Genomic DNA, 286,999 nt, shown 5'->3' on the forward strand with positions numbered 1-286,999 from the left:
CCATAAATTACTTAAAATTTTAAATAATTTCTTTAATATATACAAATATTTTTTTGAAGTACGCCTGTACCTGTAGAATTCTTATTAACAAAACGGGATATCACATGCTACTTTTTACGGTAATGAAGTTTATAAAGCAGGTACATTTAAATGTGATTTAAGTATATGTACATATCCTTTGAATAAGTGTATTCTTTAGTGATATCATTTTAACACCGTAGTAAGATAATTGAATATGATTTGTATTGACACTGACACTGGATTTTTGTTTTTAGTTATGGTCCTAAACCATGTCGATACTGTGTACTTATATTTTGACAGTGCAGACTGTTGATGATGTCTTTTCAGTAGCTTTCAGTAATTACGAGTACTTTTAGATCGAAACTTGTTTTAGTGGTTCATGCCGATTTTATCAGTCATGTCAGATCCAGCTGTCTTTTGCAGTTTGATCTTGTGTTTGGGCTGTTATACCATTGTTCCAGGTAAGGGGAGGGTTGGGAGCCCGCAAAAATGTTTAGCTCCCGCAACATTCGATGTGTGGTTGTATGTACCTGTCCAAAATCCGGAGCCTGTAATTTAATGGTTGTCGTTGGTAACTGTCTGATATATATATCGCCAATCCTGGGACTAACAGATAAATGCAATAGTACCAGATAAATGAGAAAAAAATTCGTTTGAAATTTTTTTACAATTTGTCTTGTCAAGTTACGACCACAATAATGATTGTAAAATATAATGATTTTCCTATGATTTGCAAATAAATTTATCCGTGTGTTGTTCCGTTTACTTAAACTCGTTAACTAGAGGCTTTTTTTCACCGGACTCCCGACTATTAGACGTAGTTATTAACCTTGATATCACATTTTAACACAACATTAAACAGAAATTTTAATTATTGTGAGAACATCAGAGTCTCTAAGACATGTTTTCGTCTAAAAGCATGACAAAATTTTAGTTAATATGTATGTTCACAATATATTTATAGTAAATTTGAAAACGACACTTTTTTAAAGGACCATTACTCTACTACATACTGTGTATTTAAAATAAAACACGCCCACTGATTTCAATAAATATTAAATATACACGGTCACCACGTGTTCGCTGTTGATCAATGAATATTCATAGATTTGTATTAGTAAGTAAGATAAGGTATGTTACACCTATGTGGTTCATATTAGACAACGAAGCTACTGTATGTACTGACTAATGGTTTCTTAATCGGAATTGTAATATAATTTATTAACAAGTTTTACGAGCACTAGCACGGTTTTTGAGTTGACGTTTAGGTGATATCATCGTCATAATTGTGACAACATTAGAATTTCCTTTCTTGTAATCATTATTAATTTCCTACATGGTATCATACGTTTTATAATTTCTCAAAAAACAATTGTTTTATTCTTATATTTTCAGCCTTAACATTTGCTATTTTCCTGCAAATTCACCATGTTTGGAACACGATGATTTCATTCATATGATTGTATTGCGCATGAACATTTCACAGTTAAGTCGACATGGTACATGTAGTGTTTATATAGAGAATAATACATGACAAAATCCGTATCACATGCCGTATCATCCTGAGATACCAATATCAGCCCAAGGGCCTTTTATACGCTTTATCATATATTTAAACAGGAGAGTATATAGCAACAGTCCGAGAGACTCCGTATAGAATACAAACGAGAAATCCGAGTAGGGGTGCGATAAAGGGGTGGGATAAAGGGTAGACATGCGATAAAGGGGTATGATAAAGGAAGCGCATCAAAGTTGAGCGATACGGATTAAACAGCAAGCTATTTATCAAATATTCAAAACTACTGTATTTACCACTAAATATATGATAAAGTGTTTATATAGTTTGCGAATACGGTTTCTGCAACTTGGTCCACCGAAGCGTAAACCAATAAAAACTAAAACGGTCAATGCAATTCAAGTATGTGTAGATATTCAAATCATATGTGAATTAAAACCAAATGTGACTTACCAACAGATTTTCAAAAACGACAGGTGCAATTACTGGAGCGCTCAATGTCGTCCCTGGTATAAGTTGAATGTGTGTTCAGTGTTCTGCTTTTTCCAGCATTTTTGCTTGTGACTGTGACTCTTTTTTTTATTGCACTACATGCACTAGTAGTAGAGTGACAAATCAAGAAAAAGGTGCTTATTTTACGACTTTTAGGGACCGGCATAACTACAGGCTGAGAATGATTTTTTTGCAAAGCCAATACATTTATCTTTCTTTTTCACCCGGTCGTAGACATTTCGTACGGGGCAGTTTTTCATAAAATGGAAAATAAAAGACATGTTGATTTTTTCATTCAAAATGCAACTCGACAAACTATTTAAGTTTGTCTCTTTTTATAGTCACCAAACGCCTGATTTTGCATTTAATGAAGAGTTTGAGTACTAATTTATATTGTAAAACTATAATTTCTTCTAGTTTGCCTTATTTTTGTCCGTTTTTACTCAGTTTTAAGAATATGCAGTCTGTTCTATTTCAGCGGAGTGGTTACAACATTTGTAAATTTTCATTGCATCGATATCTTCCATATTTGTATGGCTAAAAAGTAAAAAAACTTTATTTTTTACAGTTATGAGACCTCTCCGGCCCGTTTTTTTCTAATAAATTCACGTTTTCGACATATTTGAGTACACATAATTATTCTCTAAATTTACGGATTAATTTCTACTTCCGATACGATGTAGATTTACTTTTAATTGCCGAATCGCTTTAGAAATTCATCATACTATTGTTCGTGTTTTTGCCAATTAAACATGACAGTATTGATAATTTTGTATCACAGGTTTATTTGCTAATGTTTTAAACAGAATTTGACTGATAAATTTTTGCCAACAATAAAAATCAAATTGGAGCGGATAAGTGTCTTCCCGGGAATATATACCTACGTTTTTAATTTTACTCGGAGTTAAGTATCTTTGTGATTTTACTTTTTTAGTAGTCCACTAATGCAAGATTTTTTCAATTATTTGTACTAGTCTGTTCTATCCATAAAAAAATGCACATGCCTTCTGACTGGACTGATATTATGTTCTTCAAGCACAAATCGTAGAAACGCGACAAAAATGAAAATCTGCGTTTCACTGAATCTGACGAAGGGCTCCAAAGAATAATAAAATTATCTAAACGACATTAAGAAAAAAAAACCTTTTCACAAAGCCGTTTGATACATATCTTGCATTGTTATTTTTTTTAACTTAGCAATCCGAAGAAAGAAGATTTAACGATGAGTTGAATGTTTTACCTGAACGAGAAGGTTTCTCATTGCCTGTTTTGTGCTATTCTTGAAGACTTTCTTGTGCACAAAAAAGCCTTCTTCATGTCTTTCTTTTGATGAAATACTGATAATTAATGCTGCTTCCTACTTCATCAATTGAAAATAAAGTAGGATTCAGCCAAACTACAGTGTGTGTTTGAAAAAACCTTTATGCAAAATCAGTCGTTATACGGAAAAAAAGGGCAGGAAAAATCAATTGTTTGGTTTCAGTTTTTCACTGATTTTGGAAGCCTTTCAAGCAGCTAACTATGTAGAATAGGGATAAAGGCTGACAGAAATTGAAACTGAAATTGAGACAATAACTAGCAATGATGACCACACATTACATACAGCTACTTCAATAGTTCCTACTTAAATGTAGTCATTAGAAACAACAAATGGGAATTACCCAACAACATGTGAAATATCTATTTCATATCCAATTCAACACTGCTTGCTTGCTTAAGAAGTTCTGATTGTGGATAGTTTCTTGCAGTGGTTAGGGTATTTACTTCTGATTTTTTTGACGACAAGAAGTCTAAAGTCGTAGCAATAGCAGAATGTATAGTTACATTAAGCAACTGTTTTTTATAGCATTTGATCTAAAATTGGCATTACAACTACACAATGACTTTTGATAAAAATAATGTAAATGACAATCTAAATTCCCATGGCTTTCGTGCATGATACTCGGAGGTACGAAAATATTTCACTAGGTCACAGAATTAAAATATGCAAAATAAAAACATGTCATCTCTACCTTATGGTATTGCTGCATTTGAAGAAGGTGTTCATATAAAATAAGCGGGAGCTTATTATATTGACATCAATGCTGAGTCAATTGATGGCAAATAAAGGCAACAGTAGTATACCGCTGTTCGAAACTCATTAATCGATAGAGATAAAAACAAATCCGGGTTACAAGCTAAAACTGAGGGAAACGCATCAAATAAGAGGAGAACAACGACACAATAAAAGCACAACATTAAAATGTAACACACACGGAAACGAACTATAATATAACAATGGCCATTTTCCTGACTTGGTACTGGACATTTTAAGAAAAAAATGGTGGGTTGAACCTGGTTTTGTGGCATGCCAAACCTCCCGCTTTCATGGCAACGTCAAACACAACACCAAAACGACAACATCACATGACAGGACCCCAATACAAATAAATGGGAGAACATATAGGACAAAGAAACACACGAATAATAGCTAACAAAAGGTACTAGGCTTAAAATTCAATACGCCAGACGTGCGTCTCGTCCACACAAGACCAACCAGTGATGCTCAGATGAAAAAAGTTTGAAAGCCAAAACAAGTACAAGGCTGAAGAGCACCGAGGACCAAAACTTCCAAAAAGTTGCGCCTAACACGGCCAGGGTTTTCTGCCTGGGACAAGAACATCCTTATTATTTAGAATAATTTATAATTTAGCAAACAGTAAATTTTATAAAATGACTATATAATAGATATACATGATAAAACCAAAGTGGGGACTAACTACAGAATAAAAACGGATACATTACATAAAACAAATTAATCCAACACATAAAATTACACAGCTGAGTTAGCCAAAGCCTCAACGCACAAAGTGACGTCGCATTTGAAATTCTAAAACAACACACAAAGTGACGTACCATTTGAATTTGTAAAAATATTTCCCAAAAATAAGATAGGATTAGGATTGATTCAAGATTAGATTTGTAATACTGACATTACATTTATTAATAACAATGAAAATTACAATACTTATTAATATCAAATTGTGGTAGTAATTAGATAATTAATTGTATTATCTAGCTATGTCGGTGTTTTTTCTGAATCAAACTGTAAACCAAATATATCGTATAGATTTCGTTGAACCAACCTAAAATCTAATAAATGAAGGGGATGATTAATTATCTTTACCATAATACACGAATATAACAGAAAAGACGTTAAGACATTTGACAAAATCCGACGAGAATAACAAATATAACATCAAAATTAAATACATGAATTTGGGATAGAAAAGTACCGTGACAAGTCTTATTGCAATGCGGTTTCACACTCAGCAAAACATTCACAATCGGGAATAAGTCACGTTCGGTAATTAAAAGATCAGACGACGTAATGACAAACCACAATCTAACACGTGGTAAAAATGTCCTTAGTTAGTTTGGACAAAGACACATCGTATGGACTAACCAATTCGTGATGGTGTCCGTAAAATTTACGGAGTATCATTTTTAATCTGTCCTCCTCATAACTTTGTTGGAGCAGTTTCTACGTAAGAAACACACTCATGTATATGAAGTCCGTATAGTGTGAACAAGCACGAGAATAACGTATCAATTGAGATATGTAAACACCATACGAAGGGGCAAAGGGTATGTTACTGCTAAAAAATGGGAAATTGATAATTGGGAAGTTGAAATCGTCCCGTTTATCATAGATTTTCGTGTGAAGTCGTCCATCTGTGTCAATATTGAGGAAAAGATCAAGGTATGAAGCAGTCCTTCTAGTATCAGTAGTATCCTTAATTTCAAGTTCACTGGGATATATGAGATGTAAGTATTGGCTGAAATATGGGTTTTTCAATCGCAAAATACTTTTCACTTCAAACTTATGACTGTCTTTCAGTAGAAAACAGACGCTACAAACACTATCAAAATTTGCTTTAAAATTCAACTTGAACTAGACAGATCTTTAACGTTTGATGATTCTAATAATAAACTTATATATGCTTACCAACCGACAAGCTAAAAAAACGTATTGACTTCATTTTTTATATGATTATGGGGAGATTCAGTTTTGTTTTAAGTAAAAATTCGATTCTTCGGACAAGTCTTACATATTTATCCAACTTATTCCAAACAAACCTTAGATCTAATACCTATTTCTGCAGAAAACACTTTCGAAATTTACCCAATTCGGAAGGGAGGACAGCTTTTACAAAGGATGTCAGAGTTCAAATTTGTATATACGTTTCTACCTTATGCTCCAGTCACATATACCAAAAATAGCAACAGCTTTTTGTATAAATATCACTATGAAATAGTGTTTGGATATATTCAGCAAAATGCTGTGCAAACGTTTGACCAGCAATTGCATGCTGGTTCCCAATAAGAAATATGGTCTATGACAGACGTTTATAGTCCCACATTATAAGAATGTAAGAATGCCATGGGCCTTCTTATTTTATAGCAACAGTTAGTAAGTTATTAACATCAGCTGGGCTAGATGATATCTGTGTTGACTCTGTAGTTTATGCTCGCAATACAGTAAGCATCATTATTTGCGAACTGTTTAATCGTAGTGTCCTAAAATTAATAATTCCCCTATGATGCTCTCATATCTCCATTATTTAAAGCTTTTTACAATTGATATAGAAACACAAACTGTATAAAAAGCATTGAACCAAAAGTATGGACGCCGTTTTGACTGTCGAAGATCATGTTTTGTCTTATCCAAAAGCATTAAAGGCATTGATGATTTCTTTATTGTTCAAAAGATCACATATTTGCATGAAGAATTGAGAACTTATATCGGTTTTCTTCAAGCATCTATGTCATCATATTTCCTTCAAGAACCTTGTTTTACATGCAAGGGTAAAGAGCTTGAAATAAATGTTGTGTATTCAACATACAGAGTTCGGCTTGCCCAAGTATTTGATCGTGTAGAGGGACCGAGGCACGTAGGAATCATCTTGCTCACCAAACAATTTCTGAAGAAGACGAGGATGAAAACGATGTCTGAACAAAATATGTAAAGTCAGAAATTTTGGAGATTTATGTCGTATACATACACTACAGTAGAACTCATGGATGGTGTTTACATCTTTAACTATGTTTAATGTTTAAACCCAGATAAGAACAATGAGAAGCCCGGTTTTCTGAAAAGGTTATGCACTTTGCATTTAAAGCATCCTTACATCAACTCTTTCTGAGGACTTCATAGTAGTCTGCTGATGACAAAATTCCTGCCATATAATCTCAATGTTCACAACAGAAAAACCATTTTATTCAGTTACTTAGTGAAATATTTGCCGCTTGCAACCGGTATATATTTCAACAAAAACAAAATAAACTTCGATTCTTCTTAGGCAACTGCGTGAAAAACAATAAATATATCTTTAAATGTACAGGTAGTGTAAAAAATATCAATTGAAAGCCATTTCCTGATTTGTCTTTGCCTTTTCTTGTTGCCCACCTATATTTCCCTAAATATGGGCTTGTGATGATTAATTTTTTTTTTCAAATTGACTCGAAAGTGAACTGATTTTGTTTATTCTTTCATTAAAAGGAGTAATGTCTGGTCTATTTCACATTTCAGATATTATTTCCTGACTTTTTACACTAACGAAAAACTAATCTTCCGAACTTTGACCTGAAATTTTACAAATTTGCACCATTTTGTGATTCTACGACCAGGCAAAATATAAAGTTTAAACATTTCTTTAAACGAAATTTCATAATTTAACCTGCAGTTAGGGTGGTCCATTAAAGTTGAAAATTTGTTGGCTTCGTCACTCCACTATAGAGCCTTACAACTCAGTCAGGCAACAATGTCCTTTGAATATCTTTACTTTTTGGCTACTAGTGTGTGTGTCTCGTTATTCAGGAAAACGTGACTTGTCCAATTAATAAATTCTATACGTTTGTATTACATGTTAATTTCATAATGTTGATTGATTGATTGATTGACTGATTGATAAAACAAATACTTCATGCATATTTAAATTACCAATAAATACAATGCATACAGTTAGGTTATGCAAAGAAGCTTAATCGGGTTAAACGAGTCGGACAAATAATGTTGACCGTCACTGAAAAAAATGAAAAAATAGGCTACATACGAACTGAAGAAATATATAAAAATATATATTGTTTTATATTTTGCATAGCTTTTTTTACCTGACTAAGTTGTATGATTTTGCTTATTGTCACCGTACGGTGACCTATAGTTGTTAACGTCTATGTCATTCGGTCTCCAGTTGAGAGTTGTCTCATTGGTAATCATACCACATCTTCTCTTTTTAATAAAGATGTACTGCCATTGAGATTCATCAAAAGGAATTGAAAAATATGGCTTTGTTTACACTACAAAATCTACTATGAGTAAAGACAAACTAATGCATCTAGGAAAGTTTTAAGGTATGGTGCCACGGACCTAGATATATAAAAGTTATATGTAGTCAATGTTTCAGAAAATTTTAAACTTACCTGGATTTTGATGTGCATTATTTTCCAGTCAGCAGAAGATAGCAAAATAAACAAACACACGAGTTTCATTTGATACGGTCAAACAAATGGAAGTTTTTAACGACCTTGACTGGCTATACAGCCCTTGCACGGTCCACTCAGTTCCACAGTTTATATCAACTATTGTTTGCAGATGTCTATTGTCCATCTATTGTCCATTTAAATCAATACTACTTACAATATTTATTATATGTTGGGAGCTTCTCAAACCTCTTTCCCAACTTAGTTTATTTTGGCACCTTCTACAGGAATGAAAAAAAAATGAATAGCAAAATCCAGAAAGGTTTATAATTTTCTGAAACATAAAATGCATTTAAAATTTAGTTATCTAGTTCCTGCTATGCCTTAATTAAAACTTTTACAGGTGCACAGGTTTATCTGTACTCAGTGAGAATTTGTAGTGTAAATAAAGGCAACAGTAGTATACCTCTTTTCGAAAACTCATAAATCGATAGAGATAAAAACAAATCAGGTATACAAACTAAAACTGAGGGAAACGCATCAAATATAAGAGGAGAACAACGACACAACAAAAACACAACATTAAAATGTAACACACACAGAAACGAACTATAATATAACAATGGCCATTTTCCTGACTTGGTACAGGACATTTTAAAGAAAAATTGGTGGGTCGAACCTGGTTTTGTGGCATGCCAAACCTCCCGCTTTTATGGCAACGTCAAACACAACACCAAAACGACAACATCACATGACAAGACCACAATACAAATAAATGGGAGAACATATAGGACAAAGAAACACACGAATAATAGCTAACAAAAGGTACTAGGCTTAAAATTCAATACGCCAGACGTGCGTCTCGTCCACACAAGACCATCCAGTGACGCTCAGATGAAAAAAGTTTGAAAGCCAAAATAAGTACAAAGCTGAAGAGCACCGAGAAACCAAAACTTCCAAAAAGTTGCGCCTAACACGGCCAGGGTTTTCTGCCTGGGACAAGAACATCCTTATTATTTAGAATAATTTATAATTTTGCAAACAGTAAATTTTATAAAATGACTATATAATAGATATACATGATAAAACCAAAGTGGGGACTAACTACAGAATAAAAACGGATACATTACATAAAACAACTTAATCCAACACATAAAAAAATGCACAGCCGAGTTAGCCAAAGCCAAAGCCTCAACGCACAAAGTGACGTCACATTTGAAATTCTAAAAAAACACACAAAGTGACGTCACATTTGAATTTGTAAAAATATTTCCCAAAAATAAGATAGGATTAGGATTGATTAAAGATTAGATTTGTAATACTGACATTACATTTACTAATAACAATGAAAATTACAATACTTATTAATATCAAATGGTAGTAATTAGGTAATGTCGGTGTTTCTTCTGAATAATACTGTAAACCAAATATATCGTATAAATTTCGTTGAACCAAACTAAAATCTAATAAATGAAGGGGTGATTAATTATCTTTACCATAACACACGAATATAACAGAAAAGACGTAAAGACATTTGACAAAATCCGACAAGAACAACAAATATAACATCAAAATTAAATACATGAATTTGTGATAGAAAGGTACCGTGACACGTCTTATAGCAATGCGGTTCCACACTCAGCAAAACAGTCACAATCGGGAATAAGTCACGTTCGGTAATTAAAAGATCAGACGACGTAATGACAAACCACAATCTAACACGTGGTAAAAATGCGTCAATATTAGCATGTGTTTACCCCATGATGATGTATGCTTTGAAAAAAAAACATATAAAGGAAATAACTTACTGTTAAAGTATGAAGAATACAAACATTGAAAATTAAAGTGCAAAGCTACACGACAACGGCGCTGCTGAGTTTATTAAATATATACTACGGAGTTTAGTGTGACGTCCGTTTTCTCTGAACCAGTATACGTTTTGTTTAGGGGCCAGCTGAAGCCCACCTCCGGGTGCGGGATTTTCTCGCTGTGTTGAAGATCTTTTGTTGGCCTTTAGCTGTTTTCTGCTCTTTGGTCGGTTTGTTGTCTCTTTGACACATTCCCCGTTTCCATTCTCAATTTTAATTTTACACACAACATAAAACCAAAAGAAAAACAATTCTCCAGTCCTATTAATCTTATCTTATTAATAAAATAGAAATGTACCAAGTAATTTTAGTAACGAGCGCTTTGGCGCTGCCGTGCTGAATGACCGAAAGTCCCGTTTTGGTGTGAAACTTACCATACGATAGGTACCACACCTATACATCAGGAAAAAGACAAGAGAAAATACTTTCACTCTAATTCACTACGATCAACCGTACTTTGAAATTATATTTATTGTTGAGTTCCAATAACAAGCATGGTTAAGACTACGTTGTATGTATATGTACCTTGGATGGAGAGTTGTCTCATTGGCACTCATACCACATCTTCTTATTTATATGTAGGCTTTCCAAAAATGTTATTCTTTTCAAATTAAACTGAATATAAAACTGTATGTAAGCTAAATGACACTTTCTATCTATTTCAATGTATTCCAATAAATAAACTCAACTTAATTCTCCAAGATAATAGGTTATTTTGTCCATCGTTTTCTTTTTATATAGCAATCATTATTCTACGGATATCAATTTATTTACTGTATGCTAGAAATTGATAGAAAAATGATTTCCAGAATGACGAAAAAATAAAATAAAATTACAAAATAGTTCTAGGGTTGTAATACGTTTGCATTTAGACACTACAAGTACATAATACCATATTGTAAAGATTTCTTAAGAGGGTCTGGGTGGGGGTTAACATAATAAAAAATAATGGGCAAACAAAATAAAGAATAAAGAAAAATGGACCAAAAAATAAAGAATAGAGAATAACCGGGTGCTACAATATAAAGAATAGAGAAAAATGGACCTACAATATCACGAATAGAGAAAAATGGCCTAAATAATGAAAGAACACAGAAATGAAGAAGTCCCTATTAGGACCCTCTCTAATGGACTAAATGGTATATCTAATGACTTTATATGTTTACATTGTATCGTGCTCACTTTCTTTATATGAAAATAGTTGCTAGTGTGCGTTTTAGTGATTTACGAATAGGATAGATTAATGACTTGGGTGAGATTGTTTTTATAAATTCAGATATTTCTAATTCATTCTTTAGTCTTGCTTTAAATCAAATCAATGGTTGATTCAAGTTATACATAATTATACATAAAATGGTATACACAATTTCAATTTATTCATTGAGCAATAATAAATACATTCCAACAGAGATGTATTCAAATAACGCAACATTACGATTTAAAATTAAAATAACTTTGACTACAATTTAATTCAATTTCGAACAGGAGGAAAGCTAAATTACAAGCTAAAAGAAAATATTATTGATATTAATATTAATTTTATCTTTAGAATTCAATTTATGTCTTAAGCATTTAAGTCATGAGTGCTTTTGTTAAAAGCAAATAAATATGCATAAAATTACCGAAAGGTTAACGATTTAAATGATATCGCATTACTTTTTAAGTTATAAATTTATTGATAAAACTGCGAATATAAATTTGACTGATTTTGAGTGGGAGAGTATATTATACTGTAATAATATCGAATATCATAAATCATACAGAAATATTTACACGAACAAACGGTATAGACCATAAATACCGATAATATTAGCTCAACTTTAAAGAACCAATCATATTGTATCATATTTGGACATAGTGTTGAACTGCTGGAATATTACGGATAAATTAAGGAATTTATGACTTCCGGAGAGGGCGAAGTTCGCGACATTAACTTTTTAATTATATTGATATAAACAGGTGCATTGCTATAAAATGTTCATTATTATTCAGTAAACGCTGAGACAAATCACCGCGGAGAGCAGTTCTGATCATGTGTACATGGATTTTCTTCTATATAGCGAATCACCAGTATATGTAATAACTTTTATATCCACACCGGGACTAAGTTTTTAAAGCGCGCACCTCCGTCGAACTAGTAGGCGATATGACATTAACCACTGAGACTTAAACTTTATAGGGAAACATAAGAACGTGAACTTCCAAGGAAACCGGAACGTAAAGTTTATTAAGCATTAGAAGTGAAGTAAACTTAAAAACATTAGAAGTGAAGTAAACTACCAAGGAGACTTAAACGCACAGTTTTAGAAAGCATTAGAAGTGAAGTAAACTCATAGCGGGCGCCTGTTTGTAACTTTAACTTGTCAGGTAATCTAAACTGCTGACCCTGTAATAAGTCACGTCGTATGATACCAATGAAATAAAAGAAATATTACTGAAAACGGCAAAAGCTTATCTAACAAAGGATTGAGAGACGAAAGTACGATTAAGGGGAAAGAAGAAACAACAATATATATATATTATGATGGCAAGCAAGAGAGCCTTATACATATCCAAGACATTGTTTCTAGTTTTAGTTTTATTGACGAACTATAGCAGTGGTTATTTTATTAGACAGTCTTTTGTTACAGGTAAGCTTGTTTTATTTATTATATCAGTTTAACTATCTTCCTTTAGAAGTATCGTTTTGACCGTCCGACACCGTCTTCCCCCTCCAATAGCAACAACATTAACGGTACAAATTTTACCTCACCAGATGTCCATTTTGACAATTAATGTCTTTTCGGTGATGCTCGAGGTAAACATATTTGAAAGCCCAAAACCTATTGCAAACGTAGAATAGCTGATTAAACCATAAAGAACTAATATTAAAGCCGACCCCGAGCTAGGAATCAGCATCATGCATTCAGGAGATAATTTCCTTAATTCAAACTGAGTTAAAACTTTTATAACATCAAATTTAAATAGAACAATATCTTCATATCCTTATTGTCATGCCAGTACAAAAGTCTTGGCAACTAGCCTGATGATTCACTCAGAAACTAACAGTCCACGAGCAGAGGTCAAAAACAAGTATTATTAATTGTACAAGAAAAAAAGATAAAATATATGACTTGATAAATTTCGTGCGTTGGAAGAATTTTTCTAGCTTCATCTGCAACACTCAAATCTAAAGAGAGTCATGTTTGTATTATACTGAAATAATTTAATTTTGGATGTAACACGTCTTCTGATTGGCTGAAAGTGTTTTGTCTATCAGCTCATAGACATAATTTTGTCATGTGACCGTGACGTCACCAACGTTTTTTTTTTAAATTTACTCCTTAAAAATGGAATTTAGAATTAGATTATAAGGAATGAATGTAATATTTTTTCTGTCTATTCGAAATAACCTAAAAATGTGGTGCACACTTTTAGATAACCCGCGTACACCATATTTTTTATGTTATTTCTTCATAGACAGAAAAATATTACATTTACAGTTATTCCTTAAATAATTCGTAATTATTGCCAAAAGGGACATAAAAAGAATAGTCAAATTCAGTCCGGGTCAATTTTGATAGATACCAATGATTGCGTTAATGAAATTATAACAGAAGGTTTTAACATAAAGTAAAGTACATATTCTCTGATGATAGTATTACTACTTGTTGCTGGTGTATTATATAAATTATGCCATCATCGGAAATGTCAAATGAGATCAGTGAGACAGATAGTAATGTAATATACCAGTTATATATGTTTAACATGTATGACTTCATGTCTCTTGTTGAAGATGTTTGTCTGGTCAAGAAAAGAGTGATTACCAATCGATGTAATTTCATAAGCATTTAGTAAACTGAACATATGAAAGGTTCTGCTATTTGAGCTGTTGAATTATTGTAAGAAAAAGTCACTTTCTATGAAATGTCAGATAACTTAAATAATATTTTCCTTCAATTAAACAGCTCCGTCACCATTTCAATCGTTAAATTCGACAAATCTAGAAAAACAAAAACACAAAAAAGCTTCAAAGTCAAAATAAATCGATTGATTGATAAATGCTTGGTAAACATCGAGTGGCAAATATGTCATGCCTGTTCAGGCCGATAAGAAATAAACAATTAATAAAATAGGAATGTTCTGGACGGTACATTGACAGGAAGAAATGCCGCAAAATGTTGAAATCTACTCGAAAATGAGTGTACGTCAAAAAGAGAAAAACATTTCACTCAAGGCAGCTTAACGACCCCTCAAATAGTTTCTGCTTCCTTTGGGAAACCTTTGGCCCCAAACAAAGAAGAGGGAAAACTTGAATGGCATACTGCTGTTAGTCGTTGAAACGTTGATTTGCGGCTGTAGAGAGATATTGCATATATACCAAACAAAATAAAGAATCGAGAAAAAAAAGAATAGAGAATCATTGGGCGGTATATGCAATGAATAGAGAATAATAAGAGAAAAAAAAAAGAGAGAAAAGGACCTAAGAATTAAGAAAACGGAAATAATCAACATCTCCCCCCCCCCCCCCCCTCCCCAAAAAAAATCCTGCTCTTCATCAATCCAACTTTAGGTACTTAACGAAACTTTGAAATGTCACGTATTATAACAAAATAAATTTGGTAAAAATCTTCATAAATTTTGCAGTTCAGTGTTTCTGTTGTTCCGTTGTTTTCCTCTTATAGTTGATGTGTTTCCCTCGGTTTTGGTTTGATTTATGACTATTGAACAGTGGTATACTACTGTTGCCTTTATTTATAAATAGGAAATAACATTTGAATATCTATAAATGTTCATCAAATGTATGTAAATATGATTCAGGAACTGTGAGTTGCGTTTTCTTTGGGTTATTCGAAACTTTTTTTCTGTCATCTGAGAATAAATATGGTATTGGAAACTCGTACTGCTTGAACATGACCTGACGTATTAGCCCGCACTGTCCTTGATATACTTGTACAATGTAAATTTTTATTGATTTCAGTTGATAAATGTGTTATTTCTTGGACCACAATCCCCAACTCTCATATGTTAACCGTATTGGCTACTCTTAATTCAAAAAATAATGCCCATATTAATAATTGCGAATGTTCGACAACAAACAATAATTTCTTCATTAACAAATGCGAGAACTTCATGTTTGTAGTACTAATAGAATAGTATCAAAAGGGAAGGAATGTAAGCTGAAAGACAGAAGAATATATATAAGCAAAAATAAAAGTTTAAAGAAATGTTTTAATTCACGCCATGAATACGCTATAAAATTTTGCAAAGAAAAAAGGTGCAATAATTTCGGACTTCTTGGTGCCAATTTGGTCAAGCGTTGAAAAATTTGAAATATAAATGTTTATACAAAGAAATTACACACATGAACAATGATGAACCTACATAAATAGTTGACTCGAATATGAGATAATTGTAATAGGCGAGACCAAAATAAGTAGAAATGATTATTAAGTAGACATTTTTACAACATTTAACATTTTGCCTTGCAAACGCCTTAGTAAACATAATTGTTACATTTTACTCTTTGTTTCCATCTTCATTGTTATTTACATGTGTGAGAATACATGTAACATTGCTAAAATTTTGAAGTATCTCAAACTTTTTTTGTTTACTTTCATTTCTGCACTTTTTATATGCATTTGTCAAATCTTTTAAATTTCAAATGTTCGAAATGTGATGTCATTTACACAACTGGCAACTAGTAACCGTGCAGATTATGTAACCAGCCACACTTTTTAAATATATGTCTGTGTATAGATTATTAATCAGATACGAGGTAGCGTTACTTCTTTCAAAATGTGTCACTGCATTAAACGATTATGAATAAGATAGAAAACGTTTTAAGCATACTTAAACAATACTTACATGTAACACTTTATGTGTTTCCTTGTGACCCTTATGATACGGAGGTCACCCGGTTTTCTCTTTATTATTGTGTCCTCACGATACGGAGGTCACCCGGTTTTCTCTTTATTAGTGTGTCACTTCCTTATGAATATTTACTTCAAATTTCCTGAAACGTTGCAGTTGACAATTGAGAAGAATTTCCCGATTTAAATGAATCAAACAGTCGCGTGATGGGTGTAAGCAGGTTAATGTGTCATTAATGAAGTAGCAGTACTAACACCAGTCATCTTAAATTTAACGATCATTTTATTTTCCCTAACCCAGACTTCCGTAAATGCAATGCACTTTAGTATACACTTTACTAAAAAATGTGATAGGTTACCATCACACCCCCGTCTATCTCCCCATTTTTATACCCTCTCCGTCATAATTGATCGTATATAGACTGATTGATTGCCGGTTGCTTCACGTTCAGCGTCAAATATTGAATGTTCAGGACGAGTCGTATACAGACAATTTATGTTAAGGATCAGTTTAGTATTCAGATCCCTTGCTTGCTTTGATGGAGACCAATAAAGGTTTTATATTATACATATTGATATCAATTTATGAAAAAGATGCCCTGGGGAATAAGGCAGTGAGACAGAGATCACACAAAGACAAGAATATAAGGTCTTGAACAAAAGACAAGTTTTCTATACAATATAATCAGCTGAAAATCGCCCTGAATCCTGAAAATTTAGCAATAAAATAAAAGAACATCAAAGATCGACGATTAACAACAAATTATCCAAATGATAAAAATGACATTGATATAAAAGCTTCAGACATCCACGGAATAAGTTCTATAGTTGGCACAGTCACATGACTATTTTACATGAGGATTTAAGTAATTTTCTGAAATAAATACCTTTCCCTTTTTAATATCGATTAGTGGAAGAACCAAAACTTTACAAAAAAAAAAAGACCTTTGGAATTTTTGTTCTTCAGTGCTCTTCAACTTCGTATTATATTTTGTCTGTTAACTTTTTTTGATTCGAGTGTCACTGGTGAGTCTTTTGTGGACGAAAAGGTACATACCTTACTAGACCGGAATATCTTAGATTTAACAAGTACTTGTTTGCATCCGTTGTTTGCCTTCATTTAAATTTGTTTGTTTGTGTGGTTTTTTTCATCATACAGGAATCTTTACTATATTACATATTAGATGGACAAACATAAAATGGCTCCTATTGTTCAAACCAGGTAAACACATGGCTGCTGCACCAGTGATTCTGATCAATAGTTTTACTGAGAGAGAGTTTGTCTTTTTTTTCTATTTTAATTTATTATTATTTTTTTTTTTTTTTTTTTTTTGCATTTTGTTGCATGTTGGGTTCCTGTTCAATTAAAGTACCCCGCATCTCCTACAATTAATGACGAATAGAAAAAATCATTCCGGATTATTTTTACATGCAACATAATAATAATATTCGCCAATAATGTGATATAATCAAAATATTTGGCGTGATCCCATGCCATCAACGTAGTCATAAATCTACAAATTATCGAATCTATTTTAGTTTTATGATATCTCTGTCCGACTTGCAATTTATTAGATGCACTCCTAAGGAAAATCAAGTACATACAAGGATAAACTTTGCTAAATATAGCAATATAATATTACATGGGCACGAAACGTTATTTCGGCACTCAAAGCAAGGTACAGTCCAGCCGATAGACGAAGAATCACAAATACACAAGACGTTTAACGGAACTTAGGAGTATTTTGAAGTCCATATAGTAACTACTAGATAATATATAAAAACGTTAACAGGAATCGCCAAAACTACTGAACAGTACAACTTATCACACCAAATTAAACCAGACCTTGTGTCTGCTGTGTTTGTTTTTGTTGTTTGCTTGCTTCCTTAGTTGACGTATACTTCACATCTATCTTCTTATTTCACGATAGAATTGTCATTGGATTATTATAGAATGTTACAAATTGGGTCCAAAGTTCAACTTGTAAAACTTGGAAAGTGGAGAAAATTGTCTAAATGTCAAATGTTTATCTTTTACATCATATATTTAGAAAATTATAATTGCGTTTTACACTAAATTTTAAAATGCATAAACTTTCTTGCATAACTTTTAACAAAACGTCAAACGTACAAAATAAAAATGTTGCCTCCTCCCTCTTCATGTTAGTAGTCATCAATAGTGTCCTTGTAGCCACATACGCGTATAAAGAGTGCGTGAGGTTGTGAATATTTGACGCTTCTCTGGCAAGACCATGGCAATTAAACAATTTGAAAAAATACTGATTGGCTTTGAGCTTGAATAATATGACTGAATAAAATAAAAAATCTTGATTATTACCTTGTGAGTAATCACGTTAAAAGTCTGACTCATGTGTTAGCCAGTACAGCTCGGAGTCTTATGACTAATGTAGGATATCGTCCTGATCATGCATGTAACATTTCACGCTATTGAGTAGTAATCAGTAACATTTTGTGTAAAGGGTAACTCCTGCAGAAGTCGTATGTTATCATATTCTTTTCAAAGTTGCAATAAGTTTATTAATTATTACATCTCTATATATTATATTTCATGTCAAAATGCCAGATTTTGATTGGTTAATACGAGGGAGACAATTTACTCTATCCTATGGCAAATACTCTATTACCCTTCACGGAGACGCTTGATCAAGTGTGCGCTTTATCAAATACGGATGGTTGTTATGTACAAGACGTCATAGTTTATTACTTTGAATTTGAAATTTAATAGACAGTAATAACAGAACATTCAGTATAATAAATTAAATAACACATATCTGAGAGGGTGATAGAGCAGATTGTTACCCCTCGAAAAGACATTGTCAACCTTGGCTTCGCCCTAGTTAACAACGTTTTCTCGGGGTAACAATCTGCTCTATCACCCTCTCAGCTATGTGTTATTTATATAATGTTCAGTTCTCGGGAAGTCAAAGCCAACTTTGATTGATGATACAGTGAACACGGTGATATCCAATGTTAGAATATGTACTTTAATATCATCGCCTGCGCAAGAAGTGTTTTAAATGCAGGAACAAACTGTAAGAAACTACGAAAATAGATTTTTTATGAATGAACATCGTTTTCTTAATCTGATAACCTTCCACTTCATTTCAAAAACAAAGAGTCTCCAAACACAAATTATGTAAATACATGATATTTCTGTTTCATATTGTACGCAAGATTCCTATAGTTTATTTCTGGTCATTGGCTTCGGCCATCAAGTAAGATTAATTAAATGGCCAGTTATTGACCATATTCATTAATGATAATTGTGCATGGGGGAAGCTAATGTCACATTTTCACTTGCTAGAACATTTTATAGTAATATTTCAATGGATAAACATAGACAGGTTATATTGACGGATACTCCTACATAAACAAAGATAGGTTCAATTGCTTGGTAGTCTAGTAGTATTAATCCTACATATAATAATAAGTTCAACTATAGAGGCGAAGGATACCAAAGAGATATTCGAAATGATAAGTCGAAAACCAACTTGTCAAAAACTGAAAAACGATCAAAAGACAACAGTATACAAACGCAACATAAACAATCTCACGACTGAGCAACATGAACCCCGCCAAAAACCGGGTGTGATATCAGGTATTCCGGAAGTGTAAGCATATCTTGCTCCATATGTTGCACCCCTCTTGTTGCTCATGTAAGTTCAAACCCGATGATAAGTCTAATTTGGTAAATTGTATTCGAGGAAAACAGGACAAGATTATGGTTACGACAATTGGAACATATCCGTCGTCAGTTGTAAAACAGATATTCCATAACGGTCAACCAACTCGTGATGGCGTCTTTAAAATTTTCGAAGGGATGATTTCAACTTCACAGCTCCACAATTTGGAATTTTTGTTTAATAGCTTCCTTGAAAGGAGCAACCCTGTATCAAAGAAATCATGATAGAAAATGCAAGCACTGAATTATCATATCAACTGGGATATACACTATATATGCAGACGCGCGCTTCAATCGACGTATAGTCTCGCATTATTCCTATATAAACATAGACAAGTTAAATTGACGGATAGTGTCGTCGTATTATTCCTATATAAACATAGACAAGTTAAATTGACGGGTAGTGTCGTCGTATTATTCCTATATAAACATAGACAAGTTAAATTGACGGGTAGTGTCGTCGTATTATTCCTATATAAACATAGACAAGTTAAATTGACGGATAGTGTCGTCGTATTATTACTATATAAACATAGACAAGTTAAATTGACGGATAGTGTCGTCGTATTATTCCTATATAAACATAGACAAGTTAAATTGACGGGTAGTGTCGTCGTATTATTCCTATATAAACATAGACAAGTTAAATTGACGGGTAGTATTGTCGTATTATTCCCATATAAACATAGACAAGTTAAATTGACGGATAGTGTCGTCGTATTATTCCTATATAAACATAGACAAGTTAAATTGACGGGTAGTGTCGTCGTATTATTCCTATATAAACATAGACAAGTTAAATTGACGGGTGGTCTCGTGGCATTATTCCTATATAAACATAGACAGGTAACAGCCCACACAAAATATGTGACCCTCCCCGGACACATTAGTGTAAGTCCGATCCAACCAATCTTAATCATAACAGACGCATTCTTGGTGGAGATCTCTTGGATTTGACTCTGCCAGGAATCGAATTATCGATATTCCGCACTCGAGACGAGCACGTGTACACTTACATTGAGACTACTGATGCGGTATGCATTAATTTGGAAATTTCAAAGCTAAATGACTTCATCCTGCAATCAATCAATTATTGAACAAATAACCAATATACAAATAATATTGCTGTATTTGTTCTTAATAACGTCTTCTGTTATCCTGCTTCTATGTTGAGCGAACGGTAATATTAAAACTTCTGTTTACGCCCCAGTTCATTTTGATGTCCTCGTCATTTTACTTGTTTAAGCCTAAGTCGATTTTTTTTAATATTGAACAAAAATAGAATAATGAAAATCTGAACGTTTTAGTGTCGGGACTAAGTTGCAAGAAACACACAATTTATATGCATTTTCGAAACGCCAAAAATATATGTGTTCTCGCTAGCAAACTAAGAGAAAAACTCGACGAACCTCGCTTTTCGCTCTCTTTCTTAATCTTGTACAAATAGCTGTTATATTTCCGTCCAATTTACAAATATTGTATATTTATTGTTTTATATAAATGGATTTTTTTTTTATATATTATGGGATTTTGGTTGTTCAAGTACGAAAAAATAAAATAATTCTCTAGCAACATATCCAAATTGGGTAGTAATTAACCTTGGAACTGATTTTTCATTGCCGATTCAAATGAAGCATTATTGGTTTGACAACAAGTCACTGGCGATTGTTTATTTACAGAATGGTATAGTGACTTGTTTCACATTGGATTTGAATGTGTTGGGTTTTTGGGGGTGGAGGTTCTATGGGATCTGTATTTGTTAAAATATTTGAAAAAAAGTGAAATAGAATTTTAATGTAATATGAATATAAATATAAATAGCATCATATGCAAATTAATGACACGATTCCAAATTAAAATTTGCCAATTTCATTAAAAAAATATCTTTGCAGATCATTTGCAGTCCAAGATGACTGTAAAATGTGTAAACTCCCTCACTATATCTTAAACAGTAACAATAGTTCTTTGACATTTTAATATAATTGTGTTTGTTTTAATGAATTAATAACGAATTCCGACGCATTCGTGAGAAGATGACGCCATCATATCTGTTCATCGCACCGGATATTAACGTCTGACCTACATTTTCTATCTTTGTATTATGTGTGATGATACAATAAAAAAAATGCTACTTTATATATTGAAATACTTTGATATCCTGAGTTCAATACAAAAATACTGCTTATAATCCTATCTTGAATATCAATGGGTAATAAAAGAAATAGAAGAAACATCTTTAAGGCATTTGTTATTATTGTATAAGAACAGTGGCTTTAAAAGAAACACGCTATTATAATATAATTTTCAATTTACATTACATGTTTATTCTGTGGTTTGCCGTTTACTCAGAAGTTAGAACTCATTTCTAATTGTGGTCTTAGCTGTGAATTTGATATGTATATGTTCCACAAAATAAAGTTCAATTACAAAGTTTCAAAATATAAATTGACATAAAAGTCATAAGATTTATAAACCAAATCGCCCTGCTTCCAAAATAAAATTTTGTATAACTTTCTCTGTCAATTGTTTGATATATCTCTATTTAATAGAGAAATTTAGTAATTTAAATGGAAGTTAACCATCTTATATGTTGACTTCATTGACGTATTTTAGAACAAAATTGTTGTTATCATAATTGGATTTTTTAGCAAATGTCATGTTCTAAAGGTACCACAAGATAGCCAGTTTGCCCTTCTATAAAACTATTAGAAGGGATGTTATCATAACTTTTAGTCCAGGGCTTATCTTGTTATTTAATAACCCCAGTATCTAGTACAATTGTATTACATGTATAAACAGATAAGTAGATGTGGCATGGCTGTCCATGTGACCAAAGATCATTGATGTCAACAACAACAGGTATCGTATGGCCTTCGACAATGAGCGAAGCAATAGCGTATAGTAAACTTTAAAACGCCCCGGGATAAAATAAGTGAAACAAAGTAAAAGAGAAAATAAAATGCATCTTGTAAGCTAACAAAGGACGAAAAACATTTAAGACAGACAGCAATGAAAGACATCCTCTGAACTACAGGCTCCTGGCTATACACAAGACTGGTACTGATGTGAAGTGCATTGAAAGGTACCAGAAGTCAACAAGGTATCACGTGTCGTTGCGTGGGTTTATGTTAATTGAATCGAGTTTCCCTGTCAATTTTGCATGACTAATTAATTTACAAGGTAAATCTCGACTCGTGCACTTTATATAGGAAATATTTCTGTCATTCGTCTTGACTTTCAATTAATCACATAGCAATTTGACTTCCTGGTAATACGTATAAACTAAGATCGTGACACACTCATAAGATGGTTGACGATAAATGAAACGAATTTAGTAGTTACTCTAATAGCCACTTTGAACAATATAATATACATATGCGATGCTTGAGTCATTAAATTGACAGTTATAAAGTTTATATTGCGCACCTTAAAACAGCAGTAGGAGTTAAAATCTGCATCAACTTTAAGGTTCTGATGCTCTTAAACGTATTTTATCTGTGGCTCTTAAACGTATTTTATCTATGGCTCTTAAACGTATTTTATCCATGGCTCTTAAGCGTATTTTATCTATGGCTCTTAAACGTATTTTATCTATGGCTCATAAACGTATTTTATCTATGGCATCCAAACATTTTATATGGAGAGTCACGAAGTTAATTCCAAACATTTGTATAGTCTCGATAGTAATTCTTGGTGTAGTTTCATACGTTTAATTAGTTACATTGATAATCAAATAGATACAAATCAGAGGATGTGGCATGATCCTCATTTCTGGACGATTATCCATTAAGGTGGTACTAAACACCTTGACTTAAATTTATTTGGCTCGTTTAATTTTCATAAAATTTTGACAAAGTATTTACTTTGACCCATTGACAAAAATATAAAAATTTCAAAAAACTTGAACCACACACTTTATCGGAAAAATTTCATTGGATATATAGCAGTTTGACAAACACTAATTTTGATCATTGAGAAGCTTAATATTTCCTTAACAATAGAACGTGATCAAAACGTTCAGCTGATTTTTACAGAGTTATCTGCCTGTAGTGTTATGTACCACATTAATGACCAAAGCTTTACCAACAATGAACAAAACCCGTATCGTTAGCTACATGTAGTAACATTACTTTATAACTAATAATCAGGTTGAGATCTCACAAAACAAGTTTAACCCCTCCGCATTTTTGCGCCTGTCCCAAGTCTGGAGCCTCTGGCCTTTGTTAGTCTTGTATGTTTTTTTTTTTTTATTTTTAGTTTATTTATATGTTTCGGAGTTTAGTGTGACGTCCATTTTCACTGAACTAGTACACATTTTTGTGTAGGGTCCAGCTGAAGCCCTCCTCCGGATGCGGGATTTTCTCGCTGTGCTGAAAACCCGTTAGTGGCCTTGGACTGTTTTCTGCTCTTCGGTCGGGTTGTTGTCTCTTTGACACATTCCCCATTTCCATTCTCAATTTTATTTTTCTTTCTTATGAATGGACTTTTTATAAAGTAGAAAAAAATGCAAGCATCATTCAGGTGATACACAAATGGGGAAACATTTACTCTTCATTCTCGATTATAATTGATTGATTGCTTTGATATGTTGTTGGTGTTTAACGCCACTTTTAGCATTAATGATTATTCAATAGCGGCCAGTTTTTATTGGTGGAGGAGGCCGGAGTGCTCCGTTCCCCAACAGATTTTATTTATTCAGTACTAGTATGCGCTAGAAAAAAGTATCCCGTTAAATTAGGTTACATACAAATTTAAAGTAATAATTTTAGGTATGCTCCCAGCAAGATTAATAGTCTTAAAGGTTGGTCCAAAATGAATTTCAAGCAAATTCATCAAAAAGCGATAATTCACCAAAAGTAAAATAAAACGTGGCTATAATAATTATATTTTACTGACGAAACCGAAATGAATTTTTAATGAATGTAACTTCGTTTGAAACTCTTAACTATTTGAGACAGCAAATACATTTGGATCTGATTCTTGTTCGTGCTTACAGTGCACATGTACCTGTAATCTGTGACATTAAACAGTTATGTAACGAATACTTAATTTCTAGAAGTGTTTCCTGGCAGAACAAACATTGTTCTACAGTTTCCGGACTTACCAACAAGACAAACAAAAGAAAAAGTAAAGGAATGTCACATATTGATATTTAACAATGTATTCAGAAGCAATCGAACGATTAGGTATGTAAAGAGGAAAACGTTGATTGTGTTAAAAGATCATATGTTTAAAAATAGAACATAGTTTGAATACATTAGGGTCTGGATGTGGTTAACAGAATAGAGAAAAATAGACCAAAATAATGAAAATTACGGGGTGCTAAAATATAAAGAATACGGAATAATGGGCAAAATTTATAATGAAAAATGGTCGAAAAAATTAGAGAATACAGAAATAAAAGACCCCATTTCCAGACCCTCTCAGGAGGAAATGGAAAACCCCTTCATGAAGATACGGTTTAAAGACAACTACCTCCTAATTTTATACAAGTAAAAAAAGCATACTTGCATCGCTAGGTCATTACAGTACGGTATTCACAACAATATTATTGACAAGCTAAATCTAAAACTCTAAATTTCCTCGAGTCGTGATTAGTTTCGATATTACAAAAAGAAACAACCAAGCACTAGTCAAGAACATAAAATCATGACAGTAACTGTAACAGTACATGTAACAGTTGAAAACATTACCTACGATACCCTGTCGACACAACAGCTACAATACCCTGTCGACACAACAGCTCCGATACCCTGTCGACACAACAGCTACGATACCCTGTCGACACAACAGCGCTTACGATCATAAAACTTCCGAGTACGGTTTACGTACTCAGACTCAGAAAACACTAAAATACTGGATTTGGCGTTTGGAGCGCAAAATTTGGCGTTTTGGATTTTGTACTCCGAGTACTGAATAAAGAGTTATGACTGATAGACTTAATTTACTCTTGATATTACAAAACACATTTTTATCTTAGTATAATTTTTGTTTTGGTTCGGAATTTTTTTCCTATTTATTTATTGATAGAAATAACCATGGTGTGCCAAATTACTGAAATTTCGATTTTTAGCCATCTTTTATAGTCTATAAAACATCTATTTCTAAATAATACACATTTTCAACTGATTTCATAGTTTGTTCTTATTTTGTGTTGTGCTCACAAACAGGTTAATCACGCCACATTCTTTATATGCTTGTCCAACATCAGGAGCCTGTAGTTCAGTGGTTGTCGTTGGTTCATGTCTGTCATATTTGTTTTTCGTAAATTTTTTTGTTTATATAAATTAGGCCGTTAGTTTTCTCAATTGAATTATTTCATACTTTTCATATCGGGGCCTCCAATAGCCGACTATACGATTTGGGTTTTTCTCATTGTTGAAGGCCGTACGGCTGCCTATAATTCTTTACATCCACTTCTTTTGAACGTTGGTGGACAGTTGCCTCATTGGCAATCATACATCATCTCCTTATTTTTATATAAACGTAATCCATTGTTACTGTGGACGTTATGGTTAGTTTCGCCAGTAACCTTATCAATGAAATAGATACACAACCAATTGGCCGTGCACTTTTCTTTTTCCTTTTGTTCTGACATTTTGATGCAAACATATTATCTAACCATTTAGATTAACATCATATAAAGAAGAATAGTTTTACACTATCACATTTACTTTGTTTAAATTGAATTAGTCCCCACACAAAATCCAATATTGAAACTGATGATATTTCAAATACCATAAGTTGCAAAATTTAAAATTAATATCCATTTTAAGAAGATCACATTTACTAAAAGTGTTTTTAAAATAGATAGTTAATTATGTTTTCATTTATAATCTATATTTGTATATTAGGAAACATTAGTATGCAAATAATTGTTTTATAAAAACAGATCTATGATGTAAAGTTGTCTACGTTTTAATATTGTTTAACTAACCCTAAATACTTTGAGCCAAACGGTTAATTGAAAAATATTGTATGAAAAATAAGTGTTTTAATGGATCATTCAAATTTTAAATTTGGCAATGAAAAAACAACAATTAAAAAACTAAAAAATAACAACAACAAAAAAATACAAAACAACATCAAAAATGCACACATACAAAACTTGTTTTATTGTGAACAAATGACTTTACTGTGTATTTGAGATTTAGACACGGGAAGAAAGACAGTCTTCTTTTACTTAAATGCAGTCAATTCGGAATATCGCCAATGTTCTCGTTTATGCATGAGATCGATGACTTATAACCGGATGTAAACTTGTTCGAATTGAGCTACATGACGGATGGCACCTTCAGACCATAGAGATCACCTCCAATTTTTGGTTAGTTTCGGATTGCTTACTCTTTTTTTTTTTTGTTAGTTTCGGGTTGCTTACTCTTTTTTTTTTTTTTTTGTTAGTTTCGGATTGCTTACTCGACTGTTGTTTGTGTGCTTGTCTTTTGTCCGTGGCGTATGTCTTTCTAGAGGGTTTTTTTTATCGTCGAGTTGCAATTTGCGAGTTGATATGGCCGAGTTGCGAGTTAAGAAAGTCGAGTTGCGAGTTACGAAAGTCAAGTCAGAGGCAGTCCCGATCAGGCCCCGAAAAACAATGTACACTGATCAAGAAAATGTACGCCATTCTATGATTCGAAACATATAGATGAACCAAAATAAAAAAAATATACAAGACCAACAAAGGCTAGAGGTTCCTAACTTAGAGAAGACGCAAAAAAAATATATTTTGGGGTCCCTAACAAATATTGCCTCTGCAGCTGCCACAAAGAGCCCACTCTTAACGAAATCTGTAGAAGGAGTCTTTTACATATATGTACTATAGTTTAGTTGATATCTCCCTTTACGTTTAATATGACGGTGCTAGCTATGAAATTTGATAATAATTAAACCGGCTATCTGTTTCTTCAGAAAATAACCATACTTTGCGTAGTGATTATGTAAGCAATCCATTCATTTTTTTACACGAGACTCAGATGAAGTCCAAACAACAAAAAGAATCAACAATGCTGTTTACAATTCTATAAGCAATCATCATTCCAAAATGTAAAAGAAGTACGCCAAAAAAATAAAATCGTTTTCCCCATTTTTACGCAACTAACTCTCAACTCGACTTTTGTAACTCGCAACTCGACTTTCTTAACTCGCAACTCGACTTTAGTAACTCGAAACTCGACTTTCGTAACCCGCAACTCGACTTTCGTAACTTTTGTAACTCGCAACTCGATACTCGACAACAAGTGAATCTCGTCTTTCTTAACCTAGACAGCAACCAACGGTAATTACTGATTTACAGGTTCTTGATTTAGGACGTCATTTAACATTCAAACATTGTTGTCAATATAATGGAATTTTATGCGACTGTCAAACAATTGAGAGGTTTAGCTAGCTATAAAACCAGGTTTAATCCACCATTTTCTACATAAGGAAATGGCTGTACTAAGTTAGGAATATGACAGTTGTTTTCCAATCTTTTGGTGTGTTTGAGCTTTTGATTTTGCCATTTGATAAGGGACTTTCCGTTTTGAATTTTCCTTGGAGTTCGGTATTTTTGTTATTTTACTTTTTAAATAATGCGGCGGAGTATGATAAGTTTGCACTCAAGTGCTTTGGTTATAATAGCTAATTGCTGTCTCCCAGTTTGGCTATTGTATTCAACATAACTCAGGTTTTGTATGTATTAGTCGGAATAATTGGCTAGTTGATACCGGTATTTGAGTTTCTGGCAACAAAGAGTACGAAGAATAAAATTGAGAATGGAAACGGTGAATTTGTCGAGCAGACAACAACCCGACCAAAGAGCAGAAAACAGCCCAAGGCCACCAATGGGTCTTCAACACAGCGAGAAAATATCGCACCCGGAGGCGGGCTTCAGCTGGCCCCTAAACAATAATGTATACTAGTTCAGAGAAAATGGACGACATACTAAACTCCGAAACATATAAATGAACCAAAATTTAAAAAAAAAACATATAAGACTAACAAAGGCCAGAGGCTCCTGACTCGGGACAGGATTAAAAATGCGACGGGGTAAAACATGTTTTGTGAGATCTCAACACCCCCTAAACCTCTAGCCAATGTAATAAACAAACACACAGCAATATGCACAGTAAAACTCAGTTTAAAAGAAGTCCGAGAATAGGTAATAGAAGAAACTAAGAAAATGACAATGATAAACCAATATTCAGATCTGCATGGTTTAGCAAAACACTCATTGCTCTTTGAATGTTTATTTCTTAACATCTTTATCTTCAGTTGACATTTAGTTTTAATCTAAACTGGAATTTGATTTACTACATATAACTACTGAAGATAAAGACTGCTTAATACGTGAAAAACAATACAACCAAAAAGGAACTGTTTACCCTTTTCCTAAAATAAGAAATTAAAATCATTGTAACAAATAAGCATCGTACAGTTATTTCTTTTCTAAAAGAATTGAGTGTCAGCATTCAGGCGGACTCTAGTAACTGCTATAATTCTTAGCAGAAAAATAAACAAAAACGACAGAATTCTAGTGAACACAAGAAATATAAACAAAAACGTTCCAACTGTAGTTATAAATATAATGTCTTCCAGAAGGCAATATTTGTTTCAGAAGATCAAAGACAATGAAGTAATCAAACCTCATCAATTAATGTTATTTATTAATGTTTTATCGACGAATTGCCTCAGTGTGACTGTATAGAAAATCTCGCGTTTCCCGGTTAATATCTCGTAAACAATGTAGCTACAAATTAAATCCTTGTTAACAATAGGAGGACAGAAGTGTTCCGAGTTGTCGTCTGTGTCAACGAGGAAACATTAAGGACAATAAAAATGCGAAAACAATGTACGAAACTAATCATGCAAAATAATGGCTATCTGATATCTTTTCATTAGGCACAGTTAGCTTGTTTTAGAATCTTAATCACTGGAGAGCTTATATTTTATGATACGTCGGTGGGTTATTCAAGAGCTTTGAATCAGATAATCCATTGTATGTACATAAAGGCGGTGTTTTAAAAATCAGATTAGCTACTTACGAATGACAATCAAGTTGTCATCATACATGTTTTTTTAACCATAAAAATGGATAAAGTATTTAAAAATTTCTAGATTTTAAGTTGAAGACTATGAGGGTTACAAAGTCCTAACTGAAGCTAAGCAGGAAACATCAATACTAGTATACAAATAAGGAGTATGATATTATTGCCAATTAAACTAGTGAATTATCCACAAAAGACCAAGGATATACATAACTATTGGCCACCGTAAAGACATTCAATAATGAGCAAACCTCGTGCTCTGTAGTAACATATAAAAGGAATACAAAAAATGTGAAAGTATTCAAAGAGAAATCCAATGGCCCTAAAAAAAACCTTGAAAATATGCTGACATATAAAAGTTTCTATTAGTATAAAATGTAGCTAGTGGTTAGGTTCTAATGAAATTTAAATGGAATTTCTGTATTATAAAATATTTAATAGTTCTTTTTCTGTTTTGAGGATTTGACTATTCAAATAGTTTGATCCCAAGCGAACCTGATAAAGGTTGTTACGTAAAACGTTAAAATATTAATCATAAATTAACGCTTTAGGAGGATGTGAGCTCATTCACTTTTTTGTGAGGTTCGTGTAATGTGTTGTATGTATACTAGTCGGTCTTTTGCGAAATGATATTTGTCATTGCGTCGTTTTTCTTTTTTTTCAATCGTGTGATTTGTTTTATTCGACTTCCGGTTTTTGATCGTCACCTTGGTATATTCTTTCTCGTTTCAGTATTTGCTGAGTCATTGACGTTTTCTTACAATACTTATCAATGTGTCTACGGTTGTACTAATTAAGCCTAAGTATGAACTAATACCACTTGCTTAAAACACAATGGAAAGTTTATTTCAAGGTAAAACAACCCAATTATAAGTAATTCGTCATATTAATGTAAGACTCAATTTATTTCTGTTATCCGTAATTGATCAACAATAATTGTTCTGTCGTGTGGAAACTGCATCAGTCTGCTTTCAACAGGACAAGTCATAATCAGCTGTTTACCTGGTTGCTGTATAAACCGGAGAAAGATAGGCCACGCTTACTGACGAAATATGAAATTGACTAATGAACAAACATCTGTAAACCGTTAACATTATTAGTTAGAGTCGCCAGTAAGACACTCCCTTATGTCACAAGGTCACGTTTAAGAATTGTTTAAGGTCACAAGGTCACATTGAAGTAAACAAATCATTTAAATAAAACAGTTTTGAACATTTTTTTAAGGTTGCATGTTCTTTGTAATGAGATGTAAGGTCTCAAGGTGATAATCTGTTTAAAAATTCTATCTACTTTTCGTAGCATTACATATTTGTGCACATCTGTGTAATGTTTCGTACACTTCCATGTACTATGATATTAAAGTTTTACATAATTTTGAAAATTTATAGTATTTGTACCAATCTAGATACTTGCAATTTTGAAATATAAAAAATCTTTTGGTATCTTATAAAGATATTCTACGTTTTGAAACAGTTTCTACAGGAAGCCTATAGAGTTACCACACATTCCCATCTGCAATTAGTTTATAATTTTTAGTTTTAGTTTTGCAAAGCATTTATGTTAGAAAGACTACTTCTACTCTCGGTTGTTGCTACCTTTTAAGCCTTTGCAAAATTATAGACTCCACCGCCCATCCCCCCTCTCCCCCCCCCCCCCCAAAAAAAAAAAAAAAAAAAGAGGACATGAAATTGCAGTATCCACCATGCATTGTTAATGTTAAATAATATGAACAGTCATCAAATCAAAGACATAAATATAATAAATAGATATTTTCGGGGTTTTTTTTAACGTTATTTTATTATATTCCATTATATTATAGAATTATAGAGTTTTTCGCGTTCAACACTACCTTTTCTTGAATAAGTTTGCTTGGTAATGTTGTAATCGAGATGCACTACATGTATTCACTTTATAATTCATGTTGTCTGTGACAAATAACGAATGTTAACTCCCTTTTGAAATATTGTAAAAACGGGATGTTAAGTGCATAATTTGTATTAAAAGATCTACGCTTCTATTGTAATTTGCATTCTGTATCACCATAGTTTCGATGTACTTAGAAATTGAGTAGTACAAATTATTACTTTTACAATGAAATTTTCTCATTTATAAATCTGGTATGTTATTTTAAGGGTCGATAGGACAAACATCATGACTTAGAAACGGAAAAATAGTATTTTTCCTAATAATAAGAATTCGATCTTTGGGAATAAAGTTTAATTAAAAGACAACTATTTAATGCATGTACTGTATCCAATAACACTCCCCACGACAATGTATTATCAACTCCCTTTATTTTAGTCATTTCAGGCAAAATACAAGAATTCAAAATATTTTACTGAAAAATAATAGTTTTCTTTAGTACGAAATGAAGAAGAAATTGATATTCAAACTCCTACGATTTTACATCCATTATTGAAATTGAAGTTTATTTGCATATTACATTGTAAAATGTTGAAGCATTGTATAGCATACTTACCCTTTGAAATATGGAAAAATAGAAGTGAAATTAGTAATTAAATCTACTATTATATATCCAGATATATGATATTCTTCGTTAATACAAGATATATTAAACATCAATTTACTTTTTATGGTCTCTATGTGGAAGGGTTTGAATACATTGGGATTATGTTTTGTATACATTTTGTATGAGAAAAAAAAGGATTTGGTATGATTGCCATTTAGACAACTCTCCACTAAAGACCTAATGAAGTAGAAGTGATCAACTGTGGGTCACCGTACAGCCTTCAACAATTAGGAAAACCCATATCTCATTGAGCTATAATAGGCCCCGAAATAACAAATGTAAAACAATTCAAACGATAAAATAAAAAGCCTGATTTATTTCCAAAAAATAAGACGGTGTGGTATGATTGACAATGAGACAACTCTCAGCCAGAGACTAAATGACGTAGAAGTTAAAAACTATAGGTCAACGTACATCCATCAACAATGAGCAAAACCTATACCGCATTTTGCTATGATTGGTCACCTTCTTATTTGTTATGAGACAGAAACAAATGTGGACATGAAATCGGAGTAATCACCGTACACTGTTAAATGTGAACAGTGAAAAAATGTATAGTTCAACTTTCTTTATGAATACAAATCCTGACAAATCAGTACAAATTTGATACTATGCTCGAACTTTCAAATGAATAATGGTGTTTGCTTAACAGACGTAATGACGACCAGGAGGCGGATTTAGGGGGAGGGGGCGCAGGTGTTCCGGCCCCCCTCCCCTTTTTGGGGAAAAATTTGGTTGATTATATAGGGAATCACTGAAGCATGACTGGAGCGGGTCCCCTCTTAGACAGTCAGTGCCCCCCCCCCCCCCCCTTTTTATGAAAATTTCTGGATCAGCCACTGCGACCAGATTAGCCGCCAACACTAACTAACAAGCATTATTATTGTTTAATCTATTATCTAATTGTTAGTTTAAAACGACGGTCAATACTATACAATAAATGAGTTATTTGATTCATTGTGGTATCGAGGAGGGAGGGGATGGTAACGAACATTATTGTTATTTTGCAGACGGTTTCCATAATTAATGGCCATTGATAGAGAATTGAAGTATTGTACGCAATTGCTAATATTATAATAACTATGAAATAAATTACCATATTGCATTTTTTACTTGTCTATGCTGGCATAAATGCATAAAAAGTGTTCTTAAGAAAAAAAATTGATGTCTTAACGTTTTTTGTCTATACAAATGGTACGACCACGTTTTATTTGTTAATTATTCTAGACATTCTAAAACGCCTCTCATTCTTACATATTCCAACAGTGTTTTGTAGTTTCTGTAAATTTGTCAATATTTCGTATACATTAAATTGCCATTTATTATTTAAAAAAAATTGTCAGAGGTAATAAGGTTTTGTCGCCAATATTTCAAGAAATATTTATCCCGGGGATTCAGAATGCTTTTACGGCTTGTAATATGCTCTTTGGTGGGGTTGCTGTCTCTTTGACACATTCCCCGTTTCCACTTTCTATTCTACTTTGATAAATGTAGATTATTTTTCGTTGGCATTTGATGTTTTCAAAACCGATTTGTTGTTAGTTCTTTGGTTCATGATAATCTCAAAGGTAGCAGAGAGGTTCTGGGTTCAATTCCTGGCTGAGTCGAATGAAAGACTTTAAAATTAGTATTTCATGCTTCTCGCTAATTACGGAGCACATAGCCATAAGTGAAAAGGCTGATCGGATCGTTGTCAGACACTTCTTCATGATGACTGTTTGATACCTTGTGAACGCGAACATTAATATCCGGCTCAGCGTGTCGATCTAGAACAAAGCAGTGCACATTTTTTTAGGGGCCAGCTGAAGCCCGCCTCCGGGTGCGGGATTTTCTCGCTGTGTTGAAGACCCATCGGTGGCCTTCGGCTGTTTTTTACTCTTTGGTCGGGTTGTTGTCTCTTTGACACATTCCCCATTTCCATTCTCAATTTTATCTATTTTCATAAAACATCAACATATCATCATCAACATTATCATCACTATCATCGTCATCGTCGTCCCATAATAACTGTTCCCTTGCTGTCTTTTTATTACTTCTATCTATGTAAAACGTTTTCTATTTATTTTAGAAACAACACTATATTTAAATATTTAAGTTATTTAACATGAAGCAAGCATTACGTTCTAATCATCATGTCAAATTATAAATCTTGTCTTTACTATTTACAAAATATTTTATGGCGTTCACAATCCGATGTTTATTTAAACAATTTATAGTCATTTTGTATCCGGACAAATTACTTTATAAGTATTTACACTTGTTCGCAGTCTGAGTGGAAACCTAATTTACTGGCTAATAATCCCAACAAATAAATCACAATGGAGGCCGCCTTAAACAGTCATAACATAGATCGATGTTTTATCAGGCTTTGTATATAATTTATAGGGGAAAGATATTTTATTGAAAGTTAAGTTGAATCTAAGGCCGTGTTCATACTGAGGCTTTAACAAGTTTGAAACAAGTTTATTTGAAATTTGAACATTAACTTTAAATAAACACCGCGTTTATTTTGGAAACACTTGCAGCTATTAATTTACTTTTGAACATATAATTGAAAGCATGTCAAACAATTGATTAGTTTTTATTTCAAAGATGTTAACAATACCAGGGGCGGATTCAGGAAGGGACGTGATGGGCGTGCGGTCCCCCCCCCCCCCCCTAAAATCTAAAATTTGCAAAGCATGGGTTGTCCTCAGCTTAATCGTGTTAATAAAGAATATTTCGATAATTTTACCTCAACAAAATTTTTGTCTCGCTCCGCACGGCGAAAATTTAAGTTTGCCCCCCCCCCCCCCCCCCCTCAAACCTAAAATCCTGGATCCGCCCCTGAATACGACTTGTGTTCACAAAATATGTTTCACATGGGCAGTGTGAACGCGTTCTAAGTCACTCTTTTAAGGAAAAATTATCATGATATGATATCAGTAGTAACTAATACTATGATATTGTGACAACTTTAAATATAAAATTTTAAGGTTTTTTAAGTTCAAAGTAGTGTTTAGTTGTGATCAGCAGTTTTGAAATTTAAAATGCTAAATTTCATTTAAACACAGTTTTCTTGTATAATGACGATTACTATATATCCTCTCTGAGGAACTGTAACTTCCCATAGATCGTATACCTTTTTAGGAACTGCTATTGCCCTAAAGAATCTCCATCCTATCCCTAATATCCCATCCGTAGCCCGGGAGTCTCTGAAGGCAGTCAATTGAGTCATGACGAAGGGGTTTATTTGGGTCTTAATTCTGTGGCTGTAATAGTTATTTTTCAATCTGAATACTTTAATAGTCTTTAATATTATGTTTTGTTTTCAGAAGTAGGCTCGACCGAACCCCCTGACTACCGGTTTCCCTATTGCATATCTCACATCTCTTAATCCTTCACAGTGTGTTATTTAATTGTACGTTTTCTAGGAAGGGCACATCTGTCTCTCTTACATGTATTCCTGCACAGAGTATTATTTAGATGTATATTTTTCTAGTACCGGCATATCTGTCTCTCTTATTCCTTCACAGTGTATTATTTAGATATAAATTTTCTAGTAAGGGCACATATGTCCTTTGTAATTCTTCTTATACTTTTGTTCAGTACGTTGAAACCAATCATTCACAAATAAGAATAGTTGTGCCAAAGGTGTCATTGGAACTCGGGTGGAATGTTCTCTCATTGGCAATCATACCACATCTTTTTATTTGTAAATGCATGATAAAGCCACCTTTAACTTGAATCCATTAAAACTACATAAATAAATGATAAACAGTTAAAAATAGAATAACTACAATTTTGAGATGGTTGTTAAAGCATACAAAATACAAAATGTGGTTTTGGGCGTTCCCGATCAAGGTACATGTTAATACCGATATTTGCTTCGGACGTATCAAAATTATACAGTGTTATTTTCATGATAAAATAATTACAAGAATAAATTACGTTAAAATTATACCAAAGCTGTAATGGATATAGTTTTGGAAATAAGAAGACATGTTATCTCTAATTTTACATTTTTATTCATTGATACTTTTGTTATTTTATTTCAGATATAGAACCGTCAGAACGACAAAACACAGAACTTCAACGCAAAACTCTAATAGAAATTTTACAGAATTTACAAGAATTTAGTTTTCAAGAAGAAAAGCGAAAAATAGATACAAAATCTTCATTTCAAGTAAAAACAGGTATATATATATAATCCGGATGTTGTAACGACGGTGACATATAATTGCTTTTATCTTCGTCATTTGAACTCTGGTAGATAATTTTTATCTTTGGCAATCATACCACATCTCCTTATTTTTTTATAAAGATATTTACTTCAAATGCCAATAATGGTCTTAACTCTAATGAAATATTATTGCTATCTGAATGGTAATTACACAGCATCTTATTCTATAAACATTTACGAGGGTCTGAATGGGTGTTCTTCATTTTTGTGTTCTTTAATTTTCTATGCCATTTTTCTCTAAACTTTATACTTTTTGCCCATTATTCTCTATTCTTTATATATTTAGCACCTCATAAATCTTTATTCTTTATGTTTCGTCTTATTTTTTCTCTATCTTTTATATTTTTTACTCATTATTTTCTATTCTGTAAACCCCCACCCACACCCTCATTTACATGCCTCGGTCATTGATTTGATTTTTCGTTTGATCTCCCGTCTAGTGTGTTGTTTTGTTTTGGTTTTCCTCTCTCTGTCATATATGTACATACTGTTTATGGTAAATCTTGAATAGTATTTAACTTGAAATTTATTCCCATTTGTTAGACGAATCGTGGGCGATTTAGAGCTGAACATAATGTATAGACACGGATTTACTGTTGAGGGCTGTGTTGACCTCTGGTTTCCTTTTTGAATATTGTAAAATGCTTTACTCTTTTCAAATGCATTTTCTATATGACGCATTTTTTTGTGAAAAAATGGCATATTATCGTTTTTAAAGAATTGAATGCTTCTTTTTGTAAATTAATTGGGGTGTAAAAGCATTGACCGAAGTACATTTTGTATGAATCGCGGAAGCGCTTGATTCTAAAAATGTGCGCACGGTCAACGCTTTTACAACCCTATAAAATTACTAAAAGAAGCATTCAATACTTATAATTACATTTTTTTGCTAGGATCATGAAAACACGATTTCTATCAAGTTTTACTTTTAATTTACCTTTGCACTTTATTGTGGAAGCTTGTGTCATCATGAATGTTAAATTTCATTTTGAAATGAAGGTTAATTTCAGAATGACGCGAGATTGCTGTTAGCCCATCAAAATAACGTATTATAATAAAATATACATGTAACGTAATTATACTTTTATAGCTGCTTATATATTGTTACTTAATTATTGACTAGTGGATACAATATTAATCGTAAAAAGAATAGGGGATTAACAATACTTTCATGTTAAAATCTCTTAAAATGAGCATTTTTTTTAGACTAAGGTCAATGTATGACTTGAAACTTTGCATAAGCACCAGTGTATTAATGAAGGCTGTATATAAATGACGTTTTATTGCGTTTTGCGTTATTTGGGTAGCTTAAGATTATTGAAGGATTTTTGATTGCTTAACACTAAAAAGTAAATATTGCATGCATACTTAGAACGACTTATAACAGTTATTACTCTTCTTGAATGTTACATATAATAAAACAGTATTTTGTTCTTGTATTGGGAAAACTATTATGTCATTTTACCGAAATAAATTGTAAAATGTCGTAAATTTAAGAGATAGATTAACAACTTAATAGATATCTGTCATTTTCTTGTACACTTAATTCTCACTAATGTTGTATAATTATATCCTTAAAAATATATAACGCACACGCTCATCAATTGTTAAATCATTAGCAAACTACAAATATATTTATAGTAAGAACCTTTTTCTACATTTAAAGGTAAGGGAACTACCATTTGATTTTTATGGGGGGGGGGGGGGGGGGTGGGGGGGGGGGGGGGGGGGGCTAGGATGAAAAATTTTGTCCTGCCTTTTTATTTTTCCCTCTATTCGGTCCTGCCTTTTTATTTTTCACTCTATTCGGTCCTGCCTTTTTTTTTTAGTTTATCCTGACTTTTTTTTTTACATAAATTGTCATCCTGCCTTTTTTTTTTTTGCAAATAATCTCATCCTGCCTTTTTTTTACTCAAAACTCCTGTCCTGCCTATTTTTTTCAAATTTCATCCTAGCACCCCCCCCCCCCCATAAACATCAAATGGTAGCTCCCTAACAATAATACATATTCGGAAACAGCGGTTCGGTATGCCATCGTGGTTGTTCTATAAATGTCCATTTTGTATAAAGTATTATATTTATGTTTGGCTTCCAAAACTGTTGGTCTTCGGACTACATTATTGAGGTTATTCCGGCAACAAGTAGCTTGAAAACGGACGTTATTCCCGAACGTTTGTTTTACTACCCTCGGGTCGTACTGATAGTCCTTGCAGATACATTTCTTCTCAAAACAAAACATGTCTGAGTTAAATTTGCAGTTTATAGATTATGTTGAATTTTTTAAAACTAAGGTTTGAACTTTCACATTATAATTTTCGTTATTCTGGTAGGCCCTTCTAGTTTTTACGCCCTGTTTACTGAAATATTTTCAACTCGAGGAAATGTGTTGTAAATTATTTAGAAAAAAAACTCACTTTTGTGTTAATTTTAAGAAATCTATATCAAATTTTTAATCTTACCTGTGTATGAGTAGTGGGTATGGGGTTGGGGAGTGGGCGTTATATTATATTTTACCTTATAAAAATACCACAGATAACGTAGAAAGTACCCAAAAGAGATTTTACGTTCGTTATATCATTCCAACTATTCTCTTTTGATGTTGTTTCCGAACATTTACATTAGTGCTCAGCTTAATACGGGGATTCTATCTGCAACGTGTTGATAATATTTTAATAACCCTTTTGAAGATCATAACTACATTGTCATAAAACTATTCACTGTCGTCAAAGTCAATGATGACGTCATTGTTCTCCATCAAATATATCAACTTTGTTGTATTAAGAAACAGATTAAAACATTTTATGGACACCTATCAATTTAAAGCAAAGAAAACCCTTTTAATTCTTTATAGTTGAATATTTATTTTTATGTCCTTTAAAAACCTAAATAGTACGGCATCGAGATTTATAGAATTAAAGAGCATCTTTTGAGATAGTAAATGACGATAATAGCGAAATCATTGTTGATATTTGTTTTTAACGACTTAAACTTTTAGAGGCGTCAACAGTTGTTTAACTTACTAATACGTTATATACAAAAAAACATAAAATTACGTATTTTACGGACATTTCTTTCGTCATCTAACTCATAAATTTTGTTGGGGGTTGAAATTGAATCATAGTTGTATCATCAAACAAAGATTTAACTTTCATACACAGACTGTATTTGTATATAAATTAACGAGATAAGATATCATTGCTATAAACAACTATCAAAGGGAGTCAAAATGAAGCCGATTTCAGGAACTATACGTCATCATACGACCTTTAGCATTAGGCAAAATCCATTACGTAGAGTCAGCTATAAAAGATTGAAAACAACACGTTTAATAATTTCATGCGTCCGAAGCGCTTTTCTGGATTTACCTTCATCAGGAACGCTCAATGCCAAACATTTGAAATCCGAGGGATGTATAAGTACTGAAACAGTTGAAGAGCTATATAACAAAAATACCTAAAACAAATAGCCAAATTCATCTAAGGTCAACTTTGCCTGAGGGAGTTGAAACCTTAGTTTCTCTATAATTTCAAAATTTATAAACGGACAATTTTAGAAAAGTTTGGTATAAATCATGTCAGTACCGAAGTACTGACTACTGAGCTGATGATACCCTCGGGGACTGATAGTCCACCAGCAGAGGTATCGATCCAGTGATGTAAAAAATTGAAAACAACACGTTTAATAATTTCATGCGTCCGAAGCGCTTTTCTGGATTTACCTTCATCAGGAACGCTCAATGCCAAACATTTCAAATCCGAGGGATGTATAAGTACCGAAACAGTTGAAGAGCTATATAACAAAAATACCTAAAACAAATAGCCAAATTCATCTAAGGTCAACTTTGCCTGAGGGAGTTAAAACCTTAGTTTCTTTATAATTTCAAAATTTATAAACGGACAATTTTAGAAAAGTTTGGTATAAATCATGTCAGTACCGAAGTACTGACTACTGAGCTGATGATACCCTCGGGGACTGATAGTCCACCAGCAGAGGTATCGATCCAGTGATGTAAAAAATTGAAAACAACACGTTTAATAATTTCATGCGTCCGGAGCGCTTTTATGGATTTACCTTCATCAGGAACGCTCAATGCCAAACATTTCAAATCCGAGGCATGTATAAGTACCGAAACAGTTGAAGAGCTATATAACAAAAATATCTAAAAAAAATAGCCAAATTCATCTAAGGTCAACTTTGCCTGAGGGAGTTTAAACCTTAGTTTCTTTATAATTTCAAAATTTATAAACGGACAATTTTAGAAAAGTTTGTTATAAATCATGTCAGTACCGAAGTACTGACTACTGAGCTGATGATACCCTCGGGGACTGATAGTCCACCAGCAGAGGTATCGACCCAGTGATGTAAAAAAATAAAAGGCTGCCACATGACATTATTTGAAAAAATATTCAACGAAAAAATACCAAATGACCCCCTGACAGACCGCAACCAGCGACAACTACTGAATTACACGCTCCTGAGTTAAGACAGGCATATAAAGAATGTCGTGTTCAAAATTACTTTATTCTTTCATGTTGTTTAATGGTAAAGATAAACCTTTATCTGTGTCGTCTCTTGATGTTTGCTGACCCTATATGTTTCATATATTTGGGTTTAGACGTTTTACTATTATTTAACTCATTAAACGTTTGGATTTGCGTAAGAATTATACTGCACTTAAATTGTGTAATACGTTTACATTTCATAAACATTTAGTTGACAAATAAATCAATTCATCCTGTACGTTCGTACAGCAAAAATTGGTCACATATTTTTTAGTTACATTAAGAATATAATTTCACTTTTCAGATCTGTCGGACACCAACTTCCTGTTTGTCGATTTGGGGGTATGCTTAACTAACACGACACATATGCGACTTTTCCTCCTGTTGGTATTGTTATTCATAAATTACTCAAACGCTTATTTAACTTGACTAACTTGACTAACACACATCTGTGTCAGTTGATGTATCCAACACTTACATATCTCTCTCTCTCTCTCTCTCTCTCTCTCTCTCTCTCTCTCTCTCATAATGGGTAACCACACTATTTTAAACATAAATATATCTTTAGTTATTTTCCATTTGCAGATAGAAGACAGATGGATTCAGTGGGATCAGTGAACAAAAGAGATTACGGAATAATGCCACCATGGAATGAGATGTGCCGCATGATGAGGGTGGCATTCTGCGTCCGACACAGAAAATAACATTATTTCTACGGTCCGACACAGAAAATAACATTATTTCTACGCTGATCTATACTGTTATTAAAATCAACATATTTTCAATTTTTGTTCATTTGATCTTTCTTTCTGGCAAATGTCTTGGCGGTTTGTATTCGACTTCAGAGTTTTATTGCACACTTGATTTATGTGTTTCTATTTCTTTCAGGCACCTCCCATAAATTATTAATGATATTGCTGATATTGCTGGTAGAATTAAAGAAAACAATTTGCAACGAAATATTTAAATTTAAGTACATACATATTTAAAATAGAAATACTGCACGTGTACTTGTTTGTGACAATAAAATACGAACTGCTACATTGTATAATAAACACAAACCCCCTCGGTATCATTTTGCCTTTTTCATAGTGGTGATGATTTACATTTAACATTAGCGGCACCAAATGGGCTCTCTTGTGATAGAGGAAAACAAATTAGAAAATCCAACACATTAATACATAAAAGTTCAAAATTAGATAAAAATATATTCGTATTTTCATGCCAGTAATGAAGTACTGGCTACTGGACAGATGACGCCCTCGGGGACTATAGTCCACCAGGAGAGGTGTCTGGACTGGAGAGGTTATATTATATAATCATATTCATGTTTCTGGTGGCAACACATCGTACCCATTATAGCAAGTATCTTCTGGGCCGAATATCATTTGAGGAAAAGTAATGTTTTAGATTTTAAACATTCAAAAGAGGTCGTTTGAGCGGTCACAAGTCATTGGCACTGTCCAGGATCAGAAACTGTTTGTTTGTAGATTAACGGTGCCACATGTCAATAGTGCTTTTCTATCTCGGGAACTGTGTCACTGATTGTTAATAATTATGATTTAGCGTTTTGTTAATAATCCATCTGTTGCAGTTGATATGGGCACTCATGATAACATGTATTTGAGTTGTCAGCCTTTAGTGTCCATTCTAAGGTAATTTGTCCACAAAACAATGGTATTGTTAACCTCCAGAAGAATTTTAATTTGTTCTATGCCTTTTTTTTTCTCATTCGATCAAACCGACATATCACGTGAATCATCCTGTACATATGTACGTAATACGTTTTATTAACGGATGGCACTTTATTGTTTTTCGAGGCGTTATTTGCATATTTAAGAGATGGTGTATTATAGTTCAATATTTGCTGGCATTTAATTGTTGATTTTGTTAACATGAACTTGCATGTTAAAGACTGTAAGAAAATGAAAACAACACGTCATAAATTGCATGCGTCCGAAGCGCTTTTCTGGATTTACCTTTATCAGGAACGCTCAAAGCCAAATATTTGAAACCAAAAGATGTATAAGAACCGAAACAATTAATGACTGTAAATATTGAAATACAATACTGTTATGATATCTCTATTCTTAAATAGCGACGGTATGTATTTTTGGAAAACCCTCATCAGGTACACTTGGCAGCTTACACTTTCCCCTTCTTAATTTTATCAAACATCAAATACAATAAACATCTTTTATACAAAAACCAATTTGACTTAGAAAGAACCTCCGAGGACATCGAAGACAATATACGTAACTGCCTGTAATGATGGACAAATGTCAACACTAAATTGTCCCTAGTTCAAAAAATGCTTAGATCTCAAATCAGACAAACACATATTGAAAATGAACCTCTGATTCTGCAATTCGATCGAATAATACAGACAAAAAAAAAAAACAAAAAAAAACGAAACTAAAGACAGAATAAATGGAATTGAAAAAAGAAAATCGGACATATTAGACATATCTATATTGCATTGATAAGGAGCAATGTACATTTGTGTTATTTTGCAGTGGAGATTTTTCTAGTAAAAGGGAGATAATCCAGAATGAATCATGTTACTTGTCCTTACTGGAGTAATACCACCATTTTGTCCCTTATTAGTCTTTATTACTTTGGCATTTTTCAAAACATTGTGTAGAATTTTTCCTTGTTACAAATAAAAGAAATACTTGGCACGAGTAAAAGTGTTCTGTCAAAATTCACATAACAATTCATTGCATACAAGATAATAACAATCACTGGAAGTTAACTGGAAGTTAACCAATCAAATTGACATTTCCTGTTTACAAGCTTTAGTAACTATGTCACCTCAAGTTTCCAAAATAATTTATAAAACACCAAATGAAAAAAAAAAACAATTGTGCTTTGAATCACCCATGGTATATGTTTATGACTCAGAAATTTTTTTCTGAAATAAAATGCATGGTTAATTTCCTACAACGGTTAAATTCAAGGGAATATTTTTTCCCATCCTTTTTCGTATGAAACCGATTGTGACGTACCATGATTTGGTTATATTACACCTACAGATGCACTTTATGTATCCCTAACAGGTATGATACGTTAAAAAGTATGACTTATGTAGACATGTAGAATCAGGTTTGGTCATTCCTGGCTGCTTCAACTTTCCTCTTCTTAAACCTTTTTATCTTTTTTATCCTGTCTCAATTACCAGCTTATATAGTAATAATAATAATAATAATAATAATAATGATAATAATAATGATGATGATAAAACTAGTAAAGATAATAATCAATTTGTCTTCGACGACTGTTCAACATATTTTATACATTGTGTATCTGTATCTGGTATCTTCATTTACAAAACCAGGACAAACATGGTTATACCAACCCCTTAGGAAATACCAGTTCTCGACAACACCTCACTTTTGGATATAGGTGAAAGTTATGACGATTATGTATAGGGGACTGGATAATGAATATCTCATTGTCTTCCTAAAAATAACTTCTTTAATAAAACTTATGACTTAATTTTTACCAAATCCGTTATGTTTTAAGTATGTGATCAATTTAGCAGTTTGTAAGTGTGGTGCTTAAATACCAAGCTCTTTTTTTATATCAACGTGTCCTATTTATATGGATTTACGCCAAGTGCTAAAGAATCTTCTTGGTTTTCAACAGCGTACTGATGTCAATAGTTTTTTTTGGGGGGTTTTATTTTGTGGTCAGATGTTGGTTGTTATGGTCGATTGTTTGGTTTTGTCATGTTTAAGGGATTTGCACTTACCTTGACATTGCATTTTTACAGGAATTACCAACTATTTCAAACTATTACTAGAGACGACCTGACTTTCAACATGTCTACATAAGTCATATTTTTTTAAAACTTATTATACCTATCAAAGGGACATTAGCTGTCAAATTCATGTTCAACGATTTGACCTAAATTCTCATATTTGATTTCTAACATACGATTACTTATATCCAAATGACAATATGTCTAAAATAAACATTTAACAATGCATGGGCTCGGTATTATATATCAGCATTTCGTGTGTATTTTAGTCTAGACGCCATCTAATTAACCATCAAGATGACCTGCAAAGACTGCCGACTCTCATATAAACGATATAAACATAAATATAAATATAAATGGAAAGCGACCACGAGCAATTGGATTTTTCTAGGTCTGTTTGATTTCGTGTAGTTTTTACCTGTGTAAGAATAATAATTTTGTAGATGGAATCAGTCAACTAAATTGTTATCTCTTGTTTCACTTTTGTTGTTGACATTTTTGTCCTTTTATTTGCTGAGCATGCCCAATACATGCGTAACCAATCTCAAGCTAAGGGGTAAAATTGAAGTTCATATGGATTCGGATTCACATGAGGTCGAATTATTCACATGCAGGTTGAAAATACATCAGCATTGTTTTTGAGCTTACTTAGACAAATTTGGGCCAAACTAACTGCTTATAACGAAATAATATTTCAAAATTTCTCTTTTATTAATACATGAAACAAAAAGGATTCATATTCAAAATTTTTGCCCAAATCGTAGCTAAAAATAAGGATCTGTGGTATGATTGCAAATGAGATAACTATCCACCAGAGTTTAAATGAAGTGGATTTAAGCAATTAATGGCCACCGTATGGCCTTCAACAATGACGTATATAAGCGCCTAAGATGGCTTAACCTGGAATTAATAAGGTTTTATAAATTTAGACACCAGATTTAGATACACAATGCATAACATATGTTAAATAAAGGCAACAGTAGTATACCGCTGTTCAATTGTCATAAATCGATAAAGGGAAAACAAATCCGGGTTACAAACCAAAACCGAGGGAAACACATCAACTATAAGAAGAAAACAACGGAACAACAGAAACACTGAACTGAAGCAAAACAAACGCCAACATACATAAAAATGGACTATTTGATCACAACTGCCATATTCCTGACTTGGTACAGGACATTTTAAGAAAAAAATGGTGGGTTGAACCTGGTTTTATGGCTAGCAAAACCTCCCGCTTATATGGCAATGTTAAAAGTACCGCTAAAATGGCAACAGTGCGTAACAGGAATACATTACAAACAACCGCAAGAAAACTCAGCGACCGCAGAAAAATACATAAATAAGTAATATAATAGTACATTACAACATGTAAACCGCAGAATAACAACGGACACCTCCCATGAATTTACGACAGCATACCAGGACAGAATAGATGAATGTTGGATTTATAAATACTGAGACACGTCGTATAGCAATGCGAATTCACACTCGGCAAAACAGTCATGTTCGGGAATAGGTCACGTTAGGTACTGAGCAGACCAGACGACGTAGATGGTAAACTACAAGCTAAGGCGTGATAAAAATGTCGTTAGTTAGTTTAGACACAGACACATCGTATAGATCAACCAATCGTGTTGGTGTTCATAAAATTTACGGAGTATTATTTTAAATCTTTCTTCCTCATAATTCTGTTTGAGCAGTTTCTTCGTAAGGAGCACACACCTGTATATGAAGTATTTAACAGTTATCGAAGACAAATTGATTACTATCTTTATCAGTTTTATATCATTATTATTACTAATGATGTTGTTTTTAAAGTATTCAGAAGGTAAGAGCTGGTAATTGAGACAGGAACAAAATATAAATGACAAGGTTTAAGCAGACGAAAGGCTGCTGGAATGTATAATGGGAAATGAGTAATAACCAATAACCAACTATCACTAGAGACGACATAACCTTCGACATAAGTTAACGTATAATCTATGTCCAAGGAAAAAGACATGTTTTCAAACTGGATTAACTCCCTTTTACCAGAAAAATATCCACTGATAAATAACTCAAATGTAACAATGTCCATTATAAATAGGTCTGTTGATAAGAACTGTTCGGATCGAAACGATCGTTTAAGACTAAAACTCGTTAGATTTATTTCTTAAAAACTTGAATCAAAACATACACATTTTTGATGCAATAAAAAATAATACAGTGCTTAATACTACAAAAATTCTGGATATGTTTATTAGGTTTGTTGTTAGAGATGAAAAATTCTAACATACATTTTAAAACACTAGTATTAAACTAATGCTATGTATTTATATGATAGCGAAATACATCCTATAACTAAATGTATCGCAAAACTATAAAATAAACTTTGAAATCGATATTTGCTCGACTTTCCAAACAAAAGATAGAAATAATGAAAAATCATTTTATGATAGGATATTATATTATTAATCGAATATTTTTAAAGGTTTTGTGATTCGTTAAAACTTTATCACATTTGTGTTTCCACGCCAAAACTGTTGTGTTTAGCTTTTCGTAGGTCAAAAACAGCATATTGCACAGTGCATACAGTATGTTACTAAAAATACATTCTAGAAATCTCCAATTTTACATTGTTCATGCAATAGTTGTTGATTAATAATATAACAATTGTAGCCTCTGGTTGAGGTCAATACGATGTTATATCGACCTAGAGAAGCAGGCAATATGCTTCTCTCAGGTCAATATAACCTCGTATCGACCTCATGCAAAGGCTATAATTGTATAACATCTTACAATGCAGTGATAAATGTAGGTACAGAGAAGTATGTCAGTTGATTATATCACTTTAATGTCACTGTAAGGTTTTAAGTTGCACCCATTTCATATACTAGAATAACTGTTTTTAACACATATTACAAATTATCTGCAATCAGCAGCAAAACATCTGTATTGGGTTTTATTAATTAGAAACACCATCTCTAGGGGTTTCATTAATTAGAAACACCATCTGTATGGGGTTTTATTAATTAGAAAACCTATCTGTATGGGGTTTTCTTGATTAGAAACACCCATTTGTATGGGGTGTTATTAATTAGAAACACCATCTGTAGGGGTTTTATTAATTAGAAACACCATCTGTATGGGGTTTTATTAATAAGAAACACCATCTGTAGGGGTTTTATTAATTAGAAACACCATCTGTATGGGGTTTTATTAATTAGAAACACCATCTGTATGGGGTTTTATTAATTAGAAACACCATCTGTATGGGGTTTTATTAATTAGAAACACAAATTGTAGGGGTTTTATTAATTAGAAACACCATCTGTATGGGGTTTTATTAATTAGAAACACCATCTGTATGGGGTTTTATTAATAAGAAACACCATCTGTAGGGGTTTTATTAATAAGAAACACCATCTGTATGGGGTTTTATTAATTAGAAACACCATCTATAGGGGTTTTATTAATTAGAAACGCCATCTGTAGGGGTTTTATTAATTAGAAACACAATCTGTAGGGGTTTTATTATTTAGAATCACCATCTGTATGGGGTTTCATTAGTAAAAACACTATCTGTAGGGGTTTTATTAATTAGAAACACCATCTGTATGGGGTTTTATTAATTAGAAACACCATCTGTAGGGTTTTTATTAATTCGAAACACCATCTGTATGGGGTTTTATTAATAAGAAACACCAGCTGTAGGGGTTTTATTAATTAGAAACACCATCTGTATGGGGTTTTATTAATTAGAAACACTATCTGTATGGGGTTTCATTAATTAGAAACACCATCTGTAGGGGTTTTATTAATAAGAAACACTATCTGTAGGGGTTTTATTAATTAGAAACACCATCTGTATGGGGTTTTATTATTTAGAAACACCATCTGTATGGGGTTTTATTAATAAGAAACACTATCTGTAGGGGTTTTATTAATTAGAAACACCATCTGTAGGGGTTTTATTAATTAGAAACACCATCTGTAGGGGTTTTATTAATTAGAAACACCATCTGTATGGGGTTTTATTATTTAGAAACACCATCTGTATGGGGTTTTATTAATAAGAAACACTATCTGTAGGGGTTTTATTAATTAGAAACACCATCTGTATGGGGTTTTATTAATAAGAAACACTATCTGTAGGGGTTTTATTATTTAGAAACACCATCTGTAGGGGTTTTATTAATAAGAAACACTATCTGTAGGGGTTTTATTAATTAGAAACACCATTTGTAGGGTTTTATTATTTAGAAACAACATCTGCCGAAACACAGAAAAATGGATTTTTCAACATGTGCTTTTTGTCAAGATCTACAATTGCTGAACGTTTAAACTATATTTTGTTTTTAAACAAAAATTACATATTTGCAAGAAAAGAATCTTCAATATCCAACCCTCTGTGCATAATTGTCACACTTTCACTCATATCAAAATGTGAGGTTTTGTCGAGAACTGATATTTCCTCAGGGGTTGGATTTACAATTTTCGTCTTGACATGATTTGTTGTTTTATAACGTTAATAACAACACTAGGAGTGTAGAGATCGTATCTATTTGCCTTCATTCGCTTCCAGTGCTTGTCGCTGGTAAACTAGTCTACAAATCCTATTTTAGTACTATCGGTAACACGTGCATTTAGTCAATCTGCTGTGAAAAACCAGTTTGGTGGAATGTTTGTTTTAGATACAATCCAATTGGCTGTATAAAATGAGATTACCTTGATTATATTGGGACGATAACCTTAAAATCTGGCTGAAGGTGACATTGAAAAGACATTAACGTTCATGTCGTAATTTGATATCGTCATTCGGAATGATGTAGCCTTCCGATTTAAAAAAAAAAACAAAACAGACCATATTCCGACAAGATATGATTTGGTTCTACTATAAATAAAACTGTAGAAATAAATCTTCCAGTTATGTCCTGAAAGAAAAACTGATCCTTTGTTGTCGAACGTAATTCTAAAGAGGTGTTGACTGCCATCATCAAAATTTTTTACATCAACTTTTACCTACCTTATTTTACAGATCACCAAAAGCAAGTGTGAAATTTGAGAGTAAATGGATGTTGATTAAAAACTTATATTTGAGGGGAGAAATATCCTTCTGTACTCATTTAACATTGTTTAAAGCATAATAATAATGTATGGAGAATTACTAAGATGTGTTTATATTTGAGGGGAGACATATCCTTCTGTACTCATTTAACATTGTTTAAGGCATAATAATAATGTATGGAGAATTGGGTCAATATCTTTAATTGTTTTTCCATAGGCAGTAATAGTAACGTTTTTTCCTGTAGCTCAGCCCATATCGTAAACTTGGATATGTATGATAGCTCGTTTCGAAGCTGTGACATTTTCACATATGTGGTTAAATTTTCGGGGTACGAAGTGAGATTACTTTTTCCGTTAATTAGCATACCCCGAACATCCTTTCGTGATGCGGCTCTTCGTGGTAAAAAATCCCTTTTTTAACACAATAAGTTCTTTGAAAATTTTATACTTTGAACACATTTAATAGCTCCATAGTTTTTACACATTTATTCTATGTTCCTCTACTTTCCTAATCACCACAAATGGTTAAGCTCAGTCATTTGTAAAAAATAGAAACATGTCCAATATCACTACACAGCGATTTTTTGTTTACACACAACTTTTGAGTTCCTCATTTCGAGGCGCATTAGGGATATTGACCCAATTACTAAGATGTTGATGCACATTACAATTTGGACAGTGGCTTGTGTGCATCATTGCAATGCCATCTATGATGTATATTGACATTATTATATGTACAGTTATGGGTCTCCTGGTACTTTTCAAGTTCGACGTCATATCATTAACAGAGATACATGTGATAAGAAGAGGAGGTCAACGCCATCATTAACTTTTTCTACGTATTCATGTAATTCAAACCAGAGCGATAAAAGATGAGTACGATCAAATAGATAATTACCATATATGCATAACATATTTAATTTTTCAAGACATTTCCTTCTACTGAATGAAGTTAAGAAAAAGAAAATAAATAATAACGTCAAGATTAACTACAATTTAAAAAAAGAAGAGAGAGAGAGAAAACGGATTACACCAACATCAAAAAAGATAAAAATAACAAAGAAACCGAACTCCAAGGAAAATTTAAAACGAAAAGTCCCGTATCAAATGACTTAATCAAACGCTCACACACATCATGCGGATGGAAAATAACTGTCATATTCCTGAATTGGTACAGGCATTACCTTATGTAGAAAACGGTGCATACATTAAAATGTACAATATCGTGCGGGATTACTAAAATCACAGCCACATTCTGTCCGTATGAGGACGTTAAATTCGATGCCTCGTGTATAGAGAGTTCCGTTTTCTTTGTACGTTACGAACCCTTTCAGCAATTTCCGAGGAGTCCAAAGATGGAATGTTGCAAGGATACATGTCTGTCTCCATCAAATATCCCATATTATCCAGTGACATTCCAGATTTCTCACCTATCATTCCGGTCGACCCCCATTGCAGGACATGTCGATTGTATATATTGCTGGACATATAATTTTTGCCACTGGATGTTACCCAAATCAGAAAGCTGTTGAAACCTACCAGAACGTGAAAAGTTTAACTATAAAATTCCCTAAAATAGACTATACCACAATTACACATATATCAATAGAAGAGGAGCAGAAGATATTAAAGGAATATTCAAACTCATAAGTCGAAAACGAACTGATAGTGACACGACAAAAAACGTAAAGCCACAAAACACACCTTAGATAACTCAAATATGAGCAACACCTTCCCCACAAAAAAACATCGGTGATCTTAAGTTCTCCGGAAAGGTAAGCAGATCATGCCCCACAGACGTGACATAAAGAGATATTGTTGTTGATGAACAAGTTTGAAAATTCCTTTTTTTTCATTTACTAACAAATTTTGTCAATTCTTATTAATTTGTATGTGAAATACTTCTTAAAAGTTATTTCCAACTGAATTGTGAATTTTAACAAATCTAATTCTTTTTCATTTATGATGCATTTGAAAAAAAAAATTATTGTCTAAAATACAAATACCAAGTTTTGCCGGTTATTTTGTATCCGTTCTCCGATAATCTAGTATGTTGTCATCTCTCACACAATTGTGTTAAGGGGAGATTATTTTTTATTGTCTTTGCTTTGGTTGTTTAGATTTGGGAGAGAAAAAAAGTAAAATATCTTTCAGCGTTTTATAAACCTTACAATTAATTGCGGTAATGCAATACATATCACTTCGGAAAATAGTCAGATTAAAACGGTTTATTATAATTTTCGTAAATACCATAATATACATGTAATCAAATTAAAAAAAAACAATATTACTTTGACAGTATTGGTCTCTCTTTTGGTCAGAACTAATCAAAACATCTTTTTTGTTGTTTTTTTTTTTTTTTTTTTTTAACCAATACAAATTAAAGTCGTTAAATTTATTTAAAAAAAAAATCATTTCACACACAGTATTGTTGTATGCTCCATTATAACATACAACTTTGTACTAATCTATGACAGGAACACGGTTATTTCCTGACACACTTGACCAAACATTCAAACCACTATTATCATTTGATCTATAAAAAGTAAAATAAAAAAATACCGAACTCCAAGGAAAACTCAAAACCAAAAGTCCCTTATCAAATTTCAAAATCAAAAACTCAAACACATCAAACGAACGGAAAACAACTGTCTTATTCCTGGCTTAGTACAGCATTTCTTTATGTAGAAAATGGTGGCTATAACTTGGTTTTATAGCTAGCTAAACCTCTCATTTGTATGACAGTCGTATAAAATTCAATTATATTGACAACAATGTGTGAACAAAACAAACAGACATAATAGGTAAAAATGTCAAAAATAGGAGTACAGCATTCAACATTGTGTTATAATCTTAATCAATATAAAAACAAACAAATATGTCAACAAAGAAAAATTAAACGGCATATATAACTAGTATATATATTTGTTTAGGGGCCAGCTGAAGGACGCCTCCGGGTGCGGGAATTTCTCGCTGCATTGAAGACCTGTTGGTGGCCTTCTGCTGTTGTCTGTTCTGTGGTCGGGTTGTTGTCTCTTTGACACATTCCCCATTTCCATTCTCAATTTTATACAAAACACATAAGCAAACATGAAAGACAAGGATACCAAAAACGACCATTGCACAACAACACAATGACGGGATATATAAATAGCGAGTCTTTAGCAGGATAACAGGGATCACCAAACATATTTGACAGTACAACAGACTATAATTACTACCAACACCCGACTCCTCTGAAAAAAGGTAGCGGACAAATAACAACGAAGACACAAGACATTTAACTTTGTACGTTTTTTAGAGTAAATCTATTTTTTTCATAATGTTTCAAAATTGATAACAGTTATCGTCAGATATACTGAACATTACAAAAGTCCACATCAACCGCCAACACTAAACTCTTTGAAAAAAGAGGCGAATTATACATGTTCGGTTCAAACAGGTTTTCGGTTTATGCAAGATTGGATTTAGACAGGTTTTATCGTAGCAGGTTTCCTAAAGATAAATATTTCAATATGAATGAACAGCTGGGGAAAATACCACAGAAAACTAAATCTTGCATGTAACCAAATGATACTTTGCATATTCTTAAAGGATATCAATTTAACACCGTAGTAAAATCTTTGAATACTGCTGTTGTTAAGCAGTTGTTATCACTAACTGTGATAATTCTTAGATCGTCACATTGTGTCTATTGCCTTTATGTTGTTTTTTCTTAGATCGTCACATTGTGTCTATTGCCTTTATGTTGTTTTTTCTTTGATCGTCACATTGTGTCTATTGCCTTTATGTTGTTTTTTCTTTGATCGTCACATTGTGTCTATTGCCTTTAGGTTGTTTTTTCTTTGATCGTCACATTGTGTCTATTGCCTTTAGGTTGTTTTTTCTTTGATCGTCACATTGTGTCTATTGCCTTTATGTTGTTTTTTCTTTGATCGTCACATTGTGTCTATTGCCTTTATGTTGTTTTTTCTTTGATCGTCACATTGTGTCTATTGCCTTTATGTTGTTTTTTCTTAGATCGTCACATTGTGTCTATTGCCTTTATGTTGTTTTTTCTTAGATCGTCACATTGTGTCTATTGCCTTTATGTTGTTTTTTCTTAGATCGTCACATTGTGTCTATTGCCTTTATGTTGTTTTTTCTTTGATCGTCACATTGTGTCTATTGCCTTTATGTTGTTTTTTCTTTGATCGTCACATTGTGTCTATTGCCTTTATGTTGTTTTTTCTTTGATCGTCACATTGTGTCTATTGCCTTTATGTTGTTTTTTCTTTGATCGTCACATTGTGTCTATTGCCTTTATGTTGTTTTTTCTTTGATCGTCACATTGTGTCTATTGCCTTTATGTTGTTTTTTCTTTGATCGTCACATTGTGTCTATTGCCTTTATGTTGTTTTTTCTTTGATCGTCACATTGTGTCTATTGCCTTTAGGTTGTTTTTTCTTTGATCGTCACATTGTGTCTATTGCCTTTATGTTGTTTTGTCTTTGGTCGTCACATTGTGTCTGTTGCCTTTAAAATCGTTGTTTTTTGTGCTTCGTGCCGATCTGACGAGTCATGTCATTTTTAAATGTTTCTTAACCGTTTGGTCTTATGTACATGTTGTTCTGTTATTCCACTGTTCCATGTAAGGGGTGGTTTTGGCGCCAGCAAACATGTTTACCCCACCACATTATATATGTGCAAATCCACAGTGCGGAGCATGTAATTCAGTGGTTGTCTTTTGTTGCTGTATATCATATTTGCTTTTCATTTATTGTTTTGTCCTAAAGAAGGTTGTTGGTCTTTTTTCTTGTATGAATTGTTTCATATTTAGTCATATCGGTCTCTTTTATAGGTGACTATACGGTATAGGTTAAACTCATTGTCAAAGGCCGTGCGTTAACTAAATAACATCGTTGAATCGCAAATACAGTCTATTTACTGTAGAAAAGGTAGTAACAATTAACAAAGAGCTTTGCACAGAAATTTCTACAGGAATGTAGAAGATACTGAATGCGGTGAATTTTTATTATGTAAGACAGACAAAAAAATGCAAAAGTCAACTTATTGTCACAATATCGTAACTGTGACAGTCCATTGACGAGGAAGATAAATTTAAGCCAGTCCGTGGAATTTATAAGCCTAACATTTTCGCTATAGTGATGATCCAATGTATTATTCTTTCATATTTAAGTTAATATTACAAGAATACACCTATAACTGACAAGGGATACACTGTGTAAAGTAACTTTACAGCATGTGATAAACAACTTTGGTTATTGGTTTACCATACATGTATTGTGCATGTATATTGGTCCTGGTATTAATTTTTGTAAAACTTATATAGGATCTTAATTAAGAACACCAATCAATTTACAAGTGGATATATTCACAACAATCATTCTTTAAAATTAAACAGTGGCCTAAAAATTTGAAGAAATACAAATAATTGATTCATTATTTTCATTTTTGTTATATACAACTAAACATGTTTGTTACGAACCTCCAGTTGTAACTAGAGATATGCATACAGTACATATATTAACATTCAAAATAACAAAGGCACAAAACTAACTAATCTTGTTGCATTTTCAACCATGCAACGTCAAGATTTTTAAGTGTTTTAAATATAGGGCTATCTATCTTTGTGATTTTTACCAGTGTATGTATAAAAAATTGAAAATAACACTTTATAAGTTTTCTGCGGTTCGAAGAACTTTTCTTTATTTTTTTTCACATGAAAGGCTAAAAAGCTATTTAGCTAAATATTTGAAAGCCAATAACGTATATTAAGGTACAGAAACAAGTGAAGGCATATATCACCAAAAGTGACCCAAATAAAAAAGGCGAACTTTGCCTCTTGGCGTTGGAACTTTAGTTTCTCAATAATTTCTTGATTTATAAACGGACAATGTGAAAAAAAGCTATGTAATAAATTATATGATTACAGAAGCAATGTCAGAATATCACAGCTTCGTTGAAATAGTTTATCAAAAAATGAATTTTTTGTCTTGAATTATTTCTAGTCATCGGGTTCACTTGATTTTCAAATTAAAGGAATCGCTGTTTCTATATTTTGCACACATTGTTGTCAATATAATGGAATTCTATGCGACTGTCATACAAGTGAGAGGTTTAGCTAGCTAAAAAACCAGGTTTAATGTTCTAGGAAATACCTGTACGAAGTCAGAAACACGACAGTAGTTTTCAATTCGTCTGATGTGTATGAGCTTTTGCTTTTGATATTTGATAAGGGAAAATTAAGCAATTATAGGCAATCTTACGACCTTCAACAATGAGAAAAACCCATATCGTATAGTCGGCTATAAAAGTCCCCGACATGAAAATAGGAAACAATTCAATTGCGAAAACTATCGGCCTAATTTATAACAAAATTATTTACAAAAATAAAATATGACAGACATGAACCAACCACAACCACTGATCTGCAGGCACCTGACTTGGGACAGGCACATAAAGAATGCGTCAACAATCCCGTAACCTGCGACAGTGTTGTAACGGCACACCACAAGTACAAACTATGCAAAGCAATAAAAGAAAAACAAATATGAGAAACAGTAAAAACGACAACCACTCAATTACTCCTTACTTGTGCAGGCACATAAAGAATGTGACAGGGTTTATTACGTTTGAATGCGCCATACCTTCCCGTAATCTGGGACCGTGGTGTAACAGTACGACATAAAAACACACTTTAAATTCAGTTGAGAAAGCATTAACTCATCCAAAGCAGAAAAACATTTAACAAAAACAGAGTTGGGTACACCACAACTTTTACACATTAAACAAATTAAGGCATAATTAATTCTTATCAAAAACAAAATGTTAACAATTTGCAATTTTTTTATTTTTTTGTTGTTGCTGTTTTCTTCCCTTTTCGTTCATTCTAAAGATCAAGTATACATGTATATGTTAATTGAATATTGTGCAGTGTTTTAAGTGATCAACCGGGAATGTCTAAATTGACAAGTTTTACATTGCATTTTTAAAATTCATTAATAAAGTGTATTATTAGATTACAAATCAGCGCTGCACCTCGTAGTTGAAAGTTTTTTCTTATCATAGGAATATTTAAGGAGTTTCTATTCTTTACCTTAGAAAATCATTAAATAACGGCCAATAAAAACATATTTAGTCTCAACCTGCATGTTGAGAACGAGTGGCTTATATTCTTCTAGCAATGTTTATCTTTAGTCAGAATGATTGATTGATTGATTGATTGGTGTTTAACGCCAATTTCAACACTACTGTCCTATTTCATGGCAATCAGTTTTTATAGTTGGAGGAAGCCGGAGTGCCAGGAGAGAACCACCGACCATCGATAGGAAAACTGACAATCCTAGTCAATTAAGATTGGAGTCGAGTGCACCTGCCCCATGCGGGATTCGAAATCACAACCTCAGTGTTGACTGGCTAGTGATACAGTAGTTCGACTACTTAGATATCATCACTCGGCCACCGAGGCTCTCTTTAGTTAGATGTTGTACATGTACTTTTTAAATGGTATCTATAAACACAGATTAAGATGTTTGATATACATATGTTAAATCATTCATCTTCAAAACAAACAAGAAGTCTGAAGATAATGAGAAATATCAGAGAATAACGACATACATTGTATATCTGAAAAAAACATTTTTGAGTGATATTGAAAACTCAGACAATTAAAAGTCAAATTGACCTTAAAAATTAATTACACACAAAATAAGAACACCACTGAAAAATCTTCAAATGTCTGAAAAAAAACCGTTTTTAAACGAGTACTGGACATTTTTTTTATTATTTTTATCAATCGTTAATGAACCACTTTATACGGTTATGAATCCCCGGCTTCATAACATGTTCAAAGCAAAAACAAATTGAATTATTTCATTTTTGTTTTGTCTAGAAAATACAGTCAGTTTCTTCTGTGTGAAATAATTTTAATGAAAGCTTACTGAAGGTTGTTAATAGACATTTGCGAAAACTGTCATACACCTACGATTATAGGACTACATTTACACTTATAGGTAGCATCTAAATCTTGGGTCGTTTCAAAATGTAAATATAAACCGTCAATTCAAAACAAAGACTAACTCCTATGATGTTTTTCCTTAGTTGAACAACGGGATTTCAAGGAAATATCGAAAAAAAATGGCATCTTGGAAGCTTGATGTGGAATCGGGACAACTTGAACCCAAAGGCAAATCGGACTAAGACAACTCGGGCCAATGTAAAGACAACTCGGACCACTTGAATAGACAGCTCGGACCAGGTTGAAAGACAACTCGGACCAATTGGAAACACTTGTCAGACCAGTGGCTCTTCGTGGTTTTTACGTTTAATATGATTTTTTTTTGTTTTTGTCTGGATTGTTTTCTTCTCAGTTTCCGCCAACTAACTTTCTACGCTTGCTGTGACAACTTGTCAGTTTAATGCATTTAAATAAGTTCTGTTACTATCAATTGTTTTATGACGGCCTAACGAGATCAATTAGAAAAATAAAACAACAAATATCTTTCAATGCAATGAAAATATATAGCAGATATATATTCGTCTGTACATATACTGGCCTGTGTTGTAATAAGTGATCCTAGAAATCTTTCAAGATGGTTGAAATGTCTTTTACCGTCAGGCACCAAATGTTAATTTTCGACTATCGTTAGCGACAACTTGAATCAATTTATATTGTGGTTTGTCAAATTATCCTCATTTATCAGAGGTCTCAATTATTTAAACTTTATCGTTATAATTGGAAAACATACATTTGTATATCATAATTCGTCATAATCAGTTGATTTTGTTTTTATCGTCATGGAGAAATGAACTCTATGTTTCTTTGTGGAGTTTTTGTGGGGTTTTTTTTTGTATTTTTGACCATGGTGGAGTCTTTTTTCTTCGACTTATGGGTTCTAAATGCCCCTTTGCATCGTTTCCTTGTTTAAAAAAAAATAAAAATAACTTAAGTTACATTAAACATATACATGCATTACATTTTAAATTGAATCAAGAATTTCAAAGTATAGACCCTCAAGAACCCTCGGTTAAATATTATCAAAGCACTCGGTTGTCTTTTAAAGTACACGGATGTTTGTGAACCCTATTTTAGATTTAATGCAAGTTAAAAATTTTTTTAAACGATGATTTCTTTTTTATTTCTTTAGAAATAAAGTAGTTGTATGCTATCAAATAAAACTATATTGCATCTTTCTTGACTTAAAAGCTCTTTGTTTGTAAAGATATTTGAATGCACACGAATATTAATTGGGTCCAAATCTTAATCAAACACACGACACATCATTTATAACGATATGTTTCTATATTTCATTATGGATAAATTATAAGCTGATATTATAGAAAAAAAACGCCAAATACTACATATATTATTAACGTCAAAAACAGTAGAAAAAAAACGTTTACATTATTTGGCAAGACATAGACGTTATTGTTAATAAAAATCACACACTATTTAAGTCGGTAAGGGAGCATTTGCGGATACAAAAGTGTAATCGTATAAAAGATGTACGACTCCCAATTACTATATACCGCCCGCTTTTGTAAAGCGAGTGGAACTATTAATACGGAAAAATGAATGAATGATAGAACAGTCTCCGGGACAAGTTTGCACTTCCGCTGAGTGCAAAAGTTGTCACCTTAATTTTTGGAGTTAAGTCAAAATGAAGTTGATAACTTGGTTGGTATTGGTTCCCTGATATTTGTCCTAAAAAATTTTGGCTCTAGCACCACTGTTGAAAAAGTTATGCCCCTTTTTTCAACAATTTCCTCAGAGGAAAAGTAGTTTTCCTCAAGGGAAATCAAATTTCCCTAAAGGAAAAAGATTTTTCCTTAAGGGAAATTGTATTTTCCTCAAGGGAAAAAGATTTCCCTTAGGGAATTTGCTGCATTAATATTTCCTTTGAGGAAATTCTATTTCCTGTGAGGAAATTTGCGGCTTCAAATTTTCCTTTGAGGAAATTTTATTTCCTCTGAGGAAATTTGAGGCTTCGAATTTTCCTCTGAGGAAATTTGCAGCTTCAAATTTTCCTTGGAGGAAATACTTTTTCCTGTGAGGAAATTTTGTCAACTGCAATTTCCTTTGAGGAAATATTTAACAAACACTTTTCCTTGAGGGAAAATTCAATACCACAAATTTCCTCTAAGGAAAACATTGTTCTCCAAATTTCCTCTAAGGAAATTTCTGTACATCAACTTTCCCTGTAGGAAATGCTTTCCCCTATTTTTACTCATAGTAAATTTCTTCACTATACAAACAGTATGAACATAATGTTTACAAGACTTAATAAGTGATACAAATGATATTTAAACTTTAATAAATTTATGACTCAATATTATCATGACATACAAAAACAATATAGTGAGTCTGACTGTTTAGGTCAAGGTATTGTACATACTTATATGACTTTAACTTTGATTTTTAAAATATTTTTTGAAGCAAAGTATTCTGTTTTCTTTGTTATTGTTTCAATTGTATACATTAATAAGCAACCAATTTGAATGTCATACCATTTGTGGAGTTCTTAAGAATGCGTTCATATTTGCAAATTAAATAATAAAATAAACACTTTTCTTGTAAATTTTAATTTTCCTCTGTTTCAGCTGCTGTGTACAGTTATTCAATTCACTACGTAAAAGTTCATAACATAAATTATTCCATTCACTAAACAATTTCCTTCAATTCTTAGAGAAAACATTTTTGCAATTTGTTCTTCGAAGATCTTCTTCAGTATATTTGATATGAGGGAGCGATGTAAATGAGTGGATAAAGCTGGTGTTCCTTTCAACAACAAAATACTATTTTTTTCTTCATTTCTCCCTTCTTTCGACGAATATATATAATATGTTGTTGCATTTATACAATTGTGTTTTTCTGCATCTATGATAGAACTCCATTTTGTTTATAGCCATTATCATGTGATTATGATGAAATTTCCTATTTCTTTTTTGCAGGAAAGCACACATTCCATTTCACATTAATCCAATTAGCGCACCATGTAGATAGATATCAACTTTCAGTTTCCTCTTCAGTATTGACCTATTGATCATGAAAACCAAGATGTCTGATCACCTATAAATACACAAAATAAACAAATAAAATGTTATAAATGGAGAGAGAAACAGCAATAAAAAAGCTTATTTTGTCATGTTTATGAACATTTTAAGAATATTTCATTTCTTTCTTGCATGACTTGTGAGTTCTCTCAATTCAGTGCTTTTTGTCTATGGGTTTTTATATTACCCCGGTAGTTGATTTTGTGCATTTTATCAATCTTTCGAGTTGAGGCAATTGCAACGGTTATTTTTACAGTTTGTTCTTTATATGTTGAGCTGTTAAACCACTGTCCAAGGTTAAGGTAGGGTTGAGTGCTCACAAACCTGATTTTTTTATTACATGTATTAGTTTTTATTGATTTTTAACTAGCTGTCAGTAGCTGTGAGTACTAACAGATCTTTGTGTCTTTTCGATTAAGAGAAAGGTATACATTTCCTGCTTTGTTCGGACTGTTTATTTTTTTGCAGGAAATCTACTGGTATGTCATTTGTTGTCTGGTGAAGAGTTGTCTTATTGGCAATCATGCCACATCTTCTTATTTTTATATAACCTTGCCATATTCTGATTGTGCTTGTTCCAAGTTCGGAGCCTGTAGTTTATTCTGACACTCAAATTTAGTGGTTGTAGTTGTTTCATATCTGTCATATTTATTTTTTTTTAATTTGTTTTGTTATAAACTAGGCAATTAGTTCTACAGTTGGGATTATTTCAATTTTTCGTCTGAGGGCCTTTTATAGCTGACTACTTTGACAATAGGGTATGGACTTTCTCATTATTGAAGGCCATCACTGGCCTATAATTGCTTTCTTAGAGCAATGATCAATAGTTTTCATATTTAATATGCCACATCTTTTTATTTTTATAATAATCATGATAATCATCTTTCAAGGGCAATAACTTTATAAAAGTGGCCTTATGAGTCTTATCGAGCATCACTGATGAGTGTTTTGTAGACGAAACGCGCGTCTGGCGTAAATACAAAATTTAATCCTGGTATCTATGATGAGTTTACTTACCATTTAGGTTTTGTTGACTTCTGCAAATTTTAAATTGCCTATCATTTCTGCTGTTTATAATTTCTCTGCATCTTCTATAGTTCTTGTCCTACACATAAAAAGAGTAAAAATTATTATTAAATGACATCTTGCATCAATAATTATTTTGCTGTTTAATGTATTATATATCAATACGTGTTTAATAAAAAGCTGTACCATGAGTGCTTGATAAGCTTGTTGCCCTTTTAGCTTGGGTTTATGCTTTAAATGAATTTTAATGATCAACTACATTATAGAAAAACTCTGAGCACTGTGCAACTAAGACCCCCCCCCCCCCCCCACCTACAAAAAACAAAACTACAGGCTCTAAAGAGCCTGTGTTGCTCACCTGACTCTATTTGGGTTTTTGAAATCATATAAAAAAGATAAAAATCATAACAGATACTTTAATAATGATTGAGGCCATATTTGGTTTAATATTGTCCTACTCCGCTGTCGGCCGTCTTTGATGATGCATCAGCTACAGAGTAACAACACTTGGTCAACACCTCATAAGGAACATTCATGCTATGTTTGGTTTCATTCCATTCAGCGGTTCTCTTAAAGAAGACATTTGTATGTATTACCTATAGGGTCCTATCTTAAACTAAGTCCCCCGCTGCCGGCCATTTTGGATGATAGATCGGCAACAAAGTAACAACTCTTGGTCAGCACCTCATAAGGAATTCAGTGGTTCTCTAGAAGTTCAAAATGTAAAAAGTTAACAACGGCAACGGACGACGACGGACGCCAAGTGATGAGAAAAGCTCACTTGGCCTTTCGAGCCAGATGAGCTAAAAAAGGACATGCACACAGAGTGGTATTCATTGAAACAAAACATGAAAATAATTTGGCTCCATTTTAAGGGATATTGCAAGTGTATATACATTTTGTAAGTTTAAGGCTGTGATTTTTGAACAAATACAATTCTAAAACCTTCCAAAGTGTGAAAATGGACAATTTTAAACAATTTTCCAACAACTAAAATTCCATAACTCTGCATCTTATATAAAAATAAATAGGGGGTGATACTCCGGCTTGCATATCATATAAAGTTATAAAGGAAGATAACTGAAGAACGGTAAAATTTATACTACTAAAATTATAACTTGATCTGATTTTGTGGTAAAAAGTATTGCGTTAAAGTTTAATAAAATTTGGTTGAGGCAAACTTAATTTAGAGGACGGAAACGTAAAATTCATCATTTTTTCCATCTGTAAAGGACATAACTCTAGAACAGACTGAGTCAGTAAAAGTGACACCATCAAAATTCAAACTGTTTTTTGTGGTAATAAGCATTGTGTGCAAGTTTCATAACATTTGTTTGAGGCAAACTAAAGTTAAAGATAGAGAGCCGGAAACCAAAAATTCAGCAATTTTTCCATTTGTAAAGGGGCATAACTCTAGAATGGCAACACTGACACCACCAAAATTCACACTTGATCTGAGTATTGTGGTAATAAGCTTTTGTAAAAGTTTTATAACATTTGGTTGAGGCAAACTAAATTAGAGAACAAAAACCAATGACTTTGGGACAGACGGACAGACGGTCAAGGGTTGACCCACTATCACATGACTATGGGTCATAAAAATGTAAAGGGAGTTTATGTCAATATTTAAAATCAATTCACCAAAGTTTCATAAAAATTGGTGAAAGCATTCTTGAGACTATCCAAAGTCTCAATATACAATAAAAACTTAAATCAGAATTTTTTTTTTAAATTGAAAGGGAAATTATCATGATTATGTTAATTGGCAATATTAATAAATGCATGCAACAATTTCTGAAATTTACAGTATATATGCTTTTAACCCCACCTTATTTTTGCACCTGTCCCAAGTCAGGAGCCTATATGTGGCATTTGTCAGTTTTGTATGATATTTAATTTTAGTTTCTTTTATATATTTTGGAGTTTAGTATGACGTCCATTATCACTGAACTAGTATACATTTTTGTTAAGGAGCCAGCTGAAGCACGCCTCAGGCTGTGGGATTTTCTCGCTGCATTGAAGTCACATTGGTGACCGACTCATCTGCTCTTTGGGCAGGTTGTTGTCTCTCTGACACATTCCCCATTTCTATTTTCAATTCTATTTTAAATTCAATTATAAATGTAAGGCTTCTTGTTGATTTGTTTTACATTTGTCATTTCGAGGCCTTTTATTATATTTACAGCTTTCTATATGCATAGGTGCTTGAGGACAGGATCCTGTTTTGAGCCCCGCCCATAGTCCCTCCCCCTTATTATCATAAATCTTAGATTTTTCAATATATATCACTTATTTGTACCATATACATACTAATATACCATATTTTTACTCTTAATATGCATGTTTACTATCAACGTGAATCTCGACTCCTGTCCTCAAGCACCTGTCTATATGGTATGAATTTTGGTCATTGTTGATGGTCGTACGGTTATCTATAGCTCAGCGAAGCAACATCACAACTGTTTCCAAGTTTGTGAAGTCAGAGGACTATATTCATCTTTCCGACTTTCAGATCATTTGTTGATTTTTCATGAATATGTGCCATTCCAATATGAAATAGCTAAATCATGTATATATTAAAAAAAAAACTTTAAACTAGGATACTCATTTGGGGAACTAATGATTTGTTGGTTTTTCCCTAGTCCAAATAATTATGACGTCTGGCAAGACTATTTTTTTTTCTGGGACGCCTAAATAGCCTTGCAAGACGTCATAATTATTTGGACTAGGTTTTCCCCACCATCGACATCGTCCTGTGGACGAAACGAGTTTGGCGCATTAACAAAAAGATCATGTCTGTAGTGACAAGTTAGTGTGTGTGCTTACCAATATTTGAATTTTATGAGCCTTCTTTTTGAATATTTTTTTCATTTTTATGGTACAATACTGACGTCGAGTGCTGTTGTTGTTGTGCGAGTTGTGCTGTTTATTTTTTACAAAAGCGATCAAGTAATGCAGGGGAAGGAAACTTACTTAAAAGACCAAAATGAGTCGCAACTAATGGTATATAAATATTTTACTATGCAGTCAGTATCCTGATATACATGTATATACTCTTAGACTCATTTCACAGAAAAATCGTACAAGTGAAAATACTCGTTAGTCATGAACATTTTAGATCCCTTAAAATTTAGATTTTATAACTTAGATTACGAAAGATGATAATTTGTCAAATAAGCCCTTGTAACCAGGTGCTGCATTTTTTAGCACGTGTCAAAAAACAGTTAAAGGTGCCGGGATCTGACAGAGCTTTCAAGAGCTATTTCTGATACTGTGAGTTTATTATAATTATATTTATCACAAAAAGCTAATCATTGCTAATTTCTTTTCATTTAATATGGGTCTATATGAAGCCCCCACCCCTCCTCCAGCTTATCTGATTAATTTACGATCACTCTGAGTAAAGAAAGTAAGTCACAATTGCTTATATAAGGTATTTTAAATTCTGGTTGATAGTTGTCTCATCACCAATCATACTACATCTCCTTTTTTTTTTTACAATAAAGCTATATTTAGATGCGGTATAGTGATGTATGTGTAAACATGCAGCATGCTTGTAAATAATTGTTAAAATACAGCACAAAAGATGCATAATATATCAAACCCGAGTCAACGCCATGTCAAAAACTAAAAAAACAACAACAAAAAAAGGCCAAAATATATAATTTGTAAAGACTTGCATGCAACTAGGCCTATACAGTAGCTCTATGTTCTTATAGATCTCATAACATTACGATTAAAAGTCAGATTATGTGTGTGTAAGTTTATTAGAAAATTCAACGAGACACGTCCTAATCAGGTAAAATCCAAAATAACAATTTACAAATTCAGATCTACTGCCTGTTGTATATTGCTTACATGATTGTATATTGCCAAACGAATAAATATGTCTGGTACGGGATGGCGGCTTCGAAGCGGAGACAAAAAGACCCAGATAAATGAAAGTGTAGAATTTTTGTTGTGGAGAATTTTTTTTTAAAGAACTAGATTCATATCTCAGAATTTGAATATAGCATCTCGTTTTCTTTAGATAAATTGTTAGCTATTACTGACTATAATAATTACCCCCTTATAAGTATTCGCAAAACATGAAGTTAATGGTCAATGAATATGAAAACATTTTATAAAGTATAAATATTGGTAAACGGACAGCAAGTCATAGGACTATTATAGTTCGAATAAATTAGTTTACAATAACTGTTGAAAGGTTATGAGAGAAAAATCTGGATGAATTTATTTTTATTAGAATGATTTATTTTACAGTAAAGGCTTCATATTTTTAATCAGTTATTTGTAAAAGAAAGGTGACATGTTTAACACCATGGAGCCAGTAAATTAACAAACTACTATGATGGATTTTTTTCTTTACAATCATTGATCATTATTAATATTTGAGAATAACTTTTGTTTACAATTCGTTTTCATAAATAATGGTTCAAGAAAAAAACTTTTTGAAAATTAGTCTGTTAGTTTCCAAAGAAAAAAATATCTTAAAAACTGAACTGTGAGTTTTCAATCGTTACGTTTTGTTATACTTTTTTAGTGTTAATCTCAGCAAAGACAAATTTGGTGATAAAAATCGATTTGTTGGTCTTTAAAAAAAACATACGTCATAATGTAATCTTCATCTGGAGATATTCATTCCCTACTGTAAAATATTGAGTTTTTGGTTGATTAATGTCGGGTGTGTCTGACGTACCGAATAATATATGATAGGTACATGTAGGTCTTGTAATTGAGACCGCCCGTGATACGGTCGGAAAATTTCGACTGCCAACGAAAAAGGATGGACAGAAAATTGGCCTAATACCAGGCTACTTATAGTCCACTTGAAGAGTTGCTGCAAGGATTCAGCGTCCCCATTCGGACGTGTCTGAGCACAACCCAATGGACGTTCCACTATCATTACTGCTAAGGATTTATTGCCGGTCAGAAGAAGACCTGTAACGACGCTATTTCTATAGTTACTCTAGTTCGCTAACGAATTCGCTTCTTGTTCCATTGAATATAAAGGAAAAAGTTATCTAATATATATGTATATATATATATATACACGTCTAAATTGAAAACAACGTTCAAACCTATGATTGCGTTGGATAAAAACCGCAATTTTTATACGTGTGCATGTAAAACAAATTTCTTGGTAGAGGGGTCTAAATACAGCATAAACAACATTTTCCAAAAGACCAAAAAGTGAAAAAGTATATTTTAACAAAACGCATTTGACTAACAGGTCGAACAACTGATGTTCTTAAACCCTGCTGACTGCCATTGGCTATTACCAAATAAATTGATCACCAGATGTAAAAAATGGATCTTACATATTAATTAAATACCAAACAGAAAACAATAAACTTACGGAAAAGATGGTATACCGCAAACATGAGGTGCAAAAATTTGTACACCATATCCGGATTTCGACATTTAATGTCTCTTCAGTGATGTTAGGGATCGAAACGGTATTTGGAAGGCCATATAATATATGTAGGAAAAAAAATAAGACTGAAAATGCACCAAATATTTATATTCAATATGAATACTCACATTTTGTCTATTACAACAACAAGTTGTTCAAAAATTGTTGTAATAGACAAAATGTGAATATTCATATTGAATATAAATATTTGGTGCATTTTCAGCCTTATTATTTTTCCCTATTTTATGCACAGCATGGACAAAATTTAAAACTTTTTAATATATATATATATTTTTCTTGAACTACTATAAATAAAGTAGTTCATTTTAAAATGTATTCTTTAAAGGTTAAGAAAACAATAAGTTAAAATGGCTGGTACATACATGGCTTCAAAAAGGTATAGCCAATTTCCCGTTTATTTTTTTTCGTTGTTTGGTTCACATGTTCAAATTTAATAAATTGATGAATTTAATAATTTATTGATATCCTAAATCTTTGTTAATATATTTACTTCGGTAGAAAAGAAAGTGAATCTTCTCATCGGGACTTTAATTAATCTGCATATCTCTTAAAATAAAATTGAGAATGGAAATGGGGAATGTGTCAAAGAGACAACAACCCGACCACAGAACAGACAACAGCAGAAGGCCACCAACAGGTCTTCAATGCAGCGAGAAATTCCCGCACCCGGAGGCGTCCTTCAGCTGGCCCCTAAACAAATATATATACTAGTTCAGTGATAATGAACGCCATACTAAACTCCAAATTGTACACAAGAAACTAAAATTAAAAATAATACAAGACTAACAAAGGCTAGAGGCTCCTGACTTGGGACAGACGCAAAAATGCGGCGGGGTTAAACATGTTTATGAGATCTCAACCCTCCCCCTATACCTCTAGCCAATGTAGAAAAGTAAACGCATAACAATACGCACATTAAAATTATCTATTTTGGGATTGAAAAAAATATCTTTAAAAAATGCGGTTTCGAGCATATTTCTTCATTTTAATTTGGTTACACGTTCAGCAATAACTGATACAAATATGATACATTACCAATGTTAAGGCCATATATTTGAAGCTGTTCAAAATTTTGTACATTATAGCTGGGACTATTATACTAAAAAAATAGTTAGTATAATAGTCCCAGATTATAGGTACGTGTATCAGATTGGACATTTTTTTTTATTGTTCTATATAAATAATCTTACTATAAGTTATCTCAGGTCTAAACAAAATGTTACTATGAGTTTTCTAATGAGTTTTGTTTGATAATTTTTTGTTTAATTCAGTTAAAAGTTTGTTTTTTTTACACGAGAAGGTCTGCTAAAAAGTTTATGATGATCTCTTTTTTTTCATCATAACAAACGGATACTATTTAATGTACACTAGGTAGACTTTCCTCTATTCCGATGAAGGCAGTGCACGTCTTTCATTTAAAAGATTAAATCGTTGTTTTGCAACAGACGGCGGCACATCGGGCATTGACTTACCATTTTATAATTTGTAACAATTATGATTAACCATATATTTATGAGTTATAACAAAATTATTTTTTATACATCTTTATTTAAGATGATCGAGATTTGAGAATATGAAAATAATAAAATATATATTACAAAAAAAAAGTTATCTCAGGTCTAGTTATCTAGTATAAAATATATTCACTGGAAATAAGCCCTTTAAAACACAAATCCCCGTTTACTCATTGCGAAGTTTATTTGCTAGTGTTTTTTTAATCTTTTTTTTTAATGATTTTATTATATTATCTTTTTTGTGAAAATTTTGAGTGGTTGAACATGAAATGGACACCGATGCTACAAAGAAAATTTTGTTTAATGTCATCTGTTGCAATATATACTAAGTATAACACGTGGACAGGATGTTCCCCAGAAAATTAAGGTATTCAAAATAAGTTATACACACCCCAAGGGTACACGCCACTGTCATATGGAAAATTACTGGGTCACCAGTAAACTGGTAATCAGCCATGCAACTAATCAGTTGACTGACCATGCCACTACAATTTAAAAAGTTTGTCGTTAGATCAAGATGAAATATTTATTTTAATTTAAAATTGAAGAACTAAAAGGATTTATCATAATTATGAAAGGAAATAATTCAACAAAATCGGATTATTTCCCAAAAGATTATATATTTTTTAAATTTTTTCCGGGGAAAATAGAAAACTGTATCAGAGACATATATATATATAAAGGGTCCCATCAAGGATTTTATAGAAATCCTTGGTCTCATGAAATGGATCTCACACCGACATGCATAATTGAAATTTATACATTGATTGATTCTATGATTTCTTGAGAAATCAGGAGCGAAATATAACAAATATTTAGTTTTTGATATTAAATTAAATTTACTTTTCCTCGCTATAATTCATTTGACATAACATTGAGGGATTTAAGGGTTTGTCCGTACAACGTTAGTATTTCACATGACTTATTTTCGCGCTTCGCCTTGAAGCTCATTATTCAGACTGTTTCAGACAAGATGATGAAAATAACATGCAAGGCACTTTTTTTTCGATCACTGTGAAGTGCACTCTCCCCCTCTTCAAGAATTGTTTATTTATAAATCCTCGTCCTTTTTAAAATTACCACACTCTTTGTGATTACCGTTATGCTAACAGTAATTAACCCGGGACTTGATTTACATGTACATGTAATATCAGGGGCGATTCTAGCCAGGATAAAGGGGGTCTTAATACATAGGCAGATCCTTGGGGGGGGGGGGCCTGGCCCCCACCCTTTGGTGGGAAAAATTTGGTTGATTATATAGTGAATCACTGAAGCATGACTGCGGTACGTCTAAACACCGCTCAGGACCTCCTGAGTGCACTCAGGACATACAAAGTGCACTCAGGACATGAAATAGTTGTTTTAGTGAGTAGTGAAGGTATGCATTCGATAGACAATTTAATTTTCCATCTTATAATTTTTGTTTTGATAAAATCAATTTAATATTTAAGAAGTTATTGAACTTTTCATTGGCACGCGCCGTATTTATGAAATATGTCAGGCATGACCGGTGATTATATTGAATATCAATTATCATGTTGATAATGTCGTTTGATCTTTAATAATTAGAAGTGATAAGTAATGGTACTAACCTCATCCAAGTAAGCTTGGCAAACAAACAAAACCAAGATGTCTTTTGAAAAATAAAGAACAATGAAGATATATTGTTTTAGAAAAAAAATGTTAAATAAACTTTTCGTTTTGTTTGTAATAATTGAAGCCATTTGAGAAATATAAGAAATCTACATATTGTTGGGAAATTTTAATTCAATTCATTTCATTTGAAAACGTTAAAAAATACAGATATAAATTATTGCAAAATGTGGCGATTATTTCTAAACAATTTCATGTAGTAAGATTTGGTTTTACATTGAGCTCGTTCTTGTCCAGTATTAAGATTCCTTGAGCAGTTTTAATGTTAAAATAAATTCTGAAGAATGATTTGTTGTAAAACAGTGAAAAGAAAATGTCTAAATTTTATTTCTGAGTAATACGAATGTTTAACAAATCAGCATTTAGTAAGATTTTATTTCTCATTTAAATCGTTCTTGTCCATCCAGTAATACAAGCCTAGAACGAATTTCAATGTGTAAATAAATTCTGAAAAAAATGAATTTGTCTCCGTTTTCTGAAAATTGTCATATTTGGGTATTATTTCTAAACATTTTGTAAGGAAGATTGTAGAATGATTCTAAACTAAATTCAAAAATTGATTTTTTCATTGTAAAACAAAAGAAAAAAATATTTAATTTTGTTTCTCAGTTCTTCCCATGTTTATTTTTGTCAGTTTACTGTCCTAAATAAGTGCTATCGTATATTGAACTCTCGCCATTTATCATATTTTGGTATTTTACTGTAAAAAAAATTATGAACATTTCGGTCCGTACAGAAAACATGATGTATCATTTCAATGCTGGTTTTCGAAAACAAAAGAACAGCGAGAAAGACTATTTCGGAGACTGTTGGTTGACACGAAATCCGTTCAAACCACGACTTAGTCTTCGTGCACATATTTTGAAGTGCCAAAACCCCAGAAACTTGCTCGTAAGCCAAACCAAAGAAAAAGACCAAGGACAGCATGTACGCAGCCAAGATATTAGACTTAGCAAATCATATAAATAAATTCATCTAAATATTGTCATTGTAAATATTGTACATAATTGTCTTCTCTATACATATGTATATGGTTTATTGAGAATAAAGATATACAAATTCAATAAAATTTGATATTCAGCAAACATTGTTTTTGTTTATTAAGCTGATTTGGAGAGAGAGAAAAAAAAATCCCGAAGAAAAAATCGAACTTGTTACAGAAAAACGGCAACTATAAAACACAACTTTTTTTTTTTATTTTCTTTATGCATGAACTGCAGACCACAAAAAAAATAATTTAACCGTCATCATGAAAAATAAACTGAAAAAGTACATCGAATAATACCCAAATATGATAATTTAAATACAATTAAATACAACAATGATGAAGTAGAGCAGAATATAATGGTACAACAGTGCCAGCGTTCTGAAGATCCATAGGTATCCATAGAAATGTTTTTTTTTAATTTTTTCTCCATAAACGTAAAATTTACTATGCATAATTTAAATTTAACTACATTAAACAATCCCTTAAAACTTAAAACATCGTGTTATTAATTTTAAACGTAACACTGTTCTTACAACACAATTCATAAACAAAAATAAAGATAATCCAATCAATTTTGTTGATTGAATAATTCACGGCTCAGTAGTTGTGTAATCAGTGACACGTGCTCTCATTATTTTATAAGAATTGACATATCTATCAATTTCGATTTCAAATTCTACCAAAATTTAACTCTTAAATAAGTAGCGTGTAACGAAAATATACAGCCATCCTGTGTGCAAATACGATGCCTATAAAGGGTCCTGAGTGCACTCAGGAGGTCCTGAGCAGTGTATAGACGTACCCGCATGACTGGAGCGGGCCCCCCTTAGATCAGTCAGGCCCCCCCCCCCCTTTACAAAAAGTTCTGGGTCCGCCACTGAAATATATGTCTCCATTAAATCAGAGACATATATGTCTCTGATTAAATGCAATGATCGTTCACAAAAAGGGGAATCAAACCCCCGGATCCCATCCCCCTTCGATCCGCCACTGATTGTGAATATAAATATAATTGTTACTTAAAAGTCATAGACTAGTACTAGCTCCGAGCACCTGTTTTGGGATATATACAGCTAATTAACCGTAAATAACTGCGAGATAATGAATAACAAGTTGATAATTGTCTATTCTCTGCTAATTAATGTACCTGCAATTCACCCTGATTCATTTGTGAGACCACCGACACTAATAATATTACCTCAAAGTTAGAGGTTCTCCGTTACTGGGAACTTCATATCGGATCCGATCAATTTATTGGTTCCATTCCCCCTAGTAATAATGATCCATTTGCAGTGACGATGACAATCAAAGGTATACTCATTACTGTTGATTTTGCATGATAACATACATGTTATGTCAACTCACTTCTCCTTCCTACGGCGTCAGAGAGAGAAAAAAAAGCCTTGCAATGCGTCATAATTATTTGGACTACTTCCATATGACTTTAAAAAAAACCAAACAATAGTTTATTTCACTGATTGAGATTGGACTGACGAGACATTTCAGCATGTGAAATCTTAATTGTTAGTCCAAGTACACAGTTATTATCCGTTGATTTTCATTTTTTACAAAAAGATTTCCTAGTGTGGACCATGTATTACTTTAAAATTTATTTATTTGTATTTTTTATGCATAAAAAGTAAGTACAATGAAGTAGGGGGATGAAATTATGAAATTATTTTATTTTAGTTTGAGAATCACTCATACTTCTTGTATGATGTCACCTTAGCCTACAAATTACCAAAAAGAAACACTTTTTTATTTCCTCTAGCTTATGTGTATGCCTTTTCATATACATGTAAAAATGTGTTACTGCCTATATATTGACCTTAAATGTTATTCAGTCTTCCATGGCCTAATAGTTCTACTCATGTGGTATGCTATAAGCAGATAAGTAACTTTCTTTCCTTTTGAAATACAAATATTTTTTTAAATATACATGAAGAATTTTTATATTAGTTAAACGTTAAACTTTAAACGGCAAAAAATTAACACCCAAAGTTCAAACTTATAGTCTAATGTATATATGCTATTGCCATGAAACTAGGTAAACTGTCTTATAATTCTCTAATCTTAGTTCATGCCAAGTTTGATTAAAATAAGTATTTCTACTCTATTAGGTCTCTAGTGTGGATATAGTGTATAACTTGCAAACTATTTTCATACTCCTTCCAAATTTATTGCGGATGAATGACATTTTTACCAGATATTCGGAATCCTCTGGTTTTATCCATGCAGTGCCATTAAAAAATTTTGCCCACAAACCACTACTTTTCTTTTCATATTTTTATTACATAGTTTAAAAAGCCATATTTGAAAATCTTATAAAATCCTTGTTATTTTTCCATAGCTTTTGAAAGAAAAAGGTGCCAGTGTTAAGTGTATGAAAAATCTAGAGAGAATCACTTCCCGCCAAATTTTTAATGGCTTATATCTTAAAAACAAGCACACGGACCCTTCATTTTTTCTGTTTTTTTAGTTCCTTTATTCATATTCTTTTAAAAAGCTTGTTATTTTGAAACGGAGTAGCGAACATCCTTAAGGCCAAACAAAAATATATGTCTGTTTACGGTTACCCGACCGACCGTCCTTTTGAGCGCCGACCCTAAGTCATTTTATTTCCGTCGGAAAAGCAAAAATTAACTGAACTCGTGTCAAAAATGAAGTTTGTGTTGCCAATAATATAAATCAATTGCCTGATACATCCCAATGTTCACAATCGTGAATATGACAGCTGTTATAAGGAAATTCGTGACTCATGTGATGAAATAAACACTTTGCCGCCATTTTTTCCCCAACCAATAACCAAGGGAAATAATCCAATCATTAAAATAACGGGTAAAATTGGCCAAGGATCAACTCAGACCACGACAAGACGAAACGGCATGACTCAAAATCATGTCGCAAAAAATAAAATGAAAAAATAAAATAAAATGGAAATACCGACCTACCTAGCCTTTTTTTTTAAAGTATGTAACCTTAAACAGACATATATTTTTTGGGGCCTAAGTAGTGATTTGGTATAGTTTGAAAAGGTCAAATATTAGTATGTCTGTGAAGTTGTCAAACTAAATTAAAGACCCTTTAAACATAAAATTGTCCATATTTTGAGTTATAGCTTATAGATTTTTCTATTATGTTAATATGTCCTGTCCCAAAAGTAGTACACTACACTGTTAAAATCTCTTTTGGATAGAGCCAGCGCAATTTTTTAAATTTGCCTTTTTGCTCATCGTTCCGAAGGAACAGTGCGATTTTGCCATCACTTGGCGTCCGTCGCCGTCTGTCGTTGTTTTTCGTCAACCATTGGCGTCCGTCGGGTGTAAACTATTTCATACATCTTCTCCTCTACTGAACCAATTCCTACCAAACTTAGGCTGAATGATCTTTAGGGTATTTACAATAAAGTTTGTGTTTTGTTACATGGTTGTCATGGCTAAATATGAACATAGAGGTAAATGCAGTTTTTGGCTTTTATCTCAAAACCCAAAGCATTTAGAGCAAATCTGACACAGAGTTAATTATTCATTAGGTATTCAAAGTTCTATCAGCCCTGAAATTTTCTGATGAATGTAATAACCCATTGTCATGATTGTTGGGTTGCTGTCACTTAATTGGTAATTTCAAGAAATATTTGCAGTTTTTGGTTATTATCTTTAATATTATTCATGATAAAGATAAACTGTAAACAGCAAAAATGTTCAGCAAAGTAAGATCTACAGATAAGTTTCTATAACCAAAATTGTCAATGGACCTCTTAAGGAGTTATTGCACTTTAACGACAATTTTACACAATTTGTTTATCATGTTTTCTAACTTTAAAAAATCTTCTCCTCTGAAACTACTAAACCAATTCCAACCAAACTGAGGCTGAATGATCCTTAGGGTATTTAGAATAAAGCTTGTGTTTTATTTTCTGTTTCATCAATAAACATGGCTGCCATGTCTAAAAATAGAACATAGGGGTAAAATGCAGTTTTTGGATTATATCTCAAACACTAAAGCATTTAGAGCAAATCTTATGTGAGGTAAAATTGTTCATTATGTCAAGTTCTATCAGCCAGTAAATTTTCAGATGAATCTAACAATAAATTGTTGGGTTGCTGCCACTAGATTGGTAATTTTAAGGAAACTGCAGTTTTTATTTTGTGGTCAAAATATTGGTATGACGTTGACGTTGGCGGCATCATAGTCGTCCAAAGACACATTGGTTTTCACACTCAAACTTAAGTTGAAGTTAATGGATCTCGATGAAATTTTACCTTAAGGTTCAATACCACAAAAGGAAGGTTGGGATTGATTTTGGGGGTTATGGTACCAACAGTTAAGGAATTAGGGGCCAAAAATAAGCATTTTTGTAACTTCCGGACATAACTTGTGTGTTAGTGTATGGATCTCTCTGACATTGTACCACAAGATTCCATATCACAAAGGGAATGCTGGGATTGATTTTGGGGGTAATTGCCTCAAAATTTTAGGAATTAGGGGCCAAAAAAAAGGGGTAAAAAACAAGCATTTTTATAGTTTCATGACAATAACTTGTGTGTAAGTGTATGGATCTTTCTGAAATTGTACTACAAGGTTCCATATCACAAAGGGGAAAGCTGGAATTGATTTTGGGGGTAATTGCCCAAAATGTTTAGGAATAAGGGGCCAAAAATAAGCATTTTTCTAGTTTCCAGACAATAACTTGTGTTCAAGTGTATGGATCTCTCTGAAATTGTACTGCAAGGTACCATACCACAAAGGGAAGGCTGGGATTGATTTTGGGGGTAATTGCCTCAAAATTTTAGGATAAAGGGGCAAAAAACAAGCATTTTGCTAGTTTTAGGACAATAATTTGTGTGTAAGTGTATGGATCTTTATGAAATTGTACTACAAGGTTCCATATCACAGGGGAAAGCTGGGATTGAGTTTGGGGGTAATTGCCCTAAAAGTTTAGGAATTTGGGGCCAAAAAGGGGCCAAAAAACAAGCATTTTTCTTGTTTCCAGACAATAACTTTGTGTTCAAGTGTATGGGTCCCTCTGAAATTGTACTGCAAGGTACCGTACCACATAGGGAAGGCTGGGATTGAGTTTGGGGGTGATGAATCATAAGGGGGTTCAAAAAATTTGGGGGGATTTTTTTTCCATTTTTTCCTTTTGTTTTCTTTAAAATTTTCCATTTTAAATTGGTTATTTCTGATTTATATATAAAAGCAAATAATAATGATACAGTTTGAATAGGTAAATTAGAAATTTTTAAGTTGTTACACCACATTCATTTTGTGAGCCTCTTGTTTTAATTGCTTCTGTAAGTTATATATTAATTTGAAATTTTGACAACAGACACATACAGATTATACTGTTAACAATATTTCAGAGTTTAATGTTGTCAAGCACACAAATCATAGAAAAATAGTTAATCACGTCATTGTTGTCCATTGAAAAATTAGTATGAACACGATGAAAAAGTACAGGAATGTTTGTTTGTTAAACTATTGACCGTGGTTATGTCTTTGAAACTGTTGACTGGCAAATAGTCTGTGAAATGAAATAGCACAAATATTTCATTCTTTTTTATATCATGGTATATAGAAAAACACATACTGATGTATCATAATAGTTATAGTGACTGTCATTAAATTATAGTTTTTACCTTTTTTAAGTTTAGGGCAAGAAATATAGAAGATAAAGAAAAATATAAACAATTACAACTGTACAGTAGAAATGATCGGCAAAACAAGATAAACAGAAGACAACAAGGCCTAAATGGTAAGACCACTTCTATATAATAAAAGTGATTGCCCTTGAATGATGACTATTATAAAAGTAAGAAGATGTGGTATGGTAAATGAGTTATCTATCCACCAGAGTTCAATGAAGTGGATGCAAGCAATTAAAGACCAATGACGGCCTTCGATAATGAGAAAACAATCATGTCTGTGAGCACTCCACCTAACCATAATCTAGGACAGTGGTTCAAATAGCACAACATATGAACAAACTGTAAAAACTGTTGAAAGTGGCTCAACTCATTATCACTGCAAGGCACTAAAACGACTGATATTAAGTCGTGGACACAAAGCACTGAAATAACAGAACTCATAATCATGATTAGTAGGAATATCAAATTTAAGTTTCTCAAAATTTTCATATTAAACATGATAAAATAAGCTTATTTCATATTGTTGTTTTTTTCTCAATTTATATTTTGTGTATTTATAGGTGCAGAGACTTCTTGGTTTTCATGATCATCAACAGATCAATACAGAAGAGGAAACTTAAGGTTAATACTTTTCTACATTGTGTGCTAATTGGATTAATGTGAAATGAAATGTGTGCTTACCTGGAAAAAGAAAATAGGAAATTTCTACAAAATGGCTGTAAACAAAATGGAGTACAATTATAGATGCACAAGAACACAATTGTGTAATTGCAACAACCTACACTGAAGGATTAGGGAGAAATGTAGAAAAAAAAGTATTTTTTTGTCGAAATAAACACCTGCTTTATCCATTCATGTACATAGCTCTGTCATATCAACTATATAGAGGAAGATGTTTGAAGAACAAATTGCAAAAATGTATTCTCTACCAATTGAAGGAAGATGTCTGGTGGATGGAATTATTTATGCACTGAACTGTTTTGTAGGGGATTGAATAATTGTACGCAGCAGAAAAGTTAAATTAACATGAAAAGTGGTTATTTTATTTAATCCGCAAATATGAGCACAATATTAATAACATCACAAATAGTATGATATTCATAGCGTTTTGCTTATTATTGTATTGTCTCAAACAGCTAGCCTATTGTTTTTGTATGTCATGTTACTCATCAGTGAACATTTTATTAAAGTTTTAATTATCTTTTGTATCAATTATTCAGTCTCAGGAAAAATTATATTCATAATGTTTTTACTGTTATGAAATTTTCATAGAGGAAAACTGAATGAGAGAAATTTCCATAGAGGAAATTTGGAGAACAATGTTTTCCTTAGAGGAAATTTGTGGTCTTGAATTTTCCCTCAAGGAAAAGTGTTTGTCAAAAATTTCCTCACAGGAAATTGCTGTTGACAAAAATTCCTCACAGGAAAAAGTATTTCCTCAAAGGAAAATTTGAAGCTGCAAATTTCCTCACAGGAAAAAGTATTTCCTCAGAGGAAAATTTGAAGCCTCAAATTTCCTCAGAGGAAATAGAATTTCCTCAAAGGAAAATTTGAAGCCGCAAATTTCCTCACAGGAAATAGAATTTCCTCAAAGGAAATATTAATGCAGCAAATTCCCTAAGGGAAATCTTTTTCCCTTGAGGAAAATACAATTTCCCTTAAGGAAAAATCTTTTTCCTTCAGGGAAATTTGATTTCCCTTGAGGAAAACTACTTTTCCTCTGAGGAAATTGTTGAAAAAAGGGGCATAACTTTTTCAACAGTGGTGCTAGAGCCAAAATTTTTTAGGACAAATATCAGGGAACCAATACCAACCAAGTTATCAACTTCATTTTGACTTAACTCCAAAAATTAAGGTGACAACTTTTGCACTCAGCGGAAGTGCAAACTTGTCCCGGAGACTGTTATAAGTGTATTTCGTGCATTTATTTTATTTTCCCCCGTTATGGACGAAGAACACAGATAAACCATGGCAGCATTACCTGCCCTGATGCAGACTTCACAAGATGTAAGGTACACATTTTATTCGCCATCTGATTCTAACCCTGGTAGTCCTAGCTTGACCACCGACAAACCAGTCTTTTACAATCAGGGAAATATTATAGGCAATGATGTTTACTTTTGGAGTGGGAGGAATGTGTTCACTTTTTTTGCAAGCAAAAGATATTCCATTTACAGGTGAAACTCCTGAAACGTTACTTTGAATTGTAGCCGATGTTAATGGTTTCTTCAGACAGAGAAGCGGTCGGGATCATAGGCGTTCCCCGGGAAACATTTTTTTATGTTATGGTTACAATCGTACCCGTCTCATCATATGATTTCTGAAATAGTTGACCTTAGTGTTTCGACTACCAAAGATGAAACACATACACGTATACCTATTTCAAGAAACATACAACTGTCTTATCTATTGGCATTCTTTTGATGATTGGCAGAACTTACAAAGTGGGTGGCCATGAATTCCGTTTGTAGTAGGGCTATCGACGGAAAGTTTGTGGCCGATAACAGACCTAAAAGAATAGTATTTCCCAAGACACAGACATTGTCACTGCATTCACACTCGTTGTAATATTGAACGAAAACAGGAAATGATATGTTGAGTGCGGATTTCTTTGGCATCAGCAATATATGTTGGTAAGAAATATAGGACAAGAATTACCTTTACCGACTGAGCTGTTTTTGCTAGTCGACAAAATATACCCGAACAGATATCCAGTATTGACATCTTACATGAGACAAAACCCAGAATATGCAGAGGGAGTGTAGAAAATTAAATAGACATATTATACACTATAGAGTAGAGGTTGAACACGCATTCGGAGAATTAAAAAAAAAACACACAAAGTTACGGGGACTTTGTGGCAATTCACAACTGTTGTGACCATAAGTTTCTGCATTTGGTGTCGTTGGAAAGACTTATTTACATGATAAAAAAAAATCATTTCATTTTACCTATGTATCTCAATTGGGTTTATTTTCTTATTTTAAAAGGACCCCTTGTTTTTTCGTCAACTGTAATCGTATGTCTAAGTGTAATCCTAGGTATATATTACGTAGTTTCCGCAAATGTCTATTAGGACGCCAATTCATGAGGGCGTGACAAACGGTCACAACTGTCCAATCAGCTTTTCTATTGTACAAAGTTTAACGTGTGTTCACAAATTACATTGTCATAGTTTCATGACATTGTTTTAGAAAATCAGAAGGCTATTTACTATAAAAAGTAAAATAACAAAAATACCGAACTCAAAGGAAAATCCAAAATGGAAAGTCCTTATCAAATGGCAAAATTAAAAGCTCAAATATCAAACAAATGGAAAACAACTGTCATATTCCTGACTTGGTACAGGCATTTCCTTATGTAGAAAATGGTGGATTAAACCTGGTTTTATAGCTAGCTAAACCTCTCACTTGAATGACAGTCGCATACAATTCCATTCTACATCTTCGCTAGCCAAGAGTTACGATCCAGTCCCCGCCTCTCAATTTCTCTCAAACTATTTACTCTGTTCGTATTTGTGTCTAGTGTCTTTTTTAAAAAAAACTTTGATACAATAGGCAATTAGTTTATCCGAGAAGGACGGACTGGATCGTAACCCTTGGCTAGCGAAGATGACTATACTATAGTGACTATGTCATCATAATTCAAAAATGACATTGATTTAGAAAAAGCGCTGCTGAGAAAACTTGGAGTATAAATTGTGCGCAAAACTTTTATTAAATCGTGCACACAATATATGTATATCAAGCAAACAAGATATTAAAATGAGCGTATCATATATTTATGCCGAAAACACTTTATATTTATATCTAGCGCACAATATAATTATATTAAGCGCACAAAATATATATTGAGCGCCCAATATAATTTCTTGTCCGCACAATATAATTTCTTTCGCGCACAATATATGCTTTTTTCTGTAAAGTCTCCAACGGGGTTACGTAGAAATATTGGATGCAGATGTAAAATAAAAATAAAAAAATAAACGTGTATAGCTGAACATAAGCTGGATGGTATCTACTTATTACTGGATGGTATCTTCTTATTACTGGATGGTATCTACTTATTACTGGATGGTATCTACTTATTACTGGATGGTATCTACTTATTACGGAATGGTATCTACTTATTACTGGATGGTATCTACTTATTACGGAATAATATCTACTTATTTCTAGATGGTATCGACTTATTACGGAATGTATCTACTTATTACTGGGTGGTATCTACTTATAACTGAATGGTATCTTCTTATTACTGAATGGTATCTACTTATTACTGGATGTTATCTACTTATTACGGAATGGTACATTTTGTATCTACTTATTACTGGATGACATCTACTTATTAATGGATGGTATCTACTGATAACGGAATTGTATCTACTTATTACTGGATGATACCTTCTTATTACGGAATGGTATATACTTATTACTGGATGGTATCTACTTATTACGGAATGGTATATACTTATTACTGGGTGGTATCTACTTATTAATAGATGGTATCTACTTATTACGGAAAGGTATCTACTTATTACGGAGTGGTATCTTATTATTACGGAATGGTACCTGCTTATTACTAGATGATACCTACTTATTAAGGGATGGTATCTACTTATTACTGGATGGTATCTTCTTATTACGGAATGGTATCTTCTTATTACGGAATGTTATCTACTTATTACTGGATGGTATCTTCTTATTACGGAATGGTATCTTCTTATTACGGAATGGTATCTACTTATTACTGGATGGTATCTACGTATTACGGAATGGTATCTACATATAACTGGATGGTATCTTCTGATTACGGAATGGTATCTACTTATTATAGAACGATATCTACGTATTACTGGATGGTGTCTACTTGTAAAAAAGTCAGAATAAGTATAACGCAAGAAACATGTAGGAATTTTAGTATTTGACCGAAAATGGCCATTTCACACATATTATTGGTCAAAATATATATGAGCAACAGCATTACCTTAAAAGATATTTTACATAACTTAACATTTTAGCTCAACTGGCCCAAATGACCATGTGAGCGTCCGCCGTTAGTCGTTGTTCGTTAACTTTTATACAAATCTCCCCCGTGAAACTACTGGGCCACATCATCATTGGGACATCTATTTTTTTAAATGTCCGATGACCTCGCCGTCAACGAGGATGGCCAACATGACAACAAATATAGAACATAGAGGTAAAATGCAAGTGCTGTCTTTTATTTTGAATCCCGCTATTAAAAGAGAAAATCTGACAAGGGCAGAATTGTTCAGATATGTTGAGCTCTACCTATTGTCCGTTTAAAAACTGTCAGACGTATTCTTATAGAGGTTATAGCACTTAAATGACAAATTTTATCATTGCTTTCATGTTTGTCTATTATCTTTAAAGCTGTAATAGATAGAGAGAAACTTTAAATAGAAAAAGGTTCAGCAAAACAAGATCTTCAAATTAAACAACAGGGCCGAAATCATCAGACAACTCCTTATTAGAGACATTGCCCTTTAATTTTAGTAACTATTTTTACCATTTGTTTGCGCTTTTGACTAATATCCTGAAAATTGCAATAGAAAGATGGAAACTTTAAAAAGCAAAGATAATCAGCAAAACAAGATCTTCAAATACGTCTAATGGCCGAATTCTTCATTCGACTCGTTATTGAAGTTATTGCTTTTCAATGACGATTTTAACCAATGTTTAGTGTGTTTGCCTTATATTATCTTGAAAACTATGATAAGATAGATAGACACTTAAAATAGCAAAAATTATTAGCAAGACAAGATCTGCAGAAACGTCAACATGGTCGAATTCGTCAGTCGACTCCTTATTAGAGTCCTGCTCTTTAATGACTATTTTTACCAATGTTTTAGTGTTTTTGTCTAATATCTTGAAAACTCTACAACATAGATAGAAATTTTAAATAACAAAAACTGTCAGTCGAAATAGTTGACTCTAGGATCGAGTGACTGCCCTTAAATGATGATTTTCTACCATTTTCAGTGTTTTGGTTGTGATCAACGGTTTAACCTTAATCAAGACATTATAAATGCATCCACTAATTTCGGAAGCTTGTAAATCAGTCATTATAAATTTGGCTTCATAAACAACAGGATAGCTTTTAAAACTCTTCGGTTTCATTTCAGTTTATTAAACTTTCCTTGTATTTTTTTTTTTTTTTTTTTGCAAATTCTCTCATTATTAAGTAAAGAGTAAAAAGTAATAAAAAAATCGCACAGTTTGTAGTAACACAAACGCTGCGAAATAAGGCAAAGATTAAACGAAAAACTTCCTATTTTTACTAGTAGTAGAATTATTTATGATGAGATTGGTTGGGAAACTCTAGCTGAACGAAGAGAAAGGAGGAAGTTACAATTATTTTATAATATTCAACATAATAATGCACCAGCCTATCTTTGCAATTTAATTCCACCAACAATCCAAAGTACAGCTGTTTATCCCTTACGTAATGGGAATGATATAATATACCCTTTTTGTAGACTTTCATTGACCCAAGAATCCTTCATACCTTCAACTATACGACTGTGGAATAACCTTAATGTGCTGACCCGCAACATTGACTCTTTAGGTAAATTCAAAACTGAATTAAAAAATCTTAAACTAAATTCAAAAGCCCAAGTACCCAAACATTATAAATTTGGCAATCGTAAACTCAACATCATTTTGACTCAACTTAGATGCTCAGCCTCGTTTTTGAATTATGATCTTAACAGAGTTAATATAATTTCAGATCCGTCTTGTAGCTGTGGTGCTAAGCGTGAAGATTCATTTCACTTCTTTTTTGAATGTCCTAATTATACGAATATAAGAATCAAACTATCTAATAATCTGAACTGGTTACCAGAGAACTCTCTATTAAATTTGAACATCTTAACCTCCGGTGATTCGTCATTAACTAATGATGAAAATGAAAGAATTGTAAAGAATGTATATGAGTTTATTAAAGAGTCAAAGAGGTTTCTAATTGTGTAATACAGCACACTAAAGTGCATATACATGTATATTGTGTACAACCATTCACATCATCACACATCATCTTTTACATATCCAATATATACAATGTATTGTTTGCATGCATGCTTTGTAAAAAATTCTATTGTTATAAATTGTTCATGGGAGAAGACTTCATAAGTTTGATTAACTTGTGTCTCATCCCTTTTGCATATTTAAGCAAATAAAATATGTTTAAACTAAAACGAAAATCATGTGACTATAATACGCGTCCGTAATCTTCCTATATGCCCTATTTCAGTTTGTTTTAAATCTTGTATAGCTGCGTGGTAACTTTGTATACGCTCTTCAGTGAACAATGGTATGCCGTTTCTCGTTTAAACTTAAGCGTCCAGACATTTTCCGACCATTTTTTACTATGTTTCAAGTATGCATAAACCAATCTTTACAAAGAGGAAGGGTTAATTTCCTCTGAATGAATTTATTTCACACAAGAATCTTTTTTGAAATGTCCTCCTATCTTTACTAAAATTCGCTGTATTATAAATATGTGCATTTTTAGATTTTAACACAATTTTGGCGTATTATGGAAAATGTGACCAAATTGTAAATGCCTAAAAGATGCTCCAAAATAGCAATTTTGATAATTTTGCGTTAAGTGATTTAAAAATGAATTGGAATGATGTAGGTAACGAAACCGAAAATTCTATAGACGGTAAATCTATATGGTCTTTCAGATACAAAACAAATCATTAAGGTTATTATAACGATATTCTTTAATGCAAAATTTTACAAAAACACGAAAAAATGTGCGATATTGACTTCAACAGCAGTATAAATGTAGCACTAAACAAAGTTTTGAGTTCACAATAACAATATAATATATAGATTAAAGTTTATGAAATAGACTCCATAATATAAAATATTTCAATAGTTTTTAACTTTCTCATTTTCTGATTTTGACACTCTGAGTAAACAAATACAAAGACATATTATAGTGTATTATATGTCTCTGACAAATACATGTACGGAATTTTGTGCCACTCCTTTTTAAATGATCTTTGGCTTATATAAGGTCTTTCTAATAGGATTAACCCCCAGTGGTGGCTGGGGAATAGCAATATGGTCGCTACAGGTCTGCTCTAGACCGGCAGTAAACCCTTGCCAAACTCGGACGTCTGTTTTAGCTGTGCAGGATGTACAAGTACGCAGCCCCATCCGGTCAGAATGGGAACGTTAAATCCGGTGCCTCTTGTAGAGAGAGTGTCACTCATGTTTTTGCACATTAAGATCCCTTGTTACAACTCTGTGAAGGGTCCGTAGGTGCCCTGTTGCATAGCTAAATTTCTGTCCACATCCAATATACCCTCATGTGCCAGTGACAGTCTAAATTCCCCGACCTTCATTAAAGTGGTAAAAGAATTTCACAACTTCCGGTTAAAACTGTGTGAAACAATTCTGGACAGTATACCACTACAGATGAACGAGAGGGTGCGAGTTTTGCAGTTAAAAAAAGTACGTCGTTAACCCTTCACGTTTGACACAAAATATTTAATTCTATGTTTAGTTAATGTAACTCAATTTTCCATGACACCTTAAATCAAATTCATCGGCCGACAGTACTCTTCTGAAACTGGCTTTTTCCACGTCCGGTCTTTGCTTTTGTTAGATGTTTTTTTCTGATTTGTATCAATCTGATGAGTTTATAGCCCTTTTCAACTGATGTTTACAGTTTGTTCTTTTGTTGTGCTGTAACACCACTGTCCCAGCTTAAGGGAGGGTTGAGAGCTCACAAACATGTTAACCCCGCCACATTCTTTACGTGCCTGTCCCAAGTCAGGAGCCTGTAGTTGGGTGATTGCCGGTGGTTCATGTATGTAAATTGTTTGTTATGAATAAGGCCGTTCGTTTTCTCATATTTTTCATGTCGAGGCCTTTTATAGCCGACTATACGGTATGGGTTTTTCTCATTGTTGAAATCCGTACGGTTGCCTATAATAGCTTACACCCACTTCAATTGAACTTTAGTGGATAGTTGTATCATTGCCAATCATACCACATCACCTTATTTTTATATTTATAAATGTTGCACAATCTCCATAATCTGTGGATGGGTTTTGGTACAAATAGTTCAATTTTAGGGTTGAATTTTTCCAATCTAAAGACACTCATGTAATATTCATAAATATATGTGTTTTAACTTAAATCAACGAGGAATGAGTATCCGTCGCAACAATCCGTATTTATGCGAGTCTGATCATAGGCCTTGTGACAAAACATTAGCTAGATTGTACAAATGCATGGAACGGTGAAATGAAATGTTCAGCGTACAACAACCGACAACAACATGCGCCCATTGTTTTTTTTGTTTTTTTTTTTTTAGTTTTGAAAATTAGTAGTAATATCAACGTAGGTAGTTTATATGCATTCTTAACTTACTTGAATCTTTCTTAGCTTTGCATGGTGCGTATCATAACAATACGCGATAGGTTAGTCAATATATGTATGCTACAATGACATCTAGACCATGCATGTGGTTTGAAAGTTTTGGGTATTTATCTTATTATATATAGGAAAGACAATGATTGGCCAATATTCAGTCTCTGTGTCAAAAGAAAAATACCTAGTACTAGTATGTTATTTACTTGAACATGTTGAATAAGATAACCCCATTTTACTTGAATAAGATAACCCCATACTAAATGATGACATGGTATCATTGCTATGTTACCTTTCTTCAACAGGATAACTCTATACCATATGATAAATTTTAATTTTGTATCATTGCTATGTTACCTTACTTCAACAGGATAACTCTATACCGTATGCTAAATTCATATCATGCTTATGTTACCTTACTTCAACACGATAACTCTATACCATATGCTAAATTTATATCATTGCTATATTACCTTACTTGAGTACAGATGCGCAATTTATTTCAGGTAAGCGGTAGTGGTAGCCTTTTCATCAATTCCTCTGTTCATATCTAAACTTGGGTATGTATGATGGCTCGTCTTGAAGCTGAGACATTTTCACATATGTGGTTAAATTTTCGGGTACGAAGTGAGATCCGTTTTTCCATAATTTAGCAAACCCCGAAAAGTCTTTTGTGATGCGGCTTCTCGAGGTAAAAAAATCCCTTTTTTCACACAATTAGTTCTTTGAAAATTTAGTTCTTTGCATAATTTAATAAACCATAGTTTTACACCTTTATTCTATGGTCCTCTGCTCTCCAAATCACCACAAATGGTTAAGCTCAGTCATTTAAAAATGCACAACGTTTGAGGCGCATTAGAGATATTGACCCACTTGAATAAAATAACTCTATACCATATGCTAAATATGTATCATTGCTATGTTACCTTACTTGAATAGAATAACTCTATACTATATGCTAAATTTGTATTTTTATGTTACCTTACTTGAATAGGATAACCCCAAACCATATGCTAACATATTTTAAATTCTATGTTACCCTTTCCGAATAGAATAACCCCATACCATGTGTTAACATGGTATACCATATCGTCTATTGAACAACGTAACACCACTTTCATAAATATACAATATATGTACATTGTCGGAAAATATAAAATTTATTTGTATGAGCTTTAGAAACAGGACGAAAAGCGAGGCTCGCCGAGCTTTTCTCCTGTTTCGTAGCGAGTACAAATACATTTTATATTTTCCGACAATGTACATATATTGTTTTTATCCTGAAATTTACACCCAACACTTGAAACTTTAGTTGTTAAAATATAAATCATTGTCTCTAATTTTTCAAAGAAATCGACATAGTTTAAACGCGGACCGCGAAGAGGACCCCAAAATGAACTGGTACGCAAAAAGAAATATTCACATTACCGCTTGCTCAACATGAAAGTGGGGTAACAGGAGACTTTATTTGTACAAGTACATATAAAGCAAACATTTATTTGAATGTGTACCTGTTATTTATACAATAGTTAGCTGATTGCAGGATAAATCTATATATTTAATAGGACGACACGGGTTGCATCGGGTGAAATACGATAATCATTTTGACTTGCAGTACTATCTGAATAAACGGAGATGTCAGTTACATCAACAGGAAATTGGTCCGTTACAAGATATAATCTTTATACCAGTGGTTTTAAACAATAAATATTTGTTAATTTGAGTTTATAATGAAGAGCAGATTTTAACATACTTTCGTTTCTCCCTTGAAGTATTTAACAAAATGTGCGCAATAAAAATATTATGCAACGAAAAGGTTAAAAACTAAAATAGATACATATCCGGTTTTCTTTGTTAAGTAGTAGTGCGAAAATATAAGGTTACTAGAAAACACCCGCGACATCGCAGGTCCTTGACTGAATTAAAGTACGTACGCATTATTTTTAGCCTGGATTTTTTAGTACTCGTATTGTCTTCTGATAAAGTCATGCTGATTTTAATTTGCACAGTTTTCTCTGCTTTCAAAATATTTGTTTGAATCCGTCGACCCGGAACTTGTTAATTATTAGTAATATTGATCATGTGGAAAACAAAAGGGCCTTGAATGGTGTAATTTTTAATTAGTACCATTTTCCTATATAAGTTACATGTTTATAAAGTTGAAATCTTTGATCTGTCGTTTTTACGTCATGCCGGCTAACTAATTGGAAAGTACCTACGTCTATTTTTAGCCTTGGTTGTTTGTTGGTATTGTCATTCTACTTTTAAGGCGCACAGTTTTCTCTGCTTTCAAAATCTTCCTGTTTGAACCCGTCCTCGTTTTCTTGCTACAACCACACTATACTAATAGGCTGTTAAACCTGACGTTGGTGGAGGATTATTCATCATATGAGGTGCTCCTTTATTGGAGGAATATTCGTTTTACAGTAACAGTTACAACCAGAAACTACATGTGTCATATACTATTGGTACCGTAGACTGGTTCCCGATCACAATATTCAGTATGTTACACATATTACCAACCTCGTGACAGCGTATGGCTATTAGCTAATACCTGGAACGTAGTACCGGGAACCAGGATATTCGACCCGGAACTTGTTAATTGATGATAATACAAGTAATAGCTTTTCCAAAAAGCTTGCCGTTTTTTAGCTTATTATGCTGATAACTTTTTTTTTTTGCTTTGTATTTTCATCCATTCAAAATATTGCTCTATAAATTGTAATTGGGGGGGGGGTTAGAATAGAGGAAAGGTCAATGTTGTATTTTAAGGGTTACAATTTTAATTTTGTTCTTTGTCATTTTTAACTCCTGGTAAAGGTTTAATTTCTAAATCACTTGCGTTTTCGGTTCTGAAAAAAATGACAAATTGGTATGTTATGAAGTAAAATAAATACATGTGTGGTGACTCTCTGATCGGTACTTTCTGTCTTTCTTCTTCTTCCCGGTTACGAGTCGGACTCTGCAATTGAGTGTTATTGACTCGGGCGCATCTCAAACAGACAGGAGACCACTCCTTTTGACAACAGTAAAAGTCCAGAAAAACTGGATGGTATTTACATTAAAATCAGTAAGTGCGTATTTACAAATATGTACACTGGGTGTCCTGCTGTCTAGTTAAGATGTGGCTTGATCCAGGAGATGGTATTCACTCTTGCCCTGAGGTCCTCTAATGATCCGGACTCCACTACAGATTCTGGTATTTTGTTCCATTCTCTTGTTGTTCTCGAGAAGAAGGCATGATAATATACGTCTCTCTTTACTCTAGCTTGTCTGCGGCTGCTGTTGACTCTGGTCCTACTATCACCTGATGTGTAGTACTTGAATGGATCAATGGCAATCAACTGGTATTGGGTCTTATAACACAGCACAAAACTCTGTTTCCACTTCTGTGCTGGAATGATTCCCATTGAAGTTGGTCCAGTAATTTAGTTACACATCCTGGAGGGTTATCCTGATAGCAGCTATAGACAAAGCGAGCTGCTCGTCTCTGTACTTGCTCGATATCTCGTATGATGGTGATTTGGTGCGGGTCCCATACTGGAGAAGCGTATTCTATGGTACATGTAGGTCTTACAACGGTGAAGTATATTGGTCTTCTTGTTAATCGTTTTCTTAGCTTTGAATCAATCCGATAAGTCAACCCCTTTTCAACTGGTTTTTAAGAGTTAGGTATCAGTACATGCACAGCAAAAACACAAAAGCAAAGGAACAGCGTATTTAATGATTAATGATGCGGTTTAACACAAAGCTGTCCCAGGTTAGGGGTGGGCTGGGCATCCGCAAACATGGTTACCCCGCCAAGTCCGCTGTGTTCCTGTACCAAAATCATGAGCCTGAATTTCATTGGTTATCGTTTGTTGCTGTGAATTACACCTGCTGTCAGTCTTTGATTGTTTTGTGCATAAATAATGACATGCCGTTGGTTATGTCGTTTGAACTTTTTTTACGTTTGTCATGTCGGATCCTTTTATATCTTACAAAGCAGTATGAGTATTTCTCATTGTTAAATGCTGTATGGTGACGTATATATGCTAACATCTATGTCATTTTGTCTCTGGTGGAAAGTTACCTCATTGGTAATCATACCATATCTTCTTAATTTTATGTTATAAATATTTGACTGGCTAATTTTCTGGACCGTTGCAAAACATATACTAAGACTACGGTTTTGAATATTTGCCAGCACTATTTAAACGCATTGATCAAAGTTCAACGTTTTACCATTTATCAGAACATTATAATACAAACATCTTCATGAAGCTGTGATTTTGTTTTCTCAGATGTTAGCAAACACTCCGGAGTTCGTTCCTGTTCATTGCCTTAAGGTCTTCTAAATTTGTGTATTTAATTTCGCTGTTTAAGGGATTTTGTGTTGATTGCATATTTTTGAAAGTCTTTGTAAAATTATCCACAATTGTTTATTTTTTGGAAAATTTAGTGCTTGAAATACTGTAAAGACATGTATCCATTGAAGAAACCCGAGTGTTGACCTTATTTATAGCGTTGATGTTAATTGTGTTGATGTTAATTGTGTTGCTGTCTTATTTATGATACCCTACAGCTTCTTTTGTTTACACAAATGTATCTGGCAATGCTTTAAATATTTGTACATACATAAAACTGAGAATGGAAATGGGCAATGTGTCAAAGAGACAACAACCCGACCAAAAGAGCAGAGAACAGCCCAAGGCCGCCAATGGGTCTTCAACACAGCGAGACAATCCCGCACCCGGAGGCGGGCTCCAGCTGGCCCCTTAAACAAAAATGTGTACAAGTTCAGTGAAAATGAACGTCCTACTCAACTCCGAAACATATAAATGAACTAAAATAAAAAAAAAACATACAAGACTAACAAAGGCCAGAGGCTCCTGACTTGGGATAGGCGCAAAAATGCGGCGGGGTTACACATGCTTTTCGAGATAACTTTTTGTATACTCGCTTTCAAAACGTACATTTACCGACGCCTCTGTGTATAAGATCCCCTTCCCGAAAAAGCTTCTTGTATTAAACGTATGAAGTCTTAATTATTATTTTCCCCTGTACCGTGATGGACGTTGGCGTGATGACCCGGGACAAATGGACATTAAAATTAATCGAAAAGAAGTCTTATTTCGGCTATTTATAGATAAGCGTGTACTATTATTATCCTGTATAACGTTATGCATGAGTGATAACTGTAATGATTTTGTAACTCAGGATCTAATACACACTAACAAGGTAATTATGAATACGAAAGTTAGAATAATATTTTTATCTGATGCAAAAACAATTGAATAATAAAGACAGAACAAAACTCAATTAATTTAAATCACTTTTGCGTATGACCTTGCGGCATTGAAATATCGATTCAACACTTCACTATTAACTTGAATGAACACTTCACTGTCATTTGCATGGCCTACTATCATGATTTCTTTCCTGTCTCACTTACGGTTACGCTCACATATAATAGATGCACCTCAATATTACCCAATCAGACGTTAAGAAAGCCTTTACTTCATACGAAATAAGCTAATATTTACCAATGAGAATCCATTATCAGATTGACCCCATTGTGTCGTGAAGCGTATGACTAATTAGACCGGGTCTCAAGTGACCCGGTAGTGACCCCATTGTGGCGTGAAGCGTATGACTAATTAGACCGGATCTCAAGTTACCCGGTAATCAATTATGTGGAAAACAAAATTAAGGGCCTGGAATGGTGTAATTTTTAATCAACATCATTATCCTATATTAATAATATATAAAGTTGAATTCTTTGATTCGTCGTTTTTACGTCATGCCGGCTAACAAATTGGACCTCGTTATTTTAGTAGTATATATATGTGTATCAACGGGACAATAATCCTTGAGAAAGATAAAATTGGCGACAGTTAAACAAACGAAATTTTACCATAATTTGCTTTTTCAAACAGTACATTACCAACAAACATTAAAGTGAGAGTACTAAACTTGTTACCGTTTTTTTTTTCTTCTTCTTTTTCATAACAAAATAATGTTGTGTAAATGTATGACTGTGTGTTCAATGCTGAGTGGATTATATACTTTTTATTTATTTTGAATTAGATTTATTTAAATGAGAACAAGCAAAGTAATGAGAAGACTCAATTTACTGGGTATTAAGACGATAGTTCATTGAATGTAAACCTTCAATTTTTACTCGCCTGCTCGAAATGCAATTCGTTTGTATGTTGAACTTATTTCATCAGTCTTGTTTGTATAAAATACCGATATATATAACTTCATTTCTCAATTTATAAAAATATATTTGGACGATGCAAAATTATACTTGACGTCAATATTTCTCTAGTCAAGAGCTAGTTTCTTGATTAACACGGGTAATGGCCAGCCATAACGTTTAGTTCTGTGAAATCTTCACCAACGAAACTGTAGTCACATTAGTTGTACAAAATAAAATGCTTACACAATTGTTTAAGGAATTAATAAGCCTCTCATCTTATTGAGTACGTTGCATTGTTTTGATAACACAAACTCCTACAGAAAACCGGTATTTAGACTTATGGCCCCTGAACTCGATAATGGCACATGTCCGTATTATTATTATTTGTGTGTGTTTGTATCACACTGTTTTTTCTTTCATTTATGTACAATGATGACTTATAAATAAAGACCTGTACTTCCAGTCGTTGTCGTAGGTTGCTGTCTATCATATTAGGTTTTTTTTTGTTATTGCGTTAACATAAATCAGACCGTTGGTTTTATTTTTTTTTTATTTCTATCACCCTGAACATGCATGAAATATTTGTCACTTGACATTTAGCAATCAACAATCAATCAATTTTAATTATGGACTGAGCATTGTTATTTCGTTAGCATTAATCAGACCGTTGGTTTTATTTTCTTATTTCTATCGTCCTAAACATGCATGAAATATTTGCCACTTGACATTTAGCAACCAACATTCCATTCAATCAACTTTAATCATGAACGGAACATTGTTATTTCGTTAGCATAAAACAGGCCGTTGGTTTTATTTTTCTTACTTTTATCGTCCTGAACATGCATGAAATATTTGCCACTTGACATTTAGCAACCAACAATCAATCCATTTTTTATTGACCGAGCATTGTTATTTCGTTAGCATAAATCAGACCGTTGGTTTCATTTTTCTTATTTCTATCGTCCTGAACATGCATGAAATATTTGCCACTTGACATTTAGCAACCAACATTCAATCAATTTTATTTATGGACGGAACATTGTATAAATACACAACGTTTGTAAAGGGCGACCCTCGAAACGTGTCGTTTCTTTAATATAATATCTACACTGTGATCGAATGAAAACTAAACAGTTCAGACTGTATCATAGACTTACCCTCGATTGGAAACGTAATGAATCTAAATCAAAAGAATATAGTACCGTTCATGCAAATATTTTTTTACATAGGAAAAAAAACAATTAACTTTAATTTATTTTTTTACAGATAATTTATGTAAACACTTACCTGTATTATATATCAAAACGTTTGACATGTGTAAAAGTTCATTATTTCATTTGTTGACATGTAATTGGAGACTAGAATATGGTTATCAATGTTTACACCTTTTCAACGTAAAATAGCCACAACCACTTAAAGATTTATTACTTGTGTTTGTTAGTGTGGGACTGTATGCACATGACGTAGGGACTCGTCTGTGTCTATAACATTACGGTGAAACTGAAATCTAAATAAATACGTATTCATTTGATGTACGGACTTAAAAATGGAAGTTAAAAAAATGATGGTACAAGTTTGTGTATTTGTGGTGGCAGGTACGTTATATGAATATATAAATGTTATATATATGAAGTGTTAAATGTCGTAACGTAGAAAGTTATTGTTATTCTGTACATTTAAAACAAAATATGTAAATGAGAAGACATCCATCACTAAGCCCTCAGGACACAGTTCTTTTACATCAAATCAAAATTCTGTGTTACATGTTACAACTGTTATTGTAGTCATAAGCATGATTTAAAATATTTTTGTATTTTGTTCTTATGTTGAACTGTTACATCACTGTCCCAGGCAAGGGGAGGGTTGGTGCCTTCAAGCATGCTTTACCCCGCCACATTCTGTATGTGCCTGTCCCATGTCAGTCATCTACAGCTCAGTGTTTGTCATTCATGTCTGTCATATTTGTTATTCGTAAATTGTTTTGTTATAAATTAGGACGTTAGTTTTCTTAATTGAATTGTTTCATATTATTAATATCGGGTCATTTATAACGGACTATGCGTTTTTCTCATTGTAGAAGGCCGTACGGTTGCCCATAATTGCTTACATCCACTTCCTTTGAATTATGGTGGATAATTGTCTAATTGGCAATCATACCACATCTCATATATATATTACAATATATAGGATTGCAAGTCCTATTGTCCCTTATATTTGCTCTTTGGGTTTTCCACTTTGTTTAACCAGTATATGTCTGGTTGATCATAATAAGCCCGTGTAATCGGTTGTGATTGATCATAGATATGCAATGTATATGTACATGTATATGTACATGTAAGACTGTTTTTTTGTTTTTTCATTAATTTTATTTTATATAGATATAAGAAGATGTGGTATGAGTGCCAATGAGACAACTCTCCATCCAAGTCAAAATTTATAAAAGTAAACCATTATAGGTCACAGTACGGTCTTCAACACGGAGCCTTGGCTCACACCGAACAGTAAGCTATAAAGGGCCCCAAAATTACTAGTGTAAAACCATTCAAACGGGAAAACCAACGGTCTAATCTATATAAAAAACGAGATACGATAAACACTTATGAACCACATCAACAAACGACAACCACTGAACATCGGGTTCCTGACTTAGGACAGGTACAAACAAATGCAGCGGGTTTAAACGTTTTAATAGGTACCAAACCTTTTAAGTTCTTGTTCGTCTTCTCAAACGCACGTAACATTTTAAAATAAAAAAAAAAAAGAAATACTATTTGGAATATCAACTCGCCTGGGCATTACAGGGAAGCATTTTATTTATGTATTACATTGTACATATATACCAGAGACATACAAAATACCCTATATACATGTATGTCTCTATGAATATAAATACTAAATAACGTTAAGGTATATAAACTTCATCTATCAGATCTGAGACAGATTTTGTCAGCCTATCAGTATGTGCTAATACGGCCATATCATTTTACTATATAACACGCGATAACATTTTTTACCTTGCAATCAGCCAACTATTGTACAAATAACAGGTACACAAACACATTGTTGCTTTATTTGTACTTGTACTTGAGCAAACGGTAATATGAATATTTTTTAAGTAACAGTTTATTTTGGGGTCCTCTTCGCGGTCCGAGTTCTATGAAAAATCAGAGACAAGGATTTGGATTTATACAACTAATGCTTCAAGTGCCGGTTATAAATTGTAGAATAAAAATAATATATGTACATTGTCGGAAATATAAAATGTATTTGTGCTCGCTACGAAACAGGAGAAAAGCTCAGCTGTTTCTAAATATCGTACAAATAAATTTTGTATTTTCTGACAATGTACATCTATACTATTAAATGAGAAGACCTCATTTTGTGTGTCGCTTCTCTTCCTTCCACAAGAAATTTATCATCATGTCTCTGTGTCCTATAGGTACTATGCATAGTCGCATTTATCATCCTCGCTTGTGACTATTCAGTTTGGGTTATTTTGAGAGGAAAACGAAAATAAGGGCGTCCGGATATTGTTTCCGTCATCGGACGGACTTTTAGGTCATAGACAAGACTTCCGTTTAGGACGGTTTTAATTTCGCCGTTTCAGAATCTAAAGGACTATGGGTAATCTCATTGTTCGTACACCAAAATGAAAATAACGTTACGTCATTAGTTGAATTTCCATTATTTAGAACGTTTTAAACAAATCACAACGTTTTGGTGTACGCTTTTGGAAATATTACCCAGGTTGCATTAGATTCTGAAACGGCGAATTACAGTCAACGTGATAATTTTCATAAGTACTTGGGGACAGGACAATTTCGCGAATATACTATGATCATACATATACTATAAATAAAGTGTATTTGCTATATACTATCAATTCCAAGTTTACTATCCACAGCGGTCACTGTTATATTATCCCTTATATAGAGAGTCGTGCCGGATAGTAAACTTGGAATTGATAGTAAATAGCAAATACACGTTATTTATAGTATATGTATGTTTAACGCGAAAATTATTAAAATTAACAGATAACAAAAAAATAACGGACTTTGAAAAAAAGTGGGAGGGCTAAATATGACTTTTGATACCTTTCTTGAAATTCTCCAGTCATAAAATCTTTTACAAAAAATCATCCTTTAACAGTTTACATACTTTCATCCACGCTCTAAATGCCCGCGATTTCGCGGGTGTGTTCTAGTATATTGTAAGTTGACAGTGATTGCTCTCTCGTATTAAACTCTTATAATACTCCACACTTAAACAAAACACTTCAATAATTTATGTTGTATACACTTGAATGACTATTTTCTACTATAAAACACGTGTACAGTGACTTTCTTTTAACGAAAATCCTTTATCTTCTCCAAATTCACAGAAACAATTGATTTTGTGTCTTCCCGTACTATTATTCGTCGACAGCTTTTCCGTATGCAGTGACAAGAACAATGGGACCTCTCGTTAGAACTTTGATAACCGCACAGCACAAGTGCGAGGGAAACATTATGATGAAAGAAAAGGTAAACAAACGTGGAAGATGGATAGTAACATTATAATACTATAAACTCGTTTTGTATAACTTCAAGCATTAAAAATTCGAAAAATACGAAAATCCCTAATTTTGAAAGGCAACCATACCTAAAACTCCTAGGGGAGAAGGACATTGTGCAGACTTTTATCCAGAAAAAAAACAATAATTAATCATTAAAGTTTGTTTTTAATGTTGACAAGACTAAGAAAAATACTATTAAAGTCTCACCACTTGTTACGTAAAATATACAAGCATAATAAAACACAAGTGAACAACAACAGCCACTCTATGAAGAGTAATGAGAGACTATAAAACAATTTAGTATAATACAAATAAAGTCAACTATCGTTAATATAAAATACAATTTCGCTTTATTCAAATCTCATTGCAGATTTTGGCAGTATAACGTACTATATTTTCATTTATAACACTTAAGAAATATCAATTTGTCAGTATCAGCCATATGTAAATAATCTCATCATCATTAATTACAAGCATGATTAAAAATAACGGATATCTGCATATACAGGACTGTTTTACAAAACATGCTTTTCATCTTCAGCATCATCAGTACAATTAAAACATACTCTATTTCTCTATCCATATTTTCGTCACACTAAGTTTCAATTCAAATTGGCCTTTTATCTACCAGGTATATTAAAAGTCAGATCGTTTTCTACACCTTATACATGTTTAACATAAAGATAAGAAAATGTGATATGATTACCAATGTGACAACTCTCCACAAGAGACCAACTGACACAGAAATTAACAAATATAGGTCACCGTACGGCCTTCAACAATGAGCAAAGCCCATACCGCATAATCAGCTATAAAGGGCCCCGAAATGACAAATGCAAAACTATTCAAACGAGAAAACTAACGGCCTGGTTTATGTACAAAATAATGAACGAAAAACAAATATGATATACAGCAACCGACAGCCACTGAATTAAAGGCTCCTGACTTGAGACAGGCACATACATAATGTGGCGGGGTTAAACATGTTAGCGGGCGCCAAACCCTCTCCCTAACCTGGGACAGTGGTATAACAGTACACCATATGAACAAACTATAAAAATCAGTTGAAAAGGGCTTGACTCATCATATAGATACAAAGCAAAAACAAGTAACAAAAACATAGAGTGGACGTAGAAGGGTACTTATACATCCCCACAACAAAAAGACACTAAGTTAACAGCCCATATGTATATTTTTTTTTTTATCATTTGATATGATTTTTCATACCATTCTTCCTTATATTTTTCATAAGATACATTTTCAATATTCTTAATTAAAACCTTGCTTAGAATAGCGTCATTACACAAATATTCTACATCAAGTTGTTTAACATTATTTTTCACTCTAAAATGCCAATTTTTTACTCTTCTACATGTGTTACCCCATTTATACACTTTTGTATTTAATGTTATCATCATTCATTTTATTCGATCTTGTCCAATTTCTAAAAAACATCTAGACCACTGTTTGATTTTGCATGGCAACCACCCCATGTCACCATACAAAGACATATAAGGTGTATATTTTACAACACCCATGAAAAAACGCATGGCGCTATTTTGTACACTATTCATGCACGAAAAATCACGGGTTCTTCAACTCAAGTACAGACACTATAATCTATAACAGACCATCTAAAGGTATCAAACAATATAATATATGTGCAATATATAAAATCACCGATAGCTTTACATTAAGTTATCAACAAACCAAACGATCTACTAGCAGTTTTTGCAACTGCTTTTGCTATTTTAGTATCATAGCTTAAATGCTCAATAAACCTAGATATGTATATTGAGAAACAATATCAATATTGTGACCATTGAACACATACGGAAATTGTAATCTAGACAGAGACTGTGTTCTAAAATGTACTATTTTAGATTTTTATAAATTAACATTTGAGTCATTAGTACAATACATATTCAAAACAAAATATGTTTTTAATTGATTTGTTGTTGGTTGCCTAACGTACAGTGGCAAATATTTCATGCATGTTCAGGAAGATAATATATATATATATATATATTTTTGTTTTCTTGCAATCTGTAAATACATAGACATAGTTAGTCGGAGTAAGGTTTGTTCGTTAAATCTGGTGCATTGTGAGGGAGAAAGATAAAAATATGATAATACTAACTCTGCCCTAAAATTTTAGTGGCAGTTCAAGTTTCCCGATAACTACCCGGTCCACTTACTTATCAAATCCATCCTAATTGCCTTTTTTTTTAATACAATAACATTTTCTGTAAAATATACAAGAATTATTTGCCACAAGGGAACATAATTCTGGACTTGGTATACCTTTATTTCATCCACATAGTGTTTCATGCTCATATACACTCTCGTAGTTTATCGATATAATTTAATTTTCCGTCATCGGGAAACTTATACAAAAGTTCTAACAAGTGGTAGAATTCAGCCTGAAGGTCTTCATTGTTTATAATATACACAAATTACCCGGATGTGATGCATGGTGCATTCATCTGTGCAGAATTCAATTGGTTCATTGTTATACTTTTAAAATTGATATTGACAATTTTCATAATACGAGTTAAAACAAGACCTACAAAAAAGTATTTGTCGTCTTACCTAAGAACAATAAGGGTCTGTCGGATATTGTCATGGAATTCCTTCTGGAATTCAGAGGTTTTAATTTATATAAAAGGATGTCAATCACCAAAAATATCCTTAATCATAAAAAGATTTAACACTTACCGTCTTTTTTAATCACTATTATTATTATCACACCACTCCTAAAAGAATGGGGTTCCTAAAAAAATGGGTTGTACGGCTGCTTTACGACCGTCAGTCCGTTCGTTCAATATTTTAAAAAATCACAAATCTGAGCTTCTTTAAATTTAGTATCATGGTTCATGTGAGCATGTTCTATTGTGTGATTCATTTTCAGATATACCGCCTACCAACTTCCTGTTAACCGAAAACTTATATATTCTAACACAAAATGGTCGTGTATGAAATCTTGGTCGCATTTATCTCTGTGACGTCATCTCAAGGCTTTCTGAAATATGAACTTAACCTTCATGTAAGCATGTGTTGAACCGTGTGATGTGGTTTTACATCCATCACTCATCATTTTACTGCTTACCAAATACTTTACCAGGGTATTATTAGGGAGCAATAGTTAGCAATTCAACTTATATTTACGATTGGCAAAGAAAATAAGACGAAACCTTACCCTTTTTTTCATAATTATTTTTAATTTGTTTATTCATTTTTTCTATCTGTCTATCTATTGTCGCCAGAGTGGTCAGTATATACGTCAAACTTTACACATTAAAGTACAGGCTTTAGATAAGGTATATGATAACGCGTTTATCTCTAATCAATCATTCCTAGTCATCCCTTACTTCCGTCGCAAATCGTCTTGTTGATTTAACCGAAATATTTCTTATCTTTTATTTTTATCTGTTTCCTTTCCTTACGAAAGACGTGGGACGTTTATCCCGGGTCTATGTGTACTTAAGTCATGTTGAAGAAAATTATGACTGAACCTCATCTTGAATTCAGAAAACTCATTATCAATATAATGAAATGTCATTTCATTTAATAATATTTCAAAGTTAGAAATCCGTAATCCTGCTTAAAATTTACAACTGGTAAATAAAAATTGTCACAGTTATTTATATGTAGATAATTTCTTTGTGTACAATTGTTTTGGATGGAAGGTTATTTTTTTCATTTTTTTATATATATATATATATCATATATACATACTCACAACCGTCAAAAGTTTCATTTCGCATCGCATACATACATGTAAATAGTTTTTTTTTCAAACTAACTAAGGAATGTTTTTTTTTCTATCATTAATTCTTATAATACATTACCTGTAATTATAGATCAGTGCCATTGTATACCTTGCATAATGATTACACATGATGTTCAAATAACAAGAAACACAATTCTATTATAATAAAAGAGTTTGGTGGTCAATTATATGCTCCGACCCGATCAGTACTGGGCTACTTTAAGATGCCGCCTGCTTAATAGTGAAGCGGCGGCAAATATCAATTGTAAAAACTTTAGTGTTACCGAGACTGCAAATGAAGCCATGACCACACGCCCTCTGGGCTAGCACGTAAATTTGATAGAAAGTAAGGACAATTACTCTAATAAACATCTAATTGGAATTCCAATGGGGACTAACTGTGGACAATTTATTACGGACCTGTTTCTGTATTGTTACGAGTTACAATTTATGACTAAAATCAGTAAAGACCCATCGAAACAAAATCTGATACAAAAATTGGATAATACATTTAGATAATAGATGATATATTGGCTATCAATAATGACGACCTCAGTATGTACGCTAAAGAGATTTATCCTGCTGACTTTAAATAAAGCTAATACTAACAATGAACACTGCCTTTTCCTAGATCTTGATATCTGTATTCAAACCTTTAAACAGACTTATTCAGAAGGGATATAGTAACGATACTGTTGTAATGTCATTAAAGATGGCATTTTTGGAATTAATATTGATTCACTCATAAGGTCTTTGCACCGGAAATAAACACATTTATTCTAAAACCAGTTGTTGGCATTATACGGGTTATGTTCTTCTCGTATATTTTATGATGGTATGATATTAAACCCCTAATGGGTGGGATTGTGCTTGATTTTCATATGATAAAGATATGATCTTTCAATCAGTTAAATTGTGGTCTAAATCTAAATCTGGTCTAAAAAGTGTTGTTGACGATAAATCCAAATCTCTGTTTGTTCATAAGATCGCTGTGTCATTGACGATTGCTCCAAATCTCCGTTTCTTCATAAGATCGCTGTGTTATTGACGATTACTCCAAATCTCCGTTTGTTCAATCAATCTCTGTGTCATTGACGATAACTCCAAATCTCCGTTTGGTCATACGATCGCTATGTCATACACGATTACTCCAAATCTCCCTTTGTTCATAAGATCGCTGTGTTATTGACGATTATTCCAAATCTCCCTTTGTTCATAAGATCGCTGAGTCATTGATGATTTCTCCAAATCTCCCTTTGTTCATAAGATCGTTGTGTCATTAACGATTATTCCAAATCTCCCTTTGTTCATAAGATCGCTGTGTAATTGACGATTACTATAAATGTGTTATACTTTTGTAGAATATTACTATGTCAAAGAATAAAACTAATGACTTGTTAACAAGATAATCAGTCATCGCTGGTTACAGTTACATTTATTGACAGAATAATCATGATAAGGCTGGCTGCCCTAGGACTATCAAGAAGTGTCGGTTAGTGTATGGAAAGGTATATACTATGAAATTTAGAGCGAGGGGCTTGCCCCGAGCTCTTAATTTCATAGTATATACCTTTCCATACACTATCCAATTTAGCACATATTTACAACTTGAGTAATCCTGTAATTAGTCTATTGATATGTTTTGGCTGACTAGGTGTAGCTCATGTACGTAGTTTTGTAAATCTACTCACTAGTATCATTGTAAAATATTGAATCCAGAATGAAAAGATGGTAGCTGCTGGTGTAAGTATGTTTATTGACATAAAGCGGTGTTTTACTATTCATGTACTTCTTCACATGGTAAGATGACAAAATAAATTGACCAAAAGCAGGCAATAATTAAATTGCAGTGGAAGCTTTACAATCTTGAAAACATTTTTTTCAATTTCACCTAAAAACTAAAACTATAATAAATTTTACACATATGGATAGTTTGCACTGGCGGATCCAAAAAGGGGTAGGGGGAGTTCAGGAGGGGGATGGAAAACGCCCTTTTTGTGATGATCAATGCTTTTGAATGAGGACATACAGTTGGACCCCCCTTTTATCTTGGGTTGGAACCCCTTTTAAAAATGACTGGATCTGCCCTGGTATGTACCCATAGGTAGTCTAGTGGATAGTTTACATGCATGAAATATTTGTCACTGGACATTAAGCAACCAATAATCAATCAATTCATGACGAAATATATCAAATTGCTGTAATTTTCCTTCACAAGGTTTCATGGTTCACTCTTTTTTGTGTACAAAGTAATTGCATGGAAGATAAATGATTACAATTTTCAGATGGCGTTGTACTCTAATCAAGGTATAAAAAAAAACATATGTGTTACTCTTTATTTAAATGAAAGAAACTTTTAATCGTCAAAAACATTTTTAGATCCAAAGATTAAATAGTAGGATGTTTGAAAAACAATTTGAAAACTAGTTACACACTATTTAGTTTAATTTGTAACACAGCATTTATTTCAAAATAGCCAGTAGCAATTTTTGTTTTAATATCTTGATTACGATACAATGAAATCTTACCCTTGTGGTCATTCATGCGTAGTTACTTAGTACATGGAAAAAGTATGTACTATGAAAATTAGAAGGCAAATATAAGCAATTTGATTGGACGAGAAGTTGTAAGTATGTGCTAACGGGGTAATAGATTAAACTTCGATGAAACTACAATAGTAATGGCTGAATTGATGGCTAATGATTTGTGTTTCGTTCATCACAATGAATTTCTATTGTTTTTCTATTTCAGGTTATGTAAATTCACAGATAGTAACACAACCTGATTTAGATACAATCGCTGCTGGGTTGGAAATAAAAGTTGACGTTGTCGAGAATCTTGATGATGGAAGTCGGCATCTCTTTAAAGTGACGTTCAACAACAACGCGTCAAAGTCTCTGTCAGGACTCAACTGGAAAATTTATTTTTTCAGTTTTTTCATAGTAGAATCTAAGCACATCCTTTCGGAAGATGGTCTGTATACTAAGCCAGAGGGATATATTCTTCCGAATGTCAATCTTAAATTGAGGCATGAAAACGGCTGTCTCTTTTCAATGTCACCTACTACCGGATTCATCGGATTACCGTATAATGGAGAGAGGGAAATTACCTTTTATGCAGCCAATTGGGCTGTGTCTAAAACAGACATTCCACCGAACTGGTACATAACAGCAGATGGGCTAAATGCACGTGTTATCGATAGTACTAAGGAAGGATTTGTTGGGGAGTTTACCAGCGCTAAACAGTGGAAGCGGAAGAAGGCAGATCGATATGACCCTTATTCTCCCATGGCTCGTTATCAACGTTATAAAACAACAAATCCTAATGTCCAGATGAAAATGATCATACCAACTCCAAAAGAAATAACTAACCATGACACTACCAAACTGCTCGATATAAGTGGACAGGTGACAATCGTACACAATGGACTGGACAATGAAGCTTCGTTTCTTAAAGGTAGGATGCTTGTTTGCAATGTATGCCATTAAATTCTCTTACAAAAAAATACCGAATTTCAACGTAAATTCAAAAGGTAGAAGTCCATAACAACTGACAAAATCAAACGTTATCGATCATCGGAACCAGTGAAAAACAACCGCCACTTTCCTTACTTGACACAATTCCTTATTCTATTCTATTCACAATGTAAACACAATCAAGCTCTCACACAATATGTACAAAACCATACTCTTGCACAATGTATTAAATCGTGCACTAACACTATATAAATAACACATAGCTGAGAGGGTGGTAGAGCAGATTGTTACCCCGAGAAAACATTGTCAACTGAGGCGAAGCCAAGGTTGACAATGTCTTTTCGAGGGGTAACAGTCTGCTCTATCACCCTCTCAGATATGTGTTATTTAATTTGTTATACTGAATGTTCTATTATTACTGATGATTAAATTTCAAATTCAAAGTAATAAACTATGACGTCTTGTACATAACAACCATCCGTATTCAATAAAGCGCACACTTGATCAAGCGTCTCCGTGAAGGGTAAAAGAGTATTTGCCATAGGATAGAGTCGTATTTAATAAAGCGCTCACTTGATCAAGCGTCTCCGTGAAGGGTAATAGAGTATTTGCCATAGGATAGAGTCGTATTTAATAAAGCGCTCACTTGATCAAGCGTCTCCGTGAAGGGTAATAGAGTATTTGCCATAGAATAGAGTAAATTAACACCCTCGTATAAGCCAATCAAAATATTGCATTTCTACGTGAAGTATAATTAAATGTATTAAATCATGCTCTAACAAATTGTGTATTAAATCATACCCTTACACAGTGTGCATTAAATCATTCTCTTATACAATGTGTATTAAATCATGCTCTTACACAGTGTGTATTAAATCATTCTCTAACACAATGTGTATTAAATCATGCTCTTACACAATGTGTATTAAATTATGCTCTTACACAATGTGTATAAAATCATGATCTTACACGATGTGTTTTAAATCATGCTCTTACACAATATGTATTAAATCATGCTCTTACACAATGGTTGAGAGCTGTCTCATTGGTTTAAAAACTCATGCTCTAATGCAATGTGTCTAAAATTTCATGCTCTGACATAATGTGCACTAAATAGCATGCTCTGACATAATGTGTACTAAATACCATGCTCTGAAAAAAATGTGTACTAAATATCATGCTCTGACATAATGTGTTCTAAATATCATACTTTGACATAATGTGTAGTAAATATCATGCTCTGGTACAATGTGTACACAATATCATGCTCTAACACATAGTTCTGACTATTATGCTCTGAATCAATGTGTAAAAGATATCATGCTCTGGTACAATGTGTCCACAATATCATGCTCTGACACAAAGTACTACATAGCATGCTCTGATACAAAGTACTAAATACCATGCTTTGATACAAAGTACTAAATACCATGCTCTGATACAACGTATTCAAAATCGAATGCTCTATTGCAATTTGTCCAAAATATCATGCTCTGACAATATGTGTACTAAATAGCATGCTCTGAAACAATGCCTACTCAATCTCATGCTCTGATTTAATATGTACTAAATATCATGGTTTGAGATAATGTGTACTTAATATCATGCTCTGATATAATGTGTACTATATATCATGCTCTGACATAATGTGTACTAAATATCATGCTCTGACTCTATGTGTACTAAACCTCATGTTCTAACACAATGTGTCCACAATATCATGCTCTGACATAAAGTACTAAATATCATGCTCTGACACAAAGTACTAAATATCATGCTCTGACAAAAAGTACTAAATATCATGCTCTGATACAATGTGTTTTAAATATCATGCTCTGATACAACGTGTTTAAAAACACATGCTCAAATGCAATGTGTCCACAATTTCATGCTCTGACACAATGTGTACTAAATATCATGCTCTGACATAATGTGTACTAAATATCATGCTCTGAAAAAATATATACTAAATATCATGCTCTGACATAATGTGATCTAAATATCATACTTTGACATAATGTGTAGTAAATATCATGCTCTGGTACAATGTGTACACACTATCATGCTCTGACACATAGTTCTGACTATCATGCTCTGAATCAATGTGTATTAGATATCATGCTCTAGTACAATGTGTCCACAATATCATGCTCTGACACAAAGTACTACATACCATGCTCTGACACAAAGTACTAAATACCATGCTCTGATACAAAGTACTAAATACCATGCTCTGATACAACGTATTCAAAATCACATGATCTAATACAATTTTGTCCAAAATATCATGCTCTGACAACATGTGTACTATAAAGCATGCTCTGAAATAATGCGTACTCTATCTCATGCTCTGAAACAATGTGTACTTAATATCATGCTCTGATAAAATATGTTCAAAATACATGATCTTATACATGTGTACCAAACTCATGCTCTTACAAAATGTATCCATAATATCATGCTCTGACACAATGTGTTAAACATAGCTTCCTCTGATACAATATATACAAACTCTTGCTCTGGCACAATATTTTCAAATAGCATGCTTTGTTGCAATGTGTAAAATTCTCATGCTCTGATAAAATTGTACACAAACATGCTCCGATACTGTATGTTTAAAATCATGCTTTGACACAATGTAGACAAAATCTAACTTAATTTAATGCTCTGATACAATGATAACAACAGTGTGATTGACTTGTTAGGTACCTACATTTATATAGTTATTCGTACTTTTTTCCTATTGACTGTGTGTTTTGAATGGTTGTGTGTTTTACTCTCGAGTTGTTGTATTCCTAGTTATCAAAATTGAAACTTAATTAATGTGTAAGTATTGTATATAATTTAGAATAACAATTACATGCTTACTTCTTTTTACATCTTAATAACGTTTTACAAACGCATTTTGCAGATAAATATAGCTTTAATATTAGTACTACTGCTTCGCCGAATGGAGTCAACATATATTTGTCTATTAACAACACCATACTATCTGCTGAGGGCTATACTTTAACTGTGAATCCGTCAGAAAAATCAGTAATCATCAATGGGAAGACAAATGCGGGTGTGTTATATGGTGTCCAGTCTCTACTTAGTCTTTTGTCACATGGACGCAGTATACCGCAGATGGAGATCAGAGACGAGCCTCGTTTTGAATTCAGAGGGATGTTTATTGATGTTGCAAGGAATTTTATTCCAAAGAAAGTTCTGGAAAAATTGATGGATGCAATGGCAATGTATAAACTGAACAAATTGCATCTTCACCTGGCCGACGACGAAGGTTGGAGAATTGAAATTGACGGTCTACCAGAATTAACTGAGGTAAGTATACATTACCGATCTAAAATACTAGTAATAAACCAACGTTAATATAATGATTTATTTAATGTTTTCCACTGTATTGATACTTGACTGCCGCCAATCATGGTGACTTACTTAAGGTAATTGAAGGACGTGAAATAACAGCTGAACCTCATTAAACGACACCCCACCCCCATTTTTCCCAAACAAGGGTGACTAGGTAATAGACATATAGTCACTTAAGAGGCATTCTTCCAACCAGCAGTAAAACTGTTGCAAAGTGGGTCTTCCGTTTGGCTGTGTGGGATGTAACACTTGGCAGCCACGTCCGGTCAGAATGGTGACTTAAAACCCAATTCCTTGTGTAAAGAGAGAACCTTTCAACAAGTCTTTGAGGGATCCATACGTGGCCTCGTTCAAGGTCAACTTTTTGCCCCTATCCCATATATCCTTATTTTCCAGTGGCATTCCTAATTTTCCATATCTCTATTACACGAACTACTATTGTATTTATTGTTTATTTGTTTTCGTTCTACTCATGCGTGAAATATGTGCCACTGGACGTTAAGCAACCATTAATCAATCAATCATTATATGACTGTTTATAAAGAAATCTTAGTTTTAAATAGGAAAATTGAACAAAAAAGACAAATAATTTGAAAATTTCTATAAAATCGATTTATGTTATTTACAATTATCGTTTTTTAATTGCTTGAGATCAACGTAGATATTTTGAATATTTTGTATGAAGACATATGTGTCTTTTGGGTTGAATTTGCAACCTGCATTTGACGTTTCAGCGTATTGTGACAGCTGGTGTCTCTTTAGTTTAATTTGCCACATACGTTTGGTTTTTGAAGCGTATGGAGACCTCTTGTTGTCTGTTTCATTTAACTTGCCACGTACGTTTGGTGTTTGAAGCGTATGGAGACCCTTAGTTGTCTGTTTCGTTTAATTTGCCACATAAGTATGACATTTAAAGCGTATGGTGACAGTTATGTGTCCTTTCAGTTCAATTTGCAACATACGTTTGGCGTTTAGGCGTATCTTAACCTTTGTGTGTCTTTTAGTTGCAACATAAGGTTGTTGTTTTAGCGTAAAGTGACCTTTGGTTATATATTTGATTGAATTTGCCTCTAAAAGTTTTTGCGTGCGTCTCTAACACATTGTGACCCCTATTTGAATTTGCCACATCAGTTTGGTGTTTATAACCTATGGTTACCTCTGGGTGTCTTTTTAGTTTCATTTGACACATTAGTTCGGTGTAAATAACGTTTGGTGACGTCTTACTGCATATTGTTTTTGTTAAATTTGAGTATTGTTATTTTGCTTACTAGTAGTTTCTTTTGTTACCTATTCTGACATCGGACTCGGACTTCTATAAACTGAGTTTTACTGTGCGTATTGCTATGTGTTTCTTTATTCTACATTGGCTAGAGGTATAGGAGGAGGGTTGAGATCCCACAAAACATGTTTAACCCCGCCTCATTTTTGAGCCTGTCCCAAGTCAGGAGCCTCTTGCCTTTGTTAGTCTAGTATGTTTTTTAATTTTAGTTCATTTATATGTTTTGGAGTTTAGTGTGACGTCCATTTTCACTGAACTAGCACACAATTTTAGTTAGGGGCCAGCTGAGGACCACCTCCGGGTGCGGAATTTTCTCGCTGCATTGAAGACCCATTGGTGGTCTTCGGCTGTTGTCTGCTCTTTGGTCGGGTTGTTGTCTCTTTGACATATTCCCCATTTCCATTCTCAATTTAAGTTGTTATTTCTATAAGTCACATTAGGTTGTTGCTTTAAGTGTATGGTGACCTCTGTGTGTTTAATTTAATCTAATATAAGGTTGATAGCAATAAAGTTTGGCTACATGTACATATATCATTTAGAGTTTCAGGAAGAGGTTAGCCTGTGGTTGTTTTTCCTTTTTTTCTTTTTTTCTTTTTAAATTTGCTGGTTTAATCCTTGTTTCACTGTAAATGCATTCCCAACTGACCTTTAATATTACCCGCTGTACAACCTTCACCTTAAATAATGTATTACTAAGTGTGTGGGGAGAAAGTTACAGTATACATGACCTTGGGGGAAATGTTACAGTATACATGACCTTGGGGGGAAAGTTACAGTATACATGACCTTGGGGGGAAAGTTACAGTATACATTCATGCATGACCTTGGGGGAAAAGTTACAGTATACATGACCTTGGGGAAAAGTGAGAGTATACATGACCTTGGAGGAAAAGTTACAGTATACATGACCTTTGGGGAAAAGTTACAGTATACATGACCTTTGGGGAAAAGTTACAGTATACATGACCGATCAAGCAAAAGTTACAGTATACATGACCTTGGGGGAAAAGTTACAGTATACATGACCTTGGGGGGAAAGTTACAGTATACATGACCTTTGGGGAAAAGTTACAGTAAACATGACCTTGGGGGAAAGTGACAGTATTCATGACCGATCAAGCAAAAGTTACAGTATACATGACCTTGGGGGAAAAGTTACAGTATACATGACCTTAGGGGAAAAGTTACAGTATACATGACCTTGGTGGAAAAGTTACAGTATACATGACCTTGGGAGAAAAGTTACAGTATACATGACCTTAGGGAAAAAGTTACAGTATACATGACCTTGGTGGAAAAGTTACAGTATACATGACCTTTGGGGAAAAAGTAGAGTATACATGACCTTTGGGGAAAAGTTACAGTATACATGACCTTTGGGGAAAAGTTACAGTATACATGACCGATCAAGCAAAAGTTACAGTATACATGACCGATCAAGCAAAAGTTACAGTATACATGACCTTGGTGGAAAAGTTACAGTATACATGACCTTGGGGGAAAAGTTACAGTATACATGACCTTTGGGGAAAAAGTAGAGTATACATGACCTTGGGGGAAAAGTTACAGTATACATGACCTTTGGGGAAAAGTTACAGTATAAATGACCGATCAAGCAAAAGTTACAGTATACATGACCGATCAAGCAAACGTTACAGTATACATGACCTTTGGGGAAAAGTTACAGTATACATGACCGATCAAGCAAAAGTTACAGTATACGTGACCGATCAAGCAAAAGTTACAGTATACATGACCTTGGGGGAAAAGTTACAGTATACATGACCGATCAAGCAAAAGTTAAATATCGTGTAGGTAACAAACAGAAATTAATTGAAAGCTATTTCGACTAGCAAAGCTTATCCTCCCGGCTACCAACATTATACTTGAGACAGACCTGCTTGCTATTAAAGGCTTTCTTTAGTGATACAGACAGTTTATTTCGACTCAATGGTCATGAAATGACAGACTTCAAAATGAAAACACTTCACCTTCTCGTCAGCTCAGCCTATTTTCCTCTCATTCAGCAACGTTTCGTCTTCTCAGTAGCAACTAACACAGTCACTGTTTTAAGATGGGCTTTGCTAGATTTCGTCAGACTATCGTTTACTGTTTAAATCATGTGCACTTGATAATACTACCACCATATCGTACTAAATCGACTTATCAGTTAAAATGGAATTATTAATTATGTCTTATAAAACTACACAAATTAATGAGACTCTTGTTATTAGTTAAACAAATAAAAGTTATGCAACCAAAATGAAATACATCAGTCAATTGTTTGATAAGGGAAAAGGAAATTGAAAACAAACATATGTATAATGATTGTACGACGAAAACAAACATATGTATAATGATTGTACGAAGAAAACAAACATATGTATAATGATTGTACGAAGAAAACAAACATATGTATAATGATTGTACGAAGAAAACAAACATATGTATAATGATTGTACGACGAAAACAAACATATGTATAATGATTGTACGACGAAAACAAACATATGTATAATGATTGTACGACGAAAACAAACATATGTATAATGATTGTACGAAGAAAACAAACATATGTATAATGATTGTACGACGAATTGAATTAACACCTGGGAAGATTGTAGAAAATTAATTGAAACGGAGAAACAAATACTTAAAAATATTTTCTAGAATTTGTGAGTCGTTATCCCTATATGTCAAACCTCAATGAAATTTAAAGAAATGTTATGTTAACCCAATCTGATTAATATACAGATCATATGTCCATGTTTTACTTTCACACAACGAGTATCTGATATCACATTTCTCGTGAACTTTACAAGGCCTTTTAAGTGTTTGGTCTATTTCTATATATTGATAAACTGTTTGATTTCAAATTGATTAAGAATTATCTGATTTATTGGTGGATCAGAGAGGTTTTTATTTAACTACCTACATGTATCTTGAAAAACAAATTTCCTATATGCATAAATATATATAAAATAAAACTCCGTCGCTAGCAAAGATCAACATCATGGCAGCAAGCAGTATACTTGAGACAGATATCATTTCATCGGTTCGCTAGAAAAGCTTAACTTCCAGGTAGCCAGCAGTATACTTGATACATGTATCCTTTTACCGGTTCGCTAGAAAAGCTTAACTTCCAATTAGCCAGCAGTATACTTGATACATGTATCCTTTTACCGGTTCGCTAGAAAAGCTTAACTTCCAGGTAGCCAGCAGTATACTTGATACATGTATCCTTTTACCGGTTCGCTAGAAAAGCTTAACTTCCAGGTATCCAGCAGTATACTTGATACATGTATCCTGTTACCGGTTCGCTAGAAAAGCTTAACTTCCCGGCAGCCAGCAGTATATTTGAGACAGATATCATTTTATCGGTTCGCTAAGAAAATCTTAACATCCTGGCAGCCAGCAGTATACTTGATACAGGTATCCTTTTACCGATTCGCTAGAAAAGCTTTATTTCCAGGTAACAAGCAGTATACTTGATACATGTATCCTTTTACCGGTTCGCTAGAAAAGCTTAGCATCCTGGCAGCCAGCAGTATACTTGATACAAGTATCGTTTTACCGGTTCGCTAGAAAAGCTAAGCATCCTGGCAGCCAGCAGTATACTTGATACATATTTTTGTATCATTCCCTACAGCAGATTTTAATCCAGATCATTTAAACTTAAGAACAAGTTTTTCACTCCTATTGCAGCTTTGTATCTCTTATTGAAGAGGTCTTAAAATGATTTCCCTAAAACTCATTCCGTGTAAACCGACAATTTAAGTATTTGGTTCTTTTCAACATGTTCAAGCTATTGATCTATTTGATTTCTTGGTGAGGATGAGCTTGTTTGAACTAGCAAAACGTATCTCCAAAAATAAATTTTCTATCTGCATTAATTTCAATTCTATCAAAATTATTACGCGAAAGACCCTAACTTTCTTATGTTTTTGTATTCTGACTTTTCAGGTTGGCTCTAAACGATGTCATACTGAAATCGAAGATGTTTGTTTGATACCACAGTTAGGGTCTGGTCCTTACAACACTACTTCCGGTTCAGGTTTTTATTCCATTCAAGATTACAAAGATATTTTAAGCTACGCTAAAAAACGCCACATTGAAGTAATTCCGGAAGTAGACATGCCAGGGCATGCACGCGCAGCTATCATTGCTATGGAGGCACGTTACCGAAAATACAGCAATACAAATAATAATGAAGCCGAGAAGTACAGATTGATAGATCCAGATAATGAATCTAAATTCTTATCGGTACAAATTTTCAATGACAATGCAGTAAATCCTTGCATTGAGTCAACTTACGATTTTATTGAAAAAATTGTTTCTGAATTAAAAGTAATGCATTCTGCTGTTGGCCATCCATTGGATATATATCATTTTGGAGGCGATGAGGTTGCAAAAACTGCATGGGTAAATTCAACAAAATGCAACCAACTTAATTTTAATTTTTCCGGAGACGCTGAATCAATCAGAAACGAATTAAAAAACTATTTCACACAACGAGTAGCTAATATCACTTTTAATCACGGACTTAACACGGCTGGATGGGAGGATGGGTTTAATGCGGGAGATGGTATGCCGTTTGATAGAAAACTGTATCAGAACCAACGAGTCTACAGTAATGCCTGGGATAATGTTTGGGAATGGGGTGAAGCCAGACGTGCGTATAACTATGCCAATGCTGGTTACAAGGTAGTGTATATGTATAAGTATTATAAATATTGTCTGCTTCGTTAAGTGATACTTATTGCCGCTGTCCGATGTACCTTCAAAACCATAAAAAAAAGTTCCTTGAAACATTGCATCAAATATAATTTAGATCGATATTATAAAACTGTGAAAATAACCCTGTCCAACACATTAGTTCTAATCAGTGCTTCGGTACTGACATGATTGATAACATATAATCATTTAAAATTCCCCGTTTATAAATTAGGAAATAATTAAGGGATTATGGTCACAACTCCCTCAACAAAAGTTGTCCTGAGATAAATTTGGCTATTCTGTGTTGATCCTTTTATGTCATATAGGTCATTACAGTACCCCCTAAAGATTATATGTGTCATACATTCACTACTTATATTGCTTTTATATGTTATAGTGTAGGTATAACAACACAAATGGTAAACTCAAGAAATAAAAAGTTAAGGAACATTTTATTTAATAATTAGTATCAGGAGAATTGCGACAATGCCAATATAAGATCTGCGCAAGGTCTTTCAGTCAAACTCAACTAATAAGAAACCACAAATAGAATACACGTAAAACGTTTCCATGTGCACAAGTGTGTATGTTCTCAGAATAAATTCGAGGTGAAGATACGGCCGTATTTCAAAATACCCTATTGGTAATGAACCTAACTTTTTGAAATCTGTTATTTCTCAGTATACCAGGGTATTGATGTTTTTTTTTTTCATTTCGGATTTCTTTAATTATTGGCCCGTTTTCTCTATTCTTTATATTTTTGGCTCATTATATTCTATGTTTTTTATTTTTAGCCCATTATTTTCCATTCTTTATGATTTTGGCCAATTTTTTGTCGAGCCTGTGACTTTTGTTGCAGAAAGCTTGACATAGGGATAGTGATCCGGCGGCGGCGGCGGCGTTAACTAACTTCTTAAAAGCTTAATATTTCAGAAGGTAGAAGACCTGGATGCTTCATACTTTGTATATAGATGCCCCATGATATGAAGTTTCCGTCTGTCATATGTCCATTGTCTTTGACCTCATTTTCATGGTTAAGTGACTACTTGAAAAAAAGTTAAGATTTTTTGTAATGTTAATTTCTTTCTTAGTATGAGTAATAGGATAAATATATTTGGTACGTGCGTACCTTGCAAGGTTCTCATGTCTGTCAGACAGTTTTCACTTGACCTCGACCTCATTTCATGGATCAGTGAACAAGGTTAAGTTTTTGTGGTCAAGTCCATTTCTCAGATACTATAAGCAATAGGTCTAATATATTTGGTGTATGTAATGATTGTAAGGTGTACATGTCCAACTGGCAGGTGTCATCTGACCTTGACCTCATTTTCATGGTTCAGTAGTAATAGTTTAGTTTTTGTGTTTTGGTCTGTTTTTCTAATACTGTATGCAATAGGTCAACTATATTTGGTGAATGGAAATATTTTAAGATGTACATGTCAGTCTGGCAGGTTTTATTTGACCTTGACCTCATTTTCACAGTTCATTGCTCAATGTTAAGTTTTTGTGTTTTTGTCTGTTTTTCTGATACTGTATACAGTAGGTCAACTATATTTGGTGTATGGAAATATTTTACGATGTACATGTCAGTCTGGCAGGTTTTATTTGACCTTGACCTCATTTTCATGGTTCATTGCTTATGTTAAGTTTTTGTGTTTTGGTCTGTTTTTCTCAAACTTTAAGCAATAGGTCAACTATATTTGGTGTATGGAATGATTATAAGGTGTATTTGTCTGTCTGGCAGGTATCATCTGACCTTCACCTCATTTTCATGATTCATTGGTCAATGTTCAGTTTTCCAGGTTAACTTTGTTTCTTAGATACTTTAAGCAATAAGTCAACTATATTTGATGTATGGACTGATTTTAAGGTGTACATGTCTGTCTGGCAGGGTTCATCTGACTTTGACTTCATTTTCATGGTTAATTGGTCAATATAGAATTTCCTTGGTTTGGTCTGTTTCTTTTATACTATAAGCAATAGGTCATCTATATTCTGTGTATGGAATGATTGTATTAAAGGTGTAGATGTTTTTCCGCCTTGGTTTATCTGACCTTGATCTCATTTTCTTGGATCATAAAATTTATGTTAATGTGATACTTGTAGTAAAACTTTATATGTAGGACTATCAACATAAAATCAACGGTCAGTATAGTAGGCCAGACATTTCAGCGTGTGCAATCTTGTCTCTATTCTTTATGATTTTGGCCTATTTTTCTCTATTTACTATATTTTTGGCCAATTATTTTCTATTTTTTATGATTTTGGCCCATTTTCCTCTATTCACTGTATTTTTGGCCAAATATTTTCTATTCTTTATGATTTTGGCCCATTTTCCTCTATTCACTGTATTTTTGGCCAAATATTTTCTATTCTTTGTGATTTTGGCCCATTTTCCTCTATTCACTTTATTTTTGGCCAAATATTTTCTATTCTTTATGATTTTGGCCCATTTTTCTCTATTCACTTTATTTTTGGCCAAATATTTTCTATTCTTTATGATTTTGGCCTACTTTTCTCTCCTCTTTATAATTTACCACCTTATTATTTTCTATTCTATATGTATTGGTCCATTTTTCTCTTAAAAATCATTTTGTTGACCCTTTATTCTGCATAATTTACTTATTATTCTCTATTCTTTAAACCCTAACCAGACAGATCCTCTCGTCTTTTTCAGTTACAGTATTCGTATAACAGATACATTGGTTTTGTATTTTGTAGGTTATAATGTCACATGCAACTCATTTATATTTTGATCATCCTTACGAACCTGATCCAGAAGAGAGGGGATTGTATTGGGCCCCGAGATTTACCGACTCTTACAAATCATTTAGATTCCTTCCGGATAACTTATATGAAAACATAGATGTAACTCGAATGGGAGATCCTCTAAGTAAATCTGATGTCTGCGGTGTAAATGACAAGAAATGTCCTTCGTTACAAGAACCAGAAAACATAGCTGGTATGTATTTCTTTGATATTGCCTTGAGTTACATTGTAACGTTAATTGACAAAACATACATTTTTTGAAAATTTATGAAATCCTTGTTATTTGTTCATAGATTTTAAAAGAAAAAATGTCCCAATGTTGAATGTATAAAAAATCATTATAGAATCATTTCCCGTCAAATTTTCAATTGCTTATATCCAAAAAACACGGACAAGAGTCTTCATTCTTTTCTGCTGTTTTAGTTTCTTTATTCATTTGCTATCAATTTTTAAGACTTAAAAAAAAAAAAAATTCAGATACAGCTGCGAAAAGTGTTAAGGCTACTTGTAACTTCACTTGCACAGTAAAACACAATTACGTACTTTGACCGCTCAACAGTGAATCTTGCATATCAGAGACCTGTGTCTATGGCAACAGATGATTTTGCGAACGTATTTTTTTATATCTATGATCCATGTTCAAAAAATTAAATGTATTCATTTTTTGGTTAGATGTACGAAACATATACTATATCTGATCTGTACTCTGATGTTGTAGATTTGTGCTAATATATCCTTCTAAAGCTGATATTAAAATAATCTTCTATTATTAGGAATGCAAGGTCATCTTTGGTCGGAGACGATATTAAGTGAAGATAACTTTTATTATATGGTTTTTCCAAGATTACTGGCCTTGGCAGAACGGGCCTGGTACAAAGCACCATGGGAAACTGTTGGTGACAAAACAAAACGAAACAGGGATATGAACAATGATTGGGATAATTTTGCAGAAACATTAGGCAAGAAGGAATTAAACCGACTGGATAGCATGGGAATTAAGTACAGAATCCCTCCCCCAGGCGGAAGGTATGTAGTTTACTCATACACACATGTATATCCCTCTCCAGGAAGAAGATATATAGCCCTCTCAAATATTGTAGAATAAAGTACGTAATCCCCCGGTGAAAGGTATGTAGCCCACTCAGATATTGTAGAATAAAATCAAGAAATTTATGTAGCTTACTCATACATAAAATAATAAAGTAAAGAATCCATTCCTTATAGGATTAAGGTATGTAGCTTTTATATATAATAAATTAAAGTAAAGAATCCACCCCCAGGAGGAAGGTATGTAGCTTACTCAAATAATAGAATAAAATATAAAATTCCCCAGCAGTAAGGTACGTAGCTTACTCAATAGAATAAATTAAAGGAGTCCTTCCACAGGAGGAAGGCATGTAGCTTACTCAATAGAATACAGTACAAAATCCCTTTCCCAGGAGGAAGGCATGTAGCTTACTCAATAGAATACAGTACAAAATCCCTTTCACAGGAGGAAGGCATGTAGCTTACTCAATAGAATACAGTACAAAATCCCTTTCCCAGGAGGAATGCATGTAGCTTACTCAATAGAATAAAGTGAAGAATCCCTTTCACAGGAGGAAGGCATGTAGCTTACTCAATAGAATACAGTACAAAATCCCTTTCCCAGGAGGAAGGCATGTAGCTTACTCAATAGAATAAAGTGAAGAATCCCTTTCCCAGGAGGAAGGCATGTATCTTACTCAATAGAATACAGTACAAAATCCCTTTCCCAGGAGGAAGGCTTGAAGCTTACTCAATAGAATAAAGAACAAAATCCCTTTCCCAGGAGGAAGGCTTGTAGCTTACTCAATAGAATACAGTACAAAATCCCTTTCCCAGGAGGAAGGCATGTATCTTACTCAATAGAATACAGTACAAAATCCCTTTCCCAGGAGGAAGGCATGTAGCTTAATAGAATAAAGTACAAAATCCCTTTCCCAGGAGGAAGGCATGTAGCTTAATAGAATAAAGTACAAAATCCCTTTCCCAGGAGGAAGGCATGTAGCTTAATAGAATAAAGTACAAAATCCCTTTCCCAGGAGGAAGGCATGTATCTTACTCAATAGAATACAGTACAAAATCCCTTTCCACAGGAGGAAGGCATGTATCTTACTCAATAGAATACAGTACAAAATCCCTTTCCCAGGAGGAAGGCATGTATCTTACTCAATAGAATACAGTACAAAATCCCTTTCCCAGGAGGAAGGCATGTATCTTACTCAATAGAATACAGTACAAAATCCCTTTCCCAGGAGGAAGGCATGTAGCTTAATAGAATAAAGTACAAAATCCCTTTCCCAGGAGGAAGGCATGTAGCTTAATAGAATAAAGTACAAAATCCCTTTCCCAGGAGGAAGGCATGTAGCTTAATAGAATAAAGTACAAAATCCCTTTCCCAGGAGGAAGGCATGTATCTTACTCAATAGAATAAAGTACAAAATCCCTTTCCCAGGAGGAAGGCATGTAGCTTAATAGAATAAAGTACAAAATCCCTTTCCCAGGAGGAAGGCATGTATCTTACTCAATAGAATACAGTACAAAATCCCTTTCCACAGGAGGAAGGCATGTATCTTACTCAATAGAATACAGTACAAAATCCCTTTCCCAGGAGGAAGGCATGTATCTTACTCAATAGAATACAGTACAAAACCCCTTTCCCAGGAGGAAGGCATGTATCTTACTCAATAGAATAAAGTACAAAATCCCTTTCCCAGGAGGAAGGCATGTAGCTTACTCAATAGAATACAGTACAAAATCCCTTTCCCAGGAGGAAGGCATGTATCTTACTCAATAGAATAAAGTACAAAATCCCTTTCCCAGGAGGAAGGCATGTAGCTTACTCAATAGAATACAGTACAAAATCCCTTTCCCAGGAGGAAGGCATGTATCTTACTCAATAGAATAAAGTACAAAATCCCTTTCACAGATAGAAGGCATGTAGCTTAATAGAATAAAGTACAAAATCCCTTTCCCAGGAGGAAGGCATGTATCTTACTCAATAGAATAAAGTACAAAATCCCTTTCACAGATAGAAGGCATGTAGCTTAATAGAATAAAGTACAAAATCCCTTTCCCAGGAGGAAGGCTTGTAGCTTACTCAATAGAATACAGTACAAAATCCCTTTCACAGAAAGAAGGCATGTAGCTTACTCACTCAATAGAATACAGTACAAAATCCCTTTCCCAGGAGGAAGGCTTGAAGCTTACTCAATAGAATACAGTACAAAATCCCTTTCCCAGGAGGAAGGCATGTATCTTACTCAATAGAATACAGTACAAAATCCCTTTCCCAGGAGGAAGGCATGTATCTTACTCAATAGAATACAGTACAAAATCCCTTTCCCAGGAGGAAGGCATGTAGCTTACTCAATAGAATACAGTACAAAATCCCTTTCCCAGGAGGAAGGCTTGTAGCTTACTCAATAGAATAAAGTACAAAATCCCTTTCCCAGGAGGAAGGCATGTCTCTTACTCAATAGAATACAGTACAAAATCCCTTTCCCAGGAGGAAGGCATGTATCTTACTCAATAGAATAAAGTACAAAATCCCTTTCACAGAAAGAAGGCATGTAGCTTAATAGAATAAAGTACAAAATCCCTTTCCCAGGAGGAAGGCTTGTAGCTTACTCAATAGAATACAGTACAGAACCCCTTTCCCAGGAGGAAGGCATGTAGCTTACTCAATAGAATAAAGTACAAAATCCCTTTCCCAGGAGGAAGGCATGTATCTTACTCAATAGAATAAAGTACAAAATCCCTTTCCCAGGAGGAAGGCATGTAGCTTACTCAATAGAATACAGTACAAAATCCCTTTCACAGAAAGAAGGCATGTAGCTTACTCAATAGAATAAAGTACAAAATCCCTTTCCCAGGAGGAAGGCTTGTAGCTTACTCAATAGAATAAAGTACAAAATCCCTTTCCCAGGAGGAAGGCATGAAGCTTACTCAATAGAATAAAGTACAAAATCCCTTTCCCAGGAGAAAGGCATGTAGCTTACTCAATAGAATACAGTACAAAATCCCTTTCCCAGGAGGAAGGCATGTAGCTTACTCAATAGAATAAAGTACAAAATCCCTTTCCCAGGAGGAAGGCATGTAGCTTACTCAATAGAATACAGTACAAAATCCCTTTCCCAGGAGGAAGGCTTGTAGCTTACTCAATAGAATAAAGTACAAAATCCCTTTCCCAGGAGGAAGGCATGTAGCTTACTCAATAGAATACAGTACAAAATCCCTTTCACAGAAAGAAGGCATGTAGCTTACTCATTATAATAAAGTACAAAATCCCTTTCACAGAAAGAAGGTATGTAGCTTACTCAATAGAATACAGTACAAAATCCCTTTCACAGAAAGAAGGCATGTAGCTTACTCAATAGAATACAGTACAAAATCCCTTTCCCAGGAGGAAGGCTTGAAGCTTACTCAATAGAATACAGTACAAAATCCCTTACCAGGAGGAAGGCATGTAGCTTACTCAATAGAATAAAGTACAAAATCCCTTTCCCAGGAGGAAGGCATGTAGCTTACTCAATAGAATACAGTACAAAATCCCTTTCACAGAAAGAAGGTATGTAGCTTACTCAATAGAATACAGTACAAAATCCCTTTCCCAGGAGGAAGGCATGTAGCTTACTCAATAGAATAAAATACAAAACCCCTTTCCCAGGAGGAAGGTATGTAGCTTACTCAATAGAATACAGTACAAAATCCCTTCCACAGGAGGAAGGTATGTAGATTACTCAATAGAATAAAGTACAAAACCCCTTTCCCAGGAGGAAGGTATGTAGCTTACTCAATAGAATACAGTACAAAATCCCTTCCACAGGAGGAAGGTATGTAGATTACTCAATAGAATAAAATACAAAATCCCTTTCCCAGGAGGAAGGCATGTAGCCTACTCAATAGAATAAAGTACAAAATCCCTTTCCCAGGAGGAAGGCATGTATCTTACTCAATAGAATACAGTACAAAATCCCTTTCCCAGGAGGAAGGCATGTATCTTACTCAATAGAATACAGTACAAAACCCCTTTCCCAGGAGGAAGGCATGTATCTTACTCAATAGAATAAAGTACAAAATCCCTTTCCCAGGAGGAAGGCATGTAGCTTACTCAATAGAATACAGTACAAAATCCCTTTCACAGAAAGAAGGCATGTAGCTTACTCGATAGAATACAGTACAAAATCCCTTTCCCAGGAGGAAGGCTTGTAGCTTACTCAATAGAATAAAGTACAAAATCCCTTTCCCAGGAGGAAGGCATGTATCTTACTCAATAGAATACAGTACAAAATCCCTTTCCCAGGAGGAAGGCATGTATCTTACTCAATAGAATAAAGTACAAAATCCCTTTCACAGAAAGAAGGCATGTAGCTTAATAGAATAAAGTACAAAATCCCTTTCCCAGGAGGAAGGCTTGTAGCTTACTTAATAGAATACAGTACAAAACCCCTTTCCCATGAGGAAGGCATGTAGCTTACTCAATAGAATAAAGTACAAAATCCCTTTCCCAGGAAGAAGGCATGTATCTTACTCAATAGAATAAAGTACAAAATCCCTTTCCCAGGAGGAAGGCATGTAGCTTACTCAATAGAATACAGTACAAAATCCCTTTCCCATGAGGAAGGCTTGTAGCTTACTCAATAGAATAAAGTACAAAATCCCTTTCCCAGGAGGAAGGCATGTAGCTTACTCAATAGAATACAGTACAAAATCCCTTTCCCAGGAGGAAGGCTTGTAGCTTACTCAATAGAATAAAGTACAAAATCCCTTTCCCAGGAGGAAGGCATGTAGCTTACTCAATAGAATACAGTACAAAATCCCTTTCACAGAAAGAAGGCATGTAGCTTACTCATTAGAATAAAGTACAAAATCCCTTTCACAGAAAGAAGGTATGTAGCTTACTCAATAGAATACAGTACAAAATCCCTTTCACAGAAAGAAGGCATGTAGCTTACTCAATAGAATACAGTACAAAATCCCTTTCACAGAAAGAAGGTATGTAGCTTACTCAATAGAATAAAGTACAAAATCCCTTTCCCAGGAGGAAGGCATGTAGCTTACTCAATAGAATAAAGTGAAGAATCCCTTTCCCAGGAGGAAGGTATGTAGCTTACTCAATAGAATAAAATACAAAACCCCTTTCCCAGGAGGAAGGTATGTAGCTTACTCAATAGAATACAGTACACAATCCCTTCCACAGGAGGAAGGTATGTAGATTACTCAATAGAATAAAGTACAAAACCCCTTTCCCAGGAGGAAGGTATGTAGCTTACTCAATAGAATACAGTACAAAATCCCTTCCACAGGAGGAAGGTATGTAGATTACTCAATAGAATAAAATACAAAATCCCTTTCCCAGGAGGAAGGCATATAGCCTACTCAATAGAATAAAGTACAAAACCCCTTTCCCAGGAGGAAGGCATGTAGCTTACTCAATAGAATAAAGAACAAAATCCCTTTCCAAGAGGAAGGCATGTATCTTACTCAATAGAATAAAGTACAAAATCCCTTTCCCAGGAGGAAGGCATGTAGCTTACTCAATAGAATAAAGAACAAAATCCCTTTCCCAGGAGGAAGGCATGTAGCTTACTCAATAGAATAAAGTGAAGAATCCCTTTCCCAGGAGGAAGGCATGTAGCTCACTCAATAGAATAAAGTACAAAATCCCTTTCCCAGGAGGAAGGCATGTAGCTTACTCAATAGAATAAAGAACAAAATCCCTTTCCAAGAGGAAGGCATGTATCTTACTCAATAGAATAAAGTACAAAATCCCTTTCCCAGGAGGAAGGCATGTAGCTTACTCAATAGAATAAAGAACAAAATCCCTTTCCCAGGAGGAAGGCATGTATCTTACTCAATAGAATAAAGTACAAAATCCCTTTCCCAGGAGGAAGGCTTGTAGCTTACTCAATAGAATAAAGAACAAAATCCCTTTCCCAGGAGGAAGGCATGTAGCTTACTCAATAGAATAAAGAACAAAATCCCTTTCCCAGGAGGAAGGCATGTATCTTACTCAATAGAATAAAGTACAAAATCCCTTTCCCAGGAGGAAGGCATGTATCTTACTCAATAGAATAAAGTACAAAATCCCTTTCCCAGGAGGAAGGCATGTAGCTTACTCAATAGAATACAGTACAAAACCCCTTTCCCAGGAGGAAGGCATGTAGCTTACTCAATAGAATAAAGTACAAAACCCCTTTCCCAGGAGGAAGGCATGTATCTTACTCAATAGAATACAGTACAAAATCCCTTTCCCAGGAGGAAGGCATGTAGCTTACTCAATAGAATAAAGTACAAAATCCCTTTCCCAGGAGGAAGGTATGTATCTTACTCAATAGAATACAGTACAAAATCCCTTTCCCAGGAGGAAGGCATGTATCTTACTCAATAGAATAAAGTACAAAATCCCTTTCCCAGGAGGAAGGCATGTATCTTACTCAATAGAATACAGTACAAAATCCCTTTCCCAGGAGGAAGGCATGTAGCTTAATCAATAGAATACAGTACAAAATCCCTTTCCCAGGAGGAAGGCATGTAGCTTACTCAATAGAATAAAGTACAAAATCCCTTTCCCAGGAGGAAGGCATGTAGCTTACTCAATAGAATACAGTACAAAATCCCTTTCCCAGGAGGAAGGTATGTAGATTACTCAATAGAATACAGTACAAAATCCCTTTCCCAGGAGGAAGGCATGTAGCTTACTCAATAGAATACAGTACAAAATCCCTTTCCCAGGAGGAAGGTATGTAGATTACGCAATAGAATACAGTACAAAATCCCTTTCCCAGGAGGAAGGCATGTAGCTTACTCAATAGAATACAGTACAAAATCCCTTTCCCAGGAGGAAGGTATGTAGATTACTCAATAGAATACAGTACAAAATCCCTTTCACAGGAGGAAGGCATGTAGCTTACTCAATAGAATAAAGTACAAAATCCCTTTCCCAGGAGGAAGGCATGTAGCTTACTCAATAGAATACAGTACAAAACCCCTTTCCCAGGAGGAAGGCATGTAGCTTACTCAATAGAATAAAGTACAAAACCCCTTTCCCAGGAGGAAGGCATGTATCTTACTCAATAGAATACAGTACAAAATCCCTTTCCCAGGAGGAAGGCATGTAGCTTACTCAATAGAATAAAGTACAAAATCCCTTTCCCAGGAGGAAGGTATGTATCTTACTCAATAGAATACAGTACAAAATCCCTTTCCCAGGAGGAAGGCATGTATCTTACTCAATAGAATAAAGTACAAAATCCCTTTCCCAGGAGGAAGGCATGTATCTTACTCAATAGAATACAGTACAAAATCCCTTTCCCAGGAGGAAGGCATGTAGCTTAATCAATAGAATACAGTACAAAATCCCTTTCCCAGGAGAAAGGCATGTAGCTTACTCAATAGAATAAAGTACAAAATCCCTTTCCCAGGAGGAAGGCATGTAGCTTACTCAATAGAATACAGTACAAAATCCCTTTCCCAGGAGGAAGGTATGTAGATTACTCAATAGAATACAGTACAAAATCCCTTTCCCAGGAGGAAGGCATGTAGCTTACTCAATAGAATACAGTACAAAATCCCTTTCCCAGGAGGAAGGTATGTAGATTACGCAATAGAATACAGTACAAAATCCCTTTCCCAGGAGGAAGGCATGTAGCTTACTCAATAGAATACAGTACAAAATCCCTTTCCCAGGAGGAAGGTATGTAGATTACTCAATAGAATACAGTACAAAATCCCTTTCACAGGAGGAAGGCATGTAGCTTACTCAATAGAATAAAGTACAAAATCCCTTTCCCAGGAGGAAGGCATGTAGCTTACTCAATAGAATAAAGTGAAGAATCCCTTCCTCAGGAGGAAGGTATGTAGATTACTCATTGAATAAAGTCAAGAATCCCTTCCCCAGGAGTGAGGCATGTGGTTTACTCGATAGAATAAATTAAAGAATCCCTTTCCCGAGGAGGAAGGCTTGTATGGGTTTTTCTCATTGTTAACGGTCGTACGGTTGCTTATAATTGCTTACATCCACCTCATTTGAACTTTGATGAATAGTTGTCTCATTGGCAATCATACCACATCTCCTTATTATATATATATATATATATTGTAGCTTACTAAATAGAATAAAATAACGAATCCCTTTCCCAAGAGTAAGGTATGTAGCCTACTCAATCCCTTTCCCAGATGGAAGGTATGAAGCTTACTCAATAGAACAAAGTAAAGATTCCCTTTCCAAGATGGAAGGTATGAAGCTTACTCAATAGAACAAAGTAAAGATTTCCTTTCCAAGATGGAAGGGATGAAGCTTACTGAATAGAACAAAGTAAAGATTCCCTTTCCAAGATGGAAGGTATGAAGCTTACTCAATAGAACAAAAAGGTATGAAGCTTACTCAATAGAACAAAGTAAAGATTCCCTTTCCAAGATGGAAGGGATGTAGCTTACTCAATAGAACAAAGTAAAGATTCCCTTTCAAAGATGGAAGGTATGTAGCTTACTCAATAGAATTAAGTAAAGAATCCCTTTCCCAGATGGATGTTATGTAGCTTACTCAATAGAATAAAGTAAAGAATCCCTTCCCCAGGAGTAAGGTATATAGCTTACTCATATATATTAGAATAAAGTTAAGATTTTCTTCACCGACTGAAGCAAGGTATGTAACGCATTCATAAATTAAAGATTAGATGAAATATTCCCTTGCAAGCAAGGCATGCTAATTCATTATTACTTGTATAATAAAATACAGAATATAGGTGCTTTGCCACTTGTCATCAAATGTCGATCTAGGTACAGGGTCCATTACTCTCAAACCTTAGGTTATATAAACTTAGTATAAAAAAGAACAAAGTCTATTTCCAGGTTTCAAGATATGTAACTTACTCATAACAAACATATAGAACCTGGACCAAAGTCAGTAACTTGAACAAACAAAATGTAGAATAAACAATAGAATTCCTCCCAAAACAATATTTATAATTTAGTCTGAATTTTCCCCTCATTTCTTAACCTTTGCTTCTTTTTTTTTTCAATTATAGTCCAATAAACTTGGTGTTTATATATATATATATATATATATATTTCATAATGGAGAAGACTTAATAAGTATGATTTATTTGTGTCTTATCCATTTTGCTTAGATTTAGCAAATACAATTATGTTGAAACTTATAAAGAATGTGACGGGGTTCAAGTGTTTTCGAGCGCACAGTATACACCTTAAAACCGTACAATGGTGTTACAGCACGAGAAATGTACAAACCATTAAATTTAGTTGGTAAGGACTTGACTCTTTAGACCGGCTCGAATCACAAAACGACTAAGGAAATGACAAAAGAGACATTTTACCAATCTCCTAGTATTCTCAGTTACCGCTAGCTTGTTCAAAGCATATACAATTTATGAATAACTATATATCATTTTATCCAAGACTAACATATCGAACAGTACTAATCGAACGGATTTACGTTGAAGACGTCATTAACAGTCTGTGATAAGCATGACCTTGTGCAATGGCAACATTTATAAGTAGCGGAAAAGTATATGACCATGAGTGTTCATAACTCTATGGTATAGCAATACAAATATACTTGTGTATTAATTTATTACAAAAGAAGCTTATGTATTAATTTATTACAAAAGAAGCTTAGTTATATGTCCTAAGCTCTGCTTTAAAATAATGGGAATTGGAACACATTATCCTATTTAGTAAAAGAGCAGTAGCTAAAAACTAATCTTGCTCTCTGGTATATTACTTTTACAAAGTAAAATAATCTGTCATTTACCATTATCGTTGGCCTGAAGAAATGTATTCAACCAGTAAAATGCTTTCGATGAAGAAAAATTGTTGGATATAATTTATAATGTGTACACAAAATTGTCATCTAAGTAGAACAAAATTAAACAAGAATAAAACAAACAGAAGATGGCTACTTGTAAGAGGTCAGTTTATAATATTTTACAATATAAACGCTTATAACAATACCCAACAGACGGTAGTGCATACATTTTGTAATATATACGTATAAAACTACAAAGTCATACTAAGTTAATTTACCTAATTGTTTGCAGTCTAGAAGGTGACGAGATCAAATTCAACACAGCTTTCCCAGGACTGAGTGTAGAGTTTAGCACCAACTCTCAGACGTGGAATAATGGAACGATACTATACACAGGATCACCTGTCTTCCTAAGAACAAAGTATGTATTACTGTAATAACTATCAGTTATCGTTGTTTTTAAATAAAATAAAGGCTCAAGATACCTAAGGGATAGTCAAACTCATAAGTATAAAACGAGCAGACAATACCTTGGCAAAAAAACGAAAAACGACCAGAAGACAGACAACAGTCTATAAAACACAACACGAACAACTAAAGACTAAGCAACACAAACCAAATAAAAATCAGGAGGTGATCTCATGTGCTCCGGACGTGTAAGCAGAACCTGCTTCACATGTGGAACCGGTCGTTTTACTCATGTAAGTATAAACCCGATGATATGTCTAATTCAGATGGTCACATTTGTAGAAAAGAGAACGGGATTTTGGTTACGACAATTGTAACATATCCTTCGTCATCTGTAAGACAGATATTTCATAACCGTCAACTAACTCGTGATGGCGTCTGTAAAATTTTGAAAAGGGATGACTTTAACTTCACCACTTGAAACTCTTGGTTTAATAGCTTCGTTGTAATTAGCAACACCTATAACAAGGAGATCATCAAAGGAATAAACTCATGATAGATACCAGGATTAAAATTTTGTACACCAGATCCGCTGTTCGTCTACAAACTCATCAGTACCGCTCAAATCCAAAATATTTAAAAGTACGAATTTAAAGAGCATTGATGACCTAATTGCAAGCTCTGATGTCTGGCATAAACTGGTAAATATATTCTCTATATGTAGGCGCTGCTGGAATGTTGCTACTTTGAAATAGAAAGTTTACAATTGGGAAGCTGTAATCATCTAACTTGTTGTAAAGTTTGTTCTCAACCTACCCTATTTGTCAATTTCTAGATGCAAGTCAAGATTTGAGGTGGACTGTATCTGTTGTATCTTTTATGTCAAGTTGGATGGGATAGATGCGTTCAAAAATACACATGTATATAGTTACAAAACTTTAAATTATTCAATGAGAGGACATTATCTATATAGCGTAACGTGAATTTAAAAGGTACAGCTAGTTTCTTTTCATTCTTCCTAAAAAGCTGCTGTATGAAGTCTGCCTCATGTAAATAAAGGTACAAGTCGACAAGAGGAGGACCACAGCTGGTTCCTATGCGGACACCGAATGTAACAAATGTGTTATAATTCAAAAAATCAAGAACCTTGATAATGTCAGTATCATAGGTTGTTATGTTTGAATCAGAGTGGTCTTTTGTACGAAGTACGATTTATCCCTCTCTAAAAAAAGATATTTGTATCGTTGCTGCCCGTTCGGTTTTTTTTTTTTTTTTTTTGTAAACAAAGCAGGACAAATTCTTTTGATTTGTCTTTTAATTTTGAATAGAAAATATTTGTGTAGAGGAAAGAAAAGTCAAATGTTTTAATACTATTGCAAGAGGAAATATACTTAAATTGTATCTTATCTACCGAATGATTGATTTTTTTAGTTTCAATCTCTGATTTACACGGCCCCTTGATAAATAGTTTCACAACAGCTCTGAAGCCCGGATTTGATTGCTTGCTGATAAAATTGATGTTGATAATTTAGAAAGCGGTTTCATGAAGCACTTGGAAGACCCGAAAATATAGATTAGGATTATTGAATATATTGAGAAGTATTGTTAGACTATCATTTATCGCGATCTTGCGAGTGCAATATGATATACTGCGAGGGACAATATTTCTCAACTTTAGTGCAGAACATTAACCCTTTTATAATATTGTACATTGTGTCCTCACTTATTTTATTTTGGTTTCACAGCAACCTTACAAATTAGTTAAGGTCGTTACCAGGAATTGAATGCACATGACAATAAGTATCCTTCGTTTACATTTTCCACGAGTTAGTGTCTCTGTTTGGTAAACAGTCCTCACTGGTACCTCTTCACCCAATTAACATTGTTGTTTTTTTTTGGGGGGGGGGGGGGGAGGGTTTGCTTATAATAAGTCAAAATGACATCATATTTTATCGTAGTCCAATTTGTATAGTGTGTTGATGCACCAAAATAACGTATTCATTCAAATATATACAAACAGCATACGATGTGCTACAGGGTTTACTAATGCTAAGATATTAAAACGTGAAATCGTCGCGTTAATCATAGATTTGAGTTGGAAGTCGTCGATCGGTGTCAATATCAAGGAAACCATCGTAATATGAAGCAGATGTGGTTAATCAAGTAACAGTCATCAGTCATCAATATTTTTGAACGTGAGATTAAAACACCTTTTCGTGCTTTTTTGTCTTTGAGAACAACTGAACAAATGTGTCGTCGATCAAATAGTCCAGCATATTGATGAAAGCAGTTTTTGTGTATTTGCTGTTTGAATCAGTGTGGCTCTTTACAAAGTAATATTTCTTGACCTAAACAAGCAATGTGTATCTACGATGTCCATTGTGTGTAGAAAAGGCGGTTAATGAGAAGGTGTATTCCATCTTTTAAGTTTATCATGAGTAATAGAAGTGTAAAGCCTAGAAACATCAAAAGTTTATATGTTACTGCAAATTTCTAAAGATTGTGGTTGAAGATTTTGATCTTTATTAGTTTTAAGAAACTTTTTTTCTGAATAAATGACAGAGCAGCTTTGATCCATAAGGTTTCATTGTTCGGTTTTGGTTCATGTAGCTCGCGCTAACCTTATTTTCTAGAATAGTCTCATCGTCAGTCATAACTTATCATATTTCATATTGGTTTGATATAGATGTTTCAGTTTTAGGTGTAGGCAGAATTTATGACAAAACACAGTTGCAAATAAAAAAAGAATACATCGAGGAAAGCTGCTTGAAAGGTGCTGAACGCATTTTGTCCTGTAGGGGCCTTTCATAATTGACTAAAATGTATGGAGTTTTAAGAAAGTTCGTACAGTGAACTATAGTCACTTACATCCACGTTTTGTGTTTAAGATAGTTGTATAATTGATATTCAAACAATACCTTCGTATTTTGATTACAAGTATTTTTACCTCATAGTTTTTAAATTTACAGATCTGCAGATGGCAAGAGAACCAGTCGAGTAATTTCGTTTTCTCCAATAACATCGTCAGCTCAGCTGATACAGTTGTCATTAACAACGGTTATGTTCTGTTCTTTTCTGATGTATACATTTTTGCTCAAGGGTTAATTTAATGTAATTTTTCCTTTTAAAATTTAACAATCATTTTTTAGTTTGTTTATTACTTTTATATTAAAGGTCTATATTACATATGTATGTTTTACTTTCGTTTTTATTGGGTGATACTGAAAATATTCAGAAGCCAGAACGATTCAAATCTGGTTTACAAATACCTTTGAAAGTTTATAACATGAAGACCAATCGTTTCCAAAAAAGAATTCTATTTTTGTTTATCTATTTTCGTCTGATGTACATGTATATTTAGAATGGATATCATTCTGGACACTCTATTAAAAGACAAACAACAGTATACAAAACACAACATAGAAAACTAAAGACCGAGCAACACGAACCCCATCAAAAACCAGGGTTGATCCTATGAGCTCGGGATAGGTAAGAAGATCCACTTGTTGCACCCATCGTGCTGCTCATAGAAAAGCAACACAGTGATGAGTCTTATTTGGTATGTAACTTTCGAGGAAAGGAGGACGATATTGTATATTAAGGATGTTCGCTACTCTGTTTCAAAATAACAAGATTTTTATAAATTGATAGTATATAAATAATGGAACTAAAAAAACAAAAAAATGAAGGGTCCGTGTCTTTGTTTTCCAGATGTATGCCATTGAAAAATTGGCGGGAAATGATTCTCTCTAGAATTTTCATACATTTAACAGTGGTACCTTTATTCTTTCAAAAACTATGTAAAAAAACATGGATTTTTATAAGATTTTCAAATATGGCTTTTAAAACTATATGTAATAAAATAGTGAAATGAAAAGTAGGGGTTAGCGGCCAAAAATGTTTATGGCACTACATGGATAAAACCAGATGATTCCGAAAATCTTACAAAAAATTAAACAAGAGGAGCGAACATCCTAAAATCCTAGACAATAGGTTTTTGCTGAATCTTATATTGATAATTACAAGACAAAAATCCATCTAGCTTTGTTGAGTGTTTGTATATTTTTGTACTGCATTTATGCATACGTTAGTTCTCCACCAGATGTAAAGTTACATACAACATTTTTGTACCCTCAAGTGAAATATAAATTTTAAATGCTTATTTGTTCTTCGCCTGATATAAAGCAACCTATTACATTTGGGTACTTACTTGCATGCATACGCTAGTTTTTTACAAGGTGAACAGTTGCATATTACATTTAATAACATTAATATATATAGTTCATTAATTTGTTTTGTCTTTAAAAACTAACGATTCAATTAATCGTTACTTTGTACATTTTTATATTACTAGTAACAATAGTTTGTATTCTATTACATTTGTTAATAAAAGTTTCCCCAAACACTGATGCAAACAACAACTAATCAATCGAAAGGTCATCTTAAAACATACAATAATTGTACACATACATGTAGATGTAAAAATAAGAAGATGTGGTATGACTGTCCATGAGACAACTCTCCACAAGAGACCAAATGACATAGAAACTATCAATTATAGGTCACCGTACGGCCTTCAAAAATGAGCAAAACCCATACCGCATAGTCAGCTATAAAAGGCCCCGAAATGACAAATGTATAACAATTCAAGTAAGAAAGCTTATGGCCTGATTTATGTTTAAACAATGAACGAAAAATAAATATGATATACAGCAACAAACGAAAACCACTGAATATCAGGCTCTTGACTTGGGACAATGCACATATATAATTTGGCGAGGTTAAGCTAGTTTGAAGGCGCCAACCCTTTCCCTAACTTTGGACAGTGGTAACAGTACAACATAAGGACAAACTACAAAAATCAGTTGAAAAGGGATAAACTCATCAGATCGATACAAAGCAAACAAAAATACATCTAACAAAAACACAGACCGGACGTGGCAGGGTACTTATACATCCCCACTACAAAAGAGACACGACGCACAGATCTGAGAGTACTCGCAGTTACTGACAGTTAGTTCAAAGCCAATAACAACTAATGCAAAATTATGCATCAAAGACTAAAATATCAATGTATTCTCATGTTTCTTTACAATCTTATTTATTACAAAAAAAAAAGCTACATTATAAGTTATACATACAGGTGACTTGTGTGGTACAGATTATTTTAGTAAATTGCTTTTTCATGAGCAATGTGAACTTCCAAACAAAACTGGTCCCCCTTCTCCTCTCTCTCTCTCTCTCTCTCTCTCTCTCTCTCTCTCTCTCTCATAATAAATAAAATAGAATTGGATATACATAAATGAAACACTTAACCAAATTCAACGACGCAATAAACATTGATATTCCAATATGACATTTAATATCTGGGGATTGGCATACGGTTATGTATATTGCATAATTTGTTACATAACGGATGTTTACCTTTCCGCTTAAAAGATGGTAAAATAGGTGAATTACGATTGTTTATTAGTTGGTCTTACGAGTATCATTTATTGAATACACTGTGTAAGGCCAAACTAAACAAAAATACGTGTGTTTAGGATTTCCGTACCTTCCATAGTACTTAGCTGTTGGTTATTGTTGGCACTTTGGTAGCTGTTAGGTGGTCCTCATACTCATACGTGGGAAGAACATCGCTGATGTCAAGGTCACATAAATTGATCGAATAAAAAAAAAAGTAAAATCATTCACGTTCCTAAACGTAAGTATGTGCGTGAAAACTTGCATATAAAACTGTATTAACGTGTTTCTTACAATTAATTCATGTATAACTATACTCATACCTATAACACATTCGACAAAACAAAACATTTTTTAATGTTTAAGATTACATTAAAATTGTATTCATCTGAATTACCTATACCTGTTGACTTGAAAATCTAAAAAAAAAAAGGTTTTCAATTATAAAACATTGTTTACGTAAACAACAATAAATATTTCAGACTATTTACCTATTTTTCTAATCTGGGACCAAATGCGAATATGGCATGCATAGATGTAATTCTATAACAGTACAGTGAAGATTCACTTACTTATATATTTCACCATTCGTTACACTACAAAAGTCAAAGAGTCTGAAAAGACCAGTTTTTGTCTGAATTTGCATGAATTTTTACTCGACATTCTTAATTTGTCTGAATAATTTTTAAAAATTCTTGACATAGTATGAATTTGTCTAATAAGGTTCTTGATTTTTCTTGACAAGTGTCTTGACAGTATGAACATTGTCTTAAAATTTCTCGACACTTCCTGTATCATCTGATAAGAGTCTGGATTAGTCTCGACCAATTCTTGACTGTCTTAAATTTGTCTCGATCTGTCTTGACATATTCTTGATATTCTTAATAATGTCTGAATATGTCTCGACATATTCTTGACATTCTAAATAGTGTCTGAATATGTCTCGACACATTCTTGACAGTCTTAAATATGTCTTGACACTATCTCAACAGTATAAATTTCGCCTGAAATGTGAACAGACTTATTCTGCACTGTTTATGACATTCTATTGCTGTTGTATACTCCTTTTTATTATGGATAAACTAAACTTTGAAGAATCAAGGATTAATTTGGTATAGTAAGATACCCTTTTGGTGCAACTAAGTTGGAATACCCTGAATAATCCCACATGTAGTTTAATTTTGATTTATTTTTATTAAACATTTAAGTAATTGTTTTCACTTGGAATATAAGTCAAAGGTATTGACAAACAGCATTTAGATTTTTGCCGTTCGCAAAACTGCCAGTCAAATTTGCTTTACTAAAATAGGTGTCTTGTATCTCTTTTGGACCCCACAATTCATCTTTTGGGTTTGTGTGGCTAAAAAAAGAGGGGGGGGGGCTTTCGTTTAGGTCAAAGAATTTGTTCCCATCTTGATTCAAAAACCTTATTCATTTTTTAGAACAACCCAAAAACATTTTTTATTCAAATTTGAGTGTTGAATTTTATAATTTTTTTATCAAAAATAAATATTTGTGATAACTCCTTCCTGAAAAGAAAAAAATGTTTAGATCTATATTATGCAAGTCTGTGTGGGACCCATTATAAATACATTTTTTTTTTTATTATTCCTGGAGTAGATAATAATTTTCTTTTAATCTTTGGGAATTATTCAATTTGTTTTTATGTTAAAATAATTAACTTCATAATTTTGATGAAGAAAATCCATTTCAATTCAATTTTTTTTCATCAAAATGATGATTTTCATTTTCATCTATCAACAAACTTTTTAAATTGTAGTGGCATGGTCGGTCAACTGATAAGTTGTATGGCTGATTACAGGTAAAGCAATAACTTCTATTTGACAGTTGCGTGTACTCTGGGGTGTGGAATACCTTAATTTTATGGGGAACATCCTGTCCATGTGTAATACTTAATATATTCCAACAGATGACATTACACAAATTCTTCTTCTGTTAAATGAATGATTTGTATATCATCATAATTTGCTATTTATATAAACCACATTTTGGTATAATAATTATTTACCATATCAACATTGAATATTATGAATGTAGAATGAAATATGTGTACAGTATGATTGGTTTGAATCATTTAATTTATAAGATTTAGGAATCAAAATTTGTAATTATTTAAAAACCCACATTGAAATTGTTTTATATCAACACACCCACATTTGAATTATTTTATACTTTAGATTTCATAGCCATATTTGCATTTGTAAAAATATTTATATACCCAAATTTTCAATTATTTTACATGCCCAACTTTTATTTTTGTTGTAAAGAAGTGCAACTTGAAACAACAGTATATCATATAAAGAGAAATAAAGATTAAAGTTATATCATGAATATTGGTCATGATTTGTAAAACTCAGAATTGCAAGTAAATTTAAGACACGATTCAAAATGTTCAGAATATATCAAGCCATACTGAGAAAAAATAAGAATGTCGAGAATATGTCGAGAAATTTCAAGACAGTATTCAAAAGTCAAGAATTTGTCAAGAAATTTTAAGACCATATTCAGAATGTCGAGAATATGTCGAGTAAATTTCATACAAATTTAATATAAATGAGAATTTGTCAAGAAAAATTAAGACACAAGTCATACTTTTGAAGAATGTCGAGTAAAAGTTCATGCAAATTAAGACAAAAACTGGTCTTTTCAGACTTTTAGACTTTTGTAGTGTTAGATTGTGGAAACTCTGTTGAAAATGGAAAGTACAAAATGAATTTTACATATAAAAATAAGAATATGTTATGATTGACAGCGAGACAAATTCACCACCAAACACCAAATAACGTAGCAGTTAGCAACTATTATAGATCAAAGTATGGCCTTCAACAATGAGCAAAAATCATACCTTAATTTAGACATGCTATACATGGTATTAAAATTACAAAAGTATAACAATTCAAGTTAAAAAGCCTATGGCCTATGTTATGCACAAAATAATAAACGAAAAACAAATATGATATACAGCAACAAACGACAACCACTGAATTACAGGTTCCTGACTTGGAACAGGCACATACAGGATGTGGCGGGGTTAAACAAGTTCGCTGGCGTATTAAACGTATTCATATCGGATACATAATCACCTCTTGCACTTTCTACTCTTATAATACATCTGATATAAAGGTTTGCATGTAATTATATGATATTACAGAATACAGGCATGGTATATGCATCATGTATTATCTAATGTTGAATGATAAAACTTGATTTGTTTATGTTAAGATTTTTTTATTTAAACAATCAGTGCTAGCTAAATACCATATCGGAAGGAGCTTTTACAATGTTGTTTAATTTTTAAAATGATGACTTATATTACCTTTTAATAAACTTTCTACACTGATACTGTACAATTACAATGTCATTCTTTGTACCTAGGTTTATAGGACAATTTTCAAATATTCTTTTGTCATATGTGATGGAGGCGTAACGGTAACCTTGAGTTTCGAGGTTCAAACAAGTACTTAAAAATAACAACGTCAATGCATATTAAATCTGAACTACTTGTAATCCATATGAGTATGGTGTAATAATTTCATCAGGAAGTAAAAATGTCACGGCGATCAGTGACATACAAAAGGTTTCAGAAAACAGTAATCCACATGACACCGAAATATCAAATCCAAAAATAGAACAGTACACCATTTTTGTTAAATCTTCTTCACCTAATAGAACGAGAACTCCTGTTTTTTTTTTCAGAACAGAATTGTCACGTTATATACAATATATGTATCTCTTTGTGTTAATTTTTTTTATATAATTTTAACTGAAGATGGAGCTTTAACGGATTGAGAAATAATCCTGTATTCAATATGTGAATTACAGTACTGCCAAGTTTTCATGAAGCAAATGCGTGAGATTTGGCCAAAATTGTAAAGATCAAAGAGAAAAAACAATAGATCAAAGGAAAATGCCGCCAAATATGCATGAAAATGCGTGAGTCTATTGCAATAGCGTGAGACTTGGCAGCCCTGGTTCAATTAGTATGATATTTTGTATAGTTGTGTTTTCTAGACAAATAGGTAAAACAAAAACACCGTACACCGTATCTCGTCCGGTATAATCTTAAATCACTCCGTACACCGTATCTCGCGCGGTATAATCTTAAATCACTCCGTACACCGTATCTCGTGCGGTATAATCTTAAATCACTCCGTACACCGTATCTCGTGCGGTATAATCTTAAATCACTCCGTACACCGTATCTCGCGCGGTATAATCTTAAATCACTCCGTACACCGTATCTCGTGCGGTGTAATCTTAAATCACTCCGTACACCGTATCTCGTGCGGTATAATCTTAAATCACTCCGTACACCGTATCTCGTGCGGTATAATCTTAAATCACTCTCGGTCATAACGGTTACAATTTGATTAGCCTTTCGTTATCAAATCGAAAAATTGATTTTTTTTTTGTCATTTGAAAAAAATATCGTATCAGACTAGATGAGATGAGAAATGTATATGTTTTGCCTTCTATTGATGTTAGATACAATATTTGTAAATAACTTAATTTTGGATGTAACGCGTCTTCTGATTGGCTGACAGTGTTTTGTCTATCAGCTCATAGACATAATTTTGTCATGTGACCGTGACATCATCACCGTTTTTTTCATGATTTACTCCGGCTTAAAATAGAATTAAGAATTAAATTATAAGGAATGACTGTAATTTTTTTTCTGTCTATTCGAAATAACATCAAAAATGTGGTGCACACTTTAAAACAACCCGTTACGCGGGTTATTCAGTGTGCACCACATTTTTTATGTTATTTCTTCATAGACAGAAAAAAATATTAAAGTCATTCCTTAAATAAAAAAATATTTCTTTTACAACTTCTTAATTAGAACTTTGAAAAGTAATACATGTATACTCAAAATTGATATACATCTCTTTCCTGAATATGCTACTAGTATACATATAATGGCAATAAGAACTGATAATTTTAAATTCCTTTAGCTCCTAACTATTTCAACCTTCCTGGAAAAGTAGATTTTTTTTTCTAAATCAACATGCGGCTCGCTTGATCTCAGTTCTTCATTAGTCAAAACTCCGTTATGACGTTAGATTTACTTAATTTCCTCGTATTTCACTCTTGCGACTTCAACAACGTGAAGAAAGACTACCATGGTTGATGCTATCACACAGAAAGAGCAAACTTTTTTTACAAATCATTGAAAAAGAAAGATAAAATTCGCATTCATATTGACAAAAAATTAGTAGAGGAACAGATTTCATCACCATATCTGTTGATGTATAATATTTCTTCAATTTCGAGCGTAACCATTAGATTTAAATTAGCCTTGCGGTATCAATTTATAAATTGAACTGTTACAGTGGAGAAATATTTTATCACACTCGGTGTTGTGATGAATGTATATGCATTTCCTCCTATCGGTATTTGATACAATATGTATAATCCTCGTTCGATACCTTAAATTAGTGTTAACTATGTTTGTGCCCTAAAAGTAATTCAGTGTTTACTCCAATTGAAATTTAAATAGTAACATTTATACGATACCAATTTTACTGTACACGATTTTCAAAACGTAATTAGATATAAGAAGATGTGGTATGAGTGCCAATGAGACAACTCTCCATCCAAGTCAAAATTTATAAAAGTAAACCAATAAAGGTCAAAGTACGGTCTTCAACATGGAGCCTTGGCTCACATCGAACAGCAAGCTATAAAGGGCCCCAAAAATTACTAGTGCAAAACCATTCAAACGGGAAAACCAACGGTCTAATCTATATAAAAAACGAGAAACACTTATGAACCACAACTACAGAACATCAGATTCCAAACTTAAAACAGATGCAAACAATTGCAGCGGGTTTAAACTTTTAATGGTACCAAACCTTCAACCTTATCTGAAACAATAGTGTAACATCACAACATAGAAAGCCACACTATAAAATATCAATTGAAATGGCTTAACTCAATCAAAAGTAATGTCTTTTTCGTAACGCTCGAGAAATCTACAACCTATATATAACACATGCATCCTTGCATTTTAACAATACTAGAAAAACTCCCGTGTCCGTGACTGAATTAAAGTACGTACCTACGCTTAATTCTTAGTCTGAATTATTTTTGTATTCGCATTGTCGTCTTATAAAGTCATGCTGATTATAAGGTGCAATTTTTCTCTTCTGTTAAAATCTTTCTGTTTGAAACTGTCCGGGTTTTCTTACCACAATCGGAAACTACATGTGACATATACTGTTATCGGTATCGGATTAGACCCGGAACCTGTTAATTATTGGTAATATCAATTATGTGGAAAGCAAAAGGGCCTGGAATGGTGTTATTTTTAATCAACACCATTGTACTATATTAGTTATATAGAAAGTTGAATTATTTGATTCGTCGTTTTTACATCATGCCGACTAGCACATTGGACCTCATTATTTTAGTAGTATAGATACATTACATAGAAACATATGAACGATAATTCACATCATATAGTCCATTGAAAAGAAATCAGCTTGGACGTTTTTATTCATCAAAATAAACAAATTATGTCATGCCATTTTCAATGTGACTCATTGAAGCAGTCATTGTAAAGATTGCAGCCATTCGTTGAAATACGTTTTACAATTTCGATATAGTATTTATAACACGGTAGGTTTTAATAACCCCTTGACGGAAGTGTTTATCGATTATTTTAAATCGGTAGAGTTTTTTTAAAAATATCAAGGCCATTCATATGTTACCAATCTATGGAAAGTGCGAATCGAAAAAAGCGTTTCATTTGTAGAGTAGCGATATTTTCTTTTGTAAACCAGATGAATTGTGGGAAAATCACAGACATATATCAAAGTATGTAAGCAAAAACAACCTTTACGGTAAATATTTGTTTTTACTTTTTAAAACGTCTGTACAACTACCCATGAAGTGTGTACATATAATTCCAATTAGTTTGTATTTATACGAGAAAAAAGGCAAATTGGATTAAATGGAACCTATTTGTACGATGTATTGAAGTGTACAAATACGAAGACAATAACATAGCATAACAGTGGAATGCACTTGCAATGTGTTCGATTTCATTTTAAGCCATACTCACATGTTAAAGATTGACAATGCTATATTTTCTTATATGAGTGCGATATTTTTCTCATAGAATAACGATATGTTTTTTGTATGACAAACTTATTAATGATGTACTTTTCTTATAGAAATGCAATATTTTTTTCATATGAAAACAAAAATTGCAACAATATTGCAAGATGAATTTCAAACAATCAAGAAACATCGAAATCTATTCATGATAGGTTAGATGGAGTAGGCAAATTATGATCGCTGACACTGACATTTCGTACATAATGTAACATGAGGAGATGTAAAACAACTATCCAACAGATTCAAAATGACGCGAATATGAGCAATTATAGGTCAACGAAAGGCCATCAACAATGAGCAAAACCAATACCGTATACAGTCAGCTATGAAAATCCTGACATGACAAAAAGTGAAAAGATTCAAACAAACAAAAAATGGTCTGATTTATGACAAAACAATAAACGAAAACAGTGACACACCCACACACACAAACACACACACACACACAGCCTGATGTTGAAGATCTACAACTCGAAGAGAACGTATATTTTGACCCTGTTAGTTCAACAATGCCTTCTGAAAATTTAATAAACTGGCAACAGAAAGATATGTCTCGCCGTTTTGTAATTTTGAAAGTAAAATGCAAATATTGAATCTAAATATTTAATAGCAATATTTAAACATGTAAACTATGCAAAACACTCAAAGTCAGTAAACCATGATTTATGGTGCAGGACTAAGTGGGGTTGAATAATCTCAATGGAAAGGAGATGTTCTAATACTAATGCATTTACATACCAAATATCACTGACATACCACAAGTGGTTCCCCTTAAACTGACCTAATCACAAACTAATACATGCTAAGTAAGCAAAAGTTTAAAATTTAATAGACCATGACTGAGTGGACGGGGCCAAACAATATCTATGGAAGAGAGGTGTGCCAAATACAACTGCATACCGTTTATCATTGACCTTCCACCAGTGGTTTCCCATAAACTGATCTGATCACAAACTAATAAATTGTTGACGCCGCCAACAACGCCGTCGGAAACAACATACCGAAGTCTCGCTTTTTGGCTATCTCAAGGCGAGACAAAACCTAGTCGACAGAAATACCCAAGTACATCATATACACTTAATCAAAACTGCGACTACATTCAACATTATCCAGTTGTACCCACCCACAGGTACTACATTGGTAAAACTGAATGTGACTATTGACCAGAACTTTGCAGCCAAAGTATTCGTTCATCGGATAGAACTTTGCTCTGATTACCATTTATGGAAAAATTTACCAACAATATTTGATTGGATCATTAACATTTAATTTCTTTTAGCCGAACTTGAGAGTTACTCTTTGTGTGTAGGGAACTTTGAAAGTGACTTGATTGATGTTATATCAGTTGAATATGATGTCTATACTTTAATGTAAAAATAAATTATTGAACATCATACATTAAGTTCCTTTACATACTTAAACTTGGATAATATTATGTAAACCTGCTTTTACTCATTGGTGGTTGGTGCATATTAACTATGTCTCCCCTCCCGCCATTGCCTTTGTCCAGTTTTTATGTACATATGTGTGATTAATGTCTATGAGTAGCAAATTAAGGGGACGTGGTATGATCGCCAATGAGACAACTATCCACCCAATATCAACTGAAAGTTTGCAAACTACATGTAAATACGAGAAACGGAAACGTACCGGACAGAACGGATGTCGAACGTACGGACGAGTACCGCATAAAATGGACACCTAACGGAAGCGTACCGGATAAAAAGGATGAACAAGATAAGCGGAAAATTAAAGGCGGCAATAATAATACATGTAAATCACATACACATGACCTTAAAATAATTAAAAAGTTTCCGTGTAACTGGTTTTAGTTTATTCCTAAATAAGAGCTGCTTGATAGTGAAGACGTGCTATAAATAATAAACATTCATGACACTCAAGAAATCTGACATACCAATAATTGGCATTTCTGACGCAAAATTTTCAAGCATTTATCCATTTTGCATTCGGTACGTGTCCGATATATCCGTTATCCTTTCGTTCATGTCCGTTTCACATCCATGTTATCCGTTATACGTCTGGTAGAAGTCCGTCGGTGAATTGCTCTACCGGACCTCCAACGGATGTGTATAACGGACAAGTAACGGATACAAAACGGAAACGGTACGGACGAGTACCGTAAAAAACGGACGCCTATCGGATGTTAATCGGACATTTAATCCGTTGGACATCCGTTCAAAGTTTTGAACATGCTTAAAATTTTCCACCGGACAGAACGGACGTCGACGGATAAAACGGACGATGAACGGACATGAAACGGATATGGACGGACGTCTAACGGATAAGAACGGACGTCTAACGGACAGGAACGGATTGAAAAAAGTTATCCGTTCGAACATAATTGTCACATACACCATGTCAATGTCACTGACACAGCAAACAAACAAGACAAGTGGTATTCAGAAATAATCAAGACTATGTTTGATTTTAACGTTGAACCCTAGCTTGCAAAGGGTTGCATGATCCAGAAATAAGTATATATGCAAGGATTTATATAGAAATGTAGACGACTGTATCTCGGGCCTATGATGTATTTGTCCTGGGTTTTCCTTATTTCTACTGATACTGGTTGGCGCTTTCTTTTATGTAATGAAGTAATAGAGAAATGTTTTTAACATAAGAATATGACCATGTCAGTTGTTTCAACATTTAAAATCAATACCTATAGTAATCCTCATTTTTCAACCTATAAAATGTTTTTGTGAAGTTCATTATGAGACATGTGTCAGTGAATTTACCTTTTTCTATAATTTCAATTTTTTAATATATTTTGATAAACATTTTCATTAGTTGTTATTGGCTTTGAACTAGCTTTCAGCACGATGTGTCGTTACCGATTTTGTTCTTTGTATCGTTCTGACAAGTTGAGCCCTTTTCAACTGATTTTTTATTGGTTATTCTTGTGTTATGTTGTTACATCACTGTTCCAGGTCTGGGGCGGTTTAGGCAACCGCAAACAAGCTTAACACCGCCACATTCTGTATGTGCCTGTCCCATTTTAGGAGCCTTGGATTCAGTTAGTGGTTGTCGTTTGTTAAGTCAACATAGTTGTATATCATATTGTATTCGTTTATTGTTTTGTAAATATTCAGCCTTTAGTTTCTCGTTTGAATAGTTTTACATATGTAATTTCGGGGCATTTGATAGCTTGCTACGCGGAACTACCGTGTCGTCAGTCTATTAAAAAGAAGGGTAAATTCATTCAGAAACATATGGTTGCTAACTTTTATGTCATGTGGTATCTGATGGAGAGTACCACATCTTATTTGTATGTAATAAGTGAAAATATTACACATAATGCTGAAAATTTGAAATACACCAATGAGGGGCTGGATGGGGGTCAACAGAATAGAGAATAATGGGCAAAATATAAAGAATAGAGATAAGTAGACAAAAAAAAAGAATAGAGAATAAGGAGGTGCTAAAATATTAAGAATAGAGAAAAAATGGACCAAAAATATAAAGAATAAAGAAAAATGAACTAAAAATATTAAGAATAGAGAAAAATAGACCAAAAATATAAAGAATAGAGAAAAATGAACTAAAAATTAAAGAATACAGAAATGAAGTACCCCCATCCAGACCCTCACGTATGACTGGTACAAGGACGTCTATGTCTTGTCATTTGATAGCTGTATAGTTGTCATACAAAACAAAAGTTACCTAAAAGATAAGCAGAGTGGAGTACGGTGGAATGAACACATATTTATGAGGAATGATATAAAGTTCCATAAAACTTTTTGTAAGGTATGTCATTAGACCTTGAGGTTGTCTGAATTCTGTTAAAGTAAAGAAAAGGTATTCCTGCTTGTGACGTAGTTTCCTGACTGTATATTTTGAGAGAGGCATAAAAAAAATTATTGATAGTCCTAAACCAAAATGAACATAGACGTAACTATTTACTACTAGATTCGGTGTTTAAAACAATATTCAAAAGTTTTTGCAATCATAAAGATGCGTCTCTTTACAGCAGCATCAATCAATTTAGTTATCTGCAAATAAAAAAAATAATATTTTTTCAAACTCATGAAACAATATCACATGAATATTTTCAAACTCATGAAACAATATCACATGAATATTTTCAAACTCATGAAACAATATCACATGAATATTTCTTCAAAATACTTTTATAAACAATAATCTAATCAGACTGCAGACCAAATATAAAATCTACTAGACCTACATGTAGGTTGTCGTCTTTGGCAATGCAGCGGTAAAAACAGATCACAAAGGACATCTATTACATCATTACACATGTGGCAGCCACTTCTTGAACTTAGAGTCAAATTTTGCTAATTAAAGTTTTAATAGGTATTTTCTTCGTTCTTTGATGCTGAGACTCAATTATGATTTACCTAGTTGTGTATAGTTACTCATTATGGTTTATACATGTATATGTGTATTCTTTCATAGATACAAAGATTTGATTAGTAAATTTGGCTGTACCTGTAGAAAACTTATTAAAAACGGTATTTCACATCCTAAATTGTACGGTAATATTGTTCTAAAAGCGCGAAAATCACTATGTGATCCGTGTAGCCTCATCGAACCTTTAAACACACTTATTAGTAAAGGTTATCTTATTAATGTTGTAATAAGATCTTTGAATATTGTTTACATTGGCACAAATATCGATTTTGTCATCAACAAATTAAAACATAACTAAATTTGTATTCTTTTCGAATGGTTTTTGGGATGTATAAATACACATCCACGTTCATTTTCTATATAGAGATTGCTTTATATATGGACGGGGACCCAATTATTTCCCCCATTACTTCAATGCAATTTTATCCAATTTGAGGGGCAGATTTTTTCTTTCCTATATTAGACTGCAAAATTTAAATTACTTTCTCATACTAGTAGCCCCCTTCATGCACTACAAAAGTCTAAAAGTCTGAAAAGATCAGTTTTTGTCTTAATTTGCATGAACTTTTACTCGACATTCTCCAAAAGTATGACTTGTGTCTTAATTTTTCTTGACAAATTCTCATTTATATTAAATTTGTATGAAATTTACTCGACATATTCTCGACATTCTGAATATGGTCTTAAAATTTCTTGACAAATTCTTGACTTTTGAATACTGTCTTGAAATTTCTCGACATATTCTCGACATTCTTATTTTTTCTCAGTACGGCTTGATATATTCTGAACATTTTGAATCGTGTCTTAAATTTACTTGACAGTTCTGAGTTTTACAAATCATGACCAATATTCATGATATAACTTTAATCTTTATTTCTCTTTATATGATATACTGTTGTTTCAAGTTGCACTTCTTTACAACAAAAATAAAAGTTGGGCATGTAAAATAATTGAAAATTTGGGTATATAAATATTTTAACAAATGCAAATATGGCTATGAAATCTAAAGTATAAAATAATTCAAATGTGGGTGTGTTGATATAAAACAATTTCAATGTGGTTTTTAAATAATTACAAATTTTGATTCCTAAATCTTATAAATTAAATGATTCAAACCAATCATACTGTAGACATATTTCATTCTACATTCATAATATTCAATGTTGATATGGTAAATAATTATTATACCAAAATGTGGTTTATATAAATAGCAAATTATGATGATATACAAATCATTTATTTAACAGAAGAAGAATTTGTGTAATGTCATCTGTTGGAATGTATTAAGTATTACACATGGACAGGATGTTCCCCATAAAATTAAGGTATTCCACACCCCAGAGTACACGCAACTGTCAAATAGAAGTTATTGCTTTACCTGTAATCAGCCATACAACTTATCAGTTGACCGACCATGCCACTACAATTTAAAAAGTTTGTTGATAGATGAAAATGAAAATCATCATTTTGATGAAAAAAAATTGAATTGAAATGGATTTTCTTCATCAAAATTATGAAGTTAATTATTTTAACATAAAAACAAATTGAATAATTCCCAAAGATTAAAAGAAAATTATTATCTACTCCAGGAATAATTAAAAAAAATGTATTTATAATGGGTCCCACACAGACTTGCATAATCTAAACATTTTTTTCTTTTCAGGAAGGAGTTATCACACATATTTATTTTTGATAAAAAATTATAAAATTCAACACTCAAATTTGAATAAAAAATGTTTTTGGGTTGTTCTAAAAAATGAATAAGGTTTTTGAATCAAGATGGGAACAAATTCTTTGACCTAAACGAAAGCCCCCCCCCCCCCCCTCTTTTTTTAGCCACACAAACCCAAAAGATGAATTGTGGGGTCCAAAAGAGATACAAGACACCTATTTTAGTAAAGCAAATTTGACTGGCAGTTTTGCGAACGGCAAAAATCTAAATGCTGTTTGTCAATACCTTTGACTTATATTCCAAGTGAAAACAATTACTTAAATGTTTAATGAAAATAAATCAAAATTAAACTACATGTGGGATTATTCAGGGTATTCCAACTTAGTTGCACCAAAAGGGTATCTTACTATACCAAATTAATCCTTGATTCTTCAAAGTTTAGTTTATCCATAATAAAAAGGAGTATACAATAGCAATAGAATGTCATAAACAGTGCAGAATAAGTCTGTTCACATTTCAGGCGAAATTTATACTGTTGAGATAGTGTCAAGACATATTTAAGACTGTCAAGAATGTGTCGAGACATATTCAGACATTATTTAGAATGTCAAGAATATGTCGAGACATATTCAGACATTATTAAGAATGTCAAGAATATGTCAAGACAGATCGAGACAAATTTAAGACAGTTAAGAATTGGTCGAGACTAATCCAGACTCTTATCAGATGATACAGGAAGTGTCGAGAAATTTTAAGACAATGTTCATACTGTCAAGACACTTGTCAAGAAAAATCAAGAACCTTATTAGACAAATTCATACTATGTCAAGAATTTTTAAAAATTATTCAGACAAATTAAGAATGTCGAGTAAAAATTCATGCAAATTCAGACAAAAACTGGTCTTTTCAGACTCTTTGACTTTTGTAGTGATGGTTTCTGGGAGAATTCTTGGAAGGTCATGACCGGCATTTAAGAGAGCAATACTATTTTGAGTATTAATAGGGTCATTTTATTAAATTCCTGGTTAAAATCGAAAATAAAATTTGGACCATCTACTCAGACAATCATCTACCCTATACATTTCAGATCACTGAAAATTTGACAGAAGTTGAAAGTTCAATGAATACCCTTTAGATATACTACAAATTAAAGCATCTTTACATAATTTTCCTCTCGGTACAATATCCCATTTAACAGATGGTAGATTTATTAATGGACTTCATTCGTGGGTACGTACTGGACTGTTAACTGGGATCCTATTCCGTATAACACTATACATATCTATCATAAGTTTAAATCTCAACTATCCTACTGCCTGTCGATACTTTTATTTTAGCATGGCACCAGTTATGTCTTCTTTGAATGTCCATGGCGTTAAAACACTAAATCCCTGGGATGTGTTTTAGTTGATTTTAGTCTGATGCATGATTTTTTATTATTTTTTTTTTTTTTTGGCTTTTAACTAGCTTTCAGTAACTGCGAGTACTCTCAAATCGTACTTTCGTGTTAATTTGACCCGTTGCACAATTTGTAATACATTTTTGTTATTCAATGTTTACCTATTTTGTGTTATATCTCGACTCACTATTTTTAATATGTACCAAGAATTTAGTATGACGATAAATTTTCACTGCTGTTCTCGTACTTTGAACAACAAATTTATTTATTTTGTAAAAAAATATCTCTGTTCTAACAACAAAATTATTATATTCAAATTTACCCGTGTATGTTATTTATTTAACGGGATGTCCAAGTTATAGTTGTCTTTTTGACATTGTGTCATAGATCAAAATTTATTCGTTCAGTGTATGTTTACTTGTTTTTTGTTAATATGATTTTTTGATTGAGTTCAGCCATTCCAATTGATATTTTATAGTGTCTTTTTGTGTTGTAATGTTACACATGTTCAGGTTAGGGTGAAGGTTGACGCTTGTTAAAACGTTTAAACCCGCTGCATTTGTTTGCACCTGTCCTAAGTCAGGAACCTGTTTCAGTGGTTGTCGTTTGTTGATGTGGTTCTTAAGTGTTTCTCGTTTCTCGTTTTTTATATAGATTATTTAGACCGTTGGTTTTCCTGTTTGAATTGTTTTACACTAGTCATTTTGGGGCCCTTTATAGCTTGCTGCTCGGTGTGAGCCACGGCTACGTGTTGAAGGCCGTAATTTGACCTATAATTGTTTACTTTTTACACATTGTGAATAGGATGGAGGGTTGTCTCATTGGCACTCATACCACATCTTTTTATTTCTCTATACACTCAATTGTGTAATAGATTCCTTTTGGAAAATCAATTGTATAGTCATAACCCTTTACATTGATTTAATGGTCAAGCACACCCTTTTGCATTGGTTTAATAGTCAAGTACACCCTTTACATTGTTTGCGGTTTAATAGCCAAGTACACCCTTTACATTGTTATAATAGTCAAGAACACCCTTTACATTGGTTTAATAGTCAAGCACACCATTTACATTGGTTTATTAGTTAAGTACATCCTTTACATTGCTTTAATGCTCAATAATACCCTTTACATTGCTATTATGGTCAAGGACACCCTTAACATTGGTTTAATAGTCAAGAACATCCTTTACATTGGTTTGATAGTCAAGCACACCCTTTATATTGTATAATTATCAAGTGCACCCTTTACATTGCATACTTTAAAAATATCCTCCCCAAGTTTAAAAAAAAACTAGCACATCAGATATGTGTATAAAAGACTATTGCTAGACATTGTCTTATTTTTAAGTCCTAACGAATATATCAAAATAGTGAACACACGACAAGACAGCTGGTTTGTAATCATCCTAATAACTAAAAGGAGAACCAGGCTAAACATCGGAATTGTTACAAATGATAATTAGTGAAAATATTGATTATTTTATAATGAAATAAATATAATAAACAATAAGATATATCATTATATATAAAAATAAGAAAATGTGGTATGATTGCCAATGAGACAAATCTTCACAAGAGACCAAATGACACGGAAATTAAAAAAAACTATAGGTCACTGTACGGCCTTCAACAATGAGTAAAACCCATATCGCATAATCAGCTATAAAAAGGCCCGAAATGACAAATGTAAAACAGTTTAAACGAGAAAACTAACAGCCTGATTTATGTACAAAATAATGAACGAAAAACAAATGTGATATACAGCAACAAACGACAACTACTGAATTACAGGCTCCTGACCTGGGACAGGCACATACAGAATGTGGCGGGGTTAAACTAGTATGAAGGCGCGCCAACCCTCCCTCTAACCTGGGACAGTGGTGCACTATTCCTTGCTATAAAATAATTTCGACAGTCTGCTAAATTTAATTTATAATATTGATTATATTAATCTATACATGTACACATTCTGTATTGATATGAGTTGGACTGACCAATGTGGGGTGGGGGGGGGGGGGGGGGGGGGGGGAGTCACAGGAAACATGTCACGGTTAAAAAGTCACAGTCACAGTTTAATATTCGGCGAAAAGCTCATTTGAGCTCATGTTTAATTTGTTTGTCAATATGCCGAATCCAAATAAAGTTACCTACTTACTTACTTACAGGATAAAAGGTCGCAGAAAATAGTCACAATTATGAGAATAAAAAAATAGTAAATTTCTTTTATTTTTATTAATTATAAAATATATTATTTTGAAGAGTGTTTCAATTGCATGTAGGTGTATTATATGTCGCTGATGTATGGAAAAACGTCACAAGAAAATTATTTTAAATTGCTTTCAGACTGATGCAACATCTTTTCATAAGCAGGAAATTGAAAGAATGCACTTGCAAATCATATTTGGTTTTGTATAAATCTGCTGGTTTTTATAACAATGATAGATGAGTTATAAATAATCAAATGGCTTTATATTATTTACATATCCTGTCAAGTAATTGTCTGTACAGATTATATGTTTATTGAAATAATGCATTATTATTATATAGATACAAGTATAAGAAGATGTGGTATGAGTGCCAATGAGACAACTCTCCATTCAAGTCACAATTTGTAAAAGTAAACCATTATAGGTCAAAGTACGGCCTTCAACACGTAGCCTTGGCTCACACGGAACAGCAAGCTATAAAGGGCCCCAAAAATGACTGTGTAAAACCATTCAAACAGGAAAACCAACGGCCTAATCTATATAAAAAACGAGAAACGAGAAACACTTACGAACCACATCAACAAATGACAACCACTGAACATCAGGTTCCTGAATGAGGACAAGTGCATATAACACCTTTAAAACCTTAAAACACACTTTTTTTTATTTATTCTTTTTTTTTAATCTATGTCAATTATAGTTACCAACGAAAGTTCCATTTAACTTAAGGAAGTTAAGAAATGATATTCTCTTATACATTTTATTGTACAAAAATGAACATTTCCTAAATGATTTGTGACTTTTTATTTATAAAACAGTTCGGGTATACTACCTTAAGCTTTTACGGGTATGCATAATTTTACATACTAATGATCCCGCCAATCTGCATCTGTGTCTGTATAAAGAATTCCCTCCTTCAAAGGAGCACTTCTTTTTAGAATCGGTTAAAAGTTCATAACTGTATTTACAGGACTATATTTACAGTGGACTAGGATATACAAAAATAAAAAGATTACGCCCCGTGGGGTGCATGTTGGCTACATTCGTTGACCTTTTCGCTTGCTAGACGGTAAGGCCTTCACTAGTTCATTTCTTTGGACATGTAAGGCATGGCAGAGTTTCCTGGTTATATACTCTACTTTAAAGCAATTGTCAGTACATTTTAATCTACAGTCACAAGCGCAATTAAACAGTATTTTTCTTGAGTGCTATAATTCTCAACCGTACTTATCATTGTTTGGAGGTCATTAGGAGAATTGGCAATGAGGGCAACATCATCTGCACACGTCGGGGATCCACAATATATATTTCCGATGTAGGTACCAAGACCGCTGTTTTCTAGTTAGTCCAGTATATCATTTATATATACTTTGTACAGTTCGGTGCTAAGTATTCCACCTTATCTTACTCCTTGTTGTACAGGGAAAGATTTGGACAGTTTTAGTTTGTAAGCCGAATTTGTTTTTTCTCAATCGATTTATGAATTTCGAACAGCGGTATACTACTGTTGCCTTTATTTGGACAATAGACAATTCCATTTAATAGAGGTTGTGGCGTAGTTACGCTGTAGATGTCGTCTTACATTATAATAGATTTTTCTCAAGCTATGGAACTGATTATGACAAAATTTGACAGTAATGCTTGAAATAACCAGTATTACAAAGGAAAAAATCACTTTCAGTTTATTCAACAAAAATGTCTTCTTTATGTGTAATACCACCAAAGCATCGTACGTCACATCCGGTTGCATACGAAAAAGGGTAGAAAAAAATATTCCCTTGAATTTGACAGTTGTAGGAAATTTATCCTACATTTCATTGCAGTAAAATAAATCTGTGTCATAGACATATATCTTGGGTGTTTCAAAGCACCTTTTTTTTTACTTGGTGTTTCTATATAATATTTTGGAAGCTTGAGGTCACATGGTTACTAAAGCTTGCACATAGGAAGAAAAAAAGGTGAAAAATCGATTGGTTAACTTCCAGTGATGGTTATTTTCTTATATTCAATGTGAAATATTTTCTATAGTACTGGACAGGACAAAACTTTACTCATGCCAAGTATTTCTTTTTTTTTAACATAGATAAATTCTGCACAATTTTTTGAAAAGTGCAAATTTAACAAAGACTAATAGGGAAAAATCACTGGTGGTATTACACCTGTTGTTGAAGATGATCAATAGATAATACTCATTACCGATTTTCAACTTGCAAGTAGTTACACAACTCGTGCTAATAATTGGCCAGAAACTAAACAACCTTCTGAAACACCTGTAATGACTCCCAGTTTTGATTTAAAGGGACTCGTGTTTTTTATGTTGTTAATATTGTGTTATTTGTTCTTTAGTTTTCATATCTGTGTTATCGAGCAATAAAAGTCTTGTTTATCCAGCGTACAGACATGGACTACCTTATTTCATTTAAAACTTTTACAGTTGGTCAAATTTTAGATATTTTATATAAACCAATATGTTTTAAATTTGATATACTGGATATGACATATAAAGCTATTTAAACAATAAAACCTAGGCAGCTGACCTTTCACGAGCACCTGTGATCATCCCTATTTTATGAGAGGTTGGTGTTGCTCGATATTTAGATTTTTGCGAGATGTTTCTTGACTGATGAAAGTTTTTTTTTTCATGTTTTGTTTTATACATTTATCCATGCTATTTTCTGATTTTTTTTCCTAATGATTTTTGAATGTCATGTTGTCTTCCTCATCTTCTATTTCATCCAAACAACATCATATTTTCACAGCAGTTTTCAAAATGTTTATCAAGGACAGCCCATTTAGACCTTGCACAACTCATCACTACATTTTTCCTCGCACATTTTTATCTACCGTTTCAATATCTTTCAAACACATTTAATTAGCTCATTCCAAAATGATAATACCTTTATGATAAATATTAAATAGGTCATAGCATTCGTTTTAAGAAGCATCTCGGAAAAAAAGCCGGAAGATATCTTTACCTAAGGCTTTCATATACTTACCAGGTGGATTGAAACTTATCAATTGCTATATCCATTTCTGAACAAGACTTCATATTTATATGCTGTATTTTTGTGATGTTATTAATAACATTTAATCCGACTGCCCAATCTTCTCTTGGGAAAAGCGTGTAATATACTCATTGCTTGATATACATTTACCATTTTCAAATCACGTTTACAACACTTGAACTGTAAAGTTACATCGCATAATATCGTACACGGGTACTATGATAACTAGGATGATAAAATGCTAAAAACTACTGAATAAGCAGTTTAATTACACCTATATACACCTGAAGAAGCAGTCTCTGAACTATCCCACATCAACATGTTCAATCATTAATGTTACATTTTGTACAGGTAAGAAGTGGTTAAGTGGACTCAATTTCTACTTATGACTTCATTCTTTGAACGCTTTCGAGACGCGACGGCCATACTTCCATGACGGCCATAGGATGTGTCGGCCATACCGTCACATCGTCCATGGGACATATCGGCCACACATTGTGAGACGTATCGTCCACACTTTAAAAAAAAAATTTTATTGAGGTTAATATAACATAAAATATAATAATAAAATAAGTATTTATTCATAATAATAACATTAATATGATTTTGTGGTATTTTTTTCTGTACAAGAGATCTTATTTATTCTTGTAAGAGTTATCTTTGCTTGATCATCATCACTCGTGTTTACAACTTGTTGGGGCCATATTATGTAAGTATATTGATTATTTCTTCATTATCAGTTATAAACAATTTCTGAAGAATCATTTTTATTGTTTTCTTTGCTTGATCATCATCACTCGTGTTTACAACTTGTTGGGGCCATATTATGTAAGTATATTGATTATTTCTTCATTATCAGTTATAAACAATTTCTGAAGAATCATTTTTATTGTAATGTGATATAAAGGCATCTTATTTTATATGAAGTTTAAACTGTAAGAATGTTGACTGTCGCTGTCGATGACAATATATAAATACAAGCACATGTTACAGATCTTTTTATTATATCTGTAAAAAATATATTATTCTAAACAATAAAAATCTTCTCAATCTCAGTCTTGATGAAATTTAAAACAGGACTCAGTGTTAAGGTTAACTCTAAGGAAGGCAGTTCATCAAGTTCGAGTTATATTTGTCATGATCATCAGACACATAGTTTAATAATTCTGTATTTTTTTTTCTTTCTTATAGTTTAAAGTCATTCCATTTGCTGAACATCTTTCAAAGACGGAGACTACTGTAGAATTTTCCAATAACATAACAAATTAACCGTAATATCTGACAGGAATGTGCACCCTAATAACATGATAAAAGATGGCCAGTGTCATTTTTATCATACTGAATGTTCTTTTTGCTTAAGTTTGTTCATTGTGTTGAATACTATTTGTTGACAATTTAAATGTTCCCATTTTTGTGCATTTGTTGGTGGAGAATTGTATTATGGACAATCAGACCAATATACTCTAGTATAAGAAACAAAAAGATAATATTTTTGTTTAATATATTTTATTTATTCATTCAGTCATACAGATAATCAAATATACAACAAACATATAAACCATACATCATACATCATACATACACAAAACACTCATATATATTATTCTTTTCGTTCAGGCATGTAGAAAATCAAACACATCGAAATGTAAGAACATACATATATACATATGCCATTGAACATTCATCTTATATACATTTTTTAAATTTACAATCTCATACTTTTTCTCTCATATGCTCATGTCACTCATTCATTTATTCCACTGCAATCTGAAAAATGATACAGATATTTAGATTTATGATGAAATATAAATATATTTTCAATATGGCATACTGACAATTTTATAACAAGTTATTTAATATAAAATAAATAATTTTAAATTAAATCAGCCAACTAAATTAATTTCCATGTCATTTTTGTAACTTGTGGAGAGTTGTCTCATTGGTTATCATACCACATCTTTTTTATAATAATGTAAAAAAATGTATTATTCTTAAGTAACAAAATTGTTAAAATTATAAATGAATGATTTATATCATAAGATACCTCAAAGTCAATGTCTTTAGGTTCTGCAGGTCTCAATTTCTGGCGAAGTCTGTTGGCAGCTCTGGTGAGGTTGTCTGGCTTTGGTAGGTTGAAGTCATCTTCAGTAACATGCTCACGCATCTGTTCATCTACAATATCACCAGCTGATTTGTAGGCATGTCTAGATGCTTCTGTTAAAACCTGAAGTGAGTAAAATACACTATTTTATTATGAGAAAGGAGTAATTTCTATGTTTGTAAATGTTCCAAAAAATACAAGAAGGGTATATATTAAATAGGGTTAATTAATGATAAACTAAAGCAAATGATATGTGCAACAAGAGCAATATAGTATAGCATACAATATAATATACTGAATTAATCAATTATTATGAAAAAAAGAATACTGAAAAGAACTTCATAACGAAGAAAAGCAGTGTTATTCATTAGTATGTCATCTCATAATACATAATACACATTTCATGTTATCTAAGTTGGCTCAATTTTTTAATTATTTTTTAACACAATTACAAAATATGTAAAATCTAAATGTTTTATTACCCCAACTCGTATCTTGGTTCTTTTTGTAATGCCTGGATCACTTGCATGAAAATGGTCTGTTGCACCTACGACGAAGTTGTTACCTCTCTGCATCACAGTGGCTTTGCACCATACTTTCTTGTTGCGTACACTACACCTCCAGTTGACTGTCTTAGAAGTTGTTTACTGCAGGAAGAAAAAACTAACATTAATTACCTACATTTATTATAATATTTTGTGACATGTGTTTATAAATTTTGACAGAAATTAGTCTCCCATTCGGATATAGTCATTCATATTTGTTCATTTTGTTCTGTTTGTTATACGCAAGATATCAAAAAATCATTTAGAAAACAATATGATATTTTAATATTTTATTAGATTAAACACATTCATTTATGATATATATATAATGAGTAAACAAATGATATAACAAAATTAAACATGATAAATAATATAAAAACAGTAAAGTTTATTTAAAAGTTATGATAACTATCTATAAGTATCAAAATAATTCATATATAACATCTATATAAAAAAAAAAAACCGTGGACGATACGTCTTCACAAAGTATGGCCGTTTTTGTCATATGGCCGTTTCATCTTTTCGGGGTATGGCCGTTTCATCCTATGGACGTCATGGCAGTATGGCCGTCACGTCCTGCATCGCTTTGAACGTTACATAATTTTCACCAGAGTCTCGTACCTGAGTGAAAATTATGATAGGAGCTTTGTTAAAGAATGAGAAGTACTGCAATTTCATGGAAATGTCTTGTGCATGATGCATAAGAGCCTAAAAACGAATCTGCTGTTCACGAAGAACTATGTTTTCTTGATTGAACATTTGTTCAATTACTGGTTTCTAACCAATCACGTAAGGTTCTCAATAATGCCATTCCTATATGAATACCTACTTATCCTCTTATCTCCGGGTGGAGAATAAGGTCGCCATCGTTCAACACCAGGTGGTTTTGGGTCATACTCTTGGTCTCCTCCTCCAGGGGTGTCCATCTAAGAGCTATCCTGGTTATATTTGATACAGGCATTCTGAGAACATGTCCCAACCATCTGAAGGCCCTCTGTTGTATTTCTGTGGGCGTACTCATTTCATGAAGATGTTCATTTGAAATACGGTTTGGCTAGACGATTTTGCAAATTCGGCTCAGACAATTGTGGTGGAAACTTGAGAGCGATCTCATATCTGTTTGTGTTACTCTCCAGCAATCAATTCCATACAGAAGAATAGATTTAACATTACTGTTATATAGCCTTTGTTTTCCTGTTGTATTGTCTGTACTGTCAAATGGGTCGTAGTCTTTGAAATACTATAATATATCATATGAATACCTGAAGATACTCTTTGTTGTGCTTAGATATGTTTGTCCAGATCAATTGTTCCAATTTGGCAACAGCAAAAAAAAAAACAGTGTGATCTCAAGTGATAATTGATACACGTTTCATAAAAAATTTAACACATTGCTGGATTGTATTCATGGAATGTCGATTCGTAATGGCAGATTTGATCTCGTCCTGAAACATTGTTCAATACGGACTGATATAGTACAATTGACTAGTTATACTAGGTTGGCGTACATGTATTTCTGATTAGACAGAGGGCATGCCCATTAGGCGGTTGTCACTAGATGTAAGTATTAAACGCATTATTTTATTTAGTTAGTGCTAGGATATATCGTATTATATACTAATGTAATTAGTTATTAAGTTATAGCAATAATACGAACAGTTGTGCTGGCGCCTTACATATTGGCTAAAGTATCAGAGAATATAAGAGAAATGCATATATTTCAAAGCATTTGGTTATGACGAATTATCCAAGTTATACTAAAAAATGCTGAATTATGGAAATGTGTACAATGTGGCGATTCTTTAGCCGTAGGTGAACTCCTGTTGTTATGAATATTGTCCATAGCTACTGTTGTAAACCCACCAGCATTCGCGAAAAGATTCACATATTCAATATTGAATGTTTCAAAAATGGAATCTTCTAGTACAGTCACTGTAGATAAATGGATAATTGGATCATACATAAACGACCAATGTAAACCGTATATTTTGTTATTTAGTACATTTTTTTACTGGCATAGTTTCCAGGAGAAAGGTCATATACATTAAAAGATGGTTTAAGTTGAGTTGAATGTAGTATTATAGAATAATAAAAAGGTCATATTTGACTGACATTTGTATGCCTTTCATCTCAAAAGGTCACCTTGTTTTTTTTATAAAATACCATTAAATGTTGATCTTTTGACAAGAGTTACTTTGATATTGCTTTGATACCCAAACATAGTTTCTCTATGCATACAAGGTTAGGAGAAACAGGGGTTGAGTGCTCACAAACATACTAAAAAATGGTTTGAACAATTTGACAAAGGCAATTTCACTGCTGTTTTATTTCTAGATTTAAAAAAAGCATTTGATACTGTTAAGCATAACATCTTATTATCGAAACTTAATTTATATAAATGTGATGATCACTCTGTTAAGTGGTTTTCGTCCTACCTTTCAAATAGATTGCAAAAGGTTAAAATTGGAACAACTGAATCAGGATACAATAATGTAACATTCGGGGTCCCATTAGGTTCCATATTATAATCTTTATTATTCTTAATCTATATAAATGATCTCCCGTTTACATTAAAACACACAGAGTCTGAATTATATGCTGATAACACAACTACATTTGCATATATCGTCCAAATCAATTTCAAACTTAAACTCTTGTTAAATAAAAACTTTGAAAACGTAATTGAATGGTATGCTGAAAACAATATGATAATAAATAACAAGAAGTCCAAATGTATGCTTATGGGATCTGAGAGAAAACTTGAGATTTGTAATGATGTCTTGTGTGTATTATCGCAAAATCAGACTTCATTTGACAATGTGGAAGTAGAACAACTTCTTGGTATTCATATTGATAAAAATCTATCATGGTCAAATCACATAGATAAAGTAAGTGAGATTTTTTTCAAGCAGATTATACCTGCTAAATAGATTAAAACGATACTTGCCTCGCAAAGGTCTTATCCTTTTTTACAACAGTTATATATTACCAATAATTGATTATTGTTGCACCATATGGGGTTTTACCGCAAACTGCAACATTGAGCGGATACATAAGCTGCAAAAGCGCACAGCAAGATTAATTTTGAATAAACCTTTTGATTATCCATCAATATCAATGTTTAAAGAACTTAATTGGATGACCATTTTTACACGGATAAAATATTTTCAAGCCATTTTAATGTTTAAATGTATGAATGGACTAGCGCCAGATTATCTTACTAGTAAATTTACTGCGTGCAATGATCTATATAGTTATTCTCTTAGGTCAACAACATCTGGACATCTTCATTTACCACGGCCAAAGTCTGAATACTTCAAAAAGACTTTTCAATATTCTGGTCTAATTTTTTGGAATAGTTTGCCAATTGATGTAAAGGATTCATGTCATATAGAAAGCTTTAAGGTGAAATGTGCTAATCTTTTTTTGCACGAAACAAAATGAGTAGACAATTTTATTTTTTTTTCTTATGACATTCTTGCCATGCTAGTTCTACAGTCTGTTTTCATGCTTGTGTATATACATTTGTAATTGTGTACATCTCTATTGATTATTGTGTTATGTGCATTGATTGTTATATGTAATAAACGTTCACTTTAATGTGTGAAGGCCTCGTGTGAGATTAACAATTGTATGTTAAATGAGTTACCTTCGTTAAATAAAGAATTTATTATTAGTATTATTATTATTATACTTAACCCTACCACATTCTGCAAGCATCTGTCCCACATCAGGAGCCTGTAATTCAGTGGTTGTTGTTGTTAACTTTTTATCATATTCATTTTTGTTTCTAGTTTTATACATCAACCAGGTTGTTGCTTTATCCTTTGAATTGTTTTACATTTTTCATGTCAGGGCCTTTTAAAGCTTACTATGGTATGGTTTTTGCTTAGTTTTGAAGACAGCAAAGCAACCTATATATAGATGCTTTCATCTACATCATTATGATTTTAACCGTATTAAACATGATTTCCAAAACCACAGTAGATACAGGTGAGTGACACAGGCTCTTGAGAGCCTCTAGTTAGTTCACCTTGTCCAAAGGGCCAAGTTAGCTTTTCTCATCACGTGGCGTCTGGCTTCCGTCGTCGTCCGTTGTGGTTGTTAACTTTTTATACGACCGCACAAATATTTTGGGTTCGTATAAAGGTATGATGTTGTAGTTAACACATTTGGTTTCCGGACAATAACTTTAGTTTTTATGAATTGTTCTTTGTGAAATTTTAAAAGAAGGTTCAATTCAACAAAAGGAAGGTTGGGATCAACAAAAAGAGGTGACATGCATATGGATATCATTCCCACCATGTTTTTCTTTTGTTCATATTTTATCAATATTTTGTTTCCTAAAGGTATAAAATTGTTTAATTTTTTTAACAAAAGGTACTATTTTGAGTATCAAATTTATCCAAAAGTCTAACTTCTGTTTTAATTTGGATACATTTACTTTAACACAGCTCTGTCTAGTGCAAGCAAATACGCCATCACTGTTCTCGTTTTCTTGGTCATTAATTTGTGAAATATTTTCGGTAATATAATTATCGTGATTATTATTATCATGTATTTCAACACTTTCCTGTAATGCTGACACGATTTCATGATGTTCTTCCAATTTAGTTTCTTTCACTTGTTTATAGTTTATGGCAAACATAAGTTGTTAAGAAAAACAAAGACGGACATAGGTTTGCGATTATATTTGATAAACAAATTTACTATTTACAACCATATCATACATGTCATAACCATGACAACAGGTCTTCTTCGTTCTCTTGTTACCTACAATGAGAAAATCCGTTAATTAATATGTTAACAAAAAAGTGTCAGGAGATCAGTATTAATACTTTAAACTAGGAAAGACATTTATGTTTGAGTGGAGGACCACATATATCTTACACAACAAGTATATTTTTTTCATCAATGTAGTTGCTGTGTTGTACAATGAAATAATAGAAAAACAAAGGATATGGGGTATCTATCCATGACACAAAATCAGTGCATGCACAACACACAAAAGGCAAAGGATCAGCGCTTTTATTGCTGTCATTTTAAAGTCAAATTGAGGCCTGCAAGACGGACCGAAAAAACTCTCCCCTCACTACAAGTTTAAGACAGCCCCTTGCACCGGCTTGAGCGGAATTATTTGCAAGAATAATTTGGATAGACTTAGTAAGATGTAACATCGCCTAATCGGGCTCGGTCATAAAAGAACATGCAAGAAAGTAGTACATATTTAAAACAAAATAATTTATACGCACAGGTGTAAACCTTAAACCATGTAGCATACATTTTAGTTATTAAGGTATCAGATGAAAGGCAAAAGTCTGGTGATCATTGAAGAGCACTCAATCCACTGATAATTCTAAATAATACAACAATGTCTGAAGGAATTCTAAATTTTGGGGCAAGTATCATGAATATAGCCTGTTTCTCAGATATGAAATGCCTGGTTTGGTGTATCCAAAATTCCGGTAACCAGTACACAATAAACAACAATTGAAATTTTTTTTTCTAGATTGCAGTATAAAGACAATAATAGTCAGAGCCTGGCATTTCCCCGTTTCTAAGCCTCATCCTTATATCGTTGATATGTCAAGTCAATACACTTTTATTGTCTATATCTGTTACAAAAACATTTAAAAACCATGCAACATTCAAATACAAAATATAAGTTGGTCCTATATCCTCAATATGATAGTCTATTGTATGTTAAAATTCAGACGCCATAATACTGCAGTCATTGTTCTTTACCGGATTTGATTTAACAAAATATAGATCACATCATGACTAAAAGTTATCATCTGATATAGATTGAAACAAGAAAACACTTGATCGTCCCTTTATTAATGATGTCTCCCTCATAATGAACAGAAAAACTGCACTGCTCAGGTTTTCTTTAATAAAACGTATACCGAATGATGTACGCACTATCGATAATACAGTTACAATTTACCATTTAAAACAGTGCCACTTTTACATGAGATTTTGTAAAAAAAAACATTTCTTTGAACTGGAAGTTTGCATACACTACTTTGTTCTGCCAAGATAAAACAAAAGTTATTTAAGAATGTGTCCAACAATACCTCAAACATCTTATTGTGAAAGTTTATACATGACAAGAAATAACGTTGTTCGGAGTATGTACGATTGGCGATGTACATCCACTGGTAATACAGCTGTAATACTAAATATCCTAGATAATATATAAAAAAGAAATATCAACTTACATTTCAAATACCTAATAATATCCTCCTTTACCAATTCGTCCACTGACAACACTGCTGCCTCCTCCTATGACACTGACAGGTCCTGTGACAACACCACCAATTGAACCTCCAATACCACCGATTGGACTTAGGAGTCCACTACCACCCCCTAAAATACCACTAACACCTCCGACAATACCTCCACCACCAATAATGCCAGCGCCTCCAAGGGAAACACCGTAATTTCGGTTAGTTACCCACCATGGCAATACAGAACAACAAGTATTCAAACTACCAGGAAGGAGTGGTGCCAAGTTACAGTTCTTGTTGAGTTTGATCTGTCCTGGAGCACATTTCAAACTACATGTGCACCATAGTTGACCTCCAAGTCCTGTAAATATATCAATTTAAAAATGTGTTGTTTATTACATTGTGTAATTGATTGAAGCAATATTACTCGATAAAATAGTATTTGTGTAAAAACAATGTTGAGATTCACATTAGAATTTCTTGATTAATCTGAATCAGACACCTCCATAAGGGAACATTCGAAATCCAGAGATGTGTGTATACACTTTATTGTTAGAACCTCTATGACCAAAATGGACTCAATCCTATAGCAAAATAATTAGATTTGATCAGGCCTTAACATATTCCTCATTTCAGCTATAGTTAAGAATTAAGATGTATTAACCAATATAACACATTGTCTAACAGCCATTCATAGCTTATACACAAACTAAATAGAAGGTATTTCTTTTTTGTTGAAAAATAACGTACTTTTTTCATGACATCAACAAGTTGCAGTCAGTATTTTTTCCATTGAAATTCATTGAACACGTTTACAATCACTACTAAAACAGGCAATATAGAGTGCATGTGTTAGCGAAAGAAAGGCGAAGGATTCTAAAGGAAAATTCAGAAATAAACTGACAAAAAATTTAGATAAGTACTTGGCAAATTGCGTGCGACCAGTGCGGTTTTTTTTTTTGTAATGTTGCGTTCATCGGGAGGTCTACCTTCCTATAATGCACATATTCAGTAGCAATGCAGCGATCTTTTAACACAAAGTAATACAAAAATTGCAAATTATTTATAACATAAATGGTCAATTCCAAATTACCTGTATTTAAACCTCCGATCACTCCACCTAATCCACCTAATCCACCTACTCCAGCTAATCCACCTAATCCACCATTGTTTAGCAGAAGTCCACCACCACTGACAATTCCACCAGCCCCACCAATAACTCCACCACCTCCAATAAGTGCTCCACCATTGACAACTCCACTACTACCAAGTCCTCCTAACAATGGACCTACTTTGCCATACGCCGAAACGTATCCGACAAGTGAAACTAAAAGTAGAGTCAACATTGACATGGTTTTACGTGATCTGTTGAAGATGTGAAGTAATTATCGGATAGGTATGTCCTTTTATACTGCTTTTATCGTAAGGCAGGTAATACATAGCTTAGAAAAACAGTGGTTTGATATATTATGAAAAAGGAGAGTTTTTAAATTGCGGTTAAAAGGTGTAAAGTTCATTCACATGTTTATTAAGCAGGTTTTTTTGGACAAAGTCCGACGCACAGCATGCAACTATCACGAACATTAAAGATGACTGTATTAGATCAATGAACAATACCATATTTTGCTGATACAAGCAAGTTGTAAACGAGAAAAGAATAAACCTGTATCTATTGCATCAGATTATATGTTTTTATGAAAAGACGTCATTTATTTATAATTTATACATTAATTTGAAAAAAAACCAGATTGATACAAACGTACCTATCTCTAAGTCTGGGATCTTAAAGTACATGTTCACCATAAGCCGATACCGAAACCGAAACCGAAACCGATACCGAAACCAAAAATAATAGTGAGGTAAATGGTAAATGTTTATAATGTCAATTGATTCAAGCCTTTTACGCCATTATATTGTTTGAAATTTGAATTCACAAGACAATTCACATGAATCTATCAAAAAAGCAAAGTTAATTTCAACCATTATTAAATACACTAATGCAAGTTATATACATTTAAGATGTTGATACAATTTATTTATGATGTTCATTAATCATGAGGCAGGTTTCGTCGTCGGAAAAGAGCTGCACATAGTTCTATAATAGGTGCAATTTCGTTCCGACTATGTCTATGAAGTAAGCCTAGTTATGTTCGTTCAGATGGATATATGGTATCGCCTAGTAAGTAAAAATCACGAGGAAATGAAAATAGTCGTGTGGATCGATCACATCCATCAATCTGTAAGTCATCGCGTCATTGTGATGACTTAGAAAACCAGATTTTATGTATCTTATTTACTTTCCTGTGTCTATTATGACTTGCGTATGAATACAGTGTATATGACGATTTCCACTATTAAACAATGCCTGGTTATCGGTTGGGCGATTTATTCTATGGGCATTGCCATCAATAGATCCAACAGTTTCTTCCGATTCTGGCCAATCATCCTTCATAGATTCCCATTATTCAGCTGAAGGCCATGTTATCATTGATCTGAAAGCTTGATGACGAATAGGCAAAATTTCATGAATAGCTTTATGAACTAAAGTTTTGCTAACATCAAACATCAAAGCCATTTGTTTTGAATGGGGGGTAACATTTTAACCAAATCAAAACCATAATAAGTTTATTGTGCCAGCCTATAAGTACCGCTTCTTTATTCTTCTGTCTTATTCTGCTTAGCGCTCACATGAGTTTTACATATACTTCATTAACACTATCTACTGTTTCACCGGTAATTCCAAAGAGGTTGAATTCATGTCTTATACATTGCTGGTAATTATCATTTCCTTGATATGGGTATAAACTTTCATCAGGTAGTAATCGGGCTCGAAAGTCTTTTCTACATCCAAAGAATTTGAAAATTACTGAAAATAACATCCGTTTCTGCATTTCCATTTTTTTGTTTTTTTGTTTGTTTAAATAATAGTTGAGGATGAAGATGAACCAGAAAGGTCATCTATTCCCAAACCTAACATGTCTAATAAAAAGAAGGACGAATTTAAAGTGCAGAAATTACACCGTCCAAATATTATACAAACACTGAGTTTTTTTTTTATCTCTGGCTATATGAATCAACAAGCATTCAGTTTAAAAAATGCGGAGTCTGTAACTTTATCAATTAAATTGATTGTATATAAAAAAAATAATGGTCCTTGAAACTGATTTTATACTAATGCTTGGTATTCATCAAACTAATATAGGAGCTTTACACAGTTATATACAAATATTTCCTTTTTTTCGATTAATGAAAAGCATTTGGTCGTTGGTCATTTGGTATTGATCTGACCTTCACAAAACGTTGTTATTAAACGAAATTTTGAACTACTGCGCTTTTTAATTTTACAGACGTTGACATATAAAAACGTCAATCGAAGTTAAACTCTTAACTGCTTTATTCCTTAGTGATTGCATTAGTTTAACCAGTCATTAACCATTACAACTGGTGCAATTGATATAATAGAAGAGGGACGAAAGATACCAGAGGGACAGTCAAACTCATAGATCGAAAAGAAACTGACAACACCATGGCAAAAATAAAAAGACAAACAGACAAACAATAGTACAGATGCCACAACATAGAAAACTAAAGACTTAGCAACACGAACCCCACCAAAAACTGGGGGTGATCTCAGGTGCTCCGGAAGGGTAAGCAGATCCTGCTCCACATGTGGCACCCGTCGTGTTGCTCATGTTATTACAAATACGGTAAATAGTCTAATTCGGTAAGTCACATTCGTGAAAAGGGAGGGTATTGTAGTATCATCTGTGAAACGGTTATTCCATAACGGTCAACCAACTCGTGATGGCGTCCGTAAAATTTACGAAGGGATGACTTCAACTTCACCATTTCGAACTCTTGGTTTAATAGATTCCTTGTGAGCAGCAATCCTCTATCAAAGAAATCATGATTGGAAACACAAGCCCGGGAATATCGTATCAATTGGGAGATATATACTCCGTATGCAGGCGCTGCTGGAATGTTACTACATAGAAATGGAAAGTTCACAATTGGGAAGCTGAAATTATCTCTTTTGTCGTAAAGTTTTGTTTTCTACCGACCCTCATTTTCAAGTTCTAGATGTAAGTCAAGATATGAGACAGACTTAACTGTATCTGTAGTATCCTTTATCTCTAGTTCGATGGGATAGATTCGTTCAACATAGTCATCAAATTTTGTATTATTTAGTGAGAGAACATCATCTATATAGAGGAACGTAGAGTTAAAGGATATTGCTAACTTCTTATCTTTCTTCCTAACGGTAGCTCCGTTACCGGATGAGTTTATAGTACACATTGTGGTCAATATAATGGAATATTTTTACTATCACACAATTGAGAGGTTTAGCTAGCTTTAAAACCAGGTTTATTCAACCATTTTCTACATATACAAATCCCCGTACCAAGTCAGGAATGTGGCCGTTGTTATTCATTCCTTTGGTTTGTTTGAGCTTTTGATTTGCCATTTGATTACTGACTTTCCGTTTTGAATTTTACTTGGAGTTCTGTATTTTTTTTATCTTATTTTATTTTTTACATACATGTTCAATTATTAGATATTTTATAAATACCAAAGTAAGTAATCGTAGATGAGTTAAAACATTGAACTAGCAATTTAAAATTTCATCTTTAAGCCATTATAGAGTAACTGAATCAAAATGATCTATGCTGGATTACATCAGCAAAGTGTTTGTGAACATGACATATATCCATAATAACGGTTTGTCTTGTACTAGAGTGGTTAAAAGATTTTTTCATTTAACGTGTGTGGTTATTAAGTTTTAACGATATTTATTAAACATTGTCGTCATACATCAATCTCGAAGTAAATTTGTAGAATTTGATGATCAGCCCAAGGCAGCTTTAACATTTGTAATATACACTTTAGAACTAAACAGCAATGATTTGTTCAACACATTTACAGTTTTAAACATTTTTTTTTCAATATCTTAATTGAAGAAATATCTGGTATCTTTTTTTAAAAGAAACATCATGCAAAGTTTTTCTTGGATTCATACTTTAGGAACTATTTTTGCATTTATCTTTTTTCCGCACTACTTTGAAATCCTTGGTTTTACACGTTTGATCTACGTTCCTGATGAATGTCAAGGAAGAAAATATGTTAAAGGGCATGCAATGTCTAAACTACTTTTTTTCATATTTTATGAGTTTATACATTGGAATTGAAATTTTCGAAAAAGAAACCCATAACATTTCATTTATTATAGTGTTATTAACTGGTTGTTTCTGTATTGGCCCTGTTATAGATAAAGGCAACAGTAGTATACCGCTGTTCGAAACTCATAATTCGATAGAGATAAAAACAAATCCGGGTTACAAACTAAAACTGAGGGAAACGCATCAAATATAAGAGGAGAACAACGACACAACAAAAACACAACATTAAAATGTAACACACACAGAAACGAACTATAATATAACAATGGCCATTTTCCTGACTTGGTACAGGACATTTTTAAGAAAAAAATGGTGGGTTGAACCTGGTTTTGTGGCATGCCAAACCTCCCGCTTTTATGGCAACGTCAAACACAACACCAACACGACAACATCACATGACAGGACCACAATACGAATAAATGGGAGAACATATAGGACAAAGAAACACACAAATAATAGCTAACAAAAGGTACTAGGCTTAAATTTCAATACGCCAGACGTGCATCTCGTCCACACAAGACCAACCAGTGACGCTCAGATGAAAAAAGTTTGAAAGCCAAAACAAGTACAAATCTGAAGAGCACCGAGGACCAAAATTTCCAAAAAGTTGCGCCTAACACGGCCAGGGTTTTCTGCCTGGGACAAGAACATCCTAGGTTAGCTGCATTGGACCCTACTTTTATTAAATGATTTTGATTATTTTAATTAGAATAAACTACACATGAACATAGAAACTTACCGTCAAGACGACACATAATTCCATATCTGAGCTTGTCTTTTCGCATTTACGTCCATGGATTTTTTGTCAACATTGTCAGATGTAATTTCTGATTTCTCGTCCAAGTACTTAATGTTATGCTATTACAATTCATTTTATCTAGCAAATAAAAAGAAGCTGGAAAGAATATATCAGATAATTTAACTATTCTTACTCTTGGATCATCTGCATTCTGCTGATTGATCAACGGAAATGAACCAGTGTCAACAGTCGAAAATCGTACTCTAAAAGGCTGTGAAATATTTCCGTTTCAAGACTTCAATACGTTACAAAACACTGAACATCATTTAAACTTTTTATTTTATGATTTTGAATTAAAGTTATATAATACAAATGTTTTTGCATAACGATACGTCCACATTTAAGTAAGGAGTAAGAAAATTGAAACCGGAAGTGAACGTACTGTATTAGCTCATGGGCCAATACGGCCTTTACCGTATTAGCCCTGTCCGAAAAGCATTATTAACTCTTGATTTATATCGACAAGGGAAACGTCATCAGTATTGCACATGCTGATTTATCCGTATTAGGGCTGATTTGCGCGTATCATTTAATAAATGTCGTTATTGTGTTTGAAATTGTCTATGTTTTTTTCAATATTGTAACCGTATGGTGCGGATATATGAAATGTTATTGCTAACGTTAAAATGTTTCATAACTTTTCTAGGTCCTAACATAAGTCATAACTTCCTCAGTCAAATTTTATCTTGGATAAGTTTAACTATATCGGTGGGCGATTTTTTATCAATCAACTCTGATTTCTGTATTCATGTACCCTTCATTTTATGTGTAATTGTTCAGCCCTTCTGATACAGTTAAATTCATATACTCGCGTCGGACACACTAAATGTATACATATTTTGATACTCTTTTCCAGAACTAATCAGATACTACTGATAGATAGAAAGTAACTCTCCGGGAATAGAATCAGATCTGCAATCAATGCTTTTGTACTAACTTGATTTATAACATATTTGAAAATAAGATGTGATATGAATGCCAATGATACAACTATCAACCAAAGTTCAAATGAAGTGGATGTAAGCAATATAGGCAACCGTAGGTTTTCAACAATGAAAATATCCGATACCGTATGGTCGACTATAAAAAGCCCCGACATGCAAAATATAAATCAATTCAATTGAGAAAACTAACGTCCTGGTTTATAACAAAACAATTTACGAACAACAAATATGACAGACATAAACCAAAGACAACCACTGAACTTCGGGCTGCTGACTTGGGACAGGCACATACAGAATGTTATCATGTTTGTTAACGCACAATCCTCTCACAATCTGGGACAATGGTGTAACAGTACAATATAAGAACAAACTTTGAAAATCAGTTGAAAAAGCCTTAACTCATCAGGTGGATACAAATAGAAATACATCTATGGAAACATTGAGAGGACGGGAACAGGTATTCATACATAAACAAAAAACATATCTGAGAGTACTCGCAGTTACGGGCAGCTTGTTCAAAGCCAATAATAACTAATGAAAGCAATAATGTATATAAGACTAATAAATCAATAATTAAACATCCTACATCCAATGGATTTATTGTAAAGACGGCATTATCAGCCAGAGAAAAACATGACCTTGTGCAATACCAAACTGTAGATATCGACAGATTATAGTATCGTGAAAGTATATACATGTAATATTTGATATGGCTTTAATTTACTGACAACAAAATCAAAATTATTACAAATTAAAAAAAGATATTCAAAGATTTAATTACAGTGTTGAATAGGAAACCTTTTAGAATAAGTTTTTTTAAAGAATAAAAATTTTTACACAGTTAACATCTAAATTAGTAGACTCTTAAATGGGTTTAAAACATCACTGTAAATTGAGAATATGCTATTCCGTTTGACATAGGTTTTTCTACAGGTATAGCTAAACTTGCAGACCAAATCTTTGTATCCATGAACAAATTAAGTACATGTTTTCAGTAATTTGTGGTAACGAAATTCCTGATTTAATAATTTACTTGTCAAACATAAATTACGCTTATTAATATCGAAATCCTCACTACAGCTACGGAGAAAGCAAACGAGTTGGAATATATAAATACCGTAAAACAGTGCTAAATGAACATCACCGTTAAGAAGGGAAAACTAACAACAGGGAAAGAAAAATGATCCCTTCTATCGTACATTTTTGTGTAGAGTTTCTGGTGTAAAACTAAAATTTCTTAATATAAGAAAAGACAGTTATTGCTGTTGGTATATAATTTATTAAAAAATAGTTAAGTTGGGTAAATTTCAGCAGTATAGGTAGAGTATTATTGATAATTTATTGAAAAAAAATATCTTCAAGGTAACGGTTAGTGTTGTTGAATCTATCAATTAAATGAAATTAAGTTCTTAACTAAGATTTGCCATAATCATCAAATCGTAAAATGTACTTTAAGATTGATGTATGATGACAAACATGTAGAAAACGAAGTACTGTGGAAAATAGATTTACGAAGAAAAAATCCATAAAATATAAGGCAATTTACGGAAAACGTTGTTATTGCTTGAAACAAGCTTACTAGGTATTCCATAAAATAATATCGTGTAATATTTGACTAAAGCTGAAAATGTGGTGAACACCATTATTTTTCTCTGTTTCTAAATTGTATTTTGTATAAGCTAAACTGTCGTAGGTTATTGATCAAATCGTAAAATTTACTTTGAGATTGATGTAGGATGACAATGTTTAATAACTATGGTTTACATTTACTAACCGCAATAAATGATAAATCTTTATATTTTAAACACTTTAGTAAATTTCACACCGTTATCATGGATATATGTCATGTTCACTTACACTTTGCTGATGTAATCTGAAACCGAGAACAGAAATAGTATTTCACAGATTTCAAACTAGTTTAACCCCGCCACAATTTGCATGCGCCTGTCCAAAGCCAGGACCCTGCAATACAGTAGTCATTGTTTTTTGCTATGCAACATATTCATTTTTGGTTCATTATGTTGTACATTTACATACATTAGGCCCTAGTTTTCTCGTTTTAAATGTTTCACATTTGTAATTCCGAGGCCTTTAATAAATGATTATACGGTATTAGCATAAATATTGTGAAAGGCCGTATGGTGGCCCATAGTTGATAATATCTGTGTCATTTGGACTCTAGGGGAGAGTTGTCTCATTGGCAATCATACCACATCTTTGTATTTTTATAGTATCTACCGTTAGGCATTTTCTTGCTTTTTTAACAGTTTAAATAATTCGTTTGAGTATTTTGCTATAGTCACTCTATAATAGCTTAAAGATATGTTTAAATGTTTAATTTCTACATTTTATGTGCAATGTATAAAGTCATCAAAGTTACTAGACCTAGCTAAGAAACAGATGATAGACAATTTGTGAGAGATAGAAACTGCGCTGTCGAGAAAGTCATTGTTTTTTTGTTTTGTTTTTTTATAAAGCAAGTAGATTTTTAAATTGACATTTCAAAAATGTATAAACGATAAAATGTCCGGGTGGCTGATCTATTTCCAGTTATAGCAATTGTAACACTAGTGATAGTTGATGACTTGTTAAATTAATGCATTCGTTAAGGAAGGAGGACGTTCAAGTAGAATATTGACTGATATTTTTTTACCTCAACTTCTGTAAAATTAAAAAGCGCTGTATTAAAAAAAATATTTTGTAAACCAAGGATGCATCAATACGGAGATAAGAGCATATTAATGAAAAACAAAATCAACAAAACATATGGTTAAGTCAATTCAGTATGAGGAAGCTGTAACTTTAGTTTCTTTAAAATTTCCCTTTATGAAAAAAATTCAAAAATTGTAGAGCACACATTGTGAATGAGTCGGACGAAACATGTAGGGTAAAGTAAAGAAACACTCATTTTTGTATACAATTTCATTTTAATCAAGACCATGTGATTTCTGCGCTTCAATTCTTCATTTTATTCATTAAGGCTCAAAGATATGATATGTTTGTAACAATCTGTTTTCTCAAATAGAAAAAAACCAAGAATATGAAATTAAAACAAAATACTTTTGTCTATAAGACAATATAATATGATGCAATAGGAAACATTTACATATTTATACTTTTCACGTTTTAGCAAACTATGTCATTTTTCGTTGATATTATAAAGTCATCTCCTATGTTCGTGATAGTTGCATGATCTGTGTCAGACTGTTCACAACATTTGTTTAACCACAATTAACAAAATCTCCTTTTTCATAATATATCAAACGACTGTTTTTGTACAGCATGCATCACGTGGCTCACGATAAAAATAGTATAAAATGAAAAATCCGATTGTTACTTCGCATCTTCTACATATCAAGTTAAACCATGTCAATGTTGACTCTACTTTTAGTTTCCCTTGTCGGATACGTTTCGGCGTATGGCAAAGTAGGTCCATTGTTAGGAGGACTTGGTAATAGTGGAGTTGTAACTGGTGGAGCACTCATTGGAGGAGGTGGAGTTATTGGTGGGGCTGGTGGAATTGTCAGTGGTAGTGGACTTCTGTTAAACACTGGTGGATTAGGCGGAGTGATCGGAGGATTAAACACAGGTTTTTTTTCTAATTAACTTTTTTATATTAGGAATTATGGCTAAGCATGAACACATGCACTAAAGTAACATACAGAAACATTTAACATTTTTTTTTTAAATCTTCATGATTTGTGTTCTTACATGATATTTATCTTTTCACTATAGTTTATCTTAGATAAAACTTCAACAAAATACCCGATGCATGTCTAATGAATGTGTGCATTATACAAAGGTGGACGTCCTGGTGAACGAAAAACCACAAAACACACTGAAAGCACGAAATTTGCCAAGTGTTTGTTTAAATTACCAGCATGGCTAAAAACCGTATGGACTTTTAGTCCCTGTTGGCATCATCATGTCATTGTCATATTCCCCTTTAATACCTTTAATAAATTCTGGACAAACTTGACACATCGCATATGAACCATAGTCATGATAGTGCTGCGTGATTTGCTACACTAAATACTCTAGTCAAATATGTAAAATGTTAGAACATCCGTTTTTTGAAAAGATCTCTTTCGCTGACTCATGCACTCTATGTTTCCTGTCCATAAATTGATGTTAGTATTCCCGTGTTCATGAAAAATGCTAAAAAGTAAATTTTCAACAAAAAGGCATACTTTATATCTCGTAATTGTCTTAGTTATGATTGATTGCTAAATTAGTCAAGAAATCTTAATGCAAAATTGCAGCTAGAAATAAGGGCTAGTTAAAGGCCAGATTGAATCTATTCCTTTAGCTATCTGTGTATGCCAATTTTGGTCATATACCTCCAAATAATGTACTGCACATATGCATTTCTCAATTTCATTGTTTGCTTATCAATTTTTTGATTGAGGTTGAATTAAGAACCTCGCAAAATGAATGTGAAAATCGCTTTTAGACGAACACAAATTTTTCGAGCGTTATTTCATAAACCAATTATACAACGATATAAACATGAATTTAAAAAAAAAATATTTTAAATGATTTATTTACAGGACTTGGAGGTCAACCATGGTGCACATGTAGTTTAAAATGTGCTCCAGGACAGATAAAACTAAACAAGAACTGTAACTTGGCACCTCTCCTTCCTGGTAGTTTGGATACTTGTTGTTCCATATTGCCATGGTGGGTAACCAACCAAAACTATGGTGCTTCACTTGGAGGAGCTGGTCTTATTGGTGGTGGAGGTATTCTCGGTGGTGGTATTGTCGGTGGTTTGAGTGGTATTGTTGGAGGTGGTAGTGGAATTATTGGTCCAATCGGTGGTATTGGAGGTTCAATTGGTGGTGTTGTCACAGGACCTGTCAGTGTCATTAGAGGCGGCAGCAATGTTGTCAGTGGACGAATTGGTAAAGGGGGATATTATTAAGTATATGAAATGTAAGTTTGTATTTTGTTTATAATTACATTCGATGACATTTCCTATTTTATCTGTGAAATACTGGTGTATGTACATCATCAATCAGACACACTTCGATCAACGGTTTTTCAAGTCATGTTTCAGTTTTAACAGTAAGAAGTTCGGGGCATTTGTTTGCTGTAAAAAATTCCGTACAATCCTTGTTTGTTTTCCCTTTGCAACACAATAGTAGTATTTGTGAACTTCCAATTTCAGTGTATGTCTTTTTTATAAAACCTGATGTAAAATGAGCACCGTTTGAAATTACCTTTATAGTGTGTTTTTTCCTCTTCACATTGTGTTAGAGAAATCATGAGCAATGCATGGATCAGAATGGGGATAATCAGATGGTGTTTTTTCCCTCAAATCGATCAGGTGATTAATGTATTGACATTATGTGATCTATGTTTTGTTAAATTAATTCCGGTGAAGAATTAGCAAATGATCAGGACTGCAGTATTATTACGTCTGCTTTTTTGATGGACAATACATTAACAAATTTTAGATATAGGGCCTACTTAAATTATTATTGGTAGTAGCATGGTAACATTTACAATATAAAATTTGCACAACAATATGATACATTATTTAATTATTATCGGCAGAATAAAATCATTTAAATATACTAAGGGTTTAAACTTACAACACATCAGTTAAAATGCTGAAGAAGAAAAAATTGTTGTGTCACAAATAAGAGTTGACCTCAACTAAATCATTCCTTCCTTAGCTGATATAATCAAAACTGGTACCCGGACATTTTTACTCACATTTTAATTGATGTATTTTTTCATTGTAGTTGACAGTAATACGACGAAGACAATGAATAAAATGTTTGAAATCAGTAAATTTCTTTTATAAATAAAATCACAAACCAATGTATTTGTTAATTTTTGTCCATGTGTGGTTCTGTTAACAATGACATTTTGGTTTTTTCTCGTGTAATTTTTACTCTTCAAATAAGACCTCTTTATTCTGAAGACGTTTCACATCATGGCAAACTAAAATCATAAATGACAAAAAAAAAACATAGTTGATGTGTTTCACGCGGTTTTGGTTTGGTGCCCGTTTTGCTTTAGCTTAATCGATTTATTGATATTGAATAACGGTATACTACCGTTGCCTTTTATTTATCTACGTATAATTACCAACACACTCGCGGCGATATGTTGTGCTGCAAAAAGAAAAAATTAAGCGTGAACACTAGCTGAGGGAAATCTAAAACTGAACTATTTTGTTATAAGTCATTTCAGAGTATTTAGTAACACATTGTACACATATAACTACATTAATTGACTAATGAATTAATAGCAGTTAGAGGAAGTACGCAAACAATCCCTACACACACAATATAATATAACTTGTTTAATAATCATATAAAGAAACAAATGTAAAGTTCAGTCGGGAAAAGACCAGGCGGAAAAAATTAACGCTACAATCACTCACCTGCTGTTCATGTAAACGCCACGTTAACTATTCATTAACTCCAACATATAAGTAGACACGAACAGTAAATGAATGTGTACTTTGATGTTTTCCTCAGCGTTAACTGAAAAAGGGCGCGTCTGCTATTTCCTTTTAGAAAAAAAAACCTTTTTTAAACCTTTGGTAGTATATGCGCGTTAACGTACTTTGTTATGATATCCTAAATACACTGACTCATACTATCAAATGACTACCTAAAAATGCCCAACTGCCTATTGTCGACAAAAAAATAGATTAACTATCACAATGAATGATATGACACGCATTCAAAAACTGTTCATAAGTAATTAAAACATATTCTTTTTTTATCGGAAGCGCAAAACATATTCTTTGAATTTCTGTGAGAGGTTAAGGATTTTGAAACAATTATATTAGCCGAAAACTAAATATTAAGATTCATGATTTATTTTCCACCCTGACAAACGACGTACTCCAAATTCTATCTTAAATTTGTTTTCGCATGTTCATACATGTTTGTATTGACACGAATTTGTGTGAAGCGATAATAATGTATTAAATATAAGTCAGTTGTTTTAAAAACAATTGTTAACGGTCTTTCCCCTTCCAAACATGGTTGTTTGATTGATTGGTTGATTGATTGATTTTTTGGTTGGTTGAATAGTTGGCTGGCTGAAAAACCACATGGGACCTAGCTTCTAGGAACAAGCAAATAAGGAATTGAGAGCCTAGCTCCACTGTTTAAAAACATGATACCTAGTCTGTATGAACAAGCGAAAAGGGAAATGAGAGCCTAGTTCCCCTGTTTAAACACGTGGGACCTAGCCTTTAAGAACAACCGAAAAAGGATTTAAGAGCCTAATTCCTCTGTATGAACACGTAGGACCTAGCATCTAGGAACACGCAAAAAAAAAAGGAATGGAGAGCCTATTTTCCCTGTTTAAACACGTTGGACCTATCCTTTATGAACAACCGAAAAAAGACTTAAGAGCATAAATCCTCTGTTTGAATACGTGGGACCTAGCATCAAGGAACAAGCAAAAAAAGAATTGAGAGCCTAGTTCCCCTGTTTAAACACATAGGACCTAGCCTCTAGGAACAAGCGAACAATAAATTGAAAGTCTATTTCCCTGTTTGAACATGTGGGATCTAGCCTCTAGGAAAAAGCGAAAAAGGCATTGAAAGCCTTATTCCCCTGTTTAAACACATGGGACCTAGCCTCTAGGAACAAGCGAAAAAGGAATTGAGAGCCTTATTTTGAATAAAATCATCTTTAAAAATTCATTTTTATGATACTTTATTAAGTATATACAAAATATACAAAAACACAGTGTAGCTATTTATCTTATGTTATAAGAGTTGATAAACACCATTACAACACAATTCCTTTTTAATTTTCTTGTCATGGTTTGAAGTATATACAATAACACCATTTAAATTCAATCTAATTTTATATTCTATTTTTTAGAAATTTACCTGTGACAAAAATATACGTAACAAAAAATACGTCACTTTTTTTGGCGTTGAAACATTTGTGTTACGCTCATTTTATAGTTCTATTGAGGTGTCCTGGTGTACTGTCGTAGCTTCATGGTAGGTGTTCGTTAACGTTGTTATTCTGTGGTTTACATGTTGTAATGTACTATCATATTTAACCATGTATATATTTCTCTGTCCTAAGTATTCTTACGTGTATTTGTACTGTAATACTGTTACTTAATGTTGTCATTTTAGCGGTATTGTTAACATTGTCATATAAGCGGGAGATTTGGCTAGCCATAAAACCAGGTTTAACCGACCATTTTTTTTACATGTCCTCTACCAAGTCAGGAATATTGCAGTTGGTATCAAAAAGTCCGTTTCTTCGTATGTTGGCGTTTGGTTTTGTTGCAGTTCAGAGTTTCCGTTGATCCGTCGCTTTCCTCTTTGTCAACCGCATTTGTTTTCGCTTAATCGCTTTATGACTATTGCACAGCGGTATACTACTGTTGCCTTTATCGAAAATACCTGGAAATCAGAACGGGGACCTTGTACACATAGTGGTAACTATACTACAGGTATTTAAGTGAGAAGGTCAAATAGTATTAAAGATGTCATCTTTTCTCGACAGGGAACTATAACAGATTATCAAGCTGTGAAAAACAATTGGCTTTGATATCATTTTGTGATGACGTTTGATAGTTTTAGTTTTAATGTTGTTTCTTTATAAACAAAGCAGTATTTTTGTTTTAACATACACTTGCGTGTATTTTTCACAAATTGCGGTATGGATAATAAAGAATTAGAAGGGGTTGTTAACATGCTAGATTAGTCCGCCAGAATTATCTAAGTGCTTCAGACACAGATTATATTGCCGACAGGTAAATTGTCTACTAATTCATGAGTGTATCAAGTTAAATGTATACTAGACATGCTAGAATAAGACAAATGGTAACATATCATTGCAGACAATCTGTTTTGATGGTTGAAACCCTAGTAACGGACAGATGATTACTAGCTTTGAAGCTTATGTCAAGTTAAAATTCATAACACATTCTTTTATTCTTTTTTTTCAACAAAACAAACAAAGCAGTTGTCAGTTCTATCCGATTTCTTTTCGTTGTTCTCACAACCAATAGGTATACGAAGTATCAAGTAATACTACAAGAGACGAACAACGATGCTCATGCAATGTTTTGGGTGTATTGAAATAAGGCTCAGTTGTTATCAAATAGTTCGTTTCTATGTATGTTGGCGTTTGTTTTTGTTGCACTTCATTTTTCCTCTTATAGTTAATGTGTTTTCCTCGGTTTTAGTTTGTAACCCGGATTTGTTTTCTCTCAATCGATTTATGACTTTTGAACACCGGTATACTACTGTTGCCTCTATTCGACATTTACAAAGTAAAATAACAAAAATACCGAACTCCGAGGAAAATTATAAACGGAAAGTCCCTAAGCAAATGGCAAAAAAAAAAGCTCAAACACATCAAACGAATGGATAACAACTGTCATATACCTGACTTGGTACAGGCATTTTCTCATGTAGAAAATCGTGGATTAAACTTGGTGTTATAGCTAATTAAACCACTCACTTGTATGACAGTCGCATAAAATTCCATTATATTGACAACGATGTGTGAACAAAACAAACAGACATAATAGGTACAAATGTCAAAAATAAGGGTACAGCAGTTAACATTGTGTTATAATCTTAATCACTACAAAAACAAACAAATATGTCAACAATGACAAACAAAAAGCATATAGACAAAGCACATTTGCAAAAACGAATGACAATAATACAAAAATTTACCATAGCACATCAGCACAATGACGGGATGTACAAGTACCGAGCCACGTCAAATAAATCACTACAAAAACAAGCACATATGTCAACAATAAACAAAAAGGCATATAGACAAAGCACATTTAACTGATTCTAACAATTCAACATTCGAAATGCAAAACTTTCTTAACCTCTCCAAACATAACACCACAACCTCTGGATACGGGATTTTGGAACTGGTACACGTTATGATTGAATTAGTATATAATCTTTGTTAGAAGGTCGAACAAGTTGTATGAGATGTCATTCAAAGCGATGTTAAGGCAATTTCGATTAGATTTGGTCAAGGGCAGATAAAACTGTATGAAATCAAATTACATACATGCCTGTTAACTAAAAACGGGTATCCATATTGTGTAATTTGTTTACTGAAACACGAATATTGTATGTGTGTGCCGTTATTATTGTGGTAAACGGTTCCAATAGCTGCTTTTGTTGCCGAAATTGTCGGCTTGTGGACCCCGCCTCCTTTTGCGGATCAACCAATCAGTAGACGATCGCCGTCGAATAGATATTCGTGGTTTGCAGAATGGAAAGCACCTTACAGCGGAAATTATTTTCACTTCTACGTGAAAATCTAACCAAAAAAGTAAGTGTAAGCCACCAAATATTTAAAATTTATGAAACATACGTTGCTTGTTTTGTTAATCATTCGCTTCAAAAGGCGAAAAACGGCATACTATTAGATAAACACGAGTTCAGTGTTGGCAAGCATGGTATACACGTGGTCAAACATGAAACTAGACTGCAAAAAGTATCTGAAATTTGAATAATTCCTCGAGTCCCGTCAGTAAATGAACAGAATATCGAATAAAACAAGTTCCCTGCATTATGCTTAGAGCCCATTCTCAACATTTACCCTGATATCCGTTTCTAATTTTTGTTTTGCAGGTATCCTGGTTGGGTACAAGTGTAAATGCTAACAAAAGTTTGCTCCACCGTTCACAGCTCACGTTGCTGGAGCCATGATCCTACCTTCAAAACATAGAGCATAGGGAACAAAAACTTGCTCAAAGGAACCCTGAACATGTAATCTGGAGCTCGATCTAATATGGTGTACCCTCCCCCTCCAGTGGCTCCACTCCCATCACCAAAACAATTCCAATGTGAAGTCCTATTATATTATTTCTGCTGAGTGCTGACGGTATTTTTCAACTTTAAATTTCATAGATCCCTACTTAAAGAGGGTGGTGAATGGTTAATTTCGTGCAACCTTTTCTGCCTTTTTATTTCACATGTTTTTGTGTTTTGACGTTTTATTTCTCGTTTTCTCGTGTTTGGTTCGATGTGCTTGCTTCGTGTTTCCCCTTATTCATTTTCCGTGTTTCCTGTCGTTACTCTTTAATTTCTCTTGCTTGTCCGGCATTTGATTAAAAAGCTTTGCAATTCTATTGAAAATGTATGGTACATGCATGTTATAAAGTCCATCAAATTACTATAAATTATATTTTTTTCAAATCAGATGCTACTAAAGGACACTAAAAGGTGACCGTAGCGTCTTCATGTCCATTAATAATGACTGGATGATCTCCAAGGACGGCTGAGTAACAACTTCTAGTACTTTTTTCCTAAATATTTACGTTTTTATTTCTCATGCTTTATTTTTCCCGAATTTTATTGTCCGTGTAATGTTTTTGCTATTTTTTGTCAAGTGATTCCGTTTCCAGACATCGTCCCCTTACCATCCTTCTTAAAGTTTATGGCGTTAAAACAAAAGTTAAAAACAGCGTAATTATTTGGATTTATCCTGGACCATGTGTCTTTCTCAGGGAAACTGCCAGCACCTTGAATAAATTATCTTGGAACCAGTATTTTTCAAATCAATACCAAGTCAGCAATATGACCAATTGCAAGTTTATATACTTGTTGGTTAAATTGAACAATTTTGAACACATAGTTTGAACACATAGTCCAAATAATATTATAATTTCCTGAAAGGCTTTGTTAATGTTTAGCCTTCCTCATGTTCCTATGACTGTCATTCTTAGGAAGGAATCGCAGCAATAAAGGAAGCCTTTCATGACGCAATAATCATGATAATAATAGACTAAGGCCAAAAATAAAATACATGTGTTTCCGCTAACATGCTGAGTTACTACTAGGGAATCAGTCTGACTTTATCAGTGCTTGTTCCAAAATGGCATGGATAGGCACTAAAAATTAGTGTATGTAGGGTTAGCGGAAACACATGTATTACTTTTTTTTGGCCTAATATGTAGTTTACTCATCATGACTGCCCACTTTGACATATTCTTTTTAGATATAATTATCATCAGTATTTAAATCAAAAAGAACACTGCATGTACTTTCGTTATAAAAATAGAGTGTTACATCAAATATCTGATCTGGGTCCCTGTTAGAAGGAATTATCCATTACTCAAAGCCATATCCCCGGTAAACATAAGGAACCCATTTATAATATTTTCTTTGGAAGACCATGAGCCCAAGAGGAAAAAAAGTCCCGCTTGTAATAAAGTCGTATACTCTGTGACAGCAGACCAGTGTGCGGAAGCACAAAAGTACACAAATCACATTATCAATTCTTAAATGGAGAAGGCAACAACTCCGAAGGAACCCAAGGTTAAATAAAATTGATTAAGCGGGGTCTCGTATAATATTGCTCCGAAAGTAGGTCTACCACAAGCCGCTGAAACAACACATTACAACACGTACAAGTGTTAGGATCACAAAACTAGCGTAAAAGTTAAACAAACCAGACACAAATTAAACAACAAATTGCTCATCAGTGTTTTAACCAAATAAAACAGCTATCACATATATACTTCAAAGAAACATATTTAAGGTAACAGGGGATAAACATCTTTATTTGATATGATTACATTATGACATTTCTCATTCAATATTCATGACATTGACATGATGAAAAAACCTAATATATTCAGGAGCTTGGTGGTGCAAAACTAATTTGATAATTGCTTGACGGGTTAACTGGAATTATCAATGCAATTAAAAATACAATTTTACTCAACTACATTATAATTGGTGGGTAAAAAATCCAATTTGTGAATTTTTATTTGGAGCTCTGCCTAAAAAACATTGCTAGTGAATCATTCAGACAATAACTCAAAAAAGCTTTCACTAATTTTCATGAAACTTTGGTGAATTGTTTATATTTACTGACATAAGTTTCCTTTCCATTTTTTAGAAATGTTTTATATCTTGTTTTTGAGTATAGGAACTTTATTCATAAAGAAGGGCGATTTTCGCGTTTTGGACATTGACTCATAAACGCTTAAACAAATTTTCATGAAACTTTGGTGAAATGGAATGTTACTTTTTACAATTCTTAAATGGTGAAGGCAACAACTCCGAAGGAACCCAAGGTTAAATAAAATTGATTAAGCGGGGTCTCGTATAATATTGCTCCGAAAGTAGGTCTACCACAAGCCGCTGAGACAACACAATTACAACACGTACAAGTGTTAGGACCACAAAACAAGCGTAACAGTTAAACAAACGAGACACAAATTAAACAAAAAATTGCTCATCAGTGCTAGCTTTTTAGTCTTAGATGCATGATTTTTTTATTAGTTGTTAGTGGCTTTGAACTAGCTGTCAGTAACTGCGAGTACTCTCAGATCTGTGCTTAGTGTCTTTTTGTTGTTTGGATATACATGTGGCTCACCTGCCAATTTGGTGACCTTTGGAATCTGGAGATCATTTTTTATTAGTGATATCTCATTCTTAAATTATCTTAAAAGAGGGACGAAACATACCAGAGGGACAGTCAAACTCATAGATCGAAAACAAACTGACAACGCCATGGCCAAAAATAAAAAGACAAACAGACAAATAATAGTACAGATGACACAACATAGAAAACTAAAGACTAAGCAACACGAACCCCACCAAAAACTTGGGGTGATCGCAGGTGCTCCGGAAGGGTAAGCAGATCCTGCTCCACATGTGGCACCCGTCGTGTTGCTTATGTTATTACAAATCCGGTAAATAGTCTAATTCTGTAAGTCACATTCGTGAAAAGGGAAGGGTATTGTAGTTACGACATAAGGAACATATCCGATATCATCTGTGAAACGGTTATTCCATAACGGTCAACCAACTCGTGATGGCGTCCGTAAAATTTACGAAGGGATTATTCTTAACTTATTCTTAAATCTTAATTTGAAATGTTATTTATTTTTCTTTGTTACAACACAAAGTACGCACAGTAAAACTCAGTTTAAGAGAAGTCCGAGTCCGATGTCAGAATAGGAAACAAAAGAAAATAAACAAAATGACAATAATACATAAATAACAACAGACTACTAGCAGTTACTGACATGCCAGCTCCAGACCTCAACTAAACTGATTGAAAGATTATGTCTTCATCATATGAATATCAGGCACAATCCCTCCTGTTAGGGGTTTAGTATTATACCATCATAAAATATATGAGAAGAACATAACCCGTGTCATGCCAACAACTGGTTTTAGAATAAATATGTGTAATTCCGATGCAAAGACCCTATGAGTGAATCAATATTAAAGCCAAAATATGCAATCTTTAATGACCTGACAACAGTATCGTAACTATATCCCTTCTTAATAAGTCTGTTTAAAGGTTTTGTTAGCTTTTGAGGTGAATACTGACATTTTTGTGCTTTGTAAAGAATATTACCATAAAAGATTGGATGTGAAATACCCAAACGTATAAGATGTCTGCATGTTGAGTTATATTTACGAATGATGACCTTATACCGATGATAAAATTTAGTAAATGTTTTGACTAGTTTATGATATCGAAAACCCTGGTGTAATAATTTTTCAGTAATACATAAATTTCTCTCGCTAAAATCTAATACGTTGTTACATACACGAGCGAATCGTACAAGTTGAGATATATAAACACCATAAGATGGTGACAAGGGAACGTCACCATCTAAAAATGGATAATTAACGATAGGAAATGAAAAATCATCTCTTTTATCATAAATTTTTGTATTAAGCTTCCCGTTAATGATATAGATATCAAGATCGAGGAAAGGACAGTGGTCATTGTTAGTATTAGCTTTATTTAAAGTAAGTTCAACAGGATAAATTTCTTTAGTATACATACTGAAGTCGTCATTATTGAGAGCCAATATATCATCCAAATATCTAAAAGTATTGCTAAATTTTTGTATCAGATGTTGTTTCGATGGGTCTTTGCTGATTTTAGTCATAAATTGTAACTCATACCAATACAAAAACAGGTCCGCAATAAGTGGTGCACAGTTAGTCCCCATTGGAATTCCGATAACTTAACGATATACGGAATCTCCAAAGCGAACACAAATGTTATCAAGTAAAAATTCAATGGCAGATATAGTATCAAAGCATGTCCAATTGACATAGTTCTTTTGTTTGTTGCTACTAAAAAATGACCTAAAAGAGTTTGAACATATGTATTCGCATTCCGACTTTTTAAATGCCCATTTAATTAGGTGTGTGAATTTTTCTTAATAAGAAAATGAGGCAAAGTGATATATAGGGTTGAAAAATCAAAACTTTGAAGATATTCAAAATCACCAATATATGCATGCAATTTATCAAGTACTTCCAACGAGTTTTTGACACTCCAAAAGTAGTTAATTCCACTATTTTCAAAGGCCTTATTTGAACAATTTATTATCAGGTTTTTGATTGTACCAAGTGTACTAGTAAGTAGAATAGACAATTTAGTAGTGGAACAATGACTTGAAGACGAAATAAATCTATATTTGTAAGGTGATTTGTGTAGCTTCGGAAGCCAGTACATAGTTGGGGCTTTCATTGTATTTGGTTCTGCTTGTAAAGAAGTAGATATTAGTTTATGTTTGTTACAGATATCGTTTTCTGAAAATGAAGTCAGTTGGAATGTTGGTGAATTCATGATTTCCTTTTGCAGAACCTCAATGTAAAATTTACGTCAAACTATAATGATATTATTAGCAGCTTTATCAGCCGGGACAAAAACAAATTCCTTGGCTAGTTCTTTTAGTTTATGTTTGATACGAGAAATAGGATTTTTATGGTTGTTGATAAGAGTAAAATGTTCTTTAAAATGTTGTATACGTATATCAACTATCTTCATTATTGAATTAAAAAAAGAGTCCAAAGATTTTTTGTCAGCTTTTCCCCGTTTTATTCATTTCAAACAGTAAGCACGAAGTGAGTCGTGCATGATATTACGACACTCATTCCAATTAATAATTGACGGGGGACGATATTTAGGTCCTTTACTGAGGAATGATTTTAACTCTCGGTCGCGAACGATGTTAAGGTCTCCTGTTATAACATGGGAAATGGGGCCATAAGTGTATTCGGAATTACTATAATTACATGACGTAGGTGTATTTTCACTGATTTTTACATCTTTACAGACTTGGCTATAATTAAACACAAATTTTCGGGTAGATTTCTTGTAAATATAACAAATAAGAGGGAGTTCAGTATTATCAAAATATCCAGGAATTTGTTCTTTAACAGAATGGTCGTTAAAAATACCGGCAATATTTACAAAATCAAAACCTTTATTGACATACTTTATTTTAATAAAATGTTTTTTATGATCTTCAGGGCGATCAATTGTTCAGTTGGGGTAGATTTTTTCATTTTGATTTTAAATGACAGCTTTCAGTTACACATAGTGTGTAAACAAAAACCAAGGGAAAAAATGGTCTTTTTAAGGATAATGACTACTGACGATGATAATGACTAATTTATAAAAAATATCAACATACAAACCCCGAAATTTTTTTTCAGTACTGTATGTAACCGAACATCACATTATTTTTAATGCTTACAGAAAAATTGTATTTACTAAATGAATCTTTTAAAGGTTACAATTCTATGTTCAATCTTTTTTTTTTCAGAAAGCAAAAAGAAGACTTGTGGCACTAGAACAACACAACGATAGTGTTGTCAAGAAGGCCAAAATTACAGAGGCTTTAAAGCCTATTTATATGTCATCTGATCAAGAAGGCCAAGAGGGTTTTATAACCCATCCACCCTCTTGGCAGTCGCCTAATTTTAAAGATTACAAGGCAGAACTGGATGGGGCATATTTAGAAATATGCTCTACCAAAAGTAGAAGACTAATGCAAACTAGAATTATAGGGGACATCAGCAACAAAGAGACCCCAGATGTGGCAGATAGTTTAAAGTGGATGTTGATAGAGTAATAAAAAAACAAGTCAAATAAAATATAATTAAGGGGCCAAGTAACAAAACAAATTACCAAATATGAAATGACCATTTAATGCATTCTTATATTGATATAAAAAAGAAGGTATGGTATGATTGCCAATGAGATAACTCTTCACAAGAGACCAAATGACTCAGAAATAAACAACCATAGGTCACCGTACTGCCTTCAATAATAAGCAAAACCCTACCGCATAGTCAGCTTTAAAAGGCCCCGAACATGTTAATCAAACAACAAGGCATTTACAGTAAAATTAATCACCATATACAAGAAGACCCAATGGACTGGTCAATTAAGTCTAATCAAATACAACAATGTGTTAAAAACTTGCCATTGAACAGAAGATTATGCAAAAGAAACTTCATTCAAATGCTCCATTGAGGGTAAGCACACCCTGAACACAATACAACATGTAAACAAAAACAGTACACACGTTTTACTACAGAACATACAACTGATGAGGATATAGGTGAAGATTGGAACAGGAAACATTATTATATGACTAAGATATTAAGTTTACATTTGCGATAAGACATGACCCCTTAAGACATGCAGAAATACAGAAAGGCTGCATTCTGATGACATTCGTGAATTACACCACTCTATAAAGCTCTAAATTTAGGTCTCTTTTATATCAAAATTGATATTCAAAAGGTCATATTTGATTGACATTTTTATGCCTTTCATCTCAAAAGGTCACCTTGTTTTTTTATAAATACCATTAAATGTTGACCTTTTGTCAAGAGTTGCTTTGAATTTGCTTTGATACCCAAACATAGTTTCTCTATGCATATTCCATCAACAAAAAGAGGTGCCATGCATATGGAAATCTTTCCTGCCATGTTTTTCTTTTGTTCATATTTTATCAATATTTTGTTTCCAAAAGGTATAAAATTGTTTAACTTTTTTTAACAAAAGGTACTATTTTGAGTATCAAATTTATCCGAAAGTCTAAGTTCTGTTTTAATATGGATACATTTTAAATAACTGTCTAAACGTGCGTCTTTGATATAACTGTAGTCTTCCTTTTTACATACTAAAAGTTGCCCTTTTATACACCTTTTGACAAAAAAGTGGGCCATATAAACTGCCTTTTGAATCATCAAAAGATATACAAAATGTCTACCTTTTGTAACGTTTGATTTTTTTTTTAAATGTGAACAAAATTGGATGAAAGGTTATCGAAAGAGGGCCTTTCCTTTATCTTTTAGTCACACCGAAAGACAATTTTTGGTGCAGTGATATACTATGGAATACTGTTGAGCATTTTGATTAAATCCTGCTGAAGATCTTTAACACAAAAACACATTAAACAAGAGTGCACAAACTGAAATGTTTCACCTGCTATACTTACAATGATTGATTTTATTTTGAGATCAAGTTTCACCTAAACTTAACATTATCAGTGATCAATTTAAAGGAGGTCAAGGTTAGATAAACCAATCCAGACAGACATGAACACCCTACAATCATTCCATACATCAAATATAGCTGATCATTGCCAATAGTATACAATTTAAAGATAGATTAAACCATGAAAACTTAATTGTGACCAATGAACACATGAAAATTAGGTCAATGTCATATGAAATATGCCAGATTGATTTGTACAGCTTACAATCACACCATTCACGAAATGTAATTGACCTACTGTTTACAGTGTCTAGAACATAACCGTGTAACTTTAATCTTGATCACTGATCCGTGAAATGAGTGTGAAATCAGGTGAACATTGTCTGACAAACATGACCTTGCTAGGAACCCATATATCAATTATAGTTGGCATATTGTACTGACAATAAGTGAGAAATGAACATGACAAAAATAAACTTTTTTTTTAAAACAGTCGAGGACCATGGAAATGAGATCAAGGACAACGGACATATGACAGACGGACACTTTGGATCATAAGCCAGTTAAAGGCATCTGTATACAAGGTAAATAGCCTCCAGGTCTTCTACCCTCTGAAATATAAAGCTTTATACAAACAGTCGTCGCCGTCGCCGCCGCCGCCAGGTTGTCATCTATATGTCTTGCATTCTGTGACTTTCTTCGCATGTGAAAAACAAATGTAATATACCAAATGAACTATTGTTCTTATTTTACTTTATTTCCTGTTGCTTTGTATCCCTAACTTTTCCCCTGACATTTTTACCTACATTCATTATAGAAATGACCACCAATTTCAAGACAGACATGCTCACTAATTTCAAGACAGCTGACAGAATAGTTTTGTATGATCCTGTAGAAATAGTCCTGCCTTAGATATAGGCATCTCCACTTATGAAACCACACAACTGAATCAAAAAACCCTTTAAGATTAATATTAGAAATAGTCAGTCATTAATATTAGTAAGGCAACAACATTTATATTCACCAACTAGTGGCAATACTCTGGATTTCAATTTGGTTTTTTTTCTCTTCTAAAAAACTACAAAGCCATGTTAAGTTACATAGCAACATAATAAGATCAATAATAACATGAATAAGAAAATTAACTAATTGTTATATAGTACATGTATCTTTACATTTGGCTCAGGATGAAATATAAATCATCTAAGCCCTGATATTCCTTTATGTTTTCCAAGTTCATCAAATAAAAAGTCATAAAGATCAGATTTAAAGGCGTTACAATAAGTAGGTAAATTGTTCTAGTCTTTAACAGCAAAATTATATTAAACTTTGAAGTATTAACTCCAGACCCCTTGATTATGGTTAGAATGGATGTCTTTATTGTTGTAGTATTTAATCTTTTATTCTCCTTTTTATACTAAGTCTATGATTTTTCAGACATTTCGGTCATATAAAGTGAGTTCAATACACGGCTAATCATTAGTCGTTCAGTCGGTCATACCGGTATATCATACAATTACTTCGCTTGGTACTGGTATAAACATTAGTTCGCTGTAGCGCAAAATAATTGTAAGAAGCAACATAGAAAACAATGTGTTACTTCGATTTACAAACATTTCCAGCTTTATAATCGAGTTTGATTACAAGTGTGTTTGGGAAAAAGACCATTAACAATTTTATCAATTTTATAAACCAAATTGTATCTTTAAATCAACCGCTAATCGTTGACTCTTCGTCGAGTTTCCACGCCGCGAAGCAGTTTTACTTTCTGACAAGGGAAATAACCTGCTTCAAATCTTATTTAGAAGGAACATACGTGATTCCAGAAAGGAGTATCTGGGAAAAGGCTTAAAGAAAAGAAAGCTACCAAGAAATTTGGTTTAACTTAACAGTAATTGAAGGACTAACAATTTTTTCTTCAATGGGGACAGCAATATGAACCCCACCAAAAAATGTGGTCGACCTCAACAGTACAGGAAAGATTACCAATTCATTCTCAACAAGGGACAGCAACATGAACCCTACCAAAATCTTTGGTTGAACTCAACAGTACAGGAAGGATTCACAATTCCTGCTTCACAAGGGACAGCAACATAAACCCCACCAAAAACTTTGGTTGAACTCAACAGTACAGGAAGGATTCACAATTCCTGCTTCACAAGGGACAGCAACATGAACCCCACCAAAAACTTTGGTTGAACTCAACAGTACAGGAAGGATTATCAATTCATGCACCACAAGGGACAGCAACATGAACCCCTCTAAAACTTTGGTTGAACTCAACAGTACAGGAAGGATTATCAATTCATGCACCACAAGGGACAGCAACATGAACCCCTCTAAAACTTTGGTTGAACTCAACAGTACAGGAAGGATTATCAATTCATGCACCACAAGGGACAGCAACATGAACCCCTCTAAAACTTTGGTTGAACTCAACAGTACAGGAAGGATTATCAATTCATGCACCACAAGGGACAGCAACATGAACCCCTCTAAAACTTTGGTTGAACTCAACAGTACAGGAAGGATTATCAATTCATGCACCACAAGGGACAGCAACATGAACCCCTCTAAAACTTTGGTTGAACTCAACAGTACAGGAAGGATTATCAATTCCTGCTTCACAAGGGACAGCAACATGAACCCCACCAAAAAACTTTGGCTGAACTCAACAGTACAGGAGGGATTAACAATTCCTGCTTCACAAGGGACAGCAACATTAACTATATCAAAAAACATTGGTTAAACTCAACAGTAGAGGAGGGATTAACAACTCCTGTGTCACAAGGGACTGCAACATGAACCCCACCGAAACCTTAAGTTGAACTCAATTGTACCGGAAGGATTAAAATTCCTGTTCCACAAGGAACAGCAACACGAACCCCACCTAAATTTTTGGTTGAAGTCTACAAGTACAGGAAGGATTAAGAATTCATGCACCACAAGGGACAGCAACATGAACCCCAACAAAATTCTTGGTTGAACTCAGCATTACAGGAAAGATTAACAATTCCTGCTCCAAAAGACAGCAACATGAACCCCACCAAAAACTTTGGTTGAACTCAACAGTTCAGGAAGGATTAACATTCCTGCTTCACAAGGGACTGCAACATGAACCCAACAAAAACCTTGGTTTAACTCAACAGTACAGGAAGGATTAACAATTCCTGATCCAAAAGGGATAGAAACATGAACCCCTACCAAAAACTTTGGTTTAACCCAACAGTGCAGGAGAGATTAACAATTCCTGGTTCACAAAGGACAGCAACATGAACCCTACCAAAAGTTTTGGTTAAACCCAACAGTTCAGGAAGGATTAACAATTACTGCTTCACAAGGGACTGCAATTTGAACCCTACCAAGACATTTGGTTGAACTAAACAGTAATTGAAGGACTAACAATTTTTTCTTCAATGGGGACAGCAATATGAACCCCACCAAAAAATTTGGTAGACCTCAACAGTACAGGAAAGATTACCAATTCATTCTCAACAAGGGACAGCAACATGAACCCTACCAAAATCTTTGGTTGAACTCAACAGTACAGGAAGGATTCACAATTCCTGCTTCACAAGGGACAGCAACATGAACCCCACCAAAAACTTTGGTTGAACTCAACAATACAGGAAGCAAGAAATAAAGATAAAGCCGAGGCTTGACGAGTTAGTTTGTTTTCTTCTCAATCGTTAAATTTGTTTTGAATGAAATCGACATGACGTAAATAGTAATCTGATTATAATTGTTCGCTCGCAACAAACGCATGATACAATAGACAGTTTACGTATAAGAATAAGAAGAATAAGAATATTTATTATTCCAATCAAGAGCCCTTGATAGTCAGCATGACATGTACACATAAAACAATACATCATGATTAATAACAGACAAACATTTTCTTTTATACATTGAAATGAAATATTAAAAAGTTCAGACATGTTATTATCTCCATTCTATATAAATCACATACATTTAATTCCAGGCAGGACCAGAACCATAAAAATCACTACAATTATCATTGTTATTACATACATTAATTTACATTTCGTATAACATCTAGACATGTAATAATATAGTCCCCTAAATATTTAAGTACAGACAAATTTTCATTAGTAAATAATCAAACAAATTTTGCCTCAATTTAGAGATATGAAAAATTAGGACAAATGCTGTTTATCTCCTTGAAAAATATCTCCCTATTATCTTTGTATGCTGGACAACTAGTAATAAAATGTTGTTGGTCTTGTGTAGACGAGACGCACGTCTGGTGTATTGAATTTTAAGCCTAGTACCTTTTGTTAGCCATTATTCGTGTGTTTCTTTGTCCTATATGTTCTCCCATTTATTTGTATTGTGGTATTGTCATGTGATGTTATCGTTTTGGTGTTGTTTTTGACGTTGCCATAAAAGCGGGAGGTTTGGCATGCCATAAAACCAGGTTCAATCCACCATTTTTTTCTTAAAATGTTCTGTACCAAGTCAGGAAAATGGCCATTGTTATATTATAGTTCGTTTCTGTGTGTGTTACATATTTTAATGTTGTGTTTTTGTTGTGTGGTTGTTCTCCTCTTATATTTGATTCGTTTCCATCAGTTTTAGTTTGTATCCCGAATTTGTTTTTATTTCTATCAATTTATGAGTTTAGAACAGCGGTATACTACTGTTGCCTTTATTTATTGTTCATCTTCAACCAGATTTAGAGTACATTTCTCACAAAGCCTTTGGTCTCTTTCTATATATAAAGTTTTATACCTGTCTCTTTCTATTTTGAGATCATGGGCACTGATTCTGAATTTACATATGGCACTTCTCAATTAAAAATTGTTTAAAGATAGATACATTTCTTTAGAAAAACAAGTTTTTAGTTTGAAATAAGTATCTAATTTACTACTCTTTGTATCTGTTCTTTTTGTGTTCCAAAATTTTACAAAACTATTACAAAGTTTTTGCTTAACTGACTTGATAAAAAAGTTAATCTTTACCTCCAAATTATGAATATTCAGCTTTTTAAAAATGTAATGTATGGATGAATACCAGCATTCAATATTATTAGTAAACATGTTTTTGTTACACATATAGGTATCGTACAGTAAACCATCTTTCATATTTTTTATTCTAAACCAATATTTCATCATTGATAAAACAACTGAAAAATATAAAGGGAATCTACCAAGCTCTCCTAGCACAGCTAGGTTAGAAGACTTTTTGTTTACACCTTAAATAAACTTCATATATCTTAAATTGGATTTATCTAAAAAAATCATTCATATAAATGTGCTGTAATAAATATTCACTTTCTTTCTGGCATGCTGTAGAGCTAGTTTTACACATACTTGTAATTTCACTGCCATACATTAAAATGGGTTTTATTGTACGGTCATATATATGTAATAGAGTAGAAATACTTGGATTGGAAGATGATAAAGATCATTGCAATTTGAATATAGCTTTTAGTGATTTTTTGTATAATTCTTCCTTTCCTTGCTTAAAAAGTCCACTAGATATAAATTTTAAACCTAAATACTTATAATTGTTAACACATTCTATTGTATCTTTTTCGAAATAAAAATATTCTTTTAACAGTTTACCAGGTTTGTTATATATAATAACTTTGGTTTTAGATAGATTGACCTCTAAACACCATTTAGTACAAAATTTGGATAAACCATCAAGTCGTTTTTGAAGACCTGCCTTGGAACTAGAAAAAATAACAATATCATCTGCATACATGAGGCAGTCAATTCTGCGCCCATTTATATCAACAGCATCTGGGCTTTCATTAAATCCATCTGATAAAGCATTTATAAAAATCTTGAAAAGGTTGGGACTCAAAACATCCCCTTGCTTAACTCCAATTTGAGAATAAAAAGTAGGAGTAAGCACATTGTCTATTTTAACACATAATTCACTTTTATTGTACATATCTCTCAGGATTGCATAGAAATTACCACTTATATTATGTTTTGATAGCTTATATTTTAATCCAGAATGAATGACTTTGTCAAACGCTTTTTCGAAATCAATAAAGCAAGCATAAAGCTTACCACCTTTCATACTGGTGTACTTATCCATTATAGTTTTTAATACAAACATGTGATCAGATGTCCTACTTTTACATGAAAAACTAATCTGATATGGATTTATGATATTATTTGTTTCTAAATATTTATCAAGCCTTTTTTTCGTATTGAATTGAATAGTTTTCCTAAACATATATTAGTTGCAATACCTCTGTAGTTTTCAGGTTTAGATGGATCTTCAGCTTTAAAAATTGAACAAATATATGCTGATGACCATTTTTTCGGATATATTCCTGAAGAAAATACAAGATTAAAAAGTTTTTGAAATAATGGAGCCAAAATACTAGCACCACTCTTCAATATTTCATTTGGGGGGCCGTCTAAACCGACTGTCTTTCCACATTTTAACTTACAAATAGTGTCTAACACCTCGTTGGAGGTTATCATAAATTCCAGTTCATTGAACGAGTGGCTTTATTCCATGTTTTTGAGTATCTCGTCAATTTGATTAATTCTTGATTTATATTATCTGGTATTTAATTAGGTGATTTAAAGTAGGTATACCTAACATTTATTTACTGTTTTTTTCTGGACCCTCCTTTTTAATTATCTTTTAGTGACTTGATTAAATTCCAGTATTCTTTTGAATTATCTTCCCTTAACCCATCAGGACTGTCCAATATTTTTTGTTTAAATTCTCTCTTTTTTCGTTTACGTAATTTATTGTATTCTCTATAACATTTGAAGTATGACCCCCGTACAATTGGATCAAAGGGAAATTTAGATAGGAGCTTCCCTTTAGAAATGAGTATCTCCCGTTTTGTTTTTAAGTCAGTATCAAAGAAGTTTTTATTTTTACGCTTTTTTTGCTTAACAGACTTTTTAAAGACTTTTGCTTTATTAGCAGCATTAGCTATTATTTCATGACATGTATAATTAAAAGCATTCTCAATGCCCTCAGATATATTATCAAAACTTTTGTCGAGAAATTTTTTAATACTGTACTTTACGTATATCGCGTCGTGTTATCTATACGACTGTATTTTTAGGGTAGACATGTCGATTGCAGGATTAATTTGAAATATCTACGTATCTGATATACCGTTTATGCTATTTTGGGACATTAAAATGGAAGTTACAAAATGGATGGTACATGTATGTGTATTTTTGGTGACAGGTATGTATTATCTAGATTAATGTTGAATATGATAAGTTAACATACAATGTTTTAGTTCGGATTTTAATGTATACTATGTATACTATGACTGTTGATGAAACTTAGTGTTTTACCTCAAGAAACTTATATTTGTCAAAAGAATCTACCGGGGCACAGTTTATTTCAGTCAGATAAATTTCCTATCATAAAGGGTGTGAATGTGGGGTCCTTCATTTCTGTATTCTTTCATTTTTTAGGCCATTTTTCTCTATTCTTTGTAAATTTCGCCTGTCATTCTCTATACTTTATATTCTAGCACCTCATTATTTTCTATTCTTTATTTTTCTAGCCCTTTAATCTGCATATTTTGCCCAATATTCTCTACTCTGTAATCTCCATCCGGACCCTCATGATAGCTATAGTTTTATATATTTTCTAAACTTTAAAAACGTGACTTACAATCGGAATTGTCTACTCTGTATGATTGTCTGAAACTAGTATTTTGCCAGGGACGGGTCCAGGTGAGGGCGTAATGGGCGTACGCCCCCCTCCCTTTTCCAAAAAAAACCAAAAAAACTATCGTAATCTGCTAATATTGTATAGAATATGGCAATTTATCATTATTTTATGTTTTTAGCAAACAAAAATGTCCAAAAGATTTTTGATTCTACGCCCTCTCTTTCAAATATCCTAGAAACGCCCCGGTTTTCTATACGTAGGTGCGTTTTCACCTTTATAATAAAACAAACATTTTACGTTGTTATTAGGATAATTTGACTTAAAAATGGAAGAGGGTCTGGATGGGGGTTTACAAAATAGAGAATAATGGACAAATGATATAAAGAATAGAGAAAAATAGACCAAAAAATAAAGAATAGAGAACAACGAGGCGCTATAATATAAAGAAGAGAAAAATGGACCAAAAATATAAAGAATAGGGAAAAATGACCGGAGATATTAAAAAAATAAAAAATACAGAAATGAAGGACCCAATCCAGACCTGAAACATTTCTGATTTCAATATTTGTTTCAGTATATTCAAATGAAAACCTATTAAAATTTGAGAATATAAATCAAAATTGAACATAAAAACCGATATTCCATTCGGTCAACCAACTCGTGATGGCGTCCGTAAAGGGATGATTTCAACTTCACCACTTGGAACTCTTGGTTTAGAAGCTTGAGCATCAACCCTCTATCAAGCATCACTCAGCCAATCCCCCCACCATATGCAGGCGCTGCTGGAATTTTGCCACATTGAAATGGAAAGTGCACGATTGAGAAAATGAACTAACCTCTTTTGTCGTAATGTTTTGTTCTTCACCGACCCTCATTGTCAATGTTAAGATGTAAATCAAGATATGAGGCAGACTTAACTGTATCTGTTGTATCATAAAGTATGGTCGTATCTGGTTTTTTAGAACTTTGGAACACTAAAAACCTAAATCGAGCCTGAATAATCAAAATCATCAACATCAACATAAAAACAATGATTTAAAATCATGTTATGTTCTAATCGAAGTTTGCTTAGATATTTAATTGAGACCATTAACAGCTCTAATTAAAATTTAACAAACCTCGAATGTGGATTTGGACGACACGAATGCACTGCCCTGTAGCTTATCTTAAAGAGTCGATAAAGCGGGGGTCATCATTATACACTTACGTACTAAAATTCGGCTCAAGATCTACAGACATTATAACAAGTTCAAATACATTTCTATCCCGAGGACCGTAGTTCCACGAAAAGTCTATTAACCGGAACGAAACGTATACTCGGTATGTAAGTCATCATTATTATTTATACACAAAATTTCAGCAATTTATCTGAGGCTTTATAAAAACGTCCGGGCAAGCACATCGTTCCTGAAAGGGCCGTGATTTCTCAAAAAGGTTCAACCGGAATGAAACACCACTTGATCTGTAATTAATCGTGCTACACTAATGTATAAAATAATAGTTCCACATCTGCAGTTATTACAACAAAGTCCGGACAAGTACAATTTTCTTGGAATTTTCTATCCAAGAGTTGTAGTTGTTCCATAAGTCGTTCAACTAAACGAAACTCAACACGCAACCTGTGAATCAACATTATACGCTAAAATACCTAAAAATCAGATCTGTATATGTAAACATGACGAAAAAAGTCCGAACAATTGGTTTATCACAGAGTGACGGAAGGACGAAATGATGAATACGGATAACAGTATATGCCACGCACACTTGGAGACAAACGCATACTAAAAGATTTTTTTTTAAATAATTATGCATTGTTCAAATCCATTTGACACTAGTGAATGAAATTTGTTTTTTTTTCTTTTTCTTGCTACAATTTTATTGGGTGTTTCGGTAAATTGGTGTTGGTATGTTTCCATTACAAACAATGTATATATATCATCAAATTATATCATTTTAACGCAATGTATATAATGTACGTACTTTTGTGGGTTCCTTTATTGACATAAAATCTACTATGCATTTACCATGTTTACTCAAAACAAACAAGCTTATATATTCTTTTTTTTTTCGGAGTTTAGTGTGCCGACCTTTTCGTTGAACTAGTATACATTATTGTTTAAGGGCCGGCCTCTAAAGCCTGCCTCTGGGTGCGGAATTTTCTCGCTGCGTTGAATACCCATTGGTGGCCTTATGTTTTTCTTGTTCTTTAGTCGGGTTGCTGTCTCTTTGACACATTCCCCGTTTCCATTCTCAATTCTATTTTCTTTCAACAATATAATTGACCTTTCCAATACAGGCAAACATACAGAAAATAAATCACATAACAAAGTTTCTAGGATTCTTATAATTCAAAACAAATAAAAATATTACGTCTTAATGACAGAATTGACGTCAGAAAATGCAGCTAGAAGATGTCTAAAATCCGTTGCACAAGTTAAAGATAAATTCCACGTAGGACACGACGTTCAACCTGAAATTTATGTCGCAATCAAAAGGTTAACCAGTTAATGTTAAACTGTCATACAATAGAGATTTATCATTTTACTTTAAATGTTTATCAAACATTCCTAGTTCTCTATAGTTTACTACTGTTTATTTCTCATTTATACTATATACGATAACCTTAAGCTTGCTGTTTATCATTTTATTATCTACTTCCGTTTCTTAAAAGAATTTCGACCTTTACGCTGAGTCTACGTGTACTTAAGGAACCTTTAAACGTTGACTGAACCTGAATTACTTTCATCTACGACATTATGTTCTTGGTGGATATATGTCTTATTGGCAATCATACCACAACTTCTTATTTTCACTATCACATATGTAAATATATGCTAATTCTTTTTCATTTTTTCAATGAAATGAGGAACTATTCATCGAAAATCTACTACTAGAGTTATATATGTAAGCCATTATATACTTCCATAAGGAATACCAATAGCGGTAATATATAATAACATTATCCACGGTGTAGCATATTTCTCGGATTTCAATTGGCTAATGACACGTCATTTGAAAAACTCATAGCCCCGGGTTTTGATTACCCATATACTAGTACCCGGGAGTTGCTACTCATTACCGTGGGGATTTTGACGCGCGTTTTCCTGAGTTCCATGGTTGTTCCCAGTGAAACATTGAATTCTGTAGATTATTAATAATGTCTATAATTTAATGTGTAATCCACTCACGATTTTATCCTATTATGTCTATCATTGGCATTCATTTTAGTAAATGCATCACTTGGTACTCGTCGTCAATGACAGTAGGACAACCGGATGTGCCTTTTTGGCCAAAATGTGATTCGGTGGTGCTCAGTATTTCTACGCGTAAAATGTCCCGCTTTGTTATTTTTTTCATTCTTTTACTCCAATGTACTAACGGTAAATAACGTTCATTTTAAATACGGTTAAATAAGAAAAATATATGACAATAAATACTATTTTCATTTTCATATTATAAAGTAACAGGAAAGCTTAATTTTGTATATATATCTGATCATAGAATTTAGAATTTTGATTTTCTGCACCGTAGAATTAAAAGGCGATATTTAAGAGGGGTACAAAAAGTACATATCCTTTGATTTTCTATAGGAACCTATAGTATGCTTCTTTCTTCACGTACTCCTTTATTTCATCACTGTATGCTAATAATCATTGAACAACCTTGATTAGCTGGTGGGGTTGCCACCTTGGAATAAATTCTGTCATGAATATATCGCTCTTGATAAATTTCATATCAATTACTGATTGCACATATATTAGACTTTTGTCTCCAGTTAAAGTATTCCTCTGAAAGGCTGACTACTGAAAATATGAAATAATTTGGTAATTAAATTAAAAAGTAAAATAACAAAAATACAGAACTCCAAGGAAAATTTAAAACGAAAGTCCTTTATAAAATGGCAAAATCAAAAGCTCAAACACATCAAACGAATGGAAAACAACTGTCATATTCCTGACTTGGTACAGGCATTTCCTTATGTACAAAATGGTGGATTAAACCTGGTTTTATAGCTAGCTAAACCTCTCGCTTGTATGACAGTCGCATAGAATTCCATTATATTGACAACAATGTTTGAACAAAACAAACAGGCATAATAGGTCAACACGTCAAAAATTTGGGTACAGCGGTCAACATTGTAATATCATCCTAATCACTATAAAAAGTGATTAAAGTAGTTATTGAATTAAAATTTATGAAGAATGATCATTATGATATTGTTTTTCATTGTCAACTTATGTCCATCTATGATCCAAATATGCTCTGCTCAAGTAATTTTCTTATCTAAATAAATCGGTCAAATTGAATAAACTTTCAATTTTGGAAAATGAGGTTTGTAAAAATTTTGAAATACAAAATGTAAGAGCTTTTAGAACATAACCAATGAAAACATCAATGATCATAAGGATATGATGCTCAATATGAAAGAGTTACTTCCTTATATTGTTAGTCAATTTATATTTGCAATCGCATAAATGAAAATTTCAACTACTGTAGCAAAATTCTTGTACTTTTAAGTTTAAAATCTGAAGGAAACAGTATTGACATTTACAGAACATAGATTATAGAGTAAAATTTTAACTAACATTAATAAAATATGATAAGTCTGTGTGGGATTAACTGGCCTATCATAATTTAAATACCAAACCCAGCTTATTTCATTGGGAGCTTTCGTTAAATGCAGAATATTTTAAGTCTGGTTTCCCTGATAAACAGTTTGAATGTATTTAGCATTTATTTCATATTTTTGGGTAATGAAATCATAGAAACTAAATAAACAGACATTTTTGATTACTTACCACTTATAAATAGTTCAATGTTTAACAACAAACAAAAATATCATTGCTTCCAACATGACATGTACATGACTCTATAAAAACTTGTTGTTGCAATCACTTAGACATTTCGTTTCCATTTTCTTCATACACACATGATTCCACTGTTTTAATCCTTTTGTAAAAGAGAGGCTCAAGATACCAAAGGGACATTCAAACTCATGAGTCGACAAGAAACTGACAACGCCATGGCTATAAATAAAAAAGACAAACAGACAAACAACAGTACACAAAACTCAACATAGAAAACTAAAGACTGAGCAACACGAACCCAACCAAAAACTGGGGGTGATCTCAGGTGCTCGGAAGGGTAAGCAGATCCTGCTCCATATGTGGCACCCGTTGAGTTGTAAACCTCTTTCTTCATCCTGTAATTACATAAGAAATGATAAGTACATGCATTTACCAATTGTATACATGTGTATTTATATAACCGTCTGCGCCAAAAACTGTTATTATATAGATACAGTTAGTTATTATATAAATATAAGAAGATGTGGTATGAGTGCCAACGAGACAACTCTCCATCCAAGTCACAATTTGTAAAAGTAAACCATTATAGGTCAAAGTACGGCCTTCAACACGGAGCCTTGGCTCACACCGAACAGCAAGCTATAAAGGGCCCCAAAAATTACTAGTGTAAAACCATTCAAACAGGAAAACCAACGGTCTAATCTATATCAAGAACCTACTAGCCCGAAAAACTAATTTTAAGAAAATACTTTCGTATGTTTGAACAATATTTTGAAAATTTCAATAGCCTGAACTACTTTTTACTAGTCAAGGGCTTGTGGTTTGAGCCACAGACGGCAATTAAGTTCTTCAAAGCAAATTTAAAATCTACATTACCATCATCTGAACACAAGAATACATTATTGTAAATCATAGCCCTCACATTTTTACAAAATGTAACTGTATACAGGTAACGAAAACATTTCAAAATCTTGAACAGCTGATTATTAGGTTTTACATTGAGAAAATTGATGTAACACCAAACCTTTTGATTTGATATTAATATTTTATATATCGGACATGAACATCATAACATGTACATGTATTAGATACAGTACAAAGGTAACAAAGAAACAGGCCGGTAACAACCGTTGCCGGATAGTTTTTCTGCACGAGTAGTCAGGTCAAGGTCCGAGACTACAAGTGCAGAGAAACTATACGGCAGGTTGTTTCCGGCCTGTTTCTTTGTTACCTTTGTTTTGTATCTGACTTGTACGACGTTTCAAGAAAGAAGTAGTACATTTTGCATTTAGAAGAGGTAGCAAAACTAAACATTTTAAAAAATTCTAATACTTTTGTTAGTCCTCATGGCTAGTGACTTCTGTAACCTCTCTCCTTGTTTTGTATATATTGTAAATAGTTATTGTTGTTATCTCTGTACTGATGTAATGCATTGGCTTTATGGGAAATAAAAGAAGAAGAAACTTAAATGGTCATATACCAGTTAATGTAAGTTACAGTTTAAACACATTTTTTTTCACTTCCCTTCAGCCAAGAGTTTTTTACTCAAAACAATCCTAATAACTTTATGAAAAGAACCATTTCAAGTAAAAGGTGAATGTTGTACACATTTGAGACTTTTTAAAATGCAACTTCGCAGGTAGCAATGCATAAAAAAGATTTCAGAGGTAAGCAAGCTACCATTTGCTGTGTATAGGGAAAAACGGAATTACTACGGTAGTTGGGGGGGGGGGGGGGGAGGGGGGGGGTAAAATAAATTTAAAATAAACAGGCTTGATCCTTTTTTGGTTTAAAAAATTCAGGATGTGCCATTCCATCCCCCATTCCCCCTTAAAAAAATCGTACGTTTGTCGCCAAATAAATGAATTCAATAACAATATAAATGTATCAAAAGAATGAATTTACTATCTCATTAGTGAATGAAATGATATAGAAAAAATGGATTTTGTCTTGTTATTAGATATATATAGGCATATATTTTTGGATTTTTTTTTAAATGTTCAGGTTTTTATATGTCTCTGATAGTGTTGATCAGGATTAAACACGTGTCACTATATGATCCAATCGCAGCTTAGTATACCGTCCAAAATTGATGACATAAGTTGAATGATTTTCTTCAAGATTTGCTGCATATTTGAACATGTATTATGTTACACCGACACTTTTTATTCATAGGATCAATCGTGCATTGGTGAGTTGATAGGGATTTTACCTTTTGATTAGATTTGATTTTTTTATATATATTTCCTGTCTTTTTTATTGGTATATAAACGTCGGTACCAGCATTTCGTTTCAAAAGGGGGTTATGTTCTTTTCTGAGTAAGAAAATTATTTAGTTTTATTAACGCTATCACACAAATTTTGAATCATGTTAATAACTGAATGTACCCAAGACAGGGACAGGATGATATTGAATATTTTGTGAATATTTTTCAAGCAAATTGCCTGAAATAGTTTAATACAAGATTGATATGTAATAGCAAAAAGGAAATTTCTGTCCCAAAACATTCTCTTTGGTTTTTGAAGTTAATCTTAACTTTCCTGTTAACCTCTAGGGTCATTATTATTTGGACTACCTTAAGGTTATTTTTTTTTTTTTTTTTTTTGGTGTATAAAGTAAAAAACAGTTAAAGCAAAATGTCTCACTTTGATTCTTATGAGCTGGTACATGTACATGGAATTATTCTAGTAGAAACTGAGACATTCATTTTGGTCATTATTTGCTATTTAACCTCTGAGACTAGCAAAAATGTACATTAATCTGAACACCAAGTGAAGCGGTCAATACTTTCCACGGAGATTGTGAAAAACAATCTGGACAGTTTGAAACAGATGTTGTGAGTTTTGAATAATTATGTTTCCAGAGACAAGGACGGATACCTCAGGTCGAAATCCGAAGTCAATCGAGTAACACTAGATTCCAGGTAATTTAACACTTCCAATTGTACCGTTTACATGTTTAAATCTTCTCGACAGCACAATGATTTCTGACAACTATAAGCTGAAAATCTGCAAAAAGTCTTTACCTTCTATGTTCTTGCGTATAATAAAGTGCATCCAAGAATGTCGTGATTGAAACTTGTCAGCCTGAATTGCTTAAATCAACGCCAAGCTGTGGCCGCCATTACGTGTTGACAACGTCGTCTAGTGAACCGTATCACTGAGCACCGAAATCCTTACTCAGACGCTTCCGGTTGTCCTACTGTGAACGGGACTACTGACCTAGACCCACGTTGACGACACGCCGTCTATGACACAATGCTCGCGACATTGAGCACCAAATTTGATTTATTCTAGATTCTCTATCTCAGGATTAAAAACCTCTTATCTCGGAATACCTGTAGGTTTGAAAAAACAATGATTTTATTGTGTTCCGGTGAAAGGAAAGTTGCCTAGCAACGGTTTTATTAAGTATCAAAATTATCACATATTAAAAGCTTTATCAGTACAAATTTAAACAATTCGAATAATATTGTTTGTCTAAGAAGAACTTGACGTCACAAATGAAAGTCCCTTTGATTTCTTTACTATATGCTTAAAAACAACCAAGCAAAAGAAATATTTTTCCCCTCTGAAGTACGAATTTAGCAGTTGTTTGAAGAAATTTCTTTTCCATATAGTGTTTCGTTCCAATATTCTATCATATACATCTTTATTTTTAACAAATTCCGTAAAACTATTGAGCATGACAACACAAATGTTGCTTAGCAACTGCAAAAAAAAAGTTTGAATAAAAGACAACTATAAGTCAATTAGTCATTTTATTGAAAAAATTAAACTGAATCCAATGCAAATTGTCTGTTTATGAACAACTTTTAGAAAAGTTAGTTAAATTGTAGTTCATTTAATGCTGATCAACAACTTAACTACATAACAAGTGCAAAGCAACCGTTCAATAATGGGTTCTTTAATTTAAGTTTATTTGTATATTTTGGAGTTTAGTGTGACGTCCATTTTCACTTAACTAGTTCACATTTTTGTTTAGGGGCCAGCCGGGTGCGGGATTTTCTCGCTGTGTTGAAGACCCATTGATGGCCTTCGGCTGTTTTCTTCTCTTTGGTCGGGTTGTTGTCTCTTTGACACATTCCCCATTTCCATTTTCAATTTTGTCTTTATGTTATCTGAAGTATGAATTTAGTTATTTTGGAAGAATATACTTCTCATATGGTGTTACACTATAATATAAACATCTAGATTGTCATTGATCTTTTTTGACGAATTCCAGATCGAGCATAGAAACCCACATGTTGCTTGTCAACAGCAAACATTTGGTTTTTAAATTAAAGACAACTACAAAACCTTTGTTTCAATATGAAGGTCTTTTAATGAAAACAAGAATATAAAGGATTTACTAATTAGGGGTGGGTCTGAACAGTTTTTAAAGATATTTGACAGTTAATGAAATGAAGGAGACTTGGCTTCTACCACAAACAGACCTCGTCTGGAATAAAATGTATAATCCAGGCAATTAAGAATTAATACGATGTAGGGGTGAGGATGTGAATGTGTCGCCTGGGTACAAAACCTAAGGTGAATTAAAAATGACTTATCAAGGCAATGGGTGGGGAAATAAACCATTTTGGAGATAATTAACGATTTATTATATAACGGGGATTTGACCTCTCTTTCACGATGAAATGAAAAATTGAACGATTGATATTTTTTATCTGTAATTATGATGTGAATACTGGCGATGACGGAAAATGGTTTCTCTTTCCTGTCGTTGTCGAATGATTCGTGAAATATCATGTAAAATTCATTGCATGTGTTTATTTTGTATATTGTATTTTTTCGTTTTGTTTCTGTGTTTTTATAATTTGTTTATCAAAATGAACAATTATACTTGGACATGCAAATTCCTAATAAGAGTATATTATTCCAGTAGTCAATTCTTTGGGTGGATGCGTATGTTTAAGCGAGGATTTATATAAAAAAGAAGGATTCTTACTATATGAACCCTTCAACTAAGTTATTGTATAAACAAATAAATAGAATAAATGAATTAAACTATACAAAATCTTGTCAAAACTGACTGCACATTTAATGTTTTATCACATCGCACATTTTTAAAAGTTGTAATAGAATGAAATTTGGTTATCTCAAATCAATAATTACATTACATGTATGCCTCATAAGAAGTTATAGGAATAAGAATAAGGATTTTATTATTCTAATCAAGAACCCATAAAGGACATCATTTTACAACAACAATATGCATAATATGATCGGAAAGAAAAACATAAACAAAAAACAAGAACCTAATATAATTCTATCATGTTATGGACAGGATCAGAGCATAACACATCATGTGTCTTATATACCTATTACAACATATCTCATAATAATAAAATATCATTTATATATTTTGTTTCCACCTGGATCTTATTTCTAAACACTGAATAATATAATTTCCTAGGCACATAAGAGTTGGTAAATGCTCATTTGTGAACAGCCAGAAATATTTTTTATCCTTGTGTAATTCTTTTGATTGGATGACAACAATTGAGAGGCATTCCAAAATCAGATGTTATTTCCAAAAAAAAATGCAACATTTATGACAGCACGTACTTCCTAGGAAAACAAACAAAAAAATTTGATAAAACTCATTATGTCATGGTTGTAGCATTAAAATGTAATAACGCTTTGAATGCCTCTTTTGTAACCTCCGCGCTTCATCCAAAATGTGCTTTGGTCATCATTTTAACAACCCAATTACAAAAAGAAGTATTTGATTCTTAATAAGTCCCCTTATTAAATGCGCATACACATACATTTATCTGTTGTAGTTAATTTGCGAATATTAAATATTCATCTTTTAAAACACTACGCACATTTTGGTGCACAGTTTTGCTTGGTTAGGCATTTTCCCACCCAGCGTAAAACTCATGAGACAAACACCGATTGTCTCGTGGAAGCGTCTTCAATTCGAGTGCCGGATATCGTGGGTTCTGACCCCGGCCGGGTCAAACCAAAGACTTTAAAATTTAAAACTGATTTTCCGTTAATCACGTGGCATTAAGGGATAAGAGCAAAAACTAGTTGGATCGGAGTCAGAATATATAGTGTCCAGGTAGGGTGATATGTCTTCCTGCGGACTGTGAGCTAGCACATTAAAAATAATGACACAAACACCCCATGCAGTAACACGATGTCCAGTGGTCAGCATTTCTGTGTTAACATGAATTATCATTGATATGGTCAAATTTATAAATTAACTGTTTACAAAACTTTGAATTGTTTGAAAAACTTCGGATTTTCTTTTCAGGAATAGATAACCTTGGCTGTTTTTTGCAAAACGTTTCGGAATTTTGAGCTTTTTATGGTCTTTTGACTTTTTTTATTCGACCGTCACTGATGTGTCTTTTGTACATGAAACACGCGTTTGGCTTACAAAATTACAAGCATGATATAATTGCGTTTTTTTCCTTTGATATTCAATATTGGTTTTTTTTTTTTTTTTTTTTTTTTTTGACGTGTGGATTGATATCTGATTAAAAAATTAAATGAATCTTTTATTTATTTAAATATGTTTTAAGTAATTATAGAACTGTAATTTAAGAGGAGATATAATTGATTGAATGTTGTTTTCTGACCTTCCAGTGGCAAATACTTCATGCATATCTATGACGGAAAGTAATGTAGAGAATAATTTCCAAACAAGCGGCGGAAGGCGAGGGACAATTACAAATCATAAGTCCAATAAATACAAACAACACCATGACCACAAAATCACTCAAGATACATAATAGTGGTGGTATTTTTTTTTTTTTATGTTTATTACTGTAACAGTTACACTTTCATAATTAAATAATTAAAACTGTCACATGGTGTAAAGATAAGATAAGAAAACTTTATTTTGATTCGGCATAAGTTAATATGAATTACAATGTATTGTATGTTATTATTCACAGTTCTGTAATTTATTTTCACCATCCGTAATGATTGCATTAAATGTTAACTTGGCATGCCATACTTGATAGAAATGTGGACGTGAAAGAAAGCGGCACTTTTTCACAAAAGCGTCAATGGAGATTTATACATTCCAGGGCATTTATAAAACAAAATACGTGTTTCTGAAGGGTTAAGTTGTACTAAAATTTAACGTTGACACCAATAATGATCACGGAGATTACTAATCAGATTTTTTTTTCTACGACGTAAAGGGGGGTGGCACTAACACGTTCAACCCCGCCATTCTGTATGTGGCCAGTATAGAATCGAGGAGCCTGTAATTCACTGGTTGTCTTTTGTTGCTGTATATCATATTTGTTTTTCGTTTTTAGTTTTGTACATAAATCAAGTCGTTAGTTTTCACGGTTTTATTACATGTTTCATTTCGGGGCTTTTTTTTAGCTTGCTATGCCGTATGGGCGTTGGTAGTCCAAATAATTATGACGTCTTGAAAGGCTAATATATTTTTTTCTTTGACGCCTTACATTGGCAGGAAGGCGTCAAAGCAAAAATTTAAAATAGCCTTCCAAGATGTCATAATTATTTGGACTAGGGCGTTGGATGCCATACGGTGACCTTTATTTGCTAACGTTTACGTTATTTGGTCTCTGATAGAAAGTTGTCTCATTGTCATTTTTCACGGGCTAAATGGCCACTTCGGTTGTTTTAAATAAGACGAAGATATTGGGACGTTATAATGTTGCAAACCAACTTTTATTTATAAAAAGAAATAATTATTTCATGCCATGTTCTACGCTCATTTTAACATAGTTAGGCATTATATTTGTTAATATTTTTAGACCAAGCGTTAGCAAGGTATAAAATATTGACAAATATAAGGCATACCCATGTCAAAATGAGCATAGAGCATGGAATGATAGAATTATTTCGATTCTATTGGGAAAGTTTAGAACTTGTGTATTTCAAAACGGACCTTAAATACACGTTCGATAGGCAACCATTGTGATTTGATGTAGCCAAAACGTTCTGAGTTTTTCTCTGACTGTCCCTCTAATGAATGAATGAATAATGAATGAGTAAATGATAGTAAATATATTGTAAGCATAAAGCATTGTAAAGCATAAAACATTTAAACCCGCTGCATTTGTTTGCACCTGTCCTAAGTCAGGAACCTGTTGTTCAGTGGTTGTCGTTTGTTGATGTGGTTCATAAATGTTTCTCGTTTCTCGTTTTTTATATAGATTAGACCTTTGGTTTTCCTGTTTGAATTGTTTTACACTAGTCATTTTGGGGCCCTTTATAGCTTGCTGTTCGGTGTGAGCCAAGGTTCCGTGTTGAGGGCCGTACTTTGACCTATAATGGTTTACTTTTTACACATTGTGACTTGGGTGGACACAATCATAATTATTTTTACATCATTACAAACTAGTAAAGAAAACAAACAAATATTATAGGGAATTAATGTAAGTGCATGCTGCATCCTATAAAGTATTTATTTCCGTTTAAACTTAGTTCGAAGATAAGTTCAGTAAGGTATACGTATATCATTTGAAAAATGTCTACTCCCTGTTTCGATAAGTTCCCGTTTAAACAAATTTTTATCACAACAGGTTTGTATTGCAATAACATCTTTATGACTCACATATTGAATATCTTCCGACGGACAATGCTTAGATCCGTGTTAACGTAGCTTTTCATAAATTTGTGGTTTCAAAACAAAACAATTCGTAAGGGTTCCGCGGAACCCAGTGTCTCGCCTACTTTTTCTGTTAATCGCAGGATCAACAAAAATGAGGAAGTAAATCAATAAAAATATTCCTCTTGATACTATCTTTTGATTGTAAGAAGCTTCTGTCCAAGTTTGGTAAAAATCCAGGATAGTTTATGAATCTAATAAATGTTTAAAAACTTTAACTGCAGACTGCATGTAATGTTAACTGTAAGAAAACAAAATTTCCTTCTAGATACTAGCATTTGATCATAAACAAGCTTCTGTCCAAGTTTGGTACAAATCCAAAATAGTATAAGAAAGTTATTAAAATTTTAAAAACTTTAACCACAGAGTGAATATGTTGTTTCCTGGCAGAAAATCTAAGTCCATTTAAAAATAAAATACGGAAAAAATGGATTTATTTTTTTACAAAATTTCCTTCTAGATACTAGCTTTTGATCAAAAACAAGCTTCTGTCCAAGTTTGGTACAAATCCAAAATAGTATAAGAAAGTTATTAAAATTTTAAAAACTTTAACCACAGAGTGAATGTGTTGTTTCCTGGCAGAAAATCTAAGTCCATTTAAAAGTAAAATAAGGAAAAAATGGATTTATTTTTTTACAAAATTTCCTTATAGATACTATCTTATGATCATAAACAAGCTTCTGTCCAAGTTTGGTACAAACCCAGGATAGTTTAAGAAAGTTATTAAAATTTTAAAAACTTTAACCACAGAGTGAATGTAATATTTCCCGGCAGAAAAACTAAGTCCATTTATAAGTAAAATACGGAAAAAATGGAATTTTATTTTTACAAAATTTACTTCTGGATACTATCTTATGATCATATACAAGCTTCTGTCCAAGTTTGGTAGAAATCCAGGATAGTTTAAGAAAGTGATTAAAATTTCAAAAACTTTAACCACAGAGTGAATATTTGTGGACGCCGCCGACGACAACGACGACGACGACGACGCCGACGGAATGTAGGATCGCTATATCTCGCTTTTTCGACTAAAGTCGAAGGCTCGACAACAAAACCGTGTCCTATTCTGAGACAAAACTGGGTCCTTATATAGTAAACAACATTGACGAAACAGGGTCCTTCCATTTTGACATGACCTTTTTCTTTTGTTCCATGCACAGAAATGCAAATATTGAGGTGATCATAGTGACTAGTCTTGCAATCTCCGTGTTAATATCTTTCTTTCCGTACCTTTCTTTCCGTACAATATGCACAATTCAAAGAGAAATTAAACAAATTCGAGGCAAGGTTCACTCAATTCATCATTTTGATGTGCCTTTTTACTCATTTCTCTATTAATCTATAACGGTTGTAGAAAATATTACATCTCACAATCGAAAATAGTTATATGTGTATGTATATTCTTCAATATCATTAAAACAACAAATAAATAAACAGAAATTCTACCTTTTCTCTGTCTGTTGATTGTCCGTCGCCGTACCGGATATTAGATACTATTGAGTCCAAACATTTTTTTTTTCAGGATAGTTTAGACACAGTGTATAAACGTACATACGGCCCACTAAAATATTTGAACTGCATCACTATCTATATTTAAGGAATGTCAGGTATAGATATAATAGTGGGCCGTACGTACGCTCATAGTTTAAAATGCAGAAAAAGGTGTGGAAACTGCCATTTTTCTGCCCTGTTCGCGAATCTTGAGGTGTTTACAGCAACAAAGCATAAATAATATCAGCGGAAGTTGACAAATCTATTGATGTTTACAAAAATATACGTTTTAAACTTTAAAAATATAGTTTTATAATTCATTGCACGTCACTTTTAATTTGAACGAAAATTGGGGGCCGTTCTCTGATGCTTATCGTACCTTGTCCTTTCCAAATTTCAATACAGCTTTTTAAATAATCAAAATAAAGTTGACGTTGCGCACGATGTTGGTACTACTAAAGCGTTACACGACGTTCCTCATAATGAAGCGATTTCGACGATTGCATAGTTTAACAAATAAAACTCAAAGTGGTCGTACACATATTTTTTTTAATGAATATTCATTTATAGGAGTTGTCAGTCTTTCCAGGCCATAATTGATAATTTTACTTTTGGCAGCAGTTCGCATTAATGAATCATACATTAATTTCCAAACTTATACAGATTTGTTTTTAATATAAATTAGATTTTGAATCTATTTTCCCTTTTTACATGTTTATACATACTCCTTTTGTTGCATTTCTTTCCGTTTCCGTTTCCTTTCTGTATTTTATCATTTCCCGATGCTTTCTTTGTCGCAAAATTTCTAGGTAGTTAAACATTTTGGATTCATGTTTTTCTCATTTCCGTATTTTTGTGGCATATGCATATCCTTTATTTTGTTATAATTGCCAGCAATAGTTTTTCTCTATTTTATTTAACAAAAAAAGTATGCATGTTGCTTTTGATGATTTAAAACTTGCAGATAGACAACGTTCCTTGAATAAAACAAATGTCATGAATGTGCTGAAAAAACTAAGATCCCGATATTTTTTATATTAATCTCATTTGGTCAACATTTGAATTTAAACTTAAACTTTTCCTTTATCATACATTGGTTATATTATAACTTATATTTTCATTTTCATTCGAATTAAACTGGAAACAAATAATTATGATATAAAATTAAAAACCCGAGCGTGACATCAATTACGTTTTGCGAACGTTGGGACAAAACGGCTATACTTTTTGAAACGATCTAAAAATCTTGTTGTCAATCGAAAAAATGTTAAACACTATATTGTTTAAAAGAAAAAGAAAAAAACTTGTACCGCCTAGTTTTATTTTCTATGATCTAACTATGTTTATTTAATATACAGCCGGTTAAAACCTCAATTGTAAAAAAAATACAGCGTTTTTTTCGTTGGGACAATGTGGCTTTACTTTTTGAAGTCATTGTAATAGAAACTACACCCATGCTTACCTTGCATATGCTTGGACATTTTTCAGACCGGTTTGAAAAATAACATTTTCCGGTTTACGGTTTCAGTGATATTAATTTTGCTTTAACACGCGAATAACGATAACAAATATAGCAATACTCTTGTGAAGTTTTACGATGATCAGAAAAAAAATACCGTAGGAAAGAAACGGAACTCCGATCTTTTGCACACAAAATGTAACGTTGGACATTACGTTTTTGCGTAAAAATGGGATAATTAAGTGTTATAATTCTAAAATTAAAATTTTAAATTTCGGTTCCTTTTTTTCTATATTTTCAAGTCTAATGTAATAAATTCAACCAGAAATCACTATATTTTAATCGAACTGACCAGTCTACGTATTTATTTTCATGCTAACCTATAGCAAAATGGAATTGGTACCAACATCGTCCGCAACGTCAGTTGCTTTTACGTTACACTTTGTGCTGAAAAACCTCAGTTCGAACTGAAACCGAAGATGACTTCCATACATGTAACCTGAGGCAATTCGTCGAAACATAACTGAGTACTTTGGTTGTACTGTATGTACTCCGAACCCACGAGTTGATGCTGAATACTTGACATGAATTAGCAGATATCAATTTTGAAGTGGTTGCTTTGACTGAACATACATTCTTCCACCAAGACTTCGTTTGTCTCAGGCGAACGCGCAATTGGGTTAAATCTGTTCAATAGATTCAAAGCCAAGATCTAGACAATTAGTAAATATCGCTGTGTAAGGAAAAAACGTCAAATAAAAATGAATGGATAGTTTTGGTCATGTGACTCATTTGTATTTCTTGTCGTAATTACGGAAAAGAGATAATAACTGCACGAAGATAAAAAAAAATCAAGATATATGTTAGATAACTTGAAACGAAATGATGTGTGAATATTGCAAACATTTATGGTTGAATGTATTACAATTTCAATAACCAAACTGACCGAAAGCGCGAAAACGTAGAATGGGGCATACATGAAAACTTATCGTCACGGTGATTAAATAAATACGTTATACTGGTAAAAATATGAGAGAATACATCTAAAGAACGGGGTAAATGTTTACAGTCTCCACACAGCACAAGACACAAACTATGTCTACACAATGAAACAAATAACATTTTGGTGTAAACTGGTTGGAATCGTAATCTAAGGACTAATAACTTTTCCCCTGAAAATTACGCTTTATAAAGTTCATGCATTCGAATCCTTTTCTGGATTTATCTTCATCAGAAATGCTCAAATATTAGAAATTTAGGAAGGAATAAATACTTAGAATTATTAGGATCTATATTTGGGAGTTACCTGATAATCTTGCCAAGTTGGTAAAAATTTAACGTCGGCAGTTGCGGTCATACGGAGTATTTGTCCATCAATCTGATGTTTCTATCTATTATGTTACTTGAGATCTAGAACAATAAATTGCATTTCACCATTATGTACTAATTCTAGCAATGGCTGCCATGTTGGTTGATGGACCGTAAAATCAGTGCCGCTAAGTTTAGTTATATTCTGCAAAAATAGATGAGAAGTTTCGGTTGTAACAACATGTTTGAATCTGCATTGTATAGTCGTCCTGTACAAACTGTGTTCCAAGGCAGGTTTTAATTCTTTTCTACTGAAGATTTAGAGTAGATGTTAAATCTTTCATCGCGTCTATTCAATAAACGCACAACTAAGGTATTTGATAACTGCTTCCTTTATGCTGTAGTCACTGATTTCATATTCTCACCAATTAATTGAGAACTGTTATTTTATTCCAGGTGTTGTTCACTCACAGATAATAACACAAACCGATCTGAATAACATCGCTGATAAACTGGAAATAAAAGTCGACGTTATCAGAAATTCTGATAATGGAAGTTTTCATCTCTTCAAAGTAACGTTCAACAACAAGGCGTCACAGTCTTTGTCGGGATATAACTGGAAAATTTATTTTTACAGTTTTTTCATAGTAGAACCTAGTCTCATCCTATCAGAAGATGGTTTGTATACTAAGCCAGAGGGATATACTCTTCCGAATGTCAATCTCAAATTGATGCATGAAAATGGATGTCTCTTCTCAATGTCACCTACAACCGAGTTCATCGGGCTTCTACATAATGAAAAGAGGGAAATTACATTTTCTGCAGCCTTGTGGGCTATTTCTAAAACAGATTTCCCGCCAAACTGGTACATGACAGCAGATGGGTTAAACGCACGTGTCATCAGCAGTACTAAGGCTGAATTTGTCGGTGAGTTTACCAGTGAAAAACAATGGAAGCGAAAGAAGACAGATAAATACGATCCATATTCTACAAGTGTTCGTTATCAGCGTTATAAAACAACAAATTCAAATGTCCAGCAGAAAGTTGTTATACCTACCCCTAAAGAAATAACAAATCAGGACTCCACCAAAATACTTGATATAAGTGGTAATGTGACAATCGTACACAGTGGATTGGACAAAGAAGCTTCATTTATTACAGGTATGTAAATGCATTTATCAAGTGTGAAATAAGTAAGTTATTGAAGTCGAAATCGTACCATAAGCATGATAAAACAGTTCTAAAATATAAAAATTAAATTGACAAATAACGATTTAATCTATGTATGTTTGTACATGTGATTTTACAAACAACAAATTATTAACTATACATAAGACCACCATCTCCCTCAACTAATTGTATAATTTGAAAAAAAGAGAGATGTGATATGATTTCCCCTGAGACAGCTTTCCACAAGAATCCGATTAACGTGGATGTAAGCAACTACAGGTAAGCAACCCTTCAACCAATAAAACTTCCGAAGCAAGGTTGTCGGTTCTCCGAACTGTCCCGACGTCCTACATTGATATATTTATATATATATTTATATTTACAAGTCTGAATTGAAAAAAAAACGTTCAACCTATGATTGCGTTGAATAAAAACCGCAAGTTTTATACGTGTGCATGCAAAACAAATGTCTTGGTAGAGGGGTCTAAATACAGCACAAAAAACATTTTCCAAAAGACCAAAAAAGTGAAAAAGTATATTATAACAAAATGCATTTGACTAGCAGGTCGATTGACAGATGTTCTTAAACCCTGCTGACTGCCATGGCGATTGCCAAATAAACGGATCACCAGATGTAACAAAATGGATCTTAATTATTAATTTAATACCAAACAGAAAACAATAAACTTGCGAAAAAGATGGTATACCGCAAACATGAGGTGCAAAAATTTGTACACCATATACGGATTTCGACAATTAATGTCTCTTCAGTGATGTTAGGAATCGAAACGGTATTTGGAATGCCATAGAATTTAACTCAATTTAGGATTGACTCTTGAATTTTGAAGAGTCGAAATAGGATGAACGGATTATATAAACCCGAAGGCTTTTTGGAAAATATTGTTTGTGCTATATATATATATATTTAGATATCAACTGTTTCAGCAAAAAATTACATATTTAACATCAACAAATATTTTCAGTATATTGTTGACCTTAGCTATACACTTCAAATAAAACAGTAAAGGTTAAACTAGCATTCCTAAACCTGAGTTACGTAGTACACACATATTTTGCAGAGAAATATAACTTTCATGTTGGTAATACAGCTTCATCTAGTGGAGTCAACATATATTTGTCAATTAATAACTCTATATCATCTACTGAGGGCTATACACTGTCGGTGAACCCGTCAGCAAAATGTGTCACTATTTGCGGGAAGACAAATACAGGTGTGTTTTATGGCGTGCAATCTTTACTGAGTCTTCTGTCACAAGGCAATTCTATACCACAAATAGAGATCAGAGACGAGCCTCGTTTTGGATTCAGAGGGATGTATGTTGATGTTGCAAGGAATTTTATTTCAAAGACAGTTCTGGAAAAATTGATGGACGCAATGGCAATGTACAAATTGAATAAATTACATCTTCACCTGGCCGACGACGAAGGTTGGAGAGTTGAAATCAATGGTCTACCAGAATTAACTCAGGTAATGTACAAACTGAATAAATTGCATCTTCACCTGTCCGACGACGAAGGGTGGAGAGTTGCAATCAATGGTCTACCAGGACTAATTCCTGTATTTTGAAGTATAGTTTCTCAACTTGGAATGTTACACCATAATTAATTAATCAAATTGTCTTTTACGTTTCTTTACTATATTCAATTTCATACTTGACTACTGTCAGGCATACTAACACAATGATGAAAGATTAATAACATACAAAACAGTGGAACCTCACAAGTATTCTTTTTCAAATGCATGTCCATTTTTTTTTTTACTTTTTGTTATTTGTTTATCGGTATACCCTCATAATTTCCTGATTGCCTCCTTAGTACCTACTTCAGCTAAATTCGTTACCCTCTAATTTTCATCCAACTGGTATTTGAATTAATTGTTTGTTGGATGTCAAGATACCCTTAATGAGTCGAACAATGATACGATAACGAGGCTTATAGTCCTATATAGTTTTTGTAATATATCAGCGAAGGTAGGGATCCAAAATGATATCCAAAACAAGGATATGCTTTATAAACAATACAGCGTTTTGCAATAAGCCGCAGTTGTAAGGGTTTCTCTACAGGCAATATGTTGTCTAGAATAACATGTACTATGGTTTTACTTTACTGAAACCAAAACTGCCAAGCACATACAAATTGCTAAAATGCTAAAACTGGGGTGATCTTACATATTACATACAGTTTTTCTTGGTTGTATAAAGAGTGTCGTTGTAAAGATCATGTAGATAACGAGAAAATCGACTTCCATTCTCTTAAATTATCTGATTTAATTGGGGATCAGACAGAGGTCATATTTGAACTACCTATATTGTAAAATGATGTTTCTACTATAATAAAAAAAAACCGGGTCCTCCACCAAATGTAACAGGGATTTATACTGTGTGTATTTTTTAACTAGTCATTATTCGGTTCTATATATCCGGGATCGATTACCCCATGTTGTGCCCTTTAGCATAGGGAACCAGCTATAATGTTATGTCTCTCCATTAGCTCACTACTGTCTATAACTAAATATATTTAATGTTCAAATGTTTAATGTTTATAGATCTTCATATAAAAGTACATGTAAAATATATATAAAGGTTCACAATTATAATTTCCAATTAATATCCGTGCATACAACTTGTTACTTCAAACTCATCTATAAAACTACTTGTTACTTCAATCTCATCTATAATACATTTTGGTACTTCAATCCCACTATAATACAACTGACCAGTATAAAGTTTCTCACAAGATCGTGCTATTAACATCTGTTCTTAATTTAGACTAAACATTGCTTTATGGTCTTAGAATATTTTGACAAACTTATCAATGTAATTGCAACGCTATTGTGCATCCCATGTACCGTATAAACTGTCACATTAATAAAGATGAAAGATCAACGAACTGATTAAGTATTGACCATCAACTCTTTGATGTAATTGACCACGCAACAGTTTTGTATTAATTGCTGATATCTCGCAATTATTACGTTACTACGTGAAACACGCCGAGTGACATTATTTGATCTTTTTTTATTCTTTTCAGGTTGGCTCTAAACGATGTCATAGTGAACAAGATTATGTTTGTTTGATACCACAGTTAGGGTCTGGTCCTGATAACACTACTTCCGGTTCAGGTTTTTATTCCATTCAAGAATATAAAGATATTTTGAGATATGCCAAAAAACGCCATATTGAAGTTATTCCAGAAATAGACATGCCAGGACATGCTCGCGCAGCTATCATTGCTATGGAGGCACGCTACCGGAAACACATCAATACAAATATTACCCAAGCTGTCAAGTACAGATTAATAGATCCGGATGATAAATCTAAATACTTAACGAACCAGCTTTTCAATGACAATGCAGTTAATCCCTGCATTGAATCACTTTACGTTTTTATTGATAAAGTTGTTTCTGAATTAAAAGAAATGCATTCTGCTGCAGATCATCGATTGAAGATATATCATTTTGGGGGTGACGAAGTTGCAAAAACTGCTTGGGTAAATGTAACAAAATGCAGTACACTTAACTTAACCGGAAACGCTGAGTCAATCAGGAAAACATTAAAGAATCATTTCACACAACGAGTAGCTAATATAACTTCTAATCACGGACTAAACATGGCTGGATGGGAAGATGGGTTTAATGCTGGAAATGGTATGCCTTTTGATAGAGACATGTATCAGAACCAAAAAATCTACAGTAATGCCTGGGATAATGTTTGGGAATGGGGTGAAGCCAGACGTGCATACAACTATGCTAATTCTGGTTACAAGGTAGTGTACATGTACAATTACTATACATGTTGTTAAATTTCAAAGTAAAAGAGATTTTACGTACACTTGTTTATAATAAAACTTAGCCATTCAAGTATATAAAACATATTCATTTTTCAATTCCCGTCAGCTCATGTCAACATCGGAAATACTGAACATTATAGACTGTATGATTTCTCATGGCAACCTCTTTATTTTCCGGATTTATTCTCATGTCTAATGGTAAAGCTATACTTCTGTATATTTTTTCACACCAGGTGATAATGTCACATGCAACTCACCTATATTTTGATCATCCTTATGAACCTGATCCAGAAGAGAGGGGATTGTATTGGGCTACGAGATTTACTGACTCGTACAAAACATTTGGATTCCTTCCGGATGACTTATATGAAAACATAGATGTAACCGTCATGGGAGCTTCGCTTAGTAGAGCTGGTATATGCAAAACAAATAACTCATGTCCTTCGTTACAAAAACCGGAAAACATAGCAGGTGTGTTCTCTTTTATATATCCATATCCTTCAAGTTGATTATACATGTACATTAATGAACAACATGATAGCACAATAATGAGGCCCCTCATGGGGAAGTCTAAGTAATCACATAATCATATTTTTTTTGCCAATATAATCACATAATCATTAATTATTTTTTTAAACAAAATAATCAAATAATCAAAAATACAGTCCTAGATTATCAAATAATCAAATAATTATGAAGTATTTGGTCTGGTAATTAAATAGTCACTATGAAAACGGCCAAGTAATCACATAATCAAAAACCCCATGAGGCGGCTCAATAATCGAAAAACAACAGTCGCGTTTTTAGTATTACATCTCTACTGATAGTATCACACTTCTCTAGTCAATCATTCCAGTGAAGGCTCTCTTTTCTCTAATATTAGATATCAGTTTTAATTACAGCTAAATTATATCATATTCAACAATGGAAGCAAATGTATATATAACACGACTTCTTTATTCATCAATATCAGACATCTTCTATCAAGTATTTCGGGAAAATTGTAATATTTATGCCGTTATCATTGCTTTTGCTTTAAGAATCATTTTCAAATATCTACCTGGTTTGAATTGATCATACCAACTTTTGTTTTGAACTATGTAGTCCAGAACATTACAAGATGCTTCAATGGTTTTATTAATTAAAACATGAGAATAACAAAATAACACATGATAAATTCTATGCGTACGGTAGCGCTTTTCTGAAAAATACCTTCATCAAGAACGTCCCAAGCCATAGATTTGAAAGCCTAGGGTGTATGAGTACCGGAAAAAGTGAAGAGCTACTTGAAAAAAAGAAACCTAAACATAATATATAGATAAATCCATGTTACCTTCTTTTTTAAACGGTGAAGTGCACTGTGACAAATCTGTTCATAGGTAACATTATAGATAGTTACATACAGATGTATATCAAATATATTGCCAATTTTCATTCGTATTCTAAAAATAAACATTGTTGATTGACATGGCAACATGACACAGAGCTAGTGTTATAGATTGAGAAATACGAACTCATTTGAAGCTCCGGTAATGTAGGCAGTTCTCGCTCTACAGGCGGCACTCATGCTCATACTCATTACAAGGAAAAATGTTAGATACTGTAATATTCTAATATACTCTTTAATGTTCAGTAAACCATATGTATACAAAACTTGTATATTGGCTACAAATTACTTTTTACGTGATTTTGTTTTATTCGTACAATATATAAAGGAAAACAAGCAAAGTTCAATTAATTTAAATTTTAATTAAATGAAAAAAAATATTAAGAAAATCTTTAATTTTCAGGAATGCAAGGTCATCTTTGGTCCGAGACCATATTAAATGAAGATAATTTTTATTATATGGTGTTTCCAAGGTTACTTGCTTTGGCAGAACGTGCCTGGCACAAAGCATCATGGGAGAGTGAAATTGACAAAACATTACAAAACGTTATGAGGAAGAACGATTGGGACGATTTTGCAGAAACAGTAGGCAAAAAGGAGTTAAAGCGATTGGAAAGCATGGGAATAAAGTACAGAGTCCCTCCCCCAGGAGCAAGGTATATAACCCACACATTAATAAGTTTGTGACTTAATTGTAGTCAATCCCCACTGGCACAAGATTAAATTTAAGAGCAGAGTAGATATCCCCTTAGGAGCAAGGTATCTTCGTAGAATAAAGCGCAGATTATCAAAGCTATCTAAATTGTCATAGATTGTAGACAAAAGTACACAGTACCTATCACCTCACAACAACTTTGTAGCCGTAACTTAGTCCTGAATTGTACATCACCATGGAACAATGTATGAATTTCAAAGTAATTCATGATTTGTGAAATTATCATGTGTTACCCAAAAAAATTAAATTCAGCAAATAACTAATCTTTGATATTACTGTTAAGTAGGAATTGGTGATTATAAGTAAGCAGCGGACTTGTAACGAAAACTTAAGATTTTTTTTTTAATCATTAAGAAAATACAATACAAGTAGGTATATTTGTTAAAATTAATATTGTTCAACAAAAATAAGTAATAAGTTAGAAGTTATTGTCATTCTAAAAAAAAATAAACATCCTACCTAAGGTGTTACAAAACACTACCGGGAGATAAATCTGTAAAAATCAGCGAATCAATCAAAATTAGTGTTTGTCAAACTGCTATATATCCAATGAAGTTTTAGCGATAAAGTGTGTGGTTCACGTTTTTTGAATTTTTTATATTTTTGGCAAAGGGTCAAAGTAAATATTTTGTCAAAATTTTATGAAAATTAAAAGAGCCAAATTAATTTTAGTCAAGGTGTTTGGTACCACCTTAAGAAACGAGAGAGCATATGCATTGCAATTTGTAAATAAAACTTTATCTTTACACTTACTTACTTGTAGTAATGAAGAAGGCGAGATAAAATTGAATACGGTTTTCCCAGGACTAAATATAGAGTTTAGTACAGACAATCAGATGTGGAAGACAGGAAACCTACGAGAAGCAGGATCAACTGTTTTCCTACGAACTAAGTAAATATTACTATAAGAAATAATAGCTATCTGTATTCTCACATTAAATGATGGTAACACAACAAAAACCTTAAACTAAGCAAACACATATTGCAAGAGTTTAGAAATACAACTGCGTTTAAGTATTGTTAATGCTTTATCGGACTTCGTTTGCTGGCAGAATGACCTTTGTTGAAAAAAAAACCATCAAAAATGCAAGGCTTATAATTTTTGTAATGTAGCAGGATCAATTTTACTGGGGATTCGCGGACCAATGCCTATGCTAGCTTATTGACTGAATGACGATGGATGCCAAATGTAATAACGCTCAAAAATCTATAGTAAATGTAACGAAAACAGAATAAACAAATATATAACTTATTAGCCTAACACAACTTTTATCATGTAAATTTCCCACTATATTGAAATGGAGCGGTAAATGGAATGGTATATATGAAGGCATTACTTTAGTGTAACGGGGCTTTATTCTGTACGCTTTGCGACTACTCATTATTTCGGATCTATGTATTCGGGATCAAATTACTCCATCTTGCTCGTTAGCATAGGGAACTAGCTAATGTAAAGTTTCTCCGTAAGCTCACTAAGAACTGTCTATATAACGAAGTCCGTTTAATGTTCACATGTTTAATCATATATACAATCTTCATATAACAGTACATGTATAATAAATATTCACAATTATAATTTCCAATTAACGTTCGTACATACAACTTGGTACTTCAAGCTACTACTGACCAATATAATTTCTCACAAGATCGTGCAATAAACATCTGTTCTTAATTTAGATTAAACATTGCTTTATGGTCTTAGAGTATTTTGATAAGCTTATAAATGTTATTGCAACTCTACTGTGCAACTCATGTACCGTATAAACTGTCACATTAATCAAGATGAAAGATCATTAATCTGATTAAGTATTGACCATCAACTCTTTGGTGTAATTGACCACGCCACATCAGTTTGGATTAACCCGGCTTTCCTAAAGGTAGACTGGTAGCCAGTTCTCAGACAATTTAATAATGTTAGCTAAATACTGTTACAGTATAATATATAAATTTCAAAGATTCTTAATTTTGGTCAATAATATTCTTTACCGAATTTTCAAAATAGACAAATAAATTTCTGAATATTAAAGATATCTTTTATAAACATGACGAACAAATTATAAATACCAAAATCTATCAAATTTACCAAATTTATAATGATTTTGCATTAGACGAAATATGTATTACCAAATATGAGATTTGGAGTTAATCAGGGGAGCTAACATCCCATTCTGCTACGGTAAACAGTGGCGCTCGATTCAAACAGCTAAATAACAGTGATTGGCCTTTACTATATATAATGTCAAGCTATAAATTCAACCAAATAAACTCATCATAGATATCAGGATAACAATTTTACATGCCAGAGGGGCGTTTCTTCTACAAAAGATTCATCAGTGACGGTCGAATCAAATAAGTTAAAAAGGCCAAATAAAGTACGAAGTTGAAGAGCATTGAGGACCTAAAATTTCGAAAAGTTTTGCCAAATACAGCTAAGGTTATCTATACCAGGGGCAGAAAATCTAAAGTATTTCGGAAAATTCAAAGTTTTATAAACATTTAGTTTATAATTATGACCATATCAATGATAATTCATGTCAACACAGAAGTGCTGACTACTGGGCTGGTGATACCCAGGGGGGAGTAATCTCAACCAGTAATATATAGACCAGAATATATCTAATATAACCACCTCATTTCTACCATCAACACTAGATTTTAAAAACAATAAAACATTTGTTATTTTATGCAGATACACAAATAAACTTAAAGGTTTTTTTTTACTTAGGGAAGACATTTTGAATTAAAGAGGAGTTAACTGTTTTAGTACCAAATTCTTCACTTGTAATCTCGATCAGTAAAATATAAAGGGTACATGGAAGGTCGCGAAATCGCTTCGGAAAATGCTCCAAGTCTATTATACCAGTATCAATGTCTCTCTGGATATAGAAATGAGATGTGGTATGACTACCAAATAGACAACTATCCAGCAGACCAAATGATGTAGAAGGTAAGCAACTATAGGTCACCGTACGGCCAACAACAATGAGCCAAACCCATACATAATGTTAAACACTTCAAACGAGAAAAGTAACAGCCTCATTTGTGTAAAACAAGAATGTGCCCATTGTACACGGATGCCCCACTCGCACTATCATATTCTATGTTCAGTGGACCGTTAAATTGGGGTCAAAACTCTAATTTGGCATTAAAATTAGAAAGATCATATCATAGGGAACATGTGTACTAAGTTTCAAGTTGATTGGACTTCAACTTTATCAAAAACTACCTTAACCAAAAACTTTAACCTGAAGCGGGACAGACGGACGAACGGACGGACGGACGGACGGACGGACGGACGGACGGACGGACGGACGGACGGACGAACGTACTGTACGTCGGACGGACGAACGAACGAACATACCGAAAAACATAATGCCCCTCTACTATCGTAGGTGATGCATAAAAAACAATTAACGAAACACAAATATTGTATACAACAAAAAAGAGGCGGAAGATATCAAGAGGACATTCAAAACTCATAAGTCGTAAAAAACTGACAACGTCATGCATGGCAAAGAAAAACAAAACGAAAACGCCGAAAAGCAAGAAAATACACCCCCTGAGATTATATAATATCAGTATGATTCAAATTAGAATCAATAATAGATTACTGATATTCAAATTAGAAGCAATAATAGATTACTGAGATTCAAATTATTATTCAGTAGGCGTCTCCTAAAGATGTGAGACAGTAGGCGTCTCCTAAAGATGTGAGACAGTAGGCGTCTCCTAAAGATGTGAGACAGTGGGCATCGACAGGGTTATCAAAAACTAAGTAATACAAACCAAAGAAAACTGATTTCTTTTATTAGTTTTTACTAGCTTTGAACTAGCTGTAAGTAACTGCGAGTACTCTCAGATCTGTACTTAGTGTCCTTTTTGTTGTTAGGGTGGTATACATATACTGCCACGTCCGGTCTGTGATTTTGTTAGATATTTTTTTCTGCTTTGTATAGATCTGATGAGTTAAGCCATTTTCAACTGATCTTTATTGTTTGTTCTTAACACCATTGTTCCGGGTTAGGGGAAGTTTTGAGCGCTCACAAACATTTGTAACCCCGCCACATGCTTTACGTGCCTGTCCCAAGTCGGGAGCCTGTAGTTCAGTGGTTGTCGTTGATTTATGTCTGTCATACTTGTTTTTCGTAAATTGTTTTATATTGATTTAAAGAAGGTGGTAAAGGGTTATTTTCGTGCAACGTATCTCGCCATTTTTATTTCACGTGCAGCCGTGAAAAGGGTTCGTTATTCACCGTGTTTCGTGAAATCTGTAAAAAGATACGTGGAAGTAATTTTTAATTGTTCGTTCATCGTGAAATGGCAATTTTATTTCGCGTTCATCCGTGTAGATACCCCCCCCCCTTTACGCCCCTCTTTAAATAATTTCTGTTTTAATAGGTGTTTATTGCCTATAAATTCCAACGTTGTTTTATTTTATCTTAATTCACAGATCTGCAGATGGCAGCAGAACCAGTAGAGTGGTTCAGTTTAAAACAGTAACATCAACAGCACAGACTATACAGTTGTCAATTACAACAATTATGTTTTGTTCGTCTCTTCTGTACATATGCTTACTCAGACATTAATGAAATATTTGTTTTTCGTATTTATTTTTTTACCGTCAGTGAGGGTCTTAGTGGTGTTACAGAATAGTCTCTTCAATACTTTTATATCATGTAGAAATGCATTCGTGTACTTTTTCGCAAATGAATAACAAGGATCTGTTTGTCTTCACATAACCTTTGTATTGAAACTGGACGTTATGTTAGAAATTGTATTTTTTAAGAGTAACAGAGGATTACTTTCATTTCATCCTACAATGTAGCAGATAAACTGATTTGCGTAGAAAATAGATAAAACTATTACTGGTCTAGGCCATCAACTGTTAAGTTAATAGAATTATTGTCTGGTGAAAACACAAAACAGCTTTTTAACTTAGGAAAATATATACATTTCTCTTTTAGATTAAGAAACAGTTTATTGTAAACATATAATATCTGACGTCACCTATTGTTTATACATATTGTTAATGTTGTTTGTAATATGCCAAATGTATATGCTGTATTTGAATACACTGAAGATCCGTAAGACTCTAAGTCAATAAAGAATTTGAATATTTTGTTATATAACACGTACATACCCAGAACCAGAATGACGTATAAACATAACATAGAAAGTTCATACAACATGAAGACCACTCGTTTCCAATTTTAAACAACTTTATATTGCCTGTAATTATATTTTTAATGTTTTATTGCACCAAATAAACTCTCTGAAAGTAACAAATACTACTCAACACTTTTGATGTAGTGAATAGAAAAATAGTTCCGGAACGAAATCGAGATATGTTTAGGGTTTGGACAGTTGAATCTAACTATGTTGGTCTTTATGAGGGTCTGGATGGAGGTCTGTCAGTTCTTTAATCTTTATATTTTAGTCCATTTAGTCTCTATTCTTTATTTATTTTACAGTGTTAAAATTAGTATCAATAGTAATTATAGAAACCTATATAAATTTCGTGTTCATGAATTTAAACGTAGAACAGACTTGTTGGTATCCAATGCTTAATATAGATCATTATTCGTATCCGATGTATTAATCAATGAGTTATTGTACAGTTTACCTATATGTTTTATATACCATTGTACAGGTGAACATTATAATTTGCTTAAATTATTGAAGAATAGAAAAAATTAGTAGTATCAATTTTGAATGTCTGACTTGTTAGTTGCCCGTTATGAGCCCTTAATTGGACCATTTTTGCGCCTGTCCCAAGTCAGGAGCCTCTGGCCTTTGTTAGTCTTGTATCATTTTTAATTTTAGTTTCTTGTGTTTAATTTGGAGTTTAGTATGACATCCATTATCACTGAACTAGTATACATATTTGTTTAGGAGTCAGCTGAAGGACGCCTCCGGGTGCGGGAGTTTCTCGCTGCATTGAAGATCCATTGGTGGCCTTCGGCTGTTGTCTGCTCTATGGTCGGGTTGTTGTCTCTTTGACACATTCCCCATTTCTATTCTCAATTTTATGAAAATAATAATCTAAATTTTAATTGTTTACCTGCATGCGTTTGTTAAAAATTTAGAGAGCCTTTAAATCTAACCCCATAGGTTAACCTGCTTCAAAAATTTAACCTCGGTATTTTCCTCAACCGAATTATGTTATGACATTTAAAAACATCTGTCTTTGGTTATGAATTTTATGACTCAAGTATGATAAACGACCACTAAAACATATCAGCCTGCCTGGTGCTGGCACACAATGTGGTGCGGTTAACCAGTTCTAATGATTTTAACCCCTCCCCCTGTGCATCGCTATGTCTACATATACCATATATCGTAAAAGAATAAACAATAAATAAAAACTTCACATTTCTGCTACAAAAAGGATGACAATAACCTTAAACAAAGAGGATCGAAATTCGGGAGGGCAGGTGAAAAAAAGGTACTTACTACACGAAGCTAACTAGTAGCCACCGCTGTTATTGTATACTGCTGCTCAAGTAAAACAAACAGAACCTGCGCTCCTTGTTTCCTAGGCCTTAATTTGGTTGAAATCCAGACGATTGTGTCAACGTTTACAAAAATCTCTACTTATGGCCTATTTGGGATGGATTTGTTACTCGCAATTTCTTCCAGGAAAGCAGTTTATAGAACCGAATGTGCCGTAAATAATCTGCTTTCAAATTTGCATGTACATGAAATATTTCCCACTGGACGTAAAACAAACAACAATAAATCATCAATCATATTATTAACTAATTAAGATAAGAAAAATAATGTTTACTTTTTCATAATAAGGCTGCTTGATATATACATTTTTTTTGGTACCTTAAATTTGTTTTTATCCGAATTCGGAAAGAAAATCATAAAAAAGTACTCCTATGCACAATTCATTTGTCCTTCTTATCCGAATTCGGATAACGACCAAGACGACTTAATATTGAATATAGATATACTTATCCGAATTTGGATAAGGATCGTCATTGCATACTAAACTCTGTGAGGTAGGTCATGTATTCTTCTTATCCGAATTTGGATAAGAACAGTTATTAGTCCTTGGTAATGTGTATTATGTATTCCATCCAAATTCGGATAACTTTAGTTTCTCTCCATTCAATTATTTATTCTTCTTGTCCAAACTAAGATAATTAAATAACTATTGCAATTTTAACACATACTGTTTTATAAAAGAAAGAAATATGTCTAAATACCTTATTGTATTGAGTTTATCTTAAAAAAAAAGTGTTGCCTACCAACATTCTTATTTCAGAAATCTAGCTTATCCGAAACACATATGAACTTGAGCATATGGAAATGCTCAAAAGCAATTGGAAGCTGTTCAATACAGTGTTAGAATTAGTATCAATAGTAATTATAGAAACCTATATAAATTTCGTTTTCATGCATTAAAACGTAGAACAGACTTGTTGGTATCCAATACTTAATATAGATCATTATTCGTATCCGATGTATTAATCAATGAGTTATTGTACAATTTGCCTATATGTTTTATATACCATTGTACAGGTGAATATTATTTTGCTTAAAGTATGGAAGAATAGAAAAATTAGTAGTATCAATTTTGAATGTCCGATTTGTTGGTTTCCCCTCGTGAGCCCTTAATTAGACTATGAAAATAATAATCTAAATTCTAATTGTTTACCTGCATGCGTATGTTAAAAGTATCATTTAGAGAGCCTTTAAATTTAACCCCATAGGTTAACTTGCTTCAAAAATTTAACCTCGGTATTTTCCTCAACCGAATTATGTTATCACATTTAAAAACATTTGCCTTTGGTTACGATTTTTAGGACATATTAACCTGCCTGGTGCTGGCACACAATGTGGTGCGGTTAACCAGTTCTAATGATTTTAACCCCTCCCCCTGTGCATCGCTATGTCTACATATACCATATATCGTAAAAGAATAAACAATAAATAAAAACTTCACATTTCTGCTACAAAAAGGATGACAATAACCTTAAACAAAGAGGATCGAAATTCGGGAGGGCTGGTGAAAAAAACAGACGTTAACTACATGAAGCTAACTAGTAGCCACCGCTGTTATTGTATACTGCTGCTCAAGTAAAACAAACAGAACATCACAAAAAAATGCATCGAGACGAAAGATTTTTTAACATGTTTGTTTTAACATTTTACATATCAAAGTTGAATATTTGTCTATCGAGGCCTGCGCTCCATGTTTCCTAGGCCTAAATTTGGTTGAAATCCAGACGATTGTGTCAACATTTACAAAAATCTCTACTTGTAGCTTATTTGGGAAGGATTTTTTTTTACAGTTTATAAGAATCTTGAAACAATGGACTTAAATATGGCCGAACTTACTCCTTTATACCGAGCTTACTACTTTATACCGAGATTACTCCTTTATACCGAGCTTACTCCTTTATACCGAGCTTACTCCTTTATAGACTCGGGATGAGTAAGAACTTGACACACTGTATGGACACCTGTCTATTATTGAAGACTGTATATTTCCCTCTACATGCATACCTTTGATAACTTTGGTCGTTGGGTTGCTGTTGCAGTGGCGTATTCCCATCATAATTTATTAGTATTGCGACATAAACTGTCATCTGAACGTACATACTGTGTTGTCGCTTTTTACATCGCGATGACCGTGAGGGCATTCCGATGTATTGTTGCCGACGAGATTTCTACTTTCGTAATTTTCGTGTTTGACTGGTAACCGATCTATAAATACGCGGACATTATCGAGTGCAAAATAACTTTCCTTATCGCTTGTTATAAATTCATTTCTTAAATGAATACTCATAAAATATTTTTGTTTAGAACATATATTAATAATATGAAAATGTTTTGTCGTTAGAAATATATATATAAGTAAAAAATGATTTTATCATTGATAATATCTATGCACACGTACAGAAAAATTGTGTCAATGCATGCGGAAGAATATCTCAAGAACGTTTTGCGGGAAAATATGAATGCCTGCTCAAATCCAATCTATTATAAAAACCATATTATTACAGAAGAGTGTCCACCATGCACTTGCACTGCACTATTATTAGAATAGTAAAATAGAATGATATACAAATGGATGAAAATTATATTTTATACATAATATTTAACAACAAACCAGAGTATACTGATTTGTATCACTACAATATAATTAATTATAGTTATTACGGTGACGTTGAATTCCCTATTCATTATCCACGCACGAACTTGTCTCAGAAAAAATATATATCTGTACATTAACCTCACTTTCAGGTATACAGATGTGATTTTTTTTTCTGAGACAAGTGCTTGTGACCATCCACAAGAACGTGCGGTCATCCGATGTTCAGTACTTCAGTACTTTGATTGATATTTACGTTGGTAGTGTTTTAACTCATGCCTGTAAAGTCTGGGGATTTTCCAAAACAGATGAAATTTTAAAAATCTATTTATGTTTTTGTGAAAGATTACTCGGAGTGAAGCAATCAACCAATATTGCTATGGTGTATTTTGAACTGGGATGAATTCCCTTTATAGTGAAACTGAACTGCAGATTTTTTAAATATTGGCTCAAACTTTGAACATAAATAATTGTATTCTGAAAGGTGTCTACGAGGATCTTGAGAGTTCTTGAGCGAATACAAAAAAAAAAACTGATTAAGGATGAATTACACAACATGGGATTAGGTGAATTGTGGCTAAGAGCCTACGCCAGACTGAACTGACATTTGAAAACGCGTTTTCACTAAAAAAAAACAGCGTATAACAGATGTAAAAACACAAGAACTATATTCTTTGCTGGAAATCAGTAGCAAGTATGTTATTGACAGAAATATCATCACAAACCTAGATGTAAAATATTACTTGACCAAGTATATTTCTCCTTTATACCGGAAGGCTATTACAAAAATAAGATTATCTTCACATTCATTAAATATTGAAAGTGGGCGTTTTCTAAAAATATTTGTAGTGGATCGTTTATGCAAAGTATGTGGTCAATGTATTGAAGATGTGTTCCACTTCATTCTTGTGTGTTCGGCATATAAAGACTTGCGGGTAAAGTTTATAAAACAATACTACTGGTATAGATTGAGCGTATTTAAACTGGTAGAGATGTTTAGTCTACAAAGTCTTAAGCAGTTGACTGTTTGGGAACATTTATTATCCTGTCTTTTAAAATTAGGGATAGTATTTTACAAAAATAATTAACATTCTCTGTCGACATGTTTTATTGCAATTATAACTGTTATTTCTTGTTTACACCGATGAGCTGTAAAGCTTATGATAATAAAGTATATATAGTACAAGTATATGTCTTGAATAATATACTAGGTACCAGTTCGATTTTAATTGAGTGAATAGAAAGCTGAACCTGTGGTCCAAAGCAATTCATTTATTTCAGCCAGCTGATATTTCGAATGATGATCTTGTGCATGCTTACTTTGTTATTGTTGATAAATTAAATCCAATGAACAAATCTTTTTACAGAACAGAGTTTTCGCTACAATTGTCACATTTTAGTAGTACACGTAGCTTAAAGATATTTCCTGTTTATTGTTATCCGAAACCCACCAAACAAATACAATATAATATGATGGAATTTATTGTCATTAATGAAAAGAATATTTTTCGTGTTAGTAAATTATCCGAAATCCGAGGTTAAATTAATGTTACAAAAAATCCAACACAATGGAAAACTTTCTGCCACTGAAGCATGTTTCAACAGCTGTTCGTCTGTCCCGGTTTTTGCTTGTTTTACACTTAAAAGTATTGCTGTGACCTATAATGGTTTACTTTTATAAATTTTGACTTGAATGGAGAGTTGTCTCATTGGCACTCATACCACATCTTCTTATATCTATTAAGACATAATACATAATGTAAATTACCAAAAACAGCGTTTGTCGCACATTTAAGTTTTAAATTTCTTCTTAAAAATATTTCCTGTTTATTAATATCTGAAATCTACAAATATGAAAAGATGACATAGTTTTCTTTTTAGTAATCAAGTTCAAACCCGGATCGTGAATTAAGATTTCTTAATAAAAATTAATTTCAACAACAACTAAATAAACATTGTACAAAACAGATTGTTTTCTTTTACAGAAATCCCGTTCGAATTTTAACAGGTTTTTACATATTTTAAGATTCGAGTTTTCGTCGTCCATATATTTTCAAAGTAGTTTAAAGCATCTTTTCTGAAACCATATTCTAAAACTGGGAAACAACAAATTTCACAAATTGATAAAGTACAGAAAAGAGCAAACCGCTTCATATGCAACCGCTTCCACAACTCCAGCTCAGTTACTGATATATGATGACAGATCTAAATTGGTACACTTGAAATTAGGCGTATAAGCCATGATGCAGACTTCTGTAGTCTTATACAAAATTATACACGAAATCTACATTTAACCTTTTAATCCTAGTCCTATAATATAAGACTTCGCAGTTTCATATCATTTACATTCAACGTTTTTTATCGGATATTTTTTTTTACTATCAATGTTGAAACCCGAATTATATTATAGGACTACTTTTAATCCCACCAGACATAGCAATCCACACTCATGAGGCAAATACAAACAATAGTCTATTGATATTTATAAATATTCATTTTATCTGTGTACAGTTGTACATTGGAATCTATTGCCACAAAATATGGTTCCATGCAGTACAGTACAGGGTTTCAAGAGTATGATCATCCCAGAATCTGCTCTAGTCCCTATGTTTTACCATGATAACTGTTATTGTTATCAATGTATATATAGTCTTATCTAAATGTTATTTTTTTTAAATGTACATATTATTTTGATTTATGATTTTGTTTCTTTCTGGGACTATTATACTAACAGTTATAGAAACAGTTAGTATAATTGTCCCATTCAGTTCATTTTTTTTCTGCCTTATATCTTGTAAATCATAAATCAAATTTTAAAGTCGACGCCCCGGCGAATAATCTTCATTTGATAAAGGATCGCTAAAAGCTAGAAACTTAAAGAAGAAGAATGGGAATAGTACTAACAATATATATATTATGTCCCAAGTTTGAGCGATAGCTTGTTCAACAGGTTAAAACACGGAAAATCATTGATCGTTCCGTCATTGTTACGACATGTTTTATACTCTACTTTCACTTTCATTTTGACAAGGACAGAATGTTCACATGTTGTTGTTGTTGAAGAAATGCATCAAATTTGGGACGTTAAAGAAATGCAATTGTATCACGACGATGTCAGCAAATAAGATAAAGACTGTTCTAATTGATCTGAGTGGAACAATTCACGTTGATGATGAGGACATTTCTGGTTCAAAAAAATCTCTCATGAGGTAACAAATCGTCATTTTTTCCACAGCAATAATACAATGGAACATGTTACCACTAGCAGAGGCCCCGAAGGTTTTTTTTTTTTTTTTTACCTCAGTGGTCTTTTGGTCCAGTAATTGTTCAAGGATTACTGGTCCAGTCAGTGTTTTAGCAGTTATTTACATTTTGAGTATTCTCACTTTACCGGAACCCGTACTTTGTGTCTTTGATTGTTAGGGATGTAAAAATACCTTTCCATGTTCGGTCTGTGTATTTGTTAGAAGTTTTTCTGTTTTGTATTGATCTAATGAGTTAAGCCATTTTCAACTAATTTTTATAGTTTAATTGTTCTTATGACGTGCTGTAACACCACTGTCTCAGGTTAAAGGGAGGGTTGAGCGCTCACAAACAATTGTTTAACCCTGGCACACTCTTTAATGTGCCTCTCCCAAGTCAGGAGCCTGTAGTTCATTGGTTGTCGTTAGTTTAGGTCTGTCATACTTATTTTTCGTAAATTGTTTTGTTATAAATTAGGTCATTAGTTTTCTCAATTGAATTGTTTTTCATGTCGGGGCCTTTTATATCCAACTATATGGTATGGGTTTTTTTCAATGTTGAAGGCCGTACGGTTACCTATAATTGCTTACATCCACTTCACTGAACTTGGGTGGATAGTTGTCTCATTGGCAATCATATACCACATCTTTTTTGTTCTTATAATTTACAAAACCTGAATTTTTGGTTGTTTAAAAAGGAAATTTAAAACTTAAATGTGCTTATTTGATTATTTTTAAAAAACTTACTTCATGCTTGCAACAGTTCATAATCGTCAATGATATGAAGTTGTAACTGTATATCTGAAGTAGAAAAAGAGGTACTTATATAACTACCAATGTCAAAAGTTTTATTTATGGTGTTAAAGGTAAATCAATAGATATGTTAAAATCATAGCATTCCCTCTGGTTAGCCAATATGCTGTTACCAAATATTCTTTTGTCCAACCCTGACCTCCTTTTTTACACTACAATCATGCTTGAATGTGATCAGGATAGTAATTAATTTGCAATTAAAAGGATTGTAAGTATAAACATGGTAAATAAGACAGAAAAATATCAGAAAAATACATGTAGAATAATACATATAGATTTTATTGAAGATGCTGAACATAGATTAAATAATTGATTGATTGATTGTTGGTGTTTAAAGCATATTTCAGCACTATTGGCTATAGCATGGCAGTCAGTTTTTATTGGTGGAGGAAGCTGGAGTCCCCAGGGATGAGAACCACCAACCTTCATTCAGGAAAACTGACAATCCTAGTCAATTAACGCACCTGCCTAATGCAAGGTTAAAACTCACAACCTAGTGTTGACAGGCTTGGTATTGTAATTGAACTACTTAGACCACTCGGCCATCAAGGCCCCCTGAAAAGATGCAAGGTAATTGTTAATGAGCCAACAAACAAACAACACAAGTTAAACAAAGTTTACATCTAGAAGTAATAAAATTCAATCAATTATCTACCTTTAAAAAGCACGAAATTAGTTGTCAAGCATTTTCCAGCTTAGATTTGTACTTTGTTAAAAGAGCTGTTTATCATAAAAAAACCAGATGTAAATAAAACATGTCATGGACAAAATGGTTTAGTTTTTAACAGTTAACTTTTTACAGGTTGAGAAGACAAAATGTAAATATTAAATTTGTTACAAACACAACTAAGGAATCACAGAAATGTTTACTGAACAGACTTACTGGTATAGGGTTTGACATCAAACCAAGTGAGATATTTACCTCACTGACAGCAGCCAGACATGTTATAGAGCAGAGAAATCTTAGACCATTCATGATGGTGGATGATAGAGCATTGGAAGATTTTGAGGGTAAATATGGTTTATTATAAGTCTTAGACAAATTAAATTTCCAAATGATAAATACATAAAATGGAACAACAGGAATCACCAAAAATACTGCACAGTACAACAGACCAAATGGACCATTAACACCTGAGGCCACACCTAAAAATATTTTGGTTTGCCCAAACCCTACCCAAAGGTAGAGACAGTGGGTAGGTAGGCATTTTCTTTTTTTTTCGGCAAAGAGAAATTGAAGTGTCAGATTTTGTTTAGTCTTCATGCCTATCTGATTAAAAAAAAAAATTTCACACCAAGACAATAAAAGATTTTGAGTAGGCAGATATTTTCTGGGTAGGTAGGGTTAGGGCAAACAAACATATTCTTTTTTATGGCCTGACTCCTTTGAAAAAGCAAAAACAAAAACAGTCAAAGAATAACTTACTGTAAAGTCAGAAATTATTGCATGCATTTATTATTGCAATTTTTGAAAAAATTAACAAAAATGTGAGTTTAATTGTTGTGATTTAAGGAAAAGCTACATACAGAGAATGCTATTTCTTATTATTACAATACTCAAGGAGTCACATTATTAGCATAAATAAAAACCTCACAATAATTTCTCAATTGACAGCATTAGAGAATTTAAATATGTATATTTAGATTCTACCTCTTCACTTGTGATTTTTCATATTTAAATTGGGAGACTTGCTTAGGTTTTTAAATATTTTAGATTTGACTGTCGATAGTGGAGAAATATTGTATTGTATGAGTTTTTGTGGTTGAATCTGTTTCTCTTATGGTTTTAGATACATGGAGATAAACTTTATCTTTCTTTTTCAATGAATTGCTCTTTATTTGTGACGTCATCAGTCAATGATTCTTTTCTTTTTTTGATGTCACAATAGGAAGTTTAGAGGAATAAATAGAATTTGACATCAAAATTGAATTTTGACCAATGAAGTACTGTGATCACACAAACCACACGTTGATTAAAAATTATAATTAACCTGTCGGAAAAGTATAATTGGGTAGGAATTAGAGAAATAAATACTGAACAAGTGACTAAATAACACATCAATTCTGGAATACACATCATAATAAAACAAACTCATGGCCCAGATAGCCTGACTTTAGATTTAACATGTTTTACATGCACATAGAATAACAAACACATATCCAAGTAACGTTATGGCATTCAAGTCACGTTATGGACTTCAAGTGACAATATGGCCTTCAAGTGACAATATGGCCTTCAAGTGATCTTATGGCCTTCAAGTCACATTATGGCCTTCATTTCATGTTATGGCCTTCAAATCATGTTGTGGCCTTAATTCAAGGCAAAGTTATGGTCTTCAAGTGACGTTATGGCCTTCAAATCATGTTATGGCCTTGATTCAAGGCGAAGTTATGGTCTTCAAGTGACGTTATGGCCTTCAAGAATGAGGAAAAGAAAAACTAAATAGAAAGTTATCAAAGGCATCTGAAAACAGACCCTGAAGCAGTACAACAGCTTGATTTAAGCTAATAACATGAAACTAAAAATCAATTATTCTTTTTAAAAAAAATACTCAATAGATTTATCTTAAATTTCAATAGATGTATGGACTACATGAAGGTTTTATGAATCTTTGCATTATTTTATTACATAAAATTAAGAATTAATTAAAATTGAAAGGAGTATACAGATAAAAGGTTACTTTTAAAAAAATGCATAAATAATTATATTCCTTTATAACTTATTTTATACATCTTTGTAATTTATAGTTTATAATTATTAGTATGATTATATAAGAAACATATGAGCTGCGTGGGATAGAAATCGACCTTATGCAAATGCATATATCAATACATATGTTAATCTTTTTGCGGTTGAATAATCTCTACAGAAAATCTGTAACTTTTTAAAAATTGAGTTGTTGAAAGAACCCTTCAAAAATTCATCTTTTATTCCGTATTTGAATGTTCCAAAATCAAGCAAAATTTTATACATGTACATGTAAGGTGCACATGCATGCATAAGGTCGATTTCTGTCCAATGCAGCTCATATGTAATTGTTTTGGGTTTCAATTTATAAATAGCTTGGCTATTTTTTTAGATCCTTTTTGGTAATATAGCTCTTCAACTGTTTCGGCTCTTATACATCCTTGGCTTTCAAATATTCTGCTTAGAGCGTTCCTGATGAAGGTAAATCCAGAAATGTGCTTCGGAGGCATGAACTTTATAACATGTTCTTTTCATTTTTTCAAGTCTCAATTAAATCACAGGTTTCCATCTATTTATATCCGACTACCTTCAAAATTTCCAAGGAAAATGATATTTTGATAGTCCCAAAAGACCAATCTTTGACCCAGAAGTGTCAATATTAAACGAAAGTGTGTCTGAAAGGCAATTATAGGGTTTCATGAGGATTAGTTTTTATACTTCATGGAAAAATAACCAGATCATCATCATCATCATCATCGCCTGTACGAAATGTGACGCCCGTATATGACACGGAAACCAGGCGTAAAAATCATACTTTATCTGGGTGTCAGTGCAGTGTTTAAGGAATGTATGTCCAGGCGGAAACCAGGCGGAAACCAAGCGTAACTGAGGCGGAAACCAGGCGTAAAATTAGGCGTAATATTTAAATGAGTACGCCTGGTCCACAGAAAACCAGGTGTCACATGCAAATGAGTACGCCTGGTCAATAAATAAACCAGGCGTAATATCCTTACATAATACTACACTTATTTTAAATCAGTGTATTACCCTAGCTGTGTACTTTTGTGTATTTGATACAAACTTCTGTACTATTGCTTTAATTTCTCATTGTTTGACATAAAACTTGAAATATTAACCATTGAAGAAGCTAATATATAAATAAATACATTTTAGACAAAACTGGCTCAAATAAGTTTAAGTTTAAATAAGAATTATGACAATTAATTTTTCTTGAAATAAAACTAGCATTTAAACTAAGTTTTGTTTGAAAATTAATGTCCTTTGAACTAAAATATAAATGATAATACTGATATTTAACTTATTATAATGTAAAAGATTTTAATGTATCATCCAAGGATAAAGATTTTGGGATTTCAAAATAACTGTTAGAACTTCAAACCTAATAACTTAGTTACTCACATAATTATTATTTACCATGTATACTACTTTCCTTTTATTTCACAATTTTCATTAATCAATTTGATTCCATAATTCCAATTTCAAATTCTTCCAAAAAGCACAAAACATTAGCTAATTATCCCTGAATATATGAAGCTGCCATAAAGTCCAACTCTTGCAAACTAAAATCAAAGAGCCAAATTTTGAAAAAAAATCCCATGATCCTTTAAACAAAGCATTATGGGTATTTTGATTTACGCCATACCAACAGTTTTACGCCCGTAAGAAAATTTACACCTTGCTTATTTCAATTTACGCCAGGTTTACCACTTTTTTCTACGCCCATAAGGACTACAAATTTACGTTTCCTGCTCCCTAATGCCTTGATCTAGACACGTAACTACCACTTACGCCTGGTTTACGCCTTATTTCCAGGCGTAATACACCTTATAATTTCGTACGGGTGTGTGAGAAAAATTGTCAAGCTAGTAAAATCTGCATGAATGGACACCTATGTAAATGAAATTTACAAAAGTAACTTATATAAGTAATATTAGAAATAGCCTCGTTTTCAACATAACTTGTTTAGGTAATTTTAAAATTTAAAGTTACTTGTTAAAGTAAATTTTTTTAAGTTTAATATTACATGTCTCATATTAGACTTTAAACATATATTAGATTTAAATCACATGTTATGAGAATAAAAAATAAAATAAGCTCACCAAATGGTAACATTAAAAAAAGAGAAAAGGATTAAAGAGAAAAAAAATCTAATTTCCTCAGGTCTAACGGAATCATATAAAATGTGAATTATCTCCCTTACATCAAGTAGATTTTATGAATTGATATATTCCAGGAATACAAACAGATAATCCAAATGCTGTGTTAATTGGTCTGGCACCAGACAAATTTAACTATAAGACAATGAATACAGCCTTCAGGTAGGTTACAGAAACATAGGCGGATCCAAGGGGGGGGGGGCCTGGGGGGCCCGAGCCCCCCTTTTGTGGGAAAAATTTGGTAGATTATATAGGGAATCACTGAAGCATGACTGGACCGGGCCCCCCCCTTAAGTCAGTCAGCGGGCCCCCCCTTATGAAAAGTTCTGGATCTGCCACTGAGAAAAATACTATATTTGACCTGAACAGGTTCTTTAAACATTTGTCCAGATTTTAGAAATGCATTTGATTGACCATAATTAACATTTAGTACAGTTTTTTAATTTTAGCAAAGCCCATTTGATGTTCACTGCATATTACTTGTATGTCAAGAAACACAAAAATATATGAATGAAAGGAAATACTAAGAATGTGTCAAAGAGAATGGAATAACACCAAAGACATACAGAGGGTCTACAATAATAGACATACAGAGGGTCTACAATAATAGACATACAGAGGGTCTACAATAATAGACAGGGGTCTATGCAATCTGTCAAGCTCTAAATTGTCTTTATTTCATAAAAAAGTTGTGTTTTTTATTTAAGAACTTATAGAATTTATGTGTTGATTAATTTTGTTACCAATGTACAGTTCTAATTTGACAGAACTGTTTTTAATAGAACATACTTATCATTAAGTTTTAAATAACTCTGTATAAATGCAGATAATTAACTATTGATAATGTTACCTTAATCAATCTCTTTCACTTGAACATTTTTTTATTTAGATGGCGGTCATATTTATTATCAAAGTTGTTCGTGTATCTCAAGTAGAATTTATCACTCAAAGGGAGTTTTTTTATTTAATTTTCCTTTTGTCTTACAGTAATTTATGAAGTTCAAATTATGATTACATATAATGTACTAAGTATCTCCAGTATCAGGAAAGGAAGTATTTTAAGATTTGTTTTTTTTTTATATCTGAATATTTATCAGGAGTGATGTACAAACATTTCAATAGGACATTTATTAAACTACATTTACAGATTAAATGTCTGAATTTTCTATCAAAATTCCTGTGAACCTTTTCTAGCACAACATTTTATTATATCCCCTAAAAAAAGAGGGAACAAGGGTTTATCTCTGTTTGTCTGTCCCTAGTTCTTTCTTTCAATCCATCTTATGAAATGTTCATCCCATTTTTCCCAGAATCTACAAATTAGAGCTTCCTGAAATTTGGTATCAAGCTTTTTTATGTAATAGAAAAACAAAGGATATGTGGTTTCCATCCATGACACAAAATCAGTACATGCACAGCAAAAACACACAAAAAGCAAAGGAACAGCACTTTTATTGCTGTTCTTCATCTCAAAGTCACAATGGGCCTTTAACATGGAGCAAAAAAACTCTCACCTCACTGTAAGTTCAAGACAGCCCCTATTACCAGCTTCAGTGGAAGCCTTTGCAAACATTATTTGGATAGACTTTATAAAATGTAACACCACCAAACATGTTATACCTTGTGATGTGTTTTTCAGATCCATCATTCATCAACTTCCTGTTTAGATTACTTAAAGCAAGGGTATTATTAGTGACCAATAGCTCACAGTTTAACTAGTTAAAGTTAAAAAAACACTTAATTTATGCAGTGGATTCCAGTGGCGGATCCAGAACTTTTCATAAGAGGGGACCCGCTGACTGACCTAAGGGTGGCCCGCTCCAGTCATGCTTCAGTGATTCCCTATATAATCAACCAAATTTTTCAAACAAAAGGGGGGGGGGGGCCTGGGCCCCCAGCCCCCCTGGATCCACCTATGTGATTCAAAAACTTTAACCATTATTTATTTTTAAAGTGTTATTAATTTGAGGCATCAGTAGTTTACAGATGTTTAAATTTAATTAGATACAAATAAGGTTAAAAACCAAAACTAAGTTGTGGTGTGTTGATGTGGTTCTTAAGTGTTTCTCGTTTCTTGTTTTTGTCTCGCCTTGACAGAGTCAAAAAGCAAAACATAGGTATGCTGTTTCTGGCGTAGGCGTTGGTGACGGCGGCGGCATCAACAATGTATTTGTTTGTGATTAGGTCTATTTTAAGGTGAACCACTAGTGGTTGGTCAATGATATTTGGTATGCAGTTGTATTAGCACTGGCACATCTCATTTCCATGGCGATTATTTGGCCCTGCCCCCTCGGTCATGGTCTATTGACTTTAAAACTTTTGCTTAGTTTACATGTATTAGTTTGTGATTAGGTCAGTTTATGGGGAACCACTAGTGGTAAGTCAATGATATTTGGTATGCAGTTGTATATAAGCATTAGCATATCTCATTTCCATGGAGATTATTTGGCTCTGCCCCCTTAGTCATGGCCTTTTGACTTTGAAACTTTTGCTTAGTTTACATGTATTAGTTTGTGATTAGGTCAGTTCAAGGGGAAGCCTTAGTGGTAGGCCAATGTTTATTGGTATGCAATTGAATAAGCATTAGCACATCTCATTACCATGGAGAATTTTTGGCCCCGCTTCCTCAGTCATGGTTATTGACTTTTAAACTTTTGCTTAGTTTACATGTATTAGTTTGTGATTAGATCAGTTTAAGATGAACCGCTAATGTTAAGTCAATGATATTTGGTATGCAAATTTATTGGCATTTGCAAGTCTGGTTTCCATGGAGATTATATAGCCCCACCCCCTCATCATGGTTCATTGACTTTGAAACTTTTACATAGTTTACAAGTCAATGTTTGTGTTCTAAGGTTTGTTGAAAGGGAACGACTTGTGATAAGTCTATGGTATTTGGTATGCAGTTGTATTAGCATTGGCACATCTCATTTCCATGGAGATTGTTTTGCAATGTACCTTCAAGTCATGGTACATTGACTTTGAATAATTGCATAACTTACATGTTAAAGTATTGCTATTTTAATTTCAACATTTGCATTATCAAAAAGACGAGACATATCTCTGTGTTAACAGTTTATTTATATAGATTAGACTGTTGGTCTTCCTGTTTGAATTGTTTTACATTAGTCATTTTGGGGCCCTTTATAGCTTGCTGTTCGGTGTGAGCCAAGGCTCCGTGTTGAAGGCCGTACTATGACCTAAAATTGTTTACTTTTTACACATTGTGACTTGGATGGATAGTTGTCTCATTGGCACTCATACCACATCTTCTTATTTCTAATTATCCCATGAATGGAAAAAGGAGTAAAACAGGACTTTCCATTTTGACATTGGAATAAAATGAATACCGGTATTTAAATGAATAATTTAATTGATTTTACACATTTACAGATTAATCCAAGATGGGTGTCCTTTGATAGCTATCCACAAAGCCAGATATTATAAAAAAACAGATGAATTAGCTCTTGGACCAGGTATTAAAACAAAGCTAAAAGATAAAAAATATGAACTAAAAACACAAAATAAGTGCATAAAAAGGGGGCACATTGGGTTCCTATGCCCTCTGGATTTGTTGCTGTATTGGTATAACAAATGATATGAACTTTACAATTAATACTTTTCTACATACTAGTTTAATTTTACAGTTCATTAAGTTATTGAAGATGAATTAGCAGAGTATCTTTTATGAAAAAAATTATACTATCATAACTATGGTATGAATAAAAAAAAATCAGCTGAATTGCATCTAAGGAAATAAAAAAAAAATATGTCATAAATAATGTGTTTCAGAAATTTCAGCAATTCCAAGCTAGAGTTGATAGAATTCCAATACAAAAAGGTTACTAGTATCTTAAATGTGTTTTTTTGAATAGGATTGATTGATTGATTGTTGGTTGCTTAACTTCCAGTGGCAAATATTTCATGCATGTTCAGGACGAGAACAAATTAACAATAAATACAATAGGTAGGTCTTGCAATTGAGGCTGTCCGAGATAAGGTCGGGGAAATTTTGACTGCCACTAGAAAATGAGGGTATATTTGATAGGGAGAGAAATTTGGCTTGCAACAGGCCATCGTAATGGACCCCTGGTAGAGTTGTTGCAAGGTTACTTAACATGCAGAGGGTGAGGCACTCTCTACACAAGGCTTCAAATTTAACGTCCCCATTCTGACAGGAAGTGGCTGCGTACTTGATACATCCGGAACAGCCAAACAGAGGCCCCACTTTGGCAACGGTTTAACTGCCAATCTGAAGCAGACCAAAGTGATCATATTTCTATTCCCCAGTCACCCTTGGGGGTTCTTTGAATAGGATAAAAAAAATACCATTTACAAGGGTGTAACAACAACTATTTTCAACTTACTGAATTAGGATATTTGTTAGTTCTCAGTTTTTATTGAATATGAACTGCGTCAGATAGAAATCTACCTTTATGCAAATGAACATCAATACATCTGTTATCATATTTCTTGTTGAAAAAATATCTATGCAAATTCTGTAACTATTTGAAAATCAAGTTGTTATAAGAACCATACAAAACAGACCAAAAGTCATCTTTTATTTCGTATTTGAACGTTCCAAAACCAATCAAAGTCTTATACTTGTACATGTATATGTGCACTTGAATAAGGTCGATTTCTATCGGTCGCAGCTCATATATTAAAGACAGGAAAGCTCCATATTAAACATAGAAAAAGCAAAAAAAAAACAAACTTGTTAATCATCTTTTGTCTATTTTTATTACATTTTGTACTGACAACCTTATATTATGTATTCATGGTAAAATCTTAAGAAGATTATAACTACAGCTACATTTATAACAAACAATTATTGTAAATAAAGAAATCATTGTGTGGATTTATTATTGCAATTGTTAAACAATTAACACAAATGAGAGTTTATTGTCATTACAGAAAATGCTGTACACAAAAATGAAATCAAAATTTAAAATCTAAGTTTTTATGCCCCCACTGTAGGGAACAGGAGCATTAAGGTTACTCTTGACATCCATCTTCCCGTCCTTCAGGCTTTCAGTCTTTCCATCTGTCTGTTCCATTTTCGTTTGTTTGAACTTTAAGTGGGGGCATTCCTGTCCTCAGACACATTCTTCTTTTATTATTGTTGTGACTCATCTTGTTGCACGCAATATTCGCAATAATAAAAACATCAAAAAATTTCTGAATTTACATTACCATAACTCTAGCTATTGATACTACTTTTTATACCTTTACAGGTCCATTTGTAACAGCTTTAGAATATGCTACGGATACAACAGCACACATTGTAGGTAAACCTCAAGCTAGTTTCTTCTTGTCATCTGTGGAAGAATTCAACTGTAGGCCAGAAGAATGTGTTATGATTGGAGATGTAAGTAAACAGGGACACAGAGAAGTGTGAAACAAGATGTAGGTGGACAGGGTACCAGAGTAATGAATAGACATTTTACAGGAACAAATGTTGGTTTTAAATGCATCAGTTAAAGGAAGATCTGTGTTGAGTTTTGTTTTGTTCTTTGTTTTTGTTCTTGTTTGTTTGTTTGTTTCTGTTTTTAGCTTACCTGGTCGAGCCATTCTTATTACTTGGTGTCAGTCGTCCGTCGTCTGCTACTTTTTACATAAATCTTCTTCTCCGGAACACCTAAACCAAATTTAACCAAACTTGACCACAATCATCATTGGGATATCTAGTTTAGAAAACTTTTCTGATGACCCCTCATGCCAACCAATATGGCCAACATTGCTAAAAATAGAACATTAGGGTAACATGCAATTTCTGTCTATTATTTTGAAAACTGCTGTAAATAGAGAAAATGTGATAGGGACAACCACCTTAACATAAACTTGCTCATACTTTTAGTAAAATAACATTGCTCTGGGGCTAACTCAAATACACATATTATATCACAGACTTTAAAAAAAAACTGAAGAAAAAAGAAAAAAAAATATTTAAAGAAAACAGTGACTTTTAAGAAAAAATCAAATTATTAAAGATTCATTAAATATTTGTAGGATGTGAGGGATGATATTGATGGTGCTCAAAAGACTGGTATGCTAGGAATTCTGGTGAGAACAGGTAATACTAACCACTGGTGCTCCAATTTTGATGTATAAATATCCAGATGTAAATCTTTTCACAGCTGTAGTCCTTTTTTTGAAGTCATAAAAAATTTTATTAAAAAAGAGCAAAGAAAAAGTTTTTTCACTGCTGACGTATATTTTGGTAAGCATTAACATTTTTATTAAAATAAAATTTATGACATCACATTAAATTTCAAGTTTTTCAAAGTATTATTAAACTTTTAAGTACATGTAGTTTGCTTAATTCCCAGTGTTATTTTGAAATATTTCAAATGCCAAAAAGAAATATTTACATTTGACAGCAAAAATGTGGAGAGTGGAATAAAAATAAGTTCTCTCTGCTCTTCAGTTCACATACATTATATGTAGCATGACTGACATTAAGCAAAGGAGTATGTTCAAGCTTTTCTGCTGGGGTCCGTCCAAAACATGCATTGAGTAGTGTGTGATTTATCAATTTTGAATGCCTCACTGCCACTTCAAGATAATGAACAGCAATAAAAAAAAGGCTGTTTCTTTGCTTTCCATCTGACCCAAAGAAACAGCATGAGCTTTTTCTAACACTTGGTGTTCATTTAATTTTAATGTCATGGTCTGTAGTTCTTTATCTTTTGAAATATATTCTCTGAAATTACTTTTAAATTCTGAAATTATTGGGAGGTTTTTATTAATTAATTATTATTAATTATTTACAAAAATTCGCATTTTGATTACAATTATCTGTAGGCAGCTTTTACGGAAATCACAATAACTAATCTTGCATTTATGTCAGTTCTTTACAAATCGCAATAATAAATGCATGCAAAAATGTCTGAAATTACTATACTGAGCCAGTTGGAACCAAATTTGGCCACATTCTTCCTTGGGGTATCTTGTTTTAAAAAATGAGTAAATGATTTCCATGTATGAAACAAAATGCTTCACTTTTTATTCAGGAAAGTATAGAATTGGAGATGAAAACAAGATCAACCCTAAACCATTTAAAGTTGTTGATGATTTCCAGCAAGCTGTTGAAGTAATTGTTTATGAACTGATGTGATCATATTGGACAGTATCATGATTTGATATACAGTATCAGTTGTTATTAACTGACCATTAGGATCAGCCTTCAACCATCAAAAGTTGTTGATCATTTCCAGAAAGCCATTGGTGTAATTGTTAATGAACTGTTATGATCATATTGGACAGTGCTATCATTTTAATATACAGTGTCTGATGTTCTGAACTGACCATTCAGACCAACCCTTAATGTTTAAAGTTGATGATATATTCAAGCAAGCCATTGGTTTAATTGTAAATGAACTGCTGTGATATTATTGGACAGTACTGTGTTTTTTATAGACAGCATCTTGTGTGCAGTTGAACATGTTAAGGTGGTACCTAACACTACAGGGAGATAACTCTGTAAAAATCAGTTAGACGTTTTAATCACGTTGTATTGTTAAGGAAATATTAAGCTTCTCAATGATCAAAATTAGTGTTTGTCAAACTGCTATATAACCAATGAAATTTTTCTGATAAAGTGGTTGGTTGAAATTTTTTGAAATATTTGTATTTTTGTCAAAGGGTCAAAGTAAACATTTTGTCAAAATTTTATGAAAATTAAACGAGCCAAATTAATATTAGTCAAGGTGTTGGGTACCACCTTAAAAGTATAAAAACAAGGATTTTGATTATAAGACCCATGATAAGATAAAAACCAAAAGAGTTTTACAAAAGCAGAACACCCATAAATGACTGAATGTAAATTTCTTTTTATGGAGTTGCAACCTCATTTCTCGCTCACCTGGCTAAAGGCCAAGTGAGCTGTTCTTAATGTTAACCGTTCTTATCACTTGGCCTCCGACTTCCATCATTGTCGTCATCATCATTAACTTTTACAATAATCATCCTCTGAAACTACAGAGCCAAATTTATTCAAACTTGGCCACAATCATTATTAGGGTATCTAGTTCAAAAATGTGTCCAATGACCCGGCTTTCCAATCAAACTGGCCCATTAGACTAAAAATAGAATTTAAAAAAAAAAACATCAGCAAGACAAGAGCTAGAAATAAGTCAACATGGTTGAAATCGTTAGATGACTACTTAATGAAGTTATTGCCCTTTAATGACGACTTTTCCCAATTTTTTGCATTTTCACCTTTTATTGTGTAGACTGATATACACTATAAATAACAAATATGATCAGCAAGATAATATCTACCAATAATTCATCATGAGTGAAATCTTTAACCAGCTTGTTAATGGAGTATATGCCCTTTTAAGATGATTTTTACCATTTTTGTTTAGGTTTATTTAGCCTATTATTGTGAAAAGTATAATAAATACAAATGTAGATGGAAGATTTAAACAGCATGGTCAAGATCTACAAGTATTTCAACATGACTGAAATCGTTAGTTAACTCTTTGGGTTATTTCCCTTTCCTGAAGATTTTTACCAAAAAGTGACCATTGTTGCAAGACCCAGGTGAGCGACACAAGCTCTTTGGGGCCTCTATAGTTTGTACACTTACAAATAAGTATAAAACAGAAATTTAGTCACCTAATTTATCGTGTCGAGTATTATAAAAATAAGGACCTGTGGAAAGGTTTCCAATGTGACATTTAACAAACAAAGATTAAAAGACAATGGTTGTTAATAAGTAAATGTCACAATGGAATTATAAAAGGTGCCAGGTTGACAAAATATGGCACAATTCAAAAGTGAATCTTAACTTCTTAAGGTCCTGATTTAGAAAGACAACACTGAATGGAAAACAATTACAATAGAGTGCCAGCAACATCCACCAATGGAGTACAGTCTGATGGCTTTGGAAAAGAACATAAAGAATGTGGTGGGCTTAAAAAATGTCGGGGTGCTAAAGTTTGGCAGGTATGTGCTAAACCCTCATATAACCTTGGATAATGATGTAACAGCACAACAGTATAATGTAAAAACCAGTTGTGAATGAATTAAAAGGAAGCTGTCAAATATCTCCCATCAACTCACAGTCTCATATATATAAATAGAAAAGGTTCAAGATATTTTCCTAATTTTATATATATTCAAAAATAAAAAGTACATAAAATTATGAGATATTTACACAATAAATTTTTTGCATAAATTATAATGTAATAACAGTACTTATATTCAGACCAGCTGATATATAATTATTTTAAAATATAAATTAATCTACATATTACAAAAAACAAACAATATACAGGTTAACTCCCCTTACACATGCCTGTCAGGCACTCCATTTGGCTAGGTTCTTACAATCTACGTATATCCAATAAAAGCAAGCCATTATTAGTTACATAGTGTGCAAGTGACCTAATACGGTAAATATGGGGTCAGTAAATTCCATATGGGGTGAGCGCGAAGCTCGAATCCCAATATGAAATTTACTGACCCCATATATATATATAGATTGTACCACTGCATCGAGTGTGATACGATATTTATCCACTCGAGACAGTTAAATTTTCAAACTTAAAACGCGAGGCTCGCCGAGCGTTTTAAATATTTAAAATTTAACTGTCGAGAGTGGATAAATATCGTATTACACGAGATTTGGTGGTTGAATATGTTTCTCTAATGATTTTCAATCAATACGCAGGCAAATTTATTCCTTCTTTTCGAATGATCTGCAAAAAGTGTTTTTTCTATGTGACGTCATCAGGCATGGTCGCCTTTTTTCATGCCGTCACAATAGGAAATTCAGAGGAAAGCAAGAAAATTCGACGTCATAATCGGATTTTAACCAATGAAGAACTGAGATCAAACGAACCACAAGTTGATTAAATTTTTTTATACAATGGGTGCAGAAAGGGATAAATTGACGAAGAATTAGAGAAACCGTATTACGTCACTAGCACACTATGTAACGAATTTATCTTACCGACTATCTTAACGTGTGAAATTTAAACTAGTGATCTATCAAAATGAGCAAGTCTTCAATACCGTTAGCATTAAGAAACTACTTCCATTGATCCTACAAAAACAGATGCCAACAATAACAACTTGTTAGGTTTAAATGTGTTTTATAATTTTTATTTCAATCTTCATCATCAATTTCTTCGTCTGTTGAAACCTTTAAGATTTTTTCTCAGTACCGTTTTGTTTTTATAAAGGGACGTAACACCACTACTAACCGCGTGTATGAAACAAGCCCCGCCTCCCTTCTAACCTAATATAGAATATACACGGTCTCCACGCGGACGCTTTTAACCAATCATATTCCTAGAAATGTATAGGAGGTAAGATAATATACATTATCAACTACTTGATATAGTATAAAATAAAAACACTGACTTCATACAGCTCAAAATTGATATTGTACACAAAACTGTCTAAAAGACCGCTAAATATTTCAAACCAACTAAAACGACCTTGAAATACCGATATTTACAAAAGTATACACTGCTATAACATTTTTTATACACACATATTTGTTGGGTAATGACCTTTTTTGGGGTTCTGGGAATAAATGACATTTATTGTACCTCCTTATATAATTTTATTTATAACATAACATAGTGAACGAAGGTGGCATTTCTAAACGTGTGACTGCCACAGGGTATGCTATGGGACTATTGGACTGATCTTCAGAAGTTTATTAGACTACTGAGTTTAGCTTGAGGTTACAGTTATGAGACTATTGAATCGAGCTTCAGGACAAAAATTATTGCAATAGATATAGGACTATAAAATCAAGGTTCGGGACAACAGTTTTGATATCATTGACTCATTGACCGTATGGGCGAGAAATGTCACTATTGAGCCAGGCTTCAGGGCGAAATATGGCACTAATGAGCAAGGCTTCAGGGAGAAATATGGCAATATTGAGTCAGGCTTCAGGACGAAATATGTCACTAATGAGCCAGGCTTCAGGGAGAAATATGGCACTATTGAGACAGGCTTCAGGGCGAAATATGGCACTATTGAGTCAGGCTTCAGGGAGAAATATGGCACTATGGAGCCATGTTTCAGTGCGAAATATGGCACTATAGAGTCAGACTCCAATGCAAAAAATGATACCATTAAGCCAGGCTTCAGAGAGAAATATGGCAATATTGAGCCAGGCTTCAGGGCGAAATATGGCACTATTGAGACAGGCTTCAGGGCGAAATATGGCACTAATGAGTCAGGCTTCAAGGCAAAATATGGAACTATTGAGACAGGCTTTAAGGCAAGTAATGGGACCGAGCTTAAAAGAAATTGTTATGGGACTATCAAATCGACCACCTGGTTCCATTTAATTGTTAATTTAGGTAATTTGTTTTAAAAAAAATAGTTTAAAGAATTAAACCTACACCATAATCCCCAGTCTCTAACTTCGGGTAACAGGCTTGTCTTTTAGTTGAACAAAATAATTATGGATCGAAATACAGAAACCGTCGGTATCTTATTACTCCGTGTTACATTTTAAAATGGTTGCATACATGTATTTAAGAAAGAGACAGTCATTATGTACATGTATCGTTATTAGCTACTCTGTTTATTTTTTTGTCACAATAACGCACAGTTTCAGGCTGATAAATTATAAACGGAGGCTTCGAATGGTCCCACAAGTACTTGGAGTGTCACCACCTCTTAAATTTAGCACAACTTCACTGCCGTTTGAGGAGGAAGAGTTTCTAGTCCATGACTGATGTTTCGATAGGACCTGTAATGTTTTGTCTTTACATGCCTCTAACGCTGTATTATCGTCTATTTCTGTCCCATCCTCCTCTAGAACTATATACACATGTGTTAATTCAAAAACTTTACTGCCTGTAAAATAAAATCACGAAAATGTTTAAACTTTATAATACTGATTCATTTATTTTCGTGGTATTGATTTTTGTGGATTCGGGAAAAGTTGCATTTTCGTGGATATTTGATTTCGTAGTGATCACAAATACTGAATACAATATAAAAAATAGGAGATGTGGTAGAATTACCAATGAGACAACTATTCATCAGAGTTTACCAATGAGACAACTATCCATCAGAGTTTACCAATGAGACAACTATCCATCAGAGTTTACCAATGAGACAACTATCCATCAGAGTTTACCAATGAGACAACTATCCATCAGAGTTTACCAATGAGACAACTATCCATCAGAGTTTAAATGAAGTGGCTGTAAACAGTTATAGACCACCACACAGCCTTCAACAATGAAAAAGTTCCATTCCGTAAAGTCGTCTATAAAATGCCCCGACATGAAAAATATCAAACAAGTCATACCATAAAAACTAAAGGCCTAATTTATAACAATTAAATAATAAGGATATGTGGTATGATTGCCAATGAGACAACTATCCACCAAAGTTCAAATGAAGTGGATGCAAGAGAAAACAACAATACCGTATAGTTGGCTATAAATGGCCCCGACATGAAAAATATGAAACAATTCAGTTGAGAAAACTAACGGCCTAATTTATAATAAAAAAATTTACGAAATACAAAAGTGACGGACATGAACCAACGACAACCACTGAACTAAAGGTTCCTGACTTGGGACAGGTACATCAAGAATGTAGCGGGGTTAAACATGTTTGTGAGCGGGGTTAAACATGTTAATCAGCCGTAAGCGGTTTGAGCGAAGGAAGTACTTCTTTAGCTCAGTTGATTAGAGCACTGCCTTGTATCACAGAGGTCCCCGATTCAAGTCCCGTAGGAGACAAAGTGATTTTTAAATGAAAATCATGCTCTCCCCTTACACAAACAAGTATTGTACATACAGATGTTATTATGACAGGCGCATCAGTAAAGAATGTGGCGAGGTTAAACATATATGTGAGCGCTCAACACTCCACCTACCTAGGACAGTGGTGTAACAGTACACCATAAAAGAAAACTATAAAAATCAGTTGCAATTGGCTTAACCAAAACTAGCTCTATGAGACAGAAAAACAACTAACAAAAACAATAGACACTATGCACCGAAATAAAGAGTACTCGCTGTTACTAAAAGATAAAATTGAGAATGGAAATGGGGAATGTGTCAAAGAGACAACAACCCGACCATAGAGCAGACAACAGCCGAAGGCCACCAATGGGTCTTCAATGCAGCGAGAAACTCCCGCACCCGGAGGCGTCCTTCAGCTGACAGTGATAATGGACGTCATACTAAACTCCAAATTATACACAAGAAACTAAAATTAAAAATGATACAAGACTAAAATATACTAGTATACTAGTATACTAGTAAAGCCAACTATTTAAATAAAACATGTCCTTCCAGGATCAAAACCATATCCGTGTTTATGCATCACATGTTCTTGTATAATCCATGAAAATGACGAATAATGATGATATGCTGAATTGTTAAAAAAATCAAATTTGGGAAATGTAATTTCAATGATCTGACATTATACAAAATAACGGAACCGTATTTGTTTATATAAACTTCGGGAAAGTTATTTGATAGATGTACACGTTTGACATGCACCAATCTCCATTTTAGACATTTATAACAATCAAAAAATATTATAATACTTATTCATCAAAGAAAAGAAAAGAGGGTGGGACAAATTTCACCATGTATCTGTTTCACTCTGACGGCGACAGGGTCAAAAGTCAGAAAGTTGTTACTGCCCTTAAAGAAAGGGCTTTATCGCTTCAAAATAAACATTGGAAAAAAGGTTTTTTTCTAGTTCCAATTTGAATTCAACGCTTGAAACAGATCAACTGGTGAATATTTTGGCTTATTACCATTGAAAGATTGTTAGTATAAAAGACATGTATAAATGTTGATACAAATACAAATAATTTTATTTACTAATCACAGTGTCCGTGTTAAAGCAGAATAATTCGTTTAATTATGACTACAAGACAAAACATACAATACTAAACATGATTTGAATGAATTGAGTTGATTAAAACATTGAACATATATACAATTATTAAAGAAAAGAATTGGTCAAAATATTTACTTAACAAATTTTCAGTCTGACTTAGTCTGATACATGTAGTACCCATATACTTCATACATATCAGATTCTTGTAATTTCATTAATGGTTCCAATTTACTGTACCTGATGTGCATTTCGACAATTAATGTCTCTTCAGTGAATTTTTCATATTCAAAATATTTGAAAATCCAAAACTTATACATGTACAAGCTTTAAATAAACATTGTAATTATTAAAGGGATTAAATAAAGGAAATGCCAGGCATTTAAATTCAGAGGGCACTTGACCCTTTCTCTGTAGACTAGATGAAATAAAAGTGAGAGTTGAGGGTTCTGTGGGGAAAAATATATCTATACCATTGTACCTGAATAATCATACATTACCTTTTTGTTTCAAGTCTTTCAAATCGAATGCAGTTATAAACTTTCTCACCGATCTATCTTGTGACCATACTTTATAAACATGTCTGTCAATACAATTGAAAAGGATATCTTAAAATAAAACGTTTATAAATTTAAAAAAAAAAATGCTGTTAATACGTTTTCTTTCATTAACATTGTATATTTTAACACAGCTGATGTCACGTGAAATGGAGTAGAAACTGCTCAACCTTCTGGAGCACCTGCAGTCTTTAGTTTTCTGTGAAGAGTTTTGTAATTGTTTATGTCGTTTTGTCGTGTTTTGCTTTATCCATGCTTTTGTCAGTTTGTATTGATCTTCTTGGTATATCTCTCATTTTGCCTAAGTTTACATTCACGCCAGTTATTAAAAGTTCCCGTTTTGATTTTATAATACATGTGTGTATGTCGTCTTAACATGCACAATACAAAATTAAAAGAGGTTGTAAATTTCTAAAAGGATAAATTATGATCGTTGATAAAACACATTAAAGTTTTACTTACGGTTGATTTTCGAGATTTGTTTCTTGTTCCATGTATCTAGTTTTCATTTCTGCTGAGTACATTTTCTGTCTATTGCCTGCATTCAGTCTAAATGAAAATGAACAAAAACAAGCAGAGTTATTTGACAAAATATGCACTTATACATACATGTACATAGCTTGTAACATCAAATGACGGTGGCAAATATTTTCGTTGTATCGTTCTGGAACGCTTTTATTTCAAATGTACCATAAGAGACCATCGATAGATCAATGGAGAGGTTTTCAAATATACTTGAGATATATCCTTTTTAGAGGATGCAATTGCAATCAGAATATTTGCAACAACAAAAAGTGAAAAAAAATACCCCCCCCCCCCCCCCCCCAAAAAAAAGAAAAAAAAAAAAGAAAAAAAAACAACAATAAAAAACCAAAATAATGAGTAAAATACCAAAAATAGCATTTCAATTTCATGATACAATATAAAATGGGATATTGAATATAGTAATTAATTGTTTTTAAACATCTCAACACTTATTTATTTCGGAAGTACACCAAGTGATACTAACAGGGAAATAATTCTTCCACTGCAAATTAGACCCCAATATTTACATGTAGTTTAGATATTAATCTTTGTCGATAATGTCAACATGGTAAAAGGATAAAACATTCTTTCATTGATATCAGTTGATATGATACGTCACACACATACATTGTAGGTAGATTTGACCTCAATATCTTAGATTTATCTTTTAAGTGCAGATGTGTCAGTAATATATCGGTACTTAAGTCTTCTATCTTAAATATTTTAGATTGTGGTCCGCGATAGAAAAAAAGATTCTTCCCTCTACCGTGTTAAAAACTTTATTGACACATGAGGTAATTTTAAGTCATTTTCAGTTGATTTTTATAGTTTGTTCTTATGTTGTGCTGTAACACCACTATCCGGGGTTAGGGGATAGTTGAGCGCTCACTTTCATGTTGAACCCCACCACATTCTTTGTGTGCCTGTCCCGAGTCAGCAGCCTGTAGTTCAGCGGTTGTCGTTGGTTCATGTCTGTCATATTTGTTTTTCGTAAAATTGTTTTGTTATAAGTTAGGCCGTTAGTTTTCTCAATTGAATTGTTTCATATTTTTCATGTCGGGGCCTTTTATAGCCGACTATACGGTATGGGTTTTTCTCATTGTTGAAGGCCGTATAGTTGCTTTAACTGCTTACATTCACGTATTTGAACTGGGGTGGATGGTTGTCTCATTGGCAATCATAACACATCTCCTTATTTCTATATTAGTTCTAACGTCGTTGTTCATATGCAATGTTTTCTTTTTTTTTGGTAATTCTTATCCTCTAATATTACTTACTTGTACTGCTTGTTCTTAATATTGATTTAATGTGAATGCCATGTTGATTTTTTATGGGGCTTGTGTGGCTCAGTCTTCAGTTTTGATGTCGTTTTTTTTTTTTTGTACTGTTGTTTGTCGTTTTTCGTTTTTTTTTTTGGAATGGATTTCAGTTTGTATTCGACTCATGAATTTGCCCATCAATGATCGTTAATTAGAATAATAAATACTCTTATTCATACTCAAAACTTTTTGAGTCTCCATTTTTATAGACCCCTATTCGATGTTTGGACTGTGAATAGGTACCTTGCGTCTGTTTGCTCCGAAGGTAATTGTTTGGATTGTAGTCGTTTCCTGATTAAGATACCAGTAAGAATGACGACAAGTATTAGACATGCCCCTCCTACAGGGAGTCCAATAATCAGCTTGTAGTCTTTTGGCTTTACTATCTCTGGCTCTGTAGAAAATTGAAAAAGCATTTAAGTTAACCCTTTCACACGACGTTTTCAGAATGAACGTCGTATCGTACGCAGTATTTATTTTATTACGTTGAGCACGCAGATGTACGAAAGCCTATTAGTGTCACAACAAAAAAAATTATCTCGTAATTACGAGATAAATATCTCGTAATTACGAGAAAACTATCGCGTAATTACGAGAAAACTATCACGTAATTACGAGATAAGATTTTTATCTCGTAATTACGAGATAATCATCGCGTAATTACGAGAAAACTATCGCGTAATTACGAAATAAGCATTTTTTTATCTCGTAATTACGAGATAATTATTTTTGGATAAACCTTTCGAAGCGTAAATCATTGCGTGTATATGTATTGTGTCTGTTTGGCTTGGCTCTCAGACTACCATTTTATCCAACGTTATCTCGAACATATAAAAAGCGTCAGAAAATCTGTTCCATCCTTTATACCAGATGAAAATAATGGTAATGGAATAATATTAGAAATTTCTCATACCCTGCAGTATTGGTTCATCAAAAAGCATGATAATCATGAAAACAGTGTTAATTTGATCATACGAGCCGCTCCGTGCGAAAAGGTACAAAACCCATGAAATACATTTTTTTTAGGAAAAGTGTGAAAAGTTTGCAATGAAAACTTAAGGGAGATACACTTTAATCGTCGTTAAAAATACATGAGTTGATAAGTGCCCGACAAAATTCAAATTCGGTGTTTCATCCACAGGCGCTTGGGTATAGGATACGATTTTGTTTTGGGATTTTTTTTTGTTGTTGATTAAATATCATTATACTACATATCTATCACTTCTGCGCATGTCTTATCTAGTTTCGAGTGATTTTACCAACTCTTATACAACCCCCATTTTACTATCCACACGAAGAAACAGTAAAATGGGGATTGTATCAGAGTTTAGGGCGTTGATTATAGTGACAATAATAAAGTTGCAAACCATTTATTCACACTGAAATTACATAATTATAATAAACATTTATTTCAAATGTTAACTTGAAGTTTCCTTTTAATATGAACTGTGAATTGGATAGAAATACTAGAAAAAGTGGCGGGGTTGCATGCATTATAAATTCGTGCAGAGTAGAACATAGCCTAAGTCTTTTTCTAACTGTCCGTCATTGAATGAATGAATGAATGAATGAATGAATGAATGAATGAATGAATGAATGAATGAATGAATGAATGAATGAAAATGAATGAATGAATGAATGAATGAATGAATGAATGAATGAATGTAAATATAGTACACACAACATATAGTTTAGTACTAGTATATAGCTGTACTCTTCTGATAATTAGCTACGGTGACAGTAATATGATATTTTTGTAGGGTTGTTATGTCAGCGACGTTCTCCATGTCTCGCTTTTTTTCTAAGTGCCTATATATTCCGCCCGTACACATGCGGTCTTGGTAGTTTTTACTACATTAATGTACATGAAAGGCAGTGACAGTGAATATTATAAAGAAATATAAACAAAACAATATTACCATTTTTTAAATGAATATTAGTGTGCAAGACACAAACAAACAAATGAAATTATGCTTATGAATTAACACAAAAAAAAATAAAAATTGGATATACCATGAATGCGATTGTGATCTTCGAGCAAAACATATCTAGTTCAAAGGAAATTAAAATGTTTGTCGAAAAAAAACTCTTAATAGCTACTGTTGTTGTGTTGTTTCTCTCTCGAGCACAGGCATTTCCATTTCGTCTGTTAAAAAGCGATCCTGATTTTCCACATTAAATGACATTTGTACCGCGTTTTTCTTTATAGATTGGTTTGTCAGGATTGAACTCTGAAGTTGGTGAACGACTTAAAGAACGAATTAAAGATCAAATGCATTTCTGCCAAATATCTTAGAATGATATCTTAAAATGTAATCACGTTCATAATAAAAACCAGTGACAACTTTCTTTATTCCTTTAATTTTAGATGTTTCGTGTAATCTCTTTTATTGCTTTGGATGTATATATTTAAATTCTAAATCCAACTTTAAAGTAAAGTTGAATGTACTTATTTTGGAAATTCATCTTTTACTTTCTATAACAACCTTCTTACGACTATATATATATGTAATTTTATCTCGTAATTACTAGATAGTTTTCTCGTAATTACGCGATATTTATCTCGTAATTACGCGATATTTATCTCGTAATTACGCGATAATTACGCGGTGGTTTTCTCGTAATTACGCGATAATTATCTCGTAATTACGAGATAAAAAATGATTATCTCGTAAATACGCGATAGTTTTCTCGTAATTACGCGATATTTATCTCGTAATTACGAGAGATATATATTTTTTTTGTGACTCTAATAGGCTTTCGTACAGATGTGATTCTGGAATGATATATTTTTATTTTAAAATCTTTAAATTCCCGCACAACCAAACGGACGTCCCACTTTTGCAAGGGTTTTACTGCCGCTCAGAAGAAAACCGAAGTGACCATATTTCAATTGCCCAGTCACTTGTTGAGATTACATGAAAAGACAATTAGCGTTATTAAGAAAGGGTTTGTAATAAAGAAGAAATACAGGAGAACCGTCTCTTTCTTCTTTTCTTTTTTCAGGAAAGAGGACGGGGCAGATGAAAGGATGTTTCGTATATTTTGTGTATTTTTTATTTTTTCACGCTTTGTTTTTTATCTGGTTTGGTGTTCGTTTAAATGTGGTGTCAATGTTTCCAGATGTGTTCCGTTTTTTTAAAACTTGCCTCTACATTTTGGTTTGGCACTGCTCCATCGGCCATTTGGAAGACATGTTAGAGTATCGGCCCCATTCACAACCAATGCATCATCCAGACAACTTACTTTGGCGACGGTACCAACAGCTGTATTGTATGTCGATAGTTTTATATCAAAGAGGGTTACCTTTGATATAATTCCAGGAGCATGGTCTGCTATCTTCTCACAGTCTGCAATTATATATCTATAATGAATAATCATATACGGGTATTTGGTCATTTTTTTTTTGTTGTTTTGTATTGTAAGAAACTTAAATTTGACGTGAACGCGCATGATCATACAAACTCCATTTAGGATGTACACGTCTGAGGAGCCAAAAATTTCTAGAATTAAACTTTTTTTCTTAACCTGATTTTTGGGTTTATATGACTGTAAAAAAATAATTGGTGAAGAAAAAATCTTATGGTGGTGCACTTCTTTTTTTGCTACGGCCCTTTGAAAGTACCCAATTTTGATGATTTTCCCATTTTTCATCAATTTTTACCTATTTTTGGGCTATTATCGTGAAAAAAATCACAGTTCCACAATTTTCATAGTTTCAATAAAGATGAAGTGGACCAATCTGAATAAATATAACTAAAAAAACCTATAATAGGTAGGTGTTAATATAAGAAAGTTTTATCATATTTTGATGCTTTTTTGTGTCAAATTTACCATGCTGTCAATTTTGTAAATTTGTGATTTTTCTCAGTCTTAGGAACAAAATGCATATTAGTTCAACTTTTTTGTAATAAATGATTGAAAAAAATACATATCTAAGAAATTTGAAAAGAAAAAAATGATATAGGATATACATGATTCTGGTAAAATCTTTTTTTGTACCCCTCACCCATTTTCTAAACATTTTGGCTAAAAAGACTGACTTGATTGGTCGTAAAATTTAAAAAATTGATTACTCAAAAACTACTCATTGTAAAAATACACAATTTATTCACAGAGTTAAGTTTAATTATAACATTTTTAAAATTCATTGATATTTTCCACTTGTATCACATGTTTTGGAAATAATTCCAGAACGAGATTTCAATGAGACTGAAACTTCAGAAGAATACATGAATGTGCTCATAGAAAAAAAACTCGATATATACTATGTGTTTGTGTCTAAATCACGAGACCTGTTTTCATGGGCTTCGATCTTGTGACATCAGAATAGTCGTCTGATCTGATTGTGTCTGTTCCTATAATTGTGATATTTTTTTTATTTATGGCCGTTGATGCATGCATAGCCTTAAACCTCGACGCATGCACTCGGTCTCTTTCCGTTTGAAAATGATTCCCTAATGATTCATCTCTTGGTTTGTAAATTCTGTGTTTGTTTAGAAAATCGGTAAACTACTGCTGTCTCTCTTATTTATGTACTGCAAAGATATACTCGCTAGATTTTCTTATATAACAAATAATATGTGGTATGATTACCAATGAGACAACTCTCAACCGAAACCTAATGACATAGACGTTAACAACTATAGGTCACCGTACGGCCTTCAATAATGACCCCATACGACACAGTAAGCTATTAAAGGCCCCGAAATGACAAATGTTAAACTATTCAAAAACTGTTTGTTTTAATAACATATATCGTTCACTTCGCTAAATGATGTCGAGTCTTATTTTTACACACAAGCAATTCCGATGCTGAAAATAATATCAGAACATAGAAAACAACTCCATTTGGTAATACATGTACTTTAAAGATGTTTTTTCTCTTCGGTGAACAGCTGTCAGCTTGAAGGTTTTTTTTTAGTCTTTTTTTTATCTGAATTCGATAGTATTAAAAATAGCATGCATATACAATGCCATATAAACGTACGTGTAAGACTTGTAGGAGAAGTTGGTATGCTAAACAGAGGACCAATCGATACAAACACTGTGTTCAGTAGTAATAGCCACATCCTGAAATAATAGAATTCATTGATTTATTTTGTAGTAATAGTGACATCCTAAAATAATGAAAATCATTGATAAACTTAGTAGTAATAGCCACGTCCTGAAATATTAAATATCATTACCATAAATATAAAAATAAGGAGATGTGATATAATTGACAATAATAAACGCAATTATAGGCCATCTTACGGCCTTCAACAATGAACAAAACCTATACCGCATAAAAAACTATAAAAGGCCCCGAAATGACAAATGTAAAATACTTCAAATGAGAAAATCAACGGCCTGATTAATACCAATAAAATTTACTAAAAACATTTATGACAGACATGAACCAACGGCAACCACCGAATTACATGCTCCTGACTTGGAACAGACACATAAACACTTTAAAATTTACAGTTCTGCTTATACTCTGTTAAATTCGATAAACTGCTAAAATTCAAAGAAGTTGTAAAAATAATATCATGCATTAGAATAACTAGTAATTGACCGTTATATACCATAATTGTTACAGACATTTTTAAGTAAGCGAACAGAGACCTCAAAAATTTAACACCGATTACTTTACTCTAACAGACTGAGTGTAGATCAAAATGTACACTAATTTTGCAAGGATATATAAATATGTCTCTGAAACAGCAGTGATGGTATGTCAAAATTCCTTTACTTCTAACTATGGCAATTATTTCCATTTCTAATGTAACCGTTTTCAATTAAAATTCTTCCAAAGACATCAAGCCATCATGTAAAACGAAGCAAACTTTATAATCATTAAAATACATCGCCAAACAAAGAGTTCTAGCATATACAAGATACTTTATTATTCAATTAGGCATAATTCAAAAATTTTCTTACTAGTGTAGTTTTATAAGCTTGCTCTGACTTGTGACAGCAATTGCACTAAACACGTTTAACTTACTAAAATTATATAATGGAACAAAAACTATCACTTTACAAACCTGGTGAAACAAAAGAGGCGTACCAATATAATACCTTATGTTTTATTCAAATTGTAAAAGTGATTTTTAATCCGTAGAAATTTAATATTTAAAACCCGAATAGCGCGTGCTGATTGGACACCGTTTTTAGTAACCAATGAAATCACATTTTTGTATTAATTTCCAAGGCTTAATATTTTCTATAAAACATTTCTATTGGTCAGGTCTCATTACTTATGTTATCCAATCCAGTGTCGGGGCACTATTTAATAGTACCTATACTATGATATTTTAAACGGTTACAGTGAATCCAAGGCGGAATTATTAGTTAATTAAAAACTAAGTTGCATGTGTTTTCTTTCTAAGCATAACCCCACATGTAATTCAAAGCATGAGAAAAACAAAGGAAAACAGGAATAAGGTGTCTGAAAAACCCCAAATGCACTCAGAAGTTACACTATCAAAGTACTGAGCAAATATGAAGTCATTCTATTCAATAGTCTTTAAGACATATGTGATGAAAGTATTTAGTTCATTCATCATATTGAAATAATAAAAGTATCGGCAAACAAGAAGTAGGTGTCTAACAGATCCAAAAAGTGTTTGATACGTGCATAACAAAATATGAAGTCCAGAGGAATGTGTAATATAATTTTCTATCAAAACTACCAGTTATATAAACTGCTCTCTAGAAAAGGAGGTTGTTTAGTAGTGAATGTCAGTTATCTGTCAGTCTTGAAGAAGTTGTAAATCAGATAATTTTTCTATGTTATCTATTTTCAGATATAAATATTGTTTCTTGGAACCAATAGGAAGTCTGGTTACTGTTAAAATGACAACGTAAGTCTAAATTCTGCGTTTGTTTTTTTTAAATTCCTTTTGATAAATGAAATAATATCTGGTCATTTAAACATTAATACATGCCATTGATTGTTAGGACACTTTTCATAAAGATGGACAACAGGCACTTGAAAATTAGACTCCCCTTTTTATAAATATTTGTTTGTTGTGTGTTATAATTTTTAGTAGTATATATTCTGAACTATTTTAACTTATTGTCTCTAATTTGGTGTGCTCTTGCAATATTCTATGGGATAGTACAATATCGGTAATTTATAAATTTTGACCCTCTACTATTATTTCCCACGTGAAAAACACAAAAAAAATATTTAGAAAAAATAGGGGTTTCTTCCCCATGCGCCTGGAGATAGACCCGAAAATCCCAAAGTAGTAATAAAAGATTGATTTGAAAGTGTGCTGTACATGTTAAATAAAATCAAGGGGATGTCGTATGAATGGAATAAGACAATTATTCCACATAAACCAATTGAAAATGATTTGCACAACTATAGGTCTCCTAACGACCTTTAACAATGATCAAAACCAAAACGCATTGTAAGCTAAAAAAGGCCAGAAAAACAAAATGCTCTTAGTCTAATTCCAAACATTTCTTAAAGACCAGAATTGAAGACTGTCATGATGCTGACTTGTATACATTTGTATGTCTTCGCTCGATTAAATTTGTTGTTAGATTGCTGTTTCGTTGGCGTCTGATTCATAATCACCCGGACATTTAAAAAAATCCATGCAACAAACGGCACTGCTCTTTTTTTTTTCTTCCATATTGTTTACAGTTCAAACCTTTGTGTAGTATATGTATATTTATCACTCGTGATTGTTTTTATCACCGACAAAAGTGGAAAATCTTCGTTACTGCCCTACACGCCAATTGCGTACAAGGGCAGTAAGTAAGTAAGTAAGTAATTGTTTTTATCCTTGAAAAACCTTTAACAAGATTTACCGGAAACCAGTCAACTTATTAAACCACAAAAAGGACTATTTAATTGACAATTATAGAACAAGTTCCCTATTTATTAGCTTATAAATCAAGAAAACAACTTACCTTGTTATTAAGAGGAGTTAATCATTCGTGAGGTATTTGACTTTATCGTTAGATTGCATTACAATGACATAAAACAATGCACCCTTCCTCCTCGTTATCTGTGTTATCACCCATAGTTGTCTAAGGCTATCTTGTATGACAGTTTATTGGTGGACTGTGGGATTATCAGTTTTAAAATCACACTTTCGGAAAATCAATGATTTCATATCAAATCTATATCAAACCAAGGCGAAAATATGTATTAAATTATTGTCGTTTGAAAGGAATAAAAAGGGACCACAATTTTATCGAGATTTAAGTGCTTCCGGTCTGGATTTTAAATTTTCTCTAAGAAAGCACAAGGCGAAAACGATGAGGCGTTAAAAGTGCTTAGATACAAGGTATATCTAAAGACTAAAGGGGTTTTGAAAAACAACGGTATGATAAGAGCTCACAAAATCATACCCATCTCGTCCTTATGAATGAAATGTTTGCCACTGAACATTAGGTAAAACCAATCAATCAATTATACCCGCTCCACATTTTGATATGTATTGCAAGGTCCAAGCTTTGCTATGGGAAACTCTCAAATTATTTGAATATAAAACATTTGATCAGGAGATCAATAAAGGGGCAATCAAAAGTCATCAGTCTAAGAAAAACAAACAAAAAATGAAAAAACAACAACACCAGAGATTGAACATTAAGAGCCCCACTCAAAACCAGAGATTGAGCATTAAGAAACCCTATCAACACCAGACACTGAGCATTAAGAGCCTCACTAAACACTAGAGATTGAGCATTAAGAGCCCACTAAACACCAGAGATTGAGCATTAAGAGCCCACTAAACTCCAGAGATTGAGCATTAAGAAACCCACTAAACACCAGAGATTGAGCATTAAGAGCCCCACTCAAAACCAGAGATTGAGCATTTAGAAACCCACTCAACACCAGAGATTGAGCATTAAGAGCCTCACTAAACACTTGAGATTGAGCATTAAGAGCCCACTAAACACCAGAGATTGAGCATTAAGAGCCCCACTAAACACCAGAGATTGAGCATTAAGAGCCCCACTAAACACTAGAGATTGGGCATTAAGAGCCACACTAAACACTAGAGATTGAGCTTTAAAAGCCCACTGAACACTAGAGATTGAGTATTAAGAGCCCCACTCAACACTAGAGATTGAGCATTAAGAGCCCCTCTAAACACCAGAAATTGAGCATTAAGAGCCCTACTAACCACTACAGATTGAGCATTAAGAGCCCCACTAAACACCAGAGATTGAGCATTTAGACCCCCACTAAACACCAGAGATTGAGCATTAAGAGCCCCACTTTACACTAGAGATTGAGCATTCAGAGCCCACTAAACACCAGAGATTGGGCATTAAGAGCCCCACTAAACACCAGAGATTGAGCATTAAGAGCCCCACTAAATACTAGTGATTGAGCATTAAGAGCCCCACTAATCACCAGGATCAAACTTAATTGTTTCGGAAGTATAAGCATTTCTGCTCCAGTAGTGGCATTTATAACATCCATAAACAGAGTGATTATTGGTAGATCGAAGAGTTAGACGAATTATTTCTCACATGCAGCAGTATCCAGTCAAGCAATTCTAAACCAATGTTCTAGACATGTCCTAAGTCAGGAGCATGTTTTTCAGTGGTTGTCGTTTGTTGGTGTGGTTCATAAGTGTTTCTCGTTTCTCGTTTTTATATAGATTAGACCGTTGGTTTTCCGGCTTGAATTGTTTTACACTAGTCATTTTGGGGCCCTTTATAGCTTGCTGTTCGGTGTGAGCTAAGGTCGTACTTTGACCTATAATTGTTTACTTTTTATACATTGTGACTTGGATGTAGAATTGTCTCATTGGCACTCACACATGTACCACATCTTCTTACTTATATTGACGAGTAAATCGTGCAAAAAAGTAGAAAAACACGAATATGTATCTATAAGATATAAGACACAATGTTCCGATCAAACTATTGCATTGTCATGTTCTAAAGATCCCATGATATTGAACATGCGCAGAAATTTAAACAAAACTTTAATCTGATATTGCACGGACAAATATACTGACGGACGGACGGACATACTGGAAAACCCTGTCGTAGACGGGGAACAGTAAACTAACAGAAAAGGCTTTTTAGCAACTGATATGACAAATATATAATATCCGTTAACGATACAATTAATGTCATGTGGCAAGTTTAGAAAAAAATCAGTTTATTAGCATCAGTCATCAAGTATTATAATAAATAAAACATATATAGTACACGCTCACACGTAATCTCATATAAAGTACATGCAAATGCTTAAATCTTTTGATTACGATTTGTACCAGGTTTAGTTTTGGAAGCATTAGTACTCGAACGATTCTCAGATTTATGTGACCCTATGCTTTGTTTCCTTGTATTCTTGTTTACATCTGCTGATTTTAAAAGGTTTCCATCTCCCATCTTTGAACATTTCAGCATTTTTAAGACACAATCGAGCTTATTGTCTAACTGATTGAATCGATTGCCATGATCGGTTTTCAATTGTTCCATAGCAACGCGTGAGTCAGTCGCCATTTTGTCCATGGCTTGACGGGTGTTCTGAAGATCAATTTTAAGTTCTCGTATTTGCTCGTTCAGTGTTTGAATCCTGGCATCTTTTTCTGCACTTTCATTCTGTAACTGCCTCAGTTCACCCTGTAGGATGTTCATCTGCTTCTTATAGAACTCTCTCTCTTGGTTCAGGTTTGTCATGGTAACCTCTTTATCGCTGATCGTTTCCTGTAAGTTTCTTTGAACTATTTGTAAATGTGCATTTTCTTCCTCTAGTGTTTTACATTGAGCTTCAACTTCATCCAACTTCCTTAGATGTTCTACGCATGTCTCGTCTACATTGTCTATCTCGTCATACTTTTGTTGGACGTTTTGCTTTAAAAGTCGGACGTCCTGTTTCAGCTTTTCAATTTTGTGCTCTTTCAGAAAATTTTCATTCTGTAAAAGTGTACAGCTGACTTCCAGTTCCTTGACTCTTTCTAAATACATTTCTTTTTCTTCATACAACTGGAGTACCTCAGCTTCTTCAAACTCGACCTAAAACAAATTTATAAAAGGTAGACAAGGCTATACATTTAGAAATATGGTCATCCTTGGACTACTGGCGACCGCGTCCGGCTGTAAAACCCATACTACAACTATGCTTTTTGTTTGCCTGTTTGGGGTGTATAAATACGCAGCCACGTTCGTTCGGAAAGGGGACGCGAGGATCTACTAACCCACCTGAGATCATCTATAGTTTTGTGCATAAGGATTTCGTGTTGCTTTTGCTTTAGTTTTCAGTGCTATATTATATGCTTTTAATTTTGCAATGTCCGTGTTGTTTCTACGGGTAACAGTTTTGCCTATCCTTTTCCCTGAAAGAACGTGTTTCGATTTCCTGTCAAGATTTAGGGTTAGACAATTTATATGACCGATGGTTTACGAATTCGGTGATATCGTAGAGTTAGATTTAATCCGCCTTTGCTTGATGCCTAACCACTAGATATAACTTCTCAACAAATTTTAAAGGAGCATCGAGTAGGCTGTTGCTGTGAAGAAGAATCTGCTAACCCTTCCGGAGCTCATGGGATCACCGTGTTGGGTTCGTGTTGACCAGTCTTTAGTTTTATAAGGGGTGTTTTGTGGACTTTTTTGTCTTGTCGTTGTTGTTTTATGTCATGGCGTTGTCAGTTTTCTTCGACTTTGATTTTTAATGTCCCCTTTGTATTGTCTGCCACTTTCTTTCGATGCATGTGTAAGGTGATTACCACGTACGCTATCTGCACGTTAAATAAAAGTTGATTCGTTTCACATTTTGTCATACAGGTTTTTACACAGCTTCCTATACATTATAGCTCTTTAATACCAATGGATACTTTTAATAACGTTACTTGTTTTTACATTGAAAAATTGAAAGAGAATTATTCTCGTGTGTGTGTGTGTGTGTACATGAATTCATCTGATTTTATAAGTGCACGTTCGTATTTCAATCAGATTATTTCTATTTCAGGCTGTTGACTATGACTTGACTTAACTGTTTTATCTATCTATATTTATGTGACTATTTCGCCTTAAATAAATGCTTCCTAGCAGAATCAAAATGTGTGTGTACAGATCTGTATCTATATTTGATTTATAGACGTAGATTTTAAATCAATTTTAGTCTAACACCCTCATGGCAGCCAAACCTTAGAGCGTATCTATATTTGGTTTAAATATAGATGTTAATTGAAAATCTTATCTAACGCCATCTATACCTTTGCATCAACTGTAAATGTGTCTTCTTTCAGGTGCTGAGAGCTTGTATCGTCTGCAAGAAGATATTTATCTATTGCAATGTAAAATAAAATAAACCTATTTTAAATGCATTATTTTTGTTGTCGGTGGGTGATTAACAATTATTGTGTAAACAAAGAAGTCTATTTAAACTCATTTACAATGAAAACTGACTACAAGCTATTATCGTCAGACAATGGTTTTACGCAGGCACGATCCAATACACATTATTGTTTAATTGATAGGTTTCATTAGTATAAGTCTATTAATTTAAACCTTTAAAACAAAGAAAATACGGCTACATTACAATTGTCTTTATCAAAATAGACCATTATAATTATAACAGAAATGTTGACTTATTTTGTTTTCTATTAGGATTCTTTACTTTTGAGGACAAACTAAATTACGGAATTTTAATAGAAATTTTACATTTGGCATGTTTAAAGAATATATTTCTTCATAAACCACCGCTGATGATATTTTTGATCTCATCTAAAGTTATCTAAACATTGATGAGCTTGTAGAAATGATAAAAGACAAAGAACAGCAATATAAGCGTTCTTTCTTTAATACATAGTTGTATCCCGGTATCTCTTAAAACTAGATACCTCGCATTATTTTCTAATCGACAAGAAAGGTTTGTTTATGTATAGTAATGGACTTCTGTAATCAGGCAGCAAAACCATGCTATAGAGGGGAGTCCTTATTCCCGCCGGTATACCCCTTTTGCAGAACCACACTTTTGATTTCAAGTGTTAGTTCCTTTTCGTCCTTAATATGTATGATATATCTGTCACTGAACGTTAAACTTTTACCAACGTGATAAAAAGGCATCAAATATTCTTTGGCACAACGTGCACATTATCCTTGTATAATCCTCATTAGAATCGCTTGTTACTCAAAGTTTATTAGGCCGAAGTTACAAATCAATTATATAAAATAAGGAAATGTGGTATGATCGGCAATGAGACAATTACCCCACCCAAGTCTAAATGACATGGATTTAAGCAACTATTGGTAACCGTACGGCTTTCAGCATAAACATTTTAATAGATATAAGAAGATGTGGTATGAGTGCCAATGAGACAACTCTCCATCCAAGTCAAAATTTATAAAAGTAAACCATTATAGGTCAAAGTACGGTCTTCAACACGGAGCCTTGGCTCAGTATTTACTTCAGGGAGTTGTTACCTTAGCTTTTGCACTGGAAAGTAGTTTTACAAGCTAGAAATTTACAAACAAGATGAATCATTTAAACCGTCCGTCCTTCAGTCTATTCAAAAAGTATTTTCACATATTATAAGCAAGCTTGAACGTCCTCAGACACATTCTTCTTTTATTTTTACTGGTAAGAGATATTAAAAAAGTTCTTTCGACATCAGTTAGGGAACCAAGAAAAAGGGAGAGAAACACCGCGTGTCATTACCTTTCTGCAGCTCTTTATGTTGTATTCGCGTTGCCACGTGATGATTCCCCGATACTTCTAATGCCTCTAGGAAGGAGGTGTAAGAATTCCCGCCTCGCTTTAGTAAAATATCAAGCAGTTTGTGGCATTGTTTATCTGTCCTCTTAGCAGACAAAATATCAGCTCTTTCATCCATTCCAAGACAATCATCTTCTATAAGTTTATCCATAATTTTCTCAAGTTGAGTGATATTGTCTTTGATAAACAACAAATTCTTCGTAATTCTCTTGGATTCTATGGGATCCATTTTGGATTGCTGGTGGTCGGACGAGATATAAGTCGTTTTTGAAACCGAATACAACAAGAACGTATGGTTTATTGCACAAACTATGATATCATATCAAGGTCTGTATATCAAGGTCATATTCGGTTATTAATAGTACTATAGCAGGGTATACTAATTTGTTTACATTATCATATTTCACATACAACAAGATATATACTTATTTTATATCACTACAAACCAGTAAAAGTCTGAAATGGCCTATATCTGTACTCGACTGTACTGATTTTTACTCGACCAGTCTGAATTGGTCTGAATTTTACTCGACAGTACTCGACCCCAGTCTTAACCGTACCCGACTGTACTGATTTGTACTTGACCCTCATCTTTGCCATTGAAAATAGTCTGAACTATTACTCGACCAGTCTGAAACAGTCTTAACCCATTCTCGACCTGTACTCGACCTATTTTTTTATACGACCGCAAAAAAATTTTTGTGGTCGTATATTGGTATGACTTTGGCGTCGTCGTCGTCGTCCGGCGTCGTCGTCCGAATACACATTGGTTTTCGCACTCTAACTTTAGTTTAAGTGAATGGATCTTTTTGAAATTTTACCATAAGGTTAAATACCACAAAAGGAAGGTTGGGATTGATTTTGGGGGTTATGGTACCAACAGTTAAGGAATTAGGGGCCAAAAAGGGGCCAAAAATAAGCATTTTCTAGTTTCCAGACAATAACTTTGGAACAGTGTATGGATCTCTCTGAAATTATACTACAAGTTTCCATACCACAAAGGGATGGTTAGGATTTGCTTTGGGGGGTTATGGCTCAAACCGTTTAGGAATTAGGGGCAAAAAAGGGGGAAAAACAAGGTTGTCCTGGTTAATGGACAAATACTTTAGTACAAAACATAATTTAAAGCAGTGTAAGGGAGATAAATCAAATACATCATTGAAATTATCTCCCTTACACTGCTTTTAAATTATGTATAAAGTAATGGTTAATGAACAATAAAGATAATTTAAAACAGTGTAAGGGAGGTAATCCAAATACAACGTTTTGGTTACTTCCCTTACACTGCTTTTAAATTATGTTTAAAGAAATGCATATTTATAAAGGAAGACCAGTAAAAATATCTGCAAATGTTGCATCATTTTATTTTACAAAAAAATCTATATGAAAGATTTGACACTATATTTTTAATTCTTTTATAAAATAGATTAAGTTAGCACTATGGTAAAATTAAATGGATAATTATGGTTGCCAACTCCATTGGAAATTTGAATTGAGATTATGACCATATCTTGAGGGAAAGAATTTTTTGGGGAAAAAATGGGGGGGGGGGGGGGGATAAAAAGAAATTGTGGGGGGTCAATTTTTTCTCATTTCAGATTTCAGAAATTAAAAAGAATTATTCTTCAAATATTATTTTTTTTTCAAATTTCAAATATTGAAAAATTTCAAGAAGTAATCTTTAATTGCACAGTATGGCACATTAGATTTGTAAAATCTTTGATCACATATATTTATTTGTTATGCCGAATCTAACAGTGTATTTAGATTTTTAATTTTGGGTCCAGTTTTCAAAATAGTCTACATTAAGGTCCAAAGGGTCCAAAATTAAACTTTGTTTGATTTTAGCAAAAATTGAATATATGAGGTTCTTTGATATGCTGAATCTAAACATGTATTTAGATTTTTGATTTTTGGCCCAGTTTTCAAGTTGGTCCAAATTGGGGTCCAAAATTAAACTTTGTTTGATTTCAACAAAAATTGAATATATGGGGTTCTTTGATATGCTGAATCTAACCATGTATTTAGATTTTTTATTTGTGGACCCCGTTATCAAATTGGTTCATATTGAGGTCAAAAGGGTCCAAAATTAAACTTTGTTTGATTTCATCTAAAATTGAATTATTGGGGCTCTTTGATATTCCAAATCTAACCGTGTATTTAGATTTTTAATTTTGGGTCCTGTTTTTTAAATTGGTCTACATTAAGGTCCAAAGGGTCCAAAATTAAACTTAGTTTGATTTTAACAAAAATTGAATTCTTGGGGTTCTTTGATATGCTGAATTTAAACATGTGTTTAGATTTTTGATTATGGGCCCAGTTTTCAAGTTGGTCCAAGATAGGGTCCAGTATTTAAACTTTGTTTGATTTCAACAAAAATTGAATATATGGGGTTCTTTGATATGCTGAATCTAAACATGTATTTAGATTTTTGATTATGGGCCCAGTTTTCAAGTTGGTCCAAATTGGGGTCCAAAATTAAACTTTGTTTGATTTCAACAAAAATTGAATATATGAGGTTCTTTGATATGCTGAATCTAACCATGTATTTAGATTTTTTATTTGTAGGCCTCGCTATCAAATTGGTTCATATTGAGGTCAAAAGGGTCCAAAATTAAACTTTGTTTGATTTCATCAAAAATTAAATTATTGGGGTTCTTTGATATGCCAAATCTAACTGTGTTTTTAGATATTTAATTTGGGTCCCGTTTTTTAAATTGGTCTTCATTGAGGTCCAAAGGGTCCAAAATTAAACTTAGTTTGATTTTAACAAAAATTGAATTCTTGGGGTTCTTTGATATGCTGAATCTAAACATATGTTTAGATTTTTGATTATGGGCCCAGTTTTCAAGTTTGTCCAAGTTGGGGTCCAAAATTAAACTTTGTTTGATTTTAACAAAAATTGAATATATGGGGTTCTTTGATATGCTGAATCTAACCATGTATTTTGATTTTGGACATTGGACCATAATAGGTAAATTAAAAAAATTTCTTAGACCACATTCTTTCTGTGTCAGAAACCTATGCTGTGTCAAATATTTAATAACAATCCAAATTCAGAGCTTTATCAAGCTTGAATGTTGTGTCCATACTTGCCCCAACTGTTCAGGGTTCGACCTCTGCGGTCGTATCAAGCTGCGCCCCAGCGAAGCATTTTATTCAGTCTAAACCATACTCGACCAAAGGTCTGAACAATACTCGACCAGTCTGAACCATACTGGACCAAACTGTTAAAATAAATTTCTTTTTAACTGACATGACAACAGACACAATAAAATAAAGATATATTATAAAAACAGATTTTTACATTCTTACATGATTCTCAGATTTATGGAATAGAGATAGTTAAATCAAATTATCTTATATAATAATTTAATTATATTCATTTTAAAATTTTAGAGTTTTGTTAAAAAAAGATTTTCTTTTACCTAAAAACCACACCTATACTGAGGGTAATTAAACCTTATTAAGATGCTTCTTGTTTGGCATGTTTTTTTTTTAAATTAATTTTCCTTAATTCCTAAATAAAAACTACATAGGTTTCATGGTTACATATAAAAAATGTACAATAGTTATATAATTATCTTTTTAATGAGGTAACAACAGCCAACAAAATCACTGAAATTGTTTAACCTTATTTTAGAAATACATCTATTATTATGATTTGGGATATATTATATACAATATATATCAAAAAGGGATAAAAATTAAAGAAATTAATAAAATTTTTCTTCTGATTAGTGGTGAAGTATAAAGTAATACCTCCTGCTTGGGGCAAACTCATTAAAAAGATCACAACCTGGTCAGAGAGTATTAAATTCTAATTAACATGATTAACATTCATTCAAATTTGCAACATCCTGTGAAACTTAAATCGCAAGGCCTTTTTTTAATTCACTAGATAAGTAATACACGAGTTTAAGAAAAATAGGGCTTTCTTTTTACCTGTAAAATACACATGTACTGAGGCAATTAAACCTTATCAAAGTGCTTCTTGTATGCCATGTCTTTAATTTTGACAAAAATTATATAAATTTAATTGAAATAAATTTTTACTGTAACTTTGGAACACATTTCCTTTTTTAAAAGTTATCACAGGAATAATTACTATGGAAGTTCTATTATCATGATTATATTAAATTCTTGGTTTAACAAAACAAAAGTGTCATTTTTAAAATTTATTAAGTTACTTTATATGCTATTTTATATATATTTTAATAAAAAAAAATGTTCACTGCATTATTAACTTAACTCGACTGACACCATAAATCTATACAAGGCTTAAGTTAATGGTGAAAATTGTCCAGTAGTAACCATAAAATATATCTGAAACATTCAAAAAATTTTGAATAACATTGAAAATATTAGTCACAATTCAGTTTTGAGATTATTTGATCAGCTTGTTTTATTTTTATTTTAAAGGTGATATATATGTATGTATATAAGTGTTGATGAATATGGTGATGAAGTTATATTATGTTCATTGTGAAATTTTGGTTTTAATGCTATATTGAATACATTTTTAATTTCAAATTGTTGTTCAAATTTCTAGCCAGGGGAAATAGCTGTTGTTAAAAACAGTTCCTAAATTGATGAAATACAATAGATAGATACAAAAAATAGGTCTAGGTTGGTTAAGACTTGGTCGAGTATGGTTCAGACTAGGTCGAGTATGGTTCAGACTAGGTCGAGCATGGTTCAGACTAGGTCGAGCACGGTTCAGACGCGTTTAAAATGGTTAAGTACTGGTCGAGTACAAGTTCAAACTGTTAAGTATGGTTTAGACTACAGTCGAGTATTATCAAGTAAATTTCAGACCAATTCAGACTGGTCGAGTAAAAATCAGTACAGTCGAGTACAGATATAGGCCATTTCAGACTTTTACTGGTTTGTAGTGTATGGACATTGATAACTGCAAATTAGCTTGAACCGCAGACAAATTGGGTGTAAGGGAGCTACCATTTGATTTTTATGTGGGTGGGGGGGGGGGGGGGGGGGATAAAAATAAGCAGGACAGGAGTTTTGAGTTAAAAAAAAGGACGGACGAGACACTTTGCAAAAAAAAAAGGCAGGATGACAATTTATGTAAAAAAAAAGTCAGGATAAACTAAAAAAAAAAAAAAAAGGCAGGACCGAATAGAGTGAAAAATAAAAAGGCAGGACAGAGATTATATTTGTTATAATTTTTTTTTCATTTTGGTCTTGTATGCATTTTGATAATGGCTTTAACTTTGACTTTATAACAAAAAACGCAATATACATATAATTATACAATATACAAGATTGAAGACCAATTCCTCACAGTATCACCAAAATCAGAAAGTTTTTAAACCTATTGGACTTTGAAGACATAACTGTTTAAATGATTTATTCAAAGGTTTGTCAAATAATTTGACATACATCCGAAAAATTGTAAATATTTCAGCGCTTCTCATTTCTGTTGAATACACCTTTGGTACAATATTGGAGATTTGTTATAAATGTTTTGTACGATTTTGTATCAAAGGATATTTTGTATCGTTTTTTGTTGTTGTCACAGTCGTCTTAGTAAATGAAAGGAAAAAGCTGTTGGTTAAGACTTTTTAAGACAAAAAATACTATACAATCATTTGAGCAGGTAGCAGAACCATGAAAAAGAGGACAAGGACATATGCCAGACGGATACGGGGTAACATAAGGCATATGTATATACGATAATAATTTAATTTTGGATGTAACACGTCTTCTGATTGGCTGAAAGTGTTTTGTCTATCAGCTCATAGACATAATTTTGTCATGTGACCGCGACGTCATCAACGTTTTTATCATGATTTACTCCTTTTTAGAATTAAATTATAAGGAATGACTTTAATATTTTTTCTGTCTATTCGAAATAACATAAAAAATGTGGTGCACACTTTAAAATAACCAGCTACGCGGGTTATTCAGTGTGCACCACATTTTTTATATTATTTCTTCATAGACAGAAAAAATATTACAGTCATTCGTTTATGAAATTATAAATATCAAGGTTTTCTACCTTCTTGAACATAACGCTTTATGCAACAAATAGCTAATGTTGGTGCAATTTAGGGGGGATGCAAGGTTGAGTTAAAACAAATCTTGTTCCAGTATGTTATCGAAAAAAAATTTGTTTGCTTTTGATTATAGTCCAGAAAACATATATTCAAATATTTATCCTATAAAAAAAACCATAACCTACACAAAAGATTAACGGATGATGCCTTACATACAAACGATCGTCGATCTACAATTATAATATATCTGATTGTTATATACTAGAAAACAGAGTAATAAGGAAGTACATTTGAAAAAGATTCTTTTTTAGATATCATAACTATTTAGGTAACAGTCTAAAGATTATAAGTTAAGTTTGATTTTAAGGTTACAATATATGCAGAAATCAAACACGCACGCAAACGACAGCGAATTTTAAACACGAGTTAATGATCACCAACCTTTGATACTTTTCGTCGTAAAAGTTCTTCAGCACTTAATTTTGATAAACAAACCTTACAATTTTTCCTGTGTTACCATTCCTGTATAATTATTCTAGCTACCATTGTTTTAAGGATATTACGAATAGAAAATAAATCTATGGCTCTCTTTTGATACGCCCTATCTACATTGTTGTCTCATTGACTTATATCTTCTTTAATCGGTATTCATATGTATAAAGACATCTGTGTAATTATTGTTTACAGTATAATGCATATAGCTTTTTTCAATACAACTGAGTGCAAAGGACTTATAAAACGGAACTTTCTGTATGTTCTACACTGAATCAGAAACCATTCTACGCCGTGTTCAAGAAAAGCATTGAACGAATGAATGAATGAATGAATATTTTATTGCAGAGGCAAATATAATGCTTCGGCAAACTAACATAATATATAATGACAATAATGACAGTAATGACAGTAATGACAATAATGACAGTAATGACAATAATGACAATAATGACAATAATGACAGTAATGACAGTAATGACAATAATGACAATAATGACAGTAATGACAGTAATGACAATAATGACAGTAATGACAGTAATGACAGTAATGACAGTAATGACAATAACGACAATAATGACAATAATGACAATAATGACAGTAATGTAACAGAGAACAACACAATGAATAAAGTCATAGCAAGTACTTATTATTATATATAATAACAAATAATCATATCTGTAAATAATGTTCACCAAGAGTTATTCCGAACAGCAACTCGAGTACATTCACGTGATACTATTGAAACTCTGAAGTCGACTCTAGAGTTTCAAGTGAACTCGGACCAATTGTTGAACCAGTTTCAGGTTTGTTTTACGGCGTCCCGGTGACAGAGACTAAAAATATAATAATTTTAAAAAGAAACCAAACAACCAAACAAACAAACAAAAACAAAACAAACAAAACAAAACACGTCAACCATGGCGGAAAGAAAAGACAAAATAAAACAAGTCCACAAAACAATACAAAAAAACTAAAAAATTGAGTAACACAAACCCTAACCTAAAACAATGGGGGTGATCCGGAAGGGTAAGCAGTCTCTGCTCAAGTAGTGGCATCTGTCTGGTTACTTATTGCAATCAAAACATTCCGAGTTGAGTTGCATTCGTTTATTTTGCAGTCTACAAAAATAGGATGAAATGTGTGGGTACGACATGTGATCATATCTTTAAATTGTCCACCAATGAAGAAAAATAAACACTGATTAAGAGCAATTCTCTGTAACCACCAACCATTTTATATATGGAGGTCGGCACGCATAGTCACCGATTTTCATGAAACTTAGCCAAAACATGTAATCATATAAAAAAAGTAGGTAAAATGCTGACCAAATTGTTGCTAGGCGACGGTTGCCATGGTAACCAAGTAAATGAGTTTTCCCGTATATTTTGAGGAATTTAGCATCGACAAATAACTACTTTGAAGTTATTCAAAATCAGAACCAGGTTTTCTTTGGTGATATTTGTAAATATTTTTCAGATACATGAAACTTAACAAACAAAACAGCAATATCATATATAAAAAATATTTTTGCTGAAAATTGTCACAACCACATGAGCAGAGGTCATTTTTCATAGTATTTGAGTAGACAAATTATACATATTTTGCATGAACAAAATATACATTTTTGCATCCACCTCCACTTAAGCTGTGTTTATAAATTAAAAGTATCAATGTTTATAGTCAAAAAATTATATTGGTACAAAATTCAGAAAAAAAAATGATATTAACATGCAGTTTTCTTTAAGAACACATATATAAACCAGAATAGTAAATTACATGGCAAATTTAATTTCAAGAGACTGATTACACATTCAAATACAAAAAAAAGAAAGATGTCGTACGATTTTCAATGAGACAACTTTCCTCAAGACACCATAGCTTATTTTTAGACAGATCAATGAATCTACAAGAACAAGAGAAAAAGAACATAACTGCTAAGAGGATAACCAGATTATTTCTTTGGTTGGGGTTGGGCTTTCGGACATGAGGTTTTGTATAGACAGAATAGTAATTTTCACTGGTAATAAGGCTGGATAACTCATTCATTGAAAAATTATTTTTCATTGTGTACACTTCTTTTTCGTATATCAAATCGTATGTTGCTGATGTGCATCTGAATGTACAGAAAATTTCTTTTCATCATGTCTTGTGCAATATTATTGATCTTCATTTCCAGACACCATCACATTCATTTCATTAAGCATCCATTATCCCAGTCACAAAATATAAAATGATCTTTCCTCACCAATAGAACTCCCCTGAATCTGTTCAATTATGTTTGTATTTCAACAGTGGACGTTTAAAAAAAAAAAAAAAAAATTCTCTGCAAAATTTATTTTTAGCTCACATGGCCCACAGGGTCAAGTGATATTTTCTCATAACATAGCGCTGGTCGTCGTTAACTTGTTCAAACAAATCTTCTCCTCTTGAACTATTAAGCGAACGGAGTGGGCCCAGCAAGACCCCTTTTTTTGTCCCAAAAATATATCGTTTTTACAAAGTTGTTAAAAATGTAAACTCTAAGCTATTTATAATAAAGTAGATAAATATGGGTCGTGTTTTACAATACAATGTACACACATCAGGTACTAGAATCATTATGTAATGCAAAAAAACGAAATTTAAGCACTAGTCTTATGCTAATTGTAAAACGTTTTTTGTAGCTCACCTGGCCCATAGGGCCAAACAAGCCTTTTCATCACTTGTCGTCCGTTATCGTCCGTCGTTAACTTTTACAAATCTTCTCTTCTGAAACTACTGAGACAAATTTAACCAAACTTGGCCACAATCGTCATTAGGGTATCTTGTGTTCGATGACCCAGAAATGGCTAAAATTGAACATGGGTGGGGGGGGGGGGGGGGGGGGTAAATGCAGATTTTGGCTTATATCTCTGAAAATAAAGCATTTATAGAAAATCTGACATTGGAATAAAAAGTTCATCAGGATAGGGTATCTGCCCTGAAATTATCAGACAAATCAGAAAACCCGTTGTTGTCTAAAGCTTGCTGTCCCTGAATTGGTAATTTTAAGAAAATTTTGCAGTTTTTCGTTTTTGATCTGCAATTTTATCATAGATAGAGATAAACTGTAAACAGCAATAATGAACAGCCAAGTAAGATCTACAAAAAAGCCAATATGAACAAAATTAAGTTATTGCCCTTTAAAGTCAATTTTTAACAATTTTTATGTAAATTTTTGTCATCTTTTACAAAATCTTCACCTCTGAAAGTACTAAGACAAATTCAAGCAAACTTGGCGACAATCATCATTTGGGTATCTACTAAGTTTTAAAAAATGTGTCTGATGTCCCAGCCTATTAACCAACATGGCCGACATAACTAAAAAAAGAAAATTGGGCTAAAATGCAGATTTTGGCTTATATCTCTAAAACTGATAGGAGTGATTGCCCTTAAATAAAGATTACTCTAATCTTCTTTTGTGTTTTGAGCAAAAACTAAAGAAGATAGATAGAAACCAAACAGACTTAAAGATTAGAAATACAAGATCAACAAAATAGAGATTTTTGTCATGAAGTCTATTCTCGTCTACAAATTCAATGTTGGCGAGTGTCCTTTGTTTGATATCAACATAGACCAAGGTGAGCGACACAGGCTCTTTAGAGTTTCTAGTTGCCTTCAATGGAAGTGACGGCACTAGTGTTCAGTCTTAATATTAAACAAGAATGTGTTCATAGTACACGGATGCCCCAATCGCACTATCACTTTCTATGTTCAGTGGACCGTGAAATTGTGGTTAAAACTCTAATTTGGCATTAAAATTAGAAAGATCATATCATAAGGAAAATGTGTACTAAGTTTCAAGTTGATAGGACATCAACGTCATTAAAAACTACCTTGACCAAAAACTTTAACCAAAAACTTTGGACGGACGAACAGACGCACAGACTAGAAAACATAATGCACATAAATGGGGCATAAAAATATTGTATTTATTGAAAACGCATTACATATACAGTCCGCCAAAAGTTAAGCACCACCTATTTTTATTGCTTCGAATTTTTTTCATTTAAAAAAATCAGTTAATCCTCGAAAAAGAGAAAATATTCATGTAGCAATTTTGCTAACATATACCATAAACAAACCCTAAACCTAAGTTTGGTCACTTGTGCAGGTTCTATGCATTTGAATTTCGCGTTCATAGAAATAGTGAAAATTACACAAATCAGAAACGGAATTTTAGTTTCACTGTGATTTTATTTTTTTACAACAATTAATCACCCAATATCCTTAAAAGTCTCTACAAATAATCTTTGGTATGTTTGGTAAATTTAATGTCAATATTTGAGTCAATAGCATGTGTAACCACCTCCCTTCCGGTACAGTTCCATAACACGGCGTCTCATACTCTGTACACACATTATGCACTTTAGTTAAGCAAATTTATTACATTCATCAACAATTGCCCTCTTAAATCGCCAAGATTTTGCAAAGGTGGATCTCTGCGATTGAGATTTCTGCCAATGGCATCCCATACATGTTCGATTTGGTTCATGTCTGGAGACATGGAAGGCCAAAATATAGTGTCAATGGCTTCTTGCTCTTTGTACTCGGTAATAATCGTTACCCTGTGTGGTCTAGCGATGTCGTCCATGTACAAGGGTCTTGACAAAAGTGGGGGATTATTGAAATGAGGGACTACAATGTTTCGAAGCACCAAATCCCTTTATGTCTGTCTGTTCATGTTACTCTGCAACATATGCATACCCAGCTTACAACAGTATGAGAAGCAACCCCATACTGTAACACAACCAGCATCGAATGCAGTCGTTGTGCAAATGTTGTTGTGGTCATAGGCTATTTTATTTCCACGCCAAACTCGTATTCTGCCGTCTATTGGTCGTTACAGAACCCGAATCTCATCTGACCAATGAACATTTTGCCAGCTTCTCCTGTTCCAGCGTCGATGGTCATTAGCCTTTTGAAACCTGATTATATGGTGCCTGGCTGTTAGGGAAGGTGTCTTGACAACACGACGTGCTCTTTGGTACCCTCTACTAAGTCGACGGACCAATGTTCGAACACTAGCACGACCACCTAGAGGCCAGTGGTGTCTAAGCTGTAGGACAGGAGTAAATGGGTTGGCTTTAGTACGACCAATAAGCAATATGTCATCACAATAGTTAGTTAAACGGGGTCTTCCGGACCTTGGTCTATCATTTACAGTTCCTGTGTCAACATGACGTTGTAAAAATTTGACAATGACGGTGTGGTTAACATTGAAATGGTCACCTATGCTCCTAATGCTCCTAACGCCATTTGACATGTCAATTGCTTGTCAACGTTCAGTCACAGATAACTTACGCCTTGCCATATTTCACAGTGACTTGGTAAAGGGCAAATTTCACCTGTACGCTTGGAAGTAGGAAGATGATTTAAAGGCATCGAAACAGTGTTTTTGTAATAGTGCAGATGACCTTTAATAAAAGTTGCTTGACGGGTTTATTGGATTTTTTTTTTTTGTCGCAATGAATTTTCTTAGTGTATGTTATAAGCAATTTGTAAAACCAAACATAAATATTTTTTTTGCAATAGTTAAAAAAATATTGCCAGTTATATTTAGGTGGTGCTTAACTTTTGGCGGACTGTATATATAAAGTTTGAGACTGAACATTTCGGCCACTTCCGTTTTAGTCAAAAACCATCTTAACAGTGACGTTTGATTGCATATTTGATAGATTTTTCATATTTAAACTTGAATTTGAGCATTTGTAATGACCTAACCAATTTAAATCTTTAACACAAACTGATTGAATCAAATGAAGTTCACCTTTAAGTGTTTAAAAATGTGAAACATTTTAGCCAAAATTAGCCCTAACCGGACTTCTTCTTAAACCAGACTTGGCGACAATCATCATTAGAGTTTGCACTTTAAAAAATGTGTCCCATTTTGGCTAACATGGTTGAAATTGAATATGGGGGCAAAATGCAAGTTATGATTGTCTATCATCATCAAAACTGTTATAAATAGAGAAAAATTTGACAAGAGCTTTAATATTCCGAGTGATGGGATCTTCCTAAATAATAATGGTCTATTTACATCAAAACTGTTTGACAACTTCTTACTGGTGTTTCTGCCCTTAAACGATGAATTTTAACATTTTGTTTTTTGTTTTTACCAATTATCTCGAAAACAATAATAGATAAAGAGAAACATTTTATATAGGAAAAATGGTCAGCAACACCAGGTCTACAAAATATTGACTTGGTTGAAATCGTCAGCTGATTTTTTTATTGGAGTTATTGCGCCTTTATGACGTTTTTTTGTTTTTGCATTTTTGCCTTATATCAAAAATATCATAATAGAAAGAAAGAACTTTAAACTTACAGATATTAATATTCCAGGGTACCTTGTTTGTGAAAGCTGTAGCAATTAGGTAATTGCAACAGCTTAAGACCAATACATAAATTATCATAAAATCATTCTTTGATATAATTCATTTTCATTTAATCTTCAAGATAGAGAGAAGAGAAAAGAAAAACACAGGAGAAAAAAAAAGAATGATATGTTTTGGTTGCAATTTGCCCAGTAATTTCAGACAGACGACAGGAGATGAAAAACTCAATTTGCCCAGATGGCTAGGCTCGCAAAATAAAAATAAATGTTTTAAAATCGTCTTTAAAAGTCTATAAACCTTTTTGTAACTGTTTTATCTAAAAAAAATTATGAAGTAAAATAATTGCGAAATTTGTAACTCAAATATTCAATTCCTCTCCTTGTCTGATTTTCTTCCACGTGAGCCATCGTAGATCAGCAGAATATAGGGACTGAGTTATTTGGGTTACGAAATTTGCTTAAAGCTGACATTTAATGTTGTCCAACTGTTCTGGAAATTTTATGATTGATCAATACCAACTGACCATAATATTCCTTTCTTGTTCTTACTACTTTATATAAACATGTCTATATGCCTGGAACAAACAGCATTAATTTTGTATTTCAAGACAGAACAGGGGACAAAGTGGCTGGTGATTAACTGAAATTCACATGAGTAAAATCATGTTTGTGAATTATTTAAGAAACACAATTACTGTTCTTAAAAGGAATTCGAAAGTCTAATTGGAAGAAATAATTACAAGTTTAGTTTCAAAATTTCGGAATTCACATTATTTGTACCTTAGACAACAATACAATGATGGTTGCTAGGCATTTTATATTTATACGAAAATGGCTGCTAAAGTCTATGTTGACAATATTGACCCCTTATCTTTCAATTAGGATCTATATTATAGTTTATATTAATCCGAACCCAACTATGTATGGTTGCTAAGTACTTTTATATCAAGTAAGTTGCTAAGAATGTATGACATGACCTTAACCTCTAGCTTTTGCTTTATTACCAAATAAAAGCAATGATCATTTTGAAGACTTTATATATATACTGTTTGGGTTGATTTGTTACAATTTCTTAACAAAAATGAACAAATCGAATAAAAAAGACTGAAGGTCAAAGGTCAAGGTCATCAATTTCCTTTGACCTTTGGGTCAACCTTAAGGTTTTTGAATGCACAACATATCTCAAGTGATTTTCATCCTTTATCTGTCACTGTTTTTGAGCAATTCTAATAACAATGTCAAAATTCTTTTACAAAATAACAAAAATGATATTTTTATGTTTCCATAGCAACCACCCTAACAACCAATTTCCCAAACCTTTGATTATAAATTATTCCTGGGCAACAGTGATAGTTTGCATATATTACTTACATATAATTGGTTGAGGATGCAAAAGTGTGAAATTATGTCATTCAAAATGCCTACAATTTGACTTTTTGAATACATTGAAAACTCCATTATTTAAATCAGTGATACCCCCTTTTCCCCTTTTAACCAGAATTAGTTTTCATCTTTCATCTAATCATTAAGGGTTAATTTTCAATTAACAAAAGTCAAAATATTCATCAAAATTGAAATATGTGCATGATAACTGCTTAAAATTGGTCATTTTTGTTCGTTAAAATATGCATTTTCGAGGTAAAAAATAAAGGGGACCCGTTACCATGGCAACGGGGACATAAAAAAAAATATGTCAATATATTTTTTGTTTGTTTATCGATAGCTACCAACAAACAAAATTTCAAGAAAATCTGAGACTATGCGTGCCGCATCTTGGTTGGTGGTTACAGAGAATTGCTATTAAATATTCTGTCAGAATGAGAAATCAAGAACAGTACATGCATCTGGTTTTGTCGGTCTTATGGGCGATATTTAACTTTTATTTATTGCTTCGAATTTTTTTCATTTAAAAAAATCAGTTAATCCTCGAAAAAGAGAAAATATTCATGTAGCAATTTTGCTAACATATACCATAAACAAACCCTAAACCTAAGTTTGGTCACTTGTGCAGGTTCTATGCATTTGAATTTCGCGTTCATAGAAATAGTGAAAATTACACAAATCAGAAACGGAATTTTAGTTTCACTGTGATTTTATTTTTTTACAACAATTAATCACCCAATATCCTTAAAAGTCTCTACAAATAATCTTTGGTATGTTTGGTAAATTTAATGTCAATATTTGAGTCAATAGCATGTGTAACCACCTCCCTTCCGGTACAGTTCCATAACACGGCGTCTCATACTCTGTACACACATTATGCACTTTAGTTAAGCAAATTTATTACATTCATCAACAATTGCCCTCTTAAATCGCCAAGATTTTGCAAAGGTGGATCTCTGCGATTGAGATTTCTGCCAATGGCATCCCATACATGTTCGATTTGTTTCATGTCTGGAGACATGGAAGGCCAAAATATAGTGTCAATGGCTTCTTGCTCTTTGTACTCGGTAATAATCGTTACCCTGTGTGGTCTAGCGATGTCGTCCATGTACAAGGGTCTTGACAAAAGTGGGGGATTATTAAAATGAGGGACTACAATGTTTCGAAGCACCAAATCCCTTTATGTCTGTCTGTTCATGTTACTCTGCAACATATGCATACCCAGCTTACAACAGTATGAGAAGCAACCCCATACTGTAACACAACCAGCATCGAATGCAGTCGTTGTGCAAATGTTGTTGTGGTCATAGGCTATTTTATTTCCACGCCAAACTCGTATTCTGCCGTCTATTGGTCGTTACAGAACCCGAATCTCATCTGACCAATGAACATTTTGCCAGCTTCTCCTGTTCCAGCGTCGATGGTCATTAGCCTTTTGAAACCTGATTATATGGTGCCTGGCTGTTAGGGAAGGTGTCTTGACAACACGACGTGCTCTTTGGTACCCTCTACTAAGTCGACGGACCAATGTTCGAACACTAGCACGACCACCTAGAGGCCAGTGGTGTCTAAGCTGTAGGACAGGAGTAAATGGGTTGGCTTTAGTACGACCAATAAGCAATATGTCATCACAATAGTTAGTTAAACGGGGTCTTCCGGACCTTGGTCTATCATTTACAGTTCCTGTGTCAACATGACGTTGTAAAAATTTGACAATGACGGTGTGGTTAACATTGAAATGGTCACCTATGCTCCTAATGCTCCTAACGCCATTTGACATGTCAATTGCTTGTCAACGTTCAGTCACAGATAACTTACGCCTTGCCATATTTCACAGTGACTTGGTAAAGGGCAAATTTCACCTGTACGCTTGAAAGTAGGAAGATGATTTAAAGGCATCGAAACAGTGTTTTTGTAATAGTGCAGATGACCTTTAATAAAAGTTGCTTGACGGGTTTATTGGATTTTTTTTTTTGTCGCAATGAATTTTCTTAGTGTATGTTATAAGCAATTTGTAAAACCAAACATAAATATTTTTTTTGCAATAGTTAAAAAAATATTGCCAGTTATATTTAGGTGGTGCTTAACTTTTGGCGGACTGTATATATAAAGTTTGAGACTGAACATTTCGGCCACTTCCGTTTTAGTCAAAAACCATCTTAACAGTGACGTTTGATTGCATATTTGATAGATTTTTCATATTTAAACTTGAATTTGAGCATTTGTAATGACCTAACCAATTTAAATCTTTAACACAAACTGATTGAATCAAATGAAGTTCACCTTTAAGTGTTTAAAAATGTGAAACATTTTAGCCAAAATTAGCCCTAACCGGACTTCTTCTTAAACCAGACTTGGCGACAATCATCATTAGAGTTTGCACTTTAAAAAATGTGTCCCATTTTGGCTAACATGGTTGAAATTGAATATGGGGGCAAAATGCAAGTTATGATTGTCTATCATCATCAAAACTGTTATAAATAGAGAAAAATTTGACAAGAGCTTTAATATTCCGAGTGATGGGATCTTCCTAAATAATAATGGTCTATTTACATCAAAACTGTTTGACAACTTCTTACTGGTGTTTCTGCCCTTAAACGATGAATTTTAACATTTTGTTTTTTGTTTTTACCAATTATCTCGAAAACAATAATAGATAAAGAGAAACATTTTATATAGGAAAAATGGTCAGCAACACCAGGTCTACAAAATATTGACTTGGTTGAAATCGTCAGCTGATTTTTTTATTGGAGTTATTGCGCCTTTATGACGTTTTTTTTTTTTTGCATTTTTGCCTTATATCAAAAATATCATAATAGAAAGAAAGAACTTTAAACTTACAGATATTAATATTCCAGGGTACCTTGTTTGTGAAAGCTGTAGCAATTAGGTAATTGCAACAGCTTAAGACCAATACATAAATTATCATAAAATCATTCTTTGATATAATTCATTTTCATTTAATCTTCAAGATAGAGAGAAGAGAAAAGAAAAACACAGGAGAAAAAAAAAGAATGATATGTTTTGGTTGCAATTTGCCCAGTAATTTCAGACAGACGACAGGAGATGAAAAACTCAATTTGCCCAGATGGCTAGGCTCGCAAAATAAAAATAAATGTTTTAAAATCGTCTTTAAAAGTCTATAAACCTTTTTGTAACTGTTTTATCTAAAAAAAATTATGAAGTAAAATAATTGCGAAATTTGTAACTCAAATATTCAATTCCTCTCCTTGTCTGATTTTCTTCCACGTGAGCCATCGTAGATCAGCAGAATATAGGGACTGAGTTATTTGGGTTACGAAATTTGCTTAAAGCTGACATTTAATGTTGTCCAACTGTTCTGGAAATTTTATGATTGATCAATACCAACTGACCATAATATTCCTTTCTTGTTCTTACTACTTTATATAAACATGTCTATATGCCTGGAACAAACAGCATTAATTTTGTATTTCAAGACAGAACAGGGGACAAAGTGGCTGGTGATTAACTGAAATTCACATGAGTAAAATCATGTTTGTGAATTATTTAAGAAACACAATTACTGTTCTTAAAAGGAATTCGAAAGTCTAATTGGAAGAAATAATTACAAGTTTAGTTTCAAAATTTCGGAATTCACATTATTTGTACCTTAGACAACAATACAATGATGGTTGCTAGGCATTTTATATTTATACGAAAATGGCTGCTAAAGTCTATGTTGACAATATTGACCCCTTATCTTTCAATTAGGATCTATATTATAGTTTATATTAATCCGAACCCAACTATGTATGGTTGCTAAGTACTTTTATATCAAGTAAGTTGCTAAGAATGTATGACATGACCTTAACCTCTAGCTTTTGCTTTATTACCAAATAAAAGCAATGATCATTTTGAAGACTTTATATATATACTGTTTGGGTTGATTTGTTACAATTTCTTAACAAAAATGAACAAATCGAATAAAAAAGACTGAAGGTCAAAGGTCAAGGTCATCAATTTCCTTTGACCTTTGGGTCAACCTTAAGGTTTTTGAATGCACAACATATCTCAAGTGATTTTCATCCTTTATCTGTCACTGTTTTTGAGCAATTCTAATAACAATGTCAAAATTCTTTTACAAAATAACAAAAATGATATTTTTATGTTTCCATAGCAACCACCCTAACAACCAATTTCCCAAACCTTTGATTATAAATTATTCCTGGGCAACAGTGATAGTTTGCATATATTACTTACATATAATTGGTTGAGGATGCAAAAGTGTGAAATTATGTCATTCAAAATGCCTACAATTTGACTTTTTGAATACATTGAAAACTCCATTATTTAAATCAGTGATACCCCCTTTTCCCCTTTTAACCAGAATTAGTTTTCATCTTTCATCTAATCATTAAGGGTTAATTTTCAATTAACAAAAGTCAAAATATTCATCAAAATTGAAATATGTGCATGATAACTGCTTAAAATTGGTCATTTTTGTTCGTTAAAATATGCATTTTCGAGGTAAAAAATAAAGGGGACCCGTTACCATGGCAACGGGGACATAAAAAAAAATATGTCAATATATTTTTTGTTTGTTTATCGATAGCTACCAACAAACAAAATTTCAAGAAAATCTGAGACTATGCGTGCCGCATCTTGGTTGGTGGTTACAGAGAATTGCTATTAAATATTCTGTCAGAATGAGAAATCAAGAACAGTACATGCATCTGGTTTTGTCGGTCTTATGGGCGATATTTAACTTTTAAATTGCGTTTTTAACGAGCGTGCACTAGTATTAGTTAACTCAAGATCGAGTACAAATACATTTTTCAATTACTTAGTGAATACGTAAAACTTGACATCCTTTTAATGTTCAGACAGATTTTGAAAATCTTGGCTTCAAGTGTTAATCTTGAATCCAGACCTAACGCACCATATATTTTGTTCAGTGGTCAGAAGTAAATGTCTTAAAAGGTAGCCTATGCAATTGGTTAATGGGTGTTTTGTAAAAAAAAAACCACCAATGAAATA

At 33.1% G+C, this 286,999-nt stretch overlaps 5 protein-coding genes and 6 long non-coding RNA genes across 19 annotated transcripts; 5 read left to right on the forward strand and 6 right to left on the reverse strand.

Moving 5' to 3' along the window:
* Positions 1 to 12,281: 12,281 nt before the first annotated feature.
* Positions 12,282 to 41,975, forward strand: LOC127731737 (uncharacterized). The gene is made up of 3 exons (XR_007995721.1): positions 12,282 to 12,989; positions 36,504 to 36,641; positions 41,776 to 41,975. It is a non-coding gene; the product is annotated as an uncharacterized LOC127731737 (long non-coding RNA).
* Positions 41,976 to 60,844: 18,869 nt separating this feature from the next.
* LOC127731736 (uncharacterized) lies at positions 60,845 to 69,532 on the reverse strand. Of its 2 annotated transcripts, none has more exons than XR_007995720.1 (3): positions 69,426 to 69,532; positions 62,075 to 62,162; positions 60,845 to 61,073 (listed from the first exon to the last, which is right to left on the reverse strand). It is a non-coding gene; the product is annotated as an uncharacterized LOC127731736 (long non-coding RNA). The 2 variants fall into 2 exon arrangements; XR_007995719.1 differs by lacking the exon at positions 69,426 to 69,532 and adding an exon at positions 64,910 to 65,081.
* Positions 69,533 to 72,541: 3,009 nt separating this feature from the next.
* On the forward strand, positions 72,542 to 78,524 carry LOC127731735 (uncharacterized). Its single transcript, XR_007995718.1, has 3 exons — positions 72,542 to 72,986; positions 77,325 to 77,430; positions 77,884 to 78,524. It is a non-coding gene; the product is annotated as an uncharacterized LOC127731735 (long non-coding RNA).
* Positions 78,525 to 94,292: 15,768 nt separating this feature from the next.
* LOC127731726 (beta-hexosaminidase-like) lies at positions 94,293 to 224,383 on the forward strand. 2 transcript variants are annotated; one of them, XM_052240567.1, is made up of 8 exons: positions 94,293 to 94,515; positions 103,999 to 104,703; positions 107,635 to 108,044; positions 113,331 to 114,071; positions 116,805 to 117,045; positions 117,626 to 117,878; positions 127,937 to 128,065; positions 224,233 to 224,383. In XM_052240567.1, the coding sequence occupies exons 1-8, from the start codon at positions 94,467 to 94,469 to the stop codon at positions 224,366 to 224,368; spliced, it is 2,664 nt and encodes an 887-aa protein (XP_052096527.1). In that variant the 5' UTR covers positions 94,293 to 94,466; the 3' UTR covers positions 224,369 to 224,383. The 2 variants fall into 2 exon arrangements, with proteins under 2 accessions (XP_052096527.1, XP_052096526.1); XM_052240566.1 differs by lacking the exon at positions 224,233 to 224,383 and adding an exon at positions 131,022 to 131,240 and having other exon boundaries at positions 94,299 to 94,515.
* Positions 109,038 to 111,472, reverse strand: LOC127731738 (uncharacterized). Of its 7 annotated transcripts, none has more exons than XR_007995726.1 (5): positions 111,096 to 111,123; positions 110,919 to 110,947; positions 110,481 to 110,597; positions 110,192 to 110,394; positions 109,038 to 110,096 (listed from the first exon to the last, which is right to left on the reverse strand). It is a non-coding gene; the product is annotated as an uncharacterized LOC127731738 (long non-coding RNA). The 7 variants fall into 7 exon arrangements; XR_007995727.1 differs by lacking the exon at positions 109,038 to 110,096 and adding an exon at positions 110,112 to 110,154; XR_007995725.1 differs by lacking the exons at positions 109,038 to 110,096; positions 111,096 to 111,123 and adding an exon at positions 111,126 to 111,472 and having other exon boundaries at positions 110,108 to 110,394; positions 110,481 to 110,539; positions 110,861 to 110,947.
* LOC127731733 (uncharacterized) lies at positions 160,658 to 163,616 on the reverse strand. The gene is made up of 3 exons (XM_052240574.1): positions 163,305 to 163,616; positions 162,203 to 162,572; positions 160,658 to 160,754 (listed from the first exon to the last, which is right to left on the reverse strand). The coding sequence occupies exons 1-2, from the start codon at positions 163,561 to 163,563 to the stop codon at positions 162,214 to 162,216; spliced, it is 618 nt and encodes a 205-aa protein (XP_052096534.1). The 5' UTR covers positions 163,564 to 163,616; the 3' UTR covers positions 160,658 to 160,754; positions 162,203 to 162,213.
* On the forward strand, positions 172,468 to 174,964 carry LOC127731734 (uncharacterized). The gene is made up of 3 exons (XM_052240575.1): positions 172,468 to 172,720; positions 173,682 to 174,066; positions 174,882 to 174,964. Exons 1-2 carry the CDS (start codon positions 172,498 to 172,500, stop codon positions 174,053 to 174,055), a joined length of 597 nt encoding a protein of 198 aa, XP_052096535.1. The 5' UTR covers positions 172,468 to 172,497; the 3' UTR covers positions 174,056 to 174,066; positions 174,882 to 174,964.
* A 7,527-nt stretch (positions 224,384 to 231,910) lies between the features above and the next one.
* LOC127731732 (haloacid dehalogenase-like hydrolase domain-containing protein 2) lies at positions 231,911 to 246,162 on the forward strand. Its single transcript, XM_052240572.1, has 7 exons — positions 231,911 to 232,097; positions 233,746 to 233,954; positions 237,887 to 237,971; positions 241,203 to 241,285; positions 243,047 to 243,180; positions 243,822 to 243,885; positions 244,826 to 246,162. The coding sequence occupies exons 1-7, from the start codon at positions 231,934 to 231,936 to the stop codon at positions 244,927 to 244,929; spliced, it is 843 nt and encodes a 280-aa protein (XP_052096532.1). The 5' UTR covers positions 231,911 to 231,933; the 3' UTR covers positions 244,930 to 246,162.
* A 118-nt stretch (positions 246,163 to 246,280) lies between these two features.
* Positions 246,281 to 254,454, reverse strand: LOC127731740 (uncharacterized). Its single transcript, XR_007995729.1, has 4 exons — positions 254,305 to 254,454; positions 252,680 to 252,766; positions 252,161 to 252,243; positions 246,281 to 249,647 (listed from the first exon to the last, which is right to left on the reverse strand). It is a non-coding gene; the product is annotated as an uncharacterized LOC127731740 (long non-coding RNA).
* Positions 254,455 to 257,216: 2,762 nt separating this feature from the next.
* Positions 257,217 to 262,701, reverse strand: LOC127731741 (uncharacterized). The gene is made up of 3 exons (XR_007995730.1): positions 261,973 to 262,701; positions 259,052 to 259,134; positions 257,217 to 257,411 (listed from the first exon to the last, which is right to left on the reverse strand). It is a non-coding gene; the product is annotated as an uncharacterized LOC127731741 (long non-coding RNA).
* Positions 262,702 to 264,170: 1,469 nt separating this feature from the next.
* Positions 264,171 to 268,043, reverse strand: LOC127731731 (coiled-coil domain-containing protein 158-like). The gene is made up of 3 exons (XM_052240571.1): positions 267,695 to 268,043; positions 266,250 to 266,302; positions 264,171 to 265,047 (listed from the first exon to the last, which is right to left on the reverse strand). Exons 1-3 carry the CDS (start codon positions 267,978 to 267,980, stop codon positions 264,277 to 264,279), a joined length of 1,110 nt encoding a protein of 369 aa, XP_052096531.1. The 5' UTR covers positions 267,981 to 268,043; the 3' UTR covers positions 264,171 to 264,276.
* Positions 268,044 to 286,999: the final 18,956 nt, after the last annotated feature.

The sequence above is a fragment of the Mytilus californianus genome, unplaced genomic scaffold (genome assembly GCF_021869535.1).
Source record: "Mytilus californianus isolate M0D057914Y unplaced genomic scaffold, xbMytCali1.0.p SCAF_20, whole genome shotgun sequence".
NCBI lineage: Eukaryota > Metazoa > Mollusca > Bivalvia > Mytilida > Mytilidae > Mytilus > Mytilus californianus.

Bases quoted from the DNA above. Each gene is read 5' to 3' on its own strand.
- LOC127731732 (XM_052240572.1), top strand. From the start codon at position 231,934: ATGTTGTTGTTGTTGAAGAAATGCATCAAATTTGGGACGTTAAAGAAA. The intron at 233,955-237,886 runs GTAAATATGGTT...GATATATTCCAG, and splicing joins AGCATTGGAAGATTTTGAGG to GAATACAAACAGATAATCCA. The intron at 237,972-241,202 runs GTAGGTTACAGA...ACACATTTACAG, and splicing joins ACAATGAATACAGCCTTCAG to ATTAATCCAAGATGGGTGTC.
- LOC127731726 (XM_052240567.1), top strand. From the start codon at position 94,467: ATGGAAGTTAAAAAAATGATGGTACAAGTTTGTGTATTTGTGGTGGCA. The intron at 108,045-113,330 runs GTAAGTATACAT...CTGACTTTTCAG, and splicing joins GTCTACCAGAATTAACTGAG to GTTGGCTCTAAACGATGTCA. The intron at 128,066-224,232 runs GTATGTATTACT...CTTAATTCACAG, and splicing joins CCTGTCTTCCTAAGAACAAA to ATCTGCAGATGGCAGCAGAA.
- LOC127731733 (XM_052240574.1), bottom strand. From the start codon at position 163,563: ATGTCAATGTTGACTCTACTTTTAGTTTCACTTGTCGGATACGTTTCG. The intron at 162,573-163,304 runs GTAATTTGGAAT...ATATATTTACAG, and splicing joins GATCGGAGGTTTAAATACAG to GACTTGGAGGTCAACTATGG.
- LOC127731734 (XM_052240575.1), top strand. From the start codon at position 172,498: ATGTCAATGTTGACTCTACTTTTAGTTTCCCTTGTCGGATACGTTTCG. The intron at 172,721-173,681 runs GTTTTTTTTCTA...ATTTATTTACAG, and splicing joins GATCGGAGGATTAAACACAG to GACTTGGAGGTCAACCATGG.
- LOC127731731 (XM_052240571.1), bottom strand. From the start codon at position 267,980: ATGGATCCCATAGAATCCAAGAGAATTACGAAGAATTTGTTGTTTATC. The intron at 266,303-267,694 runs GTAATGACACGC...ATCTTCTTGCAG, and splicing joins ACATAAAGAGCTGCAGAAAG to ACGATACAAGCTCTCAGCAC. The intron at 265,048-266,249 runs GTATAGATGGCG...AATTTGTTTTAG, and splicing joins CATTTACAGTTGATGCAAAG to GTCGAGTTTGAAGAAGCTGA.